The sequence below is a fragment of the Ambystoma mexicanum genome, chromosome 4q, assembly GCF_040938575.1.
Source record: "Ambystoma mexicanum isolate Mex_15411 chromosome 4q, UKY_AmexF1_1, whole genome shotgun sequence".
Taxonomy (NCBI): domain Eukaryota; kingdom Metazoa; phylum Chordata; class Amphibia; order Caudata; family Ambystomatidae; genus Ambystoma; species Ambystoma mexicanum.
The window spans coordinates 85332693-85621050 of NC_090928.1; the positions used below are offsets into that span (position 1 = coordinate 85332693).

At 44.6% G+C, this 288358-nt stretch overlaps 1 protein-coding gene across 1 annotated transcript; it reads left to right on the forward strand.

Moving 5' to 3' along the window:
• Positions 1 to 9404: 9404 nt before the first annotated feature.
• Positions 9405 to 228887, forward strand: LOC138468478 (uncharacterized). The gene is made up of 16 exons (XM_069609005.1): positions 9405 to 9473; positions 13841 to 13948; positions 45374 to 45448; positions 51341 to 51448; positions 135086 to 135199; positions 139493 to 139600; positions 160053 to 160139; positions 171309 to 171404; positions 183065 to 183163; positions 195388 to 195447; positions 198795 to 198884; positions 199557 to 199670; positions 204040 to 204117; positions 218648 to 218743; positions 225229 to 225381; positions 228474 to 228887. The coding sequence occupies exons 1-16, from the start codon at positions 9408 to 9410 to the stop codon at positions 228510 to 228512; spliced, it is 1491 nt and encodes a 496-aa protein (XP_069465106.1). The 5' UTR covers positions 9405 to 9407; the 3' UTR covers positions 228513 to 228887.
• Positions 228888 to 288358: the final 59471 nt, after the last annotated feature.

Sequence of the window (288358 nt, forward strand, 5' to 3'; positions counted from 1 at the left end):
TTCTACAGTGATGGGTGCATAATATCTGTCCTCAACTTCCTCTAATACACATAAGAAATGTGAATTCTTACTGATTTCAGGGCTCACCTTTCTCAGGTCTTTTTCACTTTTGGCTAAGCACATTGGTAAATGAAAAGACATTTTTCCCTCCTTTTTACCCATTTCTGTGCGAGATATTTTATTCATTTCTCCATGATCAGAAGTTTTTTTGAGTGTGGCCACTGTTCGCCCATCCATCTGGGTAACATCAGAGACCACATTACAACCTCCCAACTGAACATGTGTAACAACATCATTCAGCAATTTGTCATTTTTTAATTCTGTGCATTTGTGATCATTTAGTGTAATACCAGCCCTTTCAGCCTCTTCAAAAATATGTGGCTCAAAGAATTTTTCAGGTGATTGACTTGTACCCTCCTTGTGAGTATTTCCTTTTTCTGTCTGTGTTTGGTCATTGTTTTGCTTGCCCAGGGAAGGAGCTATGGCATCCCCACTTACTCCCTGTTCACTGGTATTCCCCATGCATGAGTCATTTTTCTTAAATCTGTCCCTTTGTTCTTTTGGAATTCCTAATGTTTCTTTTTCATTTGTGCAAATCTTTACTGTTTTATTTAGCTTTAAGTTAAACCGTACCTCTTTTTTAGAAGTATTTGCACTTTCTATCACAATTTCATTTACTGGTACTTTCATTTTTAATCCGTTAGTCACCTCAGAGTTGTCATGCAAAATTATATCAGAGCAATCTGTCATTTTGGCACTGCGATTATCATGAGTACTTAGTCACTTTTCGGAAGTCCCCCGGTCATTGCTATGGCCATCAGCCCCCTCTTTGGAAGGTTGTTTTTGCGCTGTATAGAGCTTTCCTATTTGCTCAGCTAACATTTTCACTTGGGCCTCAAGGCACTGGAACCTTTCCATCTCTCTAGGATCCTCTTTCTGTGGCCTAGGTCGATATTGGTTGTTTTCCCCCTGATTGGATCTATTCTGATACCTCTCAGGTGATTGATACCGGTTGGGATGGTTTCTGAACTCTTGATTTATTTGTGGAGGGGAGCGGGTTGCACCCATCCTTTGATTATAGTCCCCTGGTGGGGAATCATTGTACTGGCGTGGACTGTAGTTCACGTTTTGCCTCATGTCCTGTCTCTCAGATTGTGGGTACTGGCCCCTATGTTGATTTCCATTATCAGTAAATCGATCCACATATCGGGGCCTATCCTGATTACCATATATCATGGTGTTGGGATCAAACCTACTCTGTGTCCCCAATGACTGGTAGGGACCATCGTTTCTTTGATCTTGATTTTGTCTCTGGTTATTGTTCATACCTGCCATATCAGACCGGTATCTTACCCGGGGTCTATCTCCTAAATATCTAGGGCTGATGTAGCTCTCTCTATTACTAGGATCATGTGATTGGAACATTGGTACAGGAAATGGCGATCTTTGTTGATTACCCCTTTGTTCAGGTGTCACATTATTTTTACCTTGGCTTTGAGCAGACTCAAGGGACATTTTGGCTGACCTGATTTCCATTACTGTGGCTGAGGGTTCTTTAGATTTAGGCCTAGTATCTTTCATTTTATCACTTTCTCTACCCTGACAATAGAGTACCTCATATAGCTTTGTGCTTTGATGTACAATCCATTCAAGGGACTTGTCACGGTCAAATTCACGGACCAATTGGGATATGATGTCTTTCTGTAGCCCATAGAAGTATGCGGTTTTAAACTCATTGGAATTTGAGTCAAAAGATACATCAAAGCGAGAGAATGCTCTTTTTAAGTCTTGTAAAAATTGGCGAGGGGATGTATTAGGTCCAGCAGTAATAGTGTACGCGACTTTCTTTGCCTCCTGCAATGACTGAAAAGGAGAAAAATGACGCCTAATTTCTTTTTCAAACTCCAGCCATGTCATATTCTGCTGTTCATTTAATCCCCTTATGATGCTGGCCGTCGGGGCATCTAAAGTTAAATGAAAATATTGTCTGTACTGTTCCCTAGGTATCTGGAGTGCTTTAAAAATGTCATGCACCGCTTCTAGGTGATCCTCAATGCAGCATTCACCTCCCTTTTTAAATGGTTTGATCAGGGCTTTAATGGATTTCATTATTTTTATGGGGCTACTTGTTGCAATGCATGGAATTGCACTATTTTGTGATTCAATCCTGTTTTCAGGTGTATGAGATTGGTGGCTGCCCCCAACGGGAGTATCAAATCCCCCAAGGGCGCTGCAACCAAGTTCAGTCACCGGCCCTGTTACTGGGGCACTAGCTCTTTGGGCAGAGCTAGAATTCACCTCCACTCCATTGAATGTGGTACCCTGCCGCCTCTCCTGGGACCTGGGAATGCACATTTGCTGTTCTAAGTCCTTACACTTTTTAAGGAGTCTGTTGGCTTCATCATGCAAATAATTATTTTCATCACTCATTTTATTAATCGCCTCCTGCATATCGCACATTTGCATTTGGCATTCATTGAACTCTTTATTTCTCTTGTCTCTTTCTTGGATCATTTTAATCATTTCTTGTTCTGCACTCTGGAGATCACCTTCTTTTTCGCAATGTTCTTTTTGTAAAATCTGCATTTCTGAAACAACCTCATCTTTATCCTGCCTAATGTGATCCACTAAGGCTTTTAAGTGTGTCAATTCTTGCTCACTATCTTCAAATTGTTTCTTGCTTTTGGATAACTGAGTATCAAAGTCTCTGCATTTTAATTGCATGTCTTTTTGGCATACATCCAATTCTGCTCTCAACATTTCCTGATTTTTACTTGCCCCATCTAATTCAGTCTTTAACCTGTTAATTAGCTGAGTATCATTCTCTTGCATTCGCAGGGACTTGTTTAAAATAAACCATATTTTGCCGCATAGCCGTATTAAACAGTCTTTCTCTGCATTTTTATCGGCTGCATTCAATAATCTTGTAAGGCAGACCTGAATTATGCTGCCTTCTGCAAAAATATTGTCTAGTTTTTCTTTCTGCACCTCACCCTGAATGCGGTTACTCCATTCTAACGTGCTATTCGAAGACCAATTCCCATGTGCAAATAACTTTGCCTCTAAATATTGCACTAGATCTGAGAATGTGGTTTCCCTTTGTGACATTCTGAAATTCGTTTTTAGTGGCACACTGCTATTATAAAATGGGTTCCCTTTAATGTGCAAATGGCAGTGTGAGACACGCTTGCCACGCCCAGTATGTACTCTATGATCACTTTCCCGGCCTGCAACGCACCATAAATATGTAGGGTATTTTGTGGAGATTTGGGGCCTGACGGTATTTTATTACCGCCGAAAAATAACTTAGCAATAATCACTCTTTGTATTCAGATTTGGCCATGTGCAACAATAATACAATGGACATGCATTATTTCAGCACCCAAACCTGCATATTTGGTATACGTGGTTGGTGGTATTTTGGTGAGCATAATTCCCTTGTTTTATTTGTGGCCCCAATGTCCAGAATCCCTTATCTTTGCTTAGATTTTTCGTGTGATCACTAGAGAGACCTCAGACCTGCATTCTAGGAATACCACATTTCCAGTGATAGTGTTGGTGTGCCACCATGGGCGAACTCACTGACTTATTTACGACAGAGAGCTATATGTGGTAGTCTTGTGGTAATTTCCACTACCTTATATACGGTAGGGAGCTATGTTCAGAGAGTCTCTCTTCCCGTTGGCTCATGTACCTCCAACAAGTTATGCTACAGTTACTCACAATTATTCATACTGATTCTGACATACACACATCTGTCTTAAAATGACCATTGCACTGTTTAAAAATCTCCCCACATCATTGGCATTGTAATGGTAAATAGAAAATAAACCACCCGTCTGTTTTCAAATATTTTCTGTATTATAAAAGTTGCATTTAGACATGATCTCATTCTTTACAGAAATAAATAAAATGGTACAGTAAAAGCATTTTCTATGTCACACTGCAAAGAGCGTGGCGGAGAACAGAACTCAAATTGCAACATTGGTATTTGATTAAGACACGCACAGGAATCCTACACTGACTGCATATTTTCGTGCACACACCCGGCTCCCACGCTTAGGTAATTACCTTATCTGAGTGTTCTTCAGTTGTTCTCTTTGTGAATGTGGCTCTCTTGGATTAACTCCAGCAAAAAGGAACGCTTGCCTTCTCAAGCCGGGGTCATTGCCTGGAATTCTCAGCTTTTTCAGATAGGAATGCCTCAGCCAGTGGAAAGGTTTTTCTTTCAGCTCTCCCCAGTCTCGACTGCAGCAGGACACCGGAATTTGCATTCAGTCAGGACCCCACAGCCAGGTCTTCTCCCCAGTAGTGCAGAAAGATGTCTGCCTGTCTTTTTCCCTGATACTGCCCACTAAAACTTTCCTCTCAGCCCTCTGTATGACGTGTCCCAATGAAATCCATCATCTCTCATCCTCCTACTCTTCAACAATAGCTTCGCTTATACATTTGCAATTGTTGCAAATCTGACTTCCTCCTTCCTGCAGTTACTGTGCACAAAAACACGGAGAATCAGGCAGAGAAGAGAAGAGAAAAAAATCTGCACACACATTTAAATGGTTTTCAGAGTATGCCTAATTCTGCAGTGGAGAACACATTTTATTAGTGGGTTATATTAAAATAAGGTTTTATTAGTCAGGTTAATGGTTAATAGGTTAGCTGTTAATTTTCAAATGTGTCTCTAGCAATATAGGCATTTCAGGTGAAAAATAGTGTGCATTTTTAAATGAGCACGTGTGCTTTTAACTGTAAAAATAGATTTGCATCTTATATGTTAAAATCGTTTTTGACTGAATAGCCTGTCTTTCCTTGTTAATCTGGCAACCCATATAGCAATGCACCGCACCCTTGTGGTGGTGCTGCAAAAAATTGTGCTACTTGTGCAGTATTGCTGTACTCTGTACTGTAACACGCCAAATATCCTTACAGTCCCATCCTTATTGATGAAAATCAAGTCCAAGAGTGCAATTTTGTTTTTCTCTGTATGATATGTGTCTCCCTGAACAGTCAAGTCAGTTCAGCCTTTAGTTAGTCTTCAATCTTCAGTGATTCCAAGGAGTGAAGGCATCATCAAGAGACACAGAAAACAGAATTCTATGTTTGGGTTAAAAACTTTTATTAACAGGAAAATGGTTGGAAAAAGGCCTTTCTTACCCTCTGCTAAAGTGGGATTTCCCTACCTAGAATAAACTAAGGATTATCTGAGTCTGGAAGTCCAAAGTAAAAGTCTATCTGAATCAGAAAGTCCAAAGTAAAAGTCTGTCTGTGTCCAAAACCTATGCTTATCTATTTGTGTACAATGTGTAGGGATGCCAGTGTCAAAATGAGAAGTGTTCAAATAAATGTTCAGAGCTTGGTTTGTAAAGGGTTTCCCTTCCCCAAAGTTCAAATAGTTCAAAATGCAAAGGGGTTACCTTCCCAAAGCGTTCAAGTCTTTCACAAGACAGTTCTTTGTAATACTTTCCCACTCTTCTAGTGTGGTTATATTTTGCCAAGTTCACAAAGTACAGTTCCTAAATTTCAGTTCTTGCCAACTTTCCTTTATATTCAATCACAAGCTTCTTTGCAGGTATTTTAGGTGTCTCTCTCATAGGTAGGTGTTCTCGGTCTAGGCGCAGTTGTCGGAACACATAGTCCACATTTCACACAACCCAGACACCTTTCTTGCCTCTTCTTCCTTGTATGCACGTTGCCACTGTTTCAGCTCTAAAATGGTGTCCGATTATTTCCATTTCACATCCTCATTGCTTGCTTTGCCACTATTCACTTTTTGCACTTTCACCTATTCTTATGGCTCTTGCCATGCTTGTCTCAAGCTGCACAGTTCCTTAACAGCGCAACATTCCACAAAACTGCTTTAATTCAGCTCAGCATTCAACAGTACTTGCTTTTCATTCGATCCGATATTCAGGGACGTCATTTCACCGAAATGCCTGGGGTAGCGGAAGTGAAATAACACGACCCTTGACCTCTGATGACATCACAGGAAGTGATGCCATTTGACCCCACCTCGAAGTGACATCACGGAAAGCGATGGAACATGCCCGCTCACCCCTTGACAAAACAGGAAGTGGCATCACATAGCATTGTTCCTAAGTACACCACAAAAAATATGGTTACGATATCACTATAATTTGATATACATTCCATAAAAGAATGGATCATATGTATCGTTAATATTGGTGTGCATATGCCAATATTACCAAATTACTGTGAATGCAAGCAGACAACCACAGGCAAATGATAATGATGTGTTATGTACCACTTTCGCTTAAGCGCTTTATATAGACAAAACAATATCACCCAAACTGTGCTGGTACTCATTTATCGACCTCAGTAAGATAAAAGGCTGAGTTGAGGTGCTTAAGAACAGATTCTGTTCTTAAACACCAGTGGCACACCCCCTGAAGTGTGCCTGAAATAAACCTTTCATGAGTCTAGCAATTATTGTATAGAATTCCAGAGAGACAAATGCTTTGTTATATTTCTATTCTTTCTTATTTAGGCTCATTGCTCAAAGTGTTACACTTGTGGAACCCCACTGTGTTTTTAAAAGGCCTGTTTTTTGCAGGCCATAGCATACGGATTCCAGTATCTCTTGCTGCATGAAAATTCAATGCGGGCAGAGATGCACATGCATTCAATGCACACAGTGGGCCTCATCAGGAGTTGGGTGGAGCTGTGAAAATGCATTGGCGTTCCACCCAATTGCGAGTTTGAGGGAAAGTCAGAGAAATCACCTCAGATGAATGTGCCGAATTTCCGCCTATTTTTGGTGCAATTTTGACTTTTTGAGGCCCATGGACTCTGAAAAAAATGGGTACTTACCCCGCCACGGCAGCATGTGATCTGGCGCTAATAGCGCCCGACCAAGTTGTGGTAATGCTAATTGCGTTTGGTGGTATCCGGGAAGATTTACCGCTGAGATAACGCCCAAGTCCTGATAAAGCCCAGTTGCTGGAAGTGGTGGGTGAGAAATTTACACACCGCCCCTAGCTCTGTATATATACCAAATGCAAGTGCACTATTTATAATTTACTGGAGGACAGTACATTTTGAAACACTCCCACTGCCTGCATCAAAACAAACCTCAATGTGTGATACTGAGCAAATTATTTCATTATCCTGTGCCTCAGTCCCCATATCCAGCAAACTTGATTGCATTTACCAACGGGCTAAACACAGATACGAACATTGTATGAATAACAAGGCATCACAAATTTATGAAATACCTCTACACATGTGTGTTCTATTTTAGTGTTACGACATCAAATGGCGTTTGGCATGCCAGGATAGGGTGTAGCAATTACCTCATAACTCAATCAAAGGTCACGTTGCCTTAATATGCGTCCTGGCATTTCAATCCGAGGCAGGCTTTTCATTCTACGTGACGCACTCACTTTAAAAAATAGGTATTATGCTGCCAAGGGAAGCATAGGATTATTTCATCATTTGGGGAATGTATTAGCATGTCTTTCCATGCTCGCCGCAAAGACATGTAGGGCCCAACTCGCCAATGAAAAGCGTTCTCCTAAAAGCATGTACGCCCACGTTAGTGTGTATATTACCCACGTTTCCCAGAATCTCTGTGGGCCGATTCTACAAGGATGAATGATGTGCAGTTTGTTTCCTTCTGTGAATCAATTTCATGTTACTCAGATGTAAATTATACATCCAAAGCATCTGTTAAGTTCTCAAGGTGGACGTGCTTTCCTTTTGTTAACCAGTACTGCAGAACCAGCAGTGAAGCACATGATACGTGCTGCTGTGGGAAGCGAGCCCAAAATGGAGGAATCCACACGTGGCACTGTGGTTGGCAGCCATTGGCAGAGGTCGCCAGCCAATCGGCAGAGGTCGCTTTTGCGACCTCTGGCGATCCCTAAATGATGTCCCTGCTGATATTCAAAAGTGATTGCTTTCTTGCTTTCATCCAAATCAGTATTCAAAATATTTTCCTTTGGACCGGCATTCATTAAAGTTCGCACCAGTGTAACAGGCTCGCCTGCCACCCCGGTGTTCCCTTTCCTATGTTGACTTATGGCACTCCAGTGAGGCTTCTGGCCGCCACAAGCTGTCTCTCTCTTGTGCAGCACCTTGCTCTGTCTCCAAAGCGGTTCTGTGTGGCTTTGCTCCTGCCACTGATGCGTCCCTTGCAGCCCGGGTCTCACAATGAAGCTTTACCTGGCCACGGCGGGTCCCATTCCGTAGTCTGTCAGAGGCCTACACCTTCTATCAGTTTTACTTCCCACTGCATACTCTCTGCATTGTGCTGTGGCTCTCGAGCACTCCATCTGACACGTCACCTTCCAAGAGAGGTCTGCGCTCCTCCAGCTGTGCTGACTCAATTTTCACCATTCTTGATGCTTTTAAACTTCCCGCCAGGATGATTGGTCCAAAACAACTAGACTGCTAATTGCCAACTTGGAAGTTCTGCATTGTTCTTGCTTGCCTCCTCCTCGTCCCAGTACATAACTGGTGTTTGTATGTGTGTGTGTGTCAATAAAGAGAGGATGTATGTCTCTAGTTGGTCTCTGCCTCGTCCCTGGTGTTTATTGGGAATTCATTCACAGGAAAAGTAGGGAAGGGATTGACAATAGCCCATAAAGACTTGGGGGCATTGGATTCATGGTGAAAGGGAAATGGGGGATACCATGGTGCCTCGTCTTCACTCCCCGAGTCTCCGCCATCAAGGTAATCCTCCCTTGGATCTCAGGTGGATAGCCTAGGGGAACGTATTCGCCTTGGAAGCAAAACGACACAGAGCAACACAGGTTCGATCCCTAGATCTGCGCTTAGAAACCTCTGGGTATTAAGCGCGTCATAAATAAGCTATCATATCATATCATGTCCAACCCCAGGGTCAGGATCCAATATTTCCCGGGCCCCCTGGGAGGAGGATATATTGGGGAAAGAAGTGAGGACGCCCTCAGATTCCTCACATGGGTAACATCAGATGAAGGATCTTTGACCAGCCCACACTCCCTGCCTTTCAAAGGGTCTGCCCTTCTAGTGTGCTGTAGAGTAATACTCTGTAGTATCAGATTAGCCAGGAAAATTCATTTTCATGATTTAACTTCCAGCAATAGACTCATAACCAGGACTGTTGCCAAACATTCATAGACAAAACACCCAAAATTGTCTCTGGCTATCTATAAACTAAATGTTGTGCATTTAGAATATCAAATGTCGTACATGCTAATGTAGACTTGCATACAGAACAGCACCATGACAATACATGGCTGTGCGCTGAAAAAATGAAGACATGAATGTGTGATTCTCTATGTATGTTGCTTCGGTGCTTCTTTATTTTCAAACTGAAAATCAATAGACAATTAATGCAAATAATAAAATGTGTTACGTGAAATATGAACATGAATTATCTTTGTGTCATCCTGCAGGTTGGGGAAATGGGGACGTCCCCAGAAGCACCCAGACCACCACAAAGACATTTTATATTCTTCTGGCTCTTCAAGGTACAGTACATTAATGAGTTCTGAGAAAACAGATGATATTTAATGATATGAGTTTTATTCCACTCACACTCAAATGTTGCCCAAATTGAGAAATGCTGGGTGCTCGTTTGTATCCCTCAAAGCTGGACAAGTTTATTTTTTTTCAGGTTAAGAGGTTAAGACCTAGGACTTTCAAATGTTATGAACCCCTCCATTAATAATTAGCTCACATTTGCTGCTGGGACAGGCAGTGTAGTTTTATTTGACACCCACCTACAGTTAAAGCCTAGGAACCACCTACTATTGACTTGATCTATTTCTTTCTTTATATATGTATTTACTTGACATTTAATTTCCGAATTTATTGAGCCATGGAGTTAGCGGCGAGATGCAGCCGAGCATTGTACATCTTAGGTTAATATGATTACACTTTAGGAAGCAAAGTTACAAAAGTGCTGTGTTGCATTACGTTTAAGCGACAGGAGCAGTACTTAGGGGCGAGGTGAGAAGTGCTTGGCTGAGTGTTTGATCAGGGGTATTTCAGTGTCTGATGAAGGTGCTCCTTGCAGAAGTGGGTCTTGAGTTAATTTATGATTTGCAGAAGAGTGGTTGCAAGTCTAACTAAAAGTTTCTCCTAGTTATCTTATGTTACTTTATGCAAATAGCGTATGAATGATGGTGAATTGGAAAAGGTAACTGAGTAAAAAGCAATATGCTTAAATATTCTCATAAGTAAAAGAAATTGGAATTTTCAGACTACATCATGTTATACTATATATATTTATTTGGTGCACATGCACCAGCAGGCTTCATGGCACTTGCCGGAACAATATCAGAATGGGCAGGAGAGAAGTCTGTAAGTTGAACATCAACGTATTGTGTTACGAATCTGACAACTTGGTCACAAATTCCCTGGAAGCAATACTCTCTCATGTGGCTAGGGAAAGGCAGATGCTACCTGGCTCTGACAATGTGGGTGGCTATCTGTGGGAGGACCATGTGGGAGAGGACAAGCTCCAGGGCGAGAGAAAGAAACTGCATCAAGATAACCCTTCAGTCGTACATTTTAGTGGTCACAAAGGGCCTTTGCAACATTCATACATGCCCTATTGTAACATAGATACTGATTTCCCAGGTTTTTACCTTTCCCCCCCTTTTGGAGGACTGAGATGAGGTAGAAGGATAGAACAATAAGGATACTAGACACAGCAAACCAACGCCACGCTCTAGTCTTTGGAAATTGCAGGGAAAGACTGGGACAATTAAAAGTAACACAGGTGAACCAAATTGGAGAGAGTGAGAAGCAGGATGAGAGAATACCTTTGGGTATTAAGCGCGTTATAAATAAGCGATCATATCATATCATGTCCAACCCCAGGGTCAGGATCCAATATTGATGGCCTTTCCCGGGCCCCCTGGGAGGAGGATATAATGGGGAAAGAAGTGAGGACGCCCTCAGATTCCTCACATGGGTTACATCAGATGAAGGATCTTTGACCAGCCCACACTCCCTGCCTTTCAAAGGGTGTGCCCTTCTAGTGTGCTGTAGAGTAATACTCTGTAGTATCAGAATGGCCAGGAAAATTAATTTTCATGATTTCAAGACTGGAGAGACACCTGTCTTTTGAGGACACTCTGGAGGATGCTGAAGTGCACAGGCCACTGGAGACGGTGTGTCAAGCAATTACCATGTCGGGAGAAGTTCACTGATTACTGACTGCGGGCAGCCAGAGCTGCTGAAGACAGAAGAAAGCAAGATGGGAAGTGAACAACTCCCTGGGTGCATTACCAGTATGTGGACCAGGAGCACAGATGCTGGAGAAACATGAAGTGCACTGAATTGCAATTTATTCGAGTCGAAAATAAAAGCACAAAAAAATGGCTTCCGGGGTTCGGGAGGAAAGACTTTACATAGTCCCTTCTCCCTTTCCTTTGTGGCCATTGATATCAATGTAAAAAAATAAACAAACAAAATGGCTGCCATGGAACAGGGAGAAGGGACTCCATGTAGGCCGGTAATGCCCCGGCGAGGGCTAATGAGATTGCTTGTAACAAGCTCATTGACCCTCACCCGGATACGACTTATCAATACGAAAATTGTTGAAAGAGCAAGGCTGAGTGAAGGCAGAGTAATTCTTACCGATATGAATATTGTTGAAAGAGCAAGCCTTAGTAAAAGCTATTCGAACTTTTTTGAAAGAGCGAACCTAATTGAAGGCAGTGCAACTATGACTGATACGAACATTGTGGAAGGAAAAAGCCTAAACAAGGGCAACAAGGGGAGGAAAATAGAGGATCTGGGGACCTCCCACCAAAACTGAAAAGTCAAATCAAATGTTTGCAAATTCATAAAGAGGGTGTTGCAGACCAAGGAGTTGGCTGAAAATTCTATCTTCCCAAAGAGAATCACCTCCATTTTGTTGGTGTATAACTAATGCCAATAATCACATATAAGATCCAATCATACACTGTATGTGGATGATATGGTTTTGTCTCCAAAGAGTGTTCATAATCTGGGTATTATTATTGGTGAATAAATGAAGCGGTATAGAAGTGTGCCAGGAACAACTTGCGAGGATGTAAGCAGAATGAGGATATAAAATCAGCTTTGAATGAAGATTGTATAGGGCAATAGCAGTTGCGAGGGCAACAAGAAAGTCCTTGCACACAGTAGGCAGAGTAGGTGAGTGAGTTTTACTGCAGCACTGCAAGTGGAGACACATGGATGTCCACAATTGTTGGACGGCTGGCGAGCTGCATGGTTGAGAGAAGGGACAAAGGTGTAAATGAGTAAGCTGAATTTGCGAATGTTAAAACGTGGTAGACAAAGTTGTGTTTAAGTAAGATGACCATGATACAGTGAGAAAGTGATGAAGAAAGAACCCGGGCAGGAAATCCTGCCTTGGTCAAGGTAGCTGACCATGTATCAGGCTTATATTTAATTTTGGTGATGGCTGAGGAAGGGGGAGCGACAGTGATCTAGATGAATGCATTGTCTGAGGTTTAAGCATCAACAAAGAGAGTGAAGGAGTTGAGAGAGGAGGATTGGAAAATGAGGTCAAGTGAAGTGTGATGAGTGTGGGAAGGGATATTGCTAACCAGGGAGTGTTCGGTGGGAGCTGAGGGTGCCACTTTAGTAGAAGGCAAAAGTGCCAGTTATGATGGGTGGGGGTAAGAAGTTGAACAGAGATTTGGTCAAAGAAGGATTGAGTGAAGTTAAAGGGGGATGAGAGAGCTGAAGATGTGTCTTTTTTGATCAACAGATCAGGCCAATACCTTTTTTAGATAATGTAGGTGTGTGTGCGAAGGTATGATCGTCTATATGGATGGAGGTAAGAGTGGTTGTGTCCTCGGGAGGTTGCATGTTTCAGTGAAGACCATCAAGGAGAGTTCGGAGTGACTGGAGTCAAAGTTGTCAGTGAGAATGGAGGCTTTTGTTACAGAGCGATTGGCATGTGATAGGCCTAAAGCGAGATCAGTGTGAGTGTGTAAGAGGGTTATGGGAGAAGGAGGGCTCCAGTGGGAGAAAAATACGGAATACAAGGCTGACATTGTGAAGGTACAGGTGAGAGAGGTGGCCAGGGTTTTGTTTAGGTCTAGGGAAGTTGGGGATGGTAAGAGAGGGTGGCATCAAAAGGGAAGCAGTGGCATTATATTAGAGAGGCAAAATGGAGGCCCCAAGAGAATTAATGAGTGAGGACAGGTAGGAGAATTAATAAGGTGGGCAGGAACAGGGTGAACAACAAGGAGCATGGTGTTTGTGGAGGACAGAGGTTATAGAGGGTTTGAGGACCTAAGAATATACTAATGAGGAGTGGTGCATACTGCATCAGATGGGGATGATTGGAACATGATATGTATATAGGGTATGAATCCTTTTAAGCCAAATAGATGTGACCCGTAGCCTTGTTGTATTCCCATTGATGGAACACGTAGGTGCCACAATAAGAGGATGGCAGTGGCTGCCCCCCACCACTCCCATCCAAGAGGAGGCCTGCTCCTACTAATGAGATCAAGCATAGCTCTATGGAGCGAAGTCTGTGGTCCAAGCTTGAGCTGTTGGGCTGCTTACGCCTGCGCTCAATGACAAGATGAGGGCAATGAGCAGACCCACAGGTGTAGACAACAAATGATCCAGCGATTATGTGACTGCCCACACCAATAAATAGCTAACTGCTCCTAAGTTGTCATCTGGCATGGTGCAGTATAGATGCAGTGGGGGAAACTCTGGGCTCCGAGATGGAGGTGCGTTGTGCTTTTGCTGGCATCTGATCAGCAGCAGGAGTGGACATTGCAAATGTATCTAATGTTTTTTAAAAGTGTGTGACATCCTGAATTTGTGATTAAAAGGTTTTTCAAAGCAGTTTGTTTTTGTTTCCATTCTTCAGCTTTTTAGGCAAAGAAGGGAAACCAGAGGACTACCACAGCAAAACCGGCCGCAGAATGCTTGCGGCTGTAATCTTCTTTCTCCCAAGAAAGACACCTTGAATAAAAAGGTAAAATCTTTAGCCAAGACCTATCCCTGCTTTATATGCCCTGTTTTTCTTTAATTATCCATACCACCAATGTTTTCTAAAAATACTGTTCACTGCATTCACATATTAAGGTGCAGCAATGTGCGCTTCAGGAATATGTGGGGCAATCTAAGAATATAGTTCAAGCCCACCCCATGTCGTATCCTCATGTTGCTCCTGCATTTTACGATTCTCCCAATAGCTTAACACATCACGTGTGCACATGAAGTTGTAGCATTAGCAATTAGTGAGAATGGTAAGCCTAACATTTCACATTGTTACTCACCGGTATGGGGAGTGTGTAAAACAGACCGGTCCTTTTGTGCTGGAGAGTTGCTTGAAGGAGCTCGGGTTGGAGCCTCCACCCGAGCCTCCTCTCTGTGAGGGAATGAACTCTTTAAACTGATATGACCACCTGCTGAACTATACAGACAAGGGGACCGATCAATCAAAAGAGCGGGGAGAACACACCGCCACGGACCCAGCTGTAAAGAAAAGACAATAGATGAATATTCTGTCGGATTCAACCCTGGCTTTCCCCAAGACTATTACCCTTAATAGAGTACCTGAGTGAGTTCCCCTTAAGCCACAAAAAAGGACCTAGAGCAACCTATAAAGCAGAAGAGACTTTAGATACTAGCTAAATGTAAAACTGCCCAATGATGGTAATCAAGGAAATATACTTTACCACTGGTGGAGGTAAGAGTAGTGTAAAGAATCCTGGGCAACAACAAAAGTATAAAACAAAAAAAAAGGAAGGTTTGTAGGGTAGCTATCCCCGGACGGAACGAGGGTCGCACTGGTTTTGGGATGGTGCACCACAGCAAAGCGTTCCAAAATGCACTTTAGAAATGAAGCAATGTTATCCACAGATGAGGTAACAGTTCGATGAAGACAGGATTCCAAAATGAAGAATTGTTCTTACCAGTGTTATTTCCCAGAAGAACGGAAGCACTCTGAGGAAGGGTTTCAAGAGTTCGTGGCCAAGTGAGATATGGTATTCAAACAGGAAGTAGCGGTAGCAAAATCACAATCCAGGAGTCCAGGAGCAGGCAAGGGGTCTGGTACACAGACGGTCAACAAACAATACCAAAGTAGAATCAAGATGTAGGAGTGCGTGTGCAGGCAAGGTTGGTACACGGAAAAAACAGGATACTTCTGGAATTAAGGTACAGAAGTAGCATTTCCAAAAATGCCAGTTGTAACTATAAACAGAAGCAGCGTTCTGAAAACCGCTGTAGTTTAAATACAACAAGGAGGCGTGACATAATCGAAAATGAGGCTCCCGTATTAATGCCGGGAACTACAATCCATGGCAGGTTTTCTGGAAAATGTAGTTTGTTGCAGCTATTCTCCATGGCAGCTGCCAGTATGAGAAAAAAGGTGCATGACGGCGCCGTAGCCCCTTATGAAGAGCAACCACTTCCTTGTTCCTCTATCTGGCCTTCCATAGAGCTCCCCAACTGTCCTTGTTAACGCGGGAGACTGAAGAGGCATGGGGCAGACCCTGGGGAGTGTGATGCGGCGAAGGTCGAGGTGTAACACACATATCATTTTTCGTCATTCATGAGCTAATCGCCTGAATGATCGGCGGTACATCCTTCTCTCCCTTCTAAATGTCTGTCTGTCTCGCTTTCCCTCCTCTCTTTCTCTAAACCACATGCTTCAAATTAGGTAATCAAATGTTATAAAGCAGCACGCCCTTCCTGGAGCCTGTTTTCTTATGCAAGATTTACACAAGTGGTGCTCTGTGGCATCAATCGCCTATTTTGGCTGACAATGTTATTGCATTTTTGTTATGTTAATGATGGAAGTTGAGTGCCTAGAAGCCAGATATCAGAACAGTGATGAATTGGCAACACATTGAAGATCTTTTTATCAGGATTATAACCTTTTTTGGTGGACTCCTGAGGATATTCTTCACCAGAAAAGATATGCCATTGCATATACAGTAATATATCTTAGAGGTACATGTATTTGCTGTGATGTGTACTCATTTTTAAATGCAGATTTGGAGTATCAGGAACCACATCACCTTCTCTGCAATGACTGTTCTTGAGGATGCTCTGTGTGGCCAATGTTTAACAGGTCACAGGAATTAACATTCTGCTGAATTAGCTTGTTGTCAAGTGGCTGAGATCCTCAGAATTTCTAGAAAACCACACCAGGGGGTGATTCACAGAAACGTTTACGGTGGTTATGTGCACCCAGAAAAAGGGATTTTTCCAAGGGATTTCAATGACCCATTCAAATTCACCAACTACATGGTCAAGGCTTGAAAGTTCACCTATGACATGGGGCGGATCCCTTGATGTATTGAGCATGTACTGAAATTAGAAGCCTTTATAATACATGGACCAAAGAAAAAGAAATGTCAAATTATCAATTCATCTATGTCTTCATGCGGGGAAGCGGATCAATGTACATTAAAAAAATGTCCCTGTGCATATATGGGGCAAAAAGTAAAATGTCGGATACCAAGTGGATTACTAAAATGGTTATTTGAACTTCTTTCACAAATTTGGGTTAAAGTACAATGGATTTGTGAACAACACAATAGACATAAGCAATTGTGTATTTTGCACCTAAACTACTCATTATAGGTATAGGCACATCGAATTTACTTAAAGCTCTGAATTAATTGAATTAATGGCAATTCCTCCTGTTTGTTGTACTCAGCATATTCAGATTGTATTATATGCTGACATAGCGGTGTGCTTAGAGCTTACAAAGTAAATAGAACATTGTAATGATAATGGACAGAAAATAAATATGGATACGACCACGACACTGACTTTCCCTAAATAGAAAAAAACGTTTTTCATGGTCTATAAACTCCACTAATCTTGAACTTGTAAAATAATACAGTTATATCTGAGTAAAATCTGATACAGATACTACCTTGAAATATCATCTACATTTCATATCAACCTGTTCTTTAGCAACAAGTGGAGCACTAAATACAAATTTATAAAAGGCACGGCTTTGTAGTGTAAACTACACAAAAAATGCTTTCGAGATGAAAATACCTTCACCATTATTTGCATGGGAGCGGTTATCTTTCCCTGCCAATAGTGCCACTGCACCTTGTAATGCTTCCATTTATGATGTGATTTTGTCTAACACTGCTAAAACGAATCTAACTGGTACTACCATTGTATCGGCCTTCAACCACATCTCAAATGTGACTGACAACCATAACCTTGACAATGCCCCTACAAGTCTGGCTCCCAATAGCACTTCTCCTATCGACTCGGGTTAATACAGTGCCAAAGCAGGCACACACAAACCCCAGGGTCCTCTTCTCAATCTAGTCTTGGTCAGTGCCTGCTCACTACCTGTCCATGCTCTTGACATCCATGACTTCCTGTCCTATCCCTCGACATCCCATTAGGCTACACTATTTTCAGGAGCGATAGACTGAACTTCAAAGGAGGTGGAGTCGCCCTCATAGCAAAAGACCACTTTCGCATTGGGCAACTCAACACCTTGCTCACCCACAACTGCGACATCCCCTCCCAAGAACTGACCATCCCCCTTACCAACACAATCACAGTCCATGTTGTCAACCACCCACCTGGCCTCATCCTGAAATTTGAAGAACACCTACTTCATACATTAGGAGATCATAGAAAGCCCTCCTCTGAAGTGATTGTCCTGGGAAATCTAAATCTAAACCTTAACAACCACACTGACCTACAAGTCACCTTGCTAGCAAATTCACTAACTGCCTTAGGATTCAGTGAGCGCATCTCAACTGCCATATCTCGGGCAAGTACAATATTCTCTTCCCATTGTCAGACCACCACATCATTGCCTTCACTATCCCCCTTGGCCTACAAAATAAACCTCCTACCAAGATGCTACTGCCTTCTCTGGTGCTAGGCTCCCACAGGTTAACCAATGACAGCCTCCTAGCATTCCTCAATGTCCTGAAACCAGAGTTCTTGGACGCTTCTGATCCCAAGAATCTAGTTGATATTTTCACCAAAACACTAACCAGCGCAATTGACACCATTGCCCCCTTAGTTCCCAAAAAGCCAAATCTGTAGGTCATTTCAACATTACACCCAGGACCTTTTGGATCTTAGAATGAAAAAAAGACTTGGCGAAGCAAGTTGGAAGAAGATCTCCTCCAATGCCTTAAAACACAAGTTCACAAAACTATCCAAACAATATAAACAAGCTATTATTCAATCCAAAGTCACTACCTTCAACACAAGAATAGCTAAAGCCAAATTGGACACCAGAGAACTATTCTCCATCCTTAAGGAACTGGAATCCCTGGCCCCCCCTGACCAAAGACTCAGCCTGGTGTGCTAGCATTCAGAAATTCAGAATGCCATTCTGCAAAAAATGTACATGCTTCACAATAAATGCTATCCAAACAAGCCAGCCTAAAGCACTCATGTCTGGGTACGAAGCCACCTACATGCCTACCTGTAATCCCAAGAAACCCATTATTCAGCTTTAGTAAAATCACTGAACAGGAAACTTCACAGATCTTAAAAAGCCTACAGCCATCAACATGCAAAGGGGATGTTTTCCAGGCCCCCCTCATCAAAGACTGTGCTGAAGCACTGGCTCCGTTCATCACAGCATTCATCAACTCCTCCTTCTCGACAGGAACAGTACCGTCCAGCCTCAAAGAAGCCTGTGTTCTCTCAACCCTGCCCTAACCAACAATTACAGGTCCATCACCACAGTCTCCTTCTTATTAGAAATACTTGACAGAGCAGCATACGTTCACATTCAACATCATCTAGAGGCAAACCACATCCTTGGAGTCCATCAGTCTGGCTTCCACCCACAGCATGAAGTCCGCACTCCAGGACCTGAAAAATCAGGTTGACGAGATCAGGGATGAGGGTAAACCCAAACTACTTTGCCTCCTACATATCTGTGTGGCCTTTGACTTAGCAGACAATAATATACTTTGCCACCACCTTAGCTCTGCAGCTTCCTTCTCCCTGGAAGTGGCATCCTGGATCACTTCCTTCCTAGAAGGTAGAGCAATATAATTCTTCTTCGAAAATGCCTTTGCTGCACCCTCCCCCATCTGTTGGGGAGTACCTGAAGGGTCTTGCATCTCGCCGACTCTGTAAAACATATTCACAAAGCCACTATTTGACCTTCTAGACTCTCACGGCATAGCCTACACTAACTATGCCAAAGACACGCACATTTGCCTCCCCCTCTCTGGCAATTACACCAATGAAGCTGCCACGTTGAGCTCAACCTACACTACCATCCAAGCGTGGATGGCGACTCATGGCCTCTGTCTCAATGACGAGAAGACCAAACTTCTCCTTGATGGATCTTCAACAGTGCTAGAAAAACTTGACCTAGATTTTTTTCAGCCTTCAACATCGATGGCACCCTGATCTCAGTCTCACCAGTGGTCAAAACCCTAGGGATCTTCCTTGATGCAACACTTTCCTTAACCCGTCAAGTAAATGCAATCTCTTCCTCCGCCGCCTACTCAACCAAATTGCTAAATGCTGTCAGACCCTTCCTCTCCACAGACAGCTACCTAACAATCGCTCAAGCAGTGGTTGACACTAAGTTGGACTATTGTAATGTACTGTTCGCCCGTACCTCTGCTCACAACATACAAAAACTCCAGACCATGCAAAATAACGCCTTCCGTGCTGTCCTGAGCATTTCTAGATTGGAACTCATCTCGGCTGCCCGAAAAGCAGGACATTGGCTCCCCATCCATGAAAGAATATCATTTAAGACACTCACAATCCCACACAGGTGCATCTCTAAATCCACCCCAGCCTACCTGGCACAATAAAATTCCTAAGACTCACTGGTCCAGAACTCCATACACCCATGGACGTGCTCAACCCAAGTTCAAATGCGTCAAAGCGGGAGGGACAAGCATCACAGTCATTGCTGCTAAACAATGGCATTCTCTCCCACATGCGTTAAGGGAGGTTGAATCCTACTGGGTCTTTGGCCGAGCCCTTAAAACCTGGTTGTTTTGCCCAAACCGTGTTCGCCATGCAAGCCTGTACACTCTTTATATAACTGTATATGCACTTGTCTGCTCATGATCACTGCCTCTGGGCCACATGTAACTGGATCAACCACACCACCTAGATGCCGAAGGGTTTTTGTGTGCTATACAAATGAAAAAAATAAAAATAAGTATAAGGTCGTAAGTGCAATGGGACTGTGGAAAGTAGGATCTACGAGAGTATAACTCAAGTTAGGCATGCCACTACGATGAAAGCCCAATTGCTATACTTGGGACTAATGGTTATATTGTATAACAATCCTGCTGACATAAGGTGGTGGTGGTGGGGGTTACAGCAAGCAACACCGGAAACACCAACATAGCTACTATATAGCAATTTAGTTAAGCATAAGGAGACAAGATGTCAGTTTCTGCATTTGGTCACACATTTTTAATTTGAATGGTTAAATACTTAAAGAGCTAAACCAGAAAGAAAAATATTCAAAAGCAAGAAATGATGAAAGCTGGCTTGGATTCAGCTAAATTGTATTGTTTAAGGATCAGTATTGATCAGGATCAGTTTAAGTATTGCAGCACCCAAATAAACTGCAGAGGTGCATTGCGTATCTATGGGTAAATGAGATGAAATTATTTTTATGAAATTAAAAATGGGAAATCTGGCCATAAAAGCAATTGAGGGAGCAACAAGGGGGGAACCTTTATGGAAAGATGTCGCTTCCAATGCTCACAGAGTCTGCAAGATATTGTGCATGTTCTATTTCCTTTCAAACACACACCATTCGTGATATTGATTCTCTGTGCAATGAATTAAATAATAAGTCCCACTATGGTTATGGGACTCGAACTTGATGAGTGCCGCAATAAATAATAAATAATCACAGCCTAAGCTTGTCCTTTTTTAAAAGAAAATACTTCTAACCTAAGGAAATCCCATGGATTAGTTGTTCTTCAATTTACCAAATCAATTTGTCAATTGTCATGAGACCCCTTCCAATATAAACTGCAAAAATAAAACATTGATTAAAAGAGCCTAAATTAAAAGGAATGTTTCTATGTTTGTATTGAGTTAATGTCAAATAGTCATTAAACTGCACTAATATGTGAATATTGACTGAATGAAAATGCTCTTGGTTTTGAGAATCATTTAGATATGATTCGCCACAGCTTGCTAGATCACTCTGTATTAAGTTCAGTATTATTATAATCTCAGTAAAGTTTTTGAAAAAGGAATGGTCTGCAGTACAATCAGAATTATGTATTGTATGTTCATCATATAAAGAGATATGTGAGGAGTCAGAATTGAAACACAAACACTTGTTAGCCATGATTTTTGTTAAAGACTCTCATTGAAATTAAAAAGGGAAAAGGACTCTCTGACCCGGCTCTAAGATGAATTCCCCTACCTAAACCAAAACTAATAATCTGCCTGTGTCATAATGTCAAAACAAACACTGTCCTCTGTCCAAAGTTCTATTCTGACCCTCACTCTAAAACTAAACTTTGATGTGAAACAGGAAATGTCTTTAACCTTGGGAGTTTTTTTAGAAAAGTGTTCAGAAAATAAAAAATAAATGGCTCTAACACAAAAGTTCTTCCAGGGTTGGGATCAGTGTTCCAGAGGGTGGTTCCCATCCCCTTGATTCCTCTTTGCTCTCCAAGAGTTTCCGATACAACAATTCGTTGTGCCTTCCTAGGCTCATAACACTGGTGTTCAAACTTGTTTGAATTGGCAATGGTATTTTCCCAATATCTGGTAGCTATTCTGCCAGGATTTTACTTCTCTTCTCCTGGACAACACAATACCTACTCTAGTCCTGATGTTTCCTCTCATAACCCCTTTGTTTTAAGACACGATTATTTACTTATTAATTTTGTAGATGGACAAAATCTCAAAAATGTTCAACATTTTCACAATATTGACAGTTCTATTAAGAACTTTAAGACTATTTTTTTAAAAACACATAAAAAACATGTGATCACTTATGTCATAAACATAAAACATACAAGACAGATCCCTACTATTAGGTGATGCATACACATGGATTGTCACAGCCACCATAAATGCAACACAATTTCAAAAAACATTTTTAATGAAAGAGAGAATCTTTACTGGGGTACAAAAATGGCATTCAAGTATGTTCCTCTTTTTTCTTAAAAACAATGCAGAAAAACAGTGAGATTGTTTTTGTTAACACCTATCCTCGCTACTCTTGGTACTATATTATTTAGTCACAGTCATACATAATACACTTGAGGAATCCAATCCAATCTAGGTGTTCGGGAAAGAGATTCAGGAAAGAGTTCCTGTGTAAGTCGACATATGTTTTGGCCTTTATAAGACATACTGCACTATCTCAAGTGCCGTCGGTCTGGTAGATGTTGAAGCCATCTTCAGGACAAAGAATTTTGATGAGAATTCAATTCTTTCCCCAATACTCAAGTCTTCAATTTTAATGTGATGTCCAACACACACCAAATTGGGGACTTGAGATTTTCTAGAAAGACGACTTTTCTCTTGAAGTCTGATCTAAGGAAGGGAGAAAAAAAGACATTGGTAATTCCAGAAAGGCATGCTAGGACAGCAAAACATCATAGCAATAAGACCTACCTGAAAGACTCACGTCGGGCTAGCATCAGTGAAGTAACTCGACCGCCATTGCCCGCAAAGCACCATGCGCCCCTGCCGAGACAGCAGGACGGAGAACCCGCCAACATCAAGAACAAGGATTCTTCCGCTGGTCACTACCGGGCATGGCATGGAGGGATACCTGGACACCAATTACTGGGTGCGCCCCCGTGGAACCAGGTGAGCGTAACAGAACGCAAAGCCTCCAAACTAAAATCCACCTGGGCGCCATGGAAACCTCAGAACTAGACCAATTGGCCCATCTGATAGGAGAATTACGCGCCGAGGTTCAATCTGCCCGCCAGGAGACTAATGCTCTCCGAAGAGATTTAATTGTGACTAAGGAGCGCACAGAAGACCTTAGCAGACAATACTTGCAATCACAGGCAGGCCAGACACCTCTGCCGGGAGGCAATCCAACGATGCAGAACCCTACACTGCCTTCCGCTTCTTCAACTCCGTAGCAAATTACTCTACCAGGAGCAGGTCCTTTAGCCCCACCGGAACGATTTACAGGCGATCCACGGAAATATGCCTCTTTCATGACTCAATGCCGCCTTCACTTTCTTTGCAGGCCAGGAGCATTTCCAAATGACCAAGCTCGGGTGGCCTTTGTTCTATCGTATTTGAGCGGTAGCGCAGCAGATTGGTCAGTACCATTAGTGACCCATGATGATCCTATATTACATGACTTTGGGGGATTTCAGAGGGAGATGGAGAAGCTGTTTGCCCGTCACACTCGAGAACAAGCAGTGGACAATGAACTCCTTTCCCTCCGACAAGGAAATCAGTATTTGATAACGTACATCGCAACTTTCAACAGACTGGTCGCTGAAGCTAGGTGGCCTGAAAACAAGAGAACCACGTTGTTTCATTGCGGTTTAAGGGGAGAGTTAAAAGAAGTTCTAGCTCAAGTAGTGGATCCCCCTCGAGACTGTTCAGAGTTCATAAACGTAGTCGTGCAATTAGATCATCGGATGCAAGACCGAAAAGCAGATCGCTCCAAAATTGATCCACGGGCAGTGTATGTTCGGTGAAGAGACTATGTAACTCGTGCACAAGAAAACCCTGTGGAGCCCATGCAACTTGGGGGAGTGCGACCCCCGTTAACCAAACAAGAGCGAGACAAAAGAAGGCAGCACAACTATGCCTGTACTGTGGAAAATCAGGACACTTTCTGAAGGACTGCCCAGTAAAATCCCCTAGGAAGGTCGTCAGGGCCACTGAGAAAGATGAGGAAAAAGAACCTAAGTCGGAAAACTACCCAGCTCGACAAACGTAGAGGTCAGTTTGTAGAGTGAGAGAAAGGAGCCATCGACCTCACACTTTGCATTACCAGTGATCCTAATCAACAACCAACAATCCTCAAGAATGCATGCCATTGATGCTTACATCGACAGTGGGGCAGTCAGAAATTATATTGATAAGGATCTGGTTACAGAGACGGGACTCCCCTTATGTTCCAAGCCGACTACTGATAAGGTGACTACAGTTGATGGAACTGAAATTGCTTCCGGACCCGTTACCCAATGCACAACTGAAATAACATTGCTGTGTCAGGATGGGCATAGAGAACTCATTTTGTTTGACATCATCAAAGCGCCTCAATTTCGGCTTATATTAGGGATGCCATGGTTAGTCGCTCATAATCCTTTGATTAACTGGCGAGACAGGAAATTAACCTTCCCCAGTGACTGTTCTCTAACCTGTTATTACCAAGAACAGAAGACAGCTTGCAGTAGTTCAACAACTCCCCAAACAACGACATCTGGCTTGGGTGCAATCAGTAATCTGCCTGAGGAATACCGCGATTTCCAGGATGTATTCCAGAAGGACCAGGCAAATACCCTGCCACCCCACAGGCCCTATGACTGTCAAATCAACCTTGTCCCTGGTGCCCAAGTCCCCTGTGGGAGAATCTATGCTCTAACTGAACCCGAAAACCTTCACCTGAAGTCCTATTTAGACCAATACCTTGCAAGCTGATTCATCCGTCCCTCGAAGTCCCCTGCAGCCAGTCCTTTGTTCTTCGTACCGAAAAAAGAAGGGGACTTAAGGACCTGTATTGACTACTGCGCATTGAACCAGATCACTGTAAAGAACTGTTACCCTTTGCCACTCATTCCGGAAATGCTGGGCTAGGTCAAAAATGCACAAATTTACACCAAATTGGACCTGCAGGGAGCATATCACCTGGTTCGGGTCATAAGCGGTGACGAATGGAAAACTGCTTTCTGTACTAAATATGGTTTGTTCGAATATCAAGTCATGCCCTTTCGGTTATGCAACGCGCCGGCAGCATTCCAATACTTCATGAATGACGTCCTGAGAGAGCTAATTGATGTCTGCGCCTTGGTGTACATTGATGACATCCTGGTGTACTCAACTTCCAAACAAGACCATGTCAAACATGTCCGTTCAGTCCTCGCCAAACTCCGTGAACATCGTTTATTTTCCAAGATGGAAAAGTGCCATTTTCACGTAACCGAAGTAGAGTTTCTAGGCTTCATTCTTACTCCCGGAGGCATCAAGATGGACCTTCACAAAGTCGACGCCGTTCTAAAATGGCCATCACCAACGTCTGTAAAAGGAGTACAAAGCATGTTAGGCTTTGCAAACTTTTATCGCCGGTTTATTCCAGACTTCTCCCAAATCGTACACCCAATCACTGCATTACTGCGAAAAAATAACAAAAAATTCGCCTGGACTGAAGACGCAGAAAAGGCTTTTCAGGAACTAAAAAAAAGGTACCATCGAAACTTCCCGACTAAACCTGGACGGGACAGAAGGAACACCTTGAGAGGGGCCTGGGGTGGAGTGCTGTCACGACCCTTACCCCGAAGCCCCCCTGGCCTACCCATGGGCCAGGGGGAGCCTTGACCCCAGTCTCCTCTAAATCCCAACAAAGGCCTTCTTGGGGCCAGTCCTGGCGCATTTTTGTGCGAGGCTCATACTTAATAATGAGTTTGTGCTTGGGAACTACTTTTTGTTACTGTCATTCAATGTGGAAGCATCCACAGAATCAGGCTTCTTGGAACCTGGCTTGCAGAAGGATGGTTTGGGTGTGGCACCTTGGAACTCTTTTACCTGGACTTCTTTCTTGAAGCTATTTAAACCACGCCCGACTGGACTGACACGCTTCACGTTAGTTTGCAATAAACTGCAACGTGAGGCTCACCACGTTCGGCTTCAGCCACGAGCCTCGGATAAACAGCATCTACAGAAAAAGAAAGAAGACATTGTTAAAAAAGGTTGCAGCTTACCTGAATTCCATCTTTAGCGGTTCTCAGCTCTTCCGACCGGCATCCTGGAACCAGCGCTCCTTCGGATCGACAGACCTGCAGAAAGGGAAAGACAAGGCTTTAGACATTTTAGACAGTTAACAAACTCCGCTAAAAGGCTTACCTTCCCACCCGCACCTCATTCCGCAACATCTCTGGAATTCTACACTCCGACAGAGTACCGCGACCTGTGAAGACAAAAGATAACAGGTTAGCAAAGGGAAGGCACCTTAGCGCTGCGTTAAGCGCCAACTCGCTGCGTCTAGGCGCTCCAAAAACGCTAATACTTACCAGCGAACCCCCGAATCCAATCTTCGCAATGAATTGGACTTCCACGTACCTAAGGAAGAGAAAAAAGACATTGTTAATTCCAGAAAGGCATGTTAGGACAGCAAAACATCATAGCAATAAGACCTACCTGAAAGACTCACGTCGGGCCGGCATCAGTGAAGTAACTCGACCGCCATTGCCCACAAAGCACCACTCGCCCATGCCGAGACCGCAGGACGCAGAACCCACCAACATCAAGAACGAGGATTCTTCAGCTGGTCACTACCAGGCATCGCAGGGAGGGATACCTGGACACCGATTACTGGGTGGCGCCCCCGTGGGACCAGGTGAGCGTAACACTTTCCTGCTCCTCTAGAACTATCAAAGAGAACGTTGCCTCTCTTGCTTCCTGCTTGGCAGGGTTGTCTCTAACCAATCCCTTGACCCCGGCTCCTTCCCTTCACCCCTCAAGCACTCCCTTGTGCACCCTCTCCTAAAAAAGCCATCTGCTGACCCTTCTTGCCACTACCCCTTTCTTGTGAAAACTCTTGGAGAAGTTGGTCATCTCCCAACTAATTCATCACGCTGAATCTGGTTCTAAAAACGTGGGTGTCATCTTTCACTCCTCTCTCTCCTTCTCACCTAATATCCTTGACCTTGTCAAGAAGGCCCACTATCAGCTTCACCTCCTCAGAGGCATTCTCCGTTTTCTAACCTTCCCCCAGAAGCTCAACATCTCCAGATCTCTGGTTCTCTCAAGGCTTGATTATTGGAACAGCCTCTTCCTTAACCTACCCCTCTCCTCACTCCGCCCTCTTTAACTAATTCACAATAGGACTGCAAGACTTATCATTGGCCTCAAGCCCACGGATCTCATATCCCCCAGCCCTAAAATCTCCCCACTGGCTCCTGGAGGTTGCAAGGATCAAATTCAAGACCCACTGCATCATATACAAGGCTTTCTGGGGCCTGGTACCGTGCTATATTCAACACTCTCTCCCTAAATACCTCCCTGCTATAGTCCTTCAGTCCTCTAGTTCCAACTCCCTGCAGATAAGACATTTCTCCAAGCAGAGAGTGGGGTGGAGGGTAGATCTCTCTCTTCTGCAGGAGCCTCCCTTTGGAATGGTCTCCCTGCCCCTCTACGTCTTGAGCCGGCTTTCCTTAAGTTCAGGAAGCTCCTCAAGATCTTCCTTTCTCCTCCACCTCTATCACCCTCCTCTGCTAGTCTCCTCCTGCCACTACAGCTGGATGCCTGTGCCTCTAATGAATCTCGCTGGGGCCAGGCCTTCCACCCTCCAGCCTCCCCTTTGTACCCCTTCCTAACAGCAATACCTTCTGTGGCTGGTCCCCCCCATGCATTATCACCCTACCCCTACATTCCCCTGGCACTATCCCTCCTGGCACTCCTCCTTCACTTCTCCCCTCTCCCTCCACCCATTCCTTCCCTTTCCCTGACCTTTCCCCTCCACCTACACTTGATACTGCACTTGCACGATCCGAATGTCAAAAGGCCTAGTAGGACCTTTACTCTTGTTTTCTCCTATGTCTCCCCTCCCCATCTTTGTCTCGTGGCACCTGGAAACATTTTCTGCTACATAGGCACCATAAAAATGTTCAATAAATTCATAAAATGAGGGGGATTAAAGCCCCACTCTATATGACTAATTCGGTTCCATGTAATAATGTCCCCTCAAAAATAACGCCATGCAAATAAATCGTCGAAAAATGGCATTTTTTTGCTCGGACATCGTTAGATGGAACATGAGGGGGACATCCCTGCAACCCCCAAACCCTTTTTTTTCTCCAAGGGGAGTGAGGGACACCTCCGTCAACCCCTCTCCCCGTCTCTATTTATGTGGTCACTTATATAATGTCACTGCAACCTTTTCCCGGCGACATTATATACGGCGACCATGTATATAGGGATATTATTACCTGATAGAACTAATCCAGAGTCCACTCTATCTGTGCAAAAAAGATCACGTTAGTTTTAAGAAATTCCGCTAAGATTGAACTAGCCTCTTTCACAATTTCACATCTAATGAGTGACAGCAGAGTTGTTTTCTGCACACATTATCGTAATGTAGAGTAACCCTTTCAGGATCTTATGCATTATGGCAAGTACCGTTAGGCCCAATTTGAGCCTGATTGCCTGGATCTGCGTGGAATTAGAAAGTCATTGTATTTCATGCCAAACGTGGCCTTCCACCTTATTTGCACAACTGTCAACATTTCCAAAAAAGGTCTCCAGAGCACAGCTCATGCTAGCCATCAGCTTTTGTTTGTTTTCAGACATATACTGGATAGACTATGGCCTCATTACGAGTCCGGCGGTAACTGTGCTGGAAAAACCAGCAGGCTACCGCCGGACCTGTATTACCATTCGGCCTCCGTGATTCCCGGAATCACCTTGGCATTACGACTCCGGTGACCCGGGAATTCCGGAGGCGGAAATCTGTAAGTGCCCATTCCCATAGGACTCGATGGGGATGTGGACAATGGAAACACTGGATCCGTCTATGACGGAGCCGGTGTTTCCATTTGCACCTGCAGGCGGGTGGCGTTACTCCCGCCAGGTCAGACATCGACATAAAAAATTAACAGTGGAAACAAAGAAAGCTTTTTTAATGTAAAATTCACTTCCAATGTATGTGCAAATTGATCCTAGTCCGTTGAAGATCGGGCCCATTAATGCTTATAAGAAGTGACCTGTGACAAAGAAACTCTATAAAAGGGCCAATTTCTGCAGGAGAGCAGCTTCCAACAAATATGATCATGGGAAGTACTTCAAAGAATGCTGCCATGATCAAATGAGATCCATTTAGTTCTGGCTGCCTACATATTACAGGGTGTCCAGCTATTCTCCCACTTTTGTCCATTGCACTTCTCTGGAGGGTGCATTTCAAGTGCATCACTGACATTGCATAATATACTCACATCAAAAGAAGATCAGAAACACAGAGCTGCCTCGAAGATGGAGTCCCAGAAAACCTATGGCACTTTCAGAAGAAACCAGTTGTAGTTAAGCATCTTGCAACCACCTGACCAAACATTCTTATTTTTTTCTCGATTGGAAAATGAGTAAATCAATATTTGGACAAAACTAATTTGAATTATGAGATGTGTATCAAGTACACTTTGAATTTCCAATTAAATAATGGTGTAGGAGCCCCTCTACTGAGGACGAACATGGGTCAAATACCCTGTTCTAAGGAATTTCACCCTTCACAGAGGAGAAATAGCCATTTGCATATCAATCTGGTCCCACCCATAAGGGCAGTCCAGCACCAAAATGCTAGGCAATTCTCCTCTGAACAAGAGTGCCATAAGCAACTCCAGAAACCTGTTTCGGCATTGTTGGGCGACTGCAGTGAGAGGAAGCTGAGCCTTTCTAAGGCACAGCAAGCAAGGGGTTCACATATGGATTACCCTGGGTTACTGAGGGTGAAACCTCAAGTCTTACAAATTAAATAAGGGTAGAAGGAAAATGGCTCAAAAACCCTAGTCTATGCAATTCCTCCCACTCAGGAGGGTCTACAACCACGTTTTAGCTCACTGCACACTTCACAGATGAGCAAAAAACATTTGCATGTCAGTCTTGGAATTTCAGTCTTTCTTTAACTTTGTTTCTCAACTGCAGATGTCATCCGCAATCGCTACCGCGGGTGGCGGCTCCTTCCACGTTGGAGGCTAACCGGCAGGTAGATAGGTTTTAGTCCCTTTTTTGTGTCTGGTAACAAGTCATGGCCAATCACAGCACTGCCGGGTGTTTATCTGCCCTTCTAGCCCGGCAGTCGCTGCGTTTCAACCCATTGCTGGATCTTGCACCAGCGGCTCTGGTTTTTGCGCTCCCAGCGTTTGCCCTCTGCTCGCCTCGGCGTGTGGCGGGTTTTCTCTGTTTGCTTTTCCCTTCTCCTTGGGATAAGTTCCTTCTACTTACCTGACGGCCGTTTCAGTTTCTGCGGTGGCCTTCTTTTCTGCAGCCTCTTCCTTGCCGATCCCTCGGCACTACTTCGGTTTTTCCTTCTAGTCTCGCCGCTCCGGCGGCAGGTGTGTTTTTTCTCTCCTCTTTGCCGCTCTTTTCTCTCGCGGCTCTCCAGTTTTCCCTTGTTTTCTCTGTCCATTGTTTTCTCTCCTGTATTTTCTCTCTTTCTTACCGCGCCTGGTAGGTCCTTGGGCCGGTGGTGGCTTCGGCTCCCTTCACCTCTCATTGGTGTCGCTTTGGACTTCTCTCCTGTGTTCAACCCTGTGGACCTCGCATCTGCTTCCAGTCCTACTGGTTACAAGCTTGGATCTTCACCTACCTCATTGCCAGAAGTATCCTAAGGGTTTTTCCCACGTGTGGGTTTTTTCCCTTTATTCCGGCCTGTTCCCGGTAACGGGGCCCCAGGACGGCTGTCTATTCAGTTGTCACTGTGGCTTCTCACCGAGACAGGCAAGTGCTACCTAAAAAAGAACGGGATACCTGAGCTGGCAGAATCTACGGAACGCAGGCAACTCTGAAGACTCAGGTGAGGAGAGTGTGGAGGGACGGGAAGAAGAAGGGGTTCTGCAGCTTACACAGTCACAGCAGATCTCAGAGCTGAAGAAAAACAAGGATGACAACCATCTATTCTTTTTTTATTTATTTATTATTGCTTGACATAGCAGCCAGACAGTCGAAGGCATCACATTGATACAGCATGGGTTACGTCAACAAATACAAAAACTGTGCTGTCACATGGATTACAGCAAAAACGCATGAGAACATGACTAGTGCTTAGTTCTATGGGGGTTCATGGCTGTCTCGGTTGGGGCAGAAAGCTTGTGTCTTCAATAGTCTCCTCTTGTAGTGTATATAAGTATGTACGGAATATAAGTATGTATGTCTCGGGGTTGGCAGCCCACTGGGTGCAGACTGATCCATTGTTCCTCCATGTCTGATGCACATGTAACATCTCTGAGCCACTGTTTTATGGTGGGTTCTGCAGGCTTGAGCCACAGTAACAGTATGCAGCGCACAGGCACAGACTGTTAAGTTTATGGGCACCCCCCCCCCAAGTAAGGAAAGCTTGTGAAATAAGCAGTTCATGGGGACTGGGTCAACAGTAAAGCCTAACATATCGGATATAGCAGTACAAACATTGCTCCAGAACCCAGTGTTTCGGGGGCAGGCCCAGGTCATGTGCATATAGTTTGTGTTGTGAGTGTGGCATCTCGAGCATTGCGGAGAGTACTTGTGAGACATAATGTGCAGCCTAGCTGGAATATAATGAAACCTGTGGAGTACCTTAAATTGGATTAAGTGGAATCTAGCATTTAGGGAGTCCCGTCGGGTCTGCATACACATGGCGTCCCATCTTTCATCGGTTATGTCTGCAGCAAGGTCTTTACCCCGCGCCTCACAGAGCTTGGTGAGAGGTTTAGTGATATGTTCCTGTAGTAGCCGGTACAGGCGTGATACCGCCTTCGGGGGCAATGTGCTATCGATCACAAATGCTAGGAGTGGATCGTCAGGGGATCGAGAGAGAAACCAAGGCCATGCCAGCCTGACCGCCCGGCGCAGTCCCACGTACTGTATCCCCTGGGAGGAAACACCTCCAATGCCACTTTGCAGTTCAGCCCACGACACAAAGGAGCCCATCAGGTATAAGTCAGCTACAGAAGAGTAGTTGCGAGAAGCCAGTGATCAGCAGCGGCCCTTCCCACCCTGGGGAATCCCGATATAATATTCCAAGGCAGAAGACCACTATGGAAGGGACAGGTATTGCTAGTCTGTTTCCTTATTTTGTTCCAAGCCAGGGCGATGACTGCAGCAGGGTTGGAGACACCTGGGTCAGTCCACAGAGCAGAGAGGGGGCCTCACCAGTGAACAGAGGTCTCTGGCCCGAGCCGAATGATGCTCAATTCTTACGTGTGGCAATGGAGGGCCATCCGTAAACCAGTATAGAGCGTACTGTGCCTGGGCTGCAAGCCAGTACTTCTTGCAGTCGGGGGCTGCCAGCCCACCCCGAGCACATGGTCTGACCAGTGTGGACCACTTGAGTCTCACAGCACTAGAGTGCTACAGGAATTCCCTCATCTCTGTGTGCCTTTCTTTGAATAGTGTGGTGCCGGGCCAAAGGGGGACATTGAGGAAGCGGTATAACAGCTGCGGTAGTAAGATCATCTTAAGCAGGGATACCTTACAAGCGAGTTAGATAGGTAACTTAGCCCATGTGCGAAGTTTACGCTCAAGTTGTCGTAAATAGGAACCATAGTTACATTAATACAATGAATCATGTTGCCTATTGACTATGACCCCGAGATACTTTATTTCCAAGGGAGCCTATGTGAATCCCATTAGGAGAGCAGAGGAGGTCATGGCATCAGTAAGGGGAAAAAGCTTGGGCTTTGCGCAGTTGACCCGGATACCTGGTCAAAGTAATTAATGTCACGCATAATTGGTTCAAGATTAAGTTCCTGGTCTCTGATATATAGGAGCGTGTCATCGGCATATAATGAGACAATCTCAGAGGGCCCGGATATACGTATACCATTTTTTTGAGTGTTTATGTCGGGGCAGGTCTGTCACCGGCTCCATGGCAAGCGCAAATATGAGCAGGGATAGCAGGATTCCAAGCCGAGTGCCTCTGCATATGTCAAACGGATGTAGAGTCGGCCATTAGTGCAGACAACAGCCACAGCGGGGGCCGAAATTGCATTTTTCAAGTACAGCCCAAAGTTATTTCGCAGATACAGAATCAAATGCCTTTTGGATATCCAGCATAGTGGCAACCGTATTAACCCCATGGTCGATCTAGGATTTGATAGAAAACAATCAGTGCAAGTTAAGAGCCGTAGACTGTCCCGGGACAAAGCCGGATTGATCGGTATGTATCAAGTAGGGCATGTATGGGGCGAGGCAAACTGCAATGACCTTAGCAAAAATCTTGACATCGCTGTTGATCAGAGAGAGGGGTCGGTAGCATCCACAGTGTGTGGGCGGCTTGCCGAGCTTAAGAAGGACCGTTATCACAGCCTCCCTGAGTGTGGAGGGCAGCACCTTATGCTCACAGGACTCCTCCCACAATGCTGCCAAGCGGGGTGCTAGAGGGGCAGGGCCTCGATCGCATGCAGTATTTCCCCAACGTCAAGTGGGAGATCCAAGACCTCTCTAGCCTCGGCCGACAGGACCGACAGGAGCAGCTCCTCCTGGAACACAGACACCTTGTCATTATTGCTATACAGCGATGATGAGAAGGAGTGGAACACCTCGTTCACAGCAGTGTCTGTGTGCATAGGAGCCTGTCAGAGTCGTTGATCAATGTAATGTGTTGTAAACCTTCTTCCCATCGAACCAACCTAGCCAGGAGTCCGTTCGGTCTATCACCCTCACCATATTGGTGCGCCATTATCGGGTTATCGAGAAACTTAAGCTCCCTATCAGCTGCATCTTTAAATGCATCTGGCTTATTTTTTATTGCTCCCAGGGTTGCGGGGGTCAGGTCTTGACAGAAGTAGTTTTGAGGTGCTTAAGAGAAACCCCGCTGCTCTGGATGCTCATACGCATAGGCTTGAGGAGACCAGCTTCCTTGGCCAAGGCCATGCCTCTAATGTAAGCTTTGAAGGCCTCCCAGAGTGTGGTGAGAGTGTCGACTGTGCCTATTTTAGTGTCAAAGTAATGACTAACGCATTCACCTAATTCAGATCTGCAAATAGGGTACGAAAGAGGCCGTGGTTTGAGACTCCATGTACGTCCTGGGGATTGCTTGCCATACCAGGTCAGGGATAGTGTGATTGGAGAGTGGTCTGAGTATGTCCGTGGGAGTATATCAGCATCACCTATATGGTTTATGAGGGTACCAAAGACAAGCCAATGGTCAATTCTAGAGTGTGAGTCGTGTACGCTTGAATAGAATGTGTAATCCCGGGTTTGCGGATGTAACAGTCCCCATGCGTTAATCAAACCCAATCCTGCATGCTTTTCTGATAGTACCCGTGCAGCCCTGGTTAGTTGGCAGGCTCTACTCCCGGATCTATCAAGACAGAGATCAGAGATGGTGTTGAAGTCCCCGGTCCAGAGAATGGGAAGGAAATGGTAAAGTGCAAACTTGTCAGAGATCTGAGTGTAAAAATCTGGGTCATCAATATTAGGCCCATATATGTTGAGCAATAGGATCTCAAGCCCTGCAAGGACACCAGGCAGGAGCAGATATCGCCCCAAGGGGTCAACCCGGATGGCTTTTGGTGCAAATTGTATCGATTTGTAAATCAAGGTAAGACACCTCTACTTTCAGACGAGTAGTGCGTATAGTATTACTGTGGGCCCCAGTTTTATGGAAAATCTTTCATAGCCTGCTGCTAGGGAGTGTGTTTCTTGTAGGAAGAGGATACAGGCTTTTTGCTTTTCCACATGTAGTTGAAGCTTACACATGTTAGTGTAGTTACCCAGACCTCTAACATTCCATCTTATGCATTTGAACGTGTTAGCCACCATCTAGCACCAGAGAGTAGTTAGCATCTTTGTCAGGAGGACCGCCTTGTTGGAACCCCATGGAGTAATCAGAAATAGAAATGTGCTATACAACGGCCCTGCCACTTACATCAATCATTTTACATAACACCCACCCCATCCTGCCACCCGCCACGCACACTCCCCTCCTAATCAAGGGGATGAGATCCCCAGAACAAAGAGAAACCAAACCATTGCAACTTTGCATATGGGGGCTGCTTGCCACAAGCAGTCCACTTCTGAACACTGCGAAATCTGTATAACTAGAGTCATAGGCGGCAAATCACCTAAACAATCACAAAAGAGGGAACAGAGTGTAGTGGACTGCATAGGCCCTTTATAGGAAGAGAGTAATCAGTCTTCAGTGGTATCTGTGCTGCAACTGTGGTAAATGAACAAGAACATAGCTACAAGGCTAAAGAGATCAGCCCGGGAAGTGCTGATCTAAGAACTTCATTGCCTCCTCAAGAATCGTGAAAAAGTACGTCTTCTCAGAATGATCAACACGTAGCTTGGCGGGGAACAACATGGTGTATCTGGCACCAAGGTCGTAAAGCCTCTTCTTCACAGCAAGAAAGGATTTGCACTCCTGCTGCACTGTGATCGAAAAGTCGGAATAAAGATGGATCCTATTAGAACCCAGTGTCAGTTCGCCCTTGGCACTGGCTGCTCAATGGAGAGCGTCTCTATCATGATAATTCAAGACCCTAGCGATGAATGGGCTGGGGGGGCCCCGGCCTGGGTTTCATGTTCAGAGATCTGTGGGCATGCTTTATGGCAAAATGGGGTGACAACTTGGGGCTAACGAGCAGAGAGAGAAGAGTGTGCCCGACAAAATCTCCCATGGGGCCTGAGATGTTATCCTCCAGGACGCCAATGATGCAGATGTTATTGCGCCTCGACCTGGACTTGAGGTCATTATTCTTCCAGCTAACAATTTGAAATTCTTTAGTGAGTGCAGTCAGTCGGTTCTCAGAGCATTAAGGTCATCTTCAGCCACTCCAACCCTGCTCTCGACCTCCACGACCTGAACATCAGTCTTTACCATGCAGGCCTTTTATTGCGCTAATCGTGCCGCTCATGTCGTCCAGTTTTGTATTTAGAGTTGTAAACCCATCTCGCATGAAGTCTGTCAAATTCTGCAATTTTGTGGGTTCTTCGTTGGTGAGGAATAAGGGCAAGCCACAGTGTTAGACATACCAGCAACGTCCTTCGGGTTGGATTTGGCAAACATATTTGTAGAACCTCCTTTGGCCATAGCTATGGCTCCGATGAAGGGGAAGAGGTAAGGGAAAGTAGAACAGCACAACAGGGGGGTGGTGAGAGATGGGAGAGAAACAGTTGGTAGAGGCAATAGTGTATGCGTGACAAGCCTGTGATAGAGGTCAATTATCTCTCCTTTTGTGTCCCCTGCAACACAGGTGATGGTTGATGAGCAATACAGGGCTGTAAGAGCTGCCCAATGTTGAGGGGCACGGTTCCTAGGGTATGAAGCTGTTCAGTAAGTACCAGACGTAGGTAAGGGCAGGGAGCGCACAGCATCCGCATATAGGGGCAGGAGGCGATGGGCCCCATGGCAGTGTGGTCAGGAGGTAGCCCAGAGGTAGCAGACACCTTCAGGTGGGCGGTGCAGGCATCCGTTCACTAGCAGAGTGCCAGTCCGGTGCCTAATAGGTAAAGCAGGAGGTAGCGGAACAGGAATCAGGATAGAGGCCCAGCCCTGGAAGCCAGAGCTGGTAGGTTGCCATGCCGGGAAGTTGGCTCCTGGGGAGCGATGAAGGAGTCCCCATACCAAGATCAGAGATCCCCAGCAGGTCAACAGGTGGGGGGCCGAAGCAGTGGGCCAAGCACACTGGTGCAGTCAGGTTTACACAGGCTCAGTAATATCAGAGCTTCTGGAGCAGGCATTCCTACCTAGGGTAGCAGACAAGTGAGGATCTTGCAGGATAGTACTTGCCACAGCTGTAGGTGTCCTAGCAGGTGGCGTGGATGGGAGGAACAGGGAGCCAGCTGAGGAGAGGGACCAGGTGTACAGTGAGTCAGTCATGCTGTAGACAGAGGAGGCAGTAGCGAGGCACAGATTACGCTTACAGCGCACAGGTGAAGACAGCCCCAGGCAGCCACAGAGTGAGGGCTGGAGCGCCGGGGCGAGGAGGAGCCAAGCCCCAGCATGGCAATATGACAGCCAATGAATGAGGCTCTGGGGCGCCACAGTGATCAGGGTGCACCGACTGGGGGTGGCACCGCGGGATTTCCAGTGGATTAGCAGGTGGGGAGCCGATGTGATGGACCAGCACACTGTTGTAATCAGGTCTCCACTGGCGCAGAAATGTCAAGGCCTTTGAAGCGAGCATTTGTACCTTAGGCGGCAAGCAATTGAGGAACTTGCAGGGTGGTATTGGCCACAGCTGTAGTTGTCACAGCAGGCAACGTGGATAGGTGGAACTAGGACCCCGGCAGCAGCGCAAAGAACTGTGGTGCTGCCACAGGCCAGCTAGGGGAAGGGGCTGGCCGTTCAGCATGTCTGCCGTGCTAACAAGAAGATGTAGCAACGGGACATGGGTTGCGCCTACAGGCATATGGATGAGGACAGCCACAAGCAGCTGCAGAGTGGGGGCCGGATCGCCACTGCAAGGAGGAGCCGCAAGGAGGAGCCGAGTCCCCACGCCTCAGTATGACCACCATAGGACGACGCTCCGGCGCTCGCTGGTTCACACAGTGATCGGGGGTGTACCGTCAAGAGGGTCGGCACACCACAGGGTCTCGGGGGAACCACAGCCTCAAAGTTGCGTGGAAGGGGAAGGCCCCCCAGATGGCACACCCACCTCAGATCCAAGTCCAGCCGTTAAAGTTGAAGGGCCGCAGTGATGCAGCCCACAGTCCAGATCTGGCAGCACTGTAGGGAAGCAGGAGTTAGTGGGGCTCAAGGAGCACCAACAACGCTATTGAACCCCAAGGGAATGCACCAAAGCACGGATCACATTCTGGGGTCAGACAGCCAAGGGTACAGCAACATATTCCCGCATGTGATCTCAACTCTGCGGCTGATTTAGTGCAGGCTACTCGGGAACTCTAGCATTGCAGGAGCAAGACTAATGCTGCAGGCCGGATGAGCAGCCTACAGTTGCTTCACCTCGAGGGAGTCCTTGCAGGCAGCTAGGAGGTGTAGATGCCGGCAGAAGGATGGGATATTCGCCTGCAGAGCCACTTAATTAGGCGGCCATCTTGCACGCACTCAGCAGCGCCCCCATGACAACAATCCTTTGATAAGGAAGTTGCTACATCATCTTACAAAAAATTAAGTGCAATCATAATGGTAAAAAAAAAAACATGTTACATTCTTTAAAACGTTAATTCTACACCCAAAACATAACATTGCATTGCGTATTTTGTGAACATCCCTTTATATGTAATCAAACCAGTTGCTACTTTTCCTGTCAACCTTTAATGAGTCTCATTTGAAACAAACGTTTACATAAGTATTCGTTTATGAGGTTAGTGTTGAGACAGGACTTAAAATCACTACGAGAGAAGGAATATTAATGAGGAAATAATAGCAATGGAAGGTACTGTGGAAAGAATTACACCTTTTGGAAGAGTAATGATACCTTGAAGTAATGCAAAGCTCTTCAGACTTGCAAACATGGTGTACAAGATGGAGAGTGGCCGCTGGGCTGGTGAGTGTTGAGTTTCAAATGTTCAAAAATGTTGAGTTTCAAAAATCATCACATGAACAACAAAACATCAGAAAGTGGCCGCACCAGTGGCACAGAATGTGTCCTGGTATCCAACTCTGACAGCATGGGGATTTTTATTGATAATGATATGATAGGTTATTTATAACGCGCTTAATACCCAGATTCTAAACGCAGACCCGGGATCGAACCTGTGGTGCTCTGTGTTGTTTTGCTTCCAAGGGGTGCACATTGCCCCTGATCTATCCTGCTGAGACTCAAGCTCTCTTATGGCCCTAGGCAGATTAGCGTTTTAGACATTGTCAAAAAGAAAACTCTTCTACCCTGCGAGGTTGCTGCAGTCTGTGGCATTCCCATGACTTGACCCGCTAACTTCTTTTAGGAGGGATCCCAGCAAGTTACCTTCAGAACACATTTCCAAAAGCCAGCTACTTGTCTGTTTGTTGTTCCAGAAGCCTCCCACCTGTTATCACTCTTTTGCAACATCAGCAACCATAGTTGACCTTCCTCATCAAAAACGTTGGCTTCACTGTGTACTCCTAGTGTGACATCAACATATTGGCTCTGATGTATCAGAAACCCCAACCATCCCCAACTTCCTTTACCACTGCACCTCTGTAATCAACCTTTGGATGGACTCCATCAAGCTAACACTGAACAGCATTTTTAAACTAAACTGTGGACTTGTGGCCACTTCCAAACTTTCTGGAGCAAGCCTCCATAGGTATGTTTCATACTACAAGAGGGGCCATGTTCTCATGTTAGCCACTGAAATATCTGCGTCTGCTGTTTAGGAAACATACTCCTCAGGCTATATTATCTTAAATCGGCCCTTCTGCACAATAAAAAGAACAAATATTTTCAGTAGCAATTTTCCTGCTTAATTAATATGTAATGGAGCACATAAGTTTTGCTCCCGTTCATATTAACTAAAAAGATTTTCATGAGGTGAAAATAAAGCAGGCTGTACTGTGCTCGCTGCATACACAAACATACAAGTTATAAAATAGTTTCTCTTAATGTTAGGCAGAAAATATAGAACAAAATCCAGTATGATAAATGTTTCCCCTGGTGGATTGTGACAAAACATATTACCCGGGAAGCAAAACCGGTGCTAGACGCCCACCATGTTGCACCGCTGCAAATGGTAGATCATGTTAGATAATCTGGCCCATGGGACCCTCCTGTCTTCTCTTTGTGGAACTTGCTGAACCCTCCCTTCTGATTCACCTCTTAGGTAGAGAACGAGCTTGGCACTAGATTGTGTACAGTGAACTTAAGTATTAGAGACCTCTAAAGGTGTAAATGTAATAAGCACTAGACAGGGTGTACATGTCTGCAAAGGCTTATGATTTCATTGAAAATGTCACCATGCAAGTAGCGGGTATGTTGCTTGTCATGAGTGAAGTGACCTTTAGGGGTAAATGCGGTTGCATGAGAAGAGAGTGAGCCATGCCCTGAGCCCATAAGAAACCCTGGTATGTTGGTGCTGCAGCCAACTGTGGTGTGGTGCCATGGGATTCTCTGAGTCCATTCAGCTGTCTTTTCCCGGTGCATGTATAGTTTCTATCAGACAAACGAATATGATTTATTTGTACTTTGTAAGGTGAGATGCCACATACTTTGCCTTTAACTGCTCTAGGCAAGAAGGCCTTTTAAGGGGAGCATCACCCCGCATTGTTCTTGGTTGCTTGTGGCACTAAGATTCGGTAGGTATATGCAAGGGCAAAGAAGTTTGGATTTACCTACCGATTCTTAGTGCCACAAGCAACCAAGCAATACAAATATAGTTCGTCTTTCATTGACTCACTAATGAAGGTTTTGCAATATTTTGTAGATCCTTGTGGCTACGAAACATGCTGTCTGGAAAAGAACATTTTCCTAGCGGTTCTTCCTTTTAAATAGTTGCTCCAGTGTAGTTTCTTTTGGATGTCAGTAATCTCCAGGCGTAGAACGACATGAGATGGATTAACTGGTCATGTTTTTGAAAGATCAGAGATGCACTTAGATAGTCTGATGCCTCAGCATTAACATTTATGGGGCAGGGAACAGTACACAGAAACACCGTCCAGGAATTGCCAGCATAGTCCAAATTGACAGACCCATGTTTTGCATGAGAATCTCGTGCAGATTTTTATTTTGCTTTTTGACTAGCTACTGGTGTATGCAGAACCACCTGAGGGATGAATTACCTATGAAAGTGTGTAAAAGTCCCCAGGCTCAAGGGAGAGCACATATGTGTGAATAATCATCCCCAAATCATCAGTTAGGCTTTGCCAGTCGAAGGAGGAGAGCATGTTTACTCCCTTTCTAAGCACAATCCAGAGATCTCCATATTGAGAAGGACCATTTATTATTTATTTATTTATTTATTCACATTTGTTAAGCGCACAGCAGCCCATGGGCATTGTGGCGCTGGTTACAGTAGATATACAAGTGTTAGTTACATAGGTTGTGTGAACACATACAAGCATGGAGCACGCAGCAGCCCGTGGGCATTATGGCACTGGTTACAGTATCTGTTCATATCTCAGTTACAGTAGTCGTGTAAATACATACAACATGAGGTAGCATTGGGGCTAGGGCAGTAGGTGCATGGGCAGCTGTGTGCAGTACCTGCAGTGTACTAGTGGCTAATTGAAGAGTGTTGTTTTTAGCTTTTTGCGAAAGGCATGGAGAGAAGTTTCAGCTCTGAGAGCTGTGGGTAAGGTGTTCCAAAGATTGGGTGCCAGGTAGGGGAATCCGATTCCTCCTGCCTTGGCCCTGGTAATTCGTGGTAATGTGTGTTGGTTGGTGTACTCTAGTCGAGTGGGTCTAGTGGATTGTGTTCTGATTAGTGTGTCCGATAAGTAGAAGGGTGCGGTTAGGTTGATGCATTTGTGTGCGGTGGATAGAATCTTGAAAGTGATTCGGTCTTTAACTGGTAGCCAGTGAGCGTTTTTTCTTGCTTGAGAAATGTGTTCCCTTTTAGGTATGCATGCTGAGAGCTGCTCTGAGAGAGTTGTTATGAGTGGTTTGGAGTCTGGTTAGATTTTTTTGATGTGCCCGCTAAGAGGGAATTGCAATAGTCCAATTTGGCTCCTATGGTAGCTCTTGCAATGGAGAGGCAGTTATCTTTTGTTAGAAACGGCTTTATTGCATTGACCAGTTTGGTTCTCCGAGCAGAGGCCGATACAATGGCGCTAACTTGTTTATCCATAGATAGTGAGCATCAATGTGGAGTCCGAGCGTTTTAACTGAAGATAGGACTGGGATGACGCAGTTGTCTATGCAGAAGCTTTGATAAGTCAGGCCCAATTTGGCTAGCGTGGGTTTTTGGCCGAGGATGAGGATTTCAGTTTTATCGCCGTTTAGGCATAAGCCATTGGTGACCATCCATGCTTGGATTGTGGAGTACGTTTGTTGAAGGGTAGAGGCATCTTGGAGATAGTTCCCAGTGAGTGGAAGGAGCACTTGGGTATCATCAGCATAGTTTGTGTATGTGATCCCAAGTGCATCCAGTTTATCAAAGAGGGGCTTTGTAAATAGATTGTACAGCGTTGGTGCCGTACAAGATCCCTCGGGAACACCACAGTGTATGACAGTGGGTTCAGCATTTGCTATATTGGAGAACACCTTCATGGCTCTGCCTTCTAGGAAGGAGGTGATCCATGTTGCAGTGTGCTTGGAGAAGTGCGCTGCATTCGTGAGGTGGTTGGTGAGGGTGTTATGGTCCACGAGATCAAACGCTGCTGAGAGATCTAGGAGCAGGAGTAAGGCAGGCTTACCCATGTCGAGGATGGAGGTGATTTGATTTTTCAAATCTAGCAAGGCGGTTTCCGTTCCGTGTCCTTTGCGGAACCCTGATTGTCTCTTTCCAAGGATAGAGTTGGTTCCATTCATTTGCTACTACATGCCTCACAAGATTCTGAGATTTTGCTTCCTTTGTGAATTCACGTTACATCACATTCTGTGGGCCTCTACAACACAGAAACCACTCTATCCCCTTGGCAGTTGGCTGAGATCTGGATCTGCAACAAACAATTTCCTGTGGAAGTGGACATAGCTTGAAAACTGGTCAGCCACAGTTTATGGGCACTTCCTCCTAGTCAAGGAGATCATTTGTCTGGAACATGTAGCTCTTTTCAATCCATTGCCTTACAGCCCCCCCCCTTCAATCGGTGTTCTCTCATTTTCTTCTGTCCCTTGAGTCTATTATTCATAAAAGGATGAATCATCAGCTCCCCATGGATGCTCTAGAGACAAAGAGCCTAGAATGGCACCAACAAATCTGTTGTGGCATCTGTCTCCTGTGAAAAACCTGACAGCGTCCTCCCATCTACTCCCCTCTTCTCAGGTGGCCAGGGAAAGGCCATCGCTTTTGGATCCTGAACCTGGGGGTTGAGAAGCGAGGGAGGATCACCTGGGTAGAGGGTCCTTGGGGATTGGGGATAAAACCCTCCATCCCAGGCGCAGTTATGGGTTATTTCTACCCCTGTCCCACTGACCAAGAAAGGAGCAGGGGATATTACCAGTATAGAAACACGTGGAAGAGGGTGAAGAAGAGAAGGTTAAAGGATGAAACAGGCAAGAAACGGTATCCGCTTTTCCCTTATTAGAAACAACCTAACCCTCCCTCAGTCTTTATGGGCTATTGTAAAACATTGTCTGTCATTTCTCTGCATTCACCCTACTACAGTACTAGTAAAACATCTCCCCTCATTTTTCCTCATTCAACCTACTACAGTACTGGGAAGAGGAGACTAGGAGTACTCAACACCAGTAAGTCATTTCACCACTCTAGTACTGAGGGTGTCTAGTACTGACACTGCAGTGTATTGAAAAGTTCAGGCATGTCCCAAGATCTTCTCTAATTGCAATTAGGCAGGTCCAATTGGGAACTCAAACCTGCAACTTATCAAGTGGTTGTAGGTGTATAAGAAAGGAGGAGACGAGCGGAACTCAGACCAGCACAGAATCCTGTTTGTGAGGAGGCAGCCCTGGTGGGTCCTGCAGGGAAGCCAGGACACTGGCAGATGATCCCAAGGAACTGTGAAGCCCACTAGCTAGCGGGCCATAAGAAAACCACAAGTTTGGGAACCTCCACGGTGGGAGATCACAGCCAAAGCTGTGGATGAAGCAAAGGAAACCAAGTACCTGTCAGCATCTGCGGAAAGGAAACCAAGTACCTGTCAGCATCTGCGGAAGAGAAGCGGAGCTGCCGACGAGAACAGAAGAGCATCCGAAGTGCGAGCGAGGATCGAGATCAAAGAAAAAGTCAGCGGTGGAACTGAAACCGAACAGCGCAGCTGCCCGATGGGAACGCCAGGGGAGTGAAGTGAAGTGAGAAAGTCACTCAAATTGGGGTGCTTCTGTGGGCTGTGGGGAAGCAGGGCAAATGGCAAACAAGCAAAGCAGCATGTGAATAATGAAATTAACGCGAAGCAGCAGGTTGGGTGAAAATTAGGCGGCAAAGCAAATGATAACCAAACTAAATGAATACCAAACTGAATTAAATATTTAAGAGCAAAGTGATGACCAGATGACAAATGAATATGAAATGCAAATATTGCCTGTTTGAATGCAAATTTAGAGGCATGAGTGGAAGATTGCAAGAGGGCATAGCTGGAAGTTGGTAAAGGTGTAAAATAACCACTAAGTGAGCTTTCATGCCTGAATATAGTGTGGCAAGGCCAAGGACTGGCCAATGTTAAGTGACACAGTGTGGCAAAGCCAAGTGGCTGACATAGAGAAGCCAAGTGAGGGTGAGACCTTCACATAACGCCAAGAGGCTGACAAGGAGCATCTAAGTGAATGTGAACATCTGCAGGGGAGCACATGCAGAAGAACCTGTGTGGGCCAAAGAGCCTAGGGTTCCTGGTTGCGTGACCTGTAATGTGCGGACCGTGTGGTCTGACAACTGCACCTAGACCAGGGAACACTCAATAGTGAAAGCCAATGACCTTGTTAAAGCAAACCAAGAAGGAGTAAGCTGTTTGATTTGTCAAGATGGATGCCAAGCAAGTTTGCAAGTTGAAGTCTTGGGGAAGGGTACCCTGAGGCTTGATGAACTTTAGTATTGTCTTAAAGAGAGAACCCTCTAAACCCTTTCTTTGGAACTGTGTTGTCTTGAACTTGGGAAAGGTAACCCCGATGAACTGTGGAACTGTCTTGAACCTGGGAACGAACCCTCAAAGATTTGTCGACCTGTTTTGAACTTGAGGTAATCATGAGACTTTTGTGGAACTTTCTAGAACTTGGGGAAGCAGAGCTGAAAAGGAAGCTAGGAGCTGGAAGAAGCTTAGAACTTTGTTTTGATCACCATTTCTTTTATTACTGACATCCCTACACATTATTTAGGTTTAGTTGTGAGGGTAAGGATAAGTTTTGGACACAGACAGATTATTAAGTTGAACTTTCTGACTCATACTTTCCTTAGTTTTGTTCTGGTAGGTATATCCCACCTGGGCATACGGCAAGGTAGTCCTTCAACCATCCTGACATTTGTGTTAATAAACCTTTTTATTTTGAACTTTGAATCTGGTGTCTGTGTCTCGCTTCATGATTCCTTCACACTCACTGTGCAATCAAGTCAGTTCAGACTTTGGTTAGTCTACAGTCTTCAGTGGTTCATAGGTCACATCAGATGGACACTCTTTTTACTAGCCCATCTTCACTGCCTTTCAAATTGTGTGCTCTTATAATGTGGGCTGTAGAGTTATACTCTGTAGTATCAGATGGGCCAGAATAAGTCATTCTCACGATGTAACTTCCAGTGATAGACTCATAACCAGGTCTGTACCCAAACATGCATATACATTTCACCCAAAGTGGTCTCCGGGTATCTGTAAACTGAGTGTTGTGCATTGAGAACAGAAAATGGCTTTTATGTTAATGTAGACATGCGTACAGAACAGCACCTTGACAATACATGGCTGTTCTCTGGAAAAATTGAGAAGTGTTTGTGTGATTCTTTATATATGTTGCTTTGTTGCTTCTTTTTTTTAAAATCAAAAATCATCTGCCAATGAATGCAAATAATAAACTGTGTTACGTGAAATATGAACATCAAATATCTTTGTGTCATCCTGCAGGGTGGGGGCATGAGACCACCCCCAGAAACACCCACACCACCACAGAGCCGTTTCAGATCCTTCTGGCTCTTCAAGGTACAGTATGTCAGTGAGATCTGGGGAAACCTAATGGGCATGGTTCATTATATTTGTATGTTCAATATTTGCACACCTGATGAGCCCAATTTGATGCTATGAAAATATCACTGCCTTTAATCACATGTGGTATCTCATAATACATTCCTAGATGATTTTTAACAATGTACATATAGATGTATGAGTTGTATTCAACACAATGTTGAAGTTGTCCCAAATGGAGAAATGCTGGGTGTTCCATTGTAGGTCTCAGACAGTGAACCCGGTTCAGGATAAGACCTAGGATTTTCACATGTTATAACCCCCTCCATTAACAATTAGCTCACATTTGCTGCTGGCACAGTCAGTCTATTGTTATTTGATAGCCACCGATAGTAATAGCCTAGGAGCCACCTACTATTGACTTGATCGATTTCTTTCTATTTATAAGTATTTTCTTTACATTTATTTTCTGAATTTATTGAGCATGGAGTTGCCGCTGAGATGCTGCCAAGCATTGTACATCTCAGGTTAATATGATTAGACATTAACGGGGCAAAAGTACCAATGTGCTGGGTTACATTACATTTAAGCAACGGGAGCAATAATAAGGGGTGAGAAGGGCTTGGCTGGGTGTGGGATATGGGGTGTTTCGGTGCCTGAAGAAGGTGCCCCTTGCAGAGGTGGGTCTTGAGCTCCTTTATGATTTGCAGAAGAGGGGGTGCAAGTCTAATGACTAAAACCTTGTCCTAGTTATCTTATGTTACTTTTTGCAAATTGCGTATGAATTATGGTGAATCGGAAACAATTACTGACAAAAAAGCTATATCTCTAAGTCTTCTCATATGTAAAAGAAATTGGAATGTTCAGACTACATTATTTTATATTGTATGTTATACATTTATTTAGTGAACGTACACCAGAGGGCTTCATGGGACTAGCCAGGACAATATCAGAATGGGCGGTAGGGAAGACAATAAATTAAACAGAAACTTATTGATTTGATTATGGAAAATCTGATAATCCTGAATAGAGCAGACAACTAAAGGGAAGGAGCGCCAAAGACCAGAACCAACCGCTGAGAAGTGCTCACCACAGATACAGGTTCTTGTAAATGTTGGAAAGCATGAACAGTAGGGAACCTAAACAAGAGTGTGCTTACACTAATGTTGGGTTAAGTTAGAAAGGGAGATGAGATCAATAGGATTGGATATGCTGCAGTAACAGGGGAATTGGTGATTTCCCTAAAACACCTTTGGGGACAATGTAAGCAAAAAGAGATATTGGCCTCCACTTCCTGCGCTCTCCAACTGAGTTTTATTCTGTGCTGAAAAAAGGGGACAATACAGATATAGGTTTTCCACAAGTGTGGCTCTGTTTATTGTATGGTGGCCTTGAACAAAAATATTTCCAGGCTTGCTGGACGTACCAATAAGTTTAGCCAAATTCACTGGACGTTCATTACAGAACACATTTCTGGTAACTGCCGACACAGTAGGCAGTTATCGGTAATGTGTCCCTTTTTGCAAATATCATAGTTGGAAACGTATACTGAGAAAGTTATCAGCGTCTCCATTTTTGTTTGAGCTCAATTGTATCAACCTAAATAGGTCTTTTGAAAGTCCAGTGAATTTGGCTAAACGTATTGGTACGTCCAGCAAGCCTGGAAATATTTTTTTTCCAAGTCCACCATACAATAAACAGAGCTACACTGGCAGAAAACCTATATCTGTATCGTCCCCCTTTTTTCAGCACAGAATAAAACTCAGTTGGAGAGCGCAGCAAGTGGAGGTCAATATCTCTTTTTGCTCATTGTGTGAATGTTGGTACCAGCAGAAGCAGCATGGCGATCTCAGACTTCAAGCTGCAGAGAAATTGATGCTGATACAACATACAGTAGTAATTTAGAATCTTGAGTGTGCAAAGGGCTATACAATCTTAATGGCCAGACTCTGTCCTGCAAAGGACAGTCAGTGATTTTGATTTACAATCACTAATGGGGGTTTAAAAGGAAATGCCTAAAACTAACCAGACGGCTACATTCTGGACATGCCACAGCCTCTTAAGCAGGGATTTAGATCTGTCCAAGTGCAGTCTGTTCCCATAATCAATCCCTCCAATGGCTATGATCAGCATGATGCTCATTTGATCTAATTGGGGTATGTAGGCAAGTATCAAAAGATTTCATGATAAAACGAAATCTGGAAGGTGAGAGATCTGTATACAAAATACAGTCCACTCTTCTAACCTTTTGATCCATCTTGAGCTATGAGAAGATGACAGAGGCTTGAAGTGCATGGGTCCTTGCCCCCTCCACCATGGAAATGATCTCTCAGTTTTGGCTGATTTATGTTTCAGTCAGAACAGCCTTTATTGTTATATGCCCAACATGTGGCAGGGGTGTTTTCTGGCTCACTTCTCATCTTTAGCAGGATTTTAGTGTCATCAGTACAGGTGCAGAGTTTAAAACCCAGTGACCCAATCAAAGAGGCCAAAGAGCGAATGGACACATCACACAGAATAGGTGAAAGAGGTGAATCTTGGGTTTCCTCTAAGGTTATAGAGGCAAAGGAGAGGATGGAGGTGGGAGTTGAACAGTATGTGACCGTCATGCTCAAAGCAATTCCACTAATCCATACTTGGCTAAATTACAGGAGGTTGGGGCTTCCAGGAGGTGAAAGCTTGGACAAGAAAACAAGTTGGCACAAAAGCCTTCAAGTTCCCTGAAGCAGGCTGAACACAAAGGGCATATCAGGATGTTTTGGCTGTATTTTGAAATCAGGATCTGTGCGGTGTTGTGATGTAAAGTAGGTCCTTGTGTACACCACAGGGTCTTGAACACGTCTATTTTGCAGACGCCATGATCCACCTATGAAGAAATGGTGGTGCTAATTGAAGTACACTGGGAGGGGTGTGATGGCACTAATAATACATTTGTGAGGTGTTCTTAACTAACTAGGGGGTTCACTTGAAGAACCAACATCAGACAGCTTCCAGAAAACAAATCTGTGTTTCCTGCTTATCTGGGATTGGGAGAAGAGAAATTCTGAAAGATATGCTGCAGACTTCACAGCAATATATGAACTTATTGTATCTTTGAAAGGCTCACAGCAATATATGAACTTATTGTATCTTTGAAAGGCATGTTCAGGAAAATACAATTCATTAGGATAAATAAAAAGAAACATATTGGGGTAAGGAACGGTGATGAGGACTGGCAAGGGTGGAGGGAGAAAAATAGAGGGTCTGGGGACTTCCCACCAAAAAAGAAAAGCTAGATAAAATGTTGGTCGATTCATAAAGAGGGTGTTGCAGACCAAGGAGTTGAGTGATCTTTCTATCTTCCCAAAGAGAATCGCCTCTGTTTTGTTGGTGTATAACTAAAGCCAATGATCACATACATAAGATCTAATCATGCATTGTGATTAGGAATGAATGGTATGTGGATGATATGGTCTTGTGGCCAAAGAGCATTCATGATCTGAGTGTTGATGAATAAGTGAAATGGTATAGAAGTGTGCCAGGACCACCTTGCAAGGATGTAAGCAGAATGAGGATTCAAAATCAGCTATGAATGAAGATTTGCCTGGGCAATAGCAGTTGTGAGGGCAACAAGAATGTCCTTGCACACAGTAGGCAGAGTAGGTGAGTGAGCTTTACTACAGAACTGCAAGTGGAGACACGTGAGTGTCCACTGCTGTTGGGCAGCTGGGAAGATGCATGGTTGAGAGTGGAGACAGAGGGGTGAATGAGTGAGCTGAATTGCGAATGTCAAAAGGGGGAACCAAAGTTGTGTTTAACTCAGTAAGGTGACCTTGATACAGTGAGCAAGTGACGAAGAAAGAACCTGAGCAGAAGTCCTGCCTTGGTCAAGGTAGCTGACCATGTGATCAGGCTTACATTTAATTTTGGTGATCACTGAGGAACGGGAAGTAAGGTGGTGTGGATGAATGTGTTGTCAGAGGGTTAAGCATCAACAGAGAGAATTAAGTATTTGAGAGAGGAGGATTGGAAAATTAGGTCGTGAGGTGTGATGAGTGTGTAAAGGGATATTGCTAACCAGGGAGTATTCGAAGACAGTGGAGGGTGCCACATGAGTGGTATGCAAAAATGCTATTTGTGTTGGGTGGGGGTAAGAAGTTGAACAAAGATTTTCTCAAAGGAGGAGTGAGTGAGGTCAAGGGATGAGAGAGCTGAAGAGGTGTCTTTTCCGATCAACAGATCAGGCCAATGTATTGTAGTTAATTTAGGGATGTGTGTGAAGGTATTATAGTGTATATGGATGCCGGTAAGAGTGATTGGTGTTGTCGGGGGGTATGTGTTTCAGTGAAGGCCATCGAAGAGAGATTGGAGAGACTGGAGTCAATGTTTCAGTCAGAGTGGTGGCTTTGTTACAGAGCGATTGAGCATGCCAGAGGCCTAAAGTGAGGTCAGTACTTTACTTTGGGCCTCATTATGAGGTTGGAGGTAGCCATGGCGCTATTAGGGGCATGGCTGCCTCCAAAATCATTCCGACTCCGGTCTGGTGGATGGAGCAATTACCGGTCCATTCTGAGGTCGACGGGACTGGTAATTCCCCATTCACCAGAGCCATTCCCCATTCCCATTTGAGCCCCCATAGGGCTCAATAGAAAGGGGGAATGCAACAATAATGGTACCGCAAATTGCGGTACCGTTATTGCTCCCGGCATCCCTTTGCGGTTACCGTCCTTAACGCCTGGTAAAACCAGGTAAAACCAGGCGTTAAGGAAGGACCCGCAAAGGGAACTCATAGTAGGGTGGTAAGGGATTACCGGTGTCCTTACCGATGCCGGTATCCCTTACTGCCCACCTCATAATGAGGCCCTTTGACTTTACTTTGACTTTACTAGTTTTGTATAATGCGCTTGATACCAGAGTTCGGTTTCTAAGCGCGGATCCAGAATTCGAACTTCTGTTGCTCTGCATGGTCTTGCTTCCAAGACCAGCACGTTGCCCCGTGCTTTCCTCCATACGAGTGTAAGAGGGTACAGAGAGAAGGAGGGCTCCAGAGGGAGACAAATATGATATGCAAAGCCGAAGTTATGAAGCTGTGGTTGAGAGAAGTGGCCAGAGTGATGTTTAAGTCTAGAGAAGATGGGGATGGTAAGAGAGGGTGGGTGTCCAAGGGGAAGCAGTGGTATTACTAGAGAGGCAAATTGGAGGCCCCAAGAGAATGGATGAGTGAGTACAGTTAGGAGAATGAATAGGATGGGCAGGCACATGGTGAGCAACTGGGAGCATAGTGTTTGTGGAGGACAGAGATTGTAGTGAGTTTGAGGACCTAAGGATATAATGGGGAGGCATGGTGCATAATGCATCAGATGGGTGAAGATCGCAGTCAGATCTGCATGGAGAGAATGAGCCATTTCAAGCCAAAGAGAAGTCACCCTTAGCCTTGTTGCCTTTAGGAAAGGACTCCCATTGATGGAGCCCTTAGGGGCCAGAATAAGAGGATGGCAGTGGCTGCCCGCCCCCACCCACCCCCCCCCATCCCAAGGAGCTGCCTGCTCCTGCTGCCAGATGTCTACTAGTGAGATCAAGAATATCTCATTAGGGCTCAGTATATGGTCCAAGCTGGAGCTGTTGGGCTGCTTACCCGTCAGCTCAATCACACAATTAAGGGGCAATAAACAGACCCAGGGATGTAGCTACAAAAGGGTCCAGTGATTATGTGAGTGCCGCCACCAATAAATAGCTACCTGCTCCTGAGTTGTCATCTGGCATGGGGCAGGACAGATGCAGCTGGAGCTGTGTTGTGCTGTTGTTGGCATGTAATCAGCAACAGGAGTGGACACTGTAAATGTATCTCATTTGTTTGAAAAGTTTGTGAGATCCTGAATGTGTGATGAAAAGGTTCTTCACAGCAGTGTTTTGCTTGTTTCCGTTCCTCAGCTTTTTAGGCGCAGAAGGGAATCCAGAGGCCCTGCACACCAAAACCGGCAGCAGAATGCTTGCAACCCTAATCCTCTTTCTCCAAAGAAATACAAACTGGATAAAAAGGTAAAATCTTTAGCCGAGACATATATTTGCTCTGCTTTACACAGTTTCCCTTTGTTTACTTATACAAACCACCAATTTCTTTTTAGAAAATAATCTTCATAGCAATCACTTGTTTTTAAGGTGCACCAATGTGCACTTCAGGGATATGTGGGGTAATCAAAGAATGTATTTGAACACCACCCCATGTCGTATCCTCATGTTCCTCCTGCCTTTTAGAATTCTCCCAATAGCATAACACATCACGTGTGCACATGAATATGTAGCATTAGCAATTAGTGAGAATGGTAACCCTAACGTGTCACATATGTATCTACATTCATGAGATAATCTCCTGAATGATCGGAGGTACATCCCTCTCTCTGTCTGCATGTCTGTCAGTCTGTCTCGCGCTCTTCTCTCTCCCTCTGTCTCTCTCCTCTCTCCCTCCCTCTCTCCCTCTCTCTCTAAAGTGTACTACGTCATGTGACCTCCTGCCTCAAATTAGGTAATCAAATGATATAAAACAACACGCCCTCCTGGGAGATTTTTTATTTATGCAAGCAGTACACATGTGGTGCTCTGTGGCATCAATCTCCTATTTTGGCTGACATTGTCATTGCATTTTTGTTATCTTAACAATGGAAGCTGGGTGCCTAGAAGCCAAATTTCAGAATAGTTATACATTGGCAACACATAGAAGTTCTTTTTATGGGGATTGTAACTTTTTTTGTTGTTTGTTTGTTTGTTTTATTTATAATTCACACCAGACCCGTGGGCATTAGGGGGCAGAAAGCATAAAGAGGGTTGTTCAGCTTAGGTTACATTGCTGTAAAAGTATATGTAGTTCAGAGTTAAAGTACATTACATTACAATACATCAGATTACAATGCTGTATGGTATCATACAGTTTAAACCTATTTTGGAAGGAAACATCAAGAACATTTATATAAATAAGTACAGACAGTGACAGGTGGTGTAAGCAGGATATGGTAAAGGGTCAGATGTTGTGTTCCTTGATCTAGTGGATGAGGTTGGATCTAAAGTGTAAGTAGGGTACGTCTTCCCTTAAGGTAGGTGGGAGTGAGTTCCAGTTTTGGGTGACTTTGACTGGGAAACTGCTTCCACCCGTCTTTATGGGTTTGAATCTGGGCACTAGTAGAAGGTTAGCGGTAGCTGTTCTCGAGGGGCGGTTGGAGGATTGTCTCGAGAATATAGTAGTGAGGTATTGAGGGGCGGCCTGGTGTAGGTTTATATGTGTCAGGGAAGCTGTTTTGAGGAAATGTTGTCTTTTATGGAGAGTCAGTTGATTGTTCTTCTGAGGTCGGATATGTGGGCTATCTTGGGAATATTTAGGGCTACTCTCAGGGCATTATTTTGTCAAATCTGGATCTTATTGGTGATGTATTTGTTACTCCCTACATATAAGGCATTACAATAATCCAATTTGGATAATACAAGGGCTCTTGCTAAGGTAATGCAGTTGTTAGGTGAAAGGAAGGGCTTAGCTGCTCTGATTAGCTTGCAGGTATAAGCAGTAGCTGAAGCCATGGAGTTTACTTGTTTTTATAAGGTGAGAATGGAATCTAAATAGAATCCAAGAGTTTTGACTTCCTTGGCTACTGTGATGTTGTTATTGTCTATAATGAAATTCGAGTGGAGGTGGCCCAGTTTGTTGAGGTTTGTCCGTGGTACCGACAATGAGTTCCGTTTTGTCATCATTCAGGCATAGACCATGAGATTCCATCCGTGCCTGGATGATGAGGTACACTCTATTCACAAAGGCGAAATCCTTGTTGTAGTCTCCCGTCAGCGGGTTAAGGATCTGTGTATCATCTGCATAGTTAGTGTAGGTGATACCCAGGCCATCTAGATCATCAAAAAGGGGCTTTGTAAAGATGTTGTACAGAGTAGGCGAGACGCAAGACCCCTGGGGCACGCCGCAGGTAATAGGTATTGGGTCAAGAGGACCCGCATAGTTCTGTTGTCGAGGAAGGATTGAATCCATCCTATGGCTTCTTGTTAGAAGTGCGTGGCAGAATCTAAGTGGTAGCAGAGAGTCTTGTGGTCGACCAAGTCGAACGCCGCTGAGAGATCAAGTAACAGTAGTAATGCTGTTTTGCCATTGTTTCTCAGGGTGTCTATTTGTGCTTTGAGGTAGATCAGTGCAGTTTCCGGTCCATGTTGAGGTCTAAAGCCTGACTGGCGTACTCCTAGAAGGTGGTTGCATTCCAGATATTGTTGGATTTGGAGTTATGCCACCTTGTCTAGAATTTTCAACAGGAACAGGACTGTAGTAATGGGATGATAGTTGGTGGGTATGGACGGGTCAAGTGTTTGTTTTTCTAGAAGTGGGAGGACCTACGACAGTTTCAGATTGTTGGGAATGGTGCCAGTGAAGAATGAGGCATTTATGAGCTTGGTAATGAAAGGGGAGAGGGGTAAGCCCTGAGGTAGAAGGGCTGGAGTTAAGCTGTTGGGCTGTGGCGGCACCGTGAACTGTTGTTTTATTTATTCCTGGAGAGAGACTTGAAAGCCTTGATCTGCTGGAGGGCTGCGGTCTGAGAAAACAAAAGGAGCATAACTCAGCACCGCTTGCCGCTCCCCTGCAGCTGCCTGCACTATTATCATTAAAGGCAATCAAGGCAGAAAGGTGAAAAGGACGCCTTTGCCTTGAAAAGTACGAACCGTATCCCGTGTGAAGCACGAGCCACGTGACATCCAGCTGGGCTCATTAACACGCCTGGAGCGCCCTTGCGGCGTAAGCCCAGAAGTAGAAGGGCTGGAGTTATGCTGTTGGGCTGTCGCGGCGCCGTGATCTGTTGTTTTATTTATTCCTGGAGAGAGACTTGAAAGCCTTGATCTGCTGGAGGGCTGCGGTCTGAGAAAACAAAAGGAGCATAACTCAGCACCACTTGCCGCTCCCCTGCAGCTGCCTGCACTATTATCATTAAAGGCAACCAAGGCAGAAAGGAGAAAAGGACGCCTTTGCCTTGAAAAGTACAAACCGTATACCGTGTGAAGCACGAGCTACGTGACATCCAGCTGGGCTCATTAACACGCCTGGAGCGCCCTTGCGGCGTAAGCCCTGAGGTAGAAGGGCTGGAGTTAAGCTGTTGGGCTGTTTGGCGGCTTTGAGGCGTGGAGAGTGGCGCGCACCGACTCTGTGTCCGGTGTTTGCAGCATACGCAGCCTCTTAATTTCAAGTACGTACTGCTATTTTGGCTGCTCTTCGGTCCCCAACACTGTTTTTGTACCTGTTTCTTTAAGTATCAAATCATGCAGTGTGTGTTAACGTCCCTAAAATCAGGTATGCCAAACATGGGGCCATTAACAAGAAGCACTAATGAGCACAGGCCACAGGCTTATGCCTTGAAAAGCTTGCCTAGAAACTGTACGGGCACCTCAACCCTGCTTGCACATAATTCTCACATGTTACGAAAGCGGAGTTTGAAACCCGTTGGAAATGCTGATATCCGTCTGTTTTGCAAGGATCCATCTGAAATGATGCAAAACTCCATTAACAGCAGGGCGGTAGGAAACCTTCCTCTGCTCATCTCAGATTCAATACCTCCGACTCCCTCAAATGTGAATATTAGTTCTGTTGGTGCTCCAAATGGGTCTGCCAACACAAATGAAAATATCGCCCCTGCCGCAATAATTGCTATTACTGATAGGTCACTCACTGATAGTGTCATATTGGGCAACATATTTACAGCTCCTGCCCAAGAAACCATCGCAGATATACATGACACAATCAGTGATCTGGCAGCCCGACCACAAGAGAATGTCACTCCTTCTCACCTATCCCATTCATCTATACAAAATCTTTCTGCCTCACCTGACTTATTCACAAACAATACTCATTCACGTTCTGCCTCTGAAATCTCATACATGGCTCCAACGCTGCGTAATCCACATACTATTGGCTCTAATACCCCCAAAAAGGATGATGCCATACTAAGGCCCAATTTACTAGAAATCACTTTAAATTCCGTAAATTTGGCCATCCAATCTATAGCCAAACTGTTTGAGACCCTTGATTCGAAACTGTCAAAACAAAATTTGCAAATCGAAAAAGTGTTAGCGTGGCAATCCGCCTTCATGCAAACTACGACGTTAAAAAAACAGGTTGTCTCAAGTGGTGCCAAATGTAAATCAAACAATGTTATCGTGGCCACACAAACTGTCTGCTGGCCCATTCTTGCCACTGGTCCTTCTATCACTCTTCCGGTAGCTCTGCAGAACAAGCGCCCCATTCTCCCGCACTTTTTCAAACCTATTTGAGACAATCTTCAAATGGCTCCTTCCTCTGATATGGGAGCCCCGTCCACATTCACACAGCCACTTACAGAAATGGTTAATCCGATGGACGCGAGTCTGGACCGACAATCTGTGAGTCCTCATAGCATTGTTGAGGTGCTGCAGGTTAATCCCCAGACCAGTTCAGAGCTGCCAGTTCAGACACCAGTATACACACTTTTTGAATCAAAGCGGTCTGACAAACAGAAGACTGTCAGATTTTTGGATGTGAAGAAAACAAAAAACATGCCAACTCAAAAGAACAATGGTACTTCAAAAACTAAACAGTTTATAAAAGCAGTTACAAATACACAGAAAGGAAAAATGTTAGCTTCTACTGCCATTGCAAAAAATATCAACAGCAAGCACAAGTTCGGAAAGATAGTGCAGGAGTTAGGCCACCAAAAAAGGTTAAATCTTACGCTCCTCTCAATGATCTGTTAGCGGTGGCGGCCGACATGCATTGAGCTGAAAGCTCACATATCACAAGTGTCCCCTCAGTTGGTAAGACAGGTCCTGTAGACCAGTCTGATGAACTTACACAAGGGGCACTTGATCTCAGAAGGCAGGAAATTAGACATGCTGTTGATGAATACAGCGCTCCCTCATGCAATTCTGACAAAATCATCTTTAGCGGCTAGCATTTCCTTAAAGCATGCAAACACTGAACATAATTCTCCATCTATTGCTATTGGCACTAATGTGCCTACTTCGACTCCAACGTTACCTTTACGGGCTGACTCTTGTCATGCTCATTGCTCTTGTTTAACCCAACAACAGAAAAAACAAACAACTTGGAGTCCATCCTCCACTCCACACCTCCAGAACAGTCTTCCATCTCATGTTCCCTGTCTATCAAAAACTGTTGGGGAACTGGATACGAGGATTGGACATGAAGGTGGTACGGTTTCTCTACCACCCCAATTTCTTCAAATACTTCAATTGGCGTTGCAGAAAGCCAATGAAGTCTCGAATCAGGTAGCCCCACCTCTTGTTGATGCACCACCTCATCAAAACACTGCGAAAAAACAATTGCAATCAAACATTAAAAGACCCGCTTTATACTCTTTAACCATAGCTTGCAGGCCTTCTCCGAGTGTTCAATATGATCTGAACCGCAGGTCAATACTAACAATCTTCGCAGAAATCCCTGCACTAGAAGATATTAATTTGGTTGATTTACAGCTAGTTGAATTTCATAATGAGCAAAAGACAACTCTATGATTTAGGTTTTATCATTGAAGTAAACTCATCGATCATACCTTTACCAGAAGTTGTACCACAATCAGCTACAGCTGAGATTAAGTGTGGCACATCAAAAAACTCTGAATCAAATATAAGGGACTCAACCAAACCGAACTGTACATGTAATAGAGAGTCTCACATGCATTAACTATGCCATTGCAAATCAAAAACATTATTAGTCACCTTAGCCAGTTGGAACACGAGAGGACATCGTCATCTCATTAACAATCCCAATTTGGCCATTGCGAATGCCGACATAATTATGATGCAGGAAACATGGCTTGTGGATCTCCCAATTTGGGATAACTATGATCTATATCTTAATCCCGCTCTTAAGAGAAAATTGGGAAGACCAACCTCAGGCCTGCTTATCGCCATTAAACAACTTCCCTCATTTTCATCTGAACACTGGCTCTCTCCCAGCTCTTTTCTACAAGCCGTGAAGCTCAAAGCTGGTGGTTCCAGCTATGTTCTAATTAACATGTACTGGAACCCGATAGGAATATCCGATCATGCTTTCATGAAAGATTTAAATCATTTACTGGATTTAATCTGTGTTGATAAACCGGTGCCACATGTTATCCTGGCTGGTGACCTTAATTTACATTGGTTAGAACCTTTCTACGACAAATCTAGATCGGATCTATGGTTGCATTTTGTTGATTCTCGAAGTCTGCAAATGTTAAATGGTACTTTTGCTGATGACATTCCCCCTCACCCCACATGGCATAGAGGTACATCCACGGCAGTAATTGATTATATATATGTCAACAAGAACCTAATTAATAATGTGACCAAATTTAAAGTTATAGACACTAACTTAAACGATCACAATATTCTATTTGTTAATTGGACTATATCAGACATCTTGGAAAGTCCATATTTGCAATGCGCAGCTGGCCTTCTTTCCATCAACCCAGGCTGCAATAGATTAAGATGGTCTGCAACGTCCTTACAACGGTTTAATCAATGTTATGCTATGGAACTACTTGAATCCAGTGGGGTGAAAACAAAACATGTTGACTATCACAACTTGATGCAATTGTTTCAACGCAAAGTATCACATGAGGCAAAGCCAAAATCAGTACATTTGCATGTGTTCAACAAAGAAATTCAATCTGCAAAAAAGGTATACAGATCCTGCAAAAGGCAAATTCTTAAAACAGCATCAGAACAAAAGAATGGCCTATTGCTAAAGTTAAAAACTAAACATAGGAATTGGATGTGAAGCATGAAAGCCACTCTATATCAAAATGATAGTGCTTGTATGCTAAGGAATCTTTCTGGGAAAAACACTGCCCAAATATGGGCGACTATTAATCAGAGTTCAACAGGACACCAAATTGCATTAAAATGTAATAATGTCCCACATCAAGCTTGGGTTACACATTTTACGCAATTGTACGAGCTCCCGCAAATTTCATCTAATGATTTAGCATCTGTGGAAACAAATACATTTGTTTTAAAGTTTGATAAAGAGGACATCTCATACTTCATAAAGAAAGCTACCGCCTCTAGGGCTCCAGGACCCGATGGCTTGTCCAACTTTGCTTTGAAACAACACCCAGATATTTGGACTGACATTTTGTGGAACATGTTCAACAATATTATTCAGACTCAAACAATGCCAGAAACCTGGACCCACTCCATAATCTTACCATTTTTCAAGAAAGGTGACAGAACTCACCCCGCTAGTTATAGGCCCATAGCACTGCTGGATGCACCCATTAAAATTTTCAACCGCATCGTACTTAGAGACCTTAATGCTGGGGCACCAATCACCAAAGAAGGGATCCTTTCCAGGCAGGATTTATTTCTGGTTTGGGTACAACTCCAAACATAGTCGCCTTGAACATGATAAGATCGCACTGCTTTACACAAAATCAACCCTTATATCTGGCATTCATAGACTTTTGGGTTGCATACGACTCTATTGACCGCAATCTTTTGTATAAAAAACTACTGCGATATGAATGTCCACCTTCACTTCTTGCAATAATTAAACTTCTTCATACTAACACCACCCTACAAGTTAGATTGACAACAGAAGAGTTGCTATCTGTGCCTATTCATACAGCTCGAGGCCTTAAACAGGGTTGCATCCTGGCCTCGTTTCTTTTCAACCAGTTTATTTTAGATCTTGGTGAGTCCTTTTCTGTGATACTAACTGATGCGCCAAAACTGGGACAACAACTCATCCCATGGATGCTATATGCAGATGATTTAGTTCTTTTATCAACAACTCCACGAAGCTTGCAAAATCTACTTGATACCCTATCCACCTATTCTTTAAATAACAATCTTACCATCAATTTGGAAAAAACACAAGTAGTGACCTGTTTGACAAATGCAAAAGCAGCCGGTAAAAGAACATATAAGTGACATTTGCAAAACGTTGAATTGCAGAATGTTTCTGAATATAAGTATTTGGGCATTTCAATCTATAACAAAATCTCAGAAAAATCATATATAGATTCTTTGTCATACAAGCTTCAAACATTAAAATCACAGGCAACTATCCTAATGTCCAAATTTGGTAAATTCTCAATTCACCATGTTATGTCATTCTACCAAGCAAAAGTGGTTCCTATAATATTGTATGGTGCTGAAACTAAACAAATACATAGCTCATCAGTATGGGACATGCTCGAGTCTAAATTTTGGAAAGCATTGCTAAAACTTCCTAACTGTACCCCATTGCCACTAATAAGGTATGAACTTGGTTTGATTACACTTCATGTACAATTAATATGGAAAATGTGTTCATTCCTACGCAAATGTCTTTTAGGTCTTGAACATCGTAATATCTTGAGTCATGTTGCATACTACCTTGTGAATTCTAACCATCTTTTTCCACGCACTTGGAGAAACTGCATCTTGAATGCTCTATCTGATGCTTCTATACCTTTACTTGTCCTTTTGACAAATCCAAACCGATCTAAACTAAAATTGTATCAAAAAGATTGGATATGCACCAGGGATAAATGTTGCATTACAAGGACTTTGGCACTCAGCTATTTGGTCACAAAAGATTCCGGGTAATGTCTGATTACTTACTGAAATTTCCATCACCTTATATAAGGCAACAATATCTGCGTTTCAGGTTTAACCTATATCCGACAATGGAAATCATGGCCAGGAGGGGCTTGGTCACTGATGATTTAAATCATTGTCGCTTCTGCCATGACAAAATGTGTTGTGAGACATTGAAACATTTAATAGTGGTTTGCCCAGCTTTAGATGTGACAAGAAAGAAACTTTTCAGTAAGCAACTGCGAACCTATGTACCTTTGACTGTTGATGAAATCTGGCACAGAATCTTTTCAAGCAACAAGCTGGGACTTAGAATTGCAATTGTACAATTTTTGGATATAGTGTTGTCGGAGGACACTGAAATTTATTATAAACCTACTTAAATGAGGTTTGAATACAGAACCCCGTGAATTGTTACGAATATTGAAATATGCAACTGTTCAAAAGCTGTGGAAAAAAAAAGTTTTTTAAAATGTTTCATTTGCAATTTTAATTGTACTATGTATATTGTGCATTGCAAATTGTTCTCAATTGTTCTTAAATAATCGTTATATTGTTATATTTGAAAGGTTGATTTATCAACCAACCAAATAAAGAAAAAAAAAAAAAAGAAAGGGGAGAGGTCCAGTGCCGCATCTTTAATAATTTGTGCTGGGCAAGGGTCGCCATGGCAGTTGGACAGTTTGAGAGTTAGGATTACATTTTCAACTTCTAAGGTGGATACTTTCTTGAAGTTGAAAAGGGGTGTAGGTATCGTGGGAGGGGCGGGAAGTGAGGGGTTCAGGGGCAGAGGGGCAGTGATTTTATTGGGATTAGAAGCATGGAGGAGAGATTCTTTCTGATTATTAATCTTCGCCGGGAGGGTTGTTATCTTGTTAGCTAAGGCACTCTGGATGCTAGTACACCAGTTTTTATCCTTAAGGCAGGTGTCTGAGGCTTGGATAGGCGTTTCTATTTCTTTGAGAATAGTAAACAGTTCTTTTGTATTTGAGTTAGCGTGGGTGATGCGCAAGTTGTAGGATTCTTGTTTGGCAAGGATTATTTCTTTTTTGTACAGTGAGGCTAGTTTAATGAGATTATTTTTGTTTGCAACGGACGGATCTAGTCTCCATATTTGTTCGCATTTGCATTTCTCTAGTCTAATGGCTTTTAGGTGAGGAGAGAACCCAGTGTTCATGTTTTTTTCTGTTTGCACTTTCTAATTTTCAAAGGTGCTATTGTGTCTAGAGCAGATAGCATTCCTTTATTGTACTCTTCAATCAGTGTGAAAGGGTCTGTGAGGGCAGGAAGAGAGTTCAAGGTAGGAAGAATCATTGGAATGAGTTTTTCAGCTGTAATGTTCTTTTAAATTCTAGTGGGAATGGCAGGAGCTATGCTGTCAGCGTGTCGGGGAGCTGTGGCTTCTAGGGAGAAGGAGATCAGATGGTGGTCAGACCAGGGCAGAGGTATTATAGAGGTAATGGATGTCTGGCAATTGTGCTCCGCTATCCAGTCAAGGGTTCTACCTTTAGTATGGGTAGCGACAGTTACCTTTTGGGTAAACCCTAATTCCTCAAGGGAATCGTTAATCTCGTAGCGTTAGGATACGATAGGTCTTTGAAGCCGAGATTAAGGTCTCCTAGGGGAAGGCATGGTGAGGCATTTTTAAGGTTGTTAGATAGGATATTAGTGAGATCTTCTTTGAAGGAACCTAGAGGACCCACGGGTCTGTAAATGAGGTCGATAGATATGGTCTGGGTATCCGAGATGGTCAGTTTGGCGGTCAGGGATTCAAATGAGTCTACATTTGGTGGAGATATGGGTCTCATTGCTAGGCTGTTTTTGGCAATTATTTCAAAAATGGTAGCAGGCGCTCCTTTCCAGAAAGAACATGGCATGATAACCTGTTCTGGGATGAGAGTTTGCAGCGCACGCTTTTTGCTCACTGTACCTTTCACAGATGGGAAATATCCATTTGCATATCAGTCTTTGTCCCGCCCACATGGGCAGTCCAGCATCAAAATATTATGGTAATTCCTCTCTGAACAAGAGTACCAAAAGCAACCCCATACACGTGTTTCAGCCTTGTTGGAGCCTCATCAGTGAGGTGAAGCTTTGTCTCTCTGAGCACAGTGAGCAGGGAGTCCACGTCTGTTTGCCCCCAGGTAACTCAGGATGACCATCCCAAGTTCCTTTCAAATATTTCAAAAAAGGTAGCAGGCGCTCCTCTCCAGAAAGAACATGGCATGATAACCTGTTCTGGGATGAGAGTTTGCAGCACACGCTTTTTGCTCACTGTACCTTTCACAGATGGGAAATATCCATTTGCATATCAGTCTTTGTCCCGCCCACATGGGCAGTCCAGCACCGAAATACTATGGCAATTCCTCTCTGAACAAGAGTACCAAAAGCAAAAGCAACCCCATACACGTGTTTCAGCCTTGTTGGGCCTCATCAGTGAGGTGAAGCTTTGTCTCTCTGAGCACAGTGAGCAGGGAGTCCACGTCTGGTTGCCCCCAGGTAACTCAGGGTGACCATCCCAAGTTCCTTTCAAATATTTCAAAAAAGGTAGCAGGCGCTCCTCTCCAGAAAAAACATGGCATGATAACCTGTTCTGGGATGAGAGTTTGCAGCACACGCTTTTTGCTCACTGTACCTTTCACAGATGGGAAATATCCATTTGCATATCAGTCTTTGTCCCGCCCACATGGGCAGTCCAGCACTGAAACACTATGGCAATTCCTCTCTGAACAAGAGTACCAAAAGCAACCCATACACGTGTTTCAGCCTTGTTGGGCCTCATCAGTGAGGTGAAGCTTTGTCTCTCTGAGCACAGTGAGCAGGGAGTCCACGTCTGGTTGCCCCCAGGTAACTCAGGGTGACCATCCCAAGTTCCTTTCAAATATTTCAAATGTTTTTGGCAATTATGTCAAGGCCACCGTCTTGGGAGGTGGTACGGTCTATTCTTAGGAGGGTGTAGTCTTCTGGAATGGCTAACATAATCGCTGGGTCATCTGCTGAGTGAAGCCAGGATTCGGTGATAGCGAGGAGGTCAATTCTTTCTGTTAGGAGTAGATCGGCTATTTCTTTGGCATGTGCCACCATAGAAAGGGCATTTATTAAAGCTCTTCTTATACCAGTCTGTGTGGTCACCATAGGAAGTACTGGGGTGTTGTGCTAGTGTCTTGGGTGTGTAGTAGGGTCTCGAGTGAGTCGGCTGTTAAGCTGGAGTGGATGCTGTGTGGTAGTTGTTTTATGAGAAGAGGTTTTGGTGATAGTCTGAGCGCCTCTTGGGTTTCTGGGTGCGTTATTGGAGAGGGGATGTAGGGATTTGGCTGGAGGTTCGTACATTTTGGGAAGTCTAGCACAAAGTTTCAGGTTTCTTGGGAGAGGTTACATGGTCTTGTGACCAGGTTGTAAGGGTTGGTAGGTTTATTAAGGGTGGTCGCATACAGTGGTGGAGGCAGAGTATGTGGCATAATGAAGTCTAGTGTATTAACCAGGTGTAGGATGGTCCTCAGTAGGACAATGTAGATTGCAGGCATATACATGGTTTTTACGTGGTTAACTACTGGTAAGTGTGATATATAAGGTTGGTTAAAGTATGTCAACAAGGGTCAGGCTGGAGAAGGGGTAGCTAGATTCAGGAGGAGCGCTAATGAAGATTTAGGGTAAGCACAGATGACTAGAGACAATGCTGGTGCAGTGGTCACGTGAATCACCAGGCTAGGCTCAGAAAAATAGTGTTGTCTCAGTGGTCACAGGAGTAGTGCAGTTAGGCTCAGAATAAGTGTAGTAACTGAGTGCAGTGTAAGCACAGGCAACTAAGATCAACATAGGCACAAATGACTAGGAACAGTGCTGGCTAGATATGCACCGGCAGGTAAGATTGGCAAAGGCATAGATGACTAGGAGCAATGCTAGCTAGGTACAGTGTGTGCATAGGTAAGTAGGATCAACATAGGTACAGAAGACTAGGAGCAGTGCTGGCTAGATATGCACAGTCAACTAAAATCAACATAGGCACAGGCAGTAAAATCAACAAAGGCATAGATTGCTAGGAGCAATGCTAGCTAGGTACAGTGTATGCATAGGCAACTAGGATTAACATAGGCACAGAAGAGTAGGAGCAGCACTGACTAGATATGCACAGGCAATAAGATCAACAAAGGCATAGATGGTGAAGTTGCCTTTCCCCGGCTTACTACGTGTGAGAGAAAAAATAAAATAGCAGACACAACCCCTTGTCGGGGAAAGAGGCACTGAGACCCGGCTGCAAGAGTTCAAAGGATGGTTTATTTCTCCAGCTAGGAAATAACCCAAAAAACTCTCCCAAAACTCATTACATCATACATATATTTATATTAGTTAAAGTAACTCTAGCAAAAAATGCTAAATGGACCCGATTGGCCAGGCGGTGTGGTGCTGTCGGTGTGGGTGGCATCTCTTCCTCCTGGTTGGCTGAGTAGCTGACGGACGTCAAACATCTTGTGCTCCATGCAGGTCAGGGTCCGGTCACTGTGGTCACTACCTAAGCTAATATGTTACACACTAAATAACAAATTATTTAAAACATTTTATGCTACTTGTCACATTTCTACATAAGTCACACACACACAATGATTATTGTCAGTACAATTGGGTAATTTGTGGCTTTAATTGAAGGCCTTGACCTTATTGTGCATGTAGAAGAATCAGGCTGTGTTTCGCATCTTTTCCTAGGTTTCAAACTCATTAGTGCTAGTAAAAGCATATATAGTAGTAAAAATGCTTAAGGTTAGTAAGCAGTGTATTGGGTGGATTTCACAGCACAGGCGAGGGTCTGGCACTTGAAAGAAATACCTTGCAGGGGGTGCAGGGTCAGGATGGCAATAAATTGTTCTAATGGGGGTGGGTGGCTTGCACGTTTATGAGGACGACTCGAGCAAAAATTGCTTAGCTCATCTTGGTTCACATGCCGGTTCTCAGACGAACAGTGATCTCAGAGGAAGAAAACTTTAGCATATTGATTGTTGCAACTTTCTCCAGCTTCAGCGTGAGAATGGAAGCACAGAGCTTAACTTCGCAGGGGGAGTGCAAGGGTGGGGCCAGCCAGCTGCCTGCGCGCCTTGTGTGTGTGTGTCTCTGTACTTGGCTGCTGCAGTGGAAGGGGAGCTGAGCATTGCTGTACTATGGCAGTGAGGCCTGTTTACCCAAGTTGGAGTCGAAAGGGGGCACAAAAGATGGATGCCCCGTGTCCTGCTCAGTAATCCCATCTATGCAGCAGTCAACCATGGTTAACTTTACATAAGGGCAAGGGCAATCTCATTACCGGAGACTCGTGGTCCAAGCCTTGTACTGAGGAGCGTACAACGCGAGGGGGCCTGAGGACCCCTCGCTCCCATACATTCCCCCCTTTCGTTACATCTAAAGTAACAAACTACTTTATCTCATTTTGTCCATTCTCCCTTCGGTAGCGTTCAGCTTCAGCCACAGCCTCATCCCAAGCAGGTGTACCCTTTATTGGCATCCATGCTTTGCACACACTTCTTAAGCTGTTACCTCTTCTTGCATATTCTTCTGGGGTGACCATTAAGTATATCACACCATCCCCATCTAAATCTATCCAAACCTCGTTATACCACAGCAAGTTTTTTGGTTCTCTAATGGTAGTGTAATGTAGATTATCGACCACGTCCCCATTCTGTCAATAGATGGCAGTCGTCCTATACTGTGGTGTGGTGTATTCTCTGGTTTGTACTTGGGCATCTATTATGGTAGCCACCGTTGTCTGTCGGCCCATGGTTACCATCATCATTGCTGAATTAGGCATATTATTTTCACAGCATCTTAGTCCTAGTTGGCACACACAGAATATTAGGAGAAGAAAGACTATGATGGGAATGAGTATCTTCGCTGCGATGTTCACCCATGATGGTATCCAGCTGAACAGATCGTCGAACCATGTGTTGTTGTCTACTCCACCTTCTGCTCTCATTCTTTCTCCTAAATTATGCACTGCTGTTATCACATGTGACAGTGTCCCGTTATCAGCATCAGAAGTTGGTACGAACGTGCAACACACCCCCCCAATTTTTTTGCAAACACCACCGTCCATCACCGTGATAAGATCTAAGACATATCTGTTTTGCATCGTCATCAGGCGCAGTGCACGGAGCTCTATTTTTATGATGTTGAATCATTCTTCAGTGTCGTTGGCCAGCTGGATGAGCTCCCAGTGTGTTATCTGCAGCCATTTCGCGTTTGCCCTTGCTTGAACGCCTGGTGCTAGGAACTATGCAAAGAATGTTTCTGCAGATGAAAAAAGCTCATACTGTTGTGGGATTTCAGCAAGGAGTTCTGACGATTTGGACGAAATATAATTGGATCTTTTGCTGCGTGACAACTTAGTTTTCAAGGTTTCTTCTGACAATAGTTTGTATGCTGGGGGCTCTGTGATTGTCTCATCGGGCGCTGTCGATGGTTCAGCCAATTGCCCTGCTGCCGATGTGTCAGCCGGAGGCCTCGCTGTAAACTGGACGTGGCTCTCTGGTATCACCATTAGTGCTGAGTGAAGGGTGGCTAGGGCACAAGTGCCTCTCCAGGATGCTGGAAGATGGAGGTAAGCTTGTTTGCCACAGATCCAGTAAATGTCCATTAATGCAGCAGTGCCTTTTTTCATAACTGGTATTATTAAAGTCTTATTGCACTGCCGCACGGTTCCCATGTTCACCTTCCCTTCTCCATGGAGGCAAAGTTTGTGCAGTATTTACTTTTGAATCTTTATGGGCCTCTCCAGGGGTGTGACCTATGTCAGCTTGGTGATATGCTGTGACCAGATGGGGATGCACGTTTCTTTTGCCCATTCGTATGTTTCATCTGGCAGCCCTCGGAGTCCCTCAGCTTTGCATTCAATCGTTTCAACATGCCACTTGTCATCTGCATATCTTGTCCCTTTTATAATGAAAAATAGCTCCTGGAGGCATATTACTCCTTGTCGTCTGCTGGTGCAAGTTTGTTAATTCTCCAATTTTTCCATAGTGACTGTGTGTGCTTGGAATGTCTTTTTTATTCTATACAGCATCAGATGAATCAAACGTTGGGCCTTAGACAAGGGTACTTCCTCTGGGATTAACATTTTTGGGGTTCCAGTTGCGTGAGAAATAAGTGAGCACACATAACAACTTTCATTACTTGCTTGCTTTGCTGCGGCGCTCATGTCTGAATACCATTTGTTTGATTGGTCAGGGTGTCGGGGTTCCTCTATTTCATCTAACCCCAGGTTATGATAAATATCGTATCTGTTTTTTCCCACCCCCCTTTTTCTCCTCCTTCTGTTTTTTAATTGGTACCAACTTGTGGATATTGCAGTGGGAATATTCTAGACCATGCTTCATCTATGTTGTTCATGGTGACATGTGTGTGTTCAGTAGTGGTTTCTGGTGCAGTGTGTGTAAGCATGCTTGTATTTCTGGAATTAGTTAACCAGTAGTAATCATCATTTACATTCCATCCAAGCTCTATTTCCTTGGCCACAGTATTTTTCAACAATGGAATAGCAGTTTTGTTTACGTGCATTTATTCAAGGGGCAAAGTTATATTTTTATCATTCAATTCAATGTTATAAGTGTCCTTCAAGATAGCCGTTGCTTCAGTCCATATTAGTTTAGACCCTGGTTTTGTTATATCAGTTCCGCTCCCCCCTTCGTTCATTTCATTTGCCACATATAAAAAAACATTATACCAAATAAGATAAAACATCATTATTACAAATAATATGGCAGCATATTTTATAACACATTCCAAATTATTGGCCCTAGTGGCATCCCTATTTCTATCTAACATTTCAGCTTGCTCAGCCATTTCGTCGCATTGGCTAATTTTGAACCTATGTGGGCAAGACAAATTCGTTAAGTCACATGGAAGAAAAATAATTGCAATTATTCATTTCTTTTTCATTTCTTTACTCAGTTAGGCATTTAACAATTCTTTTTCATTTCATCATGGAAATAATGAGGAAAAAATAGAAAAAAGGGCACGATTTATATGAGAAGAAAAGAAAGAGAGAGAGAGAGAGAGAGAGAGAGAGAGAGAGAGAGAGAGAGAGAGAGAGAGAAAATATGTAAAACTTTTGCTTTTCCCCTATACTTTCCATGTCTAAGTTGCAATTTTCATCATGTCAACCTGTGCCAGTGATGGCATCTACAAGGTCGGTTTCATTTTGGGGAGGTGCAGCACTGTGTGCCCTTCTCACGTCTGAGAGGTGCACCCAGTACTTTAACCCCGTAACTTTAACTGCAGTTGGGGTGCTGTACACTGTGTATGGACCATGAAATCTTGGTGAATTCCACCTTCTTACAAAATTTCAAACAAGAATCTGCTCCCCTGGCATTAAAGGCCCCTCCGGGCTTTCTGCGGTCGGCATGGAGGTGTCTGTTGCTACATCTTCAGTAAATGGTGCAACAATTTGTTTTGCTATGCTGCGTACCGCGCGCGTTAGCTGCGCTAGGTATTCCTTAAACTCTTCTCCCAGCACTGTGGCAGCCCTTGCGCATCAGATGCCCTCCTAACAGGGGAGAGCGGTGTGTGCATTCTCCTTCCCGTCATGATTTCGTGCAGGCTTAAATGATGATCCTTGCATGGTTGATTTCTGAGTTGGAACAGTGCTAGGGGCAGACAATAGACCCAATTTTTTTTCAACGTGCTGCATAATTTTGATAAATTGCTTTTGAGCAGCCCATTGATCCTCTCCACAACTCCATTGGCCATTGGATGATAAATCGAACATAGTTTGTTTTTTACCCGCAGAACCGAGGTCACTTCCTTGAAGAGGCCATTTACAAAGTGTGTGCCGTTGTCTGAACGGATCACGTCACAGATTCCCCACCATGAGAATACTTCTCGCACAAGGAGCTTGGCAGCACATTTTGCATCAGGATGGGGACAGGGGCCCACTTCTTCCCACCGTGAAAAAGGGCATACCACCACAATCAAGTATCTTGCTCCATTACATCTTTCTCCCATATCGGCGTAGTCGATATGTAGTTCTCTAAATGGACCTGTAGGGCGTGGCAAAGTGCCACGCAGAGTTCGTAATGTCATTCCTGAATTGTAAGTTTGGCATGTAGTACATTCAATCACAAATTTAGACAAGTATTTGTGGAGATTAGGAACAAACCAATCCTCTTGAATACCTGAGGCAATGTGTTGTTTTGCATCGTGAGCTGGGAAATGCAGTTGTTGGAATGCTACTTCTAATAATTCCACAGGCATCACTACCTTGCTTGTCGTTTCCTGTCTCCAAATGAGATCTGTGGCTGATTGCTTACACCCTTGTTTGCCCCACAACTCCTGCTCTTCTAGTGGGGCCCTCCTCTGGAGTTCTATCAACTGTGCTATGGGCGTGTTATTGTATGCTTCTGCTGGTTGTTTTGCTGTGGTTGTTTTTACAATGCACTTTAATGTTGGTGTCTTATTGAAATACAAGGCCTCCTTTGCTGCTGCGTCGACTGCCGCGTTCCCCAATAATACAGCGTCTATGTTATTGGTATGGGCTTGGCATTTAACCACCGCTACTACCGATGGTTCTGCTAAAGCTTCTATTAGTTCATTTAGCAAAGTGGCATGTTGTACAGGGGACCCGTCTGCTCTTCTGAACCCTCTCCTTTGCCAACGTGATAGTCCTGAGTGAACTGTGGTGGTGACATAAGCTGAGTCTGAATATATTGTCACGGCACAATCTTTCGCTGTGTATAACCCACTGATTAGTGCAGTCAGTTTGGCTGCTTGTGCAGAGTAGTGTGAGGGGAGGCGTTTTTGAACAATCACTTTGTATGTGTCTTCTTCCATGCGCACTACCACCATCCCCACATGTTTCTCTCCAGTCTCTGAGTTTATGGATGCTGACCCGTCTATGAAATAAATTTCTCTTTCTGTAAGGGCATTTTCGCTTGCTTTGGGAATGTCATCGCCCTCTCCCTCATATGTGCTACAATCGTGTTCCTGTAAATCCTCAGTTGTGCATGGCTCTGTAATGAACGTGGCTGGGTTCACTGTCTTGCATCTGACCACATGTACATTTGGACTTGATATTATTATTTCATAAGCAGAGGCTCTCTGTGTTGTGAGAGTAGATTTTGATCTTTCCAAGATAGCAAATAACGAGTGTTCCGCATATAGCGTCACTGAACATCCCATTACGATTGTGGCACTTTTCTCAATGGCGAAGGCCGCTGCAGCGAGGGCCTGTTCACAAGCGAAATGTCCCTGCATTACTGGGTCTAATATTCCACTGTAGTATGCCAATGGTTTGTGGCCTAGCGATGTCTTTTGTGTCAATACTGCTGTCATTAATGTTCCATTGCTGTGTGAAAACAGGAAAAATTCCCTTTCATAATCTGGATTTGCAAGGACTGGGGCATCTGAAATAAGGTCTTTTAATCGAGAGGATTGAGCAATTGTCTCCTGTGTCCATTTTATTGGGGCTCTGTTCTTTTGTGCTTCTTTCAGTGCTTGTAGCATTGGCCGTGTGTATGCTGCGTAATCGAGGATCCACGCTCGGCAATAGTTACATATGCCAAGAAATTTCTGCATGTCCTTCACTATTTTTGGTAAAATAATGTGTTGAATGGCCGCTGCTCTGTCTGATAGTATTCTTTTTCCATCTTTAGATATTAGCTGGCCAAGATACACAACGTCAGCAAGCCAGTACTGTAACTTTCCTTTGTCCACCTTGTATCCCTTGGCAGCCAATACATTAAGCAGTGTTATCGAGTCTTCTCTAAACTCTTCTTCTGTTTTGCTGCAGACGAGTAAATCGTCTACGTACTGTATAATGGTGCTCCCTACATATATGTTGCCAATGTCTTCTCGTAGTACTCTGTTAAAAATACTCGGGCTATCGCAATACCCCTATGGGAGTCTGCGATGTTCATATCTGCTGTTTCCTAATGTAAAAGCTGTAAGGTACTGCGACTCTGGTGCGAGTGGCACAGAGAAAAAGGCATTTTTCAGATCAATGACAGTGAAGCAAGTTGCCTCTTTTGGTATGCTGCACAATATTGATGACGGGTTAGGCACTAAAGGGAACTCTTTTTGAATGACGTCATTGAGTGGGCGGAGGTCCTGGACCATTCTCCACGCTCCTCCTTTTGCTTTCTTAATCGGAAAAATCGCTGTGTTGCATGGGGAAGTTGATGGCACTAAAATACCTTGGTTTAGGAGTGCATTCACTGTTTCTCTAATACCTTCCTCTGCTTCTTTTGATATTGGGTATTGTTTCACTCTGGGTGGGAGGGCACCTGGTTTCAGTTTAATTTTTATGGGAGTTACCTCGTGCAACAATCCCACATCGTGTGGCCCTGTAGTCCAAATTTCATGTGCTACCCTGGCCATGTCTTCTTCAAATATTGTCAGTGGGGCCTTTATGTTAGCCATGAGTGGGTTGTGTATTTCTCTGTATTGAATCATAATGTCACATGGTATGCTTATTTCCATTATTATTTCTCCATCCGCTTCGTAATCAGTAAACAATTCTTCATCAGTTACATCTTTTAGCATTATGTTTGGCTCTATGCATAGTACACTTCTCCACTCGCGTCCCTGCGTGTCCAGGCCTATGACCACAATGCGTTTGTTGGAAACTTGAACTGCCTCAATGTCTATAGAAATAATTGTGCCTGGCACTACATCTGTTGGTGTGATTGGGCGGAATATGAAGTCGGATGGTATTCTCCACTCTTTTTGTGTTATTTCAGGCACTACTCGGGCTAATACCTGTATTCCATAGACGAACATGTCCATGTCAATGGGAATCCCTCTTAATGCAACTTCCTTTGTAATCGTGCTTATTATCAAGAGTGCCCGTACGGGGCATACCCCTGGCGTAGAGCACACTATTCCTCTTTCAGTAAAGGCTATGGTCATGTTTAACTTACTGAGTAAGTCTCGTCCCATCAAATTGATTGGCGCGTCTTCGTAATACAATAAGGGTGCACACACTGTTTCCCCCCCCTTTATTACATCAAGATCTTTTGTATAAGGAACTTTTAAAATAGCCCCAGAGAACCCCTGTGTCTCCAAATTTCTTCCAGAGAGCTGAAACCACCCTTCTGTGAGGCATGATTTTTCTGCTCCAAAGTCTACTATAAAGATAAACTGCTTGTTTCCTATCTCTTCCGCCACTAGTGGTTCCTCATTTGCACTTTGTGTGGTGGATAGGACTGGACACGCAAGTGCTCCCTGTGGGCTGTCCTGGTCTTGGTATCTTTGCTGACCAGGCATTGAAAATACGTTGTCACCCACAACCGTTACGCCGCAGAATGGTGCAGGGGCACCGTTTGCGGCCGCTGCAAAAGGGTTATTGTTTATGTTCCCTACTGGGTTTTGTCTCGCCATGGGCTGTAGTGCGTTTTGCTGTTGTGGCTGCTGCTGCTGTTAAGGGGCTGGCTGTCTCTGTTGCATTTGAGGGTCATAGCAGTATTGATCCTGTTGTCCCCACCTCCCCATTGGAGCTCCACAAGGGCTACCTGGGTGTGGGCAGCCCCACTCCTGTTCATTGTTCATGGGCTGTTGTTGTTGCTGTTGAAAATACCCTGATGGTCGCATTCTACAATCTCGTGAATAATGTCCCCATCTTCCACAATTCCAACACGACCCCTGTTGTCCTCCCCTTGGTCCTTGCCCACCATACCCTTTGGTTCCCATTCCTCCGTATCCCCCCCTCTACCCGCGGTACCCACCTCTTCCTTGGGCCGGCCTGTTCTGCCACTGCAATCCTTGGCATGGCTGTTCCTCTCCGTTCCACTGTCCTTGGCCCTCTCCAACCCCCTGTGCTGCTATCCCAACGGGCCTTCCTCCCACGTTTTCCTCTCCTTAGTTTCCTCTGTCTGCTGTTGCACTTGCAGTAATGGCGGCGACCTTCACTAATTTCGTCTGTACTAATTTTGCTTCGTCAGCCAGCCTCTTTTGCGTGACCTACTTTTCCTTCTCTTTGATCCTCCTCCAGTGGTGTACAATTATGCTCTGAATTTTAGGCCACCCTTTGGCTTCGATCCCAGCTATTTTGTCCAAGGCCTTCTGCACCTCTTTCGGCAAACTCTTTTTAATGATAAAATAGAATAAAGCTGTTGATTGATTCCATGCCGTACCAGTTTCGCTTCTCCATAAATCTTGCACTCGCAGAATGAATTGCGCAGGATCCTCATTCTCCTCCATCGTGTACTGCATCACTGCATGTAAATCTGGAACGTCTGGAAATGCACGCCGCAAAACATCCCACACTTGTGCTCGAACATTGTTAAATGGTCATCCATTGTGTCGGTCACAGCTCATTGTTACTCCCGGGAACCCTGCCCTTTCCCAGATTGTGTCTGCTTGGTCCCCGATTGCTGAAACTAATAGACTTTTTACATCACCTATAGCTAACGGCACACCTGCCGTGTTTTTCTCAAATACATGTATCCACTTACCTGCCCCTCCCGTCAGCGGGGGAAGGAGTTTTAACAAGTTTGTTTTGTCCATTTGGGCCCACGGAATATAGTTTGGCCTCCCTGCTCCTTTATGTATCAGTGGCATTTGTAGTTTCTGTTTCTTTCCCGTTCCACTTGTCTTCCCTTTTTTTGTTTTACTTACCAGTATGTTTCCTATCCTCCCTGTTCATTGTCTTAATCTAACTTGCCATAATGGTGGCGATAGTGTGTCTGGGTAACGGCGGTTTGGTAGTGGGGACCCCTCTGCGGCAGCTGCCTATTCGTATTCATCTAAATCGTCCCATATTTCTTCTATTTCTGACTCTAGCTTGTTATTATCCTCCCAGTTTTCCTTGGGTTCACTTCCTTGTCTTTCACCCTGATCTCCATTTGTTGACTCTCTGGTGTATCTGGGCGTATAATTCTCACTGGCTTGTTATTCAATTGGAACAGGAACTGTCCTGACTGCCACTCTTGTTCTTGCCTCTGCTGCGATGGCGTCCCTTGCGATACTATAGACTGCCCTGATACCGAGGCTGCTGGGGTTGCATTGCTTGCTGCCCCGATCGGAGGTGTGAGATCTGCCAGTGACAGCGGGGGTACCTCCCCTCCCGCTGGCAGCATTTGCCCTTTGTCACATAAAGCTCTTAACCGTGTTATTTCCATTTGTGCGTGTGCTAGCTGATGGTTCAAATCACCTGTTAAACGTGCTATGTCCACAGGAGGCGCACTCGTGGGGCCATACAGGCCTCCTTTGTCATATGGTGGTGGTTCGGGGGCTGTTGCCCCGCCTTGGGCAGTGGCGGTGGGTGGCATATACAGGGGTTCACTAAACCCTACCGCTGGCCTACTCATTAAGGGATAGATTTGTGTTACTTCATTTTCGGTTGTAGTTGTTGAGCATTCCCCTTTTGGTGTCCCGCCTACTTCTTCAGGGTTTTTCTGCTTTTCTGTCATTCGGCTTGTACCTACCTCTGCCGTGGGGGCAACTTCCTCAAACATTCGCCATAAAACTAATACTTCTCTCCGGTTCTGTAACTGTTTCCTTTTGTATCGCGCTAGCAAATGTGTTGATACTAGGTCCAACACTCTTTTGTCAAATGATCCTCCTTCTGGTCAAATTGGTGTGACCCCGTCTCCCTTTATCTCAGTGATCCACTGATCGTGATACTTCTGTATCCTGTCGCTATAAAGTGGAAGGTGCTGGCAAATATGTGCTAGTGGTGTTACTCCCCCCATGGCAATGTTTATTTTCCTTTCTTGTGTATTCTGGTACCCTGGAATCTCTTCCCACCTCTAACTTAGTATGTCAGTTACAATATGTGGAAATAATACGTTCTTTATCAATGCTCACAATTACCATATGTCACATTAGCTTCCTGAGAGGTGTTACCTGGTCACCTCTCACAATTTATTTCTTTGCTTTACCTTATATCAATCACAAATTACTTGTATTAAAATACTTTAGCGTGTTCAACAAGACATATACACAGAAGCAGACCGACAAACATATAATCATGCAACATACACATGCACTTCCTGCGCGCGTTTGTTTTTTCCCTATTCCCGTTACTGTCCCTTTTTTTTCTTCTTCCCTATACTATCTACTATTTCGCATTCACTCCCCACCTCTTTGACCTTTATTATGTCTCAAGATTTCTTACTTCCACGGAAAAAGAATATTCTAAAAACTACTCTGAGCCTACACGAGACCCCGACTATTTTTCTCTTTATCTTTATTCTGCACTTGGTCGGGACAAATTCTACGTGGCGCCGCCTCTACCCCCTAGGGGCTAGGATACCACTTCTCTTCTTCTTCTCACTACTTACAACACCTAATGGCCATATAAAGGATAGATCAGAACAGCCTCACCGTCACTCACGCAGACCCTATTCTTAGCTACCTTCCCTTTGTTGCTAATTCCCCTCTTCCCGTATTTCCCCTTACCTTCCTTTGGGGTCTTTGCAACCAGGACTCCACGTGCACAGTCAGGTACTTTGAGGGTCACGGCTCACAGCCGGACCTCGCTCAGGTCCGTCCCCCAACCAAGCCGTGGCCTGCCTTGGCGAGCAGCTTTTTCGATCGGGTATTCGTCAACCGGGAACCCTTGACCCTTTCTTCTTGGTGTGCACAGTCTGGTCAACCGGGCGGCACAGGCCTCAACGTACCTCTCTAAATCACGTTGCGGGGGTCACCAAAAATGTCGGTGCCTTTCCCCGGCTTACTACGTGTGAGAGAAAAAATAAAATAGCAGACACAACCCCTTGTCGGGGAAAGAGGCACTGAGACCCGGCTGCAAGAGTTCAAAGGATGGTTTATTTCTCCAGCTAGGAAATAACCCAAAAAACTCTCCCAAAACTCATTACATCATACATATATTTATATTAGTTAAAGTAACTCTAACAAAAAATGCTAAATAGACCCGATTGGCCAGGCGGTGTGGTGCTGTTGGTGTTGGTGGCATCTCTTCCTCCTGGTTGGCTGAGTAGCTGACGGACGTCAAACATCTTGTGCTCCATGCAGGTCAGGGTCCGGTCGCTGTGGTCACTACCTAAGCTAATATGTTACACACTAAATAAGAAATTATTTAAAACATTTTATGCTACCTGTCACATTTCTACATAAGTCACACACACAATGATTATTGTCAGTACAATTGGGTCATTCGTGGCTTTAATTGAAGGCCTTGACCTTATTGTGCATGTAGAAGAATCAGGCTGTGTTTCGCATCTTTTCCTAGGTTTCAAACTCATTAGTGCTAGTAAAAGCATATATAGTAGTAAAAATGCTTAAGGTTAGTAAGGAGTGTATTGGGTGGATTTCGCAGCACAGGCGAGGGTCTGGCACTTGAAAGAAATACCTTACAGGGGGGGCAGGGTCAGGATGGCAATAAATTGTTCTAATGGGGGTGGGTGGCTTGCACGTTTATGAGGACGAATCGAGCAAAAAGTGCTTAGCTCATCCTGGTTCACATGCCAGTTCTCAGACGAACAGTGATCTCAGAGGAAGAAAACTGTAGCATATTGATTGTTGCAACTTTCTCCAGCTTCAGCGTGAGAATGGAAGCGCAGAGCTTTCCTTCGCAGGGGGAGTGCAAGGGTGGGGGCCAGCCAGCTGCCTGCGCGCCTTGTGTGTGTGTGTCTCTGTCCTTGGCTGCTGCGGTGGAAGGGGAGCTGAGCATTGCTGTACTATCGCAGTGAGGCCTGTTTACCCAAGATGGAGTCGAAAGGGGGCACAAAAGATGGATGCCCCGTGTCCTGCTCAGTAATCCCATCTATGCAGCAGTCAACCATGGTTAACTTTACATAAGGGCAAGGGCAATCCCATTACCGGAGGCACGTGGTCCAAGCCTTGTACTGAGGAGAGTACGATGCGAGGGGGCCTGAGGAACCCTCGCTCCCATACAATGGCTAGGAACGATGCTGGCTATGTACACTGTATGCATGAGCAGCTAGGATCATACAGTTTATGCATATGCAACTAGGATCAACATAAGCACAGACTAGGTACTGGCTAGGTACAGTGTATGCATGAGCAGCTAGGATCATACAGTGTATGCATAGGCGACTAAAATCAACAAAGGCACAGATGACTATGCTGGCACAATGGTTGCAGAGTCATAGAGCTAAGACGCAATGTAGCTGCATTCAAAATATTTGCAAATGTTAGATTGAGCAAAGGCATATACAGAGCAGAGCATATAAGGCTCACAGTGTGGTTAATGGATTTAGGGTGTAGGCGTCAGATGGTCATCAGAGTTAGATGCCGGTAATGTTAGAATGATTTGAGCCCGGAGGCCGTACTTGCATGAAAGTAGCTTACGTGTGCAAGGTAGAGACGGCGAGTGGAGAAGTTTGCTCGTGGGACTTCGTTTGACTGTACTGCGAGTACAAGTGACGGCGACCAAGTGATTTCAAAAGCGGAGTCGTGTCAGGCAAGGGAAGTTGGCGGGGAGCGCTACTTCAGAGATACATTATTTGGAATTGTGCACATGACATGATCTGGGAACAAGCAGCATATGAATTGTCATATAAGAATGGGGTAGATCTTACTGTGAGGGTGCCGGTGTGGGAGGGCCATACGGCTCCAGACAGGCTCACGACAGACGATGTGCCTTTGTGAGTGCCTTAGTGTGGGCCGGCTCGAGCCTGCCGGCTCACAATTGGTTGGGGAAAAAGGGACTGGTGGCCAATAGGCATAGAGGATAGGGCTTTGTGCTGAGATTCAGACCAATGGCATCAGACACAGGAGCAGGCAGCCATTTTGAAAGGGCTTTTGCCTCGCGGTAGTGGATATAGAAGTATAGCAATAAAGCTAATTAAAGTGAAATCTGCATGATGTAGAGGCCATCTGGAGGATTGGATGGTGGTGTAATTTACAGACAGTAAATTTAGAATCTTTTTTACTGGAGTCGGTCGACGTTCATCATAAATCAGCATGAATGGGCAGGCAGCCAGATGGTGGTCCGGGTGCACGTCTGAGGCACTTCCATGCGGTCCACTGCACTTGCAGTGGAAGGGGGAGCTCCAGCTCCTTCTGTGGAAAGGCAGTGCTGTGTGGCCTTCAGGCTTCTGGGGATATTCTTTACCAGAAAAGATGTGCCATTCTGTCGGCAGTGAAAGTTCTTAGTGGCACATGTATTTGCTGCAATGTGTACTACTTTTTGAAATGCAGCCTTGGAGCACCAGGAACTCCATCACCTTCTCTGCAATCGATGTTGTTGAGTGTGCTGTGAGGCCAATATTTTATCAGGTCACAGCAATTTACATTGTCCAGTACTTGAGATCTTCAGCTTTTTTTGTAAATCACACTGGGGCTGATTCACAGAAATGTTTCCGGTTGTAGGTGGAGCCAAAAAAGTGGATTTTCCCAAGGTTTATAATGACCCATTCAAATTCACCAAAAACTTGGTCATGGGTTGAGAGCTCCCCTCTGATGTATTGAACTGGTCATCGATGGAGAGGCCTTTATAATACATGGACCAAAGAAAAAGCAATGTATCTAAATGGTCAACTCTCCTATGTCTTTAAGCAGGGAAGTGGAAAAATGTACATTACAAAAATTCCCTGTATTTTGCATAAATGGGGCAAAGAGTAAAATGTGGGATGCTGAGTGGGTTATTAAAATGGTTATATGAACTTCCTTCACATATGTGGGCTACAGTGCAATAGATTTGAGGATAACACAATAGACACAACTAATGGCCTAAAGCAATGGTGTATTTTGACCCGAAACTATTCATTGCATAGCCATCTACTTTACTTAATGCTCTGAATAATGAATTAAATTAATAGCAATTCCTCCTAATTGGGGAGCTCAGCATATTCTGATGTTATTCTCGCAATGGTCACCTGATCACCCTCTGAACTCGGCCGAGACTCCTGCATGTCCAGTTGCCCTTTTACTGCCTCGGGCAGGGCTCAAGTTGAGGGTACACGCAGGGGGACGGAGTCCACCCACTTTATTCGCAGGGGGGACTCAGTCCCCCCCAGCTAAAATGAGAAACATTGAATGTCCTTTTTCAATTTATGAATCAAAGCCGACCTCAAGGATCAAAACACAGTCTTCAGGTTTGTCAGCCAGACACTTCACCCCTGCACTATATATCCTGATGAAAAATAACAAACAGCTAAAGGGGAAATGTCCCAGGGAAAACATCTGTATTGGTTCTTGAAGTTTAAACCATGCACACCTTTTAACATTTTCAAAAACACTATTGGAAGAAAACATCCTCTCTTGGTTTTGTGTGTTTGTGTTGATCTTATGAAAAGCAAATGCCATTCATCCTGGGTAATTTGTGTGGTTATGCAAAGCCAATTTAATGAAATGTGTATATTTCACTTGCATATGCTAATTTCTGCCGTCACATCGCATTGCGTTTGTTGATGAGTCCCCCCACTTTAATTTTTAGGACCTCGGGGCTCCCCAGCACTTAGGGGTCTGTATGGGCAAACCTAGAGTCCCTTCTCTCTTTACTTATGAGCCACTTGCTAGCTGCACTTGTGAGTTAATTGCCCCTTCCGCTCCCCCTGGCACTTCTCCCCAGCACTTGCACGATCTGAATGACACAAGGCCTAGTAAGTTTGTTATTTTGTCCTCCCTTTGTTTCCCCCTTCTTGCGCCTAGAAACACTTGTTTACAGGCGCATTATAAATGCCACTTCATATCATATCATATAATATAATTTATTTGCATTTTTAAAGCGCTCACACACAGCACAGGGGGCATCCAGGCACTGTTAGAGGAATAAGTCTCTTAATTGCGTATTTATAAAGCGCTTAATACCCAGAAGTTTCTAAGCGCAGATGGGGGATCGAACCTATTGCTTCGTGTTGTCTTGTTTCCAAGACCAGCACGTGCCCGCTGAGCTATCCTCCCGGGATAGCATATGCTGATGATGCAGTGTGCTTAGAATTTACGAAGTGAATAGAACATTATAATGATAAAGGGCAGAAAATAAATCTGGATGCGACCAAGACAATTGCTTTCCCTTAAAAAAAGGTTCACCCTGGTCACTAAACTCCACTAAACCTGAACTGGTAAATTAATAGCTGAGTAATATACGATACAGATATGCCCTGCAAAAATCCATATTTCATATCGACAGGTTTTCTAGCAACTAGTGGAGCACTAAATCTATGTTTGTAAAAGCCACTGCACAAAACTGATTTTTGAGATGAAAATACCTTCATCATTGGGAGTGGTTATCCTTCGTATAAGGCCATAAGTGCAATGGGAGACTTGTGGCATGTAGGATCTAGGACTTGTGGCATGTAGGATCTAGGAGCGTATAGTTCAAGTTAGCCACGCTGCTGCGATGAAAGCCCTATGACTGTATTTGGGACTTATGGTTATATTATATAACAATGTTGCGGGTAACACTGACAGAGATACTATATATCAATTTAGTTAAGCATAACATAAGGAGATAAGATGTCAGTTTCTGCATGTGGTCAGACATTTTAAATTTGAATGGTTTAATGCTTACAGAGATAAAAGGGAATGATGAAGTTAAAATATTCAAAAGGAAGAAATGATGAAGGCTAGCTTTGATTCAGATAAATGTAACTTTTAGGCGGCATCCCAGCAAGTCACCTTCGGAACACTTACCCAAAACCCAGCTACTTGCCTGTGTGTTGTTCCTGAAGCCTCTCCCCTGTTACCACTCTTTTGCAACATCAACATCCGTATTTGACCTTCCTCATCAAATACTGTGGCTTCACTGTGTACCCCTTCTCTGACATCAGCATCGTTGCGCTGCTGTATCCAAAAGAAAAACAACCGTCGCCAACTTCCTTTACCACAGCTCCCCAGTAATCAACTTTGGATGGACTCAAACAAGCTAAAAGTGAACAGCTTTCTTAAATCAAAATCTGGACTTGTGGTCACTTCCGAACTTTCTGGGGAAAGCCTCCATAGGTGTGTTTCATACTACAAGAGGGGCCATGTTCTCATTTTAGCCACTGAAATAACTGCGTCTGCTGTTTAGGAAACATCACCACGGGTCAATATTATCTCAATGTTGCCCTTCTGTCTGTACAATACACGGAACAAATGATTTCAGTAGCAATTTTCCGCTGGAATTTTATGTAATGGAGCACGTAGGTTTTTCTCGGGTTCGTATTAACTAAACATCTTTTAATCTGGGAAAAATAAAGCAGACTGTACTATACTTGCTGTTTACAACATACATGTAATAAAGTAATTTCTCTTAATGGTAGGCAGAAAATATCAGTCTCATTAATCTTTGCCCTGGTGGAAAAGTTTTTAGATAATATGGATTGGGACGAAACATAGTACCTGAGCAGCAAAACCGGTGCTAAACGCATTTGCACACCATTTTGCACCGCTGTAAATGTTACATAATCTGGCCCATGGCTACATCCTGTCTTCTCTTTGTAGAACTTGCTGACCATTCCCTTCTGATGCTGCTCTTAGGTAAGGAACCAGCTTGACAGTAGATTATGAACATTGAACTTAATTATTAGAGATCTTTACATGATATGATATGATACAAGGCATTTATGACGCGCCTGTACACAAGTGTTTCTAGGCACAACAAGGCAAGGAAAGGAGGACAGAAGGAGGACAAAACAACAACCTTACTAGGCCTTGTGTCATTCAGATTGCGCAAGTGCGGGGGAAGTGCCAGAGTTGGGGTAGGTGGATGGGAGAGTGCAAAGTAGCTAGTACGTGCAACTGGGAGGTGGCTCGTAAGTGCAGAGAGTGAGGGGACTGTAGGGTTACAGATATAGTCCCTTAATTGTATGAGAGGCCCGGAGAAAATGCAAGGGCAACCGGTCATGCAGGAGCCTGGTCCTGCAAGTTCCGTGGGTGGCCAGGTAACCAGTGTGCGCAGCAGACAGGGACATCAGCAAGGGAGAGGGAGAGAGAAAGCAGAAGCAAAAAAGAAGGTGTTGAGTTGCTTCCGAAACCTGAAGTGGCTTGAGAGAGGAAGGGAGGCTGTTCCAGAGGGAGGCCCTAGCTGAAGAGGAGAGAGATCTAACCCCAACTCTCTGCCTGGAGAAGCGTCTGACCTGCAGAGAGTAGGAGGTGGATGAGCGGAAGGCTCGAGAATGAAGATGCTTAGGAAGAGAAATGTGGATGTACTATCATCCCCGGCTCCAGAAAACCTTATGGATGATGCAGCCAGTGGAGAGATTTCAGGGCTGGGGAGATACGATCCCTGGGCTTGAGGCCAAGGACAAGTCTTGCAGTGCTGTTCTGGATAAGTTGTAGAGGGCGAATAGTAGAGGCAGGCAGATTTAGAAAGAGGCTGGTGCAGTAGTCCAGCCTAGAGAGGACCAGGGCTCTGAAGACAGTGAGCTTCTGGGGGAAAGTGAGAAAAGGAAGAGTCCCGCTGAGGAGGTCCAGCTGATAGTGTGACTTCTTAGAGACATCAGAGAGTCGAAGATGACCCAAAGGTTCCTAGCCTCACTGGAAGGAGCAGGTAGAGGGCCCAGGGTGGACGGCCAGAGTGAGAGCGGGAAGGTGGGAGCAGGAGTCCCAATGAGGAGGATCTCAGTCTTACTGGGATTAAAGCAGAGATTGTTGGCGGTACACCATTCCTGAACTGAGGACGGACAGTCAGGTATGAGAAAAGGAGCAGTTGAGGCCGAGGGGAGCCTGAAGGAGAGCTTTCATAACACTGAAAGTTAGAGCAGAAGGTAGAGATCCGTTGGGCCAGAGGTGCCAGGTAGTGCTTAAATAGCCAGGGAGGGTGGTTAGAACACCGGGGAACACCATAAGTAGAGAGAGAGATTGAAGAAAGGAAAGACCCAAGTTGGACCTGGGAGGGTCGATCAGTGAGAAAAAAGGTCAACCAGTCAAAGCCCCGACTAGAGATACCAAGTTTGTCTCAGAGGCAATTGAGCAGGATGGCGTGGTTGACTGTCTCAAAAGCAGAGGATAGATCAAGGAGAATGAGGAGAGAAGGAAGGTTAAAGTCAGGATTGGAGAGCAGGTCTTCACGGGTGTTCAGAAGGGCAGTTTCTGTGCTTTTGACTGCTCTAAAGCCAGACTGGTGGTCATGGAGGCAACCGACCGATTCAGCATGTAGATTAAGCTGGGAGATAGCCAGCATTTCCAGGAATTTGCCCAGGAAAGGAGTGATGGAGATCGGACTATAGTTTGCTGGAGAGGAAGGATCAGCAGAATGTTTCTTAAGAAGGGGATGCGCACAGGAGTGCTTAAGGGGTGAGGGGAAGCTTCCAGTGGCACAAGAGTGATTGCAGAAATCGGCCAAGGCTGGAGTAAGGGTGTCAATGTGTCAGGCTGAGAGGTCCTGTGTCCACGGAAGCTGCTGAACCCCCGACGATCCTCCTGAAATGTAATTCCCAGAACTAGATATTAATTCAGCTCTGCAAACTACACCCCAAAGGGAAAGGGGGAAGTGGATAACATAACAACACCAGGCAGACTGCGTCAAGGCTAACCAAAGCTGAACCTGCAGAGGATATAAGAAAAGCAGATACAAATCCTTTTATTACTTACTTAACCTTTAGAGTTGGAAAGACTTTTAAATCCTTAACTAATAAGTAAGAATCATACCTGGTTCTTCTCTTGAAATTTCTTAGAGACGCTTTTAAAGATGCTGAAAATCTCTCTTAATTGAGTCTCTTGAAATTCACAGCAACTTCTTATTTTGGGCAAACCTGGAAAGTTTTGATCTTTGCCTTTTTTCCAAAATTCACTAATTGTCCAGTTAAATTGTCTTTAATATTTTCTTTCTTTTTCTTTCAAAGTTTTCTTTAGTTTTCCAAAACCTTTTTACAATTCAATAGAGTTTGAGAATTCTTGAAGAAACACGTGCTAAGCACACACGCAGATGATCTCAATGCTGAAGATTTGCATGTTGAAAACATCCCGCGCTGAAGAACACGCGCACTGTAAGAAAAGTCCACGCTCAGAAAACACACGCGCTTGTAAACACAAGCGAAGCAGAATTCACGCGCAAACATATTCTCGCGCAGATAACACATGCGCTTCTAAACACACACGCAGTTGAACTCCCGCGCCTAATTCCCACGCGCCTTATAACCCACGCGCAAAAGAGTTCACACGCGGTCGGGTTCACGCGTTAAAAAGCACAGGCTCTGGTAATCACACGCGCAATTGAGTTCTCACGCAGAAGCACACGCGCTTCAAAAAACACGTGCAATAGAGTTCTCACGTGGCGAACAGATTCTCGCGCTAGGAAGCACACGCGCTGGAAAACACACGCGCAATTGAGTTCTCACGCGACAAACAGATTATCGCGCTAGGAAGCACACGCGCTAGAAAACACACGCGCAATTGAGTTCTCACGCGACGAACAGATTCTTGCGCTAGGAAGCACATGCGCTGGAAAACACGCGCAATTGTATTCTCACGCCGAAACAACGCGCTTGAAAACACGTGCTATTTTCACTCGCACACGCAAGGTTCAACGGTTAGTTTCAGATTACACGTAGTACATGTTTAACAAATAGCGTTCACCGGTTAACCTCGCGCCAAATTTCAAGCGCACTCAAACATTTCACAAATATAAATTCAAAGAAAACATTTTACAAGTTCTCACTAAAATGTCTTTAAGAGAAACAGAGCGGCAGTCTAACAATCTCTTAACAAAGTCACTTAGCTCCATAACGATTTCCTAAAGATTTTCAGAGTTTCCTGTCTTCAAGTTGCATTCCTGACAGCTGAGAACTTCTCCTGAAATCCCCAAGAAAGTAGCAGTTCAACTGCTAGCGCCTGAAGGATAAAATCCACCAGGCCCAAGTCTTAAGCAGGAGCAGCCACTACACACGTCCTCTCAGCTGGGGCTTAGATGATGAAAGGCAAAGAGTGACAGTTTAGAATGTTCATTGTTGTTCTGCAGTGTTTTCTAACCAATCAGAGCTGTCACTGTGAAACTCCATTTTGCCTTGGGTCAGAACCAGGATTCTGAATCAGGAAGTTAAGGCCAAACCAACTACAAGAGAAAACTTCCCACCCACACAAGGCTAATCTAAAAAAGGATAATAAAAGAGAAATAATGGGAAAGAAACTTGAGTAAGGGAAAATAGCCTGAATAGGGGAAGGAAACCTGACACAATGTGGTCCTTAATGGTTCTGGAGGAGCAGGGGTGCACTTGCTTTGACAAGATTTTCATTGATCGGACTTGTCTAGAAACATCCTAGGGAGTGAACAGGGGGAAGGAGGAGAAAGGAAGATGAAAAGTGTCCACAGAGGGGCCTGGAATAGTAGAGTGAGAGGAAGCGGAGGTAGGGAAAGAGAGAGTGGACAGGATGACCTGAGTTTTAGTGGTGAAATGAGAGGCCATGGCCGTGCAAAGGGCCTGAGAGGGAATGGGAGAGGTAGAGACTGCTGGAGGATTGGCCAGCTCCTTGCAGATTTTTAAAGGTTCGGCTGAGTGGTTACAGACTGCAGAGATGTAGACTTGTATGTAAGCTCACTTCTTAGAGAGGACAGAGAGTCTGAATTGACTTCGGAGCAGGCGGCAGGCCAGTTTGGCAGAGGATGTGCTTGATGCCCCCCACTTCCTCTCTGCGACCCTACACTTGCGCTCATGGGTGGCGAGGTCAGAATCATACCAAGAATTGCACTTGGATGCAGGCTTCAAACGGATCCTCATGACAGGGGCAAGGACATCAAGAGTGTTAGAGACAGAGAGATGAAGGTTGGAAAGGGCTGTGTCAGAGTGTGAGTGAGACAAAGGTGTAGGAGTAGGAGTGAAAGTCTCCACTGACACATGCTTCATGGGCCGGATGACTGAGAAGGTGGGTGGCAGTGCTGGGGACGGCTTAGCCTGAGGGGCAGAGAGCAACAGGTGAGAGGAGTAAAGAAAGTGGTCAGTCCAAGAGAGAGGAGTAGTGAGGCGATTGGAGACAGGGAGGTCTGAGAAGATCAGAACATCCAGGGTATGCCCTGCAGAGTGAGTCGGGGCCAGAGGGTTGAATAAAGAGAGAGAGAGAGTCGCAGAGGTTGTAAAAGAGCCCAGAATTGGGGCTAGTAGCTTCCAAATGGATGTTAAGGTATCTGAGGAGAAGTTGACAGGTAGCGGTAAGGAGGGAGGAGGAGAGGTCAGCCCACTCAGAGAGGAAGAGGGTGACCTGGCCAGGCGGCCTGTAGATGGTGGTCACAGTGAGAGAGAGGCCAAGAGAGATAGAGAGCATTCAAACGAGGACTAGGCCTGCGTAGGAATGACAGAAGCAGGGATCCACACCAGGAAGATCAGGGCTACTCCCCCACCACGCCGGTTGGTTCTGGGTTCGGAGAGGCTCTTGTAGCCCTCAGGGAGTGGCAAAACTCCTGGCAGAGCTGGCCGTGAATCAAGTGTTGGTGAGACATCCAACTTAAGCTCTTCCAGGAGACGCCAAATGTCCAATGAGTGTTTGACAGCAGAGCAATAGTAAGAGTAGCAACGTTTTACAGATTGCAGTATTGTACGTTTTGTGCGACTATAAAAGTCTGACCCCACCAAAAGACCTAAAACAAACACCACGCAAAGTTCGGACTACCAAAAGTCCAAACATTTCGTGGTGTGTGTTTAGGTCTTTTGGTGGGGTCAGACTTGGAGCTGGGGGGTTGACCCCCGCCACCCCCGCTTGACCAAATTCCAAATGAAGAGAACAAAAAAAGCTGGGGGATTTGGGGGTGTCCCCCGCAATACCCGCTCGCTATACTTTACAGTATAGTGATCAGGGGTTGCGGGGGAAAACCCTGCAGCGCCTTAAAAAAAAAAAGGACCCTGTGGCACCGGTTCCCTATCACAGAAGTGAAAGGGAACTAGCGCTGCAGGGACACAGCGTGAAGGAAAGGTAAGTAGGGTTTGGTTATGTTGGGGGGGAGTGGGTGGAGGTGTGTTGCGGGTGTGGGTGGGGTGTGTTTTGGGTATGTTTTGGGTGTGGGTGAGTAGGGGTTTTAAATGCGTGTTTGCATGAGAAATGTATAAACCTTTTGTGGTTCACACATTTCTCATGCAAAAATTTCCATCGCAGACTGTTCCGCAAACGAAAAATCACACAGATCCCAGATTGCCACCTTTGAAATATTTTCGTGGGGTAAAGGCATGAAATACGCCCTGAGGAAGTGTTAGAGGTGCCCGAGAATGGGCAGAGGATGATGTGTAAAGGTATTCAGAGAGGGAGAAGAGAGTGCCAAGGAGGTGGCAGTAGGAGGAAAAGGCAGAGTGGCCAGAGAAGCAGCAGAGGCTGCCAGAGAGGTGGCGCAGGAAGGAGGCGGCAGAGGAGCCCAAGAGACGTAGATAGGAGTAGCAGGAAATGCGGGAAGCATCTATCGAAAAGGAGGAGATTGGCCTGAGGGCCGTGGACCAAGACAATGGGCCTCATTATGAGCCTGGCGGTACGGGGTTAACGGCGCTGTAAAAGATGCCGGCGCTGTTAACCCCGTACTGCCTCTTACGAGGTCCCCTCGTGGGACTGGTCAAACCAGGCATGCTTATCGGGTCCCGCGAGGGGAAGAGGGAGCAAACAATGGGGCAACTCGTAATGGCCCGTTGTTTGCTCCCTCTCCCATTCCCATTCAGCCCTATGGGGGCTGAAATGGGAATGGGGAAGGACCGGGTCCGGGTCCTTGGAGGGAGGAATTACCGGGCCTTCCAAACTCGGAATGGCCCGGTAATTCCTCATTCCGTGGACCCAGACGCGATTTCGGCGGCAGCCATGCCGCCAATAGCGTCATGGCTACCGCCAAGGTCATAATGAGGGCCAATACCTTTAAGAAGACATTAATGATTGTTTTGGTGGAGTGGGACCCGTTCCACTTCACCATTAATGGAGTGGTGGAAAAAGGAGAGAGAACAGAGACCATATAAGGGGTCCATAGGCCTGGAGAGGGAATGACAAATGGATGTTGGTGATGGTATGTCTGGAGGAAGCACTGGTATCGGCGATAGGGAGGCCTTGGTTGGAGACCAGGATGTCCCTTTTGAGCTTCCTCCTGCAGACTTAGTGAGGAGAATATGATAGTCGATAGAATAGCAGTTAGAGAAGATAGGGGGTACAGAGAGCACTGTAGGGGGGAAGAAGAAAATGCAAGCCATGCAGCATGTAGACAATAGAATAGTAACACAACAAAGCAAAACACTGGTAGTCAAAGGAAATCTGGAAGTAAGAGGAAGAGGAATGCAGCCAGTACAATGGGAGACAATACAGTAGTGAAATTCAAAACAGTGGACTGAAGAATACAATGGTCAAAGGCCGTAGGGCGTAGGACGAGTGGTACAGGCAGGCCACAATGCACTGGATGCGGCTCGGGTGAGCCTGGAGAGGAAGGAGAGGAGGGAAAGGGAAAGGGTAGCGAGGTGAGCAACGCTGAGAAGGATGCGCTAAGCCATGGGAGTGGGGATAGTTGTGTGGGAGCAGCATTGGGACAAGTTGAATGGGGAGCAACGCAAAGAGTTAGTGCATGGGGAGCAACCCAGGGAGGGATGCGCTAGGCCAGGGGAGAGGGGATAGTTGCGTGGGGACAGTTATGTGGGGAGCAACAAAGAGAGTTAATGTGTGGGGAGCAACACAGAGAGGGAAGCACTAGGGCAGGGGAGCAGTGATAATTGCTTGTGAGCAGAGCTAAGGGGGTTGGGTAGGCTGGGGGACAAAGACAGGTTATGAGGGGCCACAGGCCGAAGGATGGGGGGGTGGGTCTAAGTTGCAAGGGACCGCACGTGGCAGGCAAGGCAGGGGGAGCAGGGCCTTGGTTGCGAGGGGAGCTTATGCAGGAAGGGGAGAAGGGAGGTACATGCGGACTGGAGAAGTGTGGAACAAATGTGAGGGAAGAACAACGCATGTGCAAGAGGGAGAATGGGACAGACACCCAAGGTTAGGGGTTTGCGTGGAGTGTACAAAATGTTACTAACCCTCCCCACAACTTCTAACCTTGCGGCTGTAGATGGAAGGTGAAGTCGACCGTGCTCACAATCTGCGATGCAACCCCAATACCGCCAAACACCTGCATCGCTCAACACTGTGGCCATGTCCTGCTAGAGGTTTGCCGCAGAGGGGCCGATCCTCGGTTCGTAAAGGCTCGGAGACGTGTTCGTAGCATTGTGTGCTACGCATCGTCGGGCAGTGTCTCCTGTGCATGTGCGTTGCTCAACACTGCAGGCTTGTCCTGCAAGGGCTTTGCCGCAGAGGGTCCGATCCTCGGTTCTTGAAGGCTCAGAGGCGTGGATGTAGCGTTGCATGCTACATATCATCGGGCAGTGTTTCCTGTGCACCTACATTGCTCAACACCGTGGCCTTGTCCTGTGAGGGCTTTGCTGCAGAGGGTTGATCCTCGGTTCCTAAAGGCTTGGAGGTATGGACGTAGCGTTGAGTTCTACGTATCATTGGGCAGCATCTCCTGCGCATCTGCTTCGCTCAACACCGCAGCCTTTCCTGCGTGGACTTTGCCGCAGAGGGTCCAATCCTTGGTTCTTAAAGGCTCGGAGGTGTGGACGTAACATTGTATGCTACGTATTGTCAGACAGCATCTCCCATGAACCTGCATCGCTCAACACTGCTGCCTTGTCCTGCGAGGGCTTTTGCCACCAAGGGTCTGATCCACGGTTCTTAAAGGCTCAGAGGCTTGGACGTAGCGGTGCATGCTACGTATCATCGGGCAGCATCTCCTGTGCACCTGCGTCACTCAAAACTGCAGCCTTGTCCTGCGAGGCCTTTATATGCGTAAAAGCCCCTTGCTTTTTTAGGCGAGTGGTGACCATGGCTGTTTGGAAAACAAAGGGACAGCACACAGAGTCGAATGACAGGTTGAAGAGTTTAGTGAGGTGATAGGCCACTACAGGGGCAATAGGCTTGACCAGCTGAGGAGCAAGAGGATCTGATGGGTACAAGAGGGGCTAGCCTTCATCGGTAGAGATAGTACTTCATCAGCATTAGTGTTACTAAAGTGGGAGAACGAGGCAGAAGAAAATGGTAGAGTAGACAGAGTCTAAAATGTAGGAGGGGGAGTGTGAGGAAGGTCAGGAGAGAGTCTCTAATTTTGGAAAGGTTTGCAGCTTGGTCATTACCTGTGAGAGTGGAGTTGATTGCCATAGATTTAGGAGGAGTGAGTAGTGAGTTCAGGGTTCCCTGTAGCCGATAAGAATGGTTGGAGTGAGAATCAATGAGGGTTAGGTAGAATTCCCTTCTTTATAATAACTTACAAACGTGTGTAAAATCCCCACTTATGTGTTGAATGGTCATCCCCAAATCATTAGTTAGGTTTGGCTACTCAAAGGAGGAGAGTATGGCTACTCAACAAAGGAGAGTATGTCTACTCCCTTGATAAGCACACTCCAGAGATCCCATTTTGAGATGGACCATTGATTTGCCACTGCATGCCCCACAGGTCTCTGAGATTGTACTCCCCTTGTGCCTCTAGCTACAATTTGCCAATTCTCTTTTGCCATAAAGACAGGTATTCCCATTGGGATCATCTCATTGCTTAGCACTGGGATTTTAAAACAGTCAAATCCTTGATACTACAAACAATGCCCTAAAGTACTTTTGTACTTTTTTGGTTTTCATATAAAAATGGAAATTCACCACCTTCTATTTTGCCTCATTCTTCCATATATAGAAAGAGTTGTCCCATCTTAGATGTTAAGCACTCCTTGGAGTTCTACATTAACACAGCGTTGTCGTAAAGGTATTTGGCCTGTCCTCTTGGGCGGGACCACATCAGAGGTTTGTAGTTTGTGTGAGTCACAATGATGTATGTGAGCAGAGCAGCAGAGTCTATGTGGATCACCGCAAATGATTTCTGCACAGCTTAAGTGCTGATGAGTATGTGTGGACCTGAATGAACACTACATGAAAATGATGAAAAGAATTAAATAACAAAAGCAGAAGAGGATGCAGGACTTTTCTGTGGCAAAGGAGCCCTCGCCCCTCATTCAGAGTTGACCAGGATCTTCAAGAACATGCAGAAAATCAGAGACACAGTAATGACCTAGCGGTTGCAAAGGTCATCAACACTGATCTAGTGAAGCCCAGGCTCTGCTCCATAGCTGGGATCATCGCTGAAATCAAGGATAGCCAAAGAAATAAGGAGGGTACTGTGGGAGAACTGGAGGAACAGATCTGTTCTGATTGCACTGAGCTAAAAGTGGCAGTACTATCTGAGCAAGACGATAAGGTTTTGAAAGGGCGTCAACATATATTGCTATTTTCATTAAGTGGGCATCCAAGCCTGAATCACTGATACACATGGTTCCATATTTTGTGAAGCTGGTATAACAACAATTCACTGATGCAGAGCTCTCTGGGATTTCCAATGTGGAGAGGGCACACATGTACCTGGAAACCCAATGCGCTAGGGGTGCATATACTGGGTCAATTGGGGCTTGGGCAGTCATGTTGAAAGTGGCTCTGGAATCAAATGATCTGTCCGTAACTGGCTATAGGGTGAAATTCCACCTTCACTACACATTAGCTGTGCAGAAGACAACTAAGGAATTTAACACAGTCTAGGAAGTGCTGCTGTGCAAAGAAATAGCATATGTGATGCTCCATCAAACTCAAATGTGTGATTATTTTTTTTATTTTTTTTTTTTATTGTGTTTAGCTGTTGTTAGCAGTTTTTACAAAAGTGGAGGTGAGATTTTTTTTTTTTTTTTTCTTAGATTCTCATCAAAAACGGGCTAAGTCTTTTAAGGGCTCTCTGAACCTTCCCCGATGGCGTCCAACTTCAGACTGTGTATAAAGTTTACCACCGCGATGACCGGTCTGCGACTTAGCCCGTTCATCAAGTGCGCCCACCAGTAGTCCTCGTCCATCTTTGAAAAGTTTGAGTAAAGGTGGTTCAGGTGGATTTTCCGTTTGCTAACAGTCCCTGGGCAATGGATGATCAGGTGTCTTAGACTTTCCTTTAGCTCGGGATTCCGGCAGAATCTACAGCCATCGGATTTGGATTTTCCTCTAATTTTCAGTATCTCGTTGGTCTTTAGAATGTTTAATCTTGCTCTTAGGAAGGTGGCTCGGTAGATCTTATTCGGAAATTGAAGTAGGTAGCCGATAGGTTCGTTCAGTTTTTGGGCAAACGCCGGCAAGTGGGCTACTGATTTGTAGTTTGCTGATGTTTGTTGGGTCTCACACCAATCTAGATCTTTGAGTTTTTTAACCGTTCTCTTCGGGTTTGCCAAAAGCTCCTCGTCTGAGCTTCCAATTGTAACAAGGAGCTTTTGATTTTTTTCCCACCAGGTTTTGAGAGTTTTGTTAGACCCTTTTCCAATTTCCTCTCGAATCAGTGCATATATTTTCTCCGCCGATAATCTGACTTCTCTGTAAAACATCAAGGTGTTGATGGATACTATTCCTAGTAGAGAAGTGAGGCCCAATTCCCTTCTTATCAAGGCTATTGGAATCGAGGGTGGTAAACGGAGCACTTTTTTCCAGAGTGCGCCTTCCAATTTGGGCCATGTTGAATCAGGAATACCAAAGAATGCAGCTGTCCCATAGGTGAGTGCTGGCACCACTTTCATCTTGTAAAAATTTGTTGCCGCTTTTATTGAGAAGCGGCCAAATTTTTTGTCCACTATAATCAGTTGGTTTAGTAAAGTTTTCTGTTTGTTGGTCAGTAGGTCTAGCATAGGTTGCTCGTTTCTGTTGTTGCTGAACATCGTACCCAGGCATCTGAAGGTGTCGACTTCTTCCAGCCGAATGTTGTTAAAAAACCAAGCCTTTGAAGTTTTGCGTTTGGCCGCTTTCATTAGTCGCATCACTTTAGTTTTTGTGGTATTGCTCTCAAGGTCGTTGATATGGAGATATTCATTCAGATTGTCTAGCTTTCGCTGTAACCCTATCCTTGTCTGGTCAATAAGGATTATATCGTCCGCATAGAATAATGTGCTGACTTTCTCGGATCCTATGGAGGGCGGGAAAGCTTTAACGTTCTTTTCGGCGTGTTGGTAATCACCAGTATAGGCGTTATAAAGTGCCGGTGCCAGAGGACATCCTTGCTTAACTCCGCTAGATGTTTCTATCACTGCCGATAGTAGCCCAGTGCCATTCAGTCTGACTCTGATGGATGTTTCCGAGTAAAGTTCTTGAATTGGGTCTAAAAGGTTCTCGGGGCAGTTCCAATTGGCAAGTTTTATCCAAAGTTTTTCTCTGTTTACCTTATCAAAGGCTTTGGATAAGTCGATAAATGCCATGCAAAGGGGGGGGGGGGGCTCCTTCCTGCACTCTGGCTTTCAAGATGTTAATGGTGAAAATGTTCGCCATGGTGTTCAAGTTTTTCCTGAACCCTGTTTGAAAGTTATCCCATCCTTCAGAGGACTCTATCCAGGTTTTGAAATTGTCCAGTAAAAATGAACCGAAGAGTTTGCCAATGCAGTCCAACAATGCTATTGGGCGATAGTTGTTGGGATCGCTTCTGTCTCCAGATTTATAGATGGGGACTACATTGGCTGTTTTCCAGGACTTCGGAACAGATGTAGAGTTTGTACAGGAGTTGAAAATTTCGGCTATTAAAGTTGACCAGACTTTTGGGTTAGATTTTAAATCCATATTCGACAGACCATCAGGACCCGGAGCTCGTGATGATTTGAGGCTCTTAATTTTATCTTCAATGCTGAGTGGGTCAGGTTCTATTGCCCATCGGTTAGGTCTATATTTCCTGGGTTTTATCTCGTTGTCCACTGGGCCAAAAAGGGTGGCGAAGTGTGTTATCCAAGCTTCTTCTGTTACGCTTGATGTTAAGGCGTCTTTGCTTGATGAGGTGTTAGAATTGACCAGCGACCAGAATGATTTTGTTTGCTTACCGGCCAGCACTCGCAGCATTTGTTCTGAGTCGTCTTGGTAAAGTTGTAATCTAAAGCCTTTCAACCAGGTCTTATAGGCTTTAGTGGCTTTCGAAGCTGTTTCAACGTTAACGCGTGATGGTGAGCTCCTGGCCCTTCTCACAGCTCTTCTCATCTCCCGTCTTTTGTTCCTGAGGGTTTCGTTGTTATAATGGTTGGTCTTTGCTTGTTTCCTGTTTCCCGTCTTTTTAATGTAATATGGTTGGAGTAATGGGCAGTAGTCCATAAGAAGTTTCTCTTCTTTAGCATTTGCCTGTGCTTTTATTTGGGAGTAGTTAGAGGTTAGTGTCATTACTGCTGAGGTGTTCATCCTTTAGCGCGTGGAATTTGCATAGGTCTCCATGTTGGTCGATCTCAGCGCCACGTCACTCTCGTGCTTTTTAAAGCAATAAGCTGACCATGTCAGTTTCAGGAGGTTGTGGTCACTATTAAGTGTTCTAGTGATGTCAAAGCCGGTGACCAGCGGGAGGAGATTTCTGGACAGATAGATGTGGTCTAAGGTGGCGCTCCTTCCGGCTAATTCCCAGGTCGGGATGGTCGGTTGCAATGCTTTTCCCAAGAAGTGTGCGTTGTGTAGATCATTGTTGTCCATCAGGTTTGACCATTTGTTTCCTCTGTCTTGTGAGTTTTCCGGCAATTGTGGCCGATTTGGTTTTGTTTGGTAAGACTCCTGTCCATTCTTCTTGATGTTGACATTTAGGTCTCCGCAAATAACTATACTTTCCACTAGGTCGTTTGATAAGGCGTCTTTTAAAAGGTTTTCGATTTTCAATAGAAAGGTGTCTGTTTCACATTCTACCGGGTTCCAGTATAAGTTAATCAGGAGGTATATCGTTTTTTTTCTTTTATCCAGATTGTTTTGGTTGTTACTTCTCTGTATCAACGTTGCCAGGATGTGCGGCTCTGTCTTTAACACTTTGAGAAGGTGAAAGTCAGCTCCGATTCTTATTGCTGTGAGTAAGCCTGCTCTTGGTCTCCCCGATATTCCTTTCAAGGCTGGTGAAAAAGCAATCGTATAACCTTCTATCGACGGTTTGTGTTGGATCCAGGTTTCTTGTAGACACCAAATATCTGCGGATCCTAGGTTAACGTCTGAGGAGTTCATCAAATGGGAGAAGCCTCGGGTGTTCCACGAACCTAGGGTTATGTTAATCTCCGAATCTATGTTCAGTAAATGGCCTGAGTACCTCTTATTTAGCTGGCATTTGTTTAATTGCTATTGATTGTAGTTTTTTGCTAATGCTTTGGGCAGCCATGCCCAACGATTGACTTCTTCCTTTGAACTTTGTTGCTTCTTCTCCCAGTTTAGCTTTTCTTTTCCTTTTAGCGGAATATCTTGCTCAATTGTGATGAACCAATTTTTTTGGGGGCCCGAAGGTACCCTTTCTAATTCTAGAGAGCTTGGCCGGTGGAACTCTGTCTGCTTTCGTGTACTCGATCTTGGAAGGTGCTTGTCATTCAGTACGAGGGCCTGGTCATTCCGGTATGTAGGTTCGCTCTTTACATGGTCTTTCGTCTTTTTCTCCTGGGGGCATCTCACTGGGTAGTTCGTGGGTCTTGTTTAGAATCAGTGCGCTCTTTGGGTCTTATGTAATCTGTGAGGTCATAGCCCAGCGCTCTCAATTTGTTTTTTTCTTTAGTTAAAGCCGATTTGATGGTTTCAGATTGAATGTGTAAGTAGACACTATCCATTCGTTTTTTTTCCCTGAATTCCACAATTGTAATGTCATCTGTGGATAGAGTTTTTAAAGCTGGGACTAGGTGTAGTATTTTTAGAATCGTTTTTCTGTTTAGGATGAATGATGGATCTTCCTTCCAGATGCTTTTCAGAGTGAAGGAGCGAGTCTTTGTAGACCCTATCAGTCGGTTTATGAGGTCTCTTCTTCTTCGGTGGTCCTTACTTTTACCCCTCTGTGTAGGAGGGTGCCTCTGGTTTCTGTGTCCTCTGGACCTTGGCGTACAGTGGTGGTTTGATGGGGATGAAGATCTCGGTCTGTATTCTAGTTTATGGAATCTTTTTGGACTTCTTGTTTTTGAGGGTGTACGCTCATCTTTTTGTGAACTTTTGTGCACTCTGGAACACCAACGTGAGGTGAGCGCTAATGGTCGTTCCTGTGATGTGTTTTTAGCGTCCTGACTCGACGGTTGCGTCCTCCTAGAAGGAGGTGATCTAAAGTTGTCCCGTGCTCGGAGCGTTTCCATTTTCTTTGTAGGCGAGTACTGGGAAGTTTCTCTATGTTTATTTTTTTCCAAAAGTTTTAGTTTTTTTTCCTCCAATGTCAGAAAAATTGGACTTGCTGGCTCTTGAGCTGATGGTTTGTTATTTCTTGTAGTTTTTCTGTTTTCTTTTTTTTGTTTCTCGTCCAAGGGGTCGGCCAGAACCAATGGGGATTGACTATTTGCGTTTCTCTTTCTTTTTTTCACCGGCGTCTGGTCTTCCTCTTCCCAATCCTCACACATTTCTCTTGTGTTTAGAGCTACGTCCATCAACTCGCTTTCAGTAATTGAGCACACGGTATCTTCTACGGCCTTCTTTTCCTCGCTCGGTATTGTTGGGGACTTCGGTGGTAGGAGAGTAGTGTGGTCAATTAGTTTCGGCTCGAAATGTAGGTAAGATTGTTTAAGGGAAGCTGGCTGGTAGCTTTCGTTGGTTTTTAGTCTGGTTGTAGGCTTACTCGTTTTTCTCTTTGCGGTGCCTCTCAAAGCGGGGTCGTCTTTTTGAATGAATCGGTCTGCTGACCCAGATGCACATCCGTTTTTTGAGTGGAGGTCGGGTCTTGTTTTTTCAATAATATTATTCGACTTGTTTTCGTGATCTAACTGTAGTTTGATGTTCGAGGAGTTTGTTTTTTCTTTTTGCTTCGTTACCCGAGGCTTATTTGTAGTGACATTCTGTGTTGTACTTGTTGGAGAGTCTAGTAGAGCCTTTTCTTCACTGTTAGAGTGGTCTATCGCTGTTGGTATGGCCGAAGCCCCTGTGAAGTTAAAGGTTTTAAAAACTGGTGCCTCAGTTTGGGTAGATCTCGAGCACTTTGGACGATCTGCAAAATGGTCTAACTGCTGTAGAGGTTGCTCTAACGGTTGGTGGGTGCGTTCCTTTGCTGTTATATATCCTTCAATAAAGGTGAGTCTCGTTTGTATGTGCGCCAGCATAGATGCTTGGTCTTTTGTTGAGTCGTTCAGTGCTTCATATAGTTTGGTGAACGGCGCGAGTGCTATTGTTAAGGATGACATAAGGGCCAAGAGATCTGTTTTCTTTTTTGATGGTGGAGATGGTATTCCAATTGTAGTTTTGGTGGTTAAGGATTGATTTGAGATTGTATCATTTGCTGAGTGTTGACAAGCGTTAGTTGTGAGACAGCCACTTGGTAGGTTTTCTTGTTGTGGCTTCTCGGCAGGTGGAATCTCTTTCCTTATTTCTAGGATAGTAGAGTTTTTTTGCGCTTTATTCAAGGCTTCCTCTTGGTGTCTCTGCTTTTCGTGATCGTCCAGGTGTCGTGGCGCTCGAGCGTCGTTAATTTTGCTGGTGATCGGGCCAAGTAGACCCTGAGGTGGCTCCGAGTATGCGGGGTCATTTCTCGTTGTCCGATTAAGGTCCGTAATTTTTAGGGAGTCTCCCGATTTAGGTCTTTGTGCTTTTATATGCCATCTTTTCAGGAAGGCAAGCTTACGTAGGGAGTCTTTGTCATTTTCTAAGTTCTGATCTAAATGGGATCCCTCGAGTAGTTCTGCGTCTGATATTTCAACTGTGTCTTTCTCACATGGGACTTTGTTTTTTATTGCAAAAAAATTGGGTACAGATCCTTTTGTGAATGTTTTTTTACCTTTAAAGGTCCGTGGGGGTGCGTTTCCTTTTATCTGCAGTTTCCTGCACAGTGGCTCTACCGTAGAGGTGGCGACTGACGTTGAGCTTAACTGAGGCTTAGATTTGGTGTTACCTGTATTCATAGAATTTGTGCATTTTGTAGGATTTGCTGTGATCGGGGTTGAATGAGTTTCTGAGAAATTAAGTCTTAGTTGAATTGTAGGAGATTTAGTCGCTTCTTCCAGCTCGTCTTCCGAGTAGTCGACAGTCGAGTACGAATTGTCGCTTTTGCTGTTTTCCGTCGGTCTGTTGGTTTCTGTGCTGGTGGCTTCTTCGTAACTTGGCGGGCGATGGATTTGTGCTCTGACTATCTCTTTTTTCTCCTGGGCAACTATTTTTTTTGGCGACAAGGTTGTTGATAATGGGTTTCGTAGAATTGGAGCTTTCGAGGGGGTGGTTTTGAAGTCGAACACCTCCCGCTCTAGGAGTTCATTTGGCTTAGGTACTTTCTTGGATTTTGTGTTCCTTGTGGGTGTGATACTTTGAGAGGGCTCTCCGTCTTTCTCACAGGTCTGTTCCAAGATTGCTGGCGTCCGGAACTGTGGAGGATCCGAGCGCCGAGGGGTCCACGGGGCAGGCACATTGGCCACAGTTGTCCATTTTGTGCTTTCCTCCTCTTTCCACTCCCGGCTCGGCTCTTCGACCTTTTTTGCAGTTTCTCCCTTTCTCTGGTCTCGGCGCGGCTCATCGGCAGCAGGGCTCGTCGCCTCCGCAACGAGCTCCCGGCCAGAGACTGCTCCCAGTTGAGGAGGGAGAAATCCGCTCTGGGTGATCTGACGGTCTCCAGGGCATAGGCCGGCGTCTTCGCTCGCGGGCTCTCCAGCCAACCTCTCCACAACGACTCCACCTGGGGACCGAGTGGGCTGGTCCTTCTTCTCGTGGACCTGCGGGCTGGTGGGTCTCCGTGTTGGCTTTTCACCATAGCGTAATGAGACGAGTGTTGATGAATTGTGGCTCGGAGGAGTCTGTTGCTTAGACGGAGCCTCCAATACTTCCTTTAGCGGCTGATTATTCGGTTCCCTCTTTAGAGGTTCGATACCCTCCGTTGATTTCGCAGGTGAGAGTTTCTGGTCAGTTAGATTTGTTTTCGAGCCATCTTTGCTTTTGTTTTGAGGCATTTGGAAGGGCACTTTAAGTGCTTTGGGTTTTGCCATGGCTGCCGAGTCTTTCAGCGAGTGAGGTTTTCTCAGGTGGCTCGCCCGCTTTAAGGGGCTTCGTCTCTCTAGGCCACTGTCTTCGCTTTTCGTTCTCTGGCTTCGCAGCCAGTGTCCTTCCCCGCTGGCCTCGCCCTCGTGCATTGCGACGTCTGATGGGCCGCGGAGCGGCCGTGGACTGCCGTAGACTGCAAGCACCTCCACGGCCGCTCCGCGGCCAAGTTGGTTATTTAAAGTCTGTGTGGCTCCTCCTCCATGCTATGCAGCCACTGTAAGCAGACTGGAGTCGAGCAGAAAATGGAAAGGAAAATGCCGGTGGGGTGCCGTAGACTGCGAGCACCTCAGCGAGCAGCTCCGCGGCCGCTCCGCGGCCAAGTTGGTTATTTAAAGTCTGTGTGGCTCCTCCTCCACGCTATGCAGCCACTGTAAGCAGACTGGAGTCGAGCAGAAAATGGAAAGGAAAATGCCGGTGGGGTGCCGTAGACTGTGATTATTGTAAAGGACACACTTCAATTCTTAATGGACTCTGCTGACACCCTGACAAGGTAAGCCCCCTGTGATTCCTGAATACCTGTGAGTTCGATGTTGCTGGCAGTCGAGGTTAGGGCTGGAAGATGGTGTCCACCCAGTTCTGTGGCAGTGTGATGTGGAAATCCACCTTCTGACCCCTAACCACAAGATAACAACCAGTGAGGGATAGGAAGTGGGTCCCGGCACCAGGTAAGAGGACTTACAATGATTCATGTGGTACAAGGGCATGCAAAGCACTCTATGTGGGAAGCCAGAATGTAGAAGCAAAGCAGGGGAAAAGGATAATGAAGCGCCAGTATCTAAGCGAGAAAAAGGAAGAAGAGAGTACCTGACTGGCCAGCTAGTAAGTAATCCTAGGTAGAGTACCAAGCAAGGCAAGGACAAGGCAGGAGCCCAGGCAGGAAGAACTGAGCAGAACACAGCAGCGTTTCTCCCAAGAGAAAGGTTGCGATGCGCTGGCTTCAGCGTTCGCCCTGTCCTTGCCATGGACCAAGCCATCTCCACCATGCAGGTGCAGAAGGCGGCCGCTGGTCCCACAAACATGTGTGGTGCCCTCAACATGGTGGCTCCCATGGGAGGAAGAGACCTGGGCCGTGTACAACTGCAGGGGAGATCACTGACCTGTCCCTTAGCCCGCCACAGCAAGGAGACGTGCTGGGCATACCAGGTGAGAGTACTGACACACCCTGACATTTGTGGAGAAGAGGGTCTCTGCCCATTTTGCCCGATGCAATCCTCCAGGGCAACTGTAACCACTCCTACTGAGCCGGATGATGATGTACTGATCAAGACCTTTTAGAGGAAGTAATTATGTATGCTTTGTATGCTGTCTCTGCTGCTTAACCATGCAATGGAATCCGTGCATTTTCTTTTTGTAAGGAATCTCCCAAATGAGAACTGGTGTTACAAGTCAGTTGCCTGTTGAGCGCGTAGTGTAGCCGTAGAATTCTTCCCAACAATGCAACTCACAAAAGTACCAATGGACTGTTTGGGAGGGGAATTGCCTGGAAGAAGGAATTAGCCCCGGAACACCACTGGCTGCACAAAAAGGAAGACAGTATCAAATTACTGGTATACAGGATTAACAATAGGTAATTCCCCGAAACGTCCCTAAAACTCACATAACGGGAAAACCTCAGGATATGGCATTTCAGGCAAAGTCGGGGCGTAATCCTGTAGTAAAAGATGACCACAGGAGAGGAACCTTAGATAAATGCAGTATAGAAAGTATAGTATTGCAATTAACAATATAGCCCATGAATGTACCCTCTATGTCAAGGAAACTGGTGATGAGATGCAGCCTGAAGAAAACCAGTTGTCCGTGAAGTGATAATCCAGAACAGGCGACAATCCAACCTAAAGAACCTGTCCCCGCCGGCACGCGGACGCCTAATGTGTGTAAGGAAGTCACTAGTCTACACACAACAATTATTATGAACAAATCCCAAGTTCAGTTCCAATCCAGCATAGAAAAGTTCGAGTTGCAAGACGTGATGAAACAAAGTTCCGTGAATGGCAAAGAGCCAGGAACGTGGATGTCTGAAGCAGTTGTGAAACAATCCACCATTCGGCAAAGTTCCCAAGTCAATACAAAGCAAAACGTAAAAGAATAGCAGCGTGGTCATAGCGTTCCGTAGTCAAGATAAACAAAGTATCATGTAATTCAACGAAGCCAAGGGTAAATGCAAAGACAATCCGTTCAGCAGAAAAAGGGGTCAAAAACACATAACAATAATTCCGTTATACAAAAGAGCTGCAAACGAGAATCAGAAGCTGTGTTCTGTTGTCATGGGCAGAGTGTTATAGAACGCCACGTGATTGTTCGATAGGATGCTGTGAATGCCGTAACTTAGCACGTAGGTAACCTGCAACCAACGTTTCCATGACAGCCCCCAGCGCTGTCTGAATGACTGGAAACTTGGGTAAACGGTGCGTTTAGGTACCGGCTTAGGCGAAATGGTTTTAGCAGAGCCTGGGAGAGCCAAAGGTGTGCATGATTTGGAGTATACACGTTTAGTATTAGAGAAACCCTTTGAGGAGGAGCACCTAATTCCTGATTTCCTGACAGTATCCTCCCCCAAAGATGCATTCCCCCACAAGAGGCGAGAAAGCGGGCCAAAAGATCCAGAGCATGCAGATTGGATTCAGGCTCCCATGTGCGGTCCTCAGTACCCTTTCCAGTCGATTAGAAACAACCGAACCCCCCGGGAGACCTTAATATCAAGAATGGCTTGGACCTCATATTCCTCCTCACCTTGCACCTTGACTGGAGGAGGATGAACAGGGAGCCTGGTACCATCAGAACACGGCTTCAAAAGTGACACGTGAAAGACAGGATGGATCTTCCATGATTCAGGCAATTCCAGTCTGACTGCAGACGGATTAATAATGTCCCTGACACGATAAGGACCCACAAACCTGGGCTTCAAACAACTCCTTAAGGGGATGCGAAGGTGTCTAGTAGACAGCCAAATCGACATGCCAGGATGATAATCGGGAGCAGGAGACCTATGCTGGTCTGCATATTTCTTTGAGCGTTCCTAAGCCTCCCTCCGATGGCAATGTACTTGATGGTGTACAGCAGCGATATCTCGGAGACTGTCCTGAACTGCTGGATTGTCAGACAGTACCGGAAGATCAACTGGTAACGAGCATGGGTGATAACCATACAATGCAGAGAAAGGAGTTGATCCTGTGGAAGTATGGACCGAGTTGTTGTAGGCAAACTCAGCTGCCCCCAATACAGACAACCAAGATTCCTGATGTTGCAAAGTCAAACAACGAAGATATTGTTCAAGTGTGGCATTCAAACGCTCCGTTTGACCATCTGTTTCTGGATGGTAAGCACTAAAGTACTGTCCATCCACCCCTAGAGACGTAGTAAGATGCTGCCAGAAACGGGAGGTGAATTGCGAGCCTCTATCGGAGATCATGATCTCAAGTAAACCAAAAAAATGAAATATGTGGCGAAGAAACAGGTCCGCCAAGGAAGGAGCCGTAGGCAAACCCTGGCACAGCACAAAGACCACGACCTTCGTAAAGGAATCAACAACTACCCATATAGTGTCGAAACCCTGGATGGATGGTAGTTCTACTATAAAATCCATAGAGAACATAGTCCACGGCTTCTTAGGAATCGGGAGCGGACATAGCAAACTCATGGGTTTCATTGTTTTGGACTTGCACTGGGCACATATTGCACAAGTAGAGATGGATTCTGAAACATCTTTCTGTATCGAAGGCCACCAACACCATCTCTTAAGCTGTTTGAGTGTTTTGCGCAGGCCAGGATGGGCTGCAACCAGGGAATCATGACACCAACTTAATGCGGTCCGTCTAGACTCCATGTCAGGAAGAAACAGATGACCGTTTACATAAGGCATTGATTTGACAATCTCCATCTCATATTTCCCTATCCCTGGTGGATTTCCCAAAACCCATTCCTTAATGGTATTTTTCAATGAAGGTTTCAAAGTGCAAGTACAAACAACTTGACTAGGTAACATCAGATTAACAAAATCAGTGCGGGTAGTCTTTTCACCGTACATCCTTGAAAGTGCATCAGCTTTAGAATGCAAGGATCCAGGTTGATAGGTGATCACAAAGTTGAAATGTGAAAAAAACTCGTGCCACCTAGCTAGTCGGGCTGTGGTACATTTTACTGATTGTAAGGCGAGCAGATTTCGATGGTCAGCATAGACCTGGACCGGAGTATCAGTACCCAAGAGGTGATGTCACCATACCTTGAAAGCATCACGCACAGACAACAATTCCCGTTCAGTGATGGTGTAATTAACTTCATATTAGGTAAGCTTCCTGGTGTGGAATGCCACAGGATGTAGAAACCCAGTGTCAGTGCAAAACTGGGACAGTACCGCACCCAAGGCCTGATCTGAAGCATCAGCTTCCACATAGAATGGCTGTGTAGGATTAGGATGTTGGAGAACTGGTGCAGAGATAAATGCTGTTTTCAGTTTGTCAAAAGCGGTCTGAGCTTCCTCTGTCCACCTGAAATGATTCTTAGGACTAGTAAGGGAAGTCAATGAAGCCACAGTGGCAGAGAATGAGCGTATAAAACGTATTTGCGAAACCTAAAAATGACTGTAATGACTTAATAGATGTAGGGGCAGGCCAGTCTAATATAGCCTTTACATTAGAATTACTCATACCAACTCCCAGATTTGTGATATCATAACCTAAAAATTCAACGTGTGTAGCATGAAATGTACACTTCTCCAATTTAGCATAGAGATGATGGTCTTGCAACCTTTGTAGTACTGTAGATACATGTTGGATGTGAGAGTCATAATCAGGAGAATAAACCAGTATATCATCGAGATACACAATGACATATTGATCGAGTAGGTCACTGAAAATGTCATTGATAAAATACTGGAATGTGGCAGTGGCATTACTCAAGCCAAACGGCATAACCAAGTATTCCTAAAGACCATACTTCGTCTTGAAGGCCGTTTTCCATTCGTCACCCTTCCGCATTTTAACCAGGTTATAAGCGCCTCGTAAGTATAGCTTAGTGAAGAGCGCTGATGAACCCAGCTGGTCTAGAAGAACTGAGATGAGCGCAATCGGGTACTGGTTGCGAATGGTGACCGTGTTCAATGCACGATAATCGATGCAAGGGCGTAAATCGCCTTCCTTTTTGGGAACGAAAAAAAAGGCGATGCAGCTGGATAATGCGAAGGTCTAATAAAACCACAGGCCAAGGACTTTTTCAGATATTCTTTTAGCGCAGCGTCCTCCTTCTGCGTCAACGAGTAAACATGACCAGAAGGTATGATGGCATCCAGGATTAGATCAATAGGGCAATCATATTGCCGATGAGGAGGAAGGATCTCTGCACCCTTCTTGTCAAAAAACATCCTATAACCGCCCCAATCACCATAGCAGAATCCAATAGAGGAGTACAAGGTCCCAATGGGGTGGATTCTGCCGTCAAACAAGACACAGTGCAGAGATTGGAGGGAAAAGACACCATCCCAGCAGCCCAATCCGCTGACGGATTGTGTTTCTTTAACCATGGTAGGCCTAGAATGAGCTTAACCTCTTTAGTGCCAAGGACGAGCTATCTCGTCCTTGGGATTACCTCCCTGTTGCCAAGGACGAGATAGCTTGTCCTTTCAGGCACTCTGTTTTGTGCGATCCCTGCAAAGCAGGGATCGCACAAAACTGTAATCCAACCCCTGGGCTATGTGAGGTGGAGGTCCCCCTCACTGCCAGAGGGCTGGATTACCTTCAGGTTCACGTCGGCGTGCGTAAAGCACGTCGGCGTGAAACTGAAAGTAAAATCACTACAGCAGCCGTTTTCGGCTGCTGCAGTGAAAGAAAGAAGGTAAGAGCCCTTCTTTCTCCGCATCGATCTCCGGCTGTATTTCAAGCAAGAGATCGAGGCGGGTATCGTTGCAAAGGGGAGATCCTCCCCTTTCCAACGATACCCATTGTGTGGCATTGCTGCCGCGGATCAGGTGCAGGGCGCACAATCCATGGGCAGCAATGTCACCAGATCAATGCAGATCCGTTTGTGACGTGGGGGGGAGGAGGGGCTGCTTACTAGGTAAGTGCCCCCCTTCCCCCGTGGCCCCAAAGCATGGACCTCTGTGCATTTGCATGGGTGTCCTCTTTTGGGAAATGCATGGGGTTCCCTGTTTTCCTTTCTGGCTTCGACACCCTATTCCCTAATCTGTAGGTTGCCCACATGAACAAATTATGCTGTGGCGAAAGTCTTGGGGTTACCAGCGGGTTACCCTTTTCCTTTTGCGCCCCCGGTAGGTGCACCCACACATGTGAGATACCTTTTTCGTCGGGACACCTGTGGGAACGCGAGAAGGTATGATATCTGTTGTTGGTGACGTGTTTCAGTGAGTGGACACAGGGAAATGTCTCTGAAATTGGCTGGAAATGCAGACAATTCTCAGACATTTCGCTCTGGCCACCCACCGAAACACACCGCCAACAACACGTGGCCTACCTTCCCGCGTCCCCACATGTGTCCCAATGAAAACGGTACCTCACATGTGTGGGTGCACCTACCGGGGGCGCAAAAGGAAAAGGGTAACCCACTGGTAACCCCAAGCCTTTCGCCACTGCCCATTTTGTTCATGTGGGCAACCTACAGATTTGGGCTTAGGGTGTCGAAGCCAACAAGGAAAACAGGGAACCCCATGCATTTTCCAAAAGAGGACACCCGTGGGAATCCACAGAGGTCTGCCTTGCACAAATTGCCCCAGTTTTTATTAACCACAATCCCAGACAAAGTGTGATATTTGGTGGGCAAAAAACACAATGTTCACTTTGTCTGGGGTTCTGGGTAATAAATTCTGGGCCGCTTCGCGCAAGTCAGACCTCTGCGCATTCCCATGGGTGTCCTCTTTTGGGAAAGGCATGGGGTTCCCTGTTTTCCTTGCTTGCTTTGACACCCTAGGGCCAAATCTGTAGGTTGCCCACATGAACAAATTGTGCTGTGGCGAAAGGCTTGGGGTTACCAGCGGGTTACCCTTTTCCTTTTGCGCCCCCGGTAGGTGCACCCACACATGTGATGTACCATTTTCGTCGGGACACCTGTGGGAACGCGAGAAGGTATGATATCTGTTGTTGGCGATGTGTTTCGGTGAGTGGACACAGGGAAATGCAGACAATTCTCAGACATTTTGCTCTGGCCACCTACCGAAACACACCGCCAACAACACATGGCCTACCTTCCCGCGTTCCCACACGTGTCCCGATGGAAACGGCACCTCACATGTGTGGGTGCACCTAACGGGGGCGCAAAAGGAAAAGGGTAACCCACTGGTAACCCCAAGCCTTTCGCCACTGCCCATTTTGTTCATGTGGGCAACCTACAGATTTGGGCCTAGGGTGTTGAAGCCAGCAAGGAAAACAAGGAAACCCACACATTTTCCAAAAGAGGACACCCATGGGAACCCACACATGGCCAAATTGGAGGGGCGGCCCATCTCATGTAGCCCTCCACAGGAGCAGATAATGGGGGGGCTGTCCTGCACTCCTTCCTGGGCTCAGGCGTCCGTTCCTGGGAGCAGATATCTGGTCCCAGAGAGGGCTGCATGACATGGCACCCACTCCATTGTGGCTGGGGGTGAGGGGGTCAATGCCCCATCTCATTAGAAACTTCCCAGACCCTTTGGGGTGCCCCAAAGACCCCCCTAAAAAGCGTTCCACCATTTTCAATTTTTTTCTTTGTTTACGAAACTTGCCTTGGTGCAGAGGGGCACATTGGTGTGCCAATCTGGCCCCGGGGTGCCCAAACCTTACTGCCCCACCCCCTGGGTGGCCTGTCCCACCTTTTTTGGAGGCCCTCTCCCCCTCACTCCCTCACAGGTTTATTTTCCCACATTTCGGACTTTGCAGGGGTGTCTGGGTAATACATTCTGTGCGATTTGCGCAAATCATACCTCTGCGGATTCCCACGGGTGTCCTCTTTTCGGAAATGCATGGGGTTCCCTGTTATCCTTGGTGGCTTGGACACCCGAGGCCCATATCTGTAAGTTGTGCCGGTCGGCAGAGCATCTGAAATTCCGGTCTGAAAACAGACTTAGGGTTACTTGTGTTTTAGGCTTTCCCCTTGGCGGCCAGGTAGGTGTACCCACACATGTGAGGTACCGTTTTCATCGGAACACCTGTGGGAACGCGGGACGGTAGGCCATGTGTTGTTGAGGGCGTGTTTCGATGGGTGAGCCGAGCGAAATATTCGGAAAATGCATTTTTTCCCGACATTTCGGACTTTGTGGGGGTGTTTGGGTAATACATTCTGGGGCAATGTGCGCAAATCATATGTAACTCACCGATAGCTGAATGGGCCGGTGCGTTGCTCGACCTCAATGCACAGATGAGAGGGAGCTGCTCCGGATAATAGTTCAGCCCAAGCTGTGGTGTTTTTCCCAAAAGGGAATACACCCAGAACCAGGCTACCTCAACTTGAGGAACTCTTTTTAGCAATATACCCTTCTGCTGTGTAGGATGACAGACAGAATGGTGGTTTACCCAAAAGAGCGGAGATACCCACACCGCTACGCCAAGACTGTAAGGAAAAAACAACAACAGGTTAGTCAGATGAAAAGGAACTACCTTCAGAACAATTGGGGGTTGAATGTTAATCTACCTGAATCCCCCTAAACAGAAACTTGGGATTCAATAGGAATGGATCTCTACCAAATAGCCAACAACTGGAAAAATGGAGACAAAAACAAGAAAAAAACAGTTAACCCCATTAGGTGATAGGATAATGCCTAAATAAGTACCCTATTAAGTTCTTACCCTTAGTGAGGCAGGAAGGGCCCAGTGGCTGCGAAACAATGACAGGAGAAAATAACAAATAGGAAGGTTAGTAGCGGGAAGTACCCCGGATGACAAGCGGAATGCAAACTAGAGCCGGGATGGTGCACTAACAACAGGATAGCGTCCACAGTGCACAAGGGTTCCAAGGCGTACAGTTCCACACAGAAAGAGTCACTACTAGGCGATGATATCAAAAAGGTCCACTTGGAAGCAGGCGGGTTGATTTCAAGAAGAGTGTCAAGAAACAAAGGCAATATCCACCCTTGGGTTTGCTAAGCGGTAGTATGAATGTATAGCAGGGATAATACAGGGGTAATACAGCGTTGACAAAACAGGATTGGGATCTCACCTTGAGGCTGACAGGGCTTTGTCATGAATTCCAGGAGAGAAGTATTGGAGGTGATGTTAGGTTGCCTGTTGCCGCTGGAGGAGAGAATGAATGAAGCGTACTGATGCTCCGAGCACAATTTTAACAGCGGAAGTGGTAGCATGCAAAAAAGGAAAGTCCAGAACGCTGTAGTAGGCAGGGAAGACTTTAAGGAGGAATTACCTCCAAAAGACCGGTACGGAAACCGGAACCAGTTCAACAAATCCAAGGGAGTAGACAAGCAGCAAGGTCAGGCTGAGGTCCGAAGTCTGGTAACAGGAATCAAGGTTTGTATTTAGAAAAAATGAGGAACGCTAATTAGAAGCAGCGTTCTGATGCGCGGTTGGCGTTTATGAATGTCTTGCTGGAGCGGTGCGGCCTCAGTGTGTCGCCGTCAGCTGACTTACAAGTGACTCGGTGCCCAGGTGGGAGAGGCGAGCCCCGCGTCTCCACGGCAACTTCCAACATTGGAGGAATGGAGACGCAAACCACCTGAATGTATTTAAACGGGCCGTGCGCCAACAGCACGGGGCCCAAAATGTTACACCATCTGCCCATAAAGGCCAGGGCAACCCCCTGGCAACATGAAAGGATTGCAGTAAATCTGGCGAATGAATAAGATCCAAAGGTTCCCAGGTCCGGCCCTCAGGCCCGTAAACCTTCCAATCCACCAAATAGAATGGTTTGCCCCTGGACAACTGGACATCAAGAATAGCGGAAACCGCAAATTCCTCCTCTCCATCAACCAAGATAGGGTCCGGTCTATGCAACAGCCGGGTACCAGCATGGTAAGACTTCAACAGTGAAACATGAAAAACCGGGTGTATCCACCAAAAGGGGGGCAGAGTTAGGCAGACCGCCACCGGATTGTTCACAGAAGCAACAAGGTAAGGGCCCACAAACCTAGGCATTAATAGCTTCTTTCCAGGAATTTTCAAATTCCGAGTGGATAACCAAACCTTCATACCGGGCAAGTAAGTAGGGGCCGAAGATCGACGGGCATCGGTGTATTTCTTAGCCCTGACTTGGGCGCATAGAAGGTGCAGGCGAACATCTCGATGCACTTGGTCCATATCCCGGACGCAGGCAAAGGCAGCCGGATTGCCGGACGGCAAGGACGGTTCGAGTGGCAAAGAGCGAGTATGAAACCCATGCAAAGCAAAAAATGGAGAAGAACCCACAGCTGAGTGCAGGGAGTTGTTATAAGCAAATTCTCCTTGAGGGAAGGCGGATAGCCACGTGCACTGAAACTGCAGACATAGGCACTGTAAGTACTGCTCCATGGTTGAATTCAGACATTCCGTCTGACCATCCGTCTGTGGATGGAAGGCGGAAGAAAACCGATCCTCGATTTTAAGAGACGAGGTAAGGGCCTTCCAAAACTTTGAAGTAAGCTGCGAACCTCTGTCAGTTACAACAATAGAAGGGAGACCGAAACATCTGAATACATGCACGGAAAAGAGTGTGGCCAAAGCAGGAGCTGACGGAAGTCCAGAACATGGAACAAAAATGGCATACTTGGTAAAGTAATCGATGAAAACCAATATGGTGTTGAATCCGTCAACAGAAGGAAGTTCCACCACAAAATCCATAGACAACATCTGCCATGACTTATACGGAACAGGAAGGGGTTGCAGAAGACCCATAGGCTTCGATCGTGATTGTTTGCATTGGGCACATACAGCACAGGTTGACAAGTAGTCCATAACGTCTAGGGACATCGAAGGCCACCAAGACCAACTCCGGAGTGACTCTAATGTCTTCTGATGACTGGGATGTGCCGCGACAATAGAGTTGTGTGCCCATTGTAAAGCATGCAAGCGCGCCTGGCCTGGAGGTACAAAGATACGACCTTGAATAAAGGGTAAACCATCTTGGATGACTAGGTTAAAAGAATCCAGTTCTGCTGGACTTGATAACACCCAGTCCTCAATAATGGAATGCAATGAAGGCTGCACAGAACAGCCACAAATGACGTTTTCAGGTAGAAGAGCAACAGGATTCTTTACTTGGGATTAGACCATATCGGTCTGCCTTGACAATACATCTGCAGGAACATGCAAACGTGCTGGTCGGTAGGTGATAATGAACTGAAACTGTGAAAAGAACAAATGCCAACGGGCTTGGCGAGCAGTAAGGCACTTAATGGATTTGAAAGCGAGGAGACTTCTGTGATCGGAATAGACGGTGACTACATATCTGGCCCCCAGAAGATGGTGTCTCCATTCCATGAAGGTGTCCTTAATGGCCAAAAGTTCCCGTTCCATGATGGAATAGTTTGTCTCATAATTGGATAGTTTGCGAGAGTAGAAAGCAACCGGGTGAGTCTCCCCTGATTGTGGACAAGACTGGGACAGTACTGCTCCTATAGCGTAACCCGAGGCATCAGCTTCCACTAAGAAGGGCAGATCAGGATTGGGATGCTGCAAAACCGGAGCCGTAGTAAAAGCCTCTTTTAACTGATCAAAAGCCATTTGAGCTGCAGGAGTCCACAAGAATGCGGCTTTAGAACTGGTAAGAGCAGTAAGTGGTGCTGATTTGTCCGAAAATGATTGGATAAAACATCGATAAAAATTAGCGAACCCTAGGAAGGATTGTAACGCTTTCACCGTTTTAGGAATGGGCCATTCTAACACTGCCTTCACCTTGGAGGAACTCATCCGAATTCCCTGATTAGTGATGTCAAAGCCCAGGAATTCCACTTCTGTGGCATGAAAAACACACTTTTCAGCCTTTACGTACGTCTTTCAACCTTTGTAGAACATTAGACACGTGTTATACATGTTCCTTCAAGGACTTTGAATAGACGAGGATATCGCCAAGATAAATTACAACGTATTGGTCTTGGATGTCATGAAATATGTCGTTCATGAACGCCTGGAAGGTGGCAGGGGCGTTGCAGAGGCTGAACGGCATGACCAGATATTCATAGAGGCCAAAACGTGTCTTGAATGCCGTTTCCCATTCATCACCACTTCGAATACAAACAAGATTGTATGCACCACGCAAGTCGAGCTTAGAGAAGATTTGGAAGTACCCAACTGGTCAACCAAGACTGAAATCAGGGGTAGCGGGTACTGGTTCTTGACAGTCACTTTGTTCAGTGCTCGGTAATCGATGCAAGGACGTAGATCGCCCTCTTTTTTGGGCACAAAGAATAATGGAGAGGCCGCAGGTGATTTGGAGGGGCGAATGAACCCCATAGCAAGGGACTTATCCAGATAATCCTTTAATACTTGGTCTTCCTTCAAAGTTAAGGAATAAACACGACCAGATGGAATTTTAGCCCCAGGGATGAGATCAATAGGGCAGTCGTATATTCGGTGGGGGGTAGCGACTCAGCTTTCCCTTTATCAAATACATCAAGGTACTTGGCATATTCAGCGGGAACAGCCGGAGTTGGGACGTGTGTGACTGCCCCGATGCATGCAGGTATAGTAGATAAGGCTTGACAAGGGACCCCAGACACGATCCCAAGAGTAGAAAGACACGTACTGTTGCAGAACAAGGCAGGAAACTGGATTAAAACCCAAAGCCCAGTTTATAGCAGGGTTATGTAGCCGAAGCCATGGAATGACAAGTATCACTTTGTATGCAGGGGCCATGATAACATCAAAAACAATGTCTTTGGAATGTCCCTCCGACGTGCACATGGAAATAGGAATGGTCTGTTGAGTGACTAGACCCGATACCAATCCAGAACCATCCACTGCACTGACGGATTCGGGTTGTGACTTTTCAACCAGCTCGATCCATGAACTGATGGCAAAATGCTGGTCGATATAGTTTCCAGTGGCACCCGAGTCGATGACCACCGACACCGGGAATGAAAGACCATTAGCCGCTGTAAATGTAACAGATAGATAAACTAACACTGGCCCTCATTACGACCCTGGCGGAAAGCAACTGACCTGACCGCCATAGCGTAAATAGCGTTTCCGCCATGGCACGACAGAGTAAAGTGCGGCTAATTCTGACCCATCGGGCACGAGCACTACGCCTTGGCGGAAGTGCAAAGTCCGCGATGGCGGAAATGTCCCCAAAACGCCCCTCACCGCCGTCGTACGGCGACCTAGGTGCAATTCCGCCACCGGACATAGCGGTCACCGTAGAGAGCGGCAATCGGAAAATACGGTGACCGTAAATATACGGAAACGGAAGCAAAAACATGGTCCCGGAACGGGAAACAGCACGCCGTACACCTATAAAATCAGAACATTCACACAACCATTAAAAACACTACCCTGAGAGACAGCCCAACCCGTCATCCACCCTAGTGAAACCAAAACAATGGGAAAAGTAGCGAAAAAAGCGTGCGACCGCAAGCGGCAGGTCCACTTCTCACGTGAGGAACTCACGGTGCTCACAGAGACCCTTCAGGAGAATGCTGCCGTCGTCTTCTCGACGCAAATGACCAGGACGGCACTTGCGAACAAGAAGGCCATATGGGCCCTGGTGGCACAGCGGGTAAGTGCGGTGGGGACCGCACCCCGCAACCCACAGCAATGCAGAAAGCGATGGGACGACTTGCGGATACGCGTACGGAGCATACTATCCGCCAACCGTAACATTGCCACAGCTACCGGGGGAGGATCGGAATCACCCATCAAGCTGACCCCCTGGGAAGAAATCTGTGCCTCCACCATTGGAATGGAGACCATAGAGGGAGTCGGAGGGATGGAGAAAGGAGTGCAGACATCCGAAGAATCAGGTAGGTGGCCCAAATAAAACTATGCTAAAACCACAATGTTCAATCATGTGAAGTACCATGTGTCCACATAGTGCAACAGAAACACATGTCCAGGAGAACGTCCACTCACATTGGCCTGATAGCGGACATTAAAAGTCAAATTAAATAAATAAATAATTAAAATTCCTAAAAACACCCTCTACACGTGCAGCAGGCACCCCCTAACTGCAGGCTGCAATACAACTGCACCCTCATTCCACACAAAAATGAAACCACCTCCAAGGCCCTGACCCAAATCACCCTCAGGTACCACCCCAATGCATGTGATACATTGCCATTCCAATTTCCACAGACCCATTAATAACGCTCGCCCTCCTTTACTCCACCACAGGGTCCGATTCAAACGACGAGCTCCAGGACACCCCTACCAGCACACCTGCAAAGAGGGCCAAGACCAACGGCCAAAGACCCTCCACCTCAGCTGCACGCATCAAGACACGGCAGCAGCACAAATCAAGTGGCAGCACACAGGAGGGGACTTTAACAGGCACCCCAGCAGCCAGCATGGCCACAACACCACCACCACCACAGGCCCCCCCAATGGATGCCACAGAAGGCACTGCTTCTGGTGGCAGCAGCACCATAGGTGACACTGCATTAATGGCAGCATGCTCCGACACAGAAAACGGTGATGTCGATGTACGATCCATCCATGACCTGTCTCAATCCCCCTGTTTGTTTCATCCCGTACAACATGAGGATACCACGCAGGGGCACTCACAAGACGACGACTGGCCATCCCCCACAAGCCCTGTGTCAAGGCAACATGAGGTGAGCAGCCCCTCTGTGACACCACCGCAAATGGCCATGGCCCAGCAGAGGCAACAGTCCCTCGACCAGGTGATCGTGCAACAGCAGCAACTGGCCACGCTCCTCAAGGACCATGCTGATGAATGTGGGGGTACCAAGGCAGCCATAGAAACATGTACAGAGACACTAAGGGCAGAAATGGAGAGAAGCACCGAGAGCCTGAGAGAACAAATGGAGAGAAGCACCGAGAGCCTGAGAGTACAAATGGAGAGAAGCACCGAGAGCCTGAGGGGGGAACTGCATGCGACGTCCAAAGACGTATGTGCTGAACTTGCCGCTATGCGCCGTGTGCTCACTGAGCTCTCACAAACCCTTAGGGACATGCATGGACGTGAGCAGGCAGAGACATCATCCGTTGCAAGTTCCCTCCAGGGCAGCCCCCAATGTAGATCTGGGAGGAACCTGCGCTCCACAGGCAGGGGTGCCCCTGATACCCGGAGAGTGGGCTTGCAATAGCGTCTGCCCACTGACAATGAGCATCCTTGGACACTGGTGTTCGGGGGGGAGGTAGGAGGGTGGAGGGGGTGTGTTGGGCTTACTTGGGTGGCGGGTCGATGGGGTGTGTAACACAATTTCACATTTGCTATAAACATTTCACAATCATCCAATGAGATGTGTGGACATTGATCTTTGTGTACGAGGCCATCATAGGCGTACAGTTCATATTGTGCATGTTCCAGACACACACAGTGCCACAACTCCCGTGTCCATGTATCAACCACCAGGCGTGAGTGCTAGAAGCATGAATCTATGATAATCTGACGAATTTCACGGCCCTCCTGTGCCTCGCGGACTCCTTCAGGTTCTGCCACATCCCCACCCACATCATGACCATATTCTGGTGCTTGCAGTTCTGCGTCAGGGGGCATGGGCACATTCCTACGTATGCACATGTTGTGTAGCATGACACATGCCATGACCATCTTAGCAACCTTCTCATGGCGGTACAGGAGTGCCCCGCCAGACCTGCTGAGGCAGCGGAAACGACCCTTCAGTAGGCCGAATGCCTGTTCTATGACTACACGGGTACGTGAGTGGGCATGGTTGTAGTCCTCCTCATGCTGGTCCTGTGGGTTCCGGAGTGGTGTAAGGTGCCATCTCTTCAGTGGATACCCGGCATCACCTGTATGTGGACAATAAAGGATGTTTGAGGAATGACATTGCTACGTAAGCACCCCCCCCCTTCCTGGCAGGTCATTGCCGCATCACATACCCCACATTATCATGCATGAAATGAGACTCACCAAGTAGCCAGGATCTGTTCCCTGCATGTCGCTCCATGTAGCGTGGTATTGTAGAGTTCCGTAAGACCATGGAATCATGGGTTGATCCAGGAAATCGGGCACAACAATGTGTAATGATCCTGTTTGAGTCACACACCATTTGTACATTAAGAGAATGATATTGTTTTCGGTTGCGGTACTGGGCCTCCATGGCATGTGGGACAACCAATTCCACATGGGTGCAGTCGATGGCACCAATGCAACCCGGTATGCCGGCAAGTGCATGGAATCCCACTTTTGTGTTCGTAATTTCCTGGTCCGAGCGTGGTAGAGAGATGTAGTCGTCTGCGTGCTTCAGGAGGGCATCGAGCACTTGCAATAGTGTCCGTGACAACAGTGGCTGTGAAATGCCATGCAACTGTCCGACTGTGTGCTGGTAGGTGCCTGTGGCCAGGAAGTGGAGTACAGACACCACCTTCAGTAGGGGTGGGATGGCGGTTGGGCTATCTATCATGCTGACAAGGTCAGCGTGTGTCATGTCCACAATGGTGGTTATGGTGTCCCGGTCCAAACGGTAGAGGGTGTGGATCTGCTCATCAGTGAGGTTGAACGGATGTGCTCGGAGGCGTGGGATTGCGGGCTGCCTGCGTGGTGGTAGTGGCTGTGCTGGTGGGCCTTGCTGGCCCTGCCTTGCCCTCCTCCTCCTCCTGCGTCTCCTCTGTGCGGCCGGTTGTTGTAGTAGTTGGTGTTCGTCTTCTTCTTGAAGTTGGAGTACTTGCAGTGCTATCAGGTCCCCCAGGGCCAACATCGCAAGTCCTGCCGGTAGCATTTTGGAGTGGGTGTGGTTGTGGGAGGGGGTTGGGTGTGCAATTTATGTGTTTCCAAGCTGTATAGCCTCCACCTGTGGTGATTCATTCCACCTGTGCAAGCTGCAATCCCCTTTGGGCGAGCACGTCCCGCACACAACGCTGCAAATCGACGCATGGCATCTTGCTATTACAATCATGTATTTCATCCCGATGGCAGTGAGATCTTGCTTCATATGTTAAATCTGCTATGCTCCCATTGTTTCACATACTATCTTTGCAGTCGGGAAGATACTTGTGAAGGGTCCGTGGAATGTAGTACTCGATTAACGGTGGACCCTCATGCAGCGCTGTACCGCGGTTCACCGACGGGCGGGGCGTCCCATTTGTGAGTGTAGCCAGTTGCCATTTTCACACACTGCCGCACTAAATGGATGGATTTGTGATTTCAAGCGGTCACAGATGCCTTTTCGACGTGATGTTACAAATGAGGAATTCGAAGGACAGCGCTTTCGGTTTCCAGCTAGCGGCGAGGAGATGCCCACAGGTCTGACTGCAGATAGAAAGTTCTATTGTTTGATGTCCTTGGGACAGGGGCCATGCCGAGAATGCAATGATTGATGTGAATAGTATGGGATGCGCAATAGCGTAGTGGAGGATAAGGCAGGACGTTCCCAAATACATGTTACTTCACAACACTAGAATTCCGGCCTGGAGCACAGTGGATTTTGCAGACTGCATTTAGCACAGATTCAATGGAAATTTCTAATGTTATGTGAGTAAATAATCAGGCGTTTTTATACCAGAATGAGGGAATGATGTATGGATGCATGGACAGATGATTTAATAGAGAGTCTGCCATGTACATGGCTTTTTGGAATCTATCAACTTCCTCTGCCCTATGTGATGCAGGGCTGCCATAGTGGGACCATCGTCTATCTGCCCTTGTTGAACCCTCCCTGTCTCGACGCGCCTTCAAACACTTGTGTCTATGCACGTTACTAATCCCATGTAATGGATTCTGTTTTAACAGACGCATGCACACAAACACTCGTTTGTAATAGTGTTTTCACCTCGATTTATATGGTTATGATTCGCAAGTGATTATTGGGTGCGAATAATCCTTTTGAGTGGGCTAGCATGCATATGGCTGTGGATTTAGTGTGATCTTTGAAGTGAGTAATTCAAATGGAGTTCAGATGCCCATACTATTCTTTTTCGTTTCATTTGGGTGACAGGTATCTCCTCCCCTTTTGCCGCTGCCATCTGTATGCCACTCCTGCAGATGGCTTTTACTCCCGACACCTGCTGCTTCGTGTTAATCAGTGGAGCACCATTACGATCTTATGGGACGATCGCCAATGGCCCACATGCCCTTACGCAGTACTAGTGGCTAGGAGCAACATTTCGAGCTTTCAGCTGGACTAGTGCCTACCTAATGGGACGGCCCTGCGGTTCTGGGCGCTTCCATGTTGCCTTTTTGAACGTGGATGTAGCCCCTGTGTACCATGGAGGAACATGGCGTCACACAAGAAGAAGCTGGTCAATTATTGCGGATGCAGCCCACAATTATGAGATATGATTTGGAGTTCATGACCTAATAGCTGTATGGGCCGGGTGATTTTGTTGTGCATTAAAATTTATGATATTGACCTTGTAGCGTTATTCTTTGCAAGTTATGTAGCATATTCCTATTTTTGGAGCGATGTATTGTGAGGAGATCTGCTTTGGGTTCGGCCTTCTGAGCATAGTTGCGTGGTACTGTACTGGGCGCGTTTGCCTACGAAGGCCAGTAAGGTCAGGGATAGGGGCTGCCATTATGACTGTTTTAATGATGTCAGGCTCATGGGAGGGGGATTGGCTTTTGTGTAACAGATGCCGGTCAGCCAGGTGGATTGGTGGAATGATGTGATTTTCAGAATATGGCTGGTCACAGGTACCTGTGTTTGCGTGCGTTTCTTGGAGGGAGACTGAGGTCATGTCCATTGGAATGGCTTCTGTATTCGTGCCATCTGTGCCCTGCTGCTCCCATTGGCCCCTCTTGATATGTGCCTGGCTGCTCAGTCACTCTGCCAACTTGTGTGGTACATGCTTATGCTGCTGGTTGGTTTGTTTACTGGCAGGAGTACAGGGCTGGTGCAGTCTCACTCAGGATACTGCTTTGTATGTTGCCTTGCACTGGTGTCAAGCGATGGGGGGCCTGTTTTTGTTTGTCTCAGTTTTCAGTTCATGTTGCTGTACTTGGAGCTTCACATGCCTGTGCTGCATCAGTACGGCAATGGTGCCATGGCTAATATGGATGGCCACTCACAAGGCACTTGGAGCCCCTACATTCATTTGTTCGTTGGCATGCATGGGTGACTTGTACATTTCACTGGTTGCATTGTTTGACTTCATTGCACCTACGAGGAGTTGTGCAATGTGGCCAGGGAGTGGTGTACAGGCACTCAGTAAGGCCTTTTACGGTTGGTTTGCGATGCCGTACTTCTCACCATGGCGGAATGGTACTTTCCGCCATGCTTGATGGCGTTAGGTACATGTCCGCTAGGGTCAGAATTCCCGTACCGTTGCGCCATGGTGGTAATTACGGTTTCGCAGTGCGCGCGTGCGCGTACTTGGTGCAGTTAGCGTTGGCGTTCACTACGGTGTCGCTAATGGCATCGTACTTTACGGTGACGGGTCATAATCGCAACGGGCGGTATTCGATGGCGGTATTGCATTTCCGCCATCGTTTTTCGATTTCCACCAGGGTCGTAATGAGGGCCACTGTCTGCTTGTGAAGGCGAGAGTCCAAAGCTAGCCTTCCCGATGTATGGACTCTGTCTACTGTTGGGATCTTGCGTTTCCCGTCTTCTTTTTGGGTTTTTTGGTGCAATCAGGGAGAAGATGCTCAGAAGACCAAAAATACATACAAAGATTGTGACTACGGCGGTATTCCCGTTGTGCCGGAGTTAGAGGTCCTCTAACGACTCCTATTTGCATAGGCTCAGGTACAAGGACGACTGCCGTAGGGGCCTCTGGAAGCAGAGGAAGGATGTTGGAACATTTCTCACCCTTCCGCTCTGCCCTATGGGCATCAATCTGAAGTACCATGTCCAGTAGTTACCCGAACACGGTTGGCACAATAGGTACTGTGGATAGAGTATCTTTCAATTCGTCAGAAAGGCCCTGATAAAAAACGGCCGATTTCTTTTCTTTGGGCCAATCAGTTTCAGCTGCTAACTGATTGAAACGGGCTAGGTAAGTGAGTAGCGAAGAAGAACCTTGCCTAAGCTTGAGCAGTTCCAGATCAGAAGCTTGGGAAGTATACCTAGCATCAAAAACCCTGCTCATGGCAGTTAGCAATCCGTCACAATTATACTGTACATGACTGTTGGCTTCCAGCAGAGGATTAGCCCATGAAGCAGCAGTACCTCCCAAATGGGACAATATAAATACAGCCTTGGTGGTAGAGGTGGGGAATGAAGTGGGCCGACACAAGAAGTGTAATTTGCACTGATTGACAAATGTCTGGTAATGCTTTGGGTCGCCCATAAATCGCTCAGGTGGAGCTAACGGGAATTGTGCTGAAAGCACTATTGGCGTAGCCTCCTGTCTGGAAGGAGGAAAACCAGAGCCAGACGCAGTAGCTCTTGATGCTTCTGCTCCTGTTGACTGGAGGTCACCAGCGAATGGATAGCGTCGATGCGCTGTTGGAAATTATCCTTCATGGAAGACATTTCAGCCCTTACATCTGTAACTACCTGCAGTATCTGTCCCATCGCCTCCGAAGGATCCCTGGCTTCTAATTTTGTAACTCACTGATAGCTGAACGGGCCGGGGCGTTGCTCGACCTCAATGCACAGATGAGAGGGGGCTGCTCCGGATAATAGTTCAGCCCAAGCTGTGGTGTTTTTCCCAAAAGGGAATACACCCAGAACCAGGCCACCTCAACTTGAGGAACTCTTTTTAGCAATATACCCTTCTGCTGTGTAGGATGACAGACAGAATGGTGGTTTACTCAAAAGAGCGGCGATACCCACACCGCTACGCCAAGACTGTAAGGAAAAAACAACAGGTTAGTCAGGTGAAAAGGAACTACCTTCAGAACAATTGGGGGTTGAATGTTAATCTACCTGAATCCCCCTAAACAGAAACTTGGGATTCAATAGGAATGGATCTCTATCAAATAGCCAACAACTGGAAAAAGGAGACAAAAACAAGAAAAAAACAGTTAAACCCTTAGTGATAGGATAATGCCTAAATAGGTACCCTATTAAGTTCTTACCCTTGGTGAGGCAAGAAGGGCCAAGTGGTTGCGAAACAACGACAGAAGAAAATCACAAATAGGAAGGTTAGTAGCGGGAAGTGCCCAGGACGACAAGCGGAACGCAAACTAGAGCCGGGATGATGCACTAACAACAGGATAGCGTCCACAGTGCACAAGGGTTCCAAGGCGTACAGTTCCACACAGAAAGAGTCACTACTAGGTGATGTTATCAAAAAGGTCCACTTGGAAGCAGGCAGGTTGATTTCAAGAAGAGTGTCAAGAAAAAAAGGCAATTCATCCTTGGGTTTTCTAAGCGGTGGTATGAATGTATAGCAGGGGTAATACAGGGGGTAATACAGCATTGACAAAACAGGATTGGGATCTCACCTTGAGGCTGACAGGGCTGTGTCATGAATTTCAGGAGAGAATTATTGGAGGTGATGTTAGGTTGCCTGTTGTCGCTGGAGGAGAGAATGAATGAAGCGTACTGATGCTCTAAGTGGAATTTTAACAGCGGAAGAGGCAGCATGCAAAAAAGGAAAGTCCAGAACGCTGCAGTAGGCAGGGAAGACTTTAAGGAGAAATTACCTCCAAAAGACCGGTACGGAAACCGGAACCAGTTCGACAAATCAAAGAGAGTAGACAAGCAGCAAGGTCGAGTCGAGATCCGAAGTTGTCAGGTTGACATATCTTTATATACTCTGGGTCAGGTGTTACATACATACATTCGTCAGGTGTTGCATACATTGACATTACATACATTGACATATTTTCACATACATTGGGTCAGGTGTGACACATATATAGTATGGAAGGGTTGGGTGAGTTATGATGGGTTTTTATTTTGAAACAGACAAGTTGGCCTTAACCTTAATTGCAGACTATGGAAAATGCCCCAACCCAAGATGGAAGTTCTCAGCCTAAGTTCTGATTGGCTGGTGATTGTTTATAGAGAGGACAGTGAAGATTCTAAACTGCCTTTCATCGTCGTAGCCCAGCTGAGAGGACGTGTGCTAAGCTGCTCCTGCTTAACTTGATTAGGGGCTTCAAGTTTCAAGCGGTCGAGTGGCTTCTTTGAGAAAATAACAGGAATTTTGTTTGGAGTTGTTTGTGACACAGGACAGGAGCGCAAAAATTCCATTTTCCTGAGAGAAGAACTTAGTCGAGACTCTTTCAAGAGATAAGTGCCTTTAAATTATTTCAAAGTGGATGATTACTTTAGTTCTGAACTCGCTTTCTACACATTTTTTGTAAAAAGGTTAAATTGTGTTTAAAGGTTCAAGAGCGAGAACACGATCTTCTTACGAACACATAAACTGAAGCGCGAGTGCATGTTTTCATAAGCTACGTGTCTTTTCAAAGCTAGCGCGTGTTCGAGTCGTTACTAAGTTTCAGCGCGTGTGTGTGTTAGCGCGAGCGTGAACTTTGAGCTGCGTGGAACTAACCGCGTATGCGCGAGAATATTGTTACGTGGATTCTTCTGCGCATGTGCGAGATCATTGTTACGTGAATTAACTGCGCGTGCGTGAGTGTATTGCTACGTGGATACTACTGCGCGTGTGCGAGAACATTGCTACGTGAAACTAAAGCACGTGTGCATGTATCTTTCTACGTGGGACTTTAGCGCATGTGCGTGTTTTCCGCATCTTGGATTAGTAGCTCGTGTGCGTGTTTTCCGCATCTTGGATTTTAGCGCTTGTGCATGAATTTCGCTACATGAATTTTTCATCGCAAGTTTCAAGCTCTTCATTTTTTAAAGACTACCTTTACATTAAAAAAAAAGAAGAAACTACGAAATTGGTTTTCAATGGAACTTCCTTTACTTCATAGAACATTTTAAGACTTTGTTTAAGTAATTAGAAGAATAAGAAGTTACAGGAAAAGACTTCTAATTCATTCAAGGACCTAACAAAGAAGGCAGAATGATCAATGAGTTTCATGGAAACTAGTAAGGAAGTCTATTCTACTAAATCACTTTTCTGGGCATTTTGAAGAGAAGTACCAGGTATGGTCTTTACAACTTTTTAGTAAAGGATATAGTATTTTAAGGTCAGTGACTCAATGAGAAATTGAGGTGTTTTTATATACTTATGTTTCAACTACAGGTGATGAACCAGCTAGTCGATAGCTTCCAGCCTGGAGTTTGTTAATTTGTCCCTTTCCCCTTGAAGTGTGGCAAACTGAGCAGTAATTCGTCCAGAGCTCTGAGTGCTACATTTTAGGTGGATTGTCGGGGGTTCAGCAGCTTCCGCAGATGCAAGATCAGAATCTCAGCCAGACAGAAAAAATGAGGAACGCTAATTAGAAACAGCGTTCTGATGCACGGTTGGTGTTTATGAATGCCTTGCTCGAGGAGCGCGGCCTCTGTGTGTCGCCGTCAGCTGACTTACACGTGACTCGGCACCGAGGTGAGAGAGGCGAGCCCTGCGTCTCCACGGCAACCTCCAACATTGGAGGAATGGAGACGCAAACCGCCTGAATGTATTTAAACGGGCCGTGCGCCTACAGCGCGGGGCCCGAAATGTTACATCATACCTCTGCGGATTCCCACGGGTGTCCTATTTGCGTAAATGCATGGGGTTCCCTGTTTTCCTTGGTGGCTTGGACACCCGAGGCCCATATCTGTGTGTTGTGCCAGTCGGCAGAGCGTCTGAAATTCCTGTCTGAAAACAGACTTGGGGTTACTTGTGTTTTAGGCTTTCCCCTTGGCGGCCAGGTAGGTGCACCCACACATGTGAGGTACCGTTTTCATCGGGACACCTGTGGAAACGCGGGACGGTAGGCCATGTGTTGTTGGGGGCGTGTTTTGATGGGTGAGCCGAGCAAAATGTGCGGAAAATGCATTTTTTTCCCACATTTCGGACTTTGCGGGGGTGTCTGGGTAATAAATTCTGGGGCGATGTGCGCAAATCATACCTCTGCGGATTCACACTGGTGTCCTCTTTTAGGAAATGCATGGGGTTCCCTGTTTTCCTTGGTGGCTTGGACACCCCAGGCACATATCTGTATGTTGTGCCTTTCGGCAGAGCGTCTGAAATTCCAGTCTGAAAACAGACTTGGGGTTACTTGTGTTTTAGGCTTTCCCATTGGTGGCCAGGTAGGTGCACCCACACATGTGAGGTACCGTTTTCATCGGGACACATGTGGGAACGCGGGACGGTAGCCCATGTGTCATTGGGGGCGTGTTTTGATGGGTGAGCCGAGCAAAATGTGTGGTAAATGCATTTTTTCCCCGCATTTTGTACTTTGCGGGGGTGTCTGGGTAATAAATCCTGGGGCGATGTGTGCAAATCATACCTCTGCGGATTCACACCCGTGTCCTCTTTTAGGAAATGCATGGGGTTCCCTTTTTTCCTTGGTGGCTTGGACACCCGAGGCCCATATTTGTATGTTATGCCGGTCGGCAGAGCGTCTGAAATTACGGTCTGAAAACAGACTTGGGGGTACTTGTGTTTTAGGCTTTCCCCTTGGCGGCCAGGTAGGTGCACCCACACATGTGAGGTACCGCTTTCATCGGGATACCTTTGGGAATCCGAGACGGTAGGCCATGTGTTGTGTTTGTGTGGTTTTCATAACGTTTTGACCCATTTGCTGGTGCCCTTTGTCACACAACACTTTCATTTCCCAAATGTGCCCTACATTTAATCGCTGCTTTAGGCACCATACACTTTTGCAACCTGCACAAGTCACCTACCCTTGAAGAGGTCTGCCTGTGCTCTTTCTGAAAATGTATGCTAGCCATTCCTCACCACATTGGTTTTCCCGATTTACACATGCTAAGCGCGTCTGTTCAGGCTGTGAGCGTAAAACTCCTGTGTACCATGGCTCAGTGTTTGGCTTGTGGTATTGCTTGTTTTGTGAAACACTACAAAAAATGTGTGCTTTCCTAACTGCAAGAGTCGGGTAAATGTAGAGAAGCATTGCTTTTCTCAAAATTCATAGAAGCCATTGCCGTACCAAGCCAACCATGTCCAACACATACCTTTTTTTCGGTCCTTTTCCCGCTTTTCCCCCAATCTATGGCAGTTTCCCCTACCTAGTTGTTGCCTGATCTACGCAAATCACCTCTTCCTAAACTTGGAATTTTGTCTACTTTTCAGAAATATATGCCTTTCTGTACTCCAATTCGGCTTTCCTACCCTTTTCTCCCATTCCGTCCATGCATGTCCAATTGGCAAAAATGGCCAAAATCGCCTACCTCTCACAAAACGGTTGATAACCACATCAAAATATTTTTTTTTCATTTCCACTCAACCTGTTCTTGAAAGCTAGGAAATCGGGGAACTCAGCACAGCAAACCATTTGTTCCTAGCTGTTACAAGGAAAAAACCACAGGCTTCTTTGTACATCATTTTATTGGCATTTTTTGAAAAACCCAAAAATGTTCTCCCTTTTTGCTTATTTTCTCTCACCCCCCTACAGCAACCTAGGATTCCTGGGTGGCGTTACGACCATCTACATGTGGGAAAAAAGGAGCCAAATTTGGCCGAGATAGCTCATGTAACAAAAAAGTTACAAGCCATTGAATGGCCACATACCGAAATCACCAAAAAAGGCCCTGGCACTGTGGGGAAATACCCATGGCAGTTAAAGGGTTAAATTGGGGTGCCGCAATAACATCCAAAGATATTGTCTCCGTATGGCCAGATGAGGTAGTCATGATGAGATCTACCGTCTGCTCAGTTACAAGTCTGGATAGTAGAGTCGTGCCATCAACAGCATTGACAGCAACAGCAATTCTGGACATGCCTTGGGAATCAAGGGAATGTAGTGGTCCCGAATAAACTCATCATCCGCGTAATTTCCAGTTACCCCTGAATCTAAGACAGCATTGACAGAACAGGAAACTGTAGAGGGAGCGAGGATGTTAACAGGGATTGAAAACAAGACCAAAGCTTCGAAACCCAAAGTGGATTGACTCGGCAAAGGGGCTCCCTCTACTGCCGAGCTTTGGAGTTTCCCTGTTTTCGTGGTTTTTTGGGACATTGTCTTAGAAAATGTTCCGAGGAACTGCAGTAATAACATAAATAATTTTTTCTGCGATTCTCTCTTTCTTCGGGAGAAACAGGACCCCTGAGAGTACCAATCTGCATAGGCTCTGGTGTACCAGAGGCCTGTTCACTAGAAGCAGGAGCGGTGAAAGGAACCGCCCTCTTTTCCCCTTTACGTTCAGCCCTTCGTGCATCAACTTGCAAGACCAGGTCCACCAATTCCGTAAAAGCAGTTGGAACTAATGGGACAGTGGATAGCACATCCTTAAGGGGGTCAGAAAGTAAGGGTCAGAAAGGCCTTTGTAGAAAAGATCCCCCTTCTTTTCCTCAGGCTACCCTGTCTCCACTACTAGTTGGTTAAATTTAGCCAAGTAGGTTTGTAGGGACATATCCTTCTGCTGTAAAGAGAGCAACTCCAAATCCAAGGCCTGGGATTTGTACCGAGTATCAAAAACACGTGACATAGCGGAGATGAGAGCGTCGCAGTCTACAGAAGGTGGCTACCTTGTTCCAATAAAGGGTTAGCCCAGACTGCTGCAGTCCCTCCTAAATATGATAATACAAAAGCTGCCTTAGTGGTGGCATCAGGAAACAATGTAGGGCGACATAAAAAATGGAGCCTACATTGATTGATAAATGTACGAAACGTTTTAGGATCCCCCATGAAACGTTCCAGAGGGGCCAAGGGAAACTGCCGTCATGTAGACGGGGGCGTTCTCCTGTCGGGGAGGTAATCCACCTGAAGCAGAACCAGAAGGAGGGGCGATAGCACCACCCCCCGCATGTAGATTTGCCTGTAAGGTGTCAATCCGACGTTGGGTGGCGTCCTGAGCCGCAGTCATGTCTGCGCGTAAACCAGCCACCAACTGGACCAATGCTGCCAACGGGTCATCAGCAGATTCCATGGTATTGAAAAAATTAAAGGCTTCTGATTATGTAAGGAATCTCCCAAATGAGAACTGGTGTTACAAGTCAGTTGCCTGTTGTGCGCATAGTGTAGCCGTAGAATTCTTCCCGACAATGCAACTCCCAAAAGTACCAATGGACTGTTTGGGAGGGGAATTGTCTGGAAGAAGGGATTAGCCCCGGAACACCGCTGGATGCACAAAAAGGAAGACAGTATCAGATAACTGGTATAAAGGATTAACAATAGGTAATTCCCCGAAACATCCATAAAACCCACTTAACGGGAAAACCTCAGGATATGGCATTTCAGGCAAAGTCGGGGCGTAATCATGTAGTAAAAGATAACCACAGGAGAGGAACCTTAGATAAATGCAGTATAGAGAGTATGGTATTGCAATTACCAATATAGCCCATGAGTTTACCCTCTATGTCAAGGAAACTGGTGATGAGATGCAGCCTGAAGAAAACCAGTTGTCCGTGAAGTGATAATCCAGAACAGGAGACAATCCAACCTAAAGAACCTGTCCCCATCGGCACGCGGACGCCTAATGTGTGTAAGGAAGTCTCTAGTCCACACGCGACAGTTATTATGGACAAATCCCAAGTTCAGTTCCAATCCAGCGTAGAAAAGTTCGAGTTGCAAGATGTGATGAAACAAAGTTCCGTGAATAGCAAAGAGCCGGGAACGTGGATGTCTGAAGCAGTTGCGAAACAATCCACTGTTCGGCAAAGTTCCCAAGTCAATACACAGCAAAACGCAGAGGAATAGCAGCATGGTCGTAGCGTTCCGTAGTCAAGGTAAACAAAGTATCATGTAATTCAATGAAGCCAAGGGTAAATGCAAAGACAATCCGTTCAGCAGAAAAAGGGGTCAAAAACACATAACAATAATTCTGTGGTACAAAAGTGCTCCAAACGAGAATCAGAAGCGGCGTTCTGTTGTCATGGGCGGAGTTTTATAGAACGCCACGTGATTGTTCGATAGGACGCTGTGAACGCCGTAACTCAGCATGTAGGTAACCTGGCAACCAACGTTTCCTTAACAGCCCTCAGCGCTGTCTGAATGACTGGAAACGTGGGTAAGCGGTGCGTTTAGGTACCGGTTTAGGCGAAATGGTTTTAGCAGAGCCTGGGAGAGCCAAAGGTGTGCATGATTTGGAGAGTTCCTGACACTTTTGCACCCCTTATTAACTTGGTCACATGGTTCTGATGACCCAACGCATCCCTAGCCGAACGCCACAAGAGGCTCGTCTGGCAACACCACTCAGGAAGAATTGCCTAATTCCAGCAACAGCAGGGTCAATATCAGAGAGACCATGCACTGAGGGACTAGGCTAATAGGTGATATGAGTGTGGGTCGTTCCTTCTGGTTTTTGGCTCCACTTTCTGTCTGGAACTTGCCTGCCAGTAGCCATCTTGGATTGGTCACAGACATTACTTCCAGTGGCCATCTTGGATCCTTGACATCACTTCCTGTCACCATTTTGGACCAAACCCATCTCCAGCTGAAAGCCACAAGAAGCTTCTCTGACAACACTAATAAGGAAGAAATCACCTCATCCCAGCAAATGCAGGGACAATATCAGAGAGACCAAGCACTGAGGCACTAGGCGATCAAGTGACAAGAGCGTGTGTCATCCCTTCCAAACTTCTTCTGGGTTTTCAGACAGGAACATCCCAGTTAAGGGCAGAACAGTGAAAGGTGAATACTAGACGTTGACCAGCCTCTTTGCCTATGAGCCTTTGCCTTTCTCCCTGTTGCGCCGGTGAGTACTCCAAGCTTCCTAATTACTGTACTGTCTCTCCACACTGTGCTACTAACCTATAATGCATTCACTCCTGCTCCTCCTGCTGCTCCTCCTACTCACCTCTTCCTATGCTTTCTCCAATCATGCTACAAATTCCTACTTTCCTATCCCTATTATAAAACTTACAACTCAAAACTCACACTACTCCATTTCTCTTCCACCTGCTTCCAACAAACTAAGCCGATGAGCAAGCCATAGCTCCTCTAATACCTATCCACCCCGCCTTGCTTCCTCTGAGACTCAACTTCTTTTCTCTTCCTTACCTCATCAACTGAACATTGCACTCTGGAATGCTCAGTCTGTATGCAACAAAACGTCCTTTATCACTGACTACTTTCACTCCAGCTCTCTTCTTTGAGACCTTTTTGCTATCCCTGAAACCTGGATTTCTCCATCTGCCACGGCTTCTCTAGCAGCCCTACATGACTCCAAACTATCCTTCGTTCACTCTCCTCGACTGACTTGCAGAGGTGGAGGCATCGGACACCTACTCTTTTCCTGCCTTATAATGCATCACAAATCTCCAATTCCATGTCCTCTCCTACCTCTTTTGAATTTGCCATCCCTACTACTACTCTGCCTCACTCGGTTCGCATCATCTCCATCTATCGCCCTCCTGGTCCCACTGGACCATTGTTTGATGACCTTGGGCAAAACCTTGACTATCTTTCCACTAAACATCACGTCATTCTCTTAGGTGACTTCAACCTTCCCTGTCCAACCACTTCTGAGAAATCTGAATTCAGCCTTTTCTCAGTGACCACACTCTACGCTCTATCCATAACCTACCTACCCAGAGAGGGGTAACTCTTTGGATCTCTTATTCATCTCTACCTCTCTCACAGCCACAAATAGTACTGTCACACCATCCATATCTGATCACTCAATTGTTTCCACCACCATCTCCTTTCCAGCCTCAGACCTTTCCTTACCACTTGCTTCACCTATTACTAAAAGGAAATTCAAACATTCTGCCATTCCCCCTTTCACTCTGACCTACAGTTCTCACTCTCATCCTTCACACCTGATACCTCTTCCATCAGCACTGCCTTCTCCATCTCCCAAGCCCTACTATATGGATCATCCTCCTCTCCCTTCCCGCTGCTTACTTTCACCCCTAAGTCTCAGCATCCTTAACTATGGGTCTTTCAATTTATATGCTCCCTCCGCACAGACATGCATTGGCTGCTGTGCAAATGGAGGTGCACTCACTCGCATGAGGACCTACAACTCTACCTCTCTGCCCTAACTCTCTCAAGTCCACTCTTGATAGAGTGAAAAGGGAATTATCACCACACGCATGTCTATGACAGTCAAATCCACTAATGTCCTAGCTGAATGCTTCACTGTCGAAATTACCAAAATTAAAGACTCTTCTGACCTTCCTCACACTCCCTCCTCCTACATTTTACACTCCACCTACTCTACCATCATCCTCTACCTCCATCTCCCACTTTATTCACACTAATACTGACAAAGTGCTATCTCTATTGATGAAGGCTAACCCCTCTTGAGCCTCATCAGACCCTCTTGGTCCTCAGCTAGCCAAGCCTATTGCCCCTATAGTGGCCTTTCACCTCACTGAACTCTTCAACCTGTCCTTCAACTCCACCCGCTTTCCCTCTGTTTTCAAAACAGCCATAGTCATCCCTCGGCTAAAAAAGAAAGGGGCTAACCCGAGCCTATGGCCTAACTTTCGCCCTGTGTCTCTCTTTAAGCACTACTCTAAAGTGCTTGAAAGGGTTGTGTTGAACTGTCTTACCAATTTTTTAGGCATCCACAAGCTCCGAGAACTGCTATAAGGAGGTTTCCACTCATATCACTCCACGGAAACTACTCTCAAGAATGTGTCCAACTTCATTGCCTCTGCTAAACACTCAAACCTATCCTTTATCCTAATTATCCTTGACCTGTCTGCTGCCTTCGACACTGTTGATCACTCTAATCTCCTTAATACCCTCTTTCTTCTTGGAATTCGCCATCAAGCCCTTGTCTGGATTGAATCCTACCTTGCACCTCACCAATTGTCTGTCTGCGGGACAACAACACCTCTCAACACACTCCTCTAACTAACTGTTGGTGTTCCACAAGGCTCTGTCTTGGGTTTACTCCTCGTTACACTCTACACTTCTGGTCTTGGGGCACTAATCGGCTCCTTTGGGTTCTTGTACCAACTCTTCGCTGACGACACCCATATCTTCTACTCTTTTCCTAAACTCTAATGTGATCACTCTATCAAAATTTCCAGCTGTCTCTCTGCCATTAAATGTTGGATGGTTTCACACTCTCTAATGTTAAACTCCACCAAAACAGAGGTGCACTTCTTCCCTGACAAAATCTCTCTCTCTTCCTCTGCCTTTCAAGATCGCACCTGACACTCTCCCCTACTCTTCTTCTAGAAACCTCAGCGTCCTCTTGGACCCTTCTCACACCTTCTCTACTTTTCTCTCCAAAACTGGAACAGCCGATCCCCTCAACCTCCTAAATCTTAGGAAAACCAGACACCTCCTTCCTTTCAACACTGCCAAGCATCTCTTAACCACTCTTGTCTTGACTAAACTGGACTACTGTGCCAGCATCATCTTTGGTCTCCCCAACTATGTATTCTGTCATCTCGAATAGATCATTAACTTTGAAATTAGGACTCTCTTTGAACTCCCTCACTTCACACCTACTTCCTCGTACTGTCACCAGGCGGCATGGCTGATGATGCGAAACAGGGCAAGATTTAAATGTCTCCTCCTGGTTCCCAAACCTATCCACAGTAAGTCACCACTGTATCTATCCTCCTCTATCCAACTCCATAAGCCTTCTCATAATCTTTGCTCTGCCTCCTCGATGACCCTTCTCGCCCTCCATGTGCTTCTTCTCGCTTCCGCTCTTTCTCACTTCTTGCTCCATTTGCATGGAAGTCTCTTCCCCCGGACATCCGAGAAAAAGTCCACACAGATTTGTTCAAAACCAAACTAAAAGCCTACCTCCTCACCTCTCAGTTACCCTCTTAACGTGCATCTCATCTGCCTGCTAGCTAACATTTTTCCCTCGCCACTAACCTGCTTCTGTCTCTCACTTCCTCTGCCTCCATCCTAGCACTTCACCCACAATGGCCATGTCCCGAGCAAAGCTGGCCATACCGCCTGCCTGCACTTAGAAATTACCATGCTGGTTGACCTCAATCTATGTATGTCCACTTACTTGATTTATTTATTGACAATGTGTATGGTACCTATGCAGCAGAAAGTGTTTCCAGGCGCCTATGCATTGTCCCGGTGACTGTTCCATTTAATCCCCTCCACAACCTGGTCAGAATGTACTTCAAACTCACCCCATTGTAAGAATATCACTGCTTCCCTTCAAATCTGATTTCTTATATATTGTATGTTCTTTTGTCATCAAAAGAGCATTGTTCTTCCTGTATATGCATAAATAAATGAATATTTGTCCGCTTCATTGCTGGCAGGTGCCTCCTCACTGATTTCCTGATGGAATTCTGGCCTGGAGTGTCCTCTCCCAATGATGAGTGTAAGTGGTGCTGGATCGGTGGGCAAATGCATCTTTAGGGGACCAAATTATGCCCTGAGAATGCTCATACGTGCACTGTTAGAAGGACACTTACATAGAGCTGATTTGCACAGGGCACCTGTCTCTGACCTGGATGTGGCGCTAGGGTAGATTTACTAGATGGCACTGGAGTAATAGGGTGATAGATATGGAGCCATGCCTTTGGTTCACATAGGCTGCTTATTTGATCACCGGAACGCTGAAACCCATGGCCCATGATGGCATGGGTTTTGGTAAAATATTGGAAGAATAGTTTCCATTTGGGCGGTGAATGGAGAGCAAGGGATGCAGCAGACTGACCCTGACAGCAAACAGAGGTGTCCCGGGTGCATGGCGTGGCTGCTGGCAGCTGAGGATGTGAGGGCCGGAAGGGAAATGCAGTCGGATGACAGCCGGATGCAACCACTCATGGAGTAACAACATTATATTGAAACAGTCAGTAATGTTTAACTATGTATCTGTACCATCAGAAAAGATATGCACTGGTTGCCAGAGGTGGCGCGAGTACAATTTAAAGTAGTGCATAAATGTCTTCATCTTCTCCAAGTTGTTATGTAAGTGCTAAATTAGTATACTGTTCAATAAATCTGGTTTTCAAAGAACCAAGTCACATGATAAAGCAACCTGACAAAATGCAAGAGACTTTTAATTGAAACCCATGTTTGGATGGGACTAGGAATCTGCAACAGAACAATCCCTTGTTCATCAGGAGTCTGGCCTGCATGGGCCTTCAGATCTTCACAGCTCTAATGGTTACAACTCAGTTACAGATGTTTGCTCTTGTTGTGGGAATGATTTGGGAACATGTGGTGTGTCATCTGTAAATTGGGGCCGGGGGTGGGGTTAAGTGACAGGCGGGTAGATTTAGATATTTATTCAGTTTCTGAAGTTACTGCAGGTATCAACTTGTGTAAAATAGTGATGTTCCATTAAGATACAATTTGCTGGTGATATGTTGTGGGTAGCATTGAGGCCCTGACTTACTAGGAAAAATGCACACTATGCTATAAAATAATTGATAGCAAAATGTTAACTATATCCATCGAGGAAATTATGAAATCAACACAAGTTATTGCTTAGTTGAACGGCCTAGGAGCGTAGTTGCTGATGTTCAGGAGCTGCATCTAATTAAAACTCAACTCACCAAACTTGTAGCCTACAGTGGATCCCAGAGTACATTTTGTCCCACAAATCCAGATCACCGAAAGACATTACACTTATGTAATATAGTGGCTATTAATGTGTATGTTGGCTCGGCGGGTTAGGATGAAACAGAGAAAACCCTGTAAATAGCCACCAAGATGATATACTTGCTTTTCAGTGGAAACGAGAAGAACACCATTTTCAGGCCCAGCGGCTGTATTTTGTATGTGTTTTGCATTTGCTGCAGTTGTTACTGCGAGAATCCTGAAAAAGCAGAAGTGACAAAGGAACCTTTTGTGATCACACAACGTTTGGTGTTGTGTGGTAAACCCGGCTATTTTTCAGTTTGGCAGTTTTATGGATCAGTTTATTTGTAGGAATGATTACATCTGATATTTGTCTTATACACTCGCTTGATTCAGGCCCAGTAGTCTCTCTGTAGTAGCATTTCACCTGCACCTTTTAACTAAAACCCTCAAAGTGTTGCGCCTATCACCTCAACCCCTCAATCATCTTCAGCACACCAAGGCTTTTCCACAGTGTTTTGGTAACTTTATACGAGCCCACAAATGAATTCACTGTAAGTTCACGGAAAGGATGGCCTCCAATTCTTGTTTTGTGCAGTTTTAGGGAAAAACATCTAAAAGTCAGACTTTGCTTAAACTTGCAATTAAGTCAATCTGCGTGCTTTCTGAAGTGAATGAGGAGAATGCAAGCTAATTGGGATTGCAAATCTAGTGCCAAAAGAGAAGCTGTAACAAAAGGCAGTGTTTTTCTTGTACTGAAATGCGTTCTTTTTAAAAAAAAAAAAAAAGAAAACTGTATAGGAACCATTTCACTTTTATGTCTATGTAATTTTATAAAAGTCAGAACATACCCCTGTGTTATACCGTATGGAGAGAGGCATGGAGATAGCTCAGTGAGTTAAGGGTTTACCATTGTACATGGATTTATTTTTCAGCCTGTCACAGATTTGAATCCCAGCAGAGCCCACTCAGTCTTTCATGCTTACTACGTCGATAAATGGAGTGCCATTATTATGTTACCAAGAGCTTTGTCCATCACTGTATCACCAACTCATCAGTAAAGTTTTCTTTGAGTTTTGGAATACAGTTTGATGCTTTGTAAATTCACTTCACTTCACTTCTTTAAACAAAAACAACTGGTTCTGCTCAAGAAAGAAAATAATCATTCACAAATCGTAGTATGTTGAAGTAAAACTAAAGATGGGATTGCAAAAGATTTGGTCGACTTGTTAAATTTAAAGATTATAAAACAATTATGCCTGGTCGCACATCCTGGCTTCGCCACTCAACCAAATTGTGGGATCCTTTGTAAATCACTTTACTGAATCAGATTGTATTTTTCTTAACTGCTCAAATTAAGGACACCTAAAAATGATTTAGTTTAGTTTGCCAACAATGAGTTGAATAATTTACCCCTGAAATGCACAAAAAACTCATAACACAGCCTCTCATCTGCTCCATTTCCACAGCCTGTCAATTTGTGGCCCTTTTTCTTGACAACTGAGACCTGTGTCTTAAGTCTGCTAGTGCAGGGTGGTCATGGCTGGCCCAGTGGTCCAAGACCGTGCCTGTGCAAACATGGCTTCCCCTACTATGTGATGGAAACGCCTGGGCATCTTAGGGTATACCTCTAGAGAGTAAGACCTTCCTCTTCGCTTCTGCCTTTGCCCCTTTTGCCCCTGCTGATCTGCTTCTCTCTCTCTGCACCGCGCACCTGGGCACCCTCTGTCCTTCGGGCCCAGGTACCTGCTCACCCTGCCTCTCTCCGGCAGTGCCTCAGGGCCACCCCGGAACTGGGATCTGTATCTGTACCCATACAGTCCCCCACTCTTCTTCTGCACTTATCAGATATAAACACTTCTCTGGCTGCACTACATTTTTTCACTGCATTTATTTATTTATTTCACTTATTATTTATTCTGCTCTCTCCTCTTTTCCGCACTTTCCACTTCTCCCCTTCACGCACTTTCCCCTTTTTCCCTTTTCCATGCACCTGCACGTTCTTAATGTCACTGGGCCTAGAAAGACTGTTATTTTTTCGCCCCTGTTCCCTCCATTTGCTTGGTCGTGCTATAAAACGCTTGTGTATGACCGCGATATAAATAAAATATCATATTATATCATATCATACCTCACAGGCTTTACCTATGGAATAGTAGCGCTTCAGTGATTGAGGCATTGGTATACAATAATAGCACTTGAGCATGTGAGTCATGAATACGCCCGGCACACAAGGCTATAACTGGCATGAGATGGCAGTATTGGCCATAGGAGGCTTTTTTGGCCTAGGAAGGCCGTTGTAATGGCCTGTGATTGTTCTGGAAGGTGTGTGTGCTCCTGGCATATTATGACTGCACCCATGACATTTCTTGGCAGCACCGTAGTTATCGTATGTGTGGAAACTAAATTGGCCTATTGGCCGAAGCACTACTTGCGATTTCATTAATCTAAAGCTTTTTCAGCTTTGCTTATACATTTGTGATGTCACTAGAGCCTAAGGTCACATGATATCACTTCTTGCAATGTCAACAGGGTCAAAGGTCATGTGATGGCACTCCCGCTGCTATCATCAGGCTTCTGATGTCCCTTCTGCTAGTCCTAGCATTTTAACAAATAGATGCCCCTTGTGAAAATATCGCGAGGAAACTGGGGTGTCTTCATTATCAATGTTGCTTTGGCCAGGGATCCATTGCAGGGTCTAAAAAAAAGAAGTAGGAGTCACGTAATGACCCTAATGTTAATTGTATCTAATTTTTTCATTTGTAGATAATGAGTAATTTAATAATTGCATAACACTAATGCAAATCAGGAAATGTGTATGAAGTATTCAATTACTTTCAATATATGTATGATTTTGTTTCTCAACAGAGGTTTCCGAAGGAAAATGAAAAAAAATACGCCCAAACCCCACTGGCTAATCCACCGAAATCTGTTGAGAAGAAAAGCATTGCTTCACCTTCCAGCAACTCCTGGATTTCCAAGGTAAAATAATACATTGCAACCTCAGTAAAACAAAAATGAGCATATTGCATGACCTAAAATGGTCATATTCTACAAAGAAAATACACATTCAATTCTTTTTGTAGAAAATGTTTTTGCCACTTACCACATCAGCTACCTTTTTCTAGTATACAAAGAAAAATGTATATTCAGTAACAAATGTGACATATGTCTAATAACATCTGTATGACGTTAATGAACGTTGCTTGATGTTTATTTGCAAAGGCAATGCTGGATAGAGGAAGTCTATGATAGGCAGACCAGACAAACGTGCATTAGAGAAAATGCAACTCCCCACAAGTGTTGCGATGATAGTTTTGGTCCCTTGAAATTATCTAAGCAGATTTATTTTTGCAAAGTATGGTATGCAAGATGAAGCTGGACTTTTATTTTGTTGATTTAGAAATGTTTTTAGGCAAACAACTTCCTTAACCACAAATATTCAGTAATCCGCCCTGCTAGTGGAATCCGAGACCGTACGGATTACGGTTGACCATGGAGGCGTAGCAGGGTTTATTCTCCCAGTCCAATTAGAAGCTTTTGTGATTGCTAACCAGGCAATTTGTATATTGTGACTCGCGGTCACTGCCGTGTGGCATATCACCTTAAAATGACTCACCTTTATTTTGAAGAGAACCCAGCAAATCTTCTTTCAGCAAAACCAATGTATTGAAATGCTCCCCCACAATGCCCCTTCCTGCAACTATTCATTTTAAACATCTACATCTGTCCTTTGACTTCCTCAACAATGACAACCTTGCTGATTCTTGACTACACACTCAGCTCCTGCCAAATTCTTTGATCATTACCTGTGAGAAATAAACTGTTGGATGCATTCACACTGACTTAGATTATAGATAATAAGTACAACGTGTGGATCTCCCTTTAAGTCTCTGAATTCAGTCACTGTTGGCCCCCGTTCACACCTGGGAGGCAGGCAAGCGTCCATTTCTGAACATCACACAAGATATGATCCTCCAGAAACAGTGGAGGTCCAGTTTGCTTGGAAACTGGGTACTTTATACTGGAAAATTGGAACACTGGCAAAGCAAATAGGCAAGAGAAGACATGAAACAGACAACATACCACAGTCTGCTAATGTCAATGTTACCAGGGAAGCTGGTGCTATCCAAGTAAGGGGTATGTACATGTCATGCTTTTTCTTGTACTCATAAAAATACAACCTGTGCTATCAAAAAGCTTGTTGTGCCATAGGATTCTGTCCAAGGCAATAGAGCTCATTCTTTGGGGAAGGCAAGAGGTGGTTGGGGGGGGGCTGGGTAAGGTTTGAGCAAGAACTTGCCTATTCTGATCTGGTGTTAGTCGTGTTTATGAAAAGATTTTAACCAGTCGAGGGCTTTACCTGTAATGCATAAATGCTTTTGGAGCCAATGGTGGAGAATGTTATGGTTGACTATGCCATACGCTGCTGATAGGTCATACAAGAGCACGGCAGAGGGGTTGCTTGCTTGAAGAGCCTGAAGAAGGTGCTCTCTGCTTTCAACCAGTGTTGAGCTAGTCACTCAGGATGGCCTTACGCCGCATTGGCAGGTGTGCATTATTTTACCTTCTCCAGACACTCATGGATACGTAAGACAACAATTATTTCGAGAATTTTGGCATCATTGTGGTTAGCCCTGGTGCAGTAGTTGTCTGGCAATGTGGGATAGATGTTGCGTGTTTTGAGGGTAGGGGTGATTGCTGCGTTTTCTGGTCCCTATAATGAAGTGCGCATTACAGGGAACTGTGATGTTTGGGTCAGTATATTCATGTGCTGTTTTAGGATGAAGGCAAGGCAGGGGAGTTGTTGTGTACCAAAACAATTTAGTTAGAGATCATGAGTATGGAGTAGGGATTAACCTTAAAGCAGGCAGCTTCATCTACATGCATTGTGGGAGAGGCATGGGAGTGGCAGGATATAAAGTTCTTGCTATCTTGGATCTTGGTTGTGGAGAAATTTCATCTTTGAATGTTTGGGATGGTTACAGGTGGATTTTAGGTATTGCATGAAAAAACGAGAACAAAAATGCAGCTTTCACTGCGCATTCAGCTTGTAAAACTAAATTGAAGCCTAAAATGCCGAGCATAGGGATAGGGCGTTGCAGGGGTATCCCCCGCCCCCCTTGATTGGCATTATGGGCTTTGGGAGTTCCGGGGGTTTCCCCCGCTTCCTGACATTGGAAGCAGTGGACAATAAAGAAAAAAATAAAGAAAAAGGGATCCTGCGGCTCCAGCTCTGATCCACGTTAGTGGGGGGGAACTGACGTCCCAGGGAAAGAGGATAGTCGGCGGCGCCCTTTGTGTGTCCCAGCTGAAGAGCCTAGTGGGGGGAGGGGTAGAAGAGGCGGGATGTAGGGAAAGTGATCTATGTAATCAATGCGCAGCGGGATTTTGGAATTCGATATTTTCGGATTCGCAATTTCACACTGTGTCGTAACCACGTAGATCCTTTTCTGAGGCTTGCGATGCCTAGTGGCATCGTGAAACATCACAGTTCGTTCTGAGGATTCATCATGAGCTCCCACAATCCTTGACTTATAGTATTGTGTTGGTAATGGCACTTTGGTATTTCTGTCCGTGCAGTTTATCTTCTTGAGGGTGTGAGGTGCACCATTTTCTTTCAGGTCTTTGACCTTCTCCCTTCAGGGAGGCTAGATTTTATTGCACCATTTATTTTTATGTTTGTTATGGGGTTTAAGGCATTGTTTTCTTGATTGGCACTAAGTGCTCAAGGAACTTGTAACCTCATTCAGGACGTCTTTCAGCATCGTCTCTTGCATGCAATGTTCTAGCCCTTCCATCGAGGAGCCCTGAAATTCCTCCAAGCTGAATTCTGATCTTATTGTGTTTAAGGGTCTAGAGAAAGGAGCTAGGATGACTTTGGGCCTCATTACAACTTTGGAGGCAGCCATGCCCTTAATAAGGGCATGGCTGCCTCCAGAATCGTGTCTGAGTCCAGGTTCCCTGAATGGGGTAATACCGGGCCATTCCGAGTATGGAGGGCCCGGTATTTCCTCCTTCAGGGAACCCGGACCCGGTCCTTCCCCATCATAGGGCTCAATGGGAATGGGGAGGGAGCTAACAATGGGCCCATTATGAACGGGCCCCTTGTTCTCCCTGGTGCTCTCGCGGGACCCACTCTGGTCGTCTGGTAAAATGTCCAGAGCGGGTCCCGCGAGGGGACCTCATAATAGTGCAGAGTGGGTTTAACGGCGCCGGCACCATTACCGACGCCCTTAAACCCATTCCGCACATCTTAAAATGAGGCCCTTTGTCTTACATACAATTTGTTTAAAAAACACAAATGCACATTTCAACCAAAAGTTAAGTAAAGTAAGCAATTGTCAGTAGGCACCATGTCAGTATGGTGCCATCTTGGGGGTGCAACGTATTGCTGACAATGCATGATGGTAGAAAAGGCAGCATGTAGGGTGTGCCTAAACCTCTGAAGATGGTTAGTGTGATTTGCATCTAGCCCTACACTCTGCCTATAGTTCAGTTGTGTAACTTGCTTTCTGTTGACATATTCACAATGGGGCAAACAAATGAAATGTGTAACAGGTGGCTCACTGAGATGCAGAACATCATATCATGGGAAAGAGCAAAGTGAGTGTCACTTGTGTTTGCAAATGTCAATGATAAGTACTTTATTTTCACTGGAAAAGCAAATCCCTAGCCATGCACACTTTATAGATAGTTACTACTTTTTGGAGCATTATAGTGTTTCAGTGTCCAGTTAGTTAGGGTAGAAGAAGGCAATAGGGTTACTATATTGATGCCACCTACAGAGGTATGGATATCCATAAACCGCGTTGTGGGATTTACATATGTTGGACATGTCCACTTTATACCAGTTGGAAACCCTGCTGTGTTCGTTGTAGGGCCTTGCAGGGCAATCAAGGAGCCTGGGATTTCAATATGGTTGAAATCTGAGAATCTTGCACGCATTCCCAAATATGACTAAAGAATTTAGGTTTTGGTGTTTGACAACATCTAGCATGTCATTGCTAATATCTCCATATTTCTCTCCATAGCTGTGTGGTCATTTCAGAATATCTTTCTGGCTATTCAATACCTCTTTGCAGAGATATAAGCATTGCTCCATGAGAATGTAAGATCATAACCAAACAAAAGCTTCTGTGACATATTTAGAAAATGATATGTTACTGAAATATGAGAAATGCTGCAAAATTATCTGCTAGATTAAAAGAAACAATGTGCAGTTCTGACTTTTTTAAAGGTGACATAAGTGTTGTGTTTGTTTACCTTTTACAGTTGTTTAGGAAGAAGGAGAACAGCGTCTGCAAACCAGTGCAGGAGAAGCTTGTGAATTCTGGTGGGGATGTCCCCGGCTCTCACTTCAAGATCCCTGTTGCTGACATGGTAATGTTTTGTGACCAATTATAACAGTTGGTCCTGATTAAATCAACACCACTTGCTTAACACAAACACACACTAACTTAATATACACACACTTGCACACACAAACACATGCACACACATATACGCATACACACATGCACAACACACACACAAACACACACACACAATGCAAGTCACCGTTATTGTTTTCTGAAAACATCATTAGCCTCAATTACATATTTTATGAACTCCCTACAGCTTTCCATAGACTCTTGGGGCTTTCAGTATAAAAAGAACATGGAGCATTTGCTAAATGTTTTTTACACATAGGTACTTCAATGCACTTAAGCATGATTGTATGAAAATGAGCACAGTATATGACAAGACCTGTTAATTCCTGTAAATAATGCCTAATTTCTGTGTTAAATCATAAAGTTATTTGTTGTGATGTTATCTAGCAAACTCTTTCTCCAGGATTTTTGAAACATTCTTTGCCTGCATTGAAATAGCAGAACAATGGGTCAGCCATGGGCTGATCATTTGGAAAGTGGTCTGACAGGTGTGCCCATCTAACAATACATGTAACTCCCCTTAGGCCGAGTCGGGGAGTGGGGACACCAATCCCCACCCCATCCTTTAATCTTTCAGTTCAACAGTCTGGCTCCCATGTTTCTCCATTATGGACATATGAGTCTACCAGAGGATTGCATTGGCGTCTATAGAGAGATTACAATGTATTCCACCAAAGATCCAATTCCTATAAGTGGAAGACATTATGCTAATGTTGTATGAACAGTGACTCTAAGGGAGAGGGGCTTGGCACATGCACAATAATTACTTACTTATAGTGCTACTCGGCAGAGGTCAGCCTGGGGCAGAGTTCTTCCTTGCGCTACAACATTGCATCACCATGTCCTGTATGTAAACTGCAGGCATGTGCAAAAGCCTGGCCTATGTTTTTGTACTTGCATCCCCAGCATCACCTGCAAATGTTTGGGGGATCAGGGCCCGAGACTGGAGACTTGCTGTAATCATGGTAGCATTTAGTACGTCCTTTTGCTCGGGCATCCTTCTGAAGGCTAATAGCACTTTTGGAATCATGCAGTGGGACTTTGGGGCTGGGACGTCATTTAGGGGTCCCCTGAGGTCTCCCTTGCTACCCCAGTGATCTCCCTTGCTACCACTAAAAAAAGAAAAAACATATTTTTTACATTTTTTAATTTTTAAAAAATTGGAGCTCCTGGGCTGTGGCCAATGCCATGTGGCTCTTTGTTTCTAGGGTGGCTGCCTTTCTTGCTCAGGCTTCTTAAAAAACAGGGGGTTACACAAGTTTAACACTTTGGGCAGTGACCCTAAATAAGAAAGAATAGGAATAACAAATAATTTGTCTTTCTGGAATGCTATACAATCATTGCTCTACTCATTAAAGGTTTATTTTAGGGACACTTCAGGGGGTGAGTCGCTGATTTAGTATGTTCTTAAACATACAAAATCATAGAGAAGGGAATTCATAATTGGTTGTTGTACTTAACCTCCCTTTTACAGAGTGAGCATTCCCCAAGTCATCATGGAGGAAGTGAAGCTGCTCACTGATTGGTGGAGTGAAGGGCCTCAGGGCAGCACCAAAATTCTAAACTGCCTTTCATTGTTGATTCCCTAGCAGGAAGGTCCTGCTTTTGTTAAGTTCCTGATTTTAGGCCCAATTAGAAGTTTTTATGAGAAGATTTGGCAGAGAGATCCTTGAAATCTGCTTTCCAGTTGATCAAGGACTACGTGGGACAGGCAATGCTGTTAATCTGGTGGGAGTGCAGTGTTTGTTTCGAGTGGAAAGAGCATTAACTTTCCATCAAGTTTCTTATCTTCATTAGGTATCTAGTGACTTAGGTATTTAGGTTGCTGCAGAGAGTTTACATCTTAAAGACATTGTCAAGTGTTAGTTTGCCGGAAAACAACTCTACTTACTAAGAAAGACATTCTGTAAAATACATGTTGAATGAATACTGAATCTGAAATGTGAGCTGCATGCAAAGATTCCTTGCAAGTAGAAGTCATGCTGGCTTACAGCAGTGTGGAAATATGTGGTTAAAAAACTGTGAATGAAAGAAGACATTCTTACCTGCATGTTTTTTTTAAAAAGAAAGAAAGACAGTGCAAGATCAACAGGGTTAATAGATACTTTAAGAACTCTGCTGCAATACTTTCAAAGGGAAGTGAAAAACGCTATGTTCAGGGTTGATTCCAGGTGTTGATCTGTTAATTCATGAGTTGAGATCTGGGTTTTGCTGGATGTGGTTTCACTTACACGCAAGACAGGAACATGATGGAGTTGGAATGTCATGTAGTCACCTTTTGCGAGGATAAGGTGTTTTTCTGCAATTTGGAACTTAACTTCCCTTCAAATGATTCCAAGTTTAATTGCAGGATACCCTAAGAACTCATCAGAATAACCAAAGTTACTTACAAGTGCAAATAACATTCTCGAAGTTGCTAATGGAGGGTTAACAGGTACTGATCCTATGAAGTAGTTTTGGATAATAGACTTTGAAGGTTATGCTGTTTTATGATTAACCATTTTCCGTACCTTCTGCACATTTATAGCCATTCAGAAGTTGGAGTCTGTTGTTTTTTATTTTCTCCACATCCCCTTTCCCTTGGGGGTGTTAGTTCTTCAACTGGTAATTTACACAGTTGTTGATCAAACAGTCTTGAGGGATCTGTGGGGTTCAGCAGCTCCCGCGGACAACAAAAGTCAGGACCGGACACTCCTCTTTGATAGACATTTCCCTCACCTCCTCAACTTCCTCTCATCTCCAGCTGTCCCCTACCCTCCTCCCTTGACTACCTTGCCCTCTTTTCCTTCTGCCTCTGCCCCACCTCAAGCTCCCTCCAAACCTCTGCAGGGCATACCCCTGATTTGTACCCTTCCCCCGCAGGTTTTTAAGGCTGGCAACCTTCTTCATTTTGCCACTCTCAACTCTCACTCTGCTGTCAAACACTCCTCTGACATCTGCCACCTCATAGAAGAACTTGACCTTGATGTCCTCGGTCTTACCGAGACTTGGTTCACGGCCACATCTGTCACAAGTTTTGACACTCTCCTCCCTGACGGCTACAAGTTCCTCTGCGCCCCCAGATCCAATCGGCCTCGAGGGAGGGGTTGTAGCCATGATCTTCCCTGAGTGGATTCCTGCCTCTATCATTCCCACTCAGACTTACTCTTCTTTCGAATGCCTTGTCTGCAGGCTCTCTCTCTCTCTCTCTCTCTCTCTCCTAGCCACTCTCTCACTCCCGCTACTTTCTACCGGCCCCGTGGTCAAATGACCTCTTTTCTCTCTGAATGGGCAGACCTGTCTGTTAGGATATCAATGTTACAGGTAACCAACCAATGAGTCATCAGGGTTTTGAATACAGTACATAGTTCATCAGTGTTTTGGTTTGTATGTAGTTTGGAATGTGGATCTGGAAACGAGAGGTTCCACGTTCCAATCTGGAGAGTGAAGAGAAGGCAAAACTGTGGACGGTGGTTGACTGCCTCTCGGGGGTCGTTGTTTCTTAGACTTAATAAATAAAGAGTCTATGCCTGTACAAGTTGGTGTCCCTGGTGTATATGGAACATAACAGTTGGCGACGAGGATGGGATTTTCTAGAGACGACCCCCGGCACAATATCGTACGAGCACGGTTCAGAAAAAGAAAAGAAAAGAAGAAAAAGGAAAGAAGCGGCCACGCATTGATGTTCCAGGATACTGAGACCTAACTGGTCTCTGGTTCAAGAATATTTTCGATTTTAGATCTCAAATCTGCTTATCACCAGATTGAGTTGCATCCGGATTCCAGAGATTTAACAGCATTCATTACTCCTAATGGTTTATTTAGATGTGTACGTATGCCGTTTGGCTTAGTGTCGGCGGCGAGTGTATTTCAGAGTATTATGTACAAACTACTAGGCGGAGAGAAAGGAGTAATGTATTATCAAGACGATGTTCTAATTTGTGGTAGTAATGATGCGGAACATGACAAAAGGTTAAAAAGGGTATTAGACATATTAGGAGAAGCTGGTTTAACAATAGCATCAGAGAAGTGTACCTTCAAAGCAAGTAAAGTGGTTTATTTAGGTCACGAAATCACTGCTGAGGGAATCAAACCTAAAGAGGAGGCTATTGAAGCAATAAGGAAAATGGAAGAACCCAACTCAAAAGCAGAAGTGTTATCGTTTTTGGGGTTAGTTGAATTCTATGGCAAATTTATCAAAAATTTGTCAGACATGTCAAGACACATGAGAAGACTTACTCGTAAAGGTGTGATATTTAAATGGAGTGAAGACTGTAAGCGTGAGTTTGAGATGATAAAAGAGGCCATAATCAATGCACCCATTCTGAAGACATTTGAAGAAGGGAAACGCACGCTACTTTTTGTAGATTCCAGTGACTATGGCATAGGTGCAGTTCTGATGCAAGAAGATTCTGAGGGACTGCAAACTATAGCATTTGCTTCAAGGTCCCTTAAAGACTCTGAAGTCAGATACTCAGTGGTTGAGAAAGAAGCTCTTGCTTGTATTTGGGGTGTTGAGAAGTTCAAGAGGTTTCTTTGGGGGAGGAATTTTGAGATTTGTACTGATCATAAACCACTGGTCAGTATTTTTACCAAGGGTGGCCTAGAAGGTGTATCAAGACGAATAATGAAGTGGGTTACAGCTCTTCAAGGGCTACAATTCACCATGATTCACATTAGCGGTGAGGTTAATGTAGTGGCAGATGCGTTGTCAAGATCGGTTCATAGAGATCTCCACACCAAGTTAGAGCAATCAGATCGGGAGGAAACATTTGAGATTTTTCAAGTACATGAGTCATTGAAAAAGGATGAGTGGGACAAAGAATGCAGTGAAGATTTAAGTTACCAGAAAGTACTAACATTAGTGAAAGAAAATGGAGTAATGAATTACAGAGGTGACATGGGAGGATTTGCCAAAGTTAAAGGAGACTTATGGATCAATGACAAGTATCTATATAGAGGGCATCAGATGATAGTTCCTCGGGGCATGAGGAGACAAATAATGGATCTAGCCCATGAAGGACATTTAGGCATAGCTAGGACCAAGGGTGCAATAAGATCTGAGTTCTGGTGGCCTGGAATGGATAAAGAGATTGAAGAGCAAGTTAAAGAGTGTACAGAGTGTCTGGAGGGTAACAAAGGTTTAAGCGTGCGAAAAGTACCCATGGTTATTAGGGAAACACCGAGGGTACCGTGGGATGAGATTGCAATAGACCTATTAGGTCCATTTAATATAGGAGGGACCCGAGATAGCTATTTGCTAGTAGTCATAGACTTACTGTCCAAATGGCCTGAAATTTGTTTACTCAGAGACATTTCTAGTAGCAGTATTACGAAATTTCTAGAACAATTATTCTGGAGAGAGGGCTTTCCCAGGAGATGTTTGTCGGATAATGGATCCCAATTAATATCCAAAGAATTTAGAGAATTCTTGGATAAAAATGGTATTGAACAGGCAAACACTTCCTTTTATCATCCCCAAAGTAACGGATGTGTTGAGCGCTTCAATAGGACGCTTATGGAAGCCATAAGAATTGCAGTAGCAACTGGTGGGGATTGGTTCAGGACAGCAATGGAAAGGACATTTCAGTATAGAATCACACCTCATAGTGTTACAGGATTAACACCATTTGAGATGTTGAGAGGTAGAAAACCCAATTCTCATCTATGTCCAGGATGGATGGGGAAATCCAGGATGGTTGATGTAGATTTGGAAAAAGTGAAGAGTAGAATGGTTGAAGCAGGAGTTAAATCTAAAGCAAGATATGATCAAAGAAACTGTTGTAGGGAAGTTGAAATCAATGAAGGTGAGTGGATCAAAGTTAAGTTGCCCACCAAAGTACGCAAGGGAGCGTCTTTGTATTCTGAGCCCAAACAAGTAGTAAAAGATCTAGGCTCATCAGTATTAGTCAGAGGTGGAGGTGTTTGGAACAAGGAGAGGGTAGCCATTGTCAAACATGTCAGAGGAAGAGAGTGACAATCTTCATATAGGTTCAATGGCATTAACAGCAATTTCGATGTATACTAATAGCATAGTTATATATAGGACTGGTTATTGTCAATTCACTTTAGTTTAAGCATGGGTTTTTGTGTCAATTCACTTTAGTTTAAGCATGGGTCTGTGTTCAACATAATTTTGGGTCTCCAGAACCTGTGGCACTTTAAATTAAGGACATCAGTTCAGACATTAGAGATATAGACATTTTTAAGCGTTAGAAAGGAGGGAGGTGTTAGGATATCAATGTTACAGGTAACCAACCAATGAGTCATCAGGGTTTTGAATACAGTACATAGTTCATCAGTGTTTTGGTTTGTATGTAGTTTGGAATGTGGATCTGGAAACGAGAGGTTCCACGTTCCAATCTGGAGAGTGAAGAGAAGGCAAAACTGTGGACGGTGGTTGACTGCCTCTCGGGGGTCGTTGTTTCTTAGACTTAATAAATAAAGAGTCTATGCCTGTACAAGTTGGTGTCCCTGGTGTATATGGAACATAACACTGTCCTCCTCCCTCCTGGCCTCAACCACACAACTCCTCCTCCTTGGTGATCTCAACATCCATCTTGATTCTCCCTGTTCCTCATCTGTGCTCTTTTGCGACCTCTGCGATTGACTTTCCCTCTCTATCCTCCCCTCTGGCCTGACTCACTCTGCTGGTTACAAACTTGATGTCTTGATCTCCTCTGGCCTCCCCATCTCTACTCTCCTCACCACTCCTCTCTCCTGGAGTGATCACTGCCTCCTCTCCTCTTATCTTTCCATCTCCTCCCCCCAAGCCAAGCCTTCCCCAACATTGTCACCCACCTTCTCGGACATCCAGCCCATTAAGCGTGTGTCAATTGAGCGTGTGTCAATTGAGGCTTTCGCTGCCACCTTCTGCCCCTCTCCTCCACCTCAGGCTGACTCACACCCTGACACAGCCTTGACCCTGCTCTACTCTATCTCTGCCACTCTTGACACTCTTGCCCCTGTCATGAGGATCCGTTTGAAGTCCAAAGCCACGTGTAATTCCTGGTATGACTCTGACCTAGCTACACTTAAGCGAAGTGTAGGGCAGCTGAGAGGAAATGAAGGGCTTCCTGCTCATCCTCTGACAAACTGGCCTGCCACCTGCTCCAAATACCGTCTCACTTTCCGCTACAAGAAGAGAGGCCACATTCAAGCCAGCGTCTCTGCGGCATCCAAAAACTCAGCCAAACTCTTTAAAATATGCAAGAAGCTGGCAAACCCTGCTGCAGTCTCCACCCCTCCTCTCGCCCGCCTGGCTCTTTCCAATGCCCTTGCCTCTTACTTTAATTCCAAAACCAAGGACCCTCCCTCAGCCACCACCCCTCCCTCTTTCTCCTCCTTTCCACTTTCCCCCCGATGAGGCAAGTCCGATCTATGAATGCCTCATCAAAACAGGTACATCCCTGTTCCTCTAAAACCATTAAGGACCACATTGACACGCTCGCTGCAGCCCTTGCCGATTTCTGCAACCATTCTTTTGCCTCTGGATCTTTCCCCTGCCCTCTGAAGCACTCCCTTGTGCATCCTCTCCTCAAGAAACCCATAGCTGATCCCTCTTGTTCAGCTAACTATTGCCCAATTTCCATTACTCCCTTTTTGGGGAAGCTCCTGGAAAAGCTTGGCATCTCCCAGCTTAACCTTAATTCGACTCTGTTGGTTATCTCCATGACCATCAATCTAGATTCAGAGCTGCCAGAAGCACAGAAAACTGCTCTCCTGAACATCCGTGAAGACCTGCTTTCCAACCTTGACTCTATCATTCCCTCCGTCCTCATCCTTCTTGATCTCTCCTCTGCTTTCGACAGTCAACCATACCATGCTCAATCGTCTCTGTGACAACCTGGGTATCACTGATCAGGCTCTGGCCTGCCTGACCTGTTTCCTTTCTGATTGACCCTCCCAGGTACAACTTGGGTCCTTCCTTTCCTCTATCTCCCTCTCTACCTGTGGTGTTCCCCAGGTGTCTAACCTCTCGCCCTGGCTTTTCAACCAATACCTGGCAACTCTCGCCTACTGCATCTCCATTTTCTGCTCAAACTTCCAGTGCTATGCTCAGTGCTTAAAGTGGGCCGGGGCCTGCCGGGGCCGGGCCCCGGCAGTCTCCAAAAAGTGGGACTGAGCCGGGGCCCTGCCTGGGCCCCCGTCCTACAGCAATATTGGCGGGAATCGCGGGATGCATTATCCCGTCGCGGCCGCAGCCGCGACGGGAGATGCGCCTGCAATGAAGTCAGGCGAGCTGACTGAAGTGGCAGCCAGTCACAGCGACGCTGTGACTGGCTGCCACTTCCGTCAGTCATAGTAACTGCATCTGGTGACCCATCGCGCGAGAGGTCACCAGAGGCAGTTACTGTCCCTTTGTTTCCCCAGGTCGCCTTTAACGGCGACCTGGGGAAACAATATGTTACATATTTCTACGTTTAGAAAAGATGGCTTGCATAGTACACAAACCATAGTAAGGTACGCACACAAATATATAACATTTATATATATTTGTGTGTATACCCTACGATTTGCGTACTTTTTAGGCCACGCCCCTCCCACAAGCCATGTCCCCAAATGAGGGCCCCCCCTCAATTTCTTACCCCACTTAAAGCCCTGGCTATGCTGATGACAGCCAAACTCATTTCTAGGCTTCTTTTAGACACCTCCTCTCCTTCCCTCATCTCTGACTGCCTAATCACCATTCAATATTGGTGTGCCGCCAACAATCTTTGTCTAAATTCCAACAAGCCATCCTTTCCTCTCACTCTCTGGCCGGCCTCCCTTGGCCCTCCTCCTATTCCTATCTGCAAGGCTAAGAATCTCGGGGTCATCTTTGACTCCACACTTTCCTTCACCTCACATCTCTGACGTCTCCAAAAAGTCAAACTTCTTACTGCACCTCCTTAGAGGTACTGTGCCTTTCCTCTCCTTCCCTCAGGAGCTCACTGTCTCCCAAGCTCTGGTTCTCTCTAGGTTGGACTACTGTAACAGCCTCTTTCTAAGTCTACCTGCCTCCACTCTACGCCCTTTACAACTAATCCAGAACAGGACTGCGAGACTTGTCCTTGGCCTCAAGCCCTGGGATCGTATCTCTCCAGCTCTGAAATCCTTTCATTGGCTCCCATGGATTCTAGGATTACATTTAAAACCCTCTGCATTTTCTACAAGGCTTTCTGGGGCCTGGGTCCAAAATAGCTTCAACTATCCCTCTGTAAATATCTCCCTCTGGAGCCCTTCACTCCTCTACTTCTAACTCCCTCAGGGTCAGTCGTTTTTCAAAGAAACGAGCTGGGGGCAGATATTTGTCTTCAGCTGGGGCCTTCCTTTGGAACAGCCTCCCAGCCACTCTGAAACTTGCAGAGAACCATCTCCGATTCCGGAACACCTCAAGACCTTCCTCTTCGCTTCTGCCTTTGCCCCTCTTCTCCCCTGCTGATCTGTTTTTCTCTCTCAGTACCGCGCACCTGGCCACCTTCTGTCCTTCGGGCCCATGTACCTGCTCACCCTGCCTCCCTCCTGCACTGCCTCCGGGCCACCCCTCGCACTGGGATCTTTATCTGTACCCATACAGTCCCCCATGTTTCCTCTGCACTTATAAGATATACTCTGACTAATCATGCACTTGCCACTTGCTGGCTGCACTACCACTCTTCCCTGCCTTTATTTATTTATTTATTGTACTTATTATTTATTCTGCTCTCTCCACTGCTCTGCACTTTCCACTTCTTCCCCTTCCACGCACTTTCCCCCTTTTCCCTTTTCCATGCACTCGCACGTTCTTAATATCACTGGGCCTAGTAAGACCGTTGTTTTTGTTTCTCCCTTGTTCCCCTCCCTCTGCTTGGTAACACTCTGAAATACTTTTCTATGAGCGCGATATAAATAAAATATGATATATGGCATTTGGTTATTGTCAAGTTTTGTGTTGCAGTACGTGCAAACTGTTGAGGGGTCAGTTGTTTTGTATTTAGTTTCTGCTGTTAAATATAAAGCTAATTGGAATCATTGGGATTCTTCATTGTCTTCTATTGTGTAGGCTAGATCAACTATTTTTGTGCGCTTTTTATAAAATGTTCTGCAACAGCAGACACATATTTGGTCTGGAATTTCAGGAGATGTGTTTTGAAACGTGCCTATTTCTTATTTGTATGTCTTTATTAGGACGTTGGTGTATATGAGGTTTTCAGTAATGTTTTCTGAAGGTACAGAATTTTCTAAGTCACCTTCAGTTCCAAAGTATTTACGTTGGATGTGCTCTATTTCTTGAAGCAGTTCTTTGGCTGTTCCATGTAGGAGAATGTTATTTAAATGTTGCAGCTCTAGAGCAGGACTTTTTGCAAAGTATAGTCAATGCACAAGATTCCGTATAGTAGAATGGTGTGTAGCTAACATTTTAATGTGATGGAAAGTGCTTTTGCAAGCAGTTCCTAAAAATGCAGGCTAATGAATGTCCTCACAGACCAGTGTGGTTGCGCACTGGACAGGAGTCTATGGGCCTCATGACGGGTCCGGCGGTAAGCCTGTCGGTGATACTAGCAACTTGCCGCCAGACCAGTAAAAAATGACTGGTGCCTGACTTCCCAGTAACACTGGGGTATTCCAGCCCAGATGGCCGGGAAGTCAGGCACCGGTAATTTCGTAAGTCCCCATTCCCATGGAGTCCGATAGGGCTCCATGGGAATGGGGGCCACAGAAGCAATGGCACCGATAACAACAGTGCCCGTGCTTCCATAAAATTCTGCAAGCAGGTGACGTTCCGCCCACCAGGTCTGACCAGGCATGTCCATTTGTACAATGGACTGTTTGTTTGGGTGAAAGGAGCATTTGGCTCAGAGTTTGTTGAGAACTTTTTTTCTATACAGGTTTCTTTTTCCATAATGGTGTGTTTCACCATTACATACCCTCGACCATTATTGTCTATGGCAATTGTTTTTTGTTCTTGTTTATAAGCTTCTTCATTGAAATATGGTTGTGTGCTACTTGTGTGAACCCATTCAATGTTACAAAAGTTTGAAAAGGTTTGCATATTGACACTGCGCATGTTTAGAAGAGTTGTTTGCATAATGTATTAATTCATTTAGTTAGTGGTTTCATTCTGTTTAAAATCAATACAAACAATTTTCTCTTTAGTAGAAAAGGCTTAGTCTCCTGCAGTAGTTTTTAAGGGTATATCGTGAATATTCAGCTGTTTTTATAAGATTGTAAAGTACTCTACAGTGGAACATTTTCTGTAGAATTCATACATTTTTTGGATTGCTTTACCGTGACTAAGCTAACACTGGTAGATAAAGGGTTAGGTTGGTTAGAGGGTCTGCTTTTCCTTGCACATAATTGTTTGCTTTTAGTTTTTGCCAGAGGGGCCTTACCTTTTTTAGTTCTGGCTGTTTTAGCTTTGTTGAGTGAGGTTACTAACTCTTTTGTTTTAATGGTTTCTATATATAGTTTTAGAGGTGGATGACTATATGGTGGGTGTAGTTTTATTCTTATCTGCCCTATTTTATCTTTAATTTCTATGGAGTTGCTTTTTATTAGGCATTGGTTGTGTCTGTTGGGAAAAGAAAAAGTTTGCGTTGCCAAGTTGTGCAATGTATATGCATGTATGATGCATGGGTTTATGGGTGTGACTGCAGAGTTGAAAAGATTGCTGTTTGATTTTGAGGTGGTATGTTAAGTGTGGTTGGGAAGGTTGTGAGAGTAAGAGTCTGCAGAGGTGTGATGGCGTTGAGTTAGCGAGTAAGGGAGTGGTGGTGTGATGGAGTCTGTATGGTGATTGTGCTGTTCTGAGCAACATAGTGGGTGTTTCAACGGTGGAGTGCAGATGGGAATAGTAAGAGTGTGAATGGTGGAATTTGATGGGCTAGAGTGAAATAAATGTTGGTTTGAAAAGAGCAGTCTGGGTTAATATATAGTGGAACGCTGCTGTTGTAATCACATACATGGTACATTATGTACTTTGTTGTATGTGAAGGGAATTCATTTTTCGGATGTTGTCTTCAGTAATGTGCTTTTTTCCTATAATTGTAAAACAAAGTTAGTGGGGCTATGTGGTAAAGGCAAAGTACTTTTAGTAAGCAAGCTTTATATTTATGTAAGAAGGAGGAGTGGTGGGAAAAACAGTCGATAAAATCGGTGGATGGTTAAAAATGTTTGCTTTTTGGAACACTTTTCATGAAAGTTAAGAAATGCGAATGTGCATTTGTAGAAGTTCTGTAACGTTTTGTAAAGAGAAGAAAAGTTGTTGAATGTTAAATGTTAAAGGTATTTGTACCACGCACCGTCACTAACAGAGTTGGTCCCCAGGCGCTCTGGCAGATCTGCAAATGAGAAGGTGGGATGGGTTAGTATGGAAAAGATTTGTAGTACACTTTTAAATGTCAGTTGGTGTGTGGAAGTCCAATATGTTAGGAGTAAATGCATACTTGCCAACATGATGCATTCTAAACTGTAGGTGTTTATGTAGTCCTAGCCTTTTTTTTCGTTCTGGGACTTGTAGTTCACTTTTCCCATTGTGAAAGTTGCAGTACAAGTTACAGAATGTATAGAAAAATGTATAACTGCATGAGCAGCTGAAGAGTGCAATGGGTTATGTTAGGAAGTATGCATGTACTGTCAATATATTAAACTGGCACACACTGAGTGCCAATTACAAATGGTGTACAAATCTATTGTATCTGCTTTTACTTTCCTTTATGAAAAAGTGACACAGTGCTGCTGTAAATGTAGATATGCATTTTTGAACCTTCTTCAAAATGCTTCCAAAAACAAATATTTTGAAAAGCACTGCATTGTATATGTTCATTTGATATACATGTCACAGTTTTGAATCTTGAAGTTAAGTCATGTTTTTCTTTGCATTCTGGTACTTGTAGTTTGAGTTTTACAATGGGTGAAGATAATGGGAAGTGACAGAATGCAAAGGAGAAAATAAAAACGTAATAAGCATGTAAAGATTGGAATGGGTAATGTTGGGATGAATGCATGTGGTGACAAACACTAAGGGCCACTTAAAAATCTACAGATCTATTTTATATGCTTTTCCTTTATTTTATGAAACAGTGACACAATGCTGCTCTACATGCCATATGCATTGTTTAACTTTCATCACAATGATTGTAAATAGAAACATTTTGAAGTGCACAGCATTGTAATTGTTTGCTGCTTCATGTGAGCAGGTGATGAATGTTGCAAAGCTTATTACAGGGTAAGTAGGAGGAACCCTTCATATATATATTTGTGAAAGAGTTGAATCATTTGAAAAAAAATATAAGCATATCTGTACTATGTTTTGTAAGATGCAGATCTTGTTGAATCTGGAAATAGAAATCTTGGACAGTTGCACAATAGTTTTTGATGCATATAACTTTCATTAGCTGGAGATAGTTCTGAGAGTTCAAGTGTACATCTAAAGTGTTGAAGTGAGATGACAGGGTTAGGTGTAGAGGTTTTGGATGTGATTGGTGGATGGATGTGTGACTCTTTGAATGCAGCCAATGAGGGAGTGCTGAGAACATGGAAGTGGAAAGGGTAGAAGTGCTGTCCCTGCGTTACGGGGGGTCCATATACACCGAAGTAGTCCACGGACACTACATGCCACATTCAAGTCTTTCATGAATGCCGGCATCGAAAGGTGACTGTGGGTTTAGCCAATCAGGTTTGCTGGGTGTGGTCTACATGAAGAGAGTGTTGCAGGAGTTTTGTTTGCAGGAGTTGTGAGAACGTTGACAATGGCTTTGGCTATGTGATTGAGAAAGCAGTCTGTGTGGATTCTGAAATACTCTTCCATTCAGTCGGTGTATGCTGAAAATCACAGCATCCTTAAAAATATTGGATCGTCAGAAGTGGAAGTTTTGTGGCATGCAGTTTGTGGCTTAAACTGGGCAAGCTTGTTTCATTCTGTGAGAGTGTGGCTCACTTACAAAATTACAGACATTGTGATTGTGGAGGGGACAGTTGCCTTGAAGGAATTATTTAAAAGCGTAATGCAACTGTTTCGTGCTGCTAAAATTACTTTTTGTGAAATAATTCAGAGGCACAGATGGAGATGTCCAACAAACATTTTCAGTCCACAAATTGAAGAACCAATGTAGCTTCGCAATAAAGCAGCATCTGCTTTTTTATATGCTGCAGGAATGTCATAGTTTGAGAATGACAATCTAAGTTCTGATGGTGTGATTTTTTTTTTGTCAAGATGGAGTTCACTTCACAGATGTCGGAAATGTAATTATACTTTACAATGTTAGAAATGCATTAAAAAAGTTCCTGTAAGAACATTGTAAAGGATGATGTAGAGTGTACAGTGCTACTGTACATAAAAGGAAAAAAAGGAAGAAAAAAGGTGTCTGTTAACAAACACAAAAAACACAAACATGCCACATCTGTGTCATTTGAGGATGCCAGGCATGGAAAGAGGATTGGAGGGACCACAGTCAGTCGGGGTTGTTCGCGGACATCGGAGGATCAGCCAATCAGGTTTCCTGGGTGTGGTGTACAGGAAGAGAGGGTAGCAGGAGTTTTGTTAGTAGGAGTTCTGAGAGGATTGGAAATGGCCATGGCAATGTGTTTCAGCAGGCAGAGTTGAGGACTCTTGGGTTCATTCGGTGAAGGCGTATGCCGCGTGTTTTGCAATAGCCAAAAACCATTCATTCCCTGAACTGGAAGTGTTTTAGTAGGGAGTGTTAGGCATGAAGTGGGTGGACTTGGTTGAACTGAAACATCCGGACATTATTTTTTTTTAATTGTGGAGGGAACAGTTTGGGGAACGTGACTGGAATTGCATTGCAGTTTGCAATGAAGGAGGCATTGGGAAAGTTGAACGAAATGTTGCATGATTCGAAAAAATAAAATTCACGCATTGCCCAGAGACAGATGTGGATGCCTTCCAGTTCATTTGGTCCACAAATGGAAAAACATCAATAAAGCTGAGTGTGCTTTTGTTTGAGATGTTGGCATGACACTGTTTCATAATGAGAACATTCAATTTCATAGTGCAAACATTTTCTGGAGTGATGAAGTCCATCTAACTGATGTGACTAATCATTTTTTGTGGAAAACATTCAAAATGTTTTGAAGCAGTTTTTGGGAAAGTGAGAAGAAATAATTAAATTCAGTGAAATGTTTTCTTAGTTAAGTTTGTAAAACCAAAAATGTAAAAAAATATAAAAGCCAAAAACACAAAAAGGTTATTTTGAGAGCCACCCTTTTTGGATGCAAAACAATTAAAATTATTTCAATTCTCCCACCCCACAGCCAGAATATTTTAGATTTCTGCGGACCACTGCGCTGTCCGCAGACTATGCAGGCTGCACAGGGGCCTATGACTTTTTTTTCCTCGCTTCTATTTTTTAATTGTGAAAGGTGGCTCCTAAAGGGAACTTTTTGTTGTATTTTTTTGGCATTTTTTTCAGGCAAAGCATGGTATAGGAGGGAAGGCAGGGAAGGGGCACCATTCACAGGGGGACGAATGGACAGGTGGAGAGAGGAAGATGTTGGGTGGGCATTAATCAGGTAAGTGGCAGTGTATCTCATGCTCCTTAACAGCAGCCTTGAAAGCACTCTGAAACTGCAGATCGGTGCTTCACAGTATATACATAGCACTGTGAACTACGAAAGGTAAGAGTCAATAGTGTTCTATACGGAAGCCACTGCTGGGATCCTCTGCACCAAAGGAGTATCCTTTGTGGTGAAAGGAGAAGATGAAGATGATGGGGTGGAGGAAGTCAACTTGCTCTTACCTGAGAAAGGTATTTCCTTTCTCAGAGGAGTCGCTTGGGTTGATTTGGAATGGCACCTCATGGAAGTAGTCTAGTAGGACTACAAGCCAGGTTTCCCACGACTGAGTACAACGTTGCTCAGTGCATCGGTCCTTGCTTGCACACGCCTTTGAGACATTTCCAACTCTCATGAAAAATTGCCTCACCCAGGACTCACTCTGAGTACTGGTGACAGGGGCTTCCTCCACTTCATCCTATTCCTGCTATTCTGTATCACTGTGCCTGTTGCCCTCTCCAGGCCCTCCAGATGATGATGGTGCTGCTGGTGGGGGTGGCTTGGAAGAGGCAATGGTCATAAGAGATGCCATGGTCTCCAAGAACAAGTTCTGCAAAAGAAATGTGCCCAGCACTGAAACAGGTGCTCTCTCCTGGATAGCCAGATTGGGACTGAGGGAAATGAATGGGTGGGTCACTTCTGAGGAACCGTTCGCAGATAGTTGTACTATCCGCGTACTACTTAGTCGAAAATTGGCCTTGAGAAGTTGTAAAAAGTTGCCAGATCAATGTAGAATGGGTCTGGAAGCTGTGCATGCGTACCTTTTCTGCTTGAAACACCATAGACTGGCTAGAAAAGCACTTTTAAACTGTACACAGTCACAGACACTGTTCACGGACACTGCCGTCACGCTGCACGGATGCGGTCACATGATGACGTCGGTGGACACCCTTCGAGCAGGAATCACAAGGCACATATACTGGTTGTCCATAAAACAGGCGTGGTGTCCGCAGACAAATTAAAAGTGTGTCATGCAAAAACAGACATTTCAAGATATCGTACCTGTTTTGGGGCACCTCTGTTTTGAATTCGGACACCCAAGACAGCCATAGTGTCCGCAGACTCATAATGGAATTGTTTTTTAAAACACAGAACAATAAACAAAACATTTATAGTACAAACACTATATTTATTCAAGAAAGGGGTGGGGTATCAGAATGGGAAACATAAATTGGACAATCAGGAACTTTTGTACAATAATTATGAGGGGAGCAAGGGAGTGAGGTTTCATCAAAGCGTCTTTCTTTAAAATGTTCGGAATTTACTGGGGATGAAAGCTGGGGACAAGGGGGACAGGTGCAAGAAGGAGATTGATAGGGAAACATTTTTATCACATGATTTTTCACATATTGTAAAAGTTCTTTGAAATCATTACTAAGTTCATCTAATTTGTTGGACAAGTTCATGATTTGATTATTTACAGTTAGGGATAGGGCTTCTGTTTGTGATTCTGGGCATTGGGTATAATTAAACTGGGGTGTGGTTTCTTCATAAAAACTATATACTGTAAGAAAAATAGAAATTATTATTTTAGTAAGGTGTGTATAAAATAAATTATTTGTTTACATTAAAATATTGTATACCATTGGAGATGTTATCGCCAGTCATTTCTTCTTTTGGGAAGTTCTCCTCTAACCATTCAAGTGTGATTGCCATTTCTGTGAGGAAAAAGGGCTTCTGTCTTATAACATATGTTTATATAATGAAAGCTAATAATAGAGAAATAAATACAATGCACTTACTATTTAGTGAGAATGTGATGTCCAAAAAGCAGCTGGTGTTTCTCAATCTGTATGCAGAGTTGTAGTGAGAAGATTATATGAAGTATACAGTTATGGTTTGTGATAGGTGTATTTCATTGTAATGTGTGCTCAATAAAAAAATAATTAGCATTTTTTCCCTAAGTGTTTGTACAAAAAGGTATATTTGCATGTTGTAAACATTAATTGTGGTTTTATGTACATCTGTTGGTTGATGGTACATCATTTTTGGGTCTCCTGATATATTGGGGGGAGGCATACAATATTAGGAACTTGTAGCAGATTAAAGGGGCACAAGTAAAAACCTATGACATTCACTGAAAATGTTTTTGTTAAAGGGGCGTTATGGTTAAGCTTCACTAACAAAAACCTATGAAATTCACTGAAAAAACATGGTTAAAGTGATGTTATGGTTAAGTTGCACTAATGAAAACCTATGAAATTCAATGAAAAAACTTTGTTAAAGGATTGTTATGGTTAGAAGTAAAACCGAAAAACCTTCAAAATTCAGCAGTTATGGTAAGCTAAGCAACCATAACTCGCACCACCACCTTGCACTGCTAAGACTAACACCCAGGACAGCAAAGATGACATCACAAATGTAATTGATGGCATCACTGATGCGACACTTGTTTTTGTTCACTGACATATCTACGTCAGGCGGTTTTGTTCACTGATAGAATATGAACATGGAAAATGTGTTAAACATCTAGACAACCATCTTGTATGTTCTTAAAGTACTTTCCTTAGGGTTTGGTCTCACCTAATGGTGCACATATATGGGCCTCAAACACACAATTCATTTGCATAAATGATGATAAACTTTTATGTTATTGACATTTTCTGGTGATGTTCTTTCTTTCTTCCATACTTTAGTTTGCCTCTATGTGCCTCTGATGATTTTTATGCATTGTGGGTTTTCATATGTATTGTTTGTACTAACACAAGTATGTACAAAATCTTGAATTATCAGCTATGTATTCCATGTTTAACATTACTCAAAACTCTGATAAGGTATCATTAATTATTTAAATATTAAAAATTTCCAGATTAGAAATATTATACTTCTGTGGTGCATGCTGCAACCATTGCCAAAGCGCCCATATAATTAGGTTCCAGTATGAATAACAATACTCCAATATAATGTTTTGTTTAGATGAGTACATTCTTTAATACATTATGTAGTTCAGGATAGGTCTTCCGATCACCCATGACATCTTGTTACCAAAATTATAAATGCAACCTCTTGTAGGGACTTTTCATCCAAATTATTTTCATATGTGATGTCATCAGTGATTTCATCAATTTCATTTGTGATGTCATCTTTGATGCCCTAGGTGTTAGTCTTAGCAGTGCACAGTGGTGGCGCAAGTTATGGTTGCTTGGTGTACCATAAGTGGCGAAGTTTTAAGGTCTTTCGGTTTTACTTGTAACCATAATGTACCTTTAACAAACTTTTTGGCAGTGAAACCTCACATTTGTCTCTAAAATGCACATTGAAGTGTTTGTTAAAACATGTTAATGCACCCTAATTGAGAAGTAAGCCATCTACAGAAAGGTTTCATTGGTGGAAGTGCAATTAGCACAAGGGCAAAAATTGCCTCAGTGAAAAAAGCATAAACTTTCAATGCAATTTAATACCTGGGCACGTTTTCCAGTGATGGTAAAGGCTGGCCTGGTGCAAATACATTGAAATAATATTTAGGATTATTTATCACGCAGCCCAGAAATGTGTAAAATAAAAGGAGTGGAACTCTGACCCCACCAGAAGGTGGAGGCGGACGATGGAGCAACGCACTTGTTAATAGATCAATGGTGGGAGTAGGATGGCAGGTAGACCGCTCTGTGAGTCGTAGACGTAAAAGAAGGGTGTCCTCCTGAATTGTTGTTCCTTTTGTACCCTTAACTCGAAGCAGATATCACTTTTGATGTAGCTGCTTTGTGTGCTTTGGGAGTTTTTGTTCGGCGCGTTCTATACATTCTAGAACAATTCCAGGGAGCTGGCTATAGTAGCTTTGCTGAAAAACATTGGGGGGCATGACATCTAAATGAAAGGGGCCCTTGCCAAATAAGTAGGACAAAATAGTGTGACACAAAAGTTGGGGGACAAACATCCTGGCCCCCCCTCTAAAATTATATACATGGTTTTATAGTGGTAGATTCACCATAATCTGCAGTGGAGAAAATCAGGAGATGCACTAGTCATCTTATACGTGCTCCTGCTATCTCATATCTGTCACAAAGACTACAACTAGAGCAGATCTCCTGCTGCCTCAAGCATTTTCGAAATGCCCTTAAGTAGATGTTTTTAATCACATTTGCACATGAGCATCTCAAAGATGTTCCAGGCTGCCCCCAGATTTGCCCCAGTTTTAGGCTTTGTGAATAAGGTAAAATGTAGGAGCACATTTGAGGTGCTCACAGCATCTCCTGATTTCATCCAGTAAAGATATTTGTGAATCTGGCCCTAAGGTTTTTCATATCTACCCAGCTCTTAAATTTCATATTATTGAAGACTTGTTGAACTCATAATAGGAGGATTCATGTCTTCTGTAATGCAGCAATACCAATATTTATGTTTTACCGAGTAGCCATCCCTGGAAGTTCACCTCCAGATCAGAACTCTTGCGAAAGATATTGTGGGTATAAATGTAGCGCTAGAAAATATAATTTGATTAAAAGGCAGTAGTTTTCTATACATTTCTCTGTCAACTCAACAATACACCATACGATGAAGCTCATGATGACAGGTTCGTCAATTCCCAAGAACGTGCGGCATGAAAGGGGAGACACTATAAAAAATGATTTATTTACGGCTATGTTTTGACAACTTCTAGTTCAGCTCGAATTGCTACATCTTTCTCTCCATATTTGAGGGGTACTTTCTTATTGTCTTGTAGGTCTTTGAGAGGTATCCAATGCCTCTTTAATGATGTTTAAGCATTGTTCCATGAAAATGCCTAGCTCATTTATCGCAAATCAATATTTTTATCTCATTATGTCATAAGAAATAATTGAAGCATGTTCCTAGATTCCTGAAAGTCAAATAGTAGATTCAAAAGAAGAATGCACATTTCTGATTTAACATAAACCTTCCAAATGAGTGTGTTGCTTGTTTGCATTTTACAGAATCTTAAGAATAACAGGAAAGCCTGCACGCTAGTGTCGAAGAAGGGTCCTGCAGCCGGCGGAGATAGCCCTGACAGTCACTGCAAGGTGTGTCTCTAACATACTAACACCAACAGTAGGTCAAGATTAAATGGCTGCCATTTGGTGATTGCCCTCATGCTCACAAGAAACAATCATTTTTTACTGAAAACACCATTGGCCTGCATCACATCGGTGATACGACGCTTGTTTCTGATTCTTTTCTGAAGGAATATGATCGAACTGGTCTACCGCGTTCACATTCAACGCTGCACATGGCAATCCTTATGCACTTGTTCCTGGCCCCTATTGTTACCCTATCTACGAGACAAAGGGGGTGTTTATGTCTGGATCCCTTAATATTGGCTGTTGAATACCTGGTCTTACTGTGTTTCCTGGAATAAACACCATCCACTCCCACTGTAAAATCCAATAAAATGTATTTAAAAAAGACATGATAAAAGTAACCGATAAGACTGCATACAACTTTATTTTTGGAAAGCTGCTATTTTGCGCTCTATCAGCTGGTCTGTCTTTTGGATGTGACCAGCATAAATGTGCGCATATCCACTATATGGACGTCAGTGATTTAGTTTCTCAACCCGTGGACTAGAAGCCACGCATTCCCTACTGCCTTATGCCCCACGCTAGGGGCAACCACTCTGCACTTATCGCCGGCCCCTGCTGGTCTGGGAGCACTTGTTCCCATCCCCCACCCTTGCACTTCCTGTTCTGCGCACTAACTCAACCTTGAATGTTCTCAGCCCAGTAAGTATGTCTGTCCAATCCTGCCTCTTGTCTCCTCCTGCCCCTAGTTTTGGTCGTGCTTGAATACTCATGCATAGGCGCATTGGATGAGCAACCATCAAGCAATCTGGATGTCTCGGCAGACCATTACTGTAGTTCTTGTAGTTCATATAGTTCATGATCTGTATATTCCCTTCCCTCCCCCCCACCCCTCCTGTATTTCTTGCCTCATCCTTTGCAAAGCAATTTACTAGTTGATATGCCTCTGTGCCTGCTATGCTAGTTATTGTTGTTAGATCATTCAGAATCTTCAAGGCCTAAGAATGGTGACTGTATTCCCTTGTTCTCTTCCCGCCTTCACGCGCTTTGAAGCACTTCATTTGTGTATAAGTGCTATACAAATAATCAATTACAATTACATGTGCAAATCCACTGACACAGCAACCCACTGAGCATATCTAGAAAAAGACTCTGTTGTCATAGGACACTTTCCTGCAGAATCCACCTTTATTTTGTACTTAAATTTTCAAATAGACATAGGCCGGTACACTTCAAAGATAGCATTCTGTCACACATGCGATGGGGTGGGCTAACTCGGCATCTGTGTGCCAGGTCTGAGACCCACCTACATTATATCAATGCTCAGCAATAATTCAACATCTTTAGCAATGTATTAACAGAGGAGGAAGTGACGTATTTTTAAATTTGGAAAATTCTTATAAGATAATGCCATGTATATTATAGCTTTCTCACCCCGGAAGGGGGGGCACATGGAGTTTAATGGCCCACCAGCCTGAGCTTTAGTAGACCCGAGCAAAGCAAGGGCCTTAGCTCAAGCTGTGGGCTGCTAAACCTCATGTCCGCCCCCCCTAGCTGGAGTGTGAAAGCTATTCGCACCTTGGGATTTACCGGAGTGTGGATAGTTTTCTTTTTTTTTTCCCTTCTGATGGGAGACAAGCTTAGTCGAGCCCATCTCCCGTCAAAGAAAAAAAAGTGTCAAAAAATGGCTGCCACGGAAAACATGTACCAAAATGGCCACCGTCCCCCAAAAAGGGACTTAGTCCCTTTTCTATTTTAATAGCAGGCACACGGGAGGAGCATTGGGACCGGAGCACAAGGCTCCGATACCCGCAGATAAGTTGGGGTGGAGGAAGGGGAATTGAGTTTTCTAACATGGTGTAATGCTCACCTGGTATCCACGGGGACGTCACTCAGCCTGTTCTGAGCTCTTACGACCTCAAACCCTTCCCTGGAGGCTATTCGACTGGAGACTGGGCCTGAAACACAGGATTGGTAGAGTTTCATTCCCTATTGTCTCTGTGTGCTTGAACCCCTTCTTCCCCGGGGTCCAACCTTTCCCTTTGATCCACAGCTCACCTTGTTTTCTTGGATAGTGTGCTCTCCGTCCTGCTTTCAGCGCAGGGGCGCGTTGATTGATGCGGGCTCGTTGCTGCCTAGTTACTTCACTGGCAAGAGTCCGACAGGTAAGTATAATGAGTCTTTTGAACAGTTCTCTAACTTCGTTCCTTTCCTTCCTTAGATGATGGCCGGCGTCCGGGGATGGCGGCATGCTGCTGAGATGAGTAGCGCTGAAGGTTAGTGAGAGCGCGATACGCGATGCACCCCTTTAATATTTACATTGAACTGAGTTCTTTTTCTGTGTCTTTTAGGTGCTGCGACATTTTCAGCATGGATGCCAGTTGTGAAGAACAAATGCGGTGGGTAAGCGCGGTATGTGGCGCCTCTAGATGTTTCCACACTAACCTGGAGTGTCTTTTCCCTCTTGCAGATGGATGAGAAGTTCCGGAGACAGAGTTCCCCCAGAGCGGCTGGGGTTCAGGTAAGTGTTTGAAGCTCGTACAGTATTTAAAAATAAGCGAAGATTTGCAGAATGCTTATTAATGCCTTTTTTCTGTTCTTTTCCCTTTTCCTTAGGAAGCGGCGTGCCGGGATGGGAATGACACCGCCAAAGATGCCCGCAGAACAGAAGGAGCGATGAATGATTGGCAGAAGCGCCGCAAGGTAAGGCTTTTCCTAACGGTGTTCTTGTTCTTGCAGGAGCTGAGTGCAGAAGAAAGATGCAGGCCTACTGGAGACCGATCCGAACACGGTGAGTGTCACGCTGCAGGTGCAGAAAAGGCAAAGCATGTTTCTCAGCCTGGGTGTGGCTTAAATAGTCTCTGGATATTACAGGGGTCTCTGGGCTGAACCACACCCAAAAGATTAGACCGCACATGCAGTTCTGGGAACCAAAATATGTGGGGGCATCCATCTTGTCCCCATCAATGCACTACAAGTCCAATCCCTAATGTTATCCTATGGGAGTGAGTGAGTCTGGTGCCACAAGCGCCAAGTCTGACTCCAAGTGAGTCTTTGGAGGGATGGAGAGGCCCTTGAGGGCCATGTGGGTGATCGTGGCCTGGCTCCAGCCTGACATCTTGGAGGGCTAAGGACATGAGGGGCAGGAATCATGAAAGCACTCCCCCCCAAGGCCCCTCTCAAGGTGGCTCTTCTGTCTGGTCCTGGTTTGGTTGGATGGTTTTGATGAAATCGTCTAAGCAAGCGAAGTGCATGGATGTACTCACAAAGCTCCCATGTCCTGTCTTGTGGACCATACCCCTTCCAGTCTACTAAGTAGTATAATTTGGATCTGACGTACTTTGAATCTAGGATGTCCTTGACTTCGAATTCTGGGTCCCCGGCGACTACTACTGGCTGCAGTGGCGTTGCTACCCGGGTCTCAGGTTGAACAGGTTTAAGGAGAGACACGTGGAACACAGGATGAATCTGCATGTTTGACGGCAAAGCTAATCTGACCGCTACAGGATTTATCACAGAGGTGACGGTGAATGGACCCAGGTATCTTGGACGGAAAGTTCAATGGACACGTGTTTAGACGCCAGCCAGACTTTGTCTCCCACTTGGTAGTTGGGGGCCTTTGCCCGGTGTTGATCAGCAAACTTCTTTTTGCGATTCTTAGCTTGAAGTAGGTGTTCAGCTGCCCTTTTAAAGGTTTGAGAAATGGTTGTGTGCAAGGTTTTGACTGCTGGCATTTCCAGGGTTGTAGAAACGTCCAACTCAGAAGTACGTGGGTGCCTGCCATACATGGTATAAAAGGATGTCTGCCCAGTGCTGGTGTGTAGGGAATTATTATAAGCATATTCAGCTATCCATAATAGGTCGAACCAGCTTCCTTCAGCTTGGTGTAACATGCAACGCAGATACTGCTCGACCGTCTGATTTGTCCTCTCAGTTTGACCATCCGTTTGGGGATGGTGACTGGTGGATAGCCGGATGTCGATCTGGGCCATAGAGCAGCATTTTCTCCAGAAGTTAGATACGAATTGAGTACCTCAGTCTGAGACCAAAACTGAAGGAAACCCATGGAGACGTACAATGCCTTCAAGAAATACCTTTGCCAGAGTGGAAGCATTTGGGAGCCCCTTAAGAAGAATGAAATGTTCCGTTTTTGAAAATAGGTCCACGACCACAAGAATAGTGTTAAACCCTTGACTGGGTGGTAAGTTAGTAATAAAATCGAGGGACAACGTGTGCCAGGGTGCTGGTGGGATTTCCAATGGTTGTAATAGCCCAGCCGGTGTCTGCTTGTATGAGTTGTTTTGAGCACACACTCTACAAGATAGGATGAATTGGATAATGTCTTTACGCCACGTGGGCCACCAATAATTTCCTTTTACCTTGGCTAGGGTTTTAGCGATTCCGGAATGGCCCTCGATCAAGGAATCATGATAACCGGATATGACTTGTTCTCGTAGTTCTTGGTTTGGTAAGAATTAACGATTCCTGAAGTAGGGCAACTGAATTTTTATCATGTAATGTTCTCCTTGTGCACTCCACGCTTGTAATTGCTCGGGACTCATCAGGTTTTGGATTTATTCATGTAATTCTTTCTGAGTTATGGTTGCTGTGATTCCTAGGAGCTTGTCACTCGGGATGATTGCTATTGGATCAGTGTCAGGCTGAGAGATATCCTGTGTCCGCGGAAGCAGCTGAACCCCTGACAATCCCCCTGAAATGTAATCCTCAGAACCAGTTTATACTCGGCTCTGTTAACTACACCCCAAAGGGAAAGGGGGAAGTGGATAACATAAGAAACACCAGGCTGGCGACGTCTAGACTAGCTGATGCAGAACCAGCAGTGAATACATAAGAACACACAAAATCCTCAAATTACTTAACTACCTTTTGATTTTGAAAACTCTATATCCTTAACTAAAATGTAAAGAATCATACCTGGTTCTTCTCTTTATGGATCTTAGAGAAGATAGGAGTAATTGCTGGTAAAATCTTTCTACCTTCTTTTGCTTTGCAAAATCTTGAAAATAACAGCAACTCCTTTCGAGTAATGTATCATTAAGAACCTTGACTCATGCCTTTAAAACTGTATAATGTTCCAGTTATGATGGGCTTAAAAGGAATACAGTTCTTCTTTCTTAATAAAGTACATAGTCTCTTTAAGAACTTGCAAACTTGTCCACACGCGCAAAGATGTACACACGCAGAACTCACGCTGAAGAAAATACGCGCCGGAGAAAAACACACGCTGAGGAACACACGCGCTATGAAAACATGTGCTGCGGAAATCATGTAGCAGTCTTTTCTTGCGCTCGCGTAAACGTGCAATAAACACCCGCGCTATGGACACACGCGCTGTAGAAATCACGTAGAAGTCTTTTCTCACGCTCGCATACACGCGCTATGAACACACGCGCTGTAGAAATCACGTAGAAGTCTTTTCTCACGCTCGCGTACACGCGCTATAAACACCCGCGCTATGAACACACGCGCTGTAGAAATCACGTAGAAGTCTTTTCTCACGCTCGAGTACCCGCGCTATAAACACCCGCGCTATGAACACACGTGCTGTAGAAATCACGTGGAAGTCTTTTCTTACGCTCGCATACACGTGCTATGAACTCACGCGCTATAAACTCACGTGCTGCAGAAATCTTTTCACACGCTATGAATACACGCGCTGAACACACACGCGCTTTTACGAATTAAACGTGGAACTATTAACAGTGTAACATCACAGTTCTACTATTGAATTTACATTCACTTTCTCTAAAAGTCACGAATGAATCTGAGCAACAGATTTACATATCCAAATAAAGTCACTTAGCTTAAGAATGTTTCTTTTCCAAAAGAACTACCGAAAACTCTCCTGTGAACCTGAATACTTCTCCTGAACAACCCCGAATAAGTAGCCGCTCGACTGCCAAGAGTTGAAAGTTCAAATCCACTAGGCCCAAGACTTCAGCAGGAGCAGCTACAAACACGTCCTCTCAGCTGGGGTTACGACGATGAAAGGCAGAGAGTGACAGTTTAGAACGTTCATTGTTGTCCTGCAGTTCTCTCTAGCCAATCAAACCTTCTATTGTAAAACTCCATCTTGCCTTGGGCTAGAGCCAGGAATCTGTATAGAAAAGTCAAGGCCAAACCAACTGCAGTAGAAAACTTCCAACCCACACAGAAATAAAGGGGAATAATAGAATAATTAAAGGAAACCTGACAGTCAGGGGTCTGATACCCTTGCTCTTCCATCCCCATACGGGAAAGGGCATCGGCCTTCCCGTTTTTCACCCCTGGTCGATATGTAATCACGTAGTCATATACAGGAAAAAAAAAGAGCCCAACGGAATTGTCGTGAGGATTGGGCCTTTGCCGTTTTTAGGTACTGGAGGTTCCGGTGGTCATTTATTACGGTGATTGTGTGTCTTGCGCCCAAGAGGTAGTGCCGCCATGCCTTAAAGGCTGATTTAATGGCCAGGAGTTCTTTGTCTGTGATAGCGTAATTGAGTTCAGGGGGTGTGAATTTACGCGACCAGAAGGCAACAGGGTGTAACTGGCCCATTTCGGGGTCCTTTTGTGAGTGGACGGCTCCCATAGCCATGCTTGAGGCGTCTGTTTCCACCAGGTATGATAGATCAGGGCAAGGGTGGCATAAGATTGGGGCAGATGTGAATCTTGCTTTGAGTTCCTGGAAAGCCTCCTCGGCTTCTGTTGTCCATTGGAACTTTTTGTTGCTTTTCCTTAGTAATGACGTGATGAGATGCACGATTTGCGAAAATCCTGGGATGAACCGGCAGTAGAAGTTTGCAAAACCCAGCATACTTTGAACCCCCTTGAATGAATTTGGGGATGGCCAGTTCAGGATAGCATCTACCTTGTGTACATCCATTGGGATTCCATTCGGGCTGAGAATAAAGCCCAGGAATTCCACCTCAGAGACGTGGAATGAGCAGTTTTCGAGCTTGGCATAGAGCTGGTGTTGATGGAGTTTCTCCAATACGGATCGGACGTGTTTAACGTGGTCCTGCTTTGATGCAGAATATACTAGGATATCGTCGATGTACACTAGAGCACAGACATCAATCAATTCCCGTAGGACATCGTTCATGAAGTATTGAAATGCAGCAGGCGCGTTGCAAAGGCCAAAGGGCATTACTTGATATTCGTACAAGCCTTTTTTTGTTGCGAAAAGTGGTTTTCCATTTGTCCCCCTGTTTTACGCGAACAAGGTGATATGCCCTCCTCAGGTCTAGTTTTGTGTAGATTTGAGCATCTTTGACTTTATCAAGCAATTCAGGGATCAGTGGCAGGGGGTAGCGATTTTTTACAGTAATCTGGTTCAGTGCGTGATAGTGGATGCACGTTCTCAAGTCCCCCTCCTTTTTTGGTACGAAGAATAGAGGACTGGCAGCTGGAGACTTCGATGGACAGATGAACCCGTTGGCCAGGTATTGGTCAAGATAGGCCTTCAGGTGCTGGTTTTCTGGTTCCGTGAGTGCGTAAATTCGCACACAAGGGATTTGTGCGCCGGGTATCAGGTCGATTTGGCAATCGTATGGTCTATGCGGTGGCAGGGTATTAACCTGTTCTTTCTGAAAGACATCTTGAAAGTCCTGGTATTCACTTGGTAGGGTGCCGATTGCCACAGTTGCAAGTGTGGAGATACTGGTGTCTATTGGTTGTTTCTCTTGGTGAAAACATGTGTGGGCACAAGTCTCAGGAAAGGCAAATTCTTTTGCTCGCCAATTGATTCGAGGATTGTTAGCTACCAACCATGGCATTCCCAAAATCAACCGGAACTGTGGTGCCTTAATGAGGTCAAAAACGATAGATTCTTGGTGTCCGTCCTGGCACAGAAGGGTTAAAGCTGCAGTGCATTGGGATACTGGACCAGAAGCTATTTCTGTGCCGTCAACAGTGGTAACAGTGTCAGTGGTCGATTTAGAGCGTAACGGAAGCCCCATCTTTGCCGCAAGATCCTGGTCGATGTAATTCCCAACGGCTCCACTGTCTATGTACGCTCTTACTGCGTGCATCCAAGATGGTTGTTGGTGATTGATCAAGACCACAGACAGTGCAAAATGGGAGGTCTGTAGTTCACTTTCTTTGCTTGACAAGTGGACCCCTACACTTGCCAGGCTGGGGAGTTTTCTGATTCCTTGATGGTATCTTACTTGTCCATGGCCCCTACCATCCTCCTTGGTTGCTTCACAGGGCACTCTTTAAGGAAATGACTTGGCCTTCCACAATACAGACATAACTGCTGCTGTCTCCTTTTATCCCTTTCCGCTTTAGTCAAGGGGGATCAGACCCCCCCGATTTGCATTGGCTCTCCTGAACCTTCCATTGTTCGGGCAGTATTGTTCTTTGAACGCACATACATAGAGCGAGGGTCCCGTCTGTTTCGATCTGCTCTTCGGTCCTGCAACCTATGATCCAGTTGAACAACAAGGTCAATGAATTCTCAGCAGTCTTTCGGGGGGTTCACTACTTTTGCGAGAACATCCTTGAGCTCCCCCCGCAACCCCTGATGAAATAACGTGGTTCTCTTCTCCACTGGCCATTCTGCTTCAACTACGAGTCTATTGAACGTGGCTTTGTATGTTAATAGGTCTTGATTCCCTTGGCGTAGGGACAGAAGTTTGTTGTCTAATGCCTGCCCATAAGTACGACCGGCAAACAGCTTTTCCATCTCCTGCTGAAAGCCCCTGAAGTCATGCAGCAATGGATCGTCTTGGGCCACAGAGGGTACAGACCAGTCCACGGCGCTACCACTCAGGTAGGATAGCACAAAAGCGACCCGTGATTGGTCATTCGGAAAGGCCCCTGGCCTACAAAGTAAGTGCAGGCGGCACTGGTTCATGAACGTTGCAAACCTCTTGGGATCCCCCGTAAATAGTTCAGGCCGGGCCAAGGGAACTGCCCCAGGAAGGGTTATTTGAACGGGATTGGCTGATAGCGCTGGCATCGAGGGCAAGCTTCCTGGCAATGGTGCATGCCCTGCTTGTGACTGGAGAAGTTGTCGGCTTAAATCATCAGTGCGTTCTTTGGCTACTATCAGCTCTCTCCTCAGGGTGTTGGTCTCCTGCCTGGCTGCATGTACTTCGGAACGTAGCTGCCCCAACATGTGGGATAATAGGTCAGTTTCTGACATTTCCATGACGCCCAGCTGGATTTTGATGTGAGGCTTTGCGTTCTGTAACGCTCACCTGGTATCCACGGGGACGTCACTCAGCCTGTTCTAACCTCTTACAACCTTGAACCCTTCCCTGGAGGCTATTCGACTGGAGACTGGGCATGAAACACAGGATTGGTAGAGTTTCACTCCCTATTGTCTCTGTGTGCTTGAACCCCTTCTTCCCCGGGGTCCAACCCTTCTCTTTGATCCACAGCTCACCTTGTTTTCTTGGATAGTGTGCTCTCCGTCCTGCTTTCAGCGCAGGCGCGTGTTGATTGATGCAGGCTCGTTGCTGCCTAGTTACTTCACTGGCAAGAGTTCGACAGGTAAGTATAATGAGTCTTTTGAACAGTTCTCTAACTTTGTTCCTTTCCTTCCTTAGATGATGGCCGGCGTCCGGGGATGACGGTGTGCTGCTGAGATGAGTAGCGCTGAAGGTGAGTGAGAGCGCGATACGCGATGCACCCCTTTCATATTTGCATTGAACTGAGTTATTTTTCTGTGTCTTTTAGGTGCCGCAACATTTTCAGCATGAATGCCAGTTGTGAAGAACAAATGCGGTGGGTAAGCGCGGTATGCGGCGCCTCTAGATGTTTCCACGCTAACCTGGAGTGTCTTTTCCCTCTTGCAGATGGATGGGAAGTTCAGGAGACAGAGGTCCCCCAGAGCGGCTGGGGTTCAGGTAAGTGTTTGAAGCTCGTACAGTATTTAAAAATAAGCGAAGATTTGCAGAATGCTTACTAATGCCTTTTTTCTGTTCTTTTCCTTTTTCCTTAGGAAGCGGCGTGCCGGGATGGGAATTACACCACCAAAGATGCCCGCAGAACAGAAGGAGCGATGAATGATTGGCAGAAGTGCCGCAAGGTAAGGCTGTTCCTAACGGTGTTCTTGTTCTTGCAGGAGCTGAGCGCAGAAGAAAGATGCAGGCCTACTGGAGACCGATCCGAACACGGTGAGTGTCACGCTGCAGGTGCAGAAAACGCAAAGCATGTTTCTCAGCCTGGGTGTGGCTTAAATAGTCTCTGGATATACAGGTGTCTCTGGACTGAACCACACCCAAAAGACTAGACCGCAGATGCAGTTCTGGGAACCGGAATAGGTGGGGGCATCCATCTTGTCCCCATCAATGCACTTCAAGCCCAATCCCTAATGTTATCCTATGGGAGTGAGTGAGTCTGGTGCCACAAGCGCCAGGTCTGACTCCAAGTGGGTCTTTGGAGGGATGGAGAGGCCCTTGAGGGCCATGTAGGTGATCGTGGCCTGGCTCCAGCCTGACATCTTGGAGGGCTGGGGACATGAGGGGCAGGAATCATGACACATGGAGAGGCAATAGGGAGAGCTTCCTTGTTGCAGACCCCTGCGTTAGAAGAAAAATAGAAAAAGGAAAAAAGTGCCACCCCCAGAAGGGCCTCGGGTGACTGGAACAGCGGGCGCAGATTGTGTATTCTCACATGCTGTCTGAGCCACCGGATTGGCTGAGCGCCCTTCCCCGAGTGTGAATGTATTTTTCCCTATTGCCTCTTTATGTGAACTATAAAAAGGGGAACATTCAGAAACTGCTTTTTAAGCTTCACATCTGTGCGAAACAGCTTCTCCTCATTAACCTGAAACATGGTGGAGTCCATTGTAGTAGGTTGTAGGGAAATCATGGTGGTCTCCAATATAGACATTTGTTGTTTTACAAAATCTAGTACATCTTTTGTGCTTTCTCCATCCTTCTCTCCATATTTCCCTGGGCCCTTCAGAATGTCTTGCAGGTCAATGAAATACATCCAAAGCATCTTTAAAGATGTTTCAGCATTGTTCCACAAGAAGGCCTGACAGATAATACATAACTGCATAAGTGCACATATCATGTTAGAATGTCATAGAAGTTAATTAAAATATTTTGCCTGGATTTCTGATAGTCACCTACTTGACTAAGATAAGCATTTGGAGTTATCCTTTTTTGTTTAAGTAAAATATTTGACATGAGTGTTTTGTTGCTTCACATTTTACAGGTTGTTAAGGTAAACACAAAGCCAGTGCTGGAGAAGCTTGTTAGTTCAAGTGGAGATAGCCCTGCTTCTCACTGCCAAGCAACATCTGCTAAAAAGGTAATGTTCTGTGAGTAGTTCTAACAGTAGGTCCAGATTAAATGGATGCCATTTGTCTGTTACCGTAATACACACGCGCACAAACTCAGAGCCATACATGCACATACACACGTACACACAGACTCTCGATGGAGTCAGTTATTGTTGTCTGAAACACCATTTGCTTCAATCACACCTTTCAGTACTTCCCTGCTGCTCTTATTAGATGTTCACACTGTCTATAGCTCATTTCTTGTCTTACTTGGACGGTTTTTCTTGCATGTAGATATGTGAATTCACATTGCATGGAAATGTACATGTGCCTAAGAAACTGTATGAGAATACCTGAAGAATACTATAACAAAATGTCCTGTGTCTTGGTGATTTATGATTTACTCTATGAAGGCGAGAGACCCCCAAAACTGCTGGCAAATCTCCCAACAGAGTCAATAAAAGTACATTGCAGGAGGGAATAACGCCAAGACCAAGTGAGAGTGTGGTTAAAGGCTTTATCTAAATTAGGGCCAACTGAATCTACTCTGCTCATGCCGAGAGCGCTCTGCAGGAAACAAGTTATACTTCATTTTTATACAGTGTTCATCATTCAAGAGCGGGGAGGCCTAAGGGGCACAAAGTCAATCGGGATTGGACACTAAGAACAGGCACCTATAGGTGCCATAGGGATGGCGATGGATGATTGGTCTGCAGGCACGTGGTGAGATGACATGGAACTGGGGGTCAAACGTTCAGCTGGGCTCATCTGCTTGCCATCTTTGTGTTGTTACTTGACATCCTACCCTGGCAAAATGTTGCCCTTGCGGCCACACATTCTCATGCATTCAAACTTTGACCTGTTTGTCCGTCGGCAAGACCGGTATCTCAACACTTGTAAAAACCGTGTTCCAGGGCAGGCTTATTTACTGCCAGTCATGAATTATTCACCTCATCAAAGGTATTACTCTAATGTCAAAACACATTCAGAATATACTAGACAAGAGGGTATAGGTTGAGGGGTCAGTGTATGGTCGGAGGTGTCCATTCAACATCAATAAAGAGAATTTCAAAATATATAGCCAGGATGACCGGGTTACAAAAAGGCAAATAATATGGTGTGCATGCACTTCATTATAGGGGCTCGTGTTCTAGGGTCCAGACATCCCTAAATCCTTGTTGCCCTCAAAATGAGCTGAGGTGAGTTGAGGCCCCCCTTGCTGTCTGAGTTCATAATAGTACACAGTGACTCGTGGCGTTTCAGAACATATTTAATATAAGGCTTTTTAACACATGGCTGGCTTTTCGTGCTAAAATCACATAGATTCAAAATACATTTTTATCCTCTCATGATTAACTAGTTTTACTACAGAAGAGAAACAAGGGATTTGTCACTAAACATTCACCTAATAAAACATTTCTTTGACTCGAATTCACTTGTGGAAAAACACACAAGTTATGCTTAAAGCTCTATGAGAGTACCAGCTAGGAGCAACTAACTTAAGGATCATACTTATCAGACATTAAACTTGCAATTACATTTAGCTTTGTTAAAAGTGAGCTAGCTTTGTGCGAACACGTCCAGATCTCTATTTTGTTAACCTTGCATTTTAGTGTTATGAATATTTCAGAGTTATAGGTTGACATGTTTTATACTTTCAACATGGTGAGATAGCATAGGAATTTTCGATCACACACATATATGTATTTACATTGTTTTACTCATAGGCCTTCTTAGTTTATCAGCAGGTTTATGATGTTGTACAGAGTGGGAAAGCATGCTTGCTTTTATCTATATCAAAGGAAAAATAGGTTCACTGGTTTAAGGGTCTTTTTCAACTGTTGACTTTGCCTTAGAATACACTGGGATTATGTTTTTTACGGCCGGGTTCTGTGGGGTGCGGGGCAGGTTTACAGAGATGGATAGCTTCTGCTCTGGCCTTTGCAATGGGTTGTATCTGAGTCAGGGAAGGGAGTCGGATGGCAAATGATACAGTGTGGACTTTGTTGAGTTCTTGCAGCCAGCCTTCTCATCGGAACCAGGCAGTTATGTGGACGGCAGAGGGGAGGAGGTGGGGGGAGGCTCTTGCTTACTGTGTGTGCTCGACGGGGAGGGCTGCAGGCTGGAGTGGAACCTGAATAGTCAATTACTATTACAAAATGGAGTCTGTGATTTATAAAATGGACTCTTAATCCCCTCTGGTTTTACCATGTAACGTGTGTAAGAGGGTATCGCGGCATTCAGAGATAGTCCCATACGAAAAGGGTTCATGGTTCCTAAAGGTGTTCCCACACGAGTGCCCCGGGGCCGGGGCCCTGGGCCCAAAGCAGCCGTGACTGGGCCTACCCAGAAAGCATAGGAATAAGGGAGGGGGTCTCAAGTGCCCCCTCCTTCCACTCATCTACTTGGAAATTATCAAGGGAACTCTTTCTCTACTTGATTTGCAAAATTCTTTGGATGCATCAAAATAGGTATAGCCAGCCCGTTATATTCATAGAGCTTGGATGCAAAGAACAAAGTCCATAAACCAGATAGATCCGTAAAATATGGAGTAAGACGGCGCATAACGATAAAATGCGTCTACTTATAGACGTGTAATGTGTTAAGAATCTGGTATTTATTTTTGCTGTGACTCTGCGATCATGTTCTCCTTGCAAACACTCTTCTTTTACTGTATATCTGTGCTATTTATGACTTCTGCTGCGATGAAATACTGATGCATAACACCTTTTAAAATGGTTTCATTTGGTTTTACCAACTTTGTTGTTATCTTTACCCTTTGTAATCCTATTGGAAATGTACTATGTGTGTTTTTGTACTTGAAGATTTTACACTGAATAAAGTGTGTTTGACTGACTGACTGTATATCCATCTGACAATACATGTAACTTCGGCGCAGGCCTAATCATGGAGAAAGGGCAACATTCTGCACCATCATCAAATTACTTCTTTTTAGATGACTGGAGTAGGAGTTCCAAAGCTCGTTCCGTATCAGTATTTTTAATTATTGATGTACCCTCGGGGTGTACTGCCTGTAACCCCTATATACAATCCAGTAGCAAATACAATAACCAAAGGTTGTATCCTGCAAGTGTTAGTGGACCATGGAAATGTCCATGCATGTTTGTGCCAATACTTGCCTCCACGAGAGAACACTGCATAGCAGACCAAAATATAGCCAGATGTTTGGATGGTGTCTGGAATCTGACCTTAAATCCACTGCTCAAGTGAAAACCGGGGAAAATACAATAAAACAATTGAATGTTGTGACCCCAATTGGCTCCATTAAATGGGTGGCGATTCAAAGCAGAGTTGGCAAGCAACTTCCAAGATTCCTACTTTTCCCAAAGCTCTGTACCCATACGGTATCAAACCTAATGACAAATCACAAAGAATGATAAAGCCATCCTAGAAGGATTGAACAGAAGCCCCTCCTGGAGCTGCATATTTTCAAAGACCCCTTTCTGAGGCTGAAGCTCTGCCAGTGAATGAGCATCCCAGTTCTCTTTAGACATGAGAAAAAGGACTATCCAGGCTCATTTTGCACTTGTCAGGATGGTAACTAAGTTACGTTGTCGTTCAATTCCCTTCTTTGAGATGTCAGGCTGTGACCCATGTAGGGAGCCTGACCAGAGCACATGAGGACAACCATCAACTAGCAATGATGACAGCCAGAAGCATCAGTGACCTATGACTGTGCCGAAGAACTTTGAAGCAACTATCAAGACATTGAGCACTACAATGGTGCATCTTCCAACTCCTCCTGCATCTGTTGACCTTCCTGCAAGTAGAGACTCTGCTGATCAATTACAGTCCAATATTGTTAATCTGCCTCAGTTGCAAGGTTTACACTAGGTGACTGGCTGACCGCCTGTCCAAAGTTATCTAGTTAAAAACACTTCCTCATTAAACAGGTTTCAACACCACATTGGTTGCTAGAGCCTACCTCCGTAGGTTTTGTCTATTGAATTGTCTTGGTTCATGGTACTGGATAGGAAGAAGCCCTTCAATGTATCCTTACTTCAAATGGTCAAAAATAGAAAAAAGGCTATTCCGGGAGGTTGTTTTTTTGCAGTCAAGGCATGCAGTTTGTGGAAAAAGGTCCCACCTAAAGCAAGGACAATGACCGATTTGCTGACATGTTTTTTGACTTTCAGTAAAACACATTAAACAAATCAACTTTACTATTAAGACAAGACTAATCGATTGCAAACAAAATCCAAATACAAACTCAAAAGAATGTTGCCTGTGGTCATCAGAGTCACCTATTAGACCAAAAAAAGAAATGTTCTTTTCCAGTTGATTAAAAAAATAAAAAATTGGAACCACTGATGCATTTGGTGCATTTTTAGCTTGGGTATACATCAGATGATTGACAAGCACTTTTTGAACTGTTGAGTAGACCCTAATGGGGAAATCATTATGTACACATACGAATATCTTGACTGTTTCTGCTGTCATCATATCATTTATGCATTGTGCCATGACCATGATCTTACATATGTTCATTATTATGATAATACTAATACTAACCATCCCGGCCCACCTTGTACCCATCTTCGGTATCCACCTTCAAAGTCACTCACTCTCCCTCTTCACTGTCGTCCGACTAAGAGTCTACTGCAAATCCTGTGCCCCCTGTTCTGAGACCACCAGATCAGCTATTAATTGCCTCCAATCCTCCGTCCTCCTGGTACGGGTTCCTGCCTCTCGCTTCTTGCCATACCACGGACTTCGCATCAGCCCACTTTAGCAGGTCCCTCCACCAACTCCCCACAGCCGATCTGCCTTGTGCCTTCCACCCCATTGCTATTCTGAATTTCACTAGTATATGCGCTAGGTCTTTGAGTTTGCTCACTTGTCTGGCTTGTTTCGTTCTCAGGAAACCCCCTAATAGACACCCCTTCGGGGATCCCACATCCAGGATAATGTCTGCTCTTGCCATTAACTGGGCTACTTCACCCCAGAATCTGCCTATCTCTACACATGCCCTGAACATGTGTACCATATCTACCTTTTCCTCTCCACACTTCGCGCAGGACTGAACTTTCGCCAGATTGAATGTAGCTATTGTGTTCGGGGTCAGGTATGCCCTGTGGGTAACATATAACTGTATTTGTTGTAGGCGCGCATTCCTTGACACCCTTTTGTGGTACCCCATCGCCCATCTCCACCCTTCATCCGACATTGGCTCCCCCAATTCTGCCTCCCAAGATCACCTTGTCTTCTCCAGTTACTCCCCACCTTCAGACATCAACAACTCGTACATATGCTAGACTTCATGCCCCCCCATCTGACACATCATAAAATGTTTCCACAATCCTGACCTGTAGGGGCATCTCGGGCTCTGGCCACTTACGCCTAAGATTCGCCACCAGTCAAGTATACGTGATGTATTGCTCTTTGTGCACCCCTGCATTTCTGATTACCTCCTCAAACTCCATGGGCTTCCCATCTTTAATGATGTTGTCTACTGTCGCTACCCCCATGGGCTCCCACCATCTATGCACATTCAGCCTGATTTGTTCATCAGCCCATTCCAGTGCAACTAGTTGTATCTGTGGGGAGTACGGTATTACTTTACCCACCCTGAAACATGCTCTGTGCCATATTTTCCTCCCCAGCTCCAACAATAACTTCTCTCTGATCATGCACCAATCTGGCAACCATATCACTTCATTCAGCAAGATCCGGGAGCATTCTGCATGTAACAACCTTGATTTGGATGTTTGTTCATCTGACAGCCATTTGGCCAAGAATTGCAGCTGACTAGCTATAAAATACACCTCGAAAGTGGGCAGTTTTATGCCTCCTTGTTCAGACTTATTCTGAAGCCTCCACAGTGCCACTCTGTGCCTAAAGTTGTGCCATATGAAACCCCCCTCATATGCTCTGCAACTTCTAAAAAAACGCCTTAGGTATCATGTACGGGACATTTGCGAAGTAATGTAGCAGTCTTGGTAGCACCACCATCTTGAGCAAGGCCGCCCGCCCCATCATGGACAATGGCAGGATCATTCAATTTGCCAAACATTTCTCAATCTTATTCACCGCCTTAACTCTATTATTTATGTGCTGAATCTGAGGATCGTGCTACACATATATTCCCAGGTATCTGAAAGTTTCTACCTCCCAACTAATCTTCAGCAACTTATCTACTGGTTTCCCAATATATACTCCCAGGGGGGGTAATTGCAGATTCTCATCTAGGTATCATAGATACAGGAGCATGTAATCTGCATATAGCGAGATCAGGTGTCTTTCATCGGAAGTGCTGATGCCCACCTCTCATATTCCTCCCGTAAATACGGTGCTAATGGTTCTAGTGCTAAAATAAATAGCATCGGGGACCATGGGCATCCCTGTCTCGTACCTTTACTTAATTGCCATTGCTCTCAGATCGTGTGGCCCGTTTTAGCTCTTGCTATCGGCTCATTGTACAGTAATCTCACCCATTCAATATATTAGGACCAATACCAAATTCTTTCAGCACTGCCATGGCCATCCGACAGAGTCAAATGCCTTAACTGCATCCAATGCCACCACTGCCACCTCTTGTGTATCCCTCCTGGTATAGTGTATTGTATGGTATAATTTTGGCAAGTTATTAGTAATATTCCTTTGGGGTACATATCCCGTCTGATCTGGGTGTATGAGTTTACTGATGATCAGCCAAAGCCTTTTTGCCATGACTGCAGTAGGAATTTTCCCATCCTGATTCAGCAGTGATACCGGTCTGTATGATCTGTATTCTGTGTCTGGCTTATCCGGTTTAAGGAGTGGGATAATTATCGACTATTTCAGAGACCCCAGCAATTTATCTTTATCAAATGCCTCACTGAACATTGCTAGTAATGGAGGAAGTATGTTGGCCCCATATTCTTTGTATAATTCACTGGGGAGACCATCCACCCCTGGGACTTAGCTGGTTGGTAGCTCTTTTATTACACTTTCCAGTTCTTCTAATGTGATGGGACCTTCCAGACTGTCTATATCCTCTGCGTGCAGTTTAGGGAGCTTGATCTCAGTCTACGTCTCTTGTATATTCACCTCTTCTGTATCTACAGCCTCATAATATAATTGCTTGTAATAGTCATAAAAACATTTGTTAACTCCTCCTTGGGTCTCCCATAGCTTCCCATCCCTCCCCTTCACAGCTCTAATAGTCTGCCGTTTGGTCTCGCTCTTCTACAGCCATGCCTGGTTTGTGTCCCTCTGCATGTTTTCTCTCAACAAATTTCTTATAACTTAATTTGCCCAACCTGTCCCAAAGTACTTTACACTCCTGCTGTAGGACAGCCATCTTTTTGGCTTCCTCTAAGGATCTATCTCCACCATGCGTTATGATTTCTATCTTTTTCTCTGCATCCTGTAGTTCCCATGTTATAACCTCCTGCAACCCTTTTGACTTTGCTATGGCCGCCCCTCTGATCACCACTTTAAAGGCTTCCCACAACGTACCAGACGAATCTACGCTGCCAGTTTTATTCTCAAAATACTCCTTCACTCCGTTCTCAAGTGCTCCTAGAATATTATGTCTTTCAGTGCTTCAACCCTCAATCTCCAGGTAGGAATCCTAGCTCGGGCGGAAGGACCTACCATGTTACCACCAGCTGGGCATGATCCGACAGGACCCTGGCTTTGTACTCCGCTTGTGTGAATTCCCCCACCACTTCCTCCCCCACAAACACATTATCCAATCTTTTGCACAAGTTCTTTGGGGCTGTGTAGTGCGAGTACACTTGCTCTTGTGGATACATTTTCCTCCATAGATCCACTAATTTGAGCGTATGTAGCAGTGCATTCAGAGCTTTAGCCGCTGGGGTTGGATGTGCAAGCTTGCTATCTGATCTATCCACTTTTGGGTCTAGAGTGCAATTAAATTCTCCGCCCCATATCAACGCTTCATCCCTCTATGGGCTAATTTTGGGATACAGAGCTCTAAAATAAGCTGTGGTATCTTGGTTTGGGGCACACATATGAATGACACATATTTCTCTACTCTCTACCAGCCCCCTAATAATCACCATCCTGCCATCTTTGTCTACATACCTCTGGGGGCGCTTGAATGGGACCGATGATGTGAACCAGATTAGAACCCTTCTGGCATATACCTTCTTAGTTTGGTATTACATAAATATACATTCATGTAATATTGTGAATTTTATTCTAAACTGTACATTTTATTCATTGTAAATTTTATTCACGTAACATTGTAAGATTTGCATATACTTTCTGCTGCGCCCGGTAACCTTTGGGTCTGGAGTGCATTATAAATAAATAAACAAACAAACAACAAACATATGCCTAGTATGTTGATCCCAGAGTTACTCCGCTCCATTTGCATGCTATCATGTCTTGCTTCTCTTTGGTGAGGTGGATTTCTTCTATCCATCTTTCCACCAGCGTCACTGTGGGCCAACTCCCCTTTAACTACCCCAACTCTCTCACCACCCCCTCCCCAACTGTTCCCAACATTTGCCCAGCTCCAATACTGAATCTCACGCATCCCTGCATCTCACTCCTTTCTTGGCCTAGTGCCAGTACTCGGAATGCAGCGTGAGGATACCAGGCTACTGGTATCCTAACTAAATTATTCTTAATGTGTCGATTGTGTGATTCCTAGCGCGGCTTCTAGCTAGCCGCTTCTGTGCTTCCTGCATCTAGCAACATTAATAAGCACCGCATTTTTGCGCAGTTGAAGTGTCTCCATCAGATCATTATGTTTTAGACCATGTTTACAACAGAATTCATGAAAGTCAAATTGCAGCTTCACAAATCACTTCTCTCTCCTTCTTGGTCATCCTTATCCATTTGCACGTTGTGCGAGTCCTCCATGGGTTCACATCTTCAGGATTCTCAAAGAAGACTGCACAATCTTTATGCAGCACCTTTATCTTCGCCGGGTACAGCAACATGTAATTGAGGTTAGCTGCATATAACCTCCTTTTAAGAGCCCGTAGCTCATCCTCTGTTTCTGCACATAAAAGGTGTAATCTGGATATGTGTGATGGATGTGGACACCCTGTGGATCGTTCCTCCTTTCTGAAAGTGTTCCGGAATCTTCTCCCAATCTTTGTAATTTAATATCTTGCCAGTTATTGGCTGGGGTGGCTCTCCAGGCAGTGGTCTTCTTTTCAGGGCCCTGTGCGCTATTTCTACTGTGAATCCTTGGGTCAGTGACCCAGCCCCAATTTCCTGCAAAAACATGTCTTCCACATAGTTGGTCAGATTTGGCCCTTATTTGCCTTCTGGAAGCCCAATAATCTGCACGTTGTTTCTTCGCGCCCATCCCTCTGCTTCTTCTGCCCTGTTTTCCAGATTCCTCACTTGTTGTTTCAGCACGGTGACGTCTTGTGATTGCTCATTGCAGCTGCTTGTATTAGCTTTTACTTCTTTCTCTAGTGTCCGAGTGCGTTCCGACAATGCTCTGCCATCTTGTCTCAGGAGGTTTTTGTCTATGTTCATTGCATCAATTTTGGATTCCATCTTCGCTTTCAGCTCTGCTATTGCTTCCAATATTTGCTGGTCCATGCGTCCCAGTGGTTCACCTTTGCGTTTGCTGTGCGTCGTCATTCTTGTGCCATCTGTCATCTGCGTAGGTTTGGCGATTGCTTCTATAGATGGCTGCTTCCCTTTATTCTTATTTGTTTTTGTTGACATTGCAGCGCCCGCTCGTACTAAAGTGCTGCTGCCATTCCAGTTTCTATAGTGCGGCCACCACCTATCTGTGGATGTACTTGCTCTAAGTTTAACAGGCCTTCTGGTCTTAGTTTGGTCTGCCTTTGTGTTTCCCCTTTCTTGATATAGGCTCTCCTTCACTAAGACCACGAGGAGGGTCAGCGACCGCCACTTTAGGCAGTGGCCATCCTTTCCACTTGCATGTCTCTTCTTCATCTTTGGTGTCTTCGTGTTACCCTATCATTGAGACTTGCCCTCCCTGGCTCTCTTGTATCTTACCTTGTATGATGTGACCAGTCACTATACCATCTAGTAGCTACCCAGGTCTCTGTAACCTCCTTGATGGTGCGTGCTTGCTGGTGTGCGCCTTTCCACGTCTGTCCGGTAGCAGTTCCTGTGCCGGTAGGCTGTTACTGTCCGCTTCCATGTAGTTGCACTCCTATTATGTCGCCTCAGTGGCTAAGTGCCACTTCAAAAGCTGCTGTGTCCACCACAATTCTGTGTCTCGCTATAGGCAGTTCTTACTATTTGCCTAGTGCTAGATCCTTCTGAAGATATGCGCATGGTGCATGGTGTAATGTAGTTCCTCTGCTTGTGTGATGGGCTGTTCTGCAGGTCACTTTTCCCTCACATATGTTTTCTTTTGTCACTAGGTCCTGCCAAGTGCCACTGCAATGTGGTGCCTACCCATGAGCACCTACTCTCTTAATCTCCCTTCTGCTATCTCCTATCTCGGCCAACTTGCTCCTGTAATACATCCACATGAGTGTCGCATACTGATTACTGTATCTGTATTCAGCCTACTGCGCCCATTGTCATCCTTTCAGCGCTGGCCACTCTGTATCCCGTTCAGGGCACTGCAGTAGCCGCTCTGCAGCAACTTTTACAGCCTGCGTGTGCTTCGATCCGTTATTCTCCTTCAGGCCCCTTTCACTGTTTGCCCCTCACTGGGCCATCTCCTGGTTCATCGCGTGCCGCTCTACAGCACCTGTGTCACTTTGCAAACTGCTGGTGTTGGCCACACTTGTAGCCCTTTCCCGCTTCAGGCAGCCTGCTCACGTTGTAATACACTGCACTTTTACAATGTTTCTCACAGTACGTTACTTCATTGTTATGCTAGTTTCCTTTGCTTTATACTGTTCAGCCCTCTCCCCAGCGTTACACTCAGGCTACTGTATCCCTGATTTCTTTGATCATAGCATATAGAATGCCTTTGTTATTCCAGTCCCGATGCAATGCTGCCAGCAGCGTCTCTCTCCCACTTCGTCGGGGGGAGGTGATTCCAAACCTGTCTCTCCTGGTCCCGGTCTTCGGCTATACCTCTGTAGTCTGATTATTGGGGCAGTGTTGTATAAACCGTATTGCCTTCCCCCCGGACTGTGAGCACGGTACTCACAGCTGCCTCCTCTTCTAATGCAGATGGTGTCGCATCCAGCAGGTTCTCCCTCTCTGCCAGCCGTTCACGTGCCACGATCTCATTGGTGCACGTTCCGATCCTGTACAGACGAACAGCGGCATGCTTGTTATTCTTTCACACAGCTGCTCTTACTGTGGTACCGTGATCACACAGCTTGTCCCTTTCTCCTCACCAGGCGCCATTTTATTTTCTCTGCAGGATGGCCGTTCCAGAACTTCTACTTGTCGCTGTTCACTCTTCATGCTGCCAACCACACTACATTTACGCATATTGCATGCTCCTAATATTCATACAGCCGTGGATGTGAGTTGGCTATGTACAGCTAGTTTAAAGCGCATTTTCTTCCCAGGATCAACAAAGGATCAGCAGGAGCACTCACGAGACATGTCCTATCTCGCAGCCATGTCAGTAATAATAATAATAATTATTATTATTAATGCAGTAGATGACACTCAGCAATTTGACTAATTGTACCCCCTGCGCAGTTCAATCCCAATTCCCAAACACAAGAATAGTGAAAATAAGCAAATGTGAAAGTAATAGGAAACATCTGAAGATAGATTAATCGACTTTCTTACATCCCTTTGGCAGATCGCCAGGTATCGGCATGCCGAAGTCACCAACAGTTTGGATGTATTGAACATGCCCAGTACGAGCAGTGACTGCAGATTTTCTACTGTAGCGCCACAGGTTAGTATGGAATGTTATGTAATTTGATCTATGTAGAACAACACTATATAATTCACATGCACACGATTTCTGAAGAGAATTCGATCTCATGATATTGTTTATGGAAGCTCAATGTCTGTTAAGTTCTTAATCCTTGTTAGTGAGGAGTGTTAGGGTTGGACGTGGAGCGTGATTCATGTGAAATTCCTCATTCTCATCATTTCAGTCATTATTATCTCCTGTGTGCCTCAACTCTCAGTTCTCCTTATTATTCCCCTTTATATTGCACCATCAATCGGACTGTCATTTAAATTCTGTAAGGTACCGATTGATCAGTTGATTGTTTCATAGTTAATTTGCACATTTAGATTTTATTTTGTTTTGCATGCATATTTTAGTCATTCAAGTTTTATTCTTGTTTTTATTATACCTCGTCATTGAGCCTGTTTTTAGAACTTTGTAAATCTGCTTGTGACTTTGTGACTTTTTGACTGGGGCAGACACGGTTGCGCCCTTTAATACCTGTTTAACAGCCTCCTGATAACGACCCCCTGCAAACTACAATTCCTGTGAGAATTGCAGTCGGTGCACGCTCATAGGAATCAGTCAGATGCGTTATCGCCGGTGCACCAGGAACTAGCAAGTCTGCATAAGCCTGCGCTTGACATGGCGTGCTGACTCCTCCCTTGGAGTTTCTGCCTCAGCTGGAGTCATAACTTTATTAATCTGCTTTGCTTGCTGATCGTCCAGGTTTGTTGTGTGGATTCATGAGGAAAGCCACAGTTAGAAGTGCTGCTACTTGTGCAAAAGGCACGCAAGCAAGCTATTATACAGAAATATCTAGATCTGTATGTATACCCGAATGTAACAGTTTCCCCTACTGCCTGTCCTGTTGTAACAAGCCTAAATACTGGGGCTGATCAGAATCATACTGACCCGTACGATACTGGTGGAATATTTATTCAGTTAAAATGTCCTCTTACTGGCGCCCCTGTAGTTCATAGGTGCCCGGGCCCTGTCGTTGGGGCTACTATGACAGTAGGTTAGTGTCAGTGCACCAGTTTCACCAGACTCTGCTAATAGTAGGGCTTTGGTGTCACAAGTAGATATAACTAAAAAAAGGGACTCTGGCTCTGTTAAACTTGCATTACTTAACGCTTGGTCACTGGACAAGCATGCCATGGACGTCCGGGATTATATTGTAGACCAAAACATTGATATCATGTGTCTCCCAGAAACATGGCTCGGGGGTTCTAGTGGCCCCAACATTGTTCTGGCCACTCCAGAGGAATATGTCTTTTTTGGCCAAAATAGAGAATCAGGAAGGGAGGAGGGGTAGCAATTATCTTTAGGAAAGTTCTTAACTTTTCCCAGAAATCTATGATTTGAAAAGGGTGTCAAATGATGGTGATCAAATCAACCCAGACTCCCAATAAGTGCCTGAATATTGTCCTTATCTATCGCCCTCCTAACGATATGCAATTTCTTTCTGGAGGAAATTTCAGGAATCTTGTCATCCCTGAGAAAACCTAGCAATGCCACTATAGGACTGGGGGATCGTAATAGGTCATTTAGCAACCCCTCAGACACTGAAGCTACTCATTTGGAACATCTTCTGAAGAATAATGGGTTCCTCATCTATAATAAGGAACCAACTCATAGTATGGGGAAGGTGCTGGATTGGGTGAGAGCTAGAAATCTGGTGTTGAACCCACTGCAGATCGGTCCTTGTATTTGGTCTGACCACTTCTTTGTTGTCACCAGCTTTGCCCCTCCCATTCCTAAGGCCCAAAAAATCAATATTTTGAAGGAAGTGACAAGTAAATATTTAAATAACATTTATTTTAAGGACTTGGAGCACTACCTTAAGGGGCTTAAGGCCTCTACCTCAGATGGTGATACACCACACTTTTTGGAACAGGAATATGCAAAGGTTTGCTCATGCCTATTGGATAGGGTAGCCCCTTTCAAAATCCAGATCCTGAGAGAAAGGACGAACAATCAGAAGTGGTTGACTCCAGCACTGAAAGGAGCTGGGAAAAAGATAAATCACAAAGTAATAAAGATGCTTGGAAGTATATTAAAAAGTTGTATTGTGCAGAGATTTTGTTGGCAAACATTTGTTTTTTTTAATAATCCAATTGCCAAATCTTAAAACAATACCAAAACATTATTTGAGATTCTTAGAGACATAGAAAAATTAAAAGTACAGGTACAACAGGTCACTCCTTCGGAAGGTGACTGTGAATCAATTCAGAACACCTTTATGGATAAGATAACTGCTGTGCAGTCTTTTATTGCCAGCAACTTAACTATATTGATCAGGCTGCTGTACCCCAAGATCTGGAGGAATCAGTCCTTCAGGACAGACCTTCGTTCTCTTTTAAACCAGTATCTAAAGAGGGTCTGGCCATAATGCAAATAAATTAGACCCAGCACTTGTGCCAGCAACGTTCTTCCCTGTAAAATCATTCTGGGAAATTATGAGCTCTTTCTTCCTTTCCCAGTCTGCCTTGTTAATGCTTCTTTCAGGGATAGTCAAGTACCTGGCTCACTAAAAAATGTGTCGGTGACTCCCCTGTTAAAGAAACCTGAATTAGATCACAAAGCATTTACTAACTTCAGGCATATTACAAATGTACCTTTTCTGCTTAAAGTAATTGATAAAATTGCTGTGATAAAATTTTCGGAACATCTAGAGAGTGCTATAATCCTTGTTGAGAAGGGGATAGTCCTATCCCACCCCTTCTGCTTCCCCATGGTAAATAGATCACGTGTAGCCCAAGGAGGGAGAAAAAAGCCACCCACAAGGCACGTCACTTACTGAAATAACATAGAAATACATACAAATAATGCAGCCCACAGTCCTGTGCACGGACACCATGTTGGATCGGACCGGACGCCATCTTTTTGCTAGGCCCAAAAATCATCCCTCTGCAAACTCAGCTCTCCCATCCCCAGCATATTGCACAGAGAACCCCAGCCATCGCCACCACCTGCCAGCTCCATGCAAGCCTTGTTCTCACGGGATTCCAGCCATTTATTGTTGCAAATTTTTAGTATCATTTCCACAGAATGTGCTCTCTGCAGAGCGTGAGATCGAAGCAGGACCCAACACGATTGCCCATCCATCTCCACTAAACTGCCTATGCCCTCTCAACCCCCACCAGGCCAGAGCCCACGAGCCCAGACCCCCCAATCCCTTTCATGCTGATATGCTTCTGACCCCCTCGCACTCACCATTCCAGGACACCCACCATAGACTTAATCCTGTACGGCAGTATATTACCCCTCTAAAGCAACACACATCTGTCCGTATCATGAGGCACCAGGGAAAGTAAGCAGAAGATCAAACCCCCAGGGGGAGACACCTGGGAGCGGGACCATCAATAATGCCCTGAAGTCCTGAATGTAGATGTCGGAATGCCAATATATTAGTCCATTCTTTCCTAAGAACCCCCATTCATGATAGGATTTTAAGTACACCATTATTCATGTATTATCAGTTCCTGTTGTTTAGCTTAGTTAGTGATGTATGACATTCGTCCTGACCTTCACCGTGGAGATGAGCCCAGCTGGCCCACATGCCAAGTGATCGACTGGGAAGCAGCAGCCATTTGGAGCCTAGCATCACCTATAAAGCAGGTTGTGCGATACGGCCCCTCCAATCCACACTGTGATCTTTTATTGTATACGATGATGCCACTCATGTCGACATTGCTTCTTATAATGTGCTGCCCATGTATGGTTTAGCAGAGCGCTCTCGAGCAGCAGAGTTCTTTGCTGGCATTTTTATTTTTATATAAAACTTTGTCATCCGTGGAACTCATCTATTGGTCTCATTCCCTGACGGGTGTGTTATCTTTATTTTTTGCATCTTATGGGGACACGTGTATGGGTGCCCTCCTTCACCCTTGGCAGTCTGTATTCTTGGCTTTCCACAGGACGGAAAGCGCCCTGTTAGATCTGCAGACCAAAATGCTTAAAATCATGGACACAAGTATACTGGGCTGCTGATGCTAATTGATTTATCAGCAACCTTATATCTTGTGGACCATGAAAAGCTTATACATCGGCTTTTTAGTATTGGAAATTGTACCCGTGTCACAGTTACCTGGATTAAATCCTGTCTGGACAACAGGCTGTCCAAAGCTGATTGGGGAAATGTTTGTTCAAACCCCAAGCCACTCAAATGCAGAGGGCATCAAGGAGCTTGTCTCTCTCCCTCCTTATTTAACCTTTTTTTGATCGCTTATTGTGTGACAGGCTGGATGAGTTGGGAGTATGTTTTACTAATTACACAGATGACACTCAGCTCATCATGGAGCTGAGTGGGGCATATGAAAAAGGCACTGGGAGGATTTCCCGGACTTATAATTCCCTTCAAAATTGGTTGGCATCAAATGGAATGTGTCTGCTTATCACCTTATCTTTGGGTCATCCAAAGCCTGGGCTAAGCTCAATGACAAATACTTAGGCTTCAATTTTGAGGATCAGTGTATCAACCCAGTCACTAAGGTTAAGACACTGCGAGCAGTTTTTGAATTCTCACTCAGTTCGGAGGCACATATTGATCATGTGATCAGTAAAACCCAGTATCACTTGGAATCCAAAGGTGTCAGAAGTAAACTGTATTACGCTGGTCAGAGCCCTGATCATGCCCAGGATAGATTATTGTAGTGCCCTGCTAGCACGTTCCAGAATGCGCAGAGCAGGGAAATTACAGGTCCTGCAGAATGACGCTGTGTGTTCTGCTAAGAGCATACTAGACACAAGTCTATTTCAGTCCATTGAAGAAATCTTCACTGGATTATTATGGAAGCCAGAATCTGTTTTAAAGTGAATACAATGGTGCATAAGTGCCTTCATGGTCAAGCACCAGCATATCTGACGGACGACATTGTTGTGCTTGTTTGTTTGTTTTATTTGTTTGTTTAATATTTGTTATGCGCGCCAGACCCAGGGGTTTCAGGGCGCAATAGGCATCAAGAGGGTTGTTCAGCTTGGGTTGCAATGCTGTGCAGTATCATACATTGTATAAAGTCACTAATGATAAGGGCAGTTTGTAAAGGATAGGCATGAAACTAGTTAGTTACACAATAAAAAACAAGAAGAGGGACAAACAAGGGAGGTTAGATGTCATTTTCCTTGATCCAATGGATGACGAGAGATCTAAAGCGTTGGTATGGTAGGTCAGCCCTCAGGGTGGGGGGAGGGAGTTCCAATATTGTGCAGCTTTAACCGGGATGCTGCTCGCACCAGTCTTCGTGCGTTTAAACCTGAGCACTGTAAGAAGGTTGGCGTTAGTAGTTCTTGTGGGTCGGTTGGAGAGTTGTCTCAAAAATCTATCTATGAGATACTTTGGTGCAGCTTGGTGAAGGCATTTGTGAGTGAGGGACACTGTTGTGAGTAAGATTTTATCATTCGTAGACAGCCAGTCATTAGATCTTCTGTGGTCAGAAATATGGGCGTTCTCAGGAATACATAGGGCTGATCTTAAGGCGTTATTTTGCAAAATCTGGATCTTATTGATCATGTATTTATTACTCCCTAGGTGTAGGGCATTACAATAATCCAATTTGAAGAGAACAAGGGCTCTTGCCTAGGTAATGCAGTTGTTAGGGGAAAGGAAGGGCTCAGCTGCTCTAATTAGTTTTTTAGAGTCTAAGTAGAAGCCAAGGGTTTTGACTTCCTTGGCTACTCGATGTTATTATCATCTATTATGAAGTTGGAGTAATTATGGCCTAATTTGTTAAGATTCACATGGGTGCCCAGGATGAGGGGTTCCGTCTTGTCATCTTTCATGCATAGACCGTGAGAGGCCATCCATGCGTGGATGATGAGGTACACTCTATTCACAAAGGCCAAATCCTTGTTGTAGTCTCCCGTCAACGGGATCAGGATCTGAGTATCACCGGCATAGTTAGTGTAGGTGATACCAAGGACGTCTAGATCATCAAAAAGGGGCTTTGTGAAAATGTTGTATAGAGTGGGGGACACACAGGATCCCTGTGGCACCCCACAGGTGATTGAAATGGGGTCGGCGGCTGCTATGGGAGAGAGGACGCGCATTGTTCTATTGTATTGGCAGTTAGAGGGTTTGAGTCCAAGGATGACTTTTTCGACTTCCAAGATGGATACTTTATTAAAGTTGAAGCAGAAGGTACATTGATCCGGAGGTAATCGCGGTGGTTGGGACAGAGGCTTGGAAGTTTTGTTAGGCTTAGGGGCCAGGAGCAGGGTATCTTTTTTATTATTAATATTAGCTTTGAGGGTCGCTACCTTATGCGATAGGGCACTCTGAATGCTGGTACACCATAGTTTGAATTTGTGACAGGTATCTGGTGCTATGATAGGTGATTCTATTTCTTTAAGAATTGTAAACAATTCTTTAGTCCTAGAATTAGCTTGCATTATACGCAGATTGAATGAGGATTGTTTGGCGAGTATGATTTCTTTTTTGTAGAGGGAGGCTATTTTACTAAGATTGTTTTTATTAGTCTCAGAAGGATCTTGTCTCCAGATTTGTTCACTTTTGCGTTTTTTAGTCATAGCTTTCAAGTGAGGGGTGAACCAAGTTTTCACATGTTTTTTAGGTTTGCTCTTTCTACTGTCAGGTCTAAATGTATGTGAGAAGTATGATAGGTAGTATGGCTGGGTTAGGTAAAAACATTTATTAATTGTGAGAAGGGAATTCATAATTGGTTGTTGTACTTAACCTCCCTTTTACAGAGTGAGCATTCCCCAAGTCATCATGGAGGAAGTGAAGGTAAAAACGAAGGGAATTCATAATTGGTTGTTGTACTTAACCTCCCTTTTACAGAGTGAGAATTCCCCAAGTCATCATGGAGGAAGTGAAGGTAAAAACATTGATGAATTGTGAGAAGGGAATTCATAATTGGTTGTTGTACTTAACCTCCCTTTTACAGAGTGAGCATTTCCCAAGTCATCATGGAGGAAGTGATGCTGCTCACTGATTGGTGGAGTGAAGGGCCTCAGGGCAGCACCAACATTCTAAACTGCCTTTCATTGTTCATTCCCTAGCAGGAAGGTCCTGCTTTTGTTAAGTTCCTGGTTTTAGGCCCAATTTGAAGTTTTTATGAGAAGATTTGGCAGAGAGATCCTTGAAATCTGCTTTCCAGTTGATCAAGGACTACGTGGGACAGGCAATGCTGTTAATCTGGTGGGAGCGCAGCGTTTGTTTCAAGTGGAGAGAGCATTAACTTTCCATCAAGTTTCTTATCTTCATTAGGTATCTAGTGAGTTAGGTATTTAGGTTGCGGCAGAGAGTTTACTTCTTAAAGACATTGTCAAGTGTTAATTTGCTGGAAATAAACTCTACTTACTAAGAAAGACATTCTGTAAAATACATGTTGAATTAATACTGAACCTGACATGTGCGCTGCATGCAAAGAATCCTTGCAAGTAGAAGTCATGCTGGCTTACAGCAGTGTGGAAATGTGTGGTTAAAAAACTGTGAATGAAAGAAGACATTCTTAACTGCATATTTTTTTTAAAAGAAAGAAAGACAGTGCAAGATCAACAGGGTTAATTGATCTTTACGAACACTCTGCAATACTTTCAAAGGGAAGTGAAAGATGCTATGTCCAGGGTTGATTCCAGGTGTTGATCAGTTAATTCATGAGCTGAGGTCTGGGTTTTGCTGGCTTTGCTTTCACTTACACGCAAGACAGGAACATGATGGAGTTGGAATGTCATGTAGTCACCTTTTGAGAGGATAAGGTGTTTTTCTGCAATTTGGAACTTAACTTCCCTTCAAATGAATCCAAGTTTAATTGCAGGATACACTAAGAACTCATCAGAATAACCAAAGTTACTTACAAGTGCAAATTACATCCTCCAAGTTGTTAATGGAGGGTTAAAAGGTACTGATCCTATGAAGTAGTTTTGGATAACAGACTATGAAGGTTATGCTGTTTTCTGATTAACCTTATTCATTCCCTTCTGCAGATTCGTAGCCATTCAGAAGTTGGAGTCTGTTGTTTTTTATTTTATCCACATCCCCTTTCACCTGGGAGTGTTAGTTCTTCAGCTGGTAATTTACACAGTTGTTGATCAACAGTCGTGAGGGATCTGTGGGGTTCAGCAGCTCCCGCGGACAATAAAAGGAAGGACCGGACATTATTTTTCAGTGGTGCTATGGCGTCTAATGATGATAACATTATTTTGTTATACTCCTCTACCATGGTGAAGGGGTCAGTGTTGGCGTGGAGCAAATTTAAGGTGGGGAGAATCAATGGGGTGAGTTTTTCAGCTGTAATGTTTCTTTTGTTTCTAGTGGGAATGGCTGGGGCTATGTTAGTGGTGGGTAATGGAGGCGTAGCCTCTAGAGAGAAGGAAATCAGGTGGTGGTCAGACCAGAGTTGACTATTGATGGATGTAATGGAAGTCTGGTAGTTGTACTCTGCTACCCAGTCAAGGGTTCTTCCTTTGGTATGGGTGGCACCCATCTCTTTTTGGGTGAAGCCCAATTCCTCGAGGGAGTCATTGATGTGCATGGCGTTGATGTCAAATGGGTCATTGAAACCTAAATTAAGATCCCCTAGGAGGAGACAGTGTGAGTGGTTTTTGAGATTATTAGATAAAATATTAGTTAGGTCTTCTTCAAAGGAGCCTAGGGGGCCAGGAGGTCTGTATATAAGGTGGATAGACAGGGTCTGGGAGTCCAAGATGGGTAGCTTGGCCGTGAGAGATTTGCAAGAGTCTAGGTCTTGAGGTGTGGAGAGTCTCAAGGACAGATTGTTTTGGAAATTATGGCAAGGCCTCCACCTCGGGACTTAGTACGATCTATTCTAAGGAGAGTGTAATCCTCAGGGATGGCTAGCATGATTGCCGGGCCTGCTGCTGAATGAAGCCAGGATTCAGTTATAGCAAGGAAATCCTTTTTTTCTGTCTGGAGCAGGTCAGCAATTTCCGTTGCGTGGGCTACCATGAAACAGGCACTTATAAGGGCTCCTCTTATGCTAGTCTGGGTGGATTCCTTGGATGGTGAGTGGGAATCATGGAGGTGTTTCGGGTGGATATTGAAGTCTCGAGTAAGCCGGCTATTGAGCTGAAGTGGGTGTTTGGTCTTGATAGTTTTGTGGAGGGAGATGTTAGTGTTAGGCTGTAGGCTGCTGGAAGTATTGTTTATGACAGGGTGGCAAGTTTTAGCTAGAGGTTCATAGATTTTAGGCAGTCTAGCACAGAGTTTAGGGTTTCTCTGAAGGAGACTGCATGGTCTTGTGTCCAAATTATTCTGGCTTGGAGGTTTGCTATTGTTTGATATTATGGGTCATCGGATAGGGTGTTGTAGCTGTTACTGGCGAGGTAGGAATCATGATGGGATTTAAGGTGCTGATAAAGTATAGAATAGTCCTCAGCAGGACAGTATAGGTAATTTGCAAGTGCATAGTTTGCTCGTGTGTTGACTAAGTGGGATTGGAGATAGCTCTAAGACCGGGATGAAGTACAGAGTACTGGGGTCTCAGGGAGGCAATGTTGTCAGTGGGTAGTCTAGATTGGTAGTGTGTCTAGGAGCTATGTGGCAGACATATCAACAATTGCCTGGAGATGCAGTTGCAGATAGGGTGGTACCAGTCAGATAGAATGCAGTTACAGACTAAGTGACATTGGTCAAATACAATGCAAATTCAAGCTAAGTGGCATTGTTTAGATAAAATGCAGATTCAAACTAGGTGGCATTACTTAGATAAAATTCAGATTCAAGGTAGGTGGCACTAGCCAGATAAAAATGCAAATTCAAGGCAGATGGCACTAGGCAGATAAAATGTAGAATCAACTACGTGGCACTAGGCAGATAAAATGCAGAATCAAAAATCTAGACAGATAAAGATGCAAGTTCAAGCCAGGTGGCACTAGGCAGATAAAATGCAGAATCAAGCTAGGTGGCACTAGGCAGATAAAATGCAAATTCAAGGTAGGTGGCACTAGGCATATAAAAAGCTGAGTCAAGCTAGGTGGCACTAGGCAGATAAAATGCAAATTCAAGGCAGGTGGCACAAGGCAGATAAAATGCAGAATCAAGCTAGGTGGCACTAGGCAGATAAAATGCAAATTCAAGCTAGGTGGCATTGGTTAGATAAAATGCAAAATCAAGCTAGGTGGCGCGAGGCAGATAAAATACAAATTCAAAGGCAGGTGGCACTAGGCAGATAAAATGCAGAATCAAGCTAGGTGGCACTAGGCAGATAAAATGTAGAATCAAGCTAGATGCCACTAGACAGATAAAATGCAGAATCAAGCTAGGTGGCACTAGACAGATACCAAGCACAGTGGGCCTATCTGTTGTACTGTGCTCGAGACCCCGAAATGCCAAGTCATTCACTAAAAGGGAATAGGGATGAACAGAAGTGATTTGTGCAGGCTACTGCTAATGAACAGACAATTGAGTGAGCAGGCATGTAAGAGATAAACATGAGACAGTGGAGTCATGGGCATGTTGGCGAGTCACGTGTACAGTGTGTAATAGTGTAATGTAGTAAAGACATTACTGTGCAGCAGGAGGGAGTGCGCAAGATGTCGCTGAATTGAGTCTCATGTCAGGGGGTACGGTGCACAGTGCAATAGTACATGCTGTGGTATAGGTGCATTTGAGTCTCACCGTAAATGCCTTGGGGGGCCAGGGGTCTGGGCTAGGCTGGCAAACTTACAGGCTGGAGAGAGTACATATGCAGGGGCTGAAAAGGCAGGGCTTAGGGACCTGGAGCATCAGGCAGCACGGCCAGCTCAGTCAGCTTAGTCAGGAGCCTTTTTTCATGAGCCTTCTTTCGTGGGCCGGCGCTCGCCTGCCGGCGAGATATGATTGGCTCGAAATATATGTGGCAGCCAATCCGGACACTTCAGGAATCAATGGCTCAGGGTGGGGAGGGTCGCATTACATGGGGCGGCCATGTTAGAGAGTGGAAATCCTCGTGTTGCTCAATGGCGGATGCGCTTCAAATCAGTAAATAAGTGAAAAGCTATGACTTGAAGATATGTGCAAATTCTTGTTGGAATGCAGGCAGAGCTGCAAATCTACCGGTGATTAAATAGCAGGGTGCAGACCATCCACGAAAAGAGCTTGGGCTAAGGTAGAAATGCCCATGAGCTTACCTTAACACCCAGCAGGGTAAAGGTGATGATGGTGGTGCTCCTGCAGCTCGGAAGGGAGCAGCCAGAGCTCCAGCTCTGGTGAAGAGGGTCTGAAAACAGACATGCAAAAACAGACACGCAGCACCAGATCTAGTGATACCCTTTGCTAGGTGTGCCGCAAAAATAAACGAGTTAGAAGACATGGCAGATCCTTTCTAGTGCAGGCTGCCACGGTTGGGAATGAGCTCCCTAACGAGCTGCGGGTGGATAGTAATCTTCCGACCTTCAGGAAACGGCTGAAGACGGTTTTATTTGAGTAATTCTTGGTGTTGGTGGTTTCCTCCACTTTGTTCCCCCTATACACCTCCCTCCCCCCTTTCTTCTGTGTCTTGATGCTTGCAGACTCTGGCCCATTATAAACAAAAAAATAAAGAAAAAAACACTAGCCATTTCTCTTTGGTGTAGCCTTGACTTAGTCGCAAAAAGTAGCACAGCACTGTGACAAAAAAACTTTTATTGCAACAGGGATTTCTGAAACATGACATGCTGTACACAAAACATTGTATAAAGTGTGGGGTGGGAAGAAACTATATTGCATAAATGTGAATATTGATGGCTAGAGGGTTGGAGCAATAATGGGTGGCACAATGTAGAATCAATTCTCATAAATATACATTTTTCCTAATCACAATTTATGCAAAAGTACATAAAGAGATTTTCTTATTACCACACAATATTTTCATCAAGAGTTAACGCAGGGTCTGAAACCAATGCCCTCATGATCCGGAGCAGCACTTTAACAACTTCATCACATGTCCTCAATTAAGGTCCATTTACGCAAAATCGTGACAGAATTGAATTTCTAAAACAGGAGTTAATGTCATAGGTTTGCTGACAGTGACACGGGTGTAAAGACAAAACGTATCACCTTTGTTTTCATACAATTACATGGTCTTTCAGACGACCTCAGATCTAGGTTTCGGAACGTGCGTCCAGTGAGTTGCAATTTAATTCACTTAGTTTGTAACTCATTTGGTAACAGGATATTTACTGCATAGCGTCATTCCTATATTGATTTTGAGGCAAAGTTCTAAAAAGTGTGTGAAAGGAACATTTCAGCATCCAAGTTTAATTTTGTTTGCATTTTTCAGGTTGTTAAAAAGGAAATATCCAGCTGCAACATCATAGTGGTGTATCCCACTGATCTGAAGGTACAGGGTGATCAATAGTCATTTTGCTATTTTCATATAAAATCACTGCCATTTGTCCAATCTTTTTTTGTGTGACATGTTACAGTTCCAGGACCATTTCAAAAGGTAGCCTTAAGTGTCTATGGAGAATTGTGGGTAGCACAAATAATGCAGTGATATCCCATTGCTCTGGTGATATTAGTAGAATGGTGTTACTAGTGTGTCTTGCACATTACTATTGTGGCTTCCATTTTACTATAGATATGTTGGGTGATGGCAGTACCATCACAAAAGGCAGGATAAGCTTTCAGTAAGGAAGCACATCTGCCCCACACATTCCTATTAATGGCTGGACCTTCACTCTATCCCTGCAGCACATGCCTGCTTACATTAGACAGGCTTCTTCTCTGATCCCTGTACCTCCAGACATCATGCCGCCCTGCTGGGTGTGACCCCAGGGCATCCTACACCCTGTGCGTCACGTTCAAAGGGCAACCCTCTAAGGGCTTTGTTTATTAGTGTTTGCCCCTCTTCACCCATGCAAGCCTTCAATACATGCTCTGACCAAGCTTATTCAATTATAGATACTAGCTACGCCGTTCTCTCAGCTTATGCTTTGTATCTTTAGTTTCTGTTTTCTGTTAACCAATATGCCACAATGCACACCTGTTCACTGTTCCATTCTCTCTGCTCCTCATCGCTCTTCACGCACTCGTGATTCTACCAATCTACTCTATCCTCCCTTCACCCTTATTCCTTCTTTTTTGTTATCTCTTGGGCTTTGGAACGTACGTTCAGCTGCTTTTTCCAGCTGAGGGAGTGCTCCTGGGCTGGCTGAACTGTCAAAGGGAAACACTGTTTACCTTTGACAGTTCATTTCCCCAGCCGCACATGATCACTGAGCCATGCAACGCTGGGGGTGTTTTGCTTCGCCGGCCTTGCATAGCTCATTGGAAATGCTGGCTGGGGCACTGCAAGTATGTATGTGCGAGGGGTACTCCTGCGCCTCCTCGCACATATGCGCAGAGCAACCTGGAGTGGGGTATTTTAGCAACCAAGCACATGCCCCTGCAGAAGGTACATTTATGGCGATTTATTTTTTATTTAAATGTGTATGGATGTGTGTATGCTTGTGTTATGGGACTGTGGTGGGAGCAGGATGGGTGGCAGCACTGGGATAGTGGTGGAGAGAGCCAGGGTCTGTACTGGGAGTAGGGTGCAGTGACGGCATGCAAAAGTTCATAGCGATTTCTACATACTGTCCATCTGGCACTTTTGGGGGGCCCAGCCTGCCCAAATTTTGCTCAGGGGGGGCCCAGCCCAAAAAAGTTTGAAGACCACTGCCTTAAACTAAAGCCATCCAAGAGTGAATTTGCCCTCATCGGTCCGCCCGCTAAACAACACCTTGTCCAACAATGGCTCGATAATAGGCGCATAGAAGGATTTGATCTACAATTCTCTGACTCAGCAAAATCCTTAGATTTCACCATTGACAGCAGCCTGTTTTTGAGAAACACATAGCCAATGAAGCCCAAACGACAAAGCTCTGAGTCTGCACCTACCACAAAATCAAACGCTTCATTCTGCCGCAAGATTTCCGTACCATAGAGCAGGCCCTTGAAATTTCAAACATCAATGCTGAAAATGCCTTTCAGATGGGGTTCCAAGCCGCTCACCTGGCTCCCCTAAAAGCAATCTGCCATGCTACAGCAAGCATTATTACTGGGTCACAGAAGTTCGACTGAATTATCCCCATCCTACACGAATTACTCTGGCTTCCTCTCCAGGCCAGGATACTGTTCAGGACTGCAGGGGAGTTGCTAGGTCTGGAAAAGACCCGGGGCTAAGCTGATGTCGGAACTGTTGGGCCTGGGGGCTAGCTAGTCTTTCGGCTGTAGCTCCTGAGATTCTATCCGGGGCTACAACAAAAGATCAGGGGCTATAGCCCCCTTAGCCCCCCCAGCAACACCCCTGCAGGACTGCATGTATAGTCTAAAAAGCATTCATGAGTACCAAACCAGCATACCTGGTGGCTAAGCTCCACACATCTGGTGGCACACGCTCCTCATCCAGCTAATCGACCAACCCTCTTAAATCAAAACTAATCTACAAGGAGAGGGACTGCAAACAATTCTCTTGTCACTCATCCACACACTGTAAATCGATCCCGGTGTCATCTCGGAATGCCCCCACAATTCTTTAATTTTGCAAATCCCTCAAAACATGGCTTTTTGAACAACACCTGACCAAGGACTAAATCCAATGGATGCACACACCGACGCACTGACCTAAACTGACAGTACTGCACTACTGTTGGAACATGCCAGCCCAAGCACAGACTACACACACTCTGTACAGCGTTCTGCTGCTCTTGAGATAGGTCTGTATTTTAAAAAATAAAATAAAATGAAATGTGAGTGCCCTAGCTCATTAATGCTCCATGATCAGTACATTGAGGAAGGAGAGCAACAGTGAAGCAGACACATAGATAAGATTCCAGCAAAAAAAAACACCCATGGTGTCGGTGGATAGAAAATGCAACAAGATGACCAAGAGGAGCAGAGTTGTTTTTTAACGCAATGAAAGTTTCAAGTTACCCCCAATAGCACCAGCTGCACGTTGCCCCTTTAACTCTCTTCATGCTTTGTGCTACCTTATTTTCCCCTTAAGCTTCCCTATCTTTTTCCCTGCTTCCCTTTTACATATTTCTCCTCTTCCTTCCTTCATTTTTTTTCTCCATCTGCCTTTAATATTCGTTTTACTCCAAATGTATTTTACAATCTTTCTATGCAAATGCTAATTAGCACTGCCAACAAACTGCCTACTGCGTCCTCATGCCAGGCACTGCTGCATGATCATGCCCTTTTCCAAATGGGTGCTGGTGGCACTGTGGGCCACAAATGCACAGAGCGGCCCAGAGTAGGACAAAGCTGGGCCAAATACAGAAAAAAAGTAGTCTTTGGTGGAAGAAAAGCTAAAGACAGAAACAACGTTCAGTAAAGTCTCTGCTCACTGTGTGGGTAGTTCTTGGTATTCTATTCAAGAGCTACTGTATAAATCAGTGAATTGTCCCATCTTGAAGAAGCACGTGTACCTGTAATCTTGGTTCTCCAATGTTGCAAACCTTCTTAAATTCAATTGTGCCCCACCCATCCTCTTAATTTTTGACATATTTATTCAAAAATGTAATTCAGGAGCAACCGGTTATGAGTCTTTTAACAAAGGAGCATTGTAGTTATACAAAGGGGTGATTTGAGGCGCTTGACTCCCCAACGGCAGGAAATGGTTAAAGAGATGTGAACCTTAAAACAACATTTATGCTGATTACTATTGTTTTTATTATTAAATGTAAATGTGTTCTTTTTCAGTATTTGAAAGGCGAGGGAAGCACGGTGGTCAGTGGCCTCAGACGTGCGGTCGACCGAGCCTCCGTGTTTGAAAGAAGTCAAAAAATTATGGTAAACCTTTTATCTTTGAAATCGTGTCCAAATGTACTTTGATATTGCTCTCGTTTAAGTTCATCTAAACTGCAACTACCGCATACCCATCCCAATACCAATGGGCTCCACTTGCAGGACAATTACAGCCTGCCTCATTGGGAAACCAGGGATAATAGCATGAAACATTATGCAAAACAGAGATGCTACAAGGTGGGAAAGCATTTCACCATCCATATTTTAGCCTGTGATGCTCTGTTGACGTATTACTGTATGCAGATTCAGTGCATTTGGCATTAGTTTAAGGTTTGTAGGTGCATCCTTTAAACTTGCAAGCTCTGAAAGCACACACCTGTCAATGACAGGAACTCACCAGAGCTCAAAGAGCTCCTGCATCCTCTTCCCCATCACAACCATAGGCAGGAGAACTATGCCATCAAGTAGTCCCCAGTCACTGCCAGGACAAATTAAAAACCAAGCTTGCAGGTCATTTTGGATGAAATTGTGAAGAAGAAGCTCAGGCTTCTTGGTTGACCTATGTCCGAAAAACCACTAACACAAGGCAGTATTAAATACTAAACTAAAACATTGGGCCACTTAACCAGAAGTTATTTTGGGCACAGGAGTGATGTAAAATGCTGAATTGGTAACATGAAAACTCTGAACATCAATCTCAAACATGCTATTTTCCAGCAATTTTTTGACACAGAAGATGAACCCGCTGCCAAGGCATATTTGCAAGACTTGTTGAGGTCAAGATTTAAAAGCGACGTTACACCAGACTTTGATAACACACATAAAGGACCGGTAAGTTTTCAGCATTCAATGCAAAGATGTTTACGTTGAATCAAAATTATGTATTGACTATTTTTCAACTAAAATGTGAATCACTTGTTAGAATAGTGGATTAAAAACAATAATACATATATAAATATATATATATATATATATATATATATATATATATATATATATATATATATATATATATCACATGGTAATGCTCCAAATGTCCAATGTTATCATGGTGAACATTTGTATACGTCCCTTGGGGTGTCTACCTTGTCTGTGCAGGAGGCTGGCAAATCTGTGAGGGTCATTTCTATGTGTGTGGTATTCCTGTGGTATTTCTGCAGAGAGGCAGCCAAAATCAGTTACTGTCACAGCCACTAGTTCTGGGAGATTGGCCACCCGAGTTAGAGTGGTAACATGGCCGTGTTGATCCCCATTTTAGGAATGCACTGGACTTTTGGAAGCTGTACTTTGAGCAGTAGTTCTGCCATGGTAAATCTTCACTGTTTGCCATTGAAGTTACCCCCAGAGTCTTGCTGTAGGTAAATTCTCCAAGTTGTGATCTAAAATGTTATTTGGTGGTGCTGTGAAAATATCAGTAATTCTGTTACCACCAAAATAATGGCAGTGATGGTTTTGCCGCCATTTTTTAACCACCCTTCCAAACTTCTTATGAGCTTCAGTGTTTCTTATTTGAAATCCTCAATGTCCCTGCATTTGTTTGTGGAGGTAGATATTAAACAATGAAGCAAACCTGAGGAAATTCTCTCCAGCTCCGGTAGGCTTTTTCTTTTTTTTTTTGCATCTGTGAGCATCTAGTACATGCTACTGTAAATGCATGCAACATGCTTTCTATATAGCAGGAAAACACCACCTTCTTTATTTATTTATTTATTGTTCACTTGTTTGGCACCTATAAAGGAAGCAAATACTGACTTAGCGTGCTCACAGGCAACAGGGAGGGGGCAAGGTTGGTAGACATGTAAATACAACAATGATACAAATTTAATACATTAAATACAACAAAAATATAAGAGACAGTTGGGAGGGGAAGACAAACCTACTATAACTTGTGAGTGTTCAGAACGTGCAAGTGCAGAGGGGAGAGGGTATGGGCTAGGTGCTGTGGTGCTCATGGCGAGCAGCATGTGAAGTGCTATGAAGACAAATGTAAGTGCAACCTCCAGTGGGTAGGGTGAGCCGAACCAAGTGCAGAGGATGGATAGAAGCAGAGATGATAAAATGTGGGAGGACAGGGCCCCAGGGATGCATAAGAGCTCTGCACATTAGTCAAGCTACTGTGCGGGGGACAGGGGGAGTGAAGGAGGTGGTAAAGAGGAAGGTCTAGAGGTGTTTCCAAAAAGCCAGCAGAGGAAAGTGATCAGCCACATGCTCTCTGCTTACCAAACTGCTTCATATGCAAGGAGTTGGTGCTAGAGGAATGCAGGAGTCTAGAGGGAGAGTATGTGGTCAGACAGAGTTGCAGATAGAGTGGTCTGAGGCTCCAGACAGCCTTGTGGGTGATGCAGAGGAATTTGAATGTAATCCGTGCTGCTATCGGAAACCAGTGAAAACTTTGTAGGGCAGGAGAGAAGCAGTCCCTGGGCTTGAGGCCAAGGATACGTCTTGCTGCCCTATTCTGGATTAGCTGGAGGGGTTGCAGAGTGGACAGAGGTAGATTAAGGAGGAGGCTACTGCAATAGTTAAGCCTAGAGAGAACCAGAGCTGAAAGTGGGACTTCTTGACAATGTCCTGAGTATAACGGAGGAAGGAGAGAGAGGAGTCCAAGATGACTCTGAGTTTCCTGGCTTCCGAGGAGGGAGCAGGGGGAGTACCCATGGAAGAAGGCCAGAGTGAAGGGAAGAAGTCAGGTGCCGGGGCTCCCAATATGGAGGATCTCTGTTTTGCTGGCATTGAAGCAAAGATCATTAGAAGTACACCAGGCATGGATGGCTGAGGAGCAGTCGGGGATGAAGGAGGGTGCACGGGCGTAGGAGGTTTCAGAAGAGTTGTGTGTCATCAGCATAGCACTGGAAGTTGGGGGAGAAGGAGGGAATTAGGTGTGCCAGCAGAGTAAGGTAGATGTTAAAGAGCCAAGGTGAAAGAATGGAGCCCTGGGGGACACCACAGGTGGAGGAGGAAGTAGGGGAGGAGAATGAGCCCAGTATGACTTTGAAAGAGCGGTCAGTAGGGAAGGAGGTAAGCCAGTCCAGTGCCCTCTCCGAGATGCCAAGGTTGTCATGGAGCCTTTTTATGAGGATGGAGTGGTTCACTGTGTCAAATGCAGAAGAAAGATCATGGAGGATGAGCACAGCAGGGGAGTTGGAATCAAGGGATGCAAGCAGTTCTTCACAGGTGTTCAGAAGAGCAGTTTCCCTGCCTCTGGAGGATCGGAATCCAGACTGATGGTCATGAAGACTGTCAACAAGTTCAGTGTGGGAGTTAAGTTGGGGGAGGGCCAACTTCTCAAGCAGTTTCCTCAGGAAGGGGGTGATGGAGATGGGGCGATAGTTGACTGGGCAAGATTGGTCTGCTGAAGTTTTTTTTTAAGGAGGGGCGCACACAGGAGTGCTTGAGGGAGGATGGAAAAGAACCAGTAGCAAAGGAGTGGTTACAGAGATGGGCGAGAGAAGGGGCGAAAGAGGAAATGTTGTCCTTGATGGTTCTGGATGAGCAAGGGGCAACCTGTTTGGAAGAGACCACCTTCATGGACTCTGGTGACTTCTTCCAGAGAGACAGGGGCAAAGGAGGAGAAGGTGGAAGGAGGATGGTGAGTGGTCAGGGGAGGCAAGGGGAGGGATGGGATGGAATAGTGCATGACAAGGCTGTTCAGTATGTCCTGGGTTTTGGAGGTGAAGTGAGTGGCGAGTGCATTGTAAAGGGCCTGGGAAGGAGTAGGGGCAGAGGATACTGCGGATGGGTTGTCAAGTTCCCTGCAGCATTTGAAGAGTTCAGCCGTGTTGTTGGATGCGCCAGATACTTATGCCTGAATGTGGGCTCTTTTTTTGCCACGGTTAGAGAGTCTATAATGTCTTTGGAGCAGGCGGCAGGCCAGTTTGTCAGAGGCTGCACCTGAAGTTTGCCACTTCTATCCTGCAGCCGTGCACTTACATTTTTGGTCAGCAAGTTCGGAGCCGTACTAGGTGTTACGCTAGGTGTTACGCTTGGAGGCAAGTTTCATGCAGATCCTCATGACTGGGGAAATTATGTCAAGGGTGTTGGTAATGGAAAGATAGAGGTTGTGGAGGGCAGAATCAGCGGTAGACTATGGGCCTCATTACGAGGTGGGCGCAAAGGGATTTCCGGCACCGGTAAGGACACCAGTGCCGTTAATCCCTTTGTGCCCTATTCTGAGGTCCCTTAGCAGGTCCCTCCTTTATCGCCTGGTCTGACCAGGCATTGTGGACGGGACCCGTTAAGGGACTTCGGAGCAAATAACGGTACCGCAATTTGAGGTACCGTTATTTGCACCTTCCCCATCCCCCTAAGGGGGCTCAATGGGAATGGGGAATGGTATTTTTAATAGGGACTTACCGGTCCCGCAAAGGTCGGACTAGACCGGTAAGTCCCCATTGAACCAGGGCGGACTCGGTACCGGTATGGGAGGTAGTCATGGCGCAAATAGCGCCATGACTAACTCCATACTCGGATTGAGGCCCTATGAGTTGGCTGGGAAAGAGGGAATGAAGTTGGAAGTGAAGGAATCAGCTGACACTCGTTTCATGGGATGGATGTTTGTGAACGAAATTGGCAAGGCTTTTGGAGGAGTAGTCACAGGGCCATAGGGACCCAGGTGGGAGGCAAGAAGAGAGTGGTCAGACTAGGAGAGAGGGTGACCAGGGGAGTAGAGAGAGGGAGATTGCAATCGATGATGGCATCTAGCGTGTGTCCGGCAGAGTGGGTTGGAGCAGAAGGAAGAATGTAGAGGGATAGGGATCAATGATGAGGGTGAATGCTGTGCATGGGAAGTCTAAGCGGATGTTGAAGTCACCCAGGAGTAGCAGGTTGGAGGTGGTAGAGAGTAGGGCAGAACAGAAGTAAGCCCACTCAGAGAGGAACAGAGAGGAAGCTCCTGGAGGCCAGTAGATTGTAGCAACCGTCAGGGTGGAGGAAGGAGAGATGACCAATTTGCATACTAGGCTCTCAAAGGACCAATAGAGCTGAGTGGGTAGGATGGAAGAAGGAATCCACTCAGGGAAAATTAAGGCAACACCACCGCCAGCATTGTGAGGTCAAGGCTTGGAGGTGATATTAAAGCCGTCACGTAAAAGTAATTAGATAATAATAAAGAACTCATATATTAGTAAAAAGGAAGGAACAAATCTGAGTGACATTGCTGTCTAGAACCACTGCAAAACTACATTTCACCCTTTACTTTATGCAGAACTTTCTCACTGATGAAGAGGGCAGCAAGAACTCATTCAAACACCGAGTTTCATCCAGTTCATCACGAATTAACAAGGTAAATTACAAGTCAAGAAGATTATTGCCTTTGTTAACATGTTCTCCATTTGTGAACTGATATTAGACACGTCAATTCAGTTTGGAGCTATGATTTATTTGCTTTACATATTTATTTATTTATTTTATTTATTACATTTTTGACAACGCCCAGACCCGTGGGCGTTTTTAAAGGCAGGAACGACTGTTAATTGCGGATTGGCTCAGGGAGAGAGTTCCATAACGTGGGCGCAGTTACACAGAAGCTAACTCCCCAGCCCTTTTTGTCTTTATCTTGGGATGAACAGAGAGATGCTCTGGGTAGATAGGAGTTTGCGATCAGGTGTAATATGGGTGATGGAATTATTAAGGTATTGGGTGCAAGTTTGTGGATACAGTGATGCGTGATGGATAGTGTTTTGAATTATATACAGGCTTTGACATGGAGCCAGTGGGCTTCACGTCTAGTGGAGGAAATGTGTTCTGAATGTTTGAACTCGAGAGCAGAGCGAAGAGCTTTGTTTTGGAGAAGTTGTAATTTCAGCAGGTTTGAGTTAGTAGGTACCCATAATGACCATGTTCCAATAATCAACTTTAGAGAGTGTAAGAGCTCGGGCAAGGTTGATGCAGCTACTTGGAAAGAGAAACTTCCTGCTCAGGGAATTTGGTCAGGTAGTGTAGGCCATGGAGGAGGTATGGCCAATAACATGTCTGTTCATGGAAAGGTCGGCTTCGAGGTAGACCCTCCAAGTTTTAATATGCTTTGAGACTGAAATGACAGAGCCGTCTATGCTGAAGGTTGAGTAGTTGGGATCAAAGTGTCTGATCCGGTGTGGGGAGCCAATGAGGAGGAGTTCTGTTTTTTCATCATTCAGGCAAAGGTTGTGGGTGGCCATCCAGTTTTGTATAGTGCTGTAAACAGCGTTAATTAGGACAGTGTCAGAGTAATAATCCCCATTGAGCTGGACTAGGATCTGAGTGTCATCCGTGAAGTTGGTGTAAATGATTCCTCTGGAATCAAGGAGATCAAACAGGGGTTTTGTATATACACCTGGCTATGCATTTATATGCAATCCAATGCCTTGTCATGCTTTTCCAAGTATTGCTGTGATTTGGTGTGTCTTGCTAGGCGTGACTATGCAATGCTTATCTATGCCACTCTATATGAGTTTACGCTATGCCAGATGAGAACTTAAGGTTTACAATTGGAATTTAGTTTTCCAGGGGATCACTTCTGACTGCCCACTGACACCTCCCAGATATTCCAACTCACTATGCCATGCATGCAGTGACAATACAGTATGGCCAGAGACATAGCATTAACTTGCATATAACATAGCCCACAACATTGCAAGTGTGCACATCACAACTGTAGCATTGCCATACATGCAAATAATACAAGTGATATTTGAATACAGTCTGCTGAATGTTTATGCTGTTCTGTGTGCAATGTTGTGTTCATGTAATTCAACATATATAAGTATATTTATTATGATATAATATGGAAAATATTGCAGTTTTTAGGATGGAGTGACTAAAGAAAATAGATCTTTGTGACATGGACATTATTTACAGTGGATTCATTGAAAGGAGTCCTTTGTCAGACTATTTACATGGTTTTCCAGATTATAGGTATGCACAACAATACTTTATTCAGTTCCCTTGTATGGACAAAACCAGAACTTACATGAGATTCAGGTTTAACAAATGAATGACTATGGATGTGGAAGGAGCTTGAAACTAAATTCCAAGGGCCCAGAGAATCTGCAGATAATGGGCCCCATTACGAGTTTGGAGGTAGCCATACCGTTTTTAGCGGCATGGCTACCTCCAAACTTGGGTCCGGATCCCGAAAAATGGGAATTACCGGGCCATTCCAACCTTTGCGGGCCCGGTAATTCCCATTTGCGGGACCCAGACCTGCTATGTCCCCATTCCTATTTGAGTCCCCATAGGGCTCAATGGGAATGGGGAGGATGCTAACAACGGTCCTGTTAATGACGGGACCGTTGTTAGCATCCTGTTCTGCTAGCGGGTGCCGCTTTGCACGTCTGGTTTGACCAGAGAGAGGCAACAACGTCACCGGTAGCACTACCAGCACCGTTGTTGCCTTACCTCCAGGGTCGTAATGAGGCCCAACGTCAAAAAGAAAATGAAATTCAAACATTGAAACATTTGCATTTGGAACATGAATCTGCAGAATAATCTGAGATTTGAATTTGAATTGTTCACGATATAAGGTTTTTAAAACTAGATATTTTCTGAAACAGATTGATGCGTGCAGAGCAGATTGCTTTGGTGCTAGCAGTAATATATTTTGGGGAAATAATTTTATGTAAATATGTTTAATTGACTGCATTTTATTGTGGGCAGTTTGATAAATGAATTTATGTAAATGAGAGATTTTTATTTTACTGACTGATGTATTTGAAAGTTGTAGATTTTATTTAATATTTTAATTGTGAATGGTCTGATATAAACAGAAACTCCAAAAACAAAAAAAGGTGTCTAACTGTAAGAATCCAAATGCTTTCCATTTTGCAATAGACTCAGTGGTATTCACCATCATGCACTAGGCATCCAAAAGCATCATTATCAACTAACCTTACAGCCTCCCCGAGCACAACCATATCCCTCTAAAAACCAACACTGAAACACTACACGCCAAACACCCTTCCCACAACCTCCGGGCACATGACTTGCATGCATGAACCGGACCCAGTCATCATATGGACTTAAACTTGACACCCAACATGTCTGCTCCAGGGTACGTCAGGCCGGGTTTCTGCTTACCCTCACACAGAACCTGGGGTCTTACGATCTGCATGCGTCAACATCACCTCCCTCTACTTCTTCTCCCTCGCCACCGTGACCAAACCCACCTCTCGCAATTACCTAAGCATTAATAGGTGATGAAAATGGAATAGCTTGTGCTATGTATGCATCCCAATAACATAACAAGGCACGTAATAAGTAAACAGTGCACTAGTTGGGTGTTTTTCTTTGATGTATAGGATATGGAGCTGTTTTTCTAATTCATATTTTTCTTTGAAGAGTTGCCCTATGAGCCAGATGCTGATTTGCATACGGTTTATACAGCACAGATGTGTACCAGGATGTCCCATGACTACCTGGAGGTGCAGCAGTACCCCTCTCATGTAAAGTTATGAAATCCCAGATCTTTTTGTACTAGCACGGGATCCCGAGAGATGGTTCCCTGTGCAGGTAAACAACCTGCCATCATATTTCAAAGTGTCCATCCTTCCCACTTTCACGTTAACATAAGATTGGATGAACTCACACAACAATCCAAAAAGCCAACAGGTAGGTAGCTTTCAATATATATACAGAATATATAACCATGCTGATAAGTACACCACAGTATGACACAATAAACAATACCAGTGGTACATATAAAACAGCTTGGTCATCAAGCTACCACAGCAATACAAACAGAGACCCTGCTGACCCTCTAAAAACGTATCTCCATAGAGCAGCATTGAACAGTGTTAGGGGATTCGATTCTCATCCTAGGGCACAAAAGGGCAGTGCTTTAGCAGGAGCACACCATTCCCATTAAGGAACCAAAAACCAAGAATGTGAGAGCTTCAGAAGCAGGTTTACCCGACCCCAACGCTCACTTCCTTCCTCAGGCCACTTCCCATATGGAAGTAATAAGGACACGGAACCATTTAAACCTAAGGAGCGGTGGACATGAAAAGGGCCATAGCCATAGGTCACAGAATTCACCACAGACACCCCAGCCACCACCAGACATGCTCAATTAACCAAAACAGCATATGTACCAAGCACAATCTGAGCAAGACAAGCAGTCGCGATGTCCCAGTACATACAGAGATTTCAACCTCAGAATAACATCTCCAGGCAAATATGAAGAGACAGATTAAAATTGTTATGAAAGATTTTATCAGGGCAGATGCTGCTGGACTCTTCAATATGTCTCAAACCCCAAACCAAATCACACTCACAGGAAGAGGTAAGCTCTTCTGCAAGCACCATGGCATATGATAAACTGCACTTAGACTGTGCTCCTCTTTAGCCCTCTATGCGATACCACACTCCATGAGTCCCTGTATTCTTTTCATGCCAGACTCTGAGTCAAGTTTTTCGATCAGGCCTTCCATCTTCCATCTAGGTTCAACCACAGGGACCGAGGGCCCTCTTAGTATTGCATTGTGCTACACACCCTACAGGCATTTTCAACACAAACAAACACACACACATGCAACAACATGGAGAGTGAAACAGCCAGCCAGGCCACAGAATTGTATTTATTTATTTATTTTTCGGTTATTGATTGAGCATGGACCTATGGAGTGTTGTATATTGGGTAAGGTTACGGGTATACATCCGATGAGTACTGAGTAAATCGTCCCTAAAACAAAGCATTCTACCATAACGCCCATCACATTTTCAGTCACATGGAAAATGTACATTTGCAGTTGATGGGGGACCATGTAACAGTGCTGAATAGGGTATTAGGTGAGATTTGGAGGTTGATCATCAGGAGATATATTTGACTGGGTGGGTTATGGGGAGGTAAACCTTACGGGTTATGAAGAAGTTGGTCATGAAAAGGAGGTTCGTTATTTCCTTTCTGAATTGCATGTGGGGGTTGGCAAGCCCGAGGTGGATGAGCAATGAGGGTCCACAGTCTTGGGATACAGAGAGCAGTTGCTTTCTGATTCTTTATTTTTGGCATTTCTGCAGCTCTAATCTTGCCTGGTCCTGTCTTCTGGTAATCTGCTTGGTGCCAGAGATGGTGGCTTTGTCTGCCAGGTAGGAGGGAGTGTTCTTGGTGCCAATGGTGTACATAATGAAGAGGATGGGATGCATGCGTGTAGGACTAGCCAGCAATGTTCAGGGCAGTATGATTTTTTATTTGTGTTTCAGTAAAAAACTGTTCACACAATTAATAGATCTTATCAAATTATAAAACAATTATATCATAATTCACTATGCATGCCTACCCAAAACATGATCATAAATGTACATATACACATGGGGTGATCATAGACCACCAGCCACACATATAGTGTTCTCTATGTGTACATTACTCTTCTAAAGATATACAGCTTGCATATATTCACTCATATTAAAGATTTGATTTTTCCTTTCACTCTATAGGTGCAGGCTTACATTCTGCATCATTAATCAGTATCTCTGCCTTACACCAAACACTTCTTAAGACTGCAGATAATATCATGGAGGTACTCACAATGCAGTAAGCCCAAGTTGCATCCTCCTCAATGTTCTCTATGAGAGACACACAATTTTTATAACCTTTGCAATAGCATCCATTTAGAATTGGGCAAACTGTAAGCAAATTCCTACTAGCTTATAGCAATAAGTGTCATAACCTATATTGCTGATTCTCACTGGGAATTTCAAGTCTCAAGCCTATTGTCACCAATGAAAGAAGTTGGTTCAGTGGTAGGAGACTAATAAATATGTGTAGACTTCGGTTTGGGACCGCACTCGGGTAACTTTACGGACATTGTAAAATAAACACTTGGGTGGTGTATTGGCTATACATGGATTTAGTCGACAGATTCTCAATATTACGTTGCCAGTCCCATATCAAGGATTTCTTCTTGTGATATTTGATCATAGAGCTTAGTATGCCCTGTTCTTCTGGATGCCATTCAATGGCTGCAATAAAAAATGTTCCTGTTCCCCCGCAAACATTCTTAACGATATATGTTGGTTTGTCTGTATCTTAATTAACTTATGCAACAATGACATAATGGGATCTCCTTCAATGCACAGGATTTTAAAGTACTGAATACTCTTCCTAATTTGCAACAATACATTCAGGGAAGGAATACCTCATTTCAGTTGTATCACTTGTATGAGGATCCCCAGACACAACCCCAATACTGGATGCCACAATTTGCCTTGCAACAGACCATTCTTCAAATTTGTGTATGTTCAAGGCCATATAGAATACCCAAAGAGATACTCTCCTTGTAAATGTTTAACAGACCCTCTATACAATTGCCTCCATGTGTTGATTTGATGACATTTTTAATGGCTGAACATTTTCCTGTGGCACTCCCATTGATCTCAAGTTTTGTGTTGGGCATGACTTTACCATCACTGAAAACTGCCCATAGATATTTAAAAAAAAGGGGAAAACTCGATTTTCTTGTTATTTATAAACCAGCCACATGCCTTTTACATCTTATCCTTGCCAAAAGCCATTATTTTCGTTTTGGCCTGGTTAATTAATAAATCATTATCCTTTAAATAGCATACTAGTACCCCTAATGTATTTTGCAGACCAAAGGGTGTATGATCAAGGATAACCAGATCATCAGCACAGGTGAGCCACAGGATATGTTCTGATCCATATTTAGGTGGAAAATCGTGAGCTTTACTAAGAGCATCATTTAAATTGCCCAGCACACAGCCTTGTTTAAGGCCACGATCTATGTTAATTAATTTAATGAGTTTGCCCTCCAAATCCATCCATATTTGCACCATACTATCCATGTAAAGGGCTTGGATCATCTTTATAAGCCCCTTGGTAGTAACCCATTTAATGACCTTCCTCCAAAACTTGTTTTCATTGGTAGTATCAAAGGCTGCTGTGTTATTCAATCAGGGCTAAATACAGCTGCAAATCCCAGTTTCACCTTGTGACCTCGATCAACTGTTATTTTCCCACTCTTTTTACTCAAAGTTGACAAGTCTAAGCATAAAGCCTCAATGAGCTTGCTGGAGCCTGACATCCCTGACTCAGCAGGGTTCTTAGATTTCAGAACACTGCCTAAGTTGTAGTGCATTTTATACAAGAGGAGCACGCCACTAAGCCACCCTACATTCACCTACTAGCACAAAGGAGCAGAGTAATAATGCCAGGCCAAATGGTTTGCTCACTGCTTGCTCTTCATATAAGTCCTGTCCCATTCAGCGGTCAGCAGACTGACTACATACTGTACTTATTCAGCACTTCCATTCACAAGTGCATGCTATTCTTACCAAGGCTTTTTTTAATCCCAGGCGGGGCTCGGGCTTGCAGTTTCCTTGACTTACCCTCAGGGTAAAATGGAGCTCAGCACCAGTCATTCTTAGCAGGTAGCAGGATGCACTTGTTCAGTACTTGCCCGACGCACGTGCGGTATGCACACTGAGGCATTTTTTAATATCAGGTGGGGCGGGGCTTGCAGCTTCCATGACTTCCTCTCACGATACAACACAGATCATCATCAGTCCTTCTTAGCAGGTAGCAGAGTGCACTTGTTCAGTGCTTGCTTCACATGCTTCATATGTGGGTAGTATGTGGCTGAATTGGCAGATGGGCACAGAAGCAGTGCAAATAAGTTTCAAGAATGCGTCAAGTGCAAATCTTCCATGGTGTCTGGCACCTCTGTCTCGCACTTTCCTCTGCAATCACTTCCCTTACCTCGATACACAGGCACTTTGACACGTCACATTGTTCAGGGTGTGCAGATTTTGAAGAGGATCTTCTTCACATCTTGTCATGAACCACCGTACGCGTCCCTTCTGGACTTTGTGGTCCCTGACCCATAGGGGACTAAACTCAGCAGTACTCCCAACATGGCCACTGAACACGGAACGCTGTTTGCCAGTCTGCGCGTTGTACGCTCTACGTTCTACAAAGCAGACATGCACCTGCGCGCCTGCACGTCTCAGTGCTACCACTTGCAATAGTCAGACGTGTGCGGCTGGAGTTCGTACTGCGATTACTTCTGATTCCTGGTTCCCGGTCCCCTGAATCTCCTCTTCCTTCATCCTTCCCCTTTTTCCTCACCTTGCATTTCCTGGATTGCCAGCGCATTCGTATCTCCGAGTGCACTCCTCGCCGTTTCCTGGACTTTTTCCCAGACATCTGAACGCTTCCTGGAGTCGGGTCACGAACCGCACGCTGGAACCCGAGGACCCACTCACAGGGTTATACAAAACCCGAACAGTGCGAAAGAAGACATGTTCGAAGATCACAAACAAACAATACAGACAGGTGAGAAGGGGGGAAACCTGTGACACATCTAAAGTGGTTTCTAGGTAGATTCCTAATAGGACTCCTTGAAAATATCAGTGCATTTCAGAGGTACTACCCACACTTTAAAAAAGAAAACTCGTAAAATACTAACCATCTGCATTGATATCATATTATACAATGCACCAAAAAGTTATCTTACAGCATTTCTTTCTTGATCTGTTTTCTTTATTCATTTAATTCCATTGAGGCTGTCTGACTGTATGCCAACCATGACTAGTATTGGCAGCATTTTCCACTGAGCTGGTCACAGATAACATACTGTAACTTAAAAAGATTAATTGGAGTTGGAGTTGTGATTATCCTGGCATATGGCATATGGCATACAAAGCAGTCACGAGTAGCACACCAGTGTACCTGGTGGCTAAACTCCATATTTTCTACCACACGCTCTTTGCGCAGCTAATTGGCCAACCGGCTTCACCCACAAGCAATCATTTTCTTGTCATGCACCCACCCTCTGGAACTCGATTCCGATGTCTACTTGGAATACCCCTAACAATTCTCCAGTTTTGCAGATCTCTCAAAACAATCCTCTTTCAACAACACCTGACGAAGGACTAATTCCAATGGATGCACATACCAACCCAGAGACCTCACGGTACTGCACTACTGTTAAAAGATGCCGGCCCAAATGTTGGCTAGCCACACTCCTTACAGCGCTCAAGCTAGGTCTGCACTTAGAACAAGAGAACAGATTTAAAATAAAAAAATATCGTGATAAACTATTGGCACTTCAACGGCCAAGGCTTTTGAAGAAAAATACTAACTCCAGAGAAATCTTTCAAGCTCCTCAGCGTGACCTTCAAGTGTGACAATGATGAACTATAATGCTGATATATTTATTAAATATGTATCATGAACAGGCACTCCTTCCAGCCTTCGGTGCACTTGTTGATACAATCTAGCACACATCATTCAATGCTTAGAAATCTCATTCTGGCCCTAAAGTATACACACAGTGCCCCTAATAAACCCCTGGGCACAGGGAGCTGGGGACATGCATATTGGACAGAAAAAACATGAGTGTGCAAGAGGCACTTAGTGTTACATCTGAGGGAAATTCACCTCACAAAGCCATTTAGAAGGATCCTTACGAAGATGATGATGTCAGGAAATGGGACCCTTAAGGGCGTCACTTATAGATTGATCTATCAACACTTGTTAGGTTCTTTGTGATTATTGCAAAAATCATGCTTTTCATAACTCATATTGTGATAACACTGTTGCGCAAGTAGAGTTGTGAAAAGGATGTATTTTGGTTCCCTATTCCCCAGCACACTTGCATTTCCCCTGCTGTCTCTATGGGGGTCTTTTAAAACCCCCATCTATTTTGCCCATCTCACCCCTTACGCAACCCCCACCTCTCCTTTTCCAGGGGACACCTCCTATGCCCTCGCCAGTCCCCACATTTACACTGCATGGTTTCCCCACATCCTACTTACCGATCATACTCCTTCACAGGCTAGGTCGTCCTGTACCCTTTTGTTTGCTGTGTGCTACGTAAGGCATGTTTCATACTGGTTTCCATGTGAATTGTGCTCTATGCAATACTTGGGGCACCTTGTGTCATCCAGAATTTCAGCCAGTTGTCCCATGCACAGGTTAACGAACATGAAAAACAGGTATTAACCCAGTGAAATTACACAGGCTTGTTCTGGTTTGTATTAGTGTTAGCATAACTGGTATTGAAGGAGCCAACCGTTTCTATTTCATCACTGTAAATGTTAAAGGAGTTAGCTTGCCAATGAATGTAGTTAGCAAGTAGAAATTGGAAGGCATAAGAATTGATGTCCTGATCATTAGAGATAGAAGCATTTTAGGTATTCTGTTTCCCTCTCACAGATGTGGTTGAGATACGATTGAGCAGATATTTCAGGTGTTCTTTCAGTCTATGGGGTGTTTGAGGGTGGTACTGAATCAAGCAGAGTATGAAAGGGGCATTGGAGGATGCTCTGACCAGTAGAAGTGGATGGAGGTTGAAAGTGTATATCAGATTGTCTGAGAATGAGACCAAGGATATTCTCTGCAACACAGCGGTAACACACCAGACTGTGTGGGTTTGTTATTTTGCTTTTTCTTTCATTTTCAATCTGTCTGTTTTTAAAAAGTAAACTCAGTATTTTTAATTTCCTTTCAGGCGATACTGTGCTGGGTGGCTGACTGAATGCTGTGGTTGTTCTCTGAACCACAGCGTTTTTATTCCTGCAATCTATTTTGTTTTGCATTCTCTGTTTTATTTTGTTTCCTTGTATGTCGTTTTTTCAACTTCAAGTTTGCCTGTAATTGTGTAGACTGGTGTTTTTGCCGGGGACTACATTTCCCAGCTGTCTTTACTTTCATACCCACACACTTTGCTGCATGTGAGTCCTTTCTCGCTTTCACCTACCTTCTCCAGCCTCCTGAGGGGCTGGTCTATACATTTCAATGATTTCCCTATTTAAGTGCCCTCGCGGGGAGCGCAGCGACTGAGCGCAGCCCGAAGTCAGGCCAAAGTCCGGCCCGTCTGTGCTCGTCCATGCAAAGTGTGTGCTCTGGGAACAGCACACTGGTAAGCTGCACATGTCTCGCAGCAAGCTACTCACCTTAGCGCCGATAGGTACAGTATTTCCGTCGGGTTGGCAGGAAACTAGGCATGAGTCGTCTCTTTCCCCTCTACCCTATTTGCATGTCTTTTTAACGCACGCTCTCTTGTGGCACATAGGTTGGAGATGTTCCCCCCCTTAGAGGATCACTGCCCGGATCTGGTATTTGTCACAGAGACTTGATTCACTGATGCCACAGGTCCTGATACAATACAAATGCTACCTCCAGGTTACGCCTTGCTAAAAATTGACCGGGGAGCTAAACACGCAGGGGGGGGTGGGGTTGTAGTGATATACAACACGCAATATGAGTGTACGTTGTAGCAAACACACATGGAATCTGAAATGGAATATCTAGTGGTAAGAGTGTTGGTAAATGCATCCTGGGTTTGTCATTTTGTATTGGTTTATCGCAATGAATCTCCCCTTATTTACTCAAACTTTTCTTGGTGATGCATCTAAATTAACCATGCAGCACAACAATGTGGTTGTACTTGGGGATTTTAATGTATGGGCTGAAACAGACTGGACCAAGCACATGAGGCTTTGCTTAAAGCCATGATGGAACTAAAATTGACACAGCATGTGGTTGGTACCCACCCATACAAAGGGCTATACCCTTCCGCTTACGTGGTTGGATCATCTGCTTGTACCGTTTATATTGAAAACTGGAGGAGCTGCGAAAGAGCCTCTTCACCATAATAGTTCGTGGTTGGGATGAAATTTGGTCAGAGTGGAACCCTCTAGACTCTTTAATAATGTTATACAGCAGCAGACTGATGAAAAGGACAGGTTGGGCCCCCTATCTACGGACATAGTTAGGTTGAACAACAGTCTGGAGTCTGTAGCAGACAAACTGGGCCCTTTACAACTGATGAAGAAGCCACCTTCTCACTGTGCCCCCTGGTATACTCCGGAACTCCTGGCATTACGCCTGGAGGTACGGCAGGTAAAACGGCAATGGAGGAAAGGATATGAGGATTATCTTCGTCAAAGGTATAAACAGCAGCACTTGATCTACCATAAGGCTTTAAAAACAGCCAAGTCTATTTATTTTGAGTATTCAATCCAAGCAGCAGTGAATGTCCCAAAGAAAATGATATGAGATCATTAACAAATTGTCTAAACCGGATAGTAATACACAGATAGCCACCTCACAATCTTTGTGTGATGAGCTCTCTACCTTTTTTATCAGTAAATTTGAGGAGATTAGGAAGGAAATCGTGGGAAAGGGAAAGCCAAGCGTTCTACAATATGCGAACATTGAAAGAGGCATCCCTATGCTCTTGGCCGGAAAAATGGCAGAGGACCTTTTTTCTGACTTCCCCTTAACGAACAAGCAGGAGCTAATTTAAATAGTTGCAAAGCTTAATTTGGTGTCGCCCTTAGATCCCATTCCACTGAGACTGTTTAAAGCAGCGCCTATGGAGTTTTATGACACATTGGCTGCTGCAGTAAATTTGTCTCTGCAGTGGGGCGTAGTTCCGTCTAAGCTTAAACAGGCTTTAGTTATTCCATTGCTGAAAAAGCCATCACTTGTTCCTCTGATTTTGGCTAACTATCGGTCTATTTCTCTGGAAGCAGTAGTGACCCCCCAATTGAGAACTTTCTTGGAAAGCCAAGACATCTTAGATAGCTTCCAAATGGGCTTTCGCTCCTTGATGGGAACTGAATCAGTTGTGGTATCGGTATTGGATGATCTTACCGTGATCAGAGATGGACCTGTCGGCCACGTACGATACCATTGATCATGGAATATTGATGGCGAGGCTAGAGGAGGCAGGATTTGCTGGGAGAGCACTGGATTGGTTTCATGCTTTCTTGACCTCTCGCTTGCAGATAGTTTCCCTTCACCCCTACCGCTCCTCTCTGGTTTCAGTCTTCTGCAGTGTCCCGCAGGTTTCGGCTCTTTCTCCACTGCTTTTCAATTTATATATTCACCCTTTGCTGATCTTGATTCATCTGTTTGGCTTTAGAGTCTTCTCATATGCAAATGATACACAGATGCTGTTTAGACTAGACACTAAGCAGGGTGATGTAAGAGATGAGCAAAAAACTGCCTGGAAGCCGTCCGAGTCTGGATGGAGTCAAATTCGCTCAAGTTGAATGGTGGGAAGACAGAGATTCTGATATCGGGCCTGCCAGGGGCTGCTGATGGATGGTCCGATTCTTTTTGGCCCGCATCATTGAGCCCATTACCTGAGCCTTCGAAGACAGTTCGTAATTTAGGTGTAAAGCTTTCGGAATCCCTGTCTATGGAGGCACAGGTTAACTCAGTGTATGGTGCAGGCTTTGTTAAGCTCAAACAGCTAAAGAAAGTCCTCCTGTTTATTTCAGATAAATTTCATGCTCATGAAGTGGCAGTTTGTGTTAATGGGAGTCTGGATTATTGTAATGCTGTTTACCTGGCACAGCCTGCCTTTCTTATGCAGTGCCTGCCAGTGCTACAAAATGCAGCAGTGTGTTTGGTTACCCACTTGCCAGCCAGAGAAGGAGTAACGTAGGCTAGACAATCTCCCCATTGGCTCCCGGTAGAAGCTCAGGTACAGTTAAAGCGCTTTGCATTATGCACCGTGCCCTAGGTGGAAATGGATACTTCGCCATCCAGGAGAAACTGGTTAGATATAGCCCTGTGTGTTCTTTCAGAACCTCTAATGAAGAACTCCTTCCGATACCCAAGCAGAGGAAAGGAGGTTTGTGTGGCCGGCCCTTTTAGTGGCCGGCCCCAGGCTTTTAAATTTGCTGCCTGACAATTTGAGCAAAATTGAGGATTTCTTATCCTTCAAAAAACATCTCAAAATGTTTCTGTTTAGATAAAGCTCAGAGATATCCTCTTTGACACCTGGGTTTTGTTTACATCTATCCTGACTATCAGTTGTTTGAGCGCCATGATGTCTTGAGTGATGGAGCGCTATACAAATAAATTAATTGATTGATTGAAGGTGAATACGTTAAGGAAAGAGTTGTTGGAGATTAGGGACCTAAAGAAGATTACAGAAGCATAATAGGGTGAACAATGGCAATGCCGTAAAGGATGCATCAAGAACAAAACTGATAGTATGACGGGAAGTAAAGTTTGTCATGAAGGCTTGAGAGCGAGCTCAGAAGGACAAAGAAAGGAAATTAAGGAAATACATGCAAGATAATATATGGAGCTATTGATAAATGTGGAAAAGCAGAAAGTAGTTTGATGAAGAACAGTTACAAGTGAAGCATACTCATGCACAAAATAGGGTCTGAGTCCTCACTATGTGTCACAGTAGCCTCACATCTTCACACGTGCTTCTGGTTTATTACAGTTTATCAGTCTGTACAGGAACAGGAAGACCCACTCTATATTCATAAGATTAGTGAAATTTGTACATACATTGAAATGCTGAATATTGAACAAATGGGTACACACACAGAACCACTCATGCTATGTACATCTATGCCCTCAAACATTGGATCCCCATCTCTGTCACTGTCAGACTTGTCCTGACCCCACTAAAGGACTTTGAACGAAACTAAAGAAACCTCTTCTTGAAGTACTCTATCACAGAACAGTCAGCTTGCACGTCCAATCACTTCTACAGGAAAATCACAGCTTTCAGTTTAAGCACACCCTTTCCACCCAAACAATCTTTAGTCAAGACCTTCTTATATCTAGTTTTGTTGTACATTGTTAATCTATGCAGCATCCTCTTCTGCTTCCCAAAGTTGTTTATGCTTTCTAATGAGTGAATGGGACTATATCAAAAGCAATGTATTTAAAAAATAAGAAACAAATATTATGAAATGGAATTGTGACATGCATGTTCGGAAGAATAGTATGTTTTGCCTCACGCAGATTTTCTATAGGAATAAAGTTGGAGCAATTAAGTGAATGCATTCAAATAAAATATATTATGATCATAAATGTTTGCTTTGCATCCAATCTACAGTTGATGATGTCAGAGGATGATATGCCGCATCGTCCCATCTTAACAGAGCCGTTCTACCTCAGTCCCAGAGCAAAGTATAGCTCGCCAATCGTTCAGGTCAGTACAATATGTTTCCAGTTTTGGGCTGAACGAGGCAGACTGTATTCTGAAAGCAGCCACATGTATGAAAATGGACATTAATGGTAAATCACTGGAATGAGTGCACATGAATGTGATATACATAAGGAGAGGCCTTTCAAATCAAAGTGTAATCAGATACATTTAAAATGTAGTAAGTTTAAAAGCGTGTTACCCTCTCTCACCTAAAGCAAAACTCAAGCAGTTTAAAAAAAGAAACTCTTTGGGAAGTTGGGAATGCTCTTATTTATAAATATCTTTCCCTTCAACTTGAGTACAACTGCCACAATCAGGGAACACAGACTTACGTACGTAATTCCTCAATTTACATACAGCCTCAGTCATGCAACACATTTTCTCAGAATAAATCCCTTGACTATGAGACTCCTCTTCTGTAAATCTTCCTAATGACCCACTTGGTGTAGAAACAGGAGGAGGCAGGGGGTGGGGCGGGGAAGTAAACAACAGAGTGGCCCATGGTCGAACCAGTAAACTGTGGCATGCATGCAGCCGAGGGTCAATGGTTAGACATGGGAAGGTGTCTGGGGTTCAATGGCCATCCTAAAGGTCCTCTGACTTTGTCCCCCAATAGACAAGCCACACCAGAAGACCAGCAAAATAAAGCAAACAGGAGAAACTATAGCGATAGAAAACGCTTGGAGATGATTATGGTGAAGGATGTGCCTTCCTCTCATTACAGCACATCCTTCTTCTCACCTGAATCCATCATCAAAGTCTCCCACCCTCATCCTAGTCCTCATCCCCATTTTTGTCCTTCTTTCCTACTCTCTCGTTCGCGCTCCTCCTCCTAATCATGGGTCATTGTCCCTTGTGTTTGACTCTCCTCATCAATCCTCTTATTGCCTTGGCCAAGTCTCTCATTCCTAATCTCTCGTCCTTCTTCTGTTGTTATTTTGGAAATTTAATGGTTTGCTTTCATGTGATACTGTAGTGCTGCATTCATTTTCATTGATTTGGGACAGTTCCAGCCCTGCACACAGAGATTAAATGCACTCAGAAACCTTGTGTATTCAATTGTCAAGGCTTGTTTTCTTATATAAAATAATGGTGCACTTAACAGATATATAAATGTATTCTCCCAGGTGAGCGTGTACTGACGAAATATCTCTTTATTAACTAGTGAATCGCACTTCATTATGTTATTCGCATTGAGATTAACACATACAGCATTGTAGGTCTACTGTAGAGCTGTTGGTGAGCCGTCAATATTGATGTGACAGTTAAATGCATCACATTAGTCCTAATAAACAAGCGTGCATACTACTCATAGAGAAACATAAAACACCAAATTCAAACTTTTTGTCTAAGTTCTTTAAAGGCAATTTAAACGACTATGTGCTGCTCAGCGCCACCATGCCAAATATGCAAACTTGTCCCTAAAAATACTGTCAGTGTAGAATAATAATCATTTGTCTCTCGTCCACTAAATTAAATACTTATATAATGGGCCTCATTACGACCCAGGCGGTAAGGGGTTTACGGCAGCGTAAACAGCGCCGACCCTTACCGCCTGAGTACGAGGTCCCTTAGCGCCATGGCGGATTTAACTCCTGCTTTTAGCAGGTGTTAAAATCCATGGCGCTAAGGGACCATGGAGTTAATTACGCCACCGTAATTTACGGTGGCGTAATTAACGCCTTCCCCACTCCCATTATGCCCTATGGGGCAAAAACGGGAATGGGGAAGGGTAAATGGGGATTGGGGACTTACCGCCCCGCCAAGGTCGGAATGGGGCGGTAAGTCCGCCAACCACCATGGCGTAAACGTAGTTTACGCCATGGTGGTAAAGTCACGGCCCAGGCGGTAACTTACCGCCTGGGTCGTAATGAGGCCCAATGTGTTGTTATGTTTCTATTTGGCCTGTTCCAGTTTGAATACTGATACAAAGCAGCCAGAGGTGCACCAGCATCTCAGCCTTGTCTGCCCCTATCTCTTGTCACAGTGATTGTCACGAGACTATATTCGCGCTTGGTTCAAAAGGATTTCAATAATCACAATAAGTCCATTGGTAGACAAAAAATGGTTGAAATGATTTTGAAATAAACAATATCATAGAATGTGAAGATTGTTGTCTTGTTTATTCCTTGTTCTGCATAACAAGGAATAAACAAGACAACAATCTTCACATTCTATAATATTGTTTATTTCAGAATATAGTCTTGTGACAATCACTGTGACATTTGTAATTTTCAGAACCTTGTGGGGGGTTCTCAGTCATCGAGATTTTTCGCTGCTGGGCATTCAGTTTCAATTCAAGTTTGGAGAATAGCGCACAGTTACTTGGATCTCACCCATTGCTGCATTTAATATTCCCCCATCTCTTTCCTGCAGTTTAGTTTATTGGGAAGCAGTAATACTAGTAAAGGCAATCTCAAGCTGTCCTTTTTATTTCATAAAATGTTTAGAGGCAAAATTTATCTTCGGGTTTTCTCTTCGTTCTGAAAAACGCCTGCCTCAAGCTTAAACGGCAACAAGCATTCACCAGGAAGAGGCAAAAAGAAAAACACCAACTGCAACTACCAACCCTTTCTCATGTGTAAATTCACTTCTTATTGCTACTTTATTCTCTATATACTTCCTAGATGCCCCTATACGCTCATCCAATTAGAATGTCTTTTTTCTCATGACCTCACACACATGAAATGTTGTGTGATAGATTTTTCAGCGTCGGAACAATAAGATTGGGTAAAACTACACACATTCCTATCCAAACATTTTTCTAATTTCCATGCCTCTCTGTTCCTTCTTCTGAAAACTATGCTGTAACACGTTCATGTATCACCTGTTGCAACAACAGACTTTATCTCGCTGTGTTTACTTCTACCTGTCTCATTGTATTACAGTTTAACCATCTGTTTTGTACAGTATGTTAGAAAAGGCATCTTTTAAGCATTTAACCTTCCCAGCATAGCAAAACAAGCATTAATGTGGTAATCACAGGAAGATAGCTCAGGGCGACATGCTCACCTTGGAAGCAAGACGACGCAGAGCAACACAGGTTCGATCCCAGGGTCCGTGCTTAGAAACCTCTGGGTATTAAGTGCGTTATAAATAACCAATGACAATGTATGTTAGTAGCATCAAGGTATTTCCAATTGTTTTATATTCACACATCAGAAAGTCCCCATAAATAAATGCTGCATGTTCACGTAATACAGCTTCCTTCACATACTCAGACATATCACATACTCCTTTCATCTTTTCCCAGTCATCCAAGTCTTTTGCACCCCACCTAGTACCTCCTCCTAGTTGTAATCCTTCCCTCATCGGAGGCACATTCACATACTTGTAACCTAGTACCACTGAAATGTGTATCACTTTGTTTTTTCTTCTTTTCATAGTCATCTGGACTTTTTCTCTCTCCTTTTGTCTCTTTTTTTTCTCTTGCTTGCTCACTCATGCTTTCCCTCTCATTAACTCAAGAGTGGGGTGTTGGTGTGGGTGGGAATGGTGCAAGAGTAGGCAAGGAAAGAATTGAAGGCTGATTTAAGGTTTTTCAAGGAGACTGGATGCTGACCACATAAAATGTGTAGTAACCTATGCGAATGTTGCTGTTATGCTGAAACAACTGGTCTGTAAACCTGCATATGGATCTCCGTTTGGTGTTCTACAGTTCATTACGGGGGGCTTTCCTTGGAGGGTTCTGGGTAAGCATGGAATTTTAGCTTGGTTATTAAGTGTGGAACACTCAGAGGCAAGAACTGAATCGAGAAGCTGCTTCCGTGATCTAGAAGGTAAATGTTGAGACACGAGTGCTGCTCAAATATTTCCCTGACAAACATCGGTAAATGCTGTTCACCCGATTGCACCTTTCTTGCATCAGTTAAAATTGGCAGGCCTGCATTAATATTGACACCCTTTTTGCATAGACATGGTTGGTGAACTGGTGGATTTGCAAGCCTTAACTGAGCGGTAATCACTCTTGCGAAATTCCATCTCGCGTCCCACTCTCAGCAACATTCTTTCCTGTACCGGCCTCGCCGCGCATCTCTTTTTTGACCACCGTTACGTAGCTTCTTCTTTCGAGTACAAAGCTTCTGCCACAGGACTTGGGATACTTTCCAAAATGAGCAACCCGCAATAATCATGGGCCATGTGTGACCAGAAGTCCGCCCAAATCAACATTAAAATGTGCAGCCAAGGCACCTCGTCAGAGCACACATTACTAGAACCATTAATATGGAGTGGCAGGAAGCATTTCTTCCAACATGGCTCCCTTCCGCTCCATATCAATGAAACTGAATGTGCAGTCTAGTCTTTCTAGACTAAAGCGCACGTCAGCTGCCACGTTTGTCAGAGAAAAACAAACCTGACGCGGCAAAGCTTTTCAAGCATGGTAAAACTATTAGTTTCCCAGTGCATTTTACCCCAGAATACTAATGGCAATAAGCCCTGAGCCGGTGGGGATGGGGGGGGATATTACCATGTCAGGTAATGCCCCCCGGGCCTTCGCTCATTCCTGTAACTATGGACCTCAGGGGCACTACCGACACGGCAATGCCCCCACCCCGGCTCGGGGCTTATTGTCTAAGTATATCTCCCCCTACACATAGTCCCACATATCAACTGTATCTGCATTCTATATAAGAGTGGTAGAGGCATACCTTTTATACCTGAATCAAAGTGATTGTTAGGGGGATGAACTATACTGTTGTGCGTTACTTACTGCCATGAAAGATTGCACCTAGAAGGTGTGTTTAACATTATTGATGATGCCATGAGAAAAGTTCTAAATCAAAAGAAATATAAAGGGCCTCATTATGAGTGTGCTGGTCCAGTAACAACGGTGCCAGTAAGCCTAACGGCACCGTCTTTACCAGACCGGCACATTCCGGGTCTGCAGGACGGCACCCGCCTGCAGACTTTCCGGGAAGCACCGGCACCGTTATTAACGGTGCCGGTGCTTCCCTCATCCCCATTCCCATTGAGTCCTATGGGACTGAAATAGGAATTGGGATTAACAATTTTCCAGCGCCTGACTTCCAGGAACACCGGGGTCGTAATACCCCACTGTTTCCTTGGAGCCAGGCGCAAGACAAATGCACGAGTCCAGCGGCAGCTTGCCAGTTTTACCGGCACTGCTACCGCCAGACTCGTAAAGAGGCCCAAAGACTTTCAAATGAGGAGGTTCAAGCTGTATGATACATAACTCTGCTGCCAATGTAAAATGTAAAAAGTGTTTAATTTGCCAGCAGAGGTTAACATTGCATATAATGATCATAAGGTGATGACAAACCCTTTACCTTGCATGTTGTTTGAGCTGGGACCTTCTTTAATAAAGCCAATGCAAATTCATGTTTATAGATGTAAAATGCAATGGGGAACTGCAAAAGCAAAACTATTAGCTTTGCAAATGCTAGTTTATTTTTTGGCTGTCATATATTTCAGTATCTGAGCATGTTTTAGCCATTGACACCAGTAAAACATTTGAGCAGTATTATAAACGGCAGAGGTGAAGGCAAGCTTTCGAAAGGTAGATCTACTTTGTCTCCAAGATTCCGAAGTTCCGAAGGAAATCAAAGACTTTGGCCCTCATTATAAGTTTCTGGTATCCCGCTAGTATTACCAGCATTATACCAGCAAACTGTACCACCGTTTACGCCGGTTGGTGTTCACGGAATTACTGGCAGATTCCAAGTGGCAGAAACACTGGTACATCCCCATTCGATTTAACCTGTATTAATGGCACCGGTATTACCGGGCGAGTAATACCTGTGGTGTTTTGCCTGCAGGGTGGTGGATATGCCTCCAGCTCTTTGCTGGAAGTAAATCCTCCACCCTACCAGCAAACGTATAGCTGGCTGGTCCTGAAAAGTGGTACACGTTATTACAGGCACTTTATTTCCGGACCAGCTAACTTATAATGAGGCCCATACATCCTGCAATGCTGTAACTCATCCACCATAGACGAAACACAAAACAGAACACAAATCCCTCAGACTGAGGGCGGCCACCACAAAAGAAACTCAAACCTTTTAACTAGCCCCAGAACCTTGTCCTAGCCCTGTAAATGAGGTTCTCATCCAAAGAGATGTTCCCCTAAAGCCCAAAACACTCTACTCAATGTCCCCCATCAGCTGCTTTCTTCATGCCCAATAGAAGATTGGCATGCATGCAACAAAATGGGGGCCATGGCTCGTCAGTAATCAGAGCAATGAAAGTTTGCTCTGAGCCAACATAAGGCACTCTACAAAATGATTGAATGCACCAAATCAATCCAGGCTGACAGTGCAAAATCACACACTCACGGTATTGAAACCCAAGTACAGCCCAAGTACAGACTTTGGTGCAAGAAACACATCTTAGTGATTGAGTGAGTGACAGGAACCCTATTTGAATTGTGGAGGAAATGGAGATCTCCATTGATATTCAAGATTAAGTATGAAATGAATGCCTGAAAAGAAAGTCTGAACAGAGTCCTTTACCTTTTCTTCATTCTGCAGATGTTCAGATCAGATGAAAGTAGACCTAACAGTCCCGTTGTGAATTCCGGACTAGACATCCATCATGGAGAAGGCAATGGCAGCCCAAGTCCCGTTCTGGATTCCGGACTAGACATCCATCATGGAGAAGGCAATAGCAGCCCAAACCTCCAGGTTGGTATCATATATTTTTTAGAATTAAGTGAATGTGAAATAATAATTATAGCTATTATAGTAGTGCGACTGACTGGGCCTTAGACAGTCCTATACATGCATTTGGAAAGCCACCATTTCTTGATTTAGTTATCACAAGTACAGCTAAGTTGTACAGGATAGAAAGTATTCTATATAAATATGCACAGGCATGTGAAGTAACCCTCAGAAGCGCCATATAATTACATTAACATCCAGCACGCTTCTCTCCCACAAACAAACTTACATTAAATGTTTGTGCTGGGTCCACATATGGGAGAATTGATGACAGGGTCTGTTATGCGTGCAACTCTAGTGGTATTATATAGTGTATCACAAAGACAATACCATGTGGCGTACAAAATCTGGAATATGGCTAGGTACTTCCGCCATATGCCTACATTCGGTCTTCTAATGCCAGGTGCAACCCTGCATGCTCAATTGCAATCCTCACAGGGCTATACAAACATCATATAACATCATATGCCAAGATACAGCAAACATGCCCATTGTGCGGTCCTGGAAATCACTTGATCCACAGGAGCTGCTGAACCCCACAGACCCACATAAGCGTTTGACCGACAACTGATTACGAACAGCTGATTTCCAAACACCCATGAGGGAAAGGGGAAGTGGGTAAAATAACAAATAACAGATCTAAGTCTTCAAGGCTTCTGACAATCTCCATTGGATGAGAAAACAAGATCATTACTGGTTATCACTGCAATAATTAAGTGTTCAAATAAATCCCCATTATCTCTTATTACCTATTTATTTGCTCAGCTGAGCCAACTACAAACCTTTTTTCTGAACTTTTATCATGTGATCTATTGAAACAGAATAACTCTATTCAAAACAAAATTAAATGTTTAACCCTGGGTCTTCAGCTTGTGTCTCTTCTTGTTCATACTCCTCGGATTGTGTTTTAAAAAAGAAGAAACAGGTTCTAAACTGAACCACCTGTGAACTCTCATCCCCAATGTTTGACTGTGAAGTCCTTTTTTTCATTCAGCAAGTCTCTCTCACCAAAGTAGAATGAGTGTTTGGTTATTAATTTCAGTCTGCAGTCAGACACCCCTTAAGTCTGGTGAGCAGTTGTGCGGAGAAGAACGGACAAAATAACTTAAAAGTCACTTTCAGTGCCTTAAAGAGTCTTTTGCTTTCCCGCACGTGTGTCCACTTCTTGTCCTCTCCAAAATGCTACACACAGTCAGGAGAGATGTGGCTCAACGGAGGCAAGACGCATATCACCCGTGTCCACTCGTAAAAGCAATGATGAGATTTGTTGGCACCACAATGTGGTTCTATAATACTATTTAAATTTCTTTCTGAGTGGAACTCAATGCCTTCATTAACGCAGTGCCAGAAAGAAAAAGAAATGAAACTGAATTCACATCAATTGGATTTCGGTAAAAATAAGTTCTGTCTCTGACTAGCGAGCATGCATGTACTTCAAAGAAATACTGAGCGTGCTTCACTGAAAACACACTCTTAAAACTTCAGGCACGGTTCTGGTATCTTTACCATCTAGTGAATGTTTTTTTTAAAAAGTCGTATCCTGTTGCTAATCCTCTGTTTAATGATGGTGGCTTGAAAACAATTATACAGTCACTTCTCTCTCAAGAATTGCTACGCACCCAAGGCGTTTTCAGCTGACAGTGTCCCACAAAGTTCAGAGCGCTTTCTAGTAGTCTCCTGACTTCCTGAAACTCCTGATTCTCCTGAAATGTGTCCCACTGAGGGAGAGCCAAGACAAACAGGACATTCCCAGATTAAGTGGATGATGAAAGGCAGTTTAGAATGGGTGCCTGTCCACCTGTTGGCAAAACCCACCAATCATGGCTCAGCATCACTCCCTCCATGATGACTTGGGGAGCGTTGAGTCTAAAACAACTCAATTAAGGTTGAACCCTTAGACAAACAAATGAACTCATAAGAAAGCTAATGAAGTGACCAGAAATGGTCTGTGATCAGCAATGGTCTGTGATCAGAGATTTTGGGCTGTGTGGTGGGAAGTTAGTGAAGGCACTTTCTTTGGGTGGTGCGTTCCAGTGTTTGACCTATATGGTTTTAGGGAAGGAGTTGAATGATTTCACAGTGTTGTTTCTTACCATAGCTTCCCCAGTTAGTGCAGAATTTGATTACATGAACGCACCATGCAAGTGTCGGAATTTGGGGCTTTCAAAGTGCACTTTAGCAGCAACAGCACATGGAAAAAGGAAGTGTTTTGCTTCTGCTTGTTTTTGGCATTGACTCCACCAGGTAGTCGGGGACCATAGGAGCCAAAGACAATAAGGATGACGGACAAGATAGTAGCGCACAACAGAGTCGGATTGTTAGATGGCTCCATGTCATGAGGGACCTCATTTCCCACTCCTGGGCTTTTCTTTCACCTTAGCTTTACTTCAGCCATTGTATTCAATTGAATAAACTGCAGCCAGATTATTACTGGCAAATACAAGGTGTGTTGTTAAGGTATGGGCTTGCCCACAGTATTGAATTTGTTTTGCTCGATTACTGTCTATTTATAAACTAGCGTGAAAGCCTGTGTACACGGGCCACAGTGCGCAGCGAGCGAACAAATGCACAGATGCTCTAATATATTTCCTAAGGAAACAGCTCCCTCTAGCGGTGACAACAGTCGAAGTGAGCAGTCTCTACTGCGCATGACTATTTCAGACAAACATACATCTGGCCTTTTATTATATTTTCTATGATGTATTACGGGATGCAATAATATACAATTAAAATTAAAGCTTTGCCTGCCATAGCTGGAATAACTTTCTATACTCTGTAATGGGATGGAACATGTCATTTTTACCAACTGACACTGTTTGGAGCCACGTGCAGTTGTAATTTAATACCAGTCATAGTATGTCTAAGATATGCATCTAATTGTAAACATAAGTGTAAACAATGACTCCATATACCAGTGATAAACAAGTTCTTAGAGCTCTGTGTCGGATAGTTTCTTGATTTATTTGCATACAAAGTTGGATGAAAAATCTTATTATTAATATATTGTTTGAATGTTTGTCGCAAATGAAACTTGTGCCTTTTTTAAATAATTCCAGGCATTGCAGGACAATCCCCAATGCAACAAGAGCCAATGAAGATATCAAAGAAAACTGCAAGCCCCACCTCCTTTGTACATTCTAAACCCTCATTCAGCGCACCTGTCCACCAACGAAGAGTCCACAAGTTGCTCACAGTTACCATGCAGTCCTTTATGACCAGGGAGCAGCCTTGCGGTGATCTCTTCGCTTCCTGTGTGCTCATGCACCCTGGATTTCACTGGATGCTACTGCTCTTTTTGGTGATTTGTCTGGCTGCCATCATCTCCAAATGGATATGCAACTCTGCTGCCTTCCTCCACCCCCGATCATTGGTACTGGATCTTTAATGTTGGGATGGGCGGGTGTGTTTGTATGTGTATATATGTGTATATGTATATATTAGTTGATAAATAAACTCCTTTGTTAGCCTAATTAAGATATTGACTTGTAGTTTTATTCTTGATGAACACTTTGCTAACAGACTGAACTAAATATAAATTGTGTACAATACCACCCCCCGCTACCCCTGCTCCCAGGCAGTCCGATTCGGTAATTACAGCTCCCATCTCGTGCAAAGGTGTCCTTAAGGCGTGTTCTGCCTGTCCATGTTGGCATTTGTCCCATTGCATGACATTGAAATGTTTAACAGTGTTGACTTTGTGTCTTATTTGGGTAAACCTTTTACTACGCACAGATGAGCAATCCACCTCCTTGTAGGCCCTTCCTCTTCATGTTTACATCCTTGACCTCGTGACTTTATCATAACTGTAAAAAAAATTCTCCAATCATGTGGAAGGGAATGCTGTCCATTGGCAGACGTGTATGTAGTATCGCTTTAGTGTGGGAGTGGACGGTGCTTACAATAATTTCCTGTTTCATTCAGAACTAACATCTATTCCCTAAGCAGTTGGAGAAAAACCTCCAGGGTCTCAATGTGTATCAAACATGTATAGTGAATTACATTTACTGATTCAAATGTTCCATAACGTTGCCAAGTAAATATAAGGGATTCCTTTAATTGTGTCTGCAATAGTAAATTTAAATATACTCATTACATATATTTAAATATTTTTAAAAAATATGTTGGTGTTTGAGATGTAATATATGTTTCTATCTCAAACGCCAGAAAAGTTATGGTTGGTTTAAAAGGCTTGATACCTTTCACATGAAATGTGAAAATAGAATAATCCATTTGAGCCCAGGCACACAAGCCACGATGCCACCTAGTAACCATTGCTGCAAGTTCACCTCATGTTCATGAGCAATATCAGCAAGGCATTGTGGGTATGCAAATTGACCCAAATGCAAGCCTTTTGCACCAGAACATTCTTTCTTACAGGGAGGTGCTACTTTATACATGGCTTAATCAACGCAAGACAGACATTTCTCAAAACTGCAGACACTTCATACCTGGTTTAAACCTTATTTAGGGAACACTGAACCAAAGGTTGAGCCCTTTGTTCCACTTTTGGCGGGCTTCTGCACACAAGCCCTCCAAAGTGGTGCCATTCTGTCAGGGTACCACAGGAGGTGTGGGAGGGGGTTTAGACACCCTGGACTGAGTTGCCTTGCCAACTCAAGTCGCACTCTGGTGTGATTGGCCCAAGTGGTGAGCCACCCCGCTCACCACTTAGCGTGTTTTGATTGAAAGTTAGGCTGAATGAATGAGGGTTTTCTGCATAAAAGCAGGACTTTTGGGACTGGATCTTCAGAAGTCGCCACAGGACTTAAGAATCCGACGAGGGCAAAGCTGAGCCGACCTGCAACGACGACGCCTCCGGTGGAGCTCTGCTGAACCGACTCACCACTTCCCAACGACAGAGGAGCTTTCCCTGCTGGAGAATCTTCTTCCCCTGACTGGTGGGAACAACCAGTCCCTTTGCTTTTTCTTCGCTTCCAGGGCGTAATGGTCGAATTGCCCATGCTGAGCACCCCGGCAACCGGATAGCCACTAGCCCGTACCGCGACCAAAAGGTGGTGCCTTGTGACGGAGCACTCCGCAGCTGGTCTCTTCCCTGGTGGTGCAACGATCTTCAACTTTCCTTCGACGACGAGACCATCTCATCTCTTGGCAAAGCCCCGACTTGCATCCACCACCAGGAACAACTGCCCCCGCCGGAGCTGTCTCTTCACTTACAAGGTACTGTGTTCACCTGGCTTCCTTGTGACGGTTAGCGCGAGGTGTCTTAAATCCTTACCTTTCCACTGGGTCACCTCCAGACCGTCTTAACTTTTTGTTCTAAACTGGTCCAACCTTTCTGTGACAATTTGCTACAAAGACTCCAAGTGCATTTCCACTGTGATACTTTTTGGGACATATCGCCTTGCCTCTCTACGAGTGGGCCTGGCCTCTGAACTTTGTGATCTACAGTAGACCCTGCCTTGCTTGTCTTGCATTTGCTTCGTAAAAGTGTTGGTACCGAGTTGGTTTCATACCCTACCTTTTCTCTCCCGTTCTAACGAATATTAGAGTGCCATCTAGGTTAAAGCATTCACCTCTGTCTGCAAATAAGTGGTGCCGTTGAACCTAGACTTGTCGAAATATTGTTAGGGGATTCATATACTTATAGTAATTGTGATTGAAGTTGTTTGCCGTATTAGTGCCAGTATGTTTTTCATAGATGTGTTTTTAAAATAAATAATTATATATCTTTACACCCAAGCTCTGTTCCGTGTCTGCTTGTTCTACTGTGTAAATTGCCCTATCTTGTATACTCCACATACTGCCTAACTCTTCTTGAGGGAAGTCTGACTGCTCAGCCACAGCTACCAAGTGAATCTGTGTGGTACAGACTGCTACCAAGTGGGTTTACTGCCAAACACCTGTAGTCATAAATCTTTTGCAGTGGTCCCAGAGGGAACTGCACAGGTTTCTGCCTAACAGGGATTTTGAAGCGTTAAGGACTAGACTGTTACTGCTCAAATAAGAGGCGATCCCCTAAAGGGAGCGCTGTAAACCAGAAGGTGTAAAATTGAACAAAATGAGATCGTCTGCATATGCTATGCATTTAAGCTTAAATCCTTAAAATCTAGGAGGATAGCCACCTCATCCATTACTATCCTCCTAGAGATCAGCAATGTACCGATGGAACAATGTCGGGCGATGACAGCCCTGACGGAAGCCCCAGTTTACTTTAGCCATACCCGAGAAATCTCCATCAACGTTCAGTCTTACTATGACCTCATTGTCTGAGTATAGCAACTGCAGCAAGCTTGGATCAATCACCCACCTAGTCAGTTTTCCCCAGAATCTTGATCTGTCAACAGAATCGAAGGTTGAGGACAGATCCAGGCTTGCTGCATACAGCGGCCTCCCAGTTGCCCCACCAGCTTAAGCTACGCAGGAGCAAAAAAAGATAACCCACTTACTACTGTCCGTATTCCCTTCCTGTAACCCGCCTGCAAGGGGCTACATCTTTCTATGGTTTCTACCCATTTCATAAGTGCCATTGGTCGATAACTCGCAGACAGCGCCAAGGCAGCTACCTTGCCCCTTTTTTATAAATAGGGACTACGAGTGCTTGTTTCCATGTTACTGGAATAGTTACTGGAAGAGTGGCAAATTAGTTAACAGATTGAAAAATGTCACCCCATAAGTCAATTTTATTTTTAAGCAGGTAGATTGAGATGCCGCCAGGACCACATGAACAAGAACCCTTTGATTTATCAATGATCATTTTAATATACAATCAAACCCAAAATGTCAATGTACAATACGCATGTAAGTCAATTTATCAGTTTCCAGCTCAGCCGCACTAGTTCCAAAACCCCTTTAAAGGTGTTCTACTCAATCTCTGAGACGAAAGAGTACTGAGACTTACACTGTATCTGGTCCGGTCAGTTTAATTCCCACCAGATACTTCTAGCACCTATGCTTGTTGTCTCCACGAGAAAATCCTGGTTTCCTTTAATGTATGACTGAATTCTATGGTTCTTTTAACCAGCATTTGTGACTTTGCTTCAAGATGCATATTTTTCCTTTCTTTTCTTCCAGCTCGATGGTGATATCTTTAACTTTCCTAATATCTCTTCTCATTTGTTGTTTCCTAGTATTTACCATTTTATCAAATGGTTTCCCTTTCTTCTCCAAGAACATTTATTGATTCCACTTAGGAACTGTTTTTACCATCTCTCTAAAGAAATGAATGGTTTTGGTAAATTCCAGAGGCGAACAGTGAAAATTCCTTTCCTCATGCGCCAAGTTCTACCACCACTAAACCAGTTCTCAATTCACTGTGGCACCGTTTTTACTACACTGAACTAACCTATTGCCAGCACCGTTAGTGACAAGATTGGTGCATGCAGACTTTACATTCGGAGGCTTTGTACGAAGTCGAAGAAATGTATGGTTGCAGAGCTTCGTGTGGGTTATCTGGAATTTGCACATATCGATTTTGTTCACATTCACTAAAAATATATAGTCAATAGTGAAGAGGCAGACATGCTGAACCAAGTTGGTTGAGGGCTCCACTGAGTATTAAAGTGAGTGTTACCACCATCGAGTTGGGAACCTTGCCCAAATCCATCAGTTTCATTTTTTCCCCAACCTTCTTGTTTACTGCTTCACACGATCCATTCCTAACCTCATCCAACTCATCGAATGATATTTGTATACTTGAACATGTGCAATTAAAATCGCCTGCTGTTATCGCAGAAGCGCCTTGCTTAGACCAGTTTATCAGTGTGGACTCCAGTTCATTGATCACCATCATCAATCTGCTCTGCACTAGTGATAATAAATGTTTATCACTAGTGTTTTGATCACTGCATTACCAAGAAGATCAAGAACACCAGTGTTCCCTAAATAAGGTTTAAACCAGGTATGAAGTGTCTGCAGTCTTGAGAAATGTCTGTCTTGCGTTGATTAAGCCATGTATAAAGTAGCACCGCCCTGTAAGAAAGAATGTTCTGGTGCAAAAGGCTTGCATTTGGGCCAATTTGCATACCCACAATGCCTTGCTGATATTGCTCATGAACATGAGGTGAACTTGCAGCAATGGTTACTAGGTGGCATCGTGGCTTGTGTGCCTGGGTTCAAATGGATTATTCTATTTTCACATTTCATGTGAAAGGTATTTTTTTCAAGCCTTTTAAACCAACCATAACTTTTCTGGCGTTTGAGATAGAAACATATATTACATCTCAAACACCAACATATTTTTTTAAAATATTTAAATATATGTAATGAGTATATTTAAATTTACTATACAGACACAATTAAAGGAATCCCTTATATTTACTTGGCAACGTTATGGAACATTTGAATCAGTAAATGTAATTCACTATACATGTTTGATACACATTGAGACCCTAGAGGTTTTTCGCCAACTGCTTAGGGAATAGATGTTAGTTCTGAATGACACAGGAAATTATTGTAAGCACCGTCCACTCCCACACTAAAGCGATACTACATACACGTCTGCCAATGGACAGCATTCCCTTCCACATGATTGGAGAATTTTTTTTACAGTTATGATAAAGTCACGAGGTCAAGGATGTAAACATGAAGAGGAAGTGCCTACAAGGAGGTGGATTGCTCATCTGTGCGTAGTAAAAGGTTTACCCAGATAAGACACAAAGTCAACACTGTTAAACATTTCAATGTCATGCAATGGGACAAATGCCAACATGGACAGGCAGAACGCGCCTTAAGGACACCTTTGCACGAGATGGGAGCTGTAATTACCGAATCGGACTGCCTGGGACTGCCTGCACCTATTCCTACATTTTAAGCATCTGTCTGCACAATGAAAGTTTGGTGGTAATAAGGAGCTCTGAGTACTGGGGCTTGGCAAAGAGCCTTTTTCAGGTTTTCAAAAGCCTGATTGCACTCCTCGTTCCATCTAACCTTTTTAGGGAATTTTGGAGAGGAGATGACATTCAGAGGAGAAGCTATGGTCCCATAGTTCGCAATTAAATTCCTGTAATACCCAGTGAGACCTAAGAAGGCTCTCACCTGGGTCTGAGTAGTAGGTGTTGTCCAATTTTGCACAGCTTCAATCTTACTGAGCAAAGGCCTTATTTCTCCACCTCCTACCCCATGTCCAAGATAGACTACGCTACTCTGTCCAATTTGGCATTTACTCGCCTTTATGGTCAGATTGGCTCGTCCAAGAGCCTGCAAAACATCTCTTAGGTGGGTTACATGTTCTTCCCAGGAATTGCTGAACACTGCTATGTCATCCAAGTATGCCATGCAGAAGTCCTCCATCCCATTAAGAACCTGGTTTACCATCCGTTGAAATGTAGCAGGTGCATTTTTCAATCCGAAAGGCATTACCTTAAACTGGTATAAGCCAACGGGGGTAGAAAATGCAGTTTTCCCCTTGGCATGGTCTGTCAGGGCTATTTGCCAATGGCCTGACGTCAAGTCAAATGTGCTGAGGAACTTGGCTGAGCCAAGTCTATCCACCAACTCATCGGTTCTTGGCAAAGGGTGGGCATCAGTCTTGGTGACTGCATTAAGAGCTCTATAATCCATGCAGAATCTAAGTTCTTTAGATCCGGCCTTTGGTACTAACACAACTGGGCTAGACCATGGACTAGTAGAGGGCTCTATTACCCCGAGATCAAGCATCTTACTGACCTCACCTTTGATGTGGGTTCATACATTTTCTGACATTCTGTATCCTCTGCTTTTGACTGGCAGACAGCCACCAGTGAGTATGTCATGCTGGCCCCAAGAGGTCAAGCCTGGTGAAAGTGAGAACAGAGAGGCAAACTCATTCAACATAGATTTGCACTCTTCTTGTTGCTCAGGTGTCAGATTTGAAGAGAGATTTACTCCTTCAATTTTTTCGTCTAAAGGTAAGCCTCGGAGGAGATAAGGAAGAGCTCAACTCTCTTCTTCTTCCTCTGATGATGCTAGAAGCAACGCTCCTACATCAGGTCTCGAGACATACGCTTTGAGTCTGTTGGTGTGGAAGACTGTCAGAGCCTCCTTCGGATTGCCCAAGTCCACCAGATAGTTGACCTCTCCGAGTTTACCCACAACTCTGAAGGGTCCCATCCATTTGTCTTGCAAGGCCCTCTGCCTTGTAGGGATCATAACGAGAACTAGCTGGTCTTGAGCGAACTCAACCATGTTAGCCTTTTGATCATGCCAGTGCTTGATCAATGCTTGTCCAGCTTTCAAGTTAGCACTTGCTTCTGTCATCATGTGCGACATTCTCCTCCGGAGACCTATCACATAGTCAGTCACTCTGACTGGCTTGGGGGAAGGAGTACTCACCAACCCCTCCTTAATCAGGGTCAATGGACCTCTGACAGGATGACCATAGAGGAGCTCAAAGGGAGAATAACCTACTCCCTCCTGAGGGACTTCTCTATAAGCAAAGAGAAGGCATGGCAGTAGAAGGTCCCACTTCCGTTTAAGGGGTTCTTCTAAAGCACCTATCATGCTCTTCATGGTTCGGTTGAACCTTTCTACCAATCCATTGGTTTGTGGGTGATAAGCTGTTGAGAACTTGTAAGTAACTCCACAGGTTTTCCACATGGCTTTCATGTAGTGGGACATAAAGTTTGACCCCCTGTCAGAGATTACTTCCTTAGGAAACCCGACCCTGGTAAAAATACCAAGGAGGGCCTTAGCCACAGCCGGAGCTGTAACAGTCCTCATAGGAATTGCCTCAGGATACCTAGTAGCATGGTCTACTACAACAAGTATAAACCTGTTGCCTGAGGAGGTTGGAGGATCAAGGGGACAACAATGTCAATCCCTACTCTCTCAAATGGGACTCCCACAACTGGGAGAGGCACTAAAGGTGCCACATTCTTGGAGCCAACCTTACCAGAGGTCTGGCAGGTGTGGCAGCTCCTGCAGTGTTTTTCTACTTCGGCCCCCATCTTCGGCCAATAGAAGTAGAGGGAGAGCCTTTCCTTGGTCTTCTTGAAACTCAAGTGACCAGCCAAAGGAATCTCGTGGGCTAACTGCAAGAACTGTTGTCTGTTCTCTTGGGGTACTACAAGTCGTTTGTAGTCTCCAGGTTCAGACTCAGTCGGTTCACTGCAGAAGAGGCCATCTTCCCAGTGCAACCTGTATTTCCCAGGCTCTTGCCCTTCAGCCTGAGCTTCTGCCTGGTGGCGAAGACCTTCCAGAGTTGGACATTCTCTCTGTCCCTTACTGAGGTCTGCCCTGTTGGGTCCACCTTCTGCCAGTAAAGACTGCAGCTCAGGATGGTCAACAGGATCCAGATCTCCAATGAGTTCCTGGTCTTCCATTAGCTCTTCTTCGGAGTCTAATTCTACCACACAGGGTTGTACCACCCTCTCAGCCTCGGCTGGAGGGGGCGTTACGGGTGTAACTTTGGACAACCGAGGGGAAGTCCTTGTTGGCTGCACTGAAATGCTGGCTGCTGGTTTCGGTATAGAAGTTTTAGGTTTCCCTTTCGCTTCTGATTTCTTTGAGACAGCAGCTGACAATTCCAGTGGAGCAGGAGTGATATCTTTCTTCATCATCTCCTGGGGAGTACCTCTCATGGTTCTCTCCCTTGCAGGTCTGGTTAGCTCCTTTAACCGTTTACTAGGAGGTCTGGGGGTATGAGACACAACTCCGAGAGTTTTTAAATCGTTACCCAACAGAACTCGTCCTGGTACCTCACTCTGTATGCTGACAGGTATCTTCACAGTCATGTCATTACACTGGATGAGAACTGATAATTGGGGAAGCATCTGCACAGGCCCTCCATCTAACTTATTGAGGCGTTTGGGTGCCTTAGCAACATCCTCAGCCTGAAAAAAAGATTTATCCACCACCGTTATGCTGGCCCCAGTGTCCCTAATGGCAGGAGTCTCCTGACCATTCACCTGGACACTGTCCTTATAATACTCTTTAGTATTATCTGGGATAGAATTATAGACATCTAAATTCTGTTGTTCTCACAAACCCAGAGACACTAAAGAAACACTGGCTGAGACTCCAGTTGGTTCATCAGCTAGCAGTAGAAAGTTTCCACTTGCCATTTGAACTTCCTCCTCTGGAGCGAAGGCTAAGGAGACAAGCTGGACCCCTGAAGGTTTACCCTTGCATCTGGGATCTCCTTTCACATGGTCAGTAGAGCCACAAACAAAGCATTTACCGAATGCTTTCTGGAATGGTGGCTTGTTCTGGCCTCCCTCTGGTTTGGCACCAGAAGGTACACTATTCTGCTGCGGTTTTCCTTGTGGCTTACCCTTATGGTTTTGTTTGGGGCCCTCTTTGGAATTTGAGTTATTAGAATTCTCTTTTGAGTCTTTTTTAGGCTGTTTTCCCTCATCCTTTCTCTGAGTTGCCCCAGAATCCTTATGAGTAGCCCTGTTGGCAACCCACAAGTCAGTAGCCTTAGCTAGCTTCCTGGAATCCAATTCCTTCGAATCAGCCAAGTGCTGTCTGAGCTCAGGAGAACAGGCATCATAAATAGACTCCAACATAAAAAGATTCTTCATACCCTCATAAGTGTTCACTTTGCAACCCTTAATCCATCCCTCTAAGTTTTTCAACCCTTCACTCACCCAGGTAGCCCAAGGGGTACCATCATGCTTTTTGAGGGTTCTAAACCTCTTAAGATACTGGGAAGGGGTCTTCCCGAATCTAGCTATCAAAGCTAGTTTCACACTTTTGTACTCTTTCCTATCCTCCCCCCCCAACTCCATTACCACATCAGTTGCAACAGGGGGGAGCCTACAGAACAACCATGTAAGTAGCTCATTATCTGTGATGTTCTGGAGCCCATGATTGTACTCAAACAAACTCAGCCAATCCAACACATCAACTTTGGTTCATACATACCAATTAATTCCTTAGGCATCCGGGGTCTTTTGGGACTGGAACTTCTAGAGGAGCCAGAGACAGAAGCAGTTTCGACAGAAAACTTTTTCATTTCTAACTCATGCTTGAGCTCCATTTCTCTGAGCCTAAGAATTTGTTGCATTTCTTGGTGCGTCTGTTCAGTTTGAGCAGTAATCCTTCTGAATTACAAGTCTATTTTCATTTTTTCTAGTTCAAGGACTTGAGGACTTAGTGTGGGACCTGCTATAGGCCCAGTAAGTACAGCTGGTAAGGCAGACAGAGGAGTAGGGGAGACAGTTTCATTGGCCTCTCCTTCCTCTTCAGCTTCTTCATCACTATCATCAGAACTTTGATTTAGATCAACACCATTACTGTTATCTACATTTGCTGCCGAAGTTGGTTCCTCTGAACCAGTACCCAGACTTTGGTTTTCCAGCAATCTCGCTATCAGTTCTACTTTCTTGCCTCTTACAGAAAGATTCTCTTGTCTACAGAGAGCTCTCAAACTCTCAGTATTTTCGCCTGACAAGGACTCTTGACTGTAAACTTCCATAGTAGACATGTTTTTGAAAGTTGCTTTTTAGTGCTAAGCTTTGTGGTTAGTTATACTAAAGTGTTGAAAAGCACTCTAAACTGTATACTCGATACAAATCCCACCGCTATACACCAGTGTTAGGCAGAACCCTCTACAGTTCCCTCTGGGACCACTGCAAAAGATTTAGGACTACAGGTGTTTGGCAGTAAACCCACTTGGTAGCAGTCTGTACCACACAGATTCACTTGGTAGCTGTGGCTGAGCAGTCAGACTTCCCTCAAGAAGAGTTAGGCAGTATGTGGAGTATACAAGTAGGGCAATTTACACAGTAGAACAAGCAGACACGGAACAGAGCTTGGGTGTAAAGATATATAATTATTTATTTTAAAAACACATCTATGAAAAACACACTGGCACTAATACGGCAAACAACTTCAATCACAATTACTATAAGTATATCAATCCCCTAACAATATTTCGACAAGTCTAGGTTCAACGGCACCACTTATTTGCAGACAGAGGTGAATGCTTTAACCTAAATGGCACTCTAATATTTGTTAGAACGGGAGAGAAAAGGCAGGGTATGAAACCAACTCGGTACCAACACTTTTACGAAGCAAATGCAAGACAAGCAAGGCAGGGTCTACTGTAGATCACAAAGTTCAGAGGCCAGGCCCACTCGGAGAGAGGCAAGGCGATATGTCCCAAAAAGTATCACAGTGGAAATGCACTTCGAGTCTTTGTAGCAAATTGTCACAGAAAGGTTGGACCAGTTTAGAACAAAAAGTTAAGACGGTCTGGAGGCGACCCAGTGGAAAGGTAAGGATTTAAGACACCTCACGCAAACCGTCGCAAGGAAGCCAGGTGAACACAGTACCTTGTAAGTGAAGAGACAGCTCCGGTGGGGGCAGTTGTTCCAGGTGGTGGATGCAAGTCGGGGCTTTGCCAAGAGATGAGATGGTCTCGTCGTCGAAGGAAAGTTGAAGATCGTTGCACCACCAGGGAAGAGACCAGCCGCGGAGTGCTCCGTCACAAGGCATCACCTTTTGGTCGCAGTAGGGGCTTGTGGCTATCCGGTTGCCGGGGTGCTCAGCACGGGCAATTTGACCACCACGCCCTGGAAGCAAAGAAAAAGCAAAGGGACTGGTTGTCCCCACCAGTCAGGGGAAGAAGACTCTCCAGCAGGGAGATCTCCTCTGTCGTTGGGAAGTGGTGAGTCGGTTCAGCAGGGCTCCACAGGAGGTGTCGTCGTTGCAGGTCAGCTCAGCTTTACCCTCGTCGGATTCTTAGGTCCTGTGGCGACTTCTGAAGATCCAGTCCCAAAAGCCCTGCTTTTATGCAGAAAACCCCCATTCATTCAGCTTAGCTGTCAATCAAAACACGCTAAGTGGTGAGCGGGGTGGCTCACCACTTGGGGCAATCACACCAGAGTGCGACTTGAGTTGGCAAGGCAACTCAGTCCAGGGTGCCTAAACACCCTCCCACGCCCCCTGTGGTACCCAGACAGAATGGCACCACTTTGGAGGGCTTCTGTGCAGAAGCCCGCCAAAAGTGGAACAATGGGCTCAACCTTTGGTTTGGAGTTACAGAGGCGAACACATACGCCATTTTAAAAACCGAGTTCTGGCAGAAAATACCAACCGGTAGATTTATTTAAGACAAATAAACCAGCGGTATGTTAGAGACTAATGTGAAAAAGTATTAGCCTCCAACAATGGGAAGAATCCCATAGGAATATATTCGGGGTCGAATATAAAAAGTAGTTTCCACTGCCACCAGTCAAAACTCGACGAGGGGGGACGGGACAGCGCCCCCTCGAACAACAGACCCAGGGGTAATCGAATTACCCCTACCAGTACGTCCACAATAGGATGGTTTGTACTAGTTCTGTTAGCAAATTTAGGTCTAGTAAAGCCAATGGTGACTTTACATGCTCTGGGAGACAGTAGTCAGTCCCAGGGTATGGAGTCTATGGTGGGGATCCTCTAGGACACCCCAGTGTTACGGCACGGAGGGTGCAGTGTAACACACATAGCAAAACATATGAGGCCCTATGGAGTAAAAGACCCCATAGAACACATTGACATTCAAAGAAATCAACCACATTCATGTCCAAGAGTGGGAGGAAAGAGTCTCACTCTTGGCAGGATGGAAAAAAACAAACTCCAGAAATCCAGCAAAGCTGCTGGGGGACTCACTAGGTTAGGAAATTCAGCCTAAACAGAGAATTCTCCCTAACAATCCCTGACAATGACTATAACTAGTAAAAGGCGCAAGAAACACTATTTTTCTACATTATTAACGAACAAATCAAAGGTTGACTCCTTGTGTTACTTAGGACTGACTTTCTCTGGCAAAAGAAAAGAGCAGAATGAAGAATAAGGCAAGGGCGTGTATGTTCAATTAAGCACAGGTTGTGTGCTTTTTCCCTACTTCCCTGAGTTGAGTTCCATCGAGGGAAGGTGTCAATGATGGTCTTATATGGTACAGAGCGGATTCCCTTTAAAAGAAGAACCCATTTTGACATCATTGAAGCCTTAATGTGGATACTGCCTGCCCAAATATGTACCAATCAGTGCCATAAGATTAGAGCTTGGGTTACAATCATGGTGGTCACAATATGTCACAAAAAGGAATCCTCTTTTATAAGAACGTGTTGAATATGGAAAGCACTGGTTTAGGCTTCATGAGTGTCAACTTGTAACATCAGAAGTTCATCACATATTGTAAGAGGTTCATGGAAATAATAGATTTAAATGAATGACGATTCGCATTGGGTTGTGAAAAAAAAGTGGAAGGTGGTGCAACATTGTGGACAGTGATTAATTAGGACTGAAATTATACAGTAATAGATCCCTTTGGATCAACAATATGCCCAGTACTAAACTATAGCTAATGAAATTTCCATCCCAGACATATAGAGCATCGTTTTGAAATTCCGGCTAAATTGCCTACCAACATTGGAGCCGGTCATGGGTCCACGATGGAACATCCCATGTGACTTAAGAACCTGCAGACACAGAGTCTCTCTTACAGAAAACTCTCTTACATTTTGTAATGACATGTGAGTTAATTCTAGCCATTAGAATAAAACACTTGGTCCCTTTGTCAATTGTACTTCCTGAGTAATTGCAACAGATCTCTTGAATAGATTAATGAATGAACACAATTGTCCTTAGTACTTGCGTTATTGAGATTTTTAATGGTTATTTTTAAAACATTGAAATCGGTTGAGAGTGAATGGGAGGAAATGTTACAACAAATTGTGGGAATGTCCAATGAATGAAGTATAGTAATATCTATCTGATAGTCCACTATTTACTTTCCTGTGTTTTAGAAAATAGAATGAGAGATGAATGATTTGTAATTTTTCTCCTGATCATTCGTAAATATTAGATTGGTTATATTTTACTTTGATAAACTATAATTATTTTAGGTGTTTCTGCAGAACACATGAATTAGTTATTTGTTTTTTCTACGGTTTTAGGAACATCTGTTTTCATTTATTTCTTTTTAAATGTGTTTCCTTTTTCCTTTAATGTTATAAAAACAAATGTTTGTTTAAGGCATGATTTGTACCACAGACACAATAAAATAAATAAAAATGTAGGGATCATCGGTGTAATATATATAACCGTTTTATGTGACCATTTACGAATATAAAACATGTTTAGCAATCAACATTGCATTGAGCTATGCATGATCAATTAGTGTGCACTGTCATTTCATGAACCCCATGTTTTTACGATCTCCTAGTGCCCAATGCGGGAGGCAAGGTAAAGCAAATGAAATGACGTGTAAACCAGAAAAGAATGAATGTTGGACAACTGTCTGTGTCAAAATGCTTTTTTAGTTTTGACCATTATGTGGTTCTGCAAGTGCTGCCTATGAGCCACAGTGACTAGGAGCGAGACTGGATGCGATGTGGGAGATTTAGCCTGTGGACGTTTGGATTTTATGCACCCGCTGACCGGCCATGGCCGTGCTAGGCCCAATGACCATTCCCACTTACTCCTTCCCTTTCCAAAAAACACGCCCCAGACGTGTGTTGGAGAATATTCCTTTATTATAATTGGTATTAAGCGCGTTATAAATAACCAAAAAGGTTTCCAAGCACGGACCTGGGATTCGAGCCTGTGTTGCTCTGTATGGTCTTGCTTCCAAGACAAGCCTTGCGTTTTAGGGGACTCCAATTTGAATTCCAAGCAGTCTTCTGAAATGTAATTTCTTCATTTGCAGCTGTAAATCAGTCCCCTGTGTCTTGACCAAGTGTATCTTCAGCCACTTGACTTATGGGCAATGAGTGTGCCTTTTCATCTCTTCTTTACACCGAATACTTGATTCAAAATAAGCATGGTTAAAGCCCACTGTTTTGGCTCTTGTATAGGCATTTACCAGGCACTGCCATAATATGCCCACATACTGTTACCTTTCACCAGCTGTTGCCATCTTATGGCCAGGTAGTACTATTATGCTAGTGTCTGGAAAATGCCTATGCCAGGTATACACAAAAGCTAAAAACAGCTACCTTTCACAGTGCGTGTTTAGTGTGTGAAGGATGAGCAGGCATGGCGTACTATTTTAATGTGAACGAAACATGACTTACAGGGATGGCTTTTAAAGCGAGGAAGAGAAATGACAGCCCCACTTTAGCATTGTATGTTCGATTTTGCTGCAGTGCCGGCGCCTTGTTTGGTTAAACCGGGTATGATTCAGTCTGTGGCTTGCCACCCACTCGGTGTTTTGATTACTCAATGCTTTTTTGTATCTGCTGTCACTGTAGGAATTGGCGACAGCTTTTTGATTCATAACGCTGTGACTGCAGTTATTCTGGAGTGGTTGGTCTCATTAAATTTTCAACACGCATGATTTTTTCCCAGTCCATAGCACTAACCGTGAGCAATGGCCCTCCGCTGACCAGAACAATAGGGAGCAGCTGCGCCCAGCGCCTGCTCTATCCGTCTTTCAGTTGGCATCCTATACCAGGTGCAGTAAGTGCTATGGAGGGGGCCGGTATCCGCTCAGACCAACTGTGGAGCAGATATATGCTGGTGGAAGAATCCCTGTCTTTCTAGACGAAGTGACCTTTTGCTGGCTCACCTCGGCATCAAGGCGCCCTTTTCTGGCAGTTGTGGCAAACTAGGTCTTTCTTTCTGATGGCACCTTAGGCAGCCATGTGACCTTGCCCCACAACCGGTCCTGAAATCTACCAGACAGAAAAGCACTGTGAGCTACCTGTTAAGGATTTCAATGAGGCGACACACACCTTGGTCTCGACCTAGTATGCAGCGCACAACTGAAATGCTTATCTCTTTATATAGATTCAATATTGAGTTGGTACACCACTCATATCACACCCCCTTTTCAAATACCCTGGGTCACAATGGAGCATGAACCAGGCTGGTTGGTAAAATACAATATTTATTTATTTTAAAATTCAAAAGAAATCATACACTTTTTTAATGTGGTGGGGTGATAATTACAGCGAGAATGTTAGCAAAGCACTGGGTTTAACCTTCTAGTGGAACATACACAAACCACAGTAGAATAGGAGCACTTTTTGATTTAGAAAAGATAGCACCCAAGTTAGAATTTCCCCCTGCAATGTTCCCTCAACCCTCAAATAATTGAATTCTGAAGGAATAGAAAGACACTGCAGGTAATCAGGAATAATAGGCTAGAATCGGAATCCAAATCTGACCTTCCTTCCCCAAATAAGAGAGAAAAACGGATTTCAAACCCTTTGCCATGTGATGAAATGACACTCGGAAATGGACATATAAATAATGAATGTGTGTTAAAAACCTTGAAGCAAATACAATTCCTCACTAGAGCAACAATGCAACGACACTAACAATCACAATCACAAACAATGGATTACCAAGAGCATACAGTTCAAAAATGAGTGGGAAGCTTAAAACAGATTGCTGCAAAATGACATGTGTGAAAGTTGAATTTTTTTCATTCCTGGCTTTAATTAACCAAACGGTTTTAATAAATACACTGATTTGGAGTGCGGTTTTTGGCTGGGGAATAGAGGTATATCTCAGGTATAATATAGAAATTAAGTAAGTCGCTAGCTGGTAAATTGAGAGAGATATGGGAGGTAGAGTGAGGTTTGTTTTTAGGAAAATAGAGCAGTGAAAAGAGGAATCGGTTTTAAAATTGAAAGGCAAATCTTACTTAAACTAGATTTAATAAGAAAAGAAGAATGCCACCCATGAACATAAACATTACGCTGCAGTTGTAACCCTTCACGCAGTGTACCCCTTTTCTTAAGGGAAAATTAAGTTATTTAAACACAATATCGCTAATGACTTAGGATCTATGCAAGACAGAAATTAAGAGAAACGTGGTTCTAACATTACAAATCAAGGGCAAGGTTGCACGGATAATTCAGTTTTACAAGTTATCCAGATAAGGATAGGATGACTTAGAGTGTGGATAAGGACCAAGGCAAGACAAGGTATACTATGGGTTTCTATGGGAAGGTGATTTATACTTACAGTCCACTTTTAGTTTGGGATTGGGATTTTTGGACCGTCAATGGTTCTGGTCACTACACGGCAGCACGCCTGGTGTTAGTATCTGGTGTTAGTATCTGCTGAGAGTTTATGGTGTGGCTCTCTTCTTTAGGGGGGTGCTTTTAGCTCTGCCATCTGGAATGTCCTGTTTTAGAGAGCTTGCAAATCCAGCCCATGTGGTTTAAAATCTTTATTTTCTTATTTTGGGTCCTGAATTAAAACAAACCTGTGAAATAAAATAGCCTATGTGTGTATTATCACCAACAACACAACCCGTTTACATTGCTAAATAAGGCAAGCTTTCCTTCAACAATTCACTTTTTAAACGGGCCATTTTTTTCCTTTAGATTGTGTAGGTGCCCTTCCCCGGCTTACTACGTGTGAGAGAAAATAAAATAAGCAACCCCTTTCGGGGAAGAAGGCACCGAGACCCGGCTGCAAGAGTTCAAAGGATGGTTTGTTTCTCCAGCTAGGAAATAACCCAAAAACTCCCACCAACATTTACATCAGTGCTTGTATATATATTAATTAAAGTAAATGCTAAATGGACCCGATTGGCCATGCGGTGTGGTGCTGTAGGTGTGGGTGGCATCTCTTCCTTCTGGTTGGCTGAGTGGCTGACGATATGACGGACGTCAAATATCTTGTGCTCCACGCAGGTCAGGGTCCGGTCACTGTGGTCACTACCTAAGCTAATATGTTGCATTCGAAAAACACTAAATAACAAATTATCTAAAACATTTTATGCTACTTTTCATATTTCTACACAAGTTACACATAACAATTATTGTCAGTACAATTGGGTCATTTGTGGCTTTAATTGGAGGCCTTGACCTTATTGTGCATGTAAAAGAATCAAGCTGAGTTTCACATATCTGCTAAGTTTTTAGACCTATTAGTATAAGTAAAAACATATATTGTGGTAAGATGCTTAAGGTTAGTAGTGGGTGTGTTGGGTGTGTTTCGCAGCACAGGCGAGGGTCTGGCACTTGAAAGAAAATACCTTACAGGGAGCGCAGGGTCAAGATGGCAATAAATTGTTCTTAATGAGGTTGGGTGGCTTGCACGTTTATGGGGATGAATCGAGCAGAAAATGCTTAGCTCATTCTGGTTCACATGCTGGTTCTCAGACGAGCAGTGATCTCAGAGGAAGAAAACTGTAGCATATTGATTGTTGCAACTTTCTCCGGCTTCAGCGTGAGAAATGGAAGCGCAGAGCTTTCCTTCGCAGGGGGAGTGCAAGGGTGGGGGTCAGCCAGCTGCCTGCGCGCCTTGTGTGTGTGTCTCTGTCCTTGGCTGCTGTGGTGAAAGGGGAGCTGAGCATTGCTGTACTATCGCAGTGAGGCTTGTTTACCCAAGATGGAGTCGAAAGGGGGCACAAAAGACACAAAAGATGGATGCCCCGTGTCCTGCTCAGTAGTCCCATCTATGTAGCAGTCAACCGTGGCTAACTTTACATAAGGGCAAGGGGCAATCCCACTACCGGAGGCACGTGGTCCAAGCCTTGTACTGAGGAGCGTACGACGCGAGGGGGCCTGGGGACCCCTCACTCCCCTACATTCCCCCATTTCGTTACATCTAAAGTAACAAACTACTTATCTCGTTCTTTCCCTTCTCCCTTCAGTAGCGCTCAGCTTCAGCCACAGCCTCATCCCAAGCAGGTGTACCCTTTATTAGCATCCATGCTTTAAACACACTTCTTAAGCTGTTACCTCTTCTTGCGTATTCTTCTGGGGTGACCATTAAGTATATTCCACCATCCCCATCTAAATCTATCCAAACCTCATTATACCACAGCAAGTTCTTTGTTTCTTTAATGGTAGTGTAATGTAGATTATCGACCACGTCCCCATACTGCCTATAGATGGCAGTCATCCTATACTGCGGTGTGGTGTATTATCCAGTTTGTACTTGGGCATTTATCATGGTAGCCATCGTTGTCTGTCGGCCCACTGTTACCATCATCATTGCTGAATTAGGCATATTATTTTCACAGCATCTTAGTCCCAATAGGCACACACAGAATATTAGGAGAAGAAAGACAATAATGGGAATGAGTATCTTCGCTGCTATGTTCACCCATGATGGTATCCAGCTGAACAGATTGTTGAACCACGTGTCGTTATCTGCTCCACCTTCTGCTCTCATTCTTTCTCCTGAATTATGTACTGCTGTTATCACGTGTGACAGTGTCCCGTTATCAGCATCTGAAGTTGGTACGAACGTGCAACACGCCCCCCCAATTTTTTTGCAAACACCACCGTCCATCGCCGTGATAAGATCTAAGACATATCTGTTTTGCATCATCATCAGGCGCAGTGCACGGAGCTCTATTTTTATGATGTTGAATCCTTCTTCAGTGTCGTTAGCCAGCTGGATGAGCTCCCAGCGTGTTATCTGCAGCCATTTCGCGTTTGTCCTTGCTTGAACGCCTGGTGCTAGAAATGATGCAAAAAATGTCTCTGCAGATGAGAAAAGCCTGTACTGCTGCGGGATTTCAGCAAGGAGCTCTAACGATTTGGACGAAATATAATTGGATCTTTTGCTGCGTGACAACTTGGTTTTCAAAGTTTCTTCTGACAATAGTTCGTATGCTGGGGGCTCAGTGATTGTCTCATCGGGCGCTGTCGATGGTTCAGCCGATTGCCCTGCTGGCGATGTGTCAGCCGATTGGCCTGCTGTCGATGTGTCAGCCGAAGGCCTTGCTGTAAACTGAACGTGGCTCTCTGGTATCACCATTAATGCTGCGTGAAGTGTGGCTAGGGCACAAGTGCCCCTCCAGGATGCTGGGAGATGCAGGTAAGCTTGTTTGCCACAGATCCAGTATATGTCCATTAATGCAGTAGTGCCTTTTTTCATATCTGGCATTATTAAAGTCTTATTGCACTGCTGTGTGGTTCCCATATTCACCTTCCCTTCTCCATGGAAGCAAAGTTTGTGCGGTATTTCCTTTTGAATCTTTATGGGTCTCTCCAGGGGTGCGACCCATGTCAGCTTGGTGATATGCTGTGACCAGATGGGGATGCACATTTCTTTTGCCCACTCGTATGTTTCGTCCGGCAGCCCTCGAAGCCCCTCAGCTTTGCATTTAATCATTTCATCATGCCACTTGTCGTCTGCATACCTTGTCCCTTTTATGATGAAAAATGGCTCTTGGAGGCAGATTACTCCTTGTCGTCTGCTGGTGCAAGTTTGTTCGTTTTCCAATTTTTCCATAGTGACTGTGTGTGCTTGAAATGTCTTTTTTATTCTACACAGCATCAGATGAATCAAACATTGGGCCTCAGACAAGGGTACTTCCTGTGGGATCAGCATTTTTGGGGATCCAGTTGCATGAGGAATAAATGAGGACACGTAGCAACTTTCATTACTTGCTTGCTTTGCTGCGGCGCTCATGTCTGAATACCATTTATTTGATTGGTCAGGGTGTCGGGGGTCCTCTGTTTCATCTAACCCCAGGTTATGATAAATATCGTATCTGTTTTTTCCCACCCCCCTTTTTCTCCTCCTTTTGTTTTTTGATTGGGTACCAACTCGTGGATATTGCAGCGGGAATATTCTAGATCATGCACCAACTATGTTGTTCATGGTGACATGTGTGTATTCAGTAGTGGTTTCCGGTGCAGTGTGTGTGTGTGCATGCTTATATTTCTGGAGTTAGTCAACCAATAGTAATCGTCATTTACATTCCATCAAAGCTCTATTTCCTTGGCCATAGTATTACTCAACAATGGAATAGCAGTTTTGTTTACATGCAATTGTTCATAGGGTGATGTTGTCTTTATACTATTCGATTCAATGTTATAAGTGTCCTTCAAAATAGTTGTTGCTTCAGTCCATATTAGTTTAGACCCTGGTTTTGTCATTTTAGCCCCGTTCTCCCTTTTGTTCATTTCATTTGCCACAAATAAAACAACGTTATACCAAATAAAATAAAACATAATTTTTGCAAATAATATGGCAGCATATTTTATAACACATTCCAAATTATTTAATCTACTGGCCCTAGTAGCATCTCTATTTCTAACATTTCAGCCTGCTCAGCCGTTTCGTCGCATTGGCTCATGTTGAACCTATGTGGGCGAAACAAATTCGTGAAGTCATCATGAAAAGAAACATATTTGTAATTGTTCATTCTTTTTCATCTCTTTGCTCAATTAGGCATTTAAGAATTTCTTTTCATTTATCATAAAAATAATTAAGAAAAATAGAAAAAACAACACGATTTATATGAGAAGAAAAGAAAGAAAGAGAGAGAGAGAAAGACAGAATCACTATTCTTTCCCTGTCTTAGTTGCAGTTTTCATCATTTCAGACCGTGTTAGCGATGGCATCCACACAGTCGGTTTCATTTTGGGGAAGTGCGACGCTGTGCGCCCTTCTCACATCTGAGAGGTGCACCCAGTATTTCAACCCTTTCATCTTAACTGCAGTTGGGGTGCTGTACACCACTGTGTATGGACCATGAAATCTTGGTGAATTCCACCTTCTTACAAAATTTCTGACGTAGATGTATTCCCCTGGCATTAATGGCCCCTCCGGGCTATCTACTACTGGCATGGAGGTGTCTGTTGCTACATCTTCAGTAAATGGCGGAGTCATTTGTTTTGCTATGCTGCGTACTGCGCATGTTAGCTGTGCTAGGTATTCCTTAAACTCTTCCCCCAGCACTGTGGAAGCCATGTGCGCATCAGACGCCCTCCTAACAGGAGAGAGCAGCGTGTGCATTCTTCTCCCCGTCACGATTTTGTGCGGGCTTAAATGGTGATACTTGCATGGTTGATTTCTGAGTTGGAACAGTGCTAGGGGCAGACAATATACCCAATTTTTTTTCAACGTGCTGCATAATTTCGATATATTGCTTTTGAGCAGCCCGTTGATCCTCTCCACAACTCCATTGGCCATTGGATGATAAATCGAACATAGTTTATGTTTCACCCCCAGAAGGGAGCTTACTTCCTCAAAAAGGTCATTCACAAAGTGCATGCCGTTGTCTGAACGGATCACGTCACAGATTCCCCACCGCGTTAATACTTCTTGCACAAGGAACTTGGCAGCACATTTTGCATCAGGATGGGGGCAGGGGCCTGCTTCCACCCACTGTGAAAAAGGGCATACTACTACAATCAAGTATCTCGCTCCATTACATCTTTCTCCCATATCGGCGTAGTCGATATGTAATTCTCTAAATGGACCTGTAGGGCATGGCAAAGTGCCACGCAGAGTTCGTAATGTCATTCCTGAATTGTAAGTTTGGCATGTAGTACATTCAATCACAAATGTAGACAAGTATTCGTGCAGATTAGGAACAAACCAATCCTCTTGAATATCTGAGGCAATGTGTTGTTTTGCAACGTGTGCTGGGAAATGCAGTTGTTGGAATGCTACTTCTAATAATTCTACAGGCATCACTACCTTGCCTGTCATTTCCTGTCTCCAAATGAGATCTGTGGCTGATTGTTTACATCCTCGTTTGCCCCACAACTCCTGCTCCTTCCGGTGGGGCCCTTCTCTGGAGTTCTATCAATTTTGCTATGGGCGTGTTACTGTAGGCTTCTGCTGGTTGTTCTGCTGTGGTTGTTTTTACAATGTACTCTGATGTTGGTGTCTTATTGAAGTACGAGGCTTCCTTCGCTGCTGCGTCGGCTGCCGCGTTCCCCAATGAGACGGCGTCTGTGTTATTGGTATGGGCTAGGCATTTAACCACCGCTACTACCGATGGCTCTGCTAAAGCTCCTATTAGTTCATTTAGTAACGTCGCATGTTGTGCGGGGGACCCGTCTGCTCTTCTGAACCCTCTCCTTCGCCAGCGTGATAGCCCTGAGTGAACTGTGGTGGTGACGTAAGCTGAGTCTGAATATATTGTCACGGCACAATCTTTGGCTGTGTGTAACGCGCTAATTAGTGCGGTCAGTTAGGCTGCTTGCGCAGAGTAATGTGAGGGGAGGCGCTTTTGAACAATCACTTCGTATGTCTTCTTCCATGCGCACTACTGCCATCCCCACATGTTTCTCTCCTGTCTCTGAGTTTATGGATGCTGACCCGTCTATGAAATAAACTTCTCCTTCTGTAAGGGGATTTTCTCTTGCTTTGGGAATGTCATCGCCCTCTCCCTTATACGTGCTACAATCGTGTTCCTGTAAATCCTCAGTTGTGCATGGCTCTGTAATGAATGTGGCTGGGTTCACTGTCTTGCATCTGACCACATGTACATTTGGACTTGATATTACTATTTCATAAGCAGAGGCTCTCTGTGTTGTGAGAGTAGATTTTGATCTTTCCAAGATAGCAAATAATGAGTGTTCCACATATAGCGTCACTGAACATCCCATTATGATCGTGGCACTTTTCTCAATGGTGAAGGCCACTGCAGCGAGGGCCTGTTCGCAAGCGAAATGTCCCTGCATTACTGGGTCTAATATTCCACTGTAGTACGCTAATGGTTTGTGGCTTAGCGATGTCTTTTGTGTCAATACTGCTGTCATTAATGTTCCATTGCTGTGTGAGGAAAATGCCCTTTCATAATCTGGGTTTGCAAGGTCTGAAATAAGGTCTTTTAATTGAGAGAATTGGGCAATTGTCTCCTGTGTCCATTTTATTGGGGCTCTGTTCTTTTGCGCTTCTTTCAGTGCTTGTAGCATTGGCCGTGTGTATGCTGCGTAATCGAGGATCTACGCTCGGCAATAATTACATATGCCAAGAAATTTCTGCATGTCCTTTACTGTTTTTGGTATGATAATGTGTCGAATGGCAGCAGCTCTGTCTGGTAGTATTCTTTTTATTTATTTATTTATTTATTTATTTATATTTATATAGCGCGCAAGAAGCCCAGGGGCATTGAGGCGCTGTTACTTGCAATAACTTAGTTACATGGTACAGGCATGAAAGCGATTGATAACACATTATGAATACTAGAAGATATCATACTGTTGTTACAGATATTGCATTGGGACATATATTACAACATATATGATAAGTATTCGTGCTGGTGTGTCGGGTCTTATGTGAAGAGGGTAGTTTTCAGAGTTTTGCGGAAGGTGGTGAGGGAGGCCTCCCCTCGGATAGTGGGAGGTAGGGCATTGCAGTGAGTGGGCGCTAGATAGGGGAAGCTGGATCCGCCCACTTTTACTCTTTTTACTAGTGGCACCGAGAGCATGTTGGTGTATGGTGATCTGGTTGGCCTGGTAGTGGAGACGGGGTGGATCCTTTGAGAGAGGTATGCTGGAGCAGTGAGGTGAATGCACTTGTGGGTCAGTGTCAGGGCTTTGAATACGATCCTTTCCTTTATTGGGAGCCAGTGGGCTAGTTTTCTGGCTTCAGAGATGTGTTCTCTTTTCTCAATGCCTTGGGCTGCCCAGAGAGCATTGTTCTGTATTACCTGTAGTCTCTCTAAGTTTTTGTTGGAGGTTCCTAGAAAGAGTACGCTGCAGTAGTCTAGCCTAGAGCCGGTGATGGCTCTGGCTATGTTGGTGCAGTTCTCTTTGGAGAGAAAGGGTCTGACTGCGTTGATAAGTTTGGCATGATATGCAGCTGCTGAGGCTATTGCGCTGACTTGTCTATCCATGGATAGGCTGGAGTCCAGGTAGAGTCCCAGAGTTTTGACAGAGTCGGAGACCGGAATTTTAATGGAGTCAATGGTGAAGTGGCTGAATTGGGCATCTAGATTTTTTAGTGTGTCTTGTCAGAGTTGAGGCATAGACCGTTGTCTGCCATCCAGGCTTGGATGGTGTGGTAGAGGTTGTTGAGGGTCAGGGAGTCAGTGTCATAGTTCACTGTGAGAGTGAGGAGGATCTGCGTGTCGTCGGCGTAGTTGGTGTAGGATATGCCCATAGCGTCGAGGATGAGGAAGAGGGGTCGTGTGAAGATGTTGTATAGGGTGGGGGAGAGACAGGTGCCTTGGGGTACACCAAAAGGTATAATGGTTGGTGATGCGGCGGCTAGGTCAGAGAATACTTGCATGGTTCTGTCTTGTAAGAAAGAGGTGATCCAGGCTGTGGCCTCTGGGGAGAATTTGGCAGTGGAGGAAAGGTGGTGGCATAAGACACTATGATCCACGAGGTCGAAGGCCGCGGATAGGTCAAGGAGTAGGAGAAGTGCTGGTTTACCCAAGTCTCTAGCATCGTCCATCTGGTTTTTCAGGTCAAGTAGGGCGGTTTCGGTCCCGTGTCTGGGGCGGAAGCCAGATTGGCGGAGTCCAAGGAGTTTGTTCTCTTCAATGAAGTGCTGGACCTGCAGGTAGGCTGCTTTGTCCGGTATTTTGGGGAGGAATGGGACAGTGGTGATGGGTCTGTAATTGTTGGGTGAGGTGGGATCGAGAGTTGGCTTTTTCAAAAGAGGGCGTACCCAAGCTTCCTTGAGGGAGGCGGGGACTTTCCCTGTGGTCAAGGAGGCATTCACAAAGGCTGTTAGGAAGGGAGCTAGCGCTTCCGTGCAGTCTTTGATAATGGAGGCTGGGCATGCATCGCCTTTGCAGTTAGAGGGTTTGATGTTCCTCATTATGTTGATGATGTCTTTTTCCTGAATGGGTTTGAAGGAGAAGGGTAGGGGGGGATCCGGGGCAGGTGGTGGGAAGGGGATATGCTTATTGGGTAAGGCTTGTTTAGTGGTTAGTATCTTGTTTTTGAGGAGGCTTAATTTGGTTAGCATGGCCGTTTGTATTTCATCACACCAGTCTTTGTCTTTGATGAAATTCTGGGGGGCGGGAGTGGGTGTCTCGAGCTCCCTGAAAATGGCGAAGATTTCTTTTGTGCTAGATTGGGCTTCCGAGATTCTGTATTCAAAGGATTTGGCCTTTGCTTGGGTGATTGTCTTTTTGTATTTGGTGGATAGGGCTTTAAAGATCATCTTGTCTTTTTCAGAGTGGGACTTTGCCACTGTGTGAGTGCGGCTTTTTTCTCATTTCGGAGTGTGAGGAGGTCAGGGGTGAACCAAGAGTTGGAGTGGGTAGTGGGTTTGGATTTGCGACGTTTGAGAGGGGCAATGGAGTTGATAGCTGCTTTAATGGCAACATCATAGGTTGTTGCGAGTGTTTCTGGGTCTGATGAAAAAGGTGGTCTGAAGGCTGGGCCTTGGAGGAAGGGCAGTAGCCTTTCCTTCGTGAGCTGGCGGGAGCTTCTGGCGAGGCAGGGTGGGAGCGGTTGAGGTGAGGGGGCAGCAGGGGAGCTAGTGGTGAGGATGCTAAAGGTGATGATGTGGTGGTCAGACCATGGGGTGGGATTGTTTCCTGTAATGATGAGTGGGCAGTTGTGCTGTGCTATCCAGTCGATTGTTCTGCCCTGGGTGTGAGTTGGGCTCAGGATGGTGTTCTTGTAGCCTAGAGCATTCAGGGCAGAGTCAAGGGATTTGGCTGCTACGTTCTTGCTATCCCGGAGCCCTAGGTTGACATCCCCAAGGAGAATGGCTTTAGACTGTTTTTTGAGGTTGTCAGAGAGGAGGTGGATGAGAGAGGCTTGAAAGTCTCCTGTTGGGCCCGGAGGGTGGTAGACAGTGTGTACAGTAATGGTGCAGTGGGGAGAGAGGGTTATTTTGACTTGGAGGTAGTCGCTGTTGTTGTTGGTCAGGGATTTCTCTACCTTTCTGATAGAGAGGCAGTCTTTGGCAATAATTTCTACACCTCCACCTTTGGAGAGGCGATCTTGTCTAGTAATGGAGTAGCCAGGGGGTAGGGCGAGGGAGAGCGCGGGGCCGGAGGCCTCATGTAGCCATGTTTCTGAGAACATGAGTAGATCCAAGTCCTGGGAGGTTAGGAGGTTGTGGATGTCTAGAGCTTGGGCATTGATGGACCTAGTGTTAATCATGGCGCATTTCAGGTGGGGTTCAGTAGTGGCTGGGGGGGGTTCATGATGAAAGAGGGTGAGGTGGAGGGGGGGCTGCGCTCTGGGTGTTAGGGGAGATACACAACACAGATTTGCCACTGGGGGGTTCATTTTCAGAGGTAGTGGACACATGTGGCATAGCATTTGGCACAATAGCATTCAAAATGGTGGTAGAAGAATTGCATACCGCAGGTTTTACACTGGGGGTTCATTTTCAGAGGTAGTGGACACATGTGGCATAGCATTTGGCACAATAGCATTCAAAATGGTGGTAGAAGAATTGCATACCGCAGGTTTTACACTGGGCGGCTCATTTTCAGAGGTAGTGGACACATGTGGCATAGCATTTGGCACAATAGCATTCAAAATGGTGGTAGAAGAATTGCATACCGCAGGTTTTACACTGGGGGGCTCATTTTCAGAGGTAGTGGACACATGTGGCATAGCATCTTTAGATATTTGCTGACCGAGATATACAATGTCTGCAAGGCAGTATTGTAACTTTCCTTTGTCCACTTTGTATCCTTTGGCAGCCAATACGTTAAGCAGTGTTATCGAGTCTTCTCTACACTCTTCTTCTGTTTTGCTGCAGACGAGTAAATCGTCTACGTACTGTATAATGGTGCTCCCTATATCTATGTTGCCAATGTCTTCTCGTAGTACTCTGTTAAAAATGCTTGGGCTCTCGCAATACCCCTGTGAGAGTCTGCGATGTTCATATCTGCTGTTTCCTAATTTAAAAGCTGTAAGGTACTGCGACTCTGGTGCGAGTGGCACAGAGAAAAAGGCATTTTTCAGATCAATGACAGTGAAGCAAGTTGCCTCTTTTGGTATGCTACACAATATTGATGCCGAGTTAGGCACTAATGGGAACTCTTTTTGGATGACGTCATTGAGTGGGCGGAGGTCCTGGACCATTCTCCACGCCCCTCCTTTCGCTTTTCTAATCAGACAAATCGCTGTGTTGCATGGGGAAGTTGATGGCACTGAGATACCTTGTCTTAGGAGTGCATTCACTGTTTCTCTAATACCTTCCTCTGCTTCTTTGGATATTAGGTATTGTTTCACTCTGGGTGGGAGGGCACCTGGTTTCAGTTTTATCTTTATGGGAGTTACCTCATGCAACAATCCCACATCGTGTGGTCCTGTAGGCCGAATTTCAGGTGCTACTCTGGTCATCTCTTCCTCAAATATTGTCAGTGGGGCCTTTATGTTAGCCATGAGTGGGTTGTGTATTTCTCTGTATTGAATCATAATGTCACATGGTATGCTTATTTCCATTATTATTTCTCCATCCTCCTCGTAATCAGTAAACAATTCTTCATCAGTTATATCTTTTAGCATTATGTTTGGCTCTATGCATAGCACACTTCTCCACTCGCGTCCCTTCGTGTCCAGGCCTATGACCACAATGCATTTGTTGGAAACTTGAACTGCCTCAATGTCTATAGATATAATTGTACCTGGCACTACATCTGTTGGTGTGATTGGGCGGAATATGAAGTCTGATGGTATTCTCCACTCTTTCTGTGTTATTTCAGGCACTACTCGGGCTAATACCTGTATTCCATAGACAAACATGTCCATGTCAATGGGGATCCCTCTTACTGCAATTTCCTTTGTAATCGTGCTTATTATCAAGAGTGCTCGTACGGGGCATACCCCTGGCATCGAGCACAGTATTCCTCTTTCAGTAAAGGCTATGGTCATGTTTAACTTACTGAGCAAGTCTCGTCCCATCAAATTGATTGGCGTGTCTTCGTAATACAATAAGGGTGCGCACACTGTTTTTCCCCCTACTGTTACATCAAGATCTTTTGTGTAAGGAACTTTTAAAATAGCCACAGAGAACCCCTGTGTCTCCAAATTTCTTCCTGAGAGCGGAAACCGCCCTTCTGTAAGACATGATTTTTCTGCTCCAGAGTCTACCATAAGGATAAACTGCTTGTTTCCTATCTCTGCCGCCACTAGTGGTTCCTCATTTGCACTTTGTGTGGTTGGTGGATAGAACTGGACACGCAAGTACTCCCTGTGGGCTGTCCTAGTCTTGGTATTTTTGCTGACCTGGCACTGAAAAAACGTTGTCACCTACGACCGTTATGCCACGGAATGGTGCAGGGGCACCGTTTGCGGCTGCTGAAAAAGGGTTATTGTTTATGTTCCCTACTGGGTTTTGTCTTGCCATGGGCTGTAGTGCGTTTTGCTGTTGTGGCTGCTGCTGCTGTTGTGGGGCTGGCTGTCTTTGTTGCATTTGGGGGTCATAGCAGTACTGATCTTGTTGTCCCCCCTCCCCATTGGAGCTCCACAAGGGCTACCTGGGTGTGGGCAGCCCCACCACTGCTCATTGTTCATGGGCTGCTGCCCTTGAAAATACCCTGATGGTCCCATTCTACAATCTCGTGAATAATGTCCCCATCTTCCACAATTCCTCTGTATCCTCCCCTCTGCCTGCGGTACCCACCTCTTCCTTGGGCCTGTCTGTTCTGTCACTGTGATCCTTGGCATGGCTGTTCCTCTCCGTTCCACTGTCCTTGGTCCTCTCCAACCCACTGCGCTGCTATCCCAACGTGGCTTCCTCCCGCATTTTCCTCTCCTTCATTTCCTCTTTCTGCTGTTACACTGGCAGTAATGGCGGCAACCTTCACTAATTTTGTCTGTACTAATTTTGCTTCGTCGGCCAGCCTTTTTTGCGTGACCTCCTTTTCCTTCTCTTTGATCCCCCTCCAGTGGTGTACAATTATGCTCTGAATTTCAGGCCACCCTTTGGCTTCAATCCCAGCTATTTTGTCCAAGGCCTTCTGCACTTCTTTCGGCAACCCCTTTTTAATGACAAAATAGAATAAAGCTGTTGATTGATTCCATGCCGTACCAGTTTCACTTCTCCAAAAGTCTTGCACTCGCAAAATGAATTGCGCAGGATCCTCGTTCTCCTCCATCGTGCACTGCATCACTGCATGTAAATCTGGAACGTCTGGAAATGCACGCCGCAATGCATCCCACACTTGTGCTCGAATATTGTTGAATGGTGATCCATCGTGTCGATCACAGCTCATTGTTACTCCCGGGAACCCTGCCCTTTCCCAGATTGTGTCTGCTTGGTCCCCGATTGCTGATACTAATAAGCTTTTTACATCACCTATAGCTAATGGCACACCTGCCGTGTTCTTCTCAAATACATGTATCCACTTACCTGCCCCTCCCGTCAGCAGGGGGGGGGTTTAACAGGTTGGTTTTGTCCATTTGGGCTCAGGGAATATAGTTTGGTCTACCTGCTCCTTTATGTATCAGTGGCATTTGTAGTTTCTGTTTCTTTCCCGTTTTGCTTGTTCTCCCCTTTTTCGTTTTACTTACCAGTATGTTCCCTGTCCTCCCTGTTCGTTGTCTTAATCTACCTTGCCATAATGGTGGTGATAGTCTGTCTGGGTAACGGCAGTTTGGCAGTGGGGAACCCTCTGCGGCAGCTGCCTCTTCATATTCATCTAAATCATCCCATATTTCTTCTATTTCTGACTTTAGCTCGTTATTATCCTCCAAGTCTTCCTTCGGGTCACTTCCTTGTCTTTCACCCTGATCTCCACTTTGTTGACTTTCCGATGTATCTGGGCGTATAATTCTCACTGGTTTGTTATTCAATTGAAACAGGAACTGTCCTGACTGCCTCTCTTGTTCTTGTCTTTGCTGTGATGACGTCCCTTGCAATGCTATAGATTGTCCTGATACCGAGGCTGCTGGGGTTGCATTGCTTGCTGCCCCTATCAGGGGTGTGAGATCTGCCAGTGACAGCGGGGGTACCTCCCCTCCCCCGGCAGCATTTGCCCTTTGTCACATAAAGCTCTTAACCATATTATTTCCATTTGTGTGTGTGCTAACTGGTGGTTCAAATCACCTGTTAAACGTGCTATGTCCACAGGAGGTGCACTCGTGGGGCCGTACAGGCCTCCTTTGTCATATGGTGGAGGTTCGGGGGCTGTTGCCCCGCCCTGAGCAGTGGCAGTGGGTGGTATATACAGGGGTTCACTAAACCCTACCGCTGCCCTAGTCATTAAGGGATAGATTTTTGTTACTTTGTTTTCGGTTGTAGTTGTTGAGCATTCCCCATTTGGTGACCCGCCTACTTCTTCAGGTTTTTTTCTGCTTTTCTATCATTCGGCTTGTACCTACCTCTGCCGTGGGGGCAACTTCCTCGAACATTCGCCATAAATCTAATACTTCTCTTCGGTTCTGTAACTGTTTCCCTTTGTATCGTGCTAGTAAATGTGTTGCTACTAGATCCAATACTCTTTTGTCAAATGACCCTCCTTCTGGCCAAATTGGTGTAACCCCGTCTCCTTTTATCTCAGTGACCACTGATCGTGATATTTCTGTATCCTGTTGCTATATGGTGGAAGGTGTTGGCAAATATGTGCTAGTGGTGTTACTCCCCCCATGGCAATGTTTCTTTTCCTTTCTTGTGTATTCTGGTACCCTTGAATCTCTTCCCACCTCTCACTTGGTATGTCAGTTACAATATGTGGAAAATAATACGTTCTTTATCAATGTTCACAATTACCATATGTCGCATTAGCTTTCTGAGAGGTGTTACCTGGTCACCTCTCACAATTTATTTCTTTGCTTTATCTTATATCAATCACAATTTACTTGTACTGAAATACTTTAGCGTGTTCAACAAGACATATACACAAAAGCAGACCGACAAACATATAATCATGAAACATACACATGCACTGCCTGCACGCGTTTGTTCTTTCCTTATTCCCGTTACTGTCCCTGGCTTTTCTTCTTCCCTATTCTACCTACTATTTTGCATTCACTCCCCACCTCTTTCACCTTTATTATGTCTCAAGATTTCTTACCTCCACGGAAAAAGAATATTCTAAAATTACTCCGACTCTACTCAATATACGAGACTCCTACTATTTTTCTCTTTATCTCAATTCTGCACTTGGTCGGGACAAATGCTATGCGGCGCCGCCTTCTACCCCGTATGGGCTAGGATACCACTTGTCTTCTTCTCACTTCTTACAACACCTAATGGCCATATAAAGGATAGAGCAGAGAAGCCTCACCGTCACTCACACAGACCCTATTCTTAACTACCTTCCATTTGTTTGCTAATTCCCTTCTTCCCGTATTTCCCCTTACCTTCCTTTGGGGTCTTTGCAACCGGGACTCCACGTGTTCAGTCAGGTACTCCGAGGGTTGCCGCTCATGGCCGGACCTCACTCAGGTCCGTTCCCCAACCAAGCCGTGGCCTGTCTTGGCGAGCAGCCTTCTCGATCGGGTATTCGTCAACCGGGAACCCTTGACCCTTTCTTCTTGGTGTGCACAGTCTGGTCAACCGCAGAGGCAATGGTTTTGCTGGGGGGCGCCCTGGATCTCGCTGCCGGGTGGCGCAGGCCTCAAGGCACCTCTCTAAATCACGTCGCGGGGGTCACCAGAAATGTAGGTGCCCTTCCCCGGCTTACTACGTGTGAGAGAAAATAAAATAAGCAACCCCTTTCGGGGAAGAAGACACCGAGACTCGGCTGCAAGAGTTCAAAGGATGGTTTATTTCTCCAGCTAGGCAATAACCCAAAAACTCCCACCAACATTTACATCAGTGCTTGTATATATATTAATTAAAGTAACTCTAACAAAAAATGTTAAATGGACCCGATTGGCCAGGCGGTGTGGTGCTGTAGGTGTGGGTGGCATCTCTTCCTTCTGCTTGGCTGAGTGGCTGATGAGATGACAGACGTCAAATATCTTGTGCTCCACACAGGTCAGGGTCCGGTCACTGTGGTCACTACCTAAGCTAATATGTTGCATTCGAAAAACACTAAATAACAAATTATCTAAAACATATTATGCTACTTTTCATATTTCTACACAAGTTACACATAACAATTATTGTCAGTACTATTGGGTCATTTGTGGCTTTAATTGGAGGCCTTGACCTTATTGCGCATGTAAAAGAATCAAGCTGAGTTTCACATATCTCATAAGTTTCAGATCTAGTAATATAAGTAAAAACATATATTGTGGTAAGATGCTTAAGGTTAGTAGTGGGTGTGTTGGGTGGGTTTCGCAGCACAGGCGAGGGTCTGGCACTTGAAAGAAAATACCTTACAGGGAGCGCAGGGTCAAGATGGCAATAAATTGTTCTTAATGGGGGTGGGTTGGTTGCACGTTTATGGGGATGAATCGAGCAGAAAATGCTTAGCTCATTCTGGTTCACATGCTGCTTCTCAGACGAGCAGTGATCTCAGAGGAAGAAAACTGTAGCATATTGTTTGTTGCAACTTTCTCCGGCTTCAGTGTGAGAAATGGAAGCGCAGAGCTTTCGTTCGCAGGGGGAGTGCAAGGGTGGGGGTCAGCCAGCTGCCTGCGCGCCTTGTGTGTGTGTCTCTGTCCTTGGCTGCTGTGGTGAAAGGGGAGCTGAGCATTGCTGTACTATCGCAGTGAGGCTTGTTTACCCAATATGGAGTCGAAAGGGGGCACAAAAGATGGATGCCCCGTGTCCTGCTCAGTAGTTCCATCTATGTAGCAGTCAACCGTGGTTAACTTTACATAAGGGCAAGGGGCAATCCCACTACCGGAGGCACGTGGTCCAAGCCTTGTACTGAGGAGCGTACAACGCGAGGGGGCCTGGGGACCCCTCACTCCCATACATTTGCAAAGGCCCATTTTTACATGTGTGGTGAAATGCTAGCATTTCTTTCTTTAAATTCGGTTCTGCAGCTCCATCAGATTCACACACTGTCTGTGCAGCTATAGTCATTTTCTTGAATGCAGAAGTTTTATCTGAAGCACAGATACATTGAAACTGATGTGGCTCAGCTAGTTAGAGCCTCTTTGAACTGCTGAGCTTTGGATACTTTTGTAAACAAATGAACGCGTGTTCCCATGCGAGTAAAGTGGTTGTCATCCAGAAATCATGCCTTGTTTTGCTGGGGCACAATGAAATATACTGGACATGGCAGGGCCGTATTGATCACTGTGGTTTCAGAATGAACAGATGGAATTAGCGTCAAAGCAGAATTTTTTTTTAAAGGTAAAAAATCATTTTTAAGGGGATTTTGGGGTTTTGCAGCAAAACAATGCTGCTTTTTCACTTTCTTCCTTTTGTATGTGTCAGAACACACTGGCACGCTCCTTCAGTGTGTCCCCTCGTTCCATCCTGCCCAATGTATGTTAGGCAAGAAGGTGCACCCATCTTTTTGTTGTTGTTGCAAAATGCAGTTTTGAGGCCATGGCGCTCACAGGAGCAAATACAGCCATTTTGCTGTTTCAGCGCAAATGCAGCTTGGTGATGTGGGGAAATACTGTTGAGTGGGTCAATATATCCCACATACATTAACAAACCCATCTAATATTGTTAGGTCTTAGGTTGTGGCATATGGCGGCCTTTGTCAGTCCAGACTTTTCGGCCGCTAAGAAGTGGCTATGCACTTTCAGATCATGGCTGTAACATGGAGGTCCTTCTGCTTGTGGGGCCTCAACAGGTAGTTCAATCATTGTCACCCGAGAACAGTTTACCCTATGGGTTTCATAGGAGTCTGTCCTGTATAGAGACCATGACATTGTCAGCATCTGATGTTGGCAAACGAGGAGATGAAGCATGTTTTGCATGCCACACAGACCACCTTCCCGTGTTTTGGCCCCAGTGTTCGTGCACTGTTTGGATTAAATTGTTAATTGGTTGGCTCAGAACTCTGAAGCTTTACTTTCAGTATATTCGGATGACTGGGATCATGGTTGATAGCTGGCCGATGGGATTTTCTGTTCATCTAGCCCTCGGGTATAGTATCTTAAGTTCACAGTGCTTTTCTAGTGCTACTCTTAACCTGCAACCTTGCATACCCCCTTTAGTGCAGGAGTCGTGTTTCCTTCAAATGCTGCATGGGGTTCCTTTCACTAGCTTTCACCTACACTGGTAATTGGCTCGTGCTAGTTTTTAGAGTATCGAGGCACCAAGGTTCATGATTGTACCTTGGATTAGTAAAGGTGTTCCGCTAGGGCAGGTACTACCTGAGTAGTCGTGTTTCCTGTCACAAGTGTCTCCTCCAGCTGCTGGAATGCACTGGATTCAGCTTTTAGCCAGTTAAAGTGGATCATTATTATGGACAAAATTATGCATAGTTTGGGCTGGCCGCTCTATTTTTGGTCTATTTGTGTTCCCATCAGTGTGTTCTGCAGGCACATGATTGGATCCGGCCAATGCTTGCTTGCACCATGGTGGGGTCTTCATTCATGATTTGCGGGGCGAGCCTTTACAAGTTTGATGAGTCCAAGGTTGAACACTCTGGAACCCTCTTTCAGCTGTGTGACTAGCAGTTTCGGTTCCTCTCCTTCATCTAAATCCTGACTGGCGCAGGTGGGGCAATAGCTGTTCCCGCAAAGGGAACAGAATTGGAATTTGTGCAGCAAGAGCTGGAAGTGGCGCCTGAGTGTCAGGATTTAATTCTGACCCGCAGGTACTCGGTATCTAGTCTATCAATCGTATGCCTTTCCATCACATTTTTTTGTATCAAAGAGTTTGCAACAAAAAAATATGTATTGAATGCATGTTTTTGAGGGGTAAAGGGTTCATCTGTTGTTTTTTTTTTTTTAAAGGGTAAAAATCAGGAGGTCGGGGGACCCCCATTAAAAAGAAATGCATTGGAAGCACATTTTTTCGTTGGAAATAATTTGATGGAGATGTCCCTCGATGCAAAAAATATGATGGAAAGACCATAAACCGAGCTACTCATTGTGAGCCAGGAGCTAGTAAAGTCCAGTCTCGTGCATGGAGTGCCTGATCTCTGGCCTGCACGTATCATGTATGCTATTGCTCATGGTTTCTTTTGAATCCTAGGTTTCCGGTCATGTTTTATTTTACATGCCTTCGCTTTTGACATGTTTTTTCTCCGTTTGCTCACCCCTTCATTTCTTTTATGTGTCTTTATCAGTCAGTCTTGCTTCCACCTTCTTTTAGTCTTTACCCATCTTAGCTTCTACATCATAACTCTGCCACTAGATCTGATATTGCCTTAATCTGTTGCTGTCTCATTACTGCAACATTCTTATTTATTTCTGCTGACCTCTTTTTCTGTGTTGTGATCTTGCTCACCCGTTATCTCGCTGCTGCTGCAGAACGAGTCAGTAATACACAGCATGCAACAAATCTACTTTCCATATTGGAAACAGCTATAGAAACAGAACAGAACAGAAACAGCTATAACTTTCTGTCGGGTACATATGACCATTCATTCTTTAAACGTCTTCTAGAGGTTTGCAAATGTACCTTTTTATGCAAACTCCCACACAGTTCATTTCAGATGGGTATGTATATTTATGTTGCACCATTTGGCTTCGAGAGTCAAAGGTAGCTCCTGGAATCGGTTGGTGTCAGGCGAATCATGCTCTTCTTGGCCCTATCCCAGCTCCCAGCAATTTCAAACCCTACTCCAGAAAATTGAGTTTGTTTCACAGTTGTTGGTTGTAATAATGTGGAATAATGAAGAAGATTGGTCAACAAGTCCTCATTTCCAGTCTGTGGGGTCCAGTTTTTTTTCTCCCAGTAGACGTTGGACAGCGTTTTTGAATTATTATTTTTTATTTTAAAAAGTACTTATTTTCCTCTTGGTATTTGCCTTATAGACACCACTGTCCATGATGTTCACAGATGCATTCAGACATCTAGCAGGCGATACAGGCGATATCCTTCCATTTGGCTTTCTTCCATGCAACATCCTTGCACACTTTCAGTGCAAGGGTACATTCTGTATGGATGTCTGAGTGCATAACATCTCTCATACTCTCGATGCGGTATAGGATAGACAGAGAGTACCATCTATAGATTTTCTTTGGCTGTTCCAATATGACGGTGGTGAGGGTGTGGGAACTGGCAAGAAAACTTTTACCTGCTCCTCTACAGCTTCTTACTCACTTAAGAAGCTAAAGTTACTGAAACCCATTGTTCTACCATGCAAAGACTATTGCTTTTAGAAAGAGTGGTCGAGTGTCCATAATTTAGAGGAGGAAATGCTGTCACCATCTTTACCGTGGGAAAACTACATTAAAGAATGGCAGTGTTTTCTTCTATGGGAATACAATTACATATCCAACTTTAAAGCCGGAAACAGTACATCAAAGAGTGGTTGCGTGTGCCTAATTGTAGTTTCTACCCAAAGACTGAACCTTATACTTTATATAAAAGTGACATACCTTTCATTCACAAGACGTTAAATAGTGTAAACTGTTGAAGAGAACACGCATTGACCAAGCCAAGAGGTACCCCATTCTAACAGTGAAACCAACAGAGTTCAAAAGCAATCCAGCAATACTGTGAAGTTACTAACAATCAATTGGCCTAAACCAACAGTGTGCCAAGTATTACCTGAAGCTAAGAGAGGGTCACCAAGGCTTCTGGGTAATTGTTGGTCTGAAAGTTGGAAGAAAGTGTCATGATGCCTACCCCTGGGACCCAGACCAAGTCCAGCAACCCCGGAAGCAGGCATCAAGTTATTCCAAGCAAGCCCAACAACACCTGCTAGGGGCTATTTGGGTGCAGTCCTGGCATCTATGGCGCAGGCTCATATGAAGAGTCAGTCGCGCCAGGCTCATAGATTAAATCTTACCTGATGCAGACATGCTGCAAACTTAACTGATGCAGACCATGCTGCAAAAGCTCCAAGCCAAAGGAGGATTGGAAGGGACTACTTTACCTAGGCACTATTTTTTACTCGGTTGGGGCTGGGGAGGAATACTTACCTGGGACTACTTTGGAGGCTATTTAAACCACGCTCGAAGAGCAGCACGCGCTTCGCGTTATTCTGCATCCAGCAGCGTCACGCTCACCGTGCCTGCAAGTCTGCATCCATTCTTCTGCCACGCCCGCCTCGAGTCTGGAGCTCCTAGAAAAAGGGAGAAAGAAGGAGAAAAGGTTAGAATAAGAGCAATACCTTTGATCCTTACCAGAATTCCCGATCCATCGCGCCTTCGAGCTGGAAGAAAGAAGTTATTTTATGCGCGTCACCTCGTCTGCTGCAGCGCCGCGCTGAACTCACCGGTCTTCGCAGCATCTTCACATTCCACCGCATCCTTCTGCATGTTCCTGCCGCACTCTGGCACCTAAGGGGAAGACAGGAACAGCAAGGTGAGCCAAGGGAATACACAGAGGCAATATTAGTTACCCTCCATAGACTTACCTGATTTTACCACCGAGGGTACTATTCCTCTTCACAGGTCGGCACAGCTTCCACTGCATCCTCGCCGAACCCCGGCCCCTAAGGGGAAACAAAAGGACAGCAAGGTGAAACGAGGGACAAACAAGGGGAAACCTCCTCACCACAATAGACTTACCTGATTTTACCGCCAGAGGAATTATTCCCCGATACTTCATACTTTCTCTCAGCGCCTGAATAAGGGAGAAAGCAACAGGTTACAAATTGACATTATTTTATCGAACTGTGTTGGATAATACAAATCCTTACCTGAATATTACCGGTTGCCACGAGGAACTCTTCGGTAGGGTCAAGCTGCAACCTGCAAGGAATCGGACAGAGTGAAAGTTAGACATTTGAACTCTTACGAACTACATACTTACGGAGTCTTGCCGGGAATCTCAGAGTCAATATTGTTCTGGAACTCACCAATTCCTTCGAGCCAGTGAAGCAACTGGTTATCTATGCACCCCTGCGCTCAATGCAGGATGGAGAGCTCATCTTTCCAAACCATCAGGTGAGACTATAAGAGGGGACATCAAAGGTGATCAGTGGGGAGAACAGCGGGAGTGAGGGGGTTAACGCTGAACTCCAGGGGTGGTTAATTCCCTTTCTCCATTTGCAGACGAATATTCCTACGGGCCAAGCAAACGAAGCTAGGTGGGCCAGTCCAGTCCGTCATCTCGGCACTACGCATCACATTGGTGGAGACTGCAGCTGTCCAGTTCAGATCGACGCCCCTGTGGGAGCCAGGTGAACAGAAAGGTGCAGGTAAAGTTGGGGAAAGGGAATTGGCTGCTTATAAAGACAATTTTGAATCAGACTCGACCTGTAATGCCCAAGACTGTGGAAGCCAGAGGGAAGCAAGTCTAAAAGGCAAACCCAGGTTGCTACTGTGGGAGATAGACAAGAGAGGCAAAGAGGCTGCCCCTTTGAAGAAAGCTATTTAAAGGAAAAGTGACTTGTCTACCTCAGGGGGTTGAAGTGCTTTTACAATCTACCTTGTCGAGATCTGTCTAAAAATCATTGAAGCTGTCGCAGTAGTCCAAAGTATTGAAACTAAAGAGGTATATCAGGTTGTCACTAGATGCTACATTGCAGTTGTCGATAACAAGGTGTAACACTGTGGGACAAAGGTGACTGTTCTCATGGTAAATCAAGTATAAATATAGTTGCTAAAGTAGAGGCAGCAATATTAAGAAGTCATCTTGACAAATATACCATATTGAATGTTGAAACTATAATTCAATGAATCCTAACTGTTTACCAAGAATTGTCTATCATTGTCAGTGTGCATATTGCATTTTCTTTTTGAACTATGTCACATCTTCCCATGGGAGTGACATAGCATCGTGGCCAGGATTACCACTGGGGCTATTTTGCTAGAAGTGGATAACTTCACCCAAAAGAGATGTGTTTCCAGTGGACCTTGGGGTGATGAACTTTTACTTTAAGAACTGAGTGAAGACATTGGACCTCATTGTGAGGATGGCAGTAAAACCTGCTGGTTGGCGGCGGGCTACCGCCGACCCCCTAAAACCATTTCCGCTGCCTGATATGCTGGTGCTACCGGGATATCATGAGTGGCAGCGGAATAGTAAATCCCCATTCCTGTGGCGTCCAATAGGACGCCACAGGAATGGGGACACTGAATTACCAGCACCATATAAAGATTAAAAAGAAGCAGGGTCAAAGAGGAGACCTGTGGCACACAACAGGTGTTGGATTTAAGAGGAGATTGAAAGGGGGGCAGCAAAAGTCAAAAAAGATTTCACCCACTTCCGAAGAATTCCCCTCAGACCCATATTATATAGGCAACCCAAAAGAATGTCATGGTACACTGTCAAATCTTGCAGGCAGGTCCAATAGGATCAGGATTCCAGTACCACCAGAGTAAATCCATCGATTTAAGTAATCGAGAGTCGCTGTCACTACTTATTCTCTATTATGAGTGGGACAAGAGCCTGCTTGAGCATCATGAAACCATTTATTTTCCTCCTCAAAGATCTGGATGTCACAAGTCACTTCAGCCTCCAACAGCTTAGCAATGTAAGAGATAAGGTGATAGTTTCAGGACAGGAGGGATCCAAAGATGTTTTTTTGATTTTTGATTAAAGGAACCACTATTGCTGTCTTCAAAGAGGTGGGTATATAACCAGAAAGCAGAGATTGTTTAATCATTTTGAAAATATCCATGAAAATGCACGCACAAACATTTTTCAAGATATAGGCAGGACAGTGGTCAAGAGAAGACCCAGTTGGTCTTTGTTCAGTCATAAAATGGAGTGCAGACTCCTCCTATAGCTCCATACATGTGTCAAGTAATTTTTCCTGAACCAAATTACCCGTATTAAAAATGGTAGAAGCATCAGGATCACAGGCTGGAGATGCCTTGACCATTTGTACTCTGATAGTTAACATTTTTAACTCAAAGAAATCAGCCAATTCATCACAAACAAATTGAGAAGATTAATATTGGGGGTGACAGCCTGGACTGTACGTAATTCATGAAGAATTTTAACATTTCCTTACTACTATTAGTACTAGTAAGGAGACAATTTCCTTGAGGAGGAATCTTTATGTTTCCACCAATGACGTTCAAGACGACAAACTATCTGTTTGGACTTTCTTATTTCCTTGTTATACCAAGGATTGTATATAGGTGATGATGTCTTAATTTCTTTCCCTTTAAGTGGTGAATGGGCGTCTACTACCTTTTGAATTTTATCTTAGAAACATGATAACAAGGAACAGGAATCAGAACAAAAACCCACTTCTGGGTTGTGAATATATTTCATAGCTGAACAGCCGAAAGGTGAGAATACAGGACGGACAGTGGGAATCCCAAAAGGTATCAAGGCAAGATCTGACTATAGGAAACATATTGTCCTGTCAACTACTACAGATGTCATATTTGCAAAAATACAGTCAAGTAAGTGACTGTCTGAATGTGCAGAAGATCTCCCTTTTTTGGTCAAGGCCTATATTGTCAAATAAATAAATCAGGGATCCAGCATGTCCTGTAGGAATTAAAGCAACAGTTTAAGACTCCTAATATGAATAGTTGTGAACATGGGGGGAGCAGTTGTGCATCTTTGCTGCTAAGGTGCTCAATATAGTTGGCAATTGGACCCAGGGGGCAGTATATAACAAAATCCAGAGAAATGTTATGGTTCAATAAACATTTTAAATGTAAAACATCTGCAATACCTGGAATGGTGATGACTTTCTTAATGATTTTAAGTGTTTTCTTTCAAAGCTACCCCCCCCCCACACTCAATCCTGCTTTCTAGAATGGCTCAATAGTGCAAAGGATATAAGTCATTGAGGGCACTTAACGAATGCTCCGAAAACCAAGTTTCAGTCAGGCACAGTATATCTAACTGTCAATGATTAAGTTGGTTAGAAGGATACGGTCTTGACAGCAGATCTAACGATTATTAATGCAGCAGATATGTCTTTACTATTATGAGAAACAGCTCTATCCTTTATTTTTATGTTTTCATTTTCATTAATTGAACATTTGTATGGCGCCTCTACAGCAGAAAGTGTTTCAAGGCACCACAAGACTAAGCGGGAAGGGAACAGAGGAGGATAAAAACAACAATAAACGGTCCTACTAGGCCTTGTGACATTTGGATTGTGCGAGTGCAGAAAACAGGAAGTGCAGGGGGCAGGGGGTTTGGAGGGTTGAGAGGAAGGTAAGGGGAGGGCAGGAGGGATGCAGGAGGGAAGGGGCACCAGGGGCTGGGTAAGTGCTAGGTGGAGCCCGGGGGAGAGGGGACAAGTGCTAGGTGAGGCCAGGGGTCAAGTGCTATGGGGAATGAGGTGAAGGTCAAGTAGTGCAAGGAGGGGGCGGTGGACCAGACTCAGTAGTCTGATCAGGGAAGTGTGCCTGAAGGCAAGTACAGGGTGCTGAGGCAGACTGGGTGAGGAGTGCCTGGCCCCTGTATGACTGAGTTGGGACCAGTCAGCCAGTCATATCGGCAGGGGGGAATTAGCAGAAGGGGGAAGGGAAGAAGGATGAGAAGAGGTAGGTCTTGAGAAGATTCCGGTACTTAAGGAGAACTGGCTCAAGCCCTATTCTGGATTAGTTGAAGAGGACGAAGGGAGGAAAGAGACAGACTAAAGAAGAGGGTGTTATAGTAGTCCGATAGTGTTGATACCACTCTATCCTTTATCGCCGATACCAGGTGTGTCTCCTTGAGATAGATGCCACTCTTTGATAGCCCTGGTCTTGGTATGCCTGAGCTATCTGCTTGTGAATCGTAAAGGAGCCATGTGCCCGGGGTTCAGGAAGACAGAGAAGCAAATGAAGCTGCTGAGGTGGAGAGGGGATGTGAAAATCGCACACTATAGAAGTAGCAATGTTATTTCCATCAACCACAGCGCTATCTTATATAGGCAATTTTACTGATTCAACTAAATTGGGTAGTGGAGATGGGAGTGCTGAGTCATAAGTCATAGGGCCTCATTACGGGTCCGGCGGTAACTGTGCCGGTGTTACCGGCAGGTTGCTGCCATACCCGTAATGATTTCCCAATGCCTGACTTCCCGGTGCCACCGGGGGATTACTGTCAGGCTTTCTCAAATCTGATGTTGTCCCCGGAAGCTGCTGAACCCCCGCAGTCCCCTTTGGATGCTAACCTCTTAACTGGTATCAAACAGTTCAGTTGAGAGCACCCCCAAGGGAAAGGGGGAAAATGGGACAAAATAATAAACTTCAGGTTTTGCTCAGCTTCTTTATCTGTCAACCTGTTGGTGAAAATAACAACAAATTCACTTTAGTCACTAACCTTTGAATTCCTTGGCTCTGACTTCTCGTTATAATATTAAGTAAATAAACACGCCACCATACCTGATTATCCTCTGTGAATAACTTAGAGGACGTGTGAATTCAAATGAAGAAAACAGAAAAATAGAGTCTCAGATGCTCTTACTAATTTCTTCAATTCGGTTGTGAAAAAGCTGCTAATCTCTCTCAGTTTAATGAGTTAATCTTCAAGCAGTTCCAATGTCATTTACCCAAACAACCCACTGGAAATATTATACATGTAGTTTGTATTGATGATTTCTAGCTGCTTCAATACCAATTCCAAAAATGACACTCTGGCTATTCAAGTTAAAATGGTTTGTTTCCTGAATATATAAAAGTGTTCATTAATTGGATCTTTTGCTGGCAAAGATGATTGCTCATAAAAGAAGCGTTCTTTTAACCAGAATATGCACATGCGTGAAGATATTGTTTACTCCTTCTAAAATGGAAGCGCACAAAAACAAGGAAAAGAGTTCAAAAATGAAACTGGCATGGGCGCATGCGTAAATGAATAGTATTCCACTCTTCTAATATGAAGTGTTCAAACAGGAAGGAGAAAGTCCTCAGTTCCGGACACTAATCCTTGAAGAGGCAGCCCAGTGATGATCACGCGCCAGGTTAGAATGTTAGTAAATTAAACATAACGCTTCAGAGTCGCATGGCTACCACACTGTCACTTGCGCAGACAGTGTAAGATTTCTAACGCTAGTCCGACGCTAATAAAAGCACTGTTACCGAAAAAGGGTACAATACTCAATATTTTATACGGCCGAAAAAACACACGACGCTAAAATGATAAACAGACCTCCACACTCCAACTAGCCAATTGCAAAAAATGTGACGCAGTTCAGTAAATTTAAATACAGTTCTAGAAGTTCAAAAATAGATTCATGAAAGAACGAAATGAACTACTATTTTAACAAAAACTAATAAAAACAGGAACAAGTTAATTAATGGAATTAATATTTAACTCCTGCTTGAAAATCACAAAGATCCATAAAAGATAATGAATTCACTTAGCTTGCTTCTTTCTTTCACCGGAACGTTTTCTAAGTTTCTTCTTAAATCTCCAACACTTTCCAGAACCAAAATAACTAATTTTAGGCACAAGGGCCTAACTAAAGTTTTCTAAATCTTAAGAGCTTCAAACATAGGACCTTCCAGCTGGGCTTCTGACAATGAAAGGCGGTTTAGAATGTTCCAACAATGCCTTTCTGTTACTTCTGACCAATCACTGATCCTTTTGGAAGTCTCCATTTTGACTTGGGAAGCTCTCCACACTCTGCACAGAAAGTTAAGGCCCAAACCATACTTTATGTTAATCATATCCTCATTCTACCACATTCAACCAAATCCCACGAAACCTGACAGTACCCCCCCCTTAATGCCCTGTCCCAGGGCCAATTTTAGAAGGATACTTTCTATGAAATTTTGAGACTAATTGTGGTGCATGCACATTCACCTCGTCTTCCCATGTACGTTCCTCAGGTCCGAAACCTTCCCAGTCTATTAAATATTGTAGTTTCCCTCTTAACCTCCTGGAATCTACAATTCTTTTCACCACAAACTCTTCGGATGAATTCTCTAACTGAACTGGTGAAGGTGGATGTACAACTCTAGTCCCCGGAATCACAGGTTTTAATAGACTAATGTGAAAAGTTGGATGTATTTTCAAGGAAGTAGGTAGTTTTAACCGTACTGACACTGGATTGATTATCTTTTCTACTTTAAATGGACCTACAAAACGTGGAGTAAATTTGTTTTTGCCCTTAATTCTCAAATGTCTCGTCGAAAGCCAAACCAAGTCACCAACCTTATATTTAGGACCCAACCTCCTTTTTTGATCTGCAAATCTTTTGTACTTCTGTTTACTATCGAAAAGTACCCTTTTTGCTCTTTCCAAATTTTTTCTCATAGTTTTTAATCGAACCTCAACTCCAGGATTTTCTGACTCTTCAGTAATTTCAAAACTTAAAAACCGTGGGTGAAAACCTCTTCCAAGATAAAATGGAGACATGTTAGTTGAATCTTTAGCACAATTATTATAAGCAAATTCGGCAAGCCAAATCAAATCCACCCATTCTTCCCCTGCCTGTAGATAACACCTCAAATACTTCTCCAGTTCTTGATTTACTCTTTCTACTTGTCCATTGGTCTCGGGATGATAACCTGATGATAAACTGACTTCCACACCCAAATCCTTACAAAAAACCCTCCAAAATCTAGAAATAAATTGAGGACCTCTATCTGAGATAATTTGATTAGGCAGACCATGCAGTCTAACTATTTCTCGCAAAAAGACTTTGGCCAAATTGTCTGCAGTAACCTCTCCCTCCATTGGAACAAAGTGAGCCTCTTTTGACAAGAGGTCCACCACAACTAGAATAGATGTACAACCCTTGTCACAAGGAAGATCTGTAATGAAGTCCAGGGAAATTGTATGCCAAGGACGAGGTGGAATAGGCAACGGCTCCAACAACCCGACTGGTTTTCCGGTTTGACTCTTCATTTGAGCGCAAATAGCACAAGTTTTTACAAAATTTAAGATGTCCTGACGCATTTTTTCCCACCAGAAGCTCCTCCTGACCAATTCTAGCGTCTTTCTAAAACCTGGGTGTCCGGACAGCATAGATTCATGACAGTCTCTTATTACTCTCTCTCTCAATGCCAAAATAGGTAAGTAAAGTTTATTTTCAAAGAACGGCAATCCTTTCTCAATTTTTCGAACCGGATCCTTTCGGACCCATTCCTCCATTTGTGCAATTGACATGGACTTTCGAACTTCTTCCTCAACATCCTCAATTTTCTGTATTCCGGCAGAAATAAAACAGCATGGATCGATAATGGATATCATCTCCTTTTCTGATTCCATCTCACTTCCAGGAAATTGACGTGATAAAGCATCAGCCTTTCCATTAAGCCTACCTGGCTTAAAAGTCACTACAAAATCGTAATCAGCAAAGAACAATGACCATCTTAACTGCCTTGGTGTGAGAGTCTTGGCTGATTTCAGAAAAAGCAAATTTCTATGGTCTGTTAACACAGTCACTGTATGTCTTGCTCCTTTTAAAAAATGCCTCCATTCTTCAAAAGCAAACTTGATTGCCAATAATTCTCGATCTGAGATCGTATAATTTTGTTCTGCCATAGAGAATTTTTTAGAATAGTAAGCCACTGGATGAAGTTGTCCGGTCTCTCGATGTCTCTGAGAAAGAACAGCCCCCATGGCAAGATTCGATGCATCCGCTTCTACATAAAAAGGCTGAGATGGATCTGGATGAATTAAAATAGGGGCCGAACTGAACCTTTTCTTTAATTCTTGAAATGCCTCCTCTGCCTCCGTCGACCACACAAATTTGGCACCTTTCTTTAAAAGTTTTGTTATGGGAGTAATCAATCGAGAAAATCCTTCAATAAATCTTCTATAAAAATTTGCAAAACCTAAAAAGCTTTGAATTTCTTTTACTTTCGTTGGTGTTGGCCAATCCGTGATGGCTTGAACTTTGTTCGGATTCATCTCCAATCCCTTGGGAGAAACAATGTATCCTAAAAATTCCACTGAATTAGTATGAAACTGAGATTTTTCTAATTTAGCAAACAAATGATTCTCTTTGAGTCTTTGTAGAACCTTTCCCACATGAATTTTATGCGACTCTAAATCCTGAGAATAAATCAAAATATCATCAATGTATACTACTACGAATATATCTAAAAAATCTCTTAAAATTTCATCCATAAAGAATTGAAAGGCAGCTGGAGCATTGCATAAACCAAAAGGCATCACCAAGTACTCATAAAGCCCAAATCGGGTTTTGAATGCCGTCTTCCACTCATCACCCTCCTGGACTCTCACCAGATGATAGGCACCACGTAAATCTAGTTTGGAAAAAATTGTGGCTCCCTGGACCTGATTCAAGATTTCCGAAATTAGAGGGAGAGGATACTTGTTTTTGATTGTAATTCTATTCACAGCTCTATAATCAATGCATGTTCTGAGAGACCCATCTGGCTTTGGTACAAAAAATAATGGAGATGCGGCTGGAGATTGAGAATGACGAATAAAACCTTTAGCCAAATTTTCTGCAAGGTACTCTTTAAGATAATCATTCTCCTTTTCAGTTAATGCATACACTCGACTACTTGGTAAAACCGCCCCGGGCTCCAAATCAATTTTACAGTCAAAACTCCTATGTGGAGGTAATTCTCCTGCCTCCTTTTCATCAAACACCTCCTTGTACCCTTGATAACACTCCGGAAGATGTCCTAACACCGCTCCTATATTATGTCCTGTAATACCTGCATCAGTCAGAAAAGAGGAAACTAAACCTTGTGTTTCTTCCCTCCCAGGATTACCTTTCAAAAGGCAATTTTCTAAACAGAAACTAGACTGTAATTCTACCACTCGTCTACTCCAATCAATGTGAGGATTATGCAAGGTTAGCCATGGCATGCCTAAAATTATTTTCAAAATTGGTGTATCAATTAAATCAAATGAGATTTCTTCTCTATGACCTCCAAGTAATTCCATAACCAAGACACCAGTTTCATGAGTTATAGGACCTGATGAAAGAGAAGTTCCATCTACAGCCCGAACTTGTTCCACAACTTCCTTCCTCACTAGTGGTATTCCCAATGCCTTAGCTACTCCCCAGTCCATAAAGTTCCCGGTGGCTCCTGAATCAATCACTACCGGTCCATACCCTTTCTTTTCCTCCTTCAAATACAAGGATACATTTACAGTTATATGTGGAACCGCTGACTGAACTGTATTTGCAACCTGCTGTGCTTTTCCTCCGGCTGATGAAAATTTTTTGGGTGTAAAGGGACAATTTCCTAAAAAATGACCGCCCCTACCACAATATAAACACAAATTATTCTCACGCCTCCTAGTTTTTTCCTCTTTTGATAAAGGACCTTTTATTCTAATTTGTTGATCATTCACCCTTGGTTTTACTTCTTTACTACCCACCTCAAGCTTTGAACGCTCTCCTCTAATGACTGACCTCACCTCCCCCTGAGTACAACGACGCCTTTCTGCTTTCCTTTCACTTATACGATAGTCCAACTGAACTACTAAATCAATCAATTCCTCACAAGAAGAAGGGCGTTGGACTACACTGGACAAGGCATCCTTCAACTCCTCCTTGAGGCCTCTATAAAAAAGAGAAGACCTCTTCTCTGCTGGCCACTGGGATTCTAAAACCAAAGACCTAAACTGTGTGATATATGTAACCAAGTCTCTGTTTCCTTGACGCAAATCTAATAATTCACCATCAATTTCTAAGGACAGTTGTCTTTTATCAAACATTTTCTTAAATTCTTCCATAAAAAGAGAAACATTTTTTAAAGATAAACTCTTCTGCCTGACCAATAAACCTGCCCAAGTAGAAGCCTCTCCAGATAAATAAGACATCATAAAAGTAACTTTGGAAGCATCAGAAGGAAATAGTTCGGGCCTACTAAGAAAGTGCAACTCACATTGGGTTACAAATGTCTGAAATTTACTTGAATCTCCGTAGTAACGCTCTGGAGCTGCCAAAGGTACTGGCATAACTAATGCCCTAAAACCTCCCTCTGCCCCATCACCTCTACCCACACCTCTCTCCTCACCAACCCTTACCAATTCCGGGGGAAATTCTTCTCTCCCAATTCCCTGCGTCTGTGCCATCTTTTCACTTAACTCATCTACTCTTTGTCCTAATTTTTTATTCTCTTGATATGCCACCTTTAATTCTTCCTGTAATTCCCTCACTAAAACACTTAACGCTTCCATTGAGAACTCGGGGTTCATGACAGCTTAGGAGGACTATTTTTTCTGGCCTTTCATACTGTCAGGCTTTCTCAAATCTGATGTTGTCCCCGGAAGCTGCTGAACCCCCGCAGTCCCCTTTGGATGCTAACCTCTTAACTGGTATCAAACAGTTCAGTTGAGAGCACCCCCAAGGGAAAGGGGGAAAATGGGACAAAATAATAAACTTCAGGTTTTGCTCAGCTTCTTTATCTGTCAACCTGTTGGTGAAAATAACAACAAATTCACTTTAGTCACTAACCTTTGAATTCCTTGGCTCTGACTTCTCGTTATAATATTAAGTAAATAAACACGCCACCATACCTGATTATCCTCTGTGAATAACTTAGAGGACGTGTGAATTCAAATGAAGAAAACAGAAAAATAGAGTCTCAGATGCTCTTACTAATTTCTTCAATTCGGTTGTGAAAAAGCTGCTAATCTCTCTCAGTTTAATGAGTTAATCTTCAAGCAGTTCCAATGTCATTTACCCAAACAACCCACTGGAAATATTATACATGTAGTTTGTATTGATGATTTCTAGCTGCTTCAATACCAATTCCAAAAATGACACTCTGGCTATTCAAGTTAAAATGGTTTGTTTCCTGAATATATAAAAGTGTTCATTAATTGGATCTTTTGCTGGCAAAGATGATTGCTCATAAAAGAAGCGTTCTTTTAACCAGAATATGCACATGCGTGAAGATATTGTTTACTCCTTCTAAAATGGAAGCGCACAAAAACAAGGAAAAGAGTTCAAAAATGAAACTGGCATGGGCGCATGCGTAAATGAATAGTATTCCACTCTTCTAATATGAAGTGTTCAAACAGGAAGGAGAAAGTCCTCAGTTCCGGACACTAATCCTTGAAGAGGCAGCCCAGTGATGATCACGCGCCAGGTTAGAATGTTAGTAAATTAAACATAACGCTTCAGAGTCGCATGGCTACCACACTGTCACTTGCGCAGACAGTGTAAGATTTCTAACGCTAGTCCGACGCTAATAAAAGCACTGTTACCGAAAAAGGGTACAATACTCAATATTTTATACGGCCGAAAAAACACACGACGCTAAAATGATAAACAGACCTCCACACTCCAACTAGCCAATTGCAAAAAATGTGACGCAGTTCAGTAAATTTAAATACAGTTCTAGAAGTTCAAAAATAGATTCATGAAAGAACGAAATGAACTACTATTTTAACAAAAACTAATAAAAACAGGAACAAGTTAATTAATGGAATTAATATTTAACTCCTGCTTGAAAATCACAAAGATCCATAAAAGATAATGAATTCACTTAGCTTGCTTCTTTCTTTCACCGGAACGTTTTCTAAGTTTCTTCTTAAATCTCCAACACTTTCCAGAACCAAAATAACTAATTTTAGGCACAAGGGCCTAACTAAAGTTTTCTAAATCTTAAGAGCTTCAAACATAGGACCTTCCAGCTGGGCTTCTGACAATGAAAGGCGGTTTAGAATGTTCCAACAATGCCTTTCTGTTACTTCTGACCAATCACTGATCCTTTTGGAAGTCTCCATTTTGACTTGGGAAGCTCTCCACACTCTGCACAGAAAGTTAAGGCCCAAACCATACTTTATGTTAATCATATCCTCATTCTACCACATTCAACCAAATCCCACGAAACCTGACAATTACAACCCCAGGGGCCCGGAATCTCAGGCGGTGGTAAATTGTAAGTCCACATTCCCATAGAGTGCCACAGGACTCTGTGGGAGTGGGGACCACGAAAGCACTGGCATTGTTAATAACGGTGACAGTGCTTCCATGAAGACTCTGCGGGGTGTGCAGTTGCACCCGGCAGGTATGACCTGCCGGGGGGGACGGCACCCACCCACAGAGTTATAGTGTGCCGGTGTCAGATGAAAGTCTTTCCTCCCCAACCTCCTCCTCACCCTGACCTTCTGATGAACTGCCCTTGGAGCTGGTTGGAGTCTTCCAGCATGTCTTCCGATGGTCTGAGGACTGTCTTTCCTTTGACTTCTTCTTCTTGTCGTGTAAGTAGGGTCTTGACAGGAAGTGAAACCTACCCAAGGTGAACCCCGAGGAGCTAAGTCCCCTAATGTTCCAGGGAAAAAGCCTCTGGACAATAGAAAACCCTGTATAGTCTGCAAGTAGGAAAAGAGTGCTGGGAGTATCACATAGTATGAGCCACGAGTAGTGTAGAAATAAATCCAAGAAGGCTGAGTGGACTGCAGATACGTAGAAAGAGTCCAAGGTCCAGAAGGAGATTCAGATCAGGGAATCAGAATTCACACAATAGCAATAATTAGCTCCATTGAGGTGAATGTCAATAGATGGGAAAAATAGCGAGTGGAATGTAGGTGAGAATAGGAGTGCGAAAGGTAAGTGGTTAGATACAACGTGGACTAAATGGGAAATTAAGGAACTGTGGAAACAGCAGGTAGAAAGAGTATTCCCCCACACCAGAGAGAAACAGGAAGTGACCTACCATGAAGTCTAAAAGAATAGAAGGAAAAAGAGATGGAAGCGGTTACTGAAGTACACTACAAGAGAGCGACCAATACCAAAATGTAATACGGGATAGAACAACACGGAAGAGTCAAGGGGAAAGACTTAAGGATAGAAGGAAAGTAAAAAGTCAGAACCCAACCGGTACCGCGTAGAAAGCTAAAGCAGAAAGGAGAAAGGAATGCCGGCAAGGAGCGTAGCGGTAGCAATAAGGGCAACGGAAGCAAAGTAAGTGGACAGGCGGGAGACAGAGAGTAATTCCAGGCAAGTAAGGAACCAGAACGAAATCCATAGCAGGAAATTACCAATGGCAGTACACAGCGTTGAGAGCGTTCTGAAAGTGAACAGATACAACGCATGAATAGGGGGCATGGCCATGCTTTATACTTTAGTCCGCCATATTGGGTGAGGACTAGACTGTGGGACTAGTTTCCGAGGTCTAGAAACGCCAAGACATCCACAAACTCCACAGACTAATCCTGACAGTATATCCCTTCCCCCTTGGGGGGTCCTTGGGCTTCCCCGGGTGCAGAAGATGAAATCTCCTTAACAGCCAAGGGGCATGAATGTGACTCTTGGGCTCCCATCTTCTTTCTTCCACTGAAAGCCCTTCCAATGAACCAAGTATTGCACTCTCCCCTTACAATAACGAAAGTCCACCAAATAAGCGACCTAGCATTCTTGTGGGGTCTGTGTGTGGAGGTTTTTGTCTCAAGGTCTTCCTTTGATACGGGTCTAACCTGTGTATCTTCAATAAGGATGTATGAAACACTGGAGGTTTCTGATGTAGACTCCGAGGTAACTGAAGCTTGTATGCAACTGGATTAATTTGAGTGATGATGGGGAAGGGTCCAATATAACGAGGAGCGAACTTGCTTGCATGGACCCATTTAGGGAGAAACTTGGTAGCCAAGCACACCAATTGACCCAGTTTCCAGGCAGGATTGATTCTTCGCTTGCGATCAGCCCACTTCTTGTGGGTCTGCTTACTGTCTTTCAGGGCTTTCTTGGCTGTCTTCTGAACTTCTACAAGTTCAGTCAACAAACTGTCGATGGCCGGGGTGCTAGTGAAAGGTACTCCTAACCAAGGTAGGGGTTGAGGATCGTACCCATAGGTACAAGAGAAAGGACTTATTTGAATGGCGGTATGAAAGGAATTATTGTAGGTGAATTCGGCTTGAGGGAGGAATGAAGCCCATTCTTCTTGTTTATTGCTACAAAAACATCTAAGATATTATTCCAGAGTGGCATTGAGTCTTTCTGTCTGGCCATTACTTTGGGGATGATATCCCGAAGACAATGCTCTGTGTATGCCTAATTGTTGGCATAAGGTGGACCAAAATGTTTACATGAATTGTGTGCCTCTGTCAGATACAATTGTTCTTGGTAGTCTATGCAATCGAACAATGTCACGTAAAAAGACTGCCGCTGCCTCAGGAGCTGATGGGAGATGTGACAGGGCTGAGAAGTGAACCATCTTGCTAAATGAGTCCACTGTTACCATCACCGTATTCATACCCTTAGAGAAGGGTAGTTCTACAATGAAGTCGGTGGAGATCTGCTCCCATGGACGACCTGGTAGTGTAGGTTGTTGAAGAAGTCCTTTGGGTTTGCCAGTGGTATTCTTATTGCATGCACACACAGGACAGGATAACACATAATTGGTGACATCATGAAGCATAGAAGGCCACCAAAACCTTCTCTTTATCAACTCCTGAGTCTTTCGTATGCCTGGGTGACCTGCCAACTGAGTATCGTGGGACCACCCGAATATTTGTTCTTGGAGGGTCTTGGAAGGAATGAACAAGGCTGTCTCATGATAGTAGAGTCCCTCACTGCCTTGCGTAACCGACAGAGGGATCTCTTTCTCCTGTTGGTATTGTAACAGTAGTTTTTGTAAGAAGGTTCCAACCACCACAACGGTTCTTGACCCTGGTAGTATAAGGTCATGACCTTGATAGGTACTTATCTCCTCTCCATGACAGCGTGACAGGGCATTTGCTACTTGGTTTTCAGTTCCTGGGATGTAGGTGATTTGAAAATCAAACTGCAGAAAGAAATAAGCCCATCGGGCATGACGAGCATTGGAACACTCCATCTGTTGGAGGACCTTCAAATTCCTGTGATCTGTACGGATGAGGAAACTATGTTTAGCCCCCTGTAAGAGGTGATGCTACTCTTGGCATGCTAGCTTGATTGCTAATATTTCCTTCTCCAGCAGTGAATAATTCCTTTCACTGCTTGTTAGAGTTTTAGAGTAGTAAGCCACTGGATGTTCTTTACTGTCCTCTGTCTTCTGCAGTAAGACCGCCCTTACCGGTCCAACAGAGGCATCAGTTTCCAGTATAATGGATTATTTTGATCAGGTTGGACCAAAATGGGTGCTGAGGTGAATCATTCTTTTAGAATATTGAATGATTCCCTTTGTTCCAGGCCGAATTCGAACTTGACTCCCTTCTTGAGGAGTTTGGTGATTGGTTGAACAAGATCTGAAAAATTTGGTAGGAATTGTCTATAGAAATTTGCCAACCCAAGAAATCTTTGAATGTCCTTAACACATCTTGGTTCTTTCCAGTCAAGGACAGCTTGAGTCTTGCAAGGGTCCATCGGTATACCTTCCTTGGAAAGGATAAATCCCAGATATGACACAGTGCTGGCTTCCAAAGTACACCTTTCTGGTTTCACCAGGAGTTGGTTGGCGTGAAGATGGGATAAGACTTCCCTAACCTAATTCCTATGGTCCTCTAGAGTACGCGAAAAGACCAAAATGTCATCCAGATAGACCACCACCGAAAGAAACAGGAGATCCGAAAAAATCTTGTCAATAAATCTTTGAAAGATGGCTGTGGCATTGATCAAACCAAATGGCATTACTCTGCATTCAAATATCCCAAAGGGTGTACTGAATGCCGTCTTCCATTCATCGCCCTTGCGGATCCTCAGAAGATGGTACGCACCTCCGAGATCAAGCTTGGTGAAATAATGTGAACCTTGTACCGCTTCTAGAATATCCCTAATCAGGGGCATCGGGTATCGGTCTCTGACAGTGACTTGATTGAGACCCTGATAGTCGATACAGGGTCTCAGTTCAGAAGAGTCTTTCTTTGGTATAAAGAATAGTGATGCTCCACAAGGGGATTTGGAGTCTTGAATCAGCCGTTCTGTAAAAGGGTATCTAGATATTCTCTCAATGCACTTCATTCAGGCAAGGACAAAGGATACATACGTCCGAAGGGGACTTGTGCGTCTGGTACTAAGTCAATAGCGCAATCTTCTGCTCGGTGTGGTGGTAATAGTCTTGGTACCACATCTTGAAAAACTTCTGCATATTCTTGGTACTGTAGTGGAATAGAGGATACCGTCTTGGTTCGGGGATTTCCCACCTCCTCCTTCTTCTGTTTGAAAACAGGGAATTCCATATAATGAGTTTGGCAGAAAGAAGAGTCAAAACTCACTTTATTTGAGGCCCAATCAATAGAAGGGTTGTGCTTCCTAACTAGGGTATACCAATCACCAGAGGAAAAAGGGCAGCTCTGATGACATCAAACACCATGTCCTCCTGATGCTGACCCAACTGCATTCGCAATGGAATGGTCTCTTTCACAATAGGACCGGATGAGAGAGGTGTGCCATCCACTCCTTCAACAGGTATTGGTCTCAATTTGAGCTGTTCCGGAATGCGGTTGGCTCTAGCCCACTCCACATCAATGAAATTGCCCGCGGCACCACAATCCAGCACTGCCAATACCTCCAATGGTTCAGGGCCGGTCAACCAAAGAAGGACCTTAAATACTATCAGACGGTTGTCTTCACCTTCTTCTATTGATGTTATGATGTAGCAAGAGTAGCTGGATGTTCCCCCGACACTTCTCTTGCATAAGTTTGGGGGCTGGCATTTTCCTTCCGACGAAGGTGGAACCTCGGGGCAGTTCCTAAGTAGGTGTTTGGAGGAACCACAATACATGCGTAGTCCTGCTTCTCTGCGCCTTTTGCATTCTTCTGGTGTCAATGGGCCACGAGTAGGTCCAATCTGCATTGGTTCCTCTGTGGTCTGGGGTTCCCTGAGAGGCGGAGAGGAAAGACTTGGTGGGAGAGATGAATGTGGTCTTCTCCTTTCTTGGCGTCGTTCCTGTACGCGAAATTCTATCTGCAGCGCTAAAGTAATCAGATACTGGAAAGTGGCGGGTCGGGCTATGCGTGCCAGCTCATCCTTTATATCTTCGTGTAATCCTCTCCTGAATATTGTTTGTTTTGTGGAATCCGGCCAATCTGCCTTAGCTGCCAGTCTCAGAAACCTGGAGATGTAGGTCTGCACATCAGTTGTTCCTTGTCTGACATCCAGAATGGCTTCAAAGGAGGTATACAACACTTCTGAATGATCAAATCTCTCCTTAAACAGAGCCATCAAAATCATTAAGGATGGATTGTTGGTTGTTACCAGAGGGGTTGCCCATGCTAAAGCATTTCCCATCAAATTGGCAATGATAAACCCCACTCTAGACCTAGCCATCTCATAGGTGTGAGGCCTAAAAGTAAAATAGACCTAACAAGTGTCCAAAAAGTCCTTTAAACCACCCGGATGAACATCATACTTCCCGTATGACAAGGCCATGGTGGGTAGGTCTCCTCGCTCCTCCCTCTGTTGGGCCACTTTTTGATGCAGTGCCGCATTTTCAGTCTTACGGCTTTGTATCTCTGCCGTGAGATTCAGCATTGCAGCAAATAATTCTTGGTACTGTTCCAGAGACGCAATAGGGTCTACTGGGCGTTGTATTCTGTCAGATGAAAGGCTTCCCTCCCCAACCTCCTCCTCACCTTGACCTTCTGATGAACTGTCCTTGGAACTGGTTGGAGTCTTCCGGCACGTCTTCTGATGGTCTGAGGACTGTCTTTCCTTTGACTTCTTCTTCTTGTCGTGTAAGTAGGGTCTAGCTGCCCCAGAGGCCACCTTGACAGGAAGTGAAACCTACCCAAGGTGAACCCCGAGGAGCTAAGCCCCCTAATGTTCCAGGGAAAAAGCCTCTGGGCAATAAAAAACCCTTTATAGTCTGCAAGCAGGTAAAGATTGCTGGGAGTATCACACAGTATGAGCCACGAGTAGTGTAGAAATAAATCCAAGAAGGCTGAGTGGACTGCAGGCACGTAGAAAGAGTCCAAGGTCCAGAAGGAGATTCAGATCAGGGAATCGGAATTCACACAATAGCAATAATTAGCTCCTTTGAGGTGAATGCCAATAGATGGGGAAAATAGCAAGTGGAATGTAGGTGATAATAGGAGTGGAAAAGGTAAGTGGTTAGATAAGACGTGGACTAAATGGGAAATTAAGGAACTGCAGAAACAGCAGGTAGAAAGAGTAATCCCCCCCACCAGAGAGAAACAGGAAGTCACCTACCGTGAAGTCTAAAAGAATAGAAGGAAAAAGAAATAGAAGCGGTTACTGAAGCCGAAAGAGACCGACCAATACCAAAATGTAATACGAGATAGAACAACACGGAAGAGTCAAGGGGAAAGACTTAAGGATAGAAGGAAAGCAAAAAGTCAGAACACGAACGGTACCGCGTAGAAAGCTAAAGCGTGAAGGAGAAAGGAAAGCCGGCAAGGAGCCTAGCGGTAGCAATAAGGGCAACTGAAGCAAAGTAAGCGGACAGTAGGGAGACAGAGAGTAATTCCAGGCAAGTAGGGAACCGGAACGAAATCCAGAGCAGGAAATTAACAAGGCAGTACACAGTGTTAAGAGCATTCTGAAAGTGAACAGATACAACGCGCGATAGGGAGGCATGGCCCTGCTTTATAGTTTAGTCCGCCATATTGGGTGAGGACTCGACCGTGGGACTAGTTTCCGAGGTCTAGAAACGCCAAGCCTTCCACAAACTCCACGGGCGAATCCTGACAGGCGGTCCAGAAACAACGGTGCCGGTAAGCTTACTAGCACCGTTTTTTCCAGACCGGCACACTTAGAATGAGGCCCATAATGTCTATTAATGACAAGTTTAAGTACTTGGAAACAGCCAATGCTACCTTAGTTCTTTCAAAGGGGGCAGCCATGAACAACTGAATAAGAGATACTTAGATGATCCTCGAAATCCCATAGTATGTGAATGAGGTATGTCAAGAGCTTGGAGTTAAAATTCGAGGCATACCTATGGACGAATGAAAAGAATTACGCAGTCTAACTCACGGTGACCTGCAGCTGACGCGTAGTAACCAGCGTCTGTGTGCCGTGTTGGCCACCTCCGCCAACAGGTGCTAACAGACTCCTGCAGGGAAGAGTCCAATTTGTCACTTAGACCAACTAGTTCATCTCTAGTTTTGCAGATCCTCTGGTGTGGGGTTTATGGATGTGTTGATCCTTTTGTGTCAAAGGTATTCTTCTATACTTTCCCTTCCATTCCCCTGACACCCAGAGTCCTGCACAAGATCAGGGTCCTCATGATCTCACCCCAATGGACCAGGAGGACCTGGTTTCCTCTCTTTTGCCTCACAGCTGTGGAATTACCCCTCCTCCTACATCAGCCGCCAACGAATATAGGGTCCCTTCTCCTTACAGTCAAGCAGCAGTTGGGTTTCTCAATCATGGTTGCATGCTTGTGTCCCGTCATCCTTCCACAAGATGTTTCCTGACAATACTGAGGAACCTTCACTTCTTGGTGTAGGAGACACAGGGTGCTACTCCTGTAGTGCAGCATCCAAGTCGCATGTCCTCTCTGAGGATGGACTGAAGTCAATAAAGTGTACTGGCCAGGTGTGCAGCAGTCCTGTGCTGTGCAGTCTTTCCGGTGACTAAAGCATTATCAGAACAATTGAAGTGTTTGATATGTATTTATATATTTATTTACTTATTTATTTATAATGTGCCGGAGCCCGCCTGCATCAGGGCGTGAGAAAACGAAAAGGCCACAGAAGGCCAGAGAGAAGCAAGACAGAAAGGGACGGAAAAGGTTACTCAAACAGGATGGTTTTTAGTTGCTTCATAAAGGTAGAAAGGTTGCTGTCGGCACTTCCATTTTGAGTACTGACACTGCTCTAATGAAAGGAAGCAACAGAGGTAATGGTCCTGATTTTCTTACGGATTAGAGTGTCTTGCATTGTGCGACATGAATAATACGCCACTTTCTCATAAGTGCTTTCAGTGGGCCGGGGCTAGCCGCGGTGTATCCCTGCAGGTTCCATGAAGTGCTTCCGAGCTGAGGGTCTGCCAGGCTCCCCCAACTAGCCCTAGAAGCATCAACCACCTCAGAATACCTTTTGGTGCATGACAGGCTTGGACTGGCCTATAGCGCAGAAGGGCAATGCGCAAGCCAAAAATGCAAAATGCTAGTGTGGGACCAGTCATTTTTTTTTCAAAGGGAGCCACTTTTTCGGACCATGTTGGCTAGTTTGATAAGTTACTTCACCACACGGCTAGTAGTTTTGACCAGTATTATTGAATAAATATTCTTTAAAATGCACAATTTTCATCACATTGTATCAAAAACCTCCCCAGTGGGTACTACAAAAACAGTCTGTCACAAAAAACAATAAATTGCCATTAGCAACTGTGGGTCACTTGTTCATTGGTGCCCGAGACAATGGGCCTCATTCTGACCCTGCCGGTCCGGCAACAAGGGTGCCAGTAAGCTTACCGGCACCCTTGTTTCTGGACTGGCATATTACAGCTCTGGCTGCCGGGCAGAACGGCCACGGTAGGCAGACCTGTCACGGAAGCACCAGCACCATTAACGGTGTCAATGCTTCCTTCTCCCCACTCCCATGGAGTCCTATGGGACTCTGTGGGAATGGGCAACAACATTTTACCGGCGCCTGACTTTCTGGGCCGCCAGTGTTATCTCCCGGTGGCACTGGGAAGTCAGGCACCGTTAAATATTTACGGGCTGGCGGCAACCCATCAGTAGCACCGACACAGGTACTGCCGGCCCCAATGTTATGCCCCAGTGCGACCCTGGTGCACCAGCCTCTCCTATTGTTTCTTAATCCTAGGTTCCACTGCCCGCATTCAGAGGCTGTGATTAAGAAACAAAAGGAGAGTCGGTGGTAGCAAAAGGTATGACAGAAATGTGCCCACCTCTCCTGCTTGGCTCTCACTGCCAGCCCCCATACTTAGGTCACGCGACACTGTTAGGACCCCCTGACCCCTCCATTCCTCATCTCATTGGAATCATTGAAATCAGTTTCACGAAAACACACAGTACGCGGAATTCGCATTCTGGAGCGAAGGTTCGCTGTTTGGAAGTCCATCTCATGGCAGAGGTTGGCATCTAAGATGTTCACTTTGCATTTCTGTAAGTGACTATGGATTACAGTCAGTGAAAAGAGGGGTCCTGAAACCAGTCTTCAATTGTAGTACCTGTACTGACAAAAATACCCCAAAAACGTGGAGTTACCCATGACACATTGAATTCAAATTTCCTCCACAATGTTTTCACGCGTTCGCATAATCACCGAATACAGACTATCTAGCTTTTTTTGGACCTATGTAGCTCTTCCACGGAGTTGCTGCTGCTCCTATGGCTCGGATGTTCACAATACTGGTTGTCATTGTCATATTATTGCGCTATACTGCCATCTTCAGGAAGAATATGTGAATGTCAGGGTAGTATTACACCTTCATATTTTTCCATGCATTTGTTTAGTCTCCCTTACTATTCCCAGGTAGTCCAATAAAAAGTATAAAAACCTGCATTTTATATGATTTCAAAACTCGACTAACATTGTGGCGCACCTTTCTTTGCACATTTCTGTAGTGAGGTATACAGGATTACGTTACAGTTCTCGTGATAGTTGTTTATATGCCTTCGTGCCCTTCCCTTCATATATACGTGAGCCATCAACATTTATATTTGTTGACGGATGCTTTGCCAGCCACCCCAACGCTTTTTGATATGTTTCAATTGAGACAGTGTATCAGGCCGAAATGGGCTAAGAGCATGTGGCAAACTGGCATATCACACGGACTGCCACATCTTGCATCATTCCCCCTTCTAA

Bases quoted from the DNA above. Each gene is read 5' to 3' on its own strand.
- LOC138468478 (XM_069609005.1), top strand. From the start codon at position 9,408: ATGGGGACGTCCCCAGAAGCACCCAGACCACCACAAAGACATTTTATA. The intron at 195,448-198,794 runs GTACAGGGTGAT...GTTCTTTTTCAG, and splicing joins TGTATCCCACTGATCTGAAG to TATTTGAAAGGCGAGGGAAG. The intron at 218,744-225,228 runs GTCAGTACAATA...TTCATTCTGCAG, and splicing joins ATAGCTCGCCAATCGTTCAG to ATGTTCAGATCAGATGAAAG.